This window comes from Ornithorhynchus anatinus, unplaced genomic scaffold (genome assembly GCF_004115215.2).
Source record: "Ornithorhynchus anatinus isolate Pmale09 unplaced genomic scaffold, mOrnAna1.pri.v4 scaffold_264_arrow_ctg1, whole genome shotgun sequence".
Taxonomy (NCBI): Eukaryota; Metazoa; Chordata; class Mammalia; order Monotremata; family Ornithorhynchidae; genus Ornithorhynchus; species Ornithorhynchus anatinus.
Genome location: NW_024396743.1, coordinates 423,256 through 685,880, shown reverse-complemented (window position 1 = coordinate 685,880; position 262,625 = coordinate 423,256). Strand labels below are relative to the sequence as shown.

The following is a 262,625-nucleotide window of genomic DNA, read 5'->3' as shown; positions in this document are numbered from 1 at the left end:
CCAGCGGTAGTGTGCGAAGGCCCGGTTGGCCTCGGCCATCTTGTGCATCTCGTGTTTGCGCTTGACCACGGGGCCCTGGTGGTGGAAGGCTTCCAGCAGCTCGTGGGCCAGCTTCTCGGGCAGGGGCATCCGCCTCGGCTTCCGCCCGCGCCGGCACTCGGTGATCAGCCATTTCATGGCCAGGAAGCGGCGGCGGCGCTCGTCCAAGGGGGCTGGGACCTGGGCCGCGGGGAAGGGAAGGTCTTCGGAGAGTTTCGGGGATGGGGGAGCCCAGTTAGGGGATCGCCCCGCCCGGGCCCATGGGGCGTACCTGGTAGGAGTGGCCCCCTTTGAGGACGCTGACCAGGCCGATGATGGGCTGGCAGTTCTTCAGGGCTTGGTGGAAGACAACGTAGGGGTTTCGCTCGATGGACCCCCGCTCCTGCTCCGGGGTGGCGTGGAACTTTTCAAATTGCTTCCTCTTCAGGGTCTCCAGGGTCTGCGTGGGGTAAGGGCCAGGAGAGGTCTTGGGGTCGTCCCCCTCCCCCAACCCCCCTCCCCTGGGGGAGGAGATGCAGGTGAAGGTCAGGGCCCTCAGCTGAATCCAGCATTCTGACCAAAGACCACCCCCACCGGGAGTTCTGGTCACCCTGAAGGTCCCTGAGGGCCCCAGGATCTTGGGGGGCAGAGATAGGGACACGTTCCCTGCCTTGGGAGAGCTGACAGATGGGCTTGGCAGATGGACTCCACAGAAGCCTATGCTCAGCAGAGGGAGGGAGGGAGGGAGGGAGGGAGGGAGGGAAAAGAGGAATTGGAGGGAATGAGGAACCCCAGTCCTACCTCCAGCATGAGGGACCGGGCCAGCACCTTGTTTCCTCCTTTCATCATCATGTTGGTGAACTTACTGCCAGGAAAAAGCCGTAACGTGAGCTTCTGGAGTCCAGCCTGTTCTCCTCCTGACAGGCCCCGCAAAGCCCCCTTCCCAGCAAACCCTTGTTCAGGGGAGGGCTCTATTTTATGTGATTATCTTTTATCTGTATAATTACCACGACTGCTATTATTAGGCCACGAGTGAGCCAAACTGGGCCTGGGACAGCCACTGGGCTCTACCTTGGGCCCATCACAGCTTTGCTCTGGCCTAGTGAGTGAAGGGGCAGAATGGTAACCAAATAACAACAGTGGCACTTAATAAGCATTTGCTATGTGCACTGAAATAAACACAATCAGATTGGACACAGCCTGGGAGGAGAGCAGATTTTTAATCCCCATTTTATAGATGGGGAAAAACCGAGAACCAGAAAAATGAAGTGACTCCCCAGGTCCCCAGGCTCCCAGAGGGTGCTCTGCCGCCTGCCTGGGTTGGGGTAGCTTCCTCAACACAGCTAGGTTTGGAAGGAGGGGCACTCGCCCCGGGGCGTTTCTAACTAAAGCTCCTAATGGGGCAATTCTCCCTGCGGAGGAGAGACGGGCAGCGGGGAATGGTAAGGGGTGCTAAGGGGCGACCAGGGCCGGCCTCATCACCGGCCGGGCCGCTCACCTGATCGTGGGGTCCTCGAACACCGAGGTGGTCCGGCCGGCGGGGGCCGCTTTGATGAGCTGCGTGCTGCGGAGCTCCCGCTCGTACTTCTCCTCTTCGGTCATTTCCCCCACGGGCTTGCGGTAGGAGGCCTTGTCCAGCTGCGGCTCCCGGTAGTCGGGGCTGTAGCGGCTCCACCTAACCTGCGCCAGGCTGCAGGAGGAGGGCGAGGGGCTGCTTGCAGGGCGCTCAGGACGCTCCTGCTGCTTGCACATCGGGCCGGGACCCGTGTGCTCCCGGGGTCGGGTGGGAGGGAGGAGGGAGGGGTTCCCTCCCCTTCGGTGTGTGGTCCCAACCGCCCCCCAAAACACACACACACACGCACAATGGTAGCTTTTAGGGAAGAAATGGGAGAGCCACACTCAAGCAGTTCTATAAGGTCATTATAGGCAGGGAACGTGTCTGCTAATTCTATTGCACGGTACCCTCCAAAGCGCTTAGTAATAATAATAAAGTTGATATTTAAGCGCTTACTATGTGCTGAGCACTGTTCTAAGAGTTGGGGTAATAATACTAATGCGGATGTCAAAGAAGCAGCGTGGCTCAGTGGAAAGAGCGTGGGCTGGGGAGTCAGAGATCATGGGATCAAATCCCGGCTCTGCCCCTTAGCTGTGTGACTTTGGGCAGGTCACTTCACTTCGCTGGGCCTCAGTGACCTCGTCTGTAAAATGGGCATGAAGACTGGGAGCCCCACGCGGGACAACCTGATCACCTTGTATCCTCCCCAGCGCTTAGAACAGTGCTTTGCACATAGTAAGCGCTTAACGAATGCCATTATTATGATTGTTGAGCGCTAACTACGTGCCGAGCACTGTTCTAAGCGCTGGGGCAGCTACAGGGTCGTGAGGTAGTCCCCCGCGAGGCTGTCTTATCCCCATTTTTCAGATGAGGGAACTGAGGGCACCGAGAAGTGACCGGCCCAGAGTCACCGAGGTGACAGATGGTGGATTAGCACCCAGGACCCCCCGACTCCTAAGGCCGTGCCCTCTCCACGGAGCCCCGCTGCTTCTCAACAGAGTGGCCCGCACAAGGCAGGCGCTCAGTAAATAGCAGCGAGGGAGCGAGAGGGCTGGGGGGCAGCGGATGGCAGGCCGCCCTCGGCGTCCCGTCCCGAGCCCTCACCCCGGCAGACAGGCGCGGAGGCCGCTCGGCAGGCCGGGCAACAACCCCCAGAGCCGCCGGGCCCGGGCCCGGGCCCGGGCCGGTCCCGTCGCCACAGCGACCGCCATGGAGGCCGCCATCTTGGGAGCCTGCGAGGACCCCGCCGCTGGCTGCCCCCGGCGCTGCCTGCGCGCCCCCGTTGCTAGGATACGGCGACTTCCGCCCCCCCCCCCGTGGCCTCTCGCACTGCGAGGCGGGAGGGGGCGGGGCCTCTGCGATCGACGGGCCGCACCTCAAACCGGCGGCCGTCTCACCTTGGCCCAGTCACTTCATTCATTCAGTAGTATTTATTGGGCGCTTACTCTGTGCAGAGTATTGGACTAAGCGCTTGGAATGGACAAATCGATAACAGATAAAGACAGTCCCTGCCGTTTGACGGGCTTCCAGTCTAAGCGGGGGGGACGGACAAGAACAATAGCAATAAATAGAATCAAGGGGATGAACATCTCATTAAAACAATAGTAAATAAATAATAATAATGTTCATTCATTCAATAGTATTTATTGAGCGCTTACGATGTGCAGAGCACTGGGCTAAGCGCTTGGAATGGACAAATCGATAACAGATAAAGACAGTCCCTGCCGTTTGACGGGCTTCCAGTCTAATCGGGGGGGGGGGGACGGACAAGAACAATAGCAATAAATAGAATCAAGGGGATGAACATCTCATTAAAACAATAGTAAGTAAATAATAATAACAATGTTCATTCATTCAATAGTATTTATTGAGCGCTTACGATGTGCAGAGCACTGGACTAAGCGCTTGGAATGGGCAAATGGGTAACAGATAAAGACCATCCCTGCCGTTTGACGGCTTCCAGTCTAATCGGGGGGGACGGACAAGAACAATAGCAATAAATAGAATCAAGGGGATGAACATCTCATTAAAACAATAGTAAATAAATAATAATAACAATGTTCATTCATTCAATAGTATTTATTGAGCGCTTACGATGTGCAGAGCACTGGACTAAGTGCTTGGAATGGACAAATGGGTAACAGATAAAGACCATCCCTGCCGTTTGACGGCTTCCAGTCTAATCCGGGGGGACGGACAAGAACAATAGCAATAAATAGATTCAAGGGGATGAACATCTCATTAAAACAATAGTAAATAAATAATAATATTCATTTATTCAATAGTATTTATTGTGCACTTACGATGTGCGGAGCACTGGACTAAGCGCTTGGCGTGGACAATTGGGCAACAGATAGAGACCATCCCTGCCCATTGACGCTCACAGTCTAATCCGGGGAGATAATAATAATCTTGGTATTTGTTAAGCGCTTACTATATGCAGAGCACTGTTCTAAGCGCTGGGGGAGATTCAGGGTCAGCAGGTGGTCCCACGTGGGGCTCACAGTTAATCCCCATTTTACAAGGGAGGGAACTGAGGCCCAGAGAAGCGAAGTGACTCACCCACAGTCACACAGCTGACAAGTGGCAGAGCCAGGATTCGAACCCATGACCTCTGACTCCCAAGCCCAGTCTCTTTCCCCTGATAATAATAATGTTGGCATTGGTTGAACACTTACTATGTGCCAAGCACCGTTCTAAGCGTTGGGGGAGATCCAAGCTCATCAGGTGGTCCCCCGTGGGGCGTCCAGTCTTCATGCCCATTTTACAGATGAGAGAACTTCACTTCCCCGGGCCTCAGTGATCTCATCTCTAAAATGAAGATTGAAACTGTGAGGGGACAGGGATTGTGTCCGACCCGATTTGCTTGTGCCCCCCAGCAACCCTCCCAGAGCTTAGTCATTCGTTCATTTAGTCATTCAATAGGATTTATTGAGCGTTTACTGTGTGCATTCGTTCATTCAATCGTATTTATGGAGCGCTTACTCTGTGCATTCGTTCATTCATTCAATCGTATTTATGGAGTGCTTACTGTGTGCATTCATTCATTCAATCATATTTATTGAGCGTTTACTGTGCGCAGAGCACTGTACTGAGCGCTTGGAATGTACAATTGGGCAGCAGATAGAGACCATCCCTGCCCAGCGACGGGCTCACGGTCTAAACGGGGCAGACAGACGGCAAAGCAAAAGAGAACAAAGCAAAAACAAGACATCATCAAGATAAATAGAATCAAGGGGATATACTCCTAACAAAATAAATAGGGTAATAAATAATATATACCAATGAGCACAGTGCTGAGGGGAGGGGAAGGGGGAGGAGCAGAGGGAAAAGGGGAAGCTCAGTCTGGGCAGGCCTCCTGGAGGAGGTGAGGTCTCGGTAGGGCTTCGAAGAGGGGAAGAGAGTGAGTTTGGCGGGTGGGAGGAGGGAGGGCCTTCCAGTGCTCTGCGCATAGTGAGCGCTCCAGAAATGAGTGAATGAGTGTATTAGCGTGGCGTGGGAGTCAGGGGTCATGGGTTCGAATCCCGCTCTGCCACTCGTCAGCTGGGTGACTGTGGGCAAATCACTTCACTTCTCTGGGCCTCAGTTCCCTCATCTGGAAAATGGGGATGAAGACTGGGAGCCTCACGTGGGACCACCTGCTGACCCTGTATCTCCCCCAGCGCTTAGAACAGTGCTCTGCACAGAGGAAGCGCTTAATAAATACCAACATTATTATTATTTAGAGCCGGGGAAACTGATGCCCGAGGGGAGCCCGGGCCGCCTGGCGCGGGGCCGCGCTTCCCGGGCTCGCCGCGCGCGCGGCCGCGCATGCGCCCCTCCTGCCGCCGCGCGCGCGCTCCCCCCTCCACGCCTCGCGCGCGCGCGCGCCGTGGCCCTGGGCGGCTCTCGCGAGCTTTGGGAGGCCGAGGCCGGGGCGGGGCGGGCGCTGCAATATGGCGGACGCGGAAGGGGAGAGTCTGGAGTCTTGGCTGAGTGAGTAACGGCGGCCCCGGTCTCGCTCCCGGCCCATCCCGCCCCACGCCGGGTCCTCTGCCCAGCTCATTCAATGCACGCCGCCCCCGCCCCGTGCCCTTGCCCCTGCTTCTGCCCCTGCTTCTGCCCCTGCTCCTGCCCCTGCTCCTGCCCCTGCCCCTGCCCAGGACCAGCCCAGGACCGGCCGCCACGATAACCCCCGCTATCCGCGGACGGAGCGGCGGGAGTCAGGTCCTCCTGCCCGTCGGCTCCTCGCCTCCTCCCTTCCTCGGATTTTCCACCGCCCCTCCTTGTCGCCCCGTCTGTCCCCCGCTGCCTCCTCACCCATCTTTCATTCATTCAGTCGTGTTTCTTGAGCGCTTACTCTGTGCAGAGCGCTGGACTGAGCGCTTGGAATGGACAGTTCGGCAACAGATACAGTCCCTGCCCCATTCATTCATTCATTCGATCGTATTTATTGGGCGCCTGCTATGTGCAGAGCGCTGGACTGAGCGCTTGGAATGGACCATTCGGCAACAGAGACCATCCCTGCCCGATTCACTTATTCAATCGTATTTATTGAGCGCTTACTCTGTGCAGAGCGCTGGACTAAGCGCTTGGAATAGACATTTCGGCAACAGATAGAGAAAATCCCTGCCCCATTCATTCATCCAATCGGATTTATTGAGCGCTTACTCTGTGCAGAGCACAGGACTGAGCGCTTGGAATGGACAGTTCAGCAACAGACACCATCCCTGCCCAATTCATTCAATAGTATTTATTGAGCGCTTACTCTGTGCAGAGCACTGGACTCAGCGCTTGGAATGAACAGTTTGGCAACAGATAGAGACAATCCATGCCCAATGATGGGTTCACAGTCTAGTCGGGAGGATTAGAGCAGAGCATCGCTCCTTCCCCCCAGAGTCCTGGATCCCTCTCCTTCCTGCCCCGTAACTCGGGCCGCCCGCCCCGTCCCCCACCCTGTAAGTCTAGCCCCTTTCCCTTGTCCCCCTTCCCCTCTGCCCCCCTTAGACAAGGCCACCAACCCATCCAACCGCCAGGAGGACTGGGAGTACGTCATTGGCTTCTGCGACCAGATCAACAAGGAACTCGAGGGGTCAGTCCTGGGGGCAGTGGGGCGGGGGGCAACGGGGAAGAGGCGACTCCCGCTCCACCGGACCGGGAAATTCGGCCCCCGGGGGATGTTAGCCACATCTCTCCCTCAGCCCCCAGATCGCAGTCCGGCTGCTGGCGCACAAGATCCAGTCGCCGCAGGAATGGGAGGCCGTCCAGGCGCTCACCGTAGGTCACCCCCCGACTACCCAATTTTTTTATTTTTTAGGCATCTGTTAAGCGCTTACGCTGTGCCAAGCACTGTCCTAAGCGCTGGGGACGGGGGGGTACAAGATCATCAGGTTGTCCCACATGGGGCTCACAGACTTCATCCCCATTTTACAGATGAGGTTGCCGAGGCCCAGAGAAGTTAAGTGACTTGCCTAAGGTCACACAGCTGACAAGTGTCGGAGACAGGATTAGAACCCATGATCTCTGACTCCCAAACCCGGGCTCTTTTCACTGAGCCACGTGGCGATGAGGGGAAAGGGGGGAGGCCCCCCCCCCCGACCCAGCCCAGCATGGGGATGCCAGCCTCCCCGCCCGTGCCCCGGGGCCCGGCCCCACGGTGGCACCCCATTTCCCCCAGGTCCTGGAGGCGGGAATGAAAAACTGCGGCCGGCGTTTCCACAGTGAAGTGGGGAAGTTCCGCTTCCTGAATGAGCTGATCAAAGTCGTCTCCCCAAAGGTGAGCCCGGGCTGGGGCGGGGACCCCCCACCCCGGGGAGCCCTCGGCCGCCCAGGAAGGGTCTCGCTGCTCTGCGGGTGCCGCCTGAGCCCGTAACCAGGCTCTCCCCCACTCCCCGTTTTCCTGCGCTCCTCAGTACCTGGGGGACCGGGTCTCGGAGAAGGTGAAGGCCAAGGTCATCGAACTGTTGTTCAGCTGGACCGTGGCCCTGCCCGAGGAGTCCAAAATCAAGGATGCCTACCAGATGCTGAAAAGGCAAGGTGAGCGAGGTGACGGTTCAAATGGGGAATGGGGGCCGGGGGCCTGGTCAGAGCCACATCTGGGTTGGATCGGGAGGAGGGCTGGGTCCAGGCTCAGGCAGCCCATGAGAACCAGAAAATGCTGGCGGGAACAGGGTCTGGGAATCAGGAGATTCCATAAAGGGCTGGGAATTCTGTCAGGAAGCTCCATCAGCTGCCGGTGGGGAGGGAGGAAGGGAAGCCTGGGATGGGCTGGGCCCCACTCCGCTCCCTCTGTGATGCAGGGATCGTGCTCTCTGACCCGCTGATCCCCGTGGACCGGACCCTGATCCCCTCCCCTCCTCCTCGTCCAAAGAACCCCGTGTTTGACGATGAGGAGAAGTCCAAGGTGAACCCGGCCCCACACCCGCCCCTCTTCCCCTTGGGCCCCCCAGACTCCCAGACCCCCAGTTTCCCAGATGGAGGTGCTGAAGCCCCAGCCTGGAGCCACTCTTTACCGGCCACGGGACCCTCGTCCTGAGACCAAGCGGCCACACTCTGGGGGGTCCCTGATGGTGGAAAGTGGTCCGTAGGGCGAAGGGACAGAACCTAGTAAGCGCTCAATAAATACTATTGAATGAACCTTAACCTCACCCAGGGGTTGCCCTGAGCAGACAGACACCCACGCCCCGCCCAGCCGGAGCCTGGGCCGGGCTCATATCTGGGCACTCGGTGGACAGTCAGTAGACGCCCACCTCCACCACCTAGGTCCTGACCTGCAGCAGGGCACCCGAGTCTTCTGCTTCGTCTACACGCTTGGACCCGAACCCTTTGGGTACTTGGCCTTTACCCCACCCTCAGCCGTACGGCATTTCCGCATATATCTGCGACTTATTTATTTATTTATGGTAACGGCTGTCATCTCAGTTATACTGTATGCGCCCGAACACTCAGTACAGTGCTCCGCACACAGTAAGTGCTCAGCAAATTCCAGTCGTCGATCGATCTGATGGATTCTCCCCTTTCAGCTCCTGGCCAAGCTGCTAAAGAGCAAAAACCCAGATGACCTACAGGAGGCCAACAAACTGATCAAGTCCATGGTGAAAGAGGTGAGAGGCTGGTGCTGGCCGTGGGGTCGGGGTCCAGGAAAGAGGAGGAGCAGCTGGTCCATCCCCCACCTTCCCCAGACCAGCCCGGCCCCGGGAAGCTGCAGGGCAGGAAGAGGGTTGGAGCGGTGTCTCGCGGGGCCCCAGATCTAGCAGGACTTTCCAGAAGGCTGCCGCCCGCCTGCCTTCCGTCTGCCGGTCTGTCTGCCGGCCGTGGGTCGGGGTGGGGGGAGCTGGATCCCGGCACCACCCTCTCTTCCCCCCCCGACGCTGACGGCCCCCGCCCGGGCCCCCACCGCAGGATGAGGCCCGGATCCAGAAGGTGACCAGGAGGCTGCACACGCTGGAAGAGGTCGGCAACAACGTGAAGCTCCTGCACGAGATGCTGCTGCACTACAGCAAGGAGCACTCCGCCCCAGCCGACAGGGAGCTCATGAAGGTAGCCCCGCCGGACGGGGGAGGGGGCCGCCAGCCCGGGCTCAGAGAACAGGGCCGCCTGGCCGAGCGGGGCGTCTGGCCTTCCGGGGTTTGGGCTAATGGCCGGCGTGGCCCCCGGGCCCGTGGGGGGACTGCTTTCGCCGAGGATGCCGAGAGGAGCCGTTGGCCGTCCTCTGATGGGGGGGTGGTCTTCTGCCCAGAGCCACTCCCCACGGCCCCCCTTCCCGCTCCCAGGAGCTGTACGAGAGGTGCGAGGCCAAGAGACGAGCCCTGTTCAGGCTGGCCAGCGAGACCGAGGACGACGACGGCAGTCTGGGTACGTGAGGGGAGCGGGGTCGGGGGGCGTGGCCGAGGGCGGCGGGCTTATGGTGGGGCGAGTCGGGGAGGTCTCTGACCGCCCCTCCGCTCCGCCGCCCTTCCGCTGCAGGGGACATCCTGCAGGCCAGTGACAACCTGTCCCGGGTCATCGCCTCCTACAAGAGGGTCGTCGAAGGGCAGCTGGTCAACGGTGAGCCGGAGGCGGCCGAGGCGGCCGACCCCGCGCCGGCCCCCGAAGGTGAAAAACTGCCCTGGGGGGGTTTGGGGACCCCTTCCAGAGCCAGAGTACAAGCCTCTTTCCCGGAAGGTCGTGCCCCACCACTCAGACCACCCCCACCACCCACCCCCTTTCTCTTTTTTGCTCTCTCCACCTCCCTGGATACAAAGGGGTGAGGAACTGAAGGGGGTGGGTACCTGCCCGTCAGTTACTGAGTGTCTCCCCCTCGGGCAGGTCCCCACCCCCCCGACAGCCTCATCGACCTCTCGGGGCTGGACGGGAGCTGCAGCACGAACCCACCTGTGGCCCCGGAGCCCACCCCTCCCCCCGCGGACATCCCCATCCTCCCACCGCCGCCCGCGGCCGGGCCCCGCAGCCGCTCGTCCAGTCAGACCGAGCCCGCCCCCGGCCCCGGGACCCCTGCCCCCACCGCCGCCATCTCCCTGTTGGACGAAGAGCTGCTGTGCTTGGGTGCGTGGCCCCGAGGGCGGGGTGAGCCGCGGGGAGTTGTCCCCGGTTTAGGGGCGGCGGGGGCCGTGGTGGATGAGGGAGGGAGGGCTCACAGCTGCGTCCGTGTCCACCAGGCCTCGCCGACCCCACCCCCGGCCCGGCTCTCGGCGAGGCCGTAGGAAGCGGCCAGTGGGGCCTGTTCCAGGTAAGAACGGAGGGTCTGGGGCTGCATGGAGGGGAGACCCTGGGAAGGGGGCTGAGAGCCAGGCAGGCCCCAGAGCCCCTCTGCATCATTATCGTTATGGTGTCCGTTAAGTGCTTACTGTGTGTCTGGCGCTGTTCCGAGAGCCGGGGCAGGTACAAGTTAATCGGGTGGGACAAAGATCCCCGTCTTTGATGGGACTCCCGGACGAAGGGTTGATGTGTTACAGTAAGAACAGACTTGGGTCACAAAACAGCACCTCCCCCCCCACCCCAGATACCAGAAGAGGAAGGGGGAGGGTGGGCTGGGGCCGGGCCGGGCCCCAGACTGGTTTCTCCCCTTCCCCCAACAGAACGAACAGCTGGACCTGGACCCGTTCGGCCGCCAAGCGGCGAGCGGCCCCGGCGGCGGCTCCCCGGGCCAGCCCTTGTTCCGGCCCTCGGTGCAGCCCGCGGGGGCCTCCCCGGCCCTCCGGCCCCCCGCCTTCCCAGCCTCCCTCCTGCTCCCCGCGGGGTCGCCGGCCGCCACGGCCTCCCCACCGAGGGCCGGGCCCGCGGCTCCCCCGGCCCGGCTTGACCCCCTGGAGCAGCTTCTGGATGGAGCCCGAGGGTATGAGGCGAGCGGAAGCCGGACGTCCCGGGCTCCGGGGTCTCACCGGCCCCCGCTCTGGTTCGCGCTGACCCGGCTCCTCTGTTCTCTGGCCAATTTCCAGGTCGGGCGGCTCCCTGGCCGGCGTCGCCCCTTCTTCGCCGGCCCCCCGGGCCGGGTCTGCGACCACCGCCCCCACGGGACCGCCCCCGCCTCTCGCGGCTGGCCCCGGCAGCCCCCTGTTCCCACTGCCCGGCAGTCCTCTGCGGACCGCCGAGCTCTCCCTGGCCAACGTCCACGTGCCCCTGGAAGCCATCAGACCCAGTAGGTGCTGGGAGGGCAGGGCTCCGCAGTGGGGGTTGGGGAGGCCAGAGCCACAAGACCCAAACTCCCCACCTCCCCCCCCCCCACGCACATCTTGATTCTCTGGCCTCCAGCCCCACCCCTTAAGGAGTGTTGGGGACAGGGGCGTCCCGAGTCCGAGCCTCACCCCTCTGCCCTCCACTTGCAGGCAGCGTCCTCCCCGTGACTGCCTACGACAAGGACGGCTTCCGCATCCTGTTCCACTTCGCCAAGGAGTGCCCCCCGGGCCGGCCGGATGTGCTGGTGGTCGTGGTGTCCATGCTCAACACGGCCCCGCTGCCCGTCACGGGCATCCTGCTGCAGGCAGCCGTGCCCAAGGTAACCGACCGGCTGCCGGTTCGTCCGCTCGCCCCCGGGGGGTTGAACGTGGACCTTTGGGGCCCCACCCCCAGGAGGCCGGGGAAGCGACAGTCACCCGGCCCCCTCCCCATCTGGTCCTCTCCGCTCGACAGTCCATGAGGGTGAAGCTGCAGCCGCCGTCCGGGACGGAGCTGTCCCCCTTCAGTCCCATCCAGCCCCCCGCGGCCCTGACCCAGGTCATGTTGCTGGCCAACCCGCTCAGGGTGAGTGAGGGAGGGAGGGGGGCGGGCTCCGGCGCCGGTCGGGGATGGGGAGGTTTGGGGAGGGTCAGAAGGGGCCCGGAGCCCCCCTCGTAGCTGTCCCTCCCCACAGGAGAAGGTGAGGCTGCGCTACCGCTTGACCTTCACCCTGGGGGAGCAGCTGAGCATGGAGGTGGGTGAAGTGGACCAGTTCCCGGCGCCGGAGCAGTGGGGGAACCTATGATCCCGAGGGCCGCGAGGGCCGTTCCAGAGGAGGGGAGGGGAGGGGGCCGCCCCGCTCCACCCGCCCCCGGGCCGGGCCCGATCCCGGCACGTGCCGTCCGAGGCCAGAGCGGGAGCCCGCGTGTGGTAAGATGAGCTGGAACGCGCTCCTGGAGGGGGGGGCCGGGCCCGCCCCCCTCCAGGGCCAGGAGATGGGGGGAGGAGGAGGGAGAGGCCGCCAGCCCGGTCCTGGGAGCAGTATTACCCCCCGCCCATCCCCGGCTCGCTGTGGCCTCACGGGTGCCCGGCGGGGGTAGGGGAGCAGCCGCCGTGGGGCCGGCGGTGCGGCGGGCCGGCCCCGACAGATGGCCAGAGTGGTAATATCTCACAGGAAGGTCAGACACCCCCTCCCGGTTAAGGCTAACTGGATGTTGGACTCAGATACCGCTCCGGGAAGGGGAGGAGCCGGGGAGGGGTGCTCCGAGAGCAGCCGCGGGGCCGGAGCAGGGGCGCTAGGACCCCGGGCCGAACCCGGCCCGCTCCCCCTTCGGGATTGGGAGTCGTCCACGGCCGCGGCGCCCCGTCCCACGCAGCCAGACCGGAGCCGGGCTGCGCTGCTTCTGTTCTGCTGCATGTTCAATAAATCGCCTTTCCTACACCCCGTCCTGCCACCTGCTGCTTCGGAGCTGGGGGGCGGGAGAGGGACATGGGCTCGCAGCTGGAGTTGCAAAAAGTCAGGTTTATTTTTTAAAAATGGTGTATGTACAGAGCGGTGGGGGGGGGAGCGGCCAGGCTCAGGAGCCCTCCAGGGTGCCGTCCCGCACAATGGCGCGGGCCAGGTTCCGGGCCAGGGCCAGCCGCAGCATCTCCAGTTTGGTCGCCTCCACGCCGTCGTCGTCCTAGAAAGGCCCGCCGCTCCCTGAGCCCTGAGGTGGCCCAGAACCCGGGGACATCCACGTGGTAGGGATGGGGGTGGGAGGCCCCCCAATGGGGACAAAGTCCTGGGGCTGGGACACCCTCCCTCCCTCTCCCCCCAGAACCACCACTCCTGAGGAAAGTGAAGGCCACCTCTTTCAGGGAGCAAAGTGCAGCAGGGACGGCCGGGGCCACCCTCCCTCCCCCCCCAGAGCCCCTCTACCTGCAGGCGCTGGCCCTCAGGCCCCGTCTTGATGGCCATCAGAGCCTCCAGGCACTGCAGCAGCTCGTAGGTCTGCTCTGCAGAAAAGATGACCTGGGGGCCGGGAGATTGGGGGGCAGTGAGGGGACGGGGGAAAGGTTTACTGACGCTGCCACCACCGGCCCCAGCCCGGGACAGGGCCGACCCGAGGGAGCGAGGGTCCCGGCCGGATCTCATCCCCCCGGGGCCCCCGCCTACCTGCTTCTGCTCCAGGAGGGGCAGGGCGTCGGTCAGCAGGGTCATCCAGAAGGAGCGGGGGGCGATGTGGGAGGTCATGAGCGACAGCAGCAGGGAGGCCGCGGCGGCAAAGCGCTGCTCCCCGTACAGACGGTGAAACTCGCGGTACTTCCCTGGACGGGTGGCGGAACGGGGGTCGGGGTCAGAGCCCAGGAGGTTGTCGGCCCCGGCCTTGCAACGCAAGGCCCTGAACCGCCCGGGTTGGTGCCCGCCAGCTCCTCCTCCCAGTGCCTTGTTCTCTCTCCTCTCCAACCCTGCTGGGCCCTAGTTCTCCCCATCACTGAACCCTTCCTCACCCCCAGGAAGCCTTCCCCCATTCAATCCCGACACCGACCCCTCCCCGGACCCCACCACTCATCAGTTTGGCTACTTTTGGCCACAGCTCCTTGGGGCCGGGGAACCGCTCCCACTTAGCCGTGGTGCGTGTTAAGTGCTTAGTCTGGGCCGGACACCGTGCTGAGCGCCGGGGTTGCTCCGGACGCATTCTCCGCCTCCAAATGGGGCGGGGGTAGGAGGGGATCCCCGGCCGCCCCCCCAGCTGTCTTTCTCTGGTACCTGTACGGCACCCTTCCCTGCGGGCGGGTCTGGGCCCCGACTCGGTCGCCTGCTGGCGTCTCCTCAGCCCCAGGTACGTACAGGGCACTGTACTGAGCGCCCGGCCGAGACGGACTCTCCTGGAGAGGCGGGGGCGGGGGGCTCACCCAGGAACGTCAGGCGATCGCTGAGCATGATGGAGGAGCCCAGGTTGTCGATGAGGTCCCGGTCCGAGAAGCTGCCCTGCTCGCAGTAATGCTGCAGGAACCTGTGGGCGCGGCCAGGTCAGGCTCCTCTCCCTCAGACCCGCGCCCTGGGCCCGCACCACCCATTAGGCTCACCTGTCTGACACGAGGGTGGCGAAGGCGGCGTCTTTGGCCCGGATGCTCCAGGACAGTGCGGAACCCAGCCGGTTGTTGCGGACGGCTTTCATGGCCATGATCTTACAGACGCTGCGAACTGCGCGGGGCGAGTGAGACTTTCTGGGCCTAGGGCCGCCCCCCACCCCCCCTCCGCCCCCCACTCCGGTCGGGCGGGCCCTCACCCTGCTCTGCCATCTGCCGCTGCTCGCAGATGCGCAGCACCTTGAGAGCCTTGCGCTCCGTGTCCAGGGGGATCCGCTCCATGTGCAGCTCCAGGTAGACGCGGCCGAACTCGGGGCAGTGGTCGAAGTAATCCACCCCCAGCTGCCACAGGCTGAAAACCAGGGGGGGAAGAGGGGGACCGTGATCGAGGGGACCCACCCCCACCTGCCAGTGGCTTAACCCCAGGGGGACAGAGACCCACCCTCAACTGCAGCAAGTTTTGAAGACAAGTCCCTGCAGGGTGACGAAGGGAGGGGAACTGGGGCTGTGGCATCATTTCACAGCCCTCTCCCCCGCCGTTTTAGCTACTGGTGCCAACCTACCGTTTTAGCCCCCGGAAGCCTGGTCCTGCCCTCCTCTAGTCACGGTGCCCGACGGCTCTCGTGGTATTTATGGCCACCCTCGTCCCTCCCGCTGGGCGCCACCTGCTCTCTGACCCCTCGGTGCCATCCCGGCGAGACAGGCCAGACCCTCCAAGCCCGACAGCCACCCACCTTCCCCGTCCCCCTGCCCTACCTATGATGAGCGAACAGCCCTGAAGCAAATTCCAGCAGGAGGAACTCACGCATGTTGGAGCCAAAACTGGAAGCACAGAGTGGGCAGCAGGACGTCAGTGGCCTTACAGGGGCCCCCGGCCCGGTCCCGGCCCCCGCCCCCAGCCCGGCCGCGCCGCACTCACTAGAGGTTGTGGGACTGCAGGAGCTTGCAGTGGTCCAGCAGGTCCGTCAGGTGAGCCACGAACCACCAGTTGCTGAGGGCGATGCTGTGAAGGTAAACCCGGAGCGGGGTCAGGGAAGGGTCTGGGGGAGACCCCAGAGCAAGGGGGAGGGGAGGGGCGGGGCACCAACCTGCACTCCTTGATCACTTGGTGAATGTCGAACTCAAAGGCCGCCATCAAGATGTTGTCCAGCGGCTCCGGGCTGCCGTCACTGCCCAGGAAGAGATCCAGGCTGGACTGCGGAGGCAACGTGGGGGCCGAGGGAAGAGGCTCCGGTGATGAGCCGAGCCCTTCCTCGCCCCCATCCCCGCCAGTCGCCCCCCGCCAGGGACCAACGGGGTTTTCCCTACCCCGCCTCACCTGTGCGTAGAAATGCAACTCAGCGGGCTTGACCGTAGGGTGGGCGTAGAGAAGCCTGGTGACTAGGAAGTGATACCACGTGCTGAGGAGCCTCTTCTGGCCCAGCAGCGCTTCCTCGTCCCCCACCAGGATCTGGGGAGATCGCGGGGAGTCAGGGGCCGCCCGCTGTCCCGGTCCCGGCCCGCAGCGTCCGTCCGCTTCCCCACTCGACCCCCAAGGGGGCTCAGCCCAAGGAGCCCGCACCGCCCCCGGCCACAGACCTTACAGAGCGTCTCCAGGCGGGGGTGGGCGGCGAAGGTGCCATCTTGGAGGTGACGCTCACACTCCTCATGCCAGTGCTGCCACTTCAGCTCCAGCTCTGTCAGGGTCTGCATGTTCCCCGGCTTTGGGGGGGAGGCGGGCGCAGAGTCAGGCCAGGTTGGGGGGGTGGGGACTGGCAAGGAAGCCCCTCGCCTGCCCCCAGAAAACCGAAGGCTTGAGGGCGAGGGTGAGGGGACGACGGGAGACGGCGAGGGGAAGGGGGACCGAGAACCTGGCAGGCAAGGGGGCGGTAGAGTCTCGGAGGGAGGGCTGAGAGCCCTGGCTGATGCCAGGAGACGCCGCGCACCCCCGGCCCGGGTGGCTGCCGTCCGCGGTGGGGCCGCCCCACGTACGCTGAGGATGGGCATGGCCCGCATGAGGTCCCCGAGGATCCCGCACACGCCCACCGCCGCCGGGCTGGCGTCCGCCTCCTTGCAGAGCATCTGTCGCGCCTCCCCCAGGCGGCCCTGTAGCACCAACAGCGTCACCTGCAAAGGCGCCCGCGGCCGGGAACGTCAGAGGGGCCGAGGGCCGGGGGCCCGGCCCCCATCCCCTCCCGCTGCCACTCACCAAATCCCAGAAGCTCTGGTGGTCGGTGGGACTGTCGCTGCCCAGGACGTCGGCAGACAGGCTGTCCATCTCACACACGTGCAGCCGGATCCAGTCCAGGAGCAGCAGCAGCAGCGGCCCCGCTGGAAGCGGACACCAGGGCCCCGGTCACCCACCTGACGCCCCAGCCCCGGCCCGACCGATGGTACGGGTAGAGGGGGGACGAGGACCCAGCTCGCGTGTTCTGTCTTCCCCACTCTCTCGCCAGAACCGGGGGCCGCTAGACCGTAAGCTCCTCGCGGCCCACGGGCCGGCTTCCCTCCCCACTGGGCCCCGACCAGGCCGGGCACCACCCACGGAGTCAGGCATGCCCCACCACGGCCGGGATCGAGGGGTGCGGTGCGGGTGCCCGATGGCTGGGGTCGTCGGGCACGGCCAGAGGGTGGGGAGTGACAGGAAGCCCACCGGCCCGGCCCCCGTCCTCTCCCCTCACCTGTGGCCATCTCTATGAACAGGATCTCACAGAGGTTCCAGATCAGCTCCATCGCAGACAGAATTGAGACCTGGAGAGGGGGAGACGCGAGGACGGACAAGGGACAGGTGGCTGCTGGAGGGGGGAGGCAGACGGGCGGATGCCAGCCCCACGGCCCACCCCGCCAGCTCATCGTGCCAGGAGGCGCGTCTCCAGCTCCGGGGGGAGGACAGGCCCTGCTGGAGGGACGAGTCGCCTCATCGTGGGCCCCCCCCAAGGCCCGCCCTCAGCCCGACCAGTCGATCTGGGCCGCTGAGACAGAGGAAGAACAGAATGGTTGGCTTGAGCGCCGATACTTGGTCGGGGCAGGAGAAAGAAATCCCGCTCCAGCCAGTAAACCAGACTCTGCTGCGAGCCCGTTGTTCCCTCGGATATATGGGGGTGGCGCCTGGAACCCGAGATTGGCAACTGAGGAGCAGTGAGCTCCCGGCATTCGGGAGGGTCGCGTGGATCTTTAAACTATACGCCGTAAATTACTTAAATTTATATTCATCTGTCTCCCCCTAGCCTTGCTGGTCTAGCTCGTCGAAGGCAGGAAATGTATCTGCCAGCTCTTTGTTAAACTTGCCCAAGCACTTAGTACAATGCTCAGCGCATAGTAGGTGCTCAATAAATACCACTGATTGAGTTGCGGTTCAGGGCCCACCCGGCCCAGCGCTAGGGGAGGGCGGCCGGAGGGGGTCCGGCCACGTGGGACCGGGAGCGGGTGCGTTACCTGGCTGCTGTACTGGCGTCCACACCCGGGGTCTTGGGCCGACACTGGCAAAGCAAGCGGCACTTTCAAGGGATGGAGCCCCTCTTCTCTTGCCTCCCTGGTTCCCCCCCAACACACACACGCTGATCTGAGTACCTCTGGAATCCCCGAAAGCTCCCCTCTCCCACCCCCTTCACTCCCCCACCGGCAAGCCGTCGGTCGACCACCACTGTCTTCCCGAGACGCCACGACCGAGGGTTTCCAGCACTTGGGCCCAGTGACCAGCCGGACAGGCTGCAGGCAAACCCCGCCACCTGCCTCCCACCGGCCACTCACCAGCCACCTGGTGCATCTCCTCCATGCAGGCCCTCATGACCGACCGGTAGTTTTTGCTCACACGGACCAACCTGGGAACAAGCAAGAGACATTCCACGAAGGCTCTAGAGGCTTTTTTGGGAAAAAGACTCGTTTGTGATTGCCCCCTCCCCGGGCGGCCACAAGTAAGAAAAATGACCCAGTGTGTATCGGAACGGGTCAGGGTGAGAGGAAGGGAAGGGGGAAGAAGAGATAACTCTTCTTAGTTCCCTCTCCCAGCTGAACATGGATCTGACTGACCCCTTGCTTATGAGAAGAGCGTGGGTGACGCTTTTACTTTTGAGCAGAATAACGGCATCATTCCTTCAGGACTCGCTAAGTGTTGAGCACTCTAAGCACTAGGGTAGAGAGGTACAAGACAACCAGATCGGACACAGTCCCTGTCCCCCACGGGGCTCACGATCTAAGGGAGAGAAGGGATCTGATTCCCATTTTACCGAGAAAGACTGTGAGGCCCTGAGAGGTTCGGTGATTTGCCCAGGGTCCCACAGCAGGCCAGGGGCACAGTGGGGAGGAAGACCCTGTTCTTCCGACTCTCTGTCCCGTGCTCTGCCCACCTGGTCACGTGGTCTCCCTGTATGAACTCTCCCCGCCGCACCTGGGGCTAAGCCAGCCCAGGGGTACGGCTCTCCACGTCCCTCCGGAGTCCCGGGGCAAGGACGCTCTCGCCGCCCAACCCCCCGCCCGTCCACCCCGACTTACTGGGTCTTCCTGGACTTGCCCGCCAGCTCCTCTTCACTGCGCTGCAGTCCCACAAAGATGCTGTGAGACTCGTTGAAGAGTTTGCGCAGGATCTGGGAATACACGTCCATGTCCTTCCGGACGATGTAGATGAAGGGGCAGCCGGCCACCCCCACCACAGCCTCTGAAACAGTGCGGGTGCTCACGGGTCCGTCCTCACTGAGGCCTCCCCCACCCTTCTGGGCCGGCAGAGCTTGGCCGGGGGGAGACCCACCCCCTCAGCCGAGCCTCTCTCTGCCAAGAGCCCCAGGTGTCTGGGAAGGGGGGTCGGCAAGAGGCGGCAGTGGTCTTCCGGGGCAACGAGCCCAAAGAGTTAGCCCGACCCAGGGGCCGGGAAGGGGGAGGCAGTGGGGGGCACCAGCATCGGAGAGAAAGAACTCAACACACACATTGGCTCCTCTGATCCGGGGCAGTGAAGGAATCCATAAGATTCCTGAGGCTTCAAAAGTCAAAACTCTCCCAAAATGAGTTCTAGTTCTATATCCTGTCCAGGGAGATGGATGGCCTCCCTTCCGAAAAAGGTATTCTCGGCCCCAACTCACGGGAGATGGGGGGCGGGGGCACCATACCTTTCTTCCCGAATAATGTCTCACACACCAGCATCTCACCGGGCCCCCAGTCGAAACACATCTGCTTCTTCTCGGGATTCACGCCGGGGATGGGCTGTGGGGCAGAAAGGTTCAGATCCAGCCGTTGGTGGTTTTCAGGGGGCGGGGGAAGGACCTCCCTGCCCCAACCACCGCCAGTCCCTCCTGGCTCTGGCTCACTCAGGGCTAGAAGGGGCAAGGGCCCAGGCTGGCACGCTGGGCCCCACAACGCGCCCTCTGCCCCGGGCACCCGTCCCCTTTCTCCTCGGGGCAGGGTTGGAGGCTCTTGCTGCCAGCTGTGGGGTGATAATGAGACCCTTAAGTAAGAGGACGGGTCTGTGAGCCCGTTGTGGGCAGGAACTGTCGCTCTTTATTGCCCTATTGTACTTTCCAAGCGCTTAGTACAGTGGTCCGCACACAGTAAGCGCTCAGTAATTACGACTGAAGCAAATCGAGTCGGACACCATCCCTGTCCCACATGGGGCTCCCAGTCTGGGGAGCTCGTCTACCAACTCTGCTATCCTGAGCTCAGTACAATCTCCAGCGCTCAGTAAATGCGACTGTTTAGACTGTGAGCCCGTTATTTAGGCAGGGATCGTCTCTGTTGCCGAAATGTCCAATCCAAGCGCTTAGTCCAGTGCTCTGCACGTAGTAATTGCTCCATAATGAACGAATGACTGGTTGATTGAATAACAATAAAGATGGCAATAACGGTATTTGCCGAACTGTACTTTCCAGGCGCTTAGTACAGTCCTCTGCACACAGCAGGCGGGTGCTCAGTAAATTCGACTGAACGAAGACATAGTAAACCAACTAAAATAGGCGCTGACAAGGGAAGCAGCGAGGCTCAGTGGAAAAGAGGACAGGCTTGGGAGTCAGAAGTCATGGGTTCGAATCCCGACTCGGCCACTTGTCAGCTGTGTGACTGTGGGCAAGTCACTTCTCTGGGCCTCAGTGACCTCATCTGTCAAATGGGGATGAAGACTGTGAGCCCCACGTGGGACCACCTGATTTCCCTGTCTCTCCCCCGGCGCTTACATCAGTGCTCAGCACATAGGGAGCGCTTAACAAATACCAACGTTATTACTATGTGCTAAGCACCGTTCTCAGGGCTGGGGTGGCCCCGAGGTCCTCAGGTTGCCCCACGTGGGGGAGAAGGAGGGGGATCACAGGCTTCATCCCCGTTTTCCAGATGAGGGACTGAGGCCCGGCGAAGGGAAGCGACTCGGCCGAAGTGACGGGGCTGGCAAAACCCCGGGCCGCCCCCCCGGGCCCGGGCTTACGGTGAGCGGCGGCTCCCCGTCCACCTCCTCCATGACGCCCCCCGGCCTGCTCGCGCCCGCCGCCTCTTCCCGCGCGCCGGGCCCCAAACCGCAGGAAGGCCCCCGGCCGGCCTGCCCCTCGCGATGCCTGACGGCCGCCCGCCCAGCGCGAGAAGGCCCCCCGGCCGGCCTGCCCGTCGCGCTGCCTGACGGCCCTCCTCCCCACAGGAGAAGGCCCCCGGCCGGCCTGCCCCTCGCGCTGCCTGACGGCCGCCCGTCCAACGGGAGGAGGCCGTGGGGCGTCGGGCGGGCGGCCGTTGGCAGGCGCGAGGCCGAGGAGGGAGCCCCCAGCGCGCGCGCGCACGCGCCTCCTCAGCGGCCCGCGCTGCGCCTCGTGGCAGGGCGGCCTGCCCCTCGCCACACACCGACACGACAACCACAAAAATACAAAAACACACCCCCTCCCACCGCACCCCGCTCCCCCCCACCCTAACAAGCGCTCGGGAGAATGGCGATGAGGAGGGTATTTGCTAAGCGCTCCGCCTTCTGTAAGGCGGGTAAGCCCCATGAGGGCAGGGCTCTAAGCTTGTTTCAGCCAGGGAAAGGCTGTTCAGGTGTATGGAAATAATGATGGTTTTTAATAATGATACCGGTATTTGTTAAGCGCCTACTATGTGCCAAGCACTGCTCTAAGATCCTGCTTCTACAAGATACTATAGGATACTTGTAGATATCTACAAGATGCTGCTTGTATCTGATGATACAACGTCATCAGGTTGTCCCACGTGGGGCTCACAGTCTTCATCCCCATTTGACAGATGAGGCCACTGAGGTCCAGAGAATAATGTTGGTATTTGTTAGGCGCTTACTATGTGCAAAGCACTGTTCTAAGCGCTGGGGGGATACAAGGTGATCAGGTTGTCCCATGTGGGGCTCACAGTCTTCATCCCCATTTGACAGATGAGGCCACTGAGGCTCAGAGAAGTGAAGTGACTGGCCCAAAGTCACACAGCTCATAAGTGGAGGAGCAGGGATTGGAACCCACAACCTCTGACTCCCAAGCCCGGCCTCTTTCCACTAAGCCATGCTGCTACTCTTCCAAGCATGTAGTACAGTGTTCTGCACATAGCACTCAAATAATTCATCAATCAATCAATTAGCAGTATTTAGTGAGCAGCCTGTGCACAGCACTGTACAAGGTGCCTGGGTACATACAATACAAAAGACTTGGTAGACACGTTTCCCACTCACAATGAGCTTACAGTCTAGAGGATCATGTCTACTTAATCCTTTTTACTTTCCCAAGTACGTAGCACAGTGCTGAGCACACAGCTCTCAATAAATATAATTGACCAATCTGGTCATCCTATAAGAATAATAAATGTGGTATCTGTTAACACTTACTATGTGCCAGGCACTAAGCACGGGGGTGGATACAAGCAAATCAGGTTGGATACGGTCCCTGTCCCATATGGGGCTCACGGTCTCAATCTCCATTTTACATATGTATGAGGCAACTGAGGCACAGAGAAGTTAAGTGACTTGCCCAGAGTCACACAACAGACATGGCAGAGCTGAGATTAGAACCTAGGTCCTTCTGACTCCTAGGCCTGGGTTGTTTAGCCCAGTGTTTGGCACTGAAAAGCACCAAATAAATGCTCTATAATAAATATAGCCCCAACCCAAGATGAACTCCCCTTCATGAGATAGCTGAACCCCCGGACGACCCCTGGTTTGTCCCGATCTTCCCAGAGCTGGAAAACAATAAACACTGACAAGGTAGAAGTATCCAGACAGATACCAAAACACGGCCAATCGTAGAAAAGGGACCCAAAATCTAAGAAAATGTCAAGGAAAATACCATGAAAATGAGATACTTGTTAAATTCCTAAAAGATGGGCTATTTTAAACCCTTAGAGTTATCGGGCCTAGGTATCCTGCAGGAACAGTAGTAACAGGATTTATTACGTGCTTACTGTGTGCCGAGCATTGTACTAAGCCCTGGAAGAGAATAGACAGGTAGGAATTAGATATCATCTCTGTGCCTCCGGGGGCTTACACTAATGAAGAATATTAAAATAAGCACCATTAGGACCCGATTCAGGAAGTCCCTCTATTCTGAGAACCACTTGAGTGCCTACTATATGCAGGGCTTGGGGGAGTACCATAGAGCAGGTAGACCCAAATCCCTGCCCTCCAGGAGATACAGCAGGCTGGAGAGAGTTGGGAAGGGAGGGAAGCACCCCAACGGGAAGAAGAGAGAAAAGAGGATATGAACATCAATTAACGCTTATGTGAGAGGATAAGTGAGAAAATACCAGAATCCTGCAGACCCGTTTATTAATATTTCTGATGTAAGAAAAGCCTTTTCGGACTGAAGTGGTTTTACATGAGCTGTACCTACGGAGATCATTTGGAGTAACAACAATTATCACAGAAGAAATGTTTCCAGAAGTTGGTGTTAATTCTTTGGGAAGAATAATGAGTTTCTTGGTAAATATTATAACGCTCTATAGGAATCGTCTTCCCTGGGAAGCGGAGGTCAGGAGGAACATAGGCTGTAGAGATCCCCATTTTACCCATTGCGGAGCGGCGGCCATCTATGGAACAAAATGTGAACGCTGGAGCCGGTGTATCTTCACTTAACCCTCCCAGCTACCGCAGACCTCATTCTCGACATAGCCGCAGCAGTCCCACCCTCGAGAGTATTTACTGAGCACCTTCTGTGCACAGAGCACAGCGCTAAGCGCTCGGGCGAGTACCACAAAGCAAACAAGATCCCAGCCCTCAAAGAGAAGCAGCCCGGCCTAGCGGAAAGAGCACGGGCTTGGTGGTCTTCGGTTTAATCAGTCAAGGAATAGTATTGATTGGGTGCCTATGCTGCGAAGTGTTCAGAAAAAGCAGAAATAGCCTCAACTCTCTCCTCTAAGGCCTGACGATCCAGCAGGGGGAGGCAGACACTGAAATAATTTACAGATAGGAGGGAGGAATAGAGTTTGAAGATAGGTCAGACTCACTGAACACTGCATTTTCATCTGAGGAATGATGCACCAGTCAAGAGACATAAAACTGGCTGAAGAGCCTAAACGTGAAACAGAGGGAACCGGCAACAGAAGTTGGCCCCGCTGTGCGAACTAGATTCCTCTTTTGTCCAAGGAATCGGAACGCTCTGTCTCTTGAGAAATTACATACAGAACTGTTCTTAAAAATCATGCCTTTCTCCTCTTAGAGCCAATACCTTCCACACGTAGGGTGATGGGGAGAAAGGGAAACAGACAAGTGAAATCAAAAGACTCATCCACCTTCAAAGCCATTTTAAAATCACATCTCCAAGAGATCTTCCCTACCTAAGCTCTGATTTCCCCTACTCGCTCTCCCTTCTGCGAGGTCCACTACACTTGGATCTATTCCCTTTAAGCACCTGATAGTCACCCCACCCTCAGCCCCACGGCACTTACGTCAAAAGCCCTAGTTTCCCTATTTGTAATTTATTTCAACATCCGTTCCCCCTCTAGACTGTAAGCGGCTTGTGGTCGGGGAACATGTCCACAAACTCTGCTGTACCCTCCCAAGCGCTTAGCGCAGTGCTCTGCATATGACGGAGGGGCAGTGATTGACCGATTGAGGGAACTGCTGGAGAGATTCATTTGTCCTCCGCCAAGCGGGACTGCCAAAATCACAGGTTAGATTTTGGGTGTCCAAGTTCATGCATCAGTGGGCCGCCTGACCAGAAATCCTTGCATGTGGGGCCTGTGTGGATTTTTTTAATTCGATGACAGTGGTTAAGCAAAACCTGTTGACTGCTCAAAAATATGGATTTTTTTGAGCACTAATAAAAAAGGTGGAAAAACAGTTTAATCAACCTTATTACTCCAAAAGCAGCCAGTCGCGAGCCTAGTACTAGCCCCTGCCCGTTTGGATCACGTCACTGACAATGCTGCTGGTGAACAGGCTGAGGTCTTCTCAAAAACTGTGGGGTGTATTTGCTCAGGGGATTTCTCATTTCTGACTTGGCCCTACTGAGGCCCAGGTGGGTCACGTGTGCTAGCTATTTAGGAAAAAAAAATTGCTAAACACCTCTGGTGGGTCGCATCCCCACCATCCAACTAGGCCAGTGGGCGCATGTTAGATGCCCCTGGGTTAAAGCAATGGGAAACCTGTGATTACTGAGGCATCCTAAGCTCCATCATGGTGCAATCTTAAAACGGTGATATTAATAACTGTGGCATTTATGGAGGATGTACTTTATGCCAAACACTGTGGTAAATGTTGGAGTGGATCCAAGCTAATCGGGTCAGGCACGGCTCCAGGCCCACCTGAGGATCACACTCTAAGAGGGAGGGAGAGCAGGGATCTTCTCACCTTCTTATGGACAGGACAGTGAGGGCCAGAGAGTTGAGTGACGTGCCCCAGGTCACCCAGCAGATCTGACCCGAGTTTTCCGATTCCCATGCCTCTGCTCTTCCCACTAGGCCATGCTGCCTTCCTCATAAGTATTAGCATACTGCGGGTACTTCATAAGAAATAAGCAGCAAAATGATAATAAGGAGTATAGTAGGCACTCAATACGTACTACCGAGTAAATTAAGAATAAATAGTTGTTACGTATACGATACTGTTTCCAAAAGCCAGACGGAGGTCCAGTGGCTTGTAAATTTAGAAAGTGACACTTTAGAAAGTGTCTAAATACATTTAGAAAATATATTTGGACTATAACGCTTATGGATTTTGTTTTAGAAGTGATAGTATTTATGAAGCACTTATGTGCCACGAACTGTGTTAAGCAGATAGAGCGGTACGGAATAATCAGATCGGACACAGTCCCTGCCCTACGTAGGGCTCACAGTCTAAGGAGGGGGAGAGCGGGCATTTTATCCCCAGTTGACAGATAGGAGACTGAGACACGGAGAAGTTAAGTGACTTGCCCAAGGTCACATAGGAGGCAAATGGCAGAGCACAGACTTGAACCTGGGTCTACTGACTGCAGCGTGGCTTAGTGGAAAGAGCATAGGCTTGGGAGTCATAGGATGTGGGTGCTCATCCTGGCCCTGCCACTTGTCTGCTATGTGACCTTGGGCAAGCCACTTCACTGCTCTGTGCCTCAGTTACCTCATCTGTAAAATGGGGCTTAAGACTGTGAGCCCCACGTGGGACAACCTGATTACTTTGTATCTACCCCAGTGCTCTGAACAGTGCTTGGCACATCTTAAGTGCTTAACAAATAATATCATTATTATTATTATTATTATTCCCTCTCCTCCAAGCCACACTCCCTCCCAGTTGCCCCTCATTGAGACTATGCACATTCAGGCTTTAGCCTCAAATTCCCTCCCTTTCTGGGCTTTCTTCCTTGTGAGACTGGAAGCTCCTTGTGGGCAGGGAACCTGGCACTTCTTTATCATGTCCTTCCTAAGCATCGCATCAGATGAGTGCTCAATAAATTCATTCATTCATTCAATCATATTTATTGAGGGCTGACCGTGTGCAAAGCACTGTACTAAGCATTTGGGAGAGTACACTATAACAACAGGCAGACATACTCTGTTTTTAGGTTTGTCCCTGGGCCCAAGGGGCTGGCAAAATGGAACATTCACTTTCTTGCCTTGTGCCCAGTAAAGAAGGGCATAGCGTTCCTGCCCTTCCTGAATTACTAGTCAGTGTCTTCCTTCCATTCACCTTCTGAGCCTCAGCTCCTGGCAGGGTGTTCCCTGTACTTGGGCAACCGGCAAGAAGAGGAGGAAAAACAGGCCGGGGCTGAATTCCCAGTTCCTCCTGGGTTTGGGACAGGAGAGAGTGGGGGCCACCGAAGGTCCCTCGGAGCGGCCAGGCGAATTACGTTCATGGAGCGAGGTCCCCAGGGACGGAATTCTTTATAACATCAGAGCGGAAGCAGCAGCAAAGAAAGGAGGAGAGGCCAGAGGCATCATTTCAATGGTTTGTCACCGGGGTGCTGGGCCGGGCACCCACTGGGGTCAGAGCACTGTACCGAGAGCCCACTGGGTGCACTTGTGGAACTATGCTGCTGTCATTTCCCATGAAAGGGGAGCCCGTGAGATTCCTGGCACCCTTGGCCCGGCTACTTGTCCTTCAACCTGGCCAACCCCCCTAAGGTGGCACTGGGGAGGGACGACTGAGGTTGCTCTGGGCAGAAAGCAAAGAGATTTGGTCTTCCTTTAAACATTTTACTAGCGCTGCTGCTTTCCAAGGAACTCACCGGGAGAATTGAGAGTGGATGAAGGAGTCTCTTGTGGGGAACGATGGACGAGCCCCGGCCCGGGCACCGCGACTCCGGGACTGAGATCCTGCATGAAGATAGAGATTCAAGCGCAGGCGGTTTGATCGGTGCCGTCTGCCCCCTCTCTCCCCTGCCGGTCACGTTCCTGCTGAGGCACGGGCTGCGACGAACAAGTAAGCGGGCAGAGGTGCCGCACACCGCAAAAGGGATGCGGTAAAGAATGGCCAGAGTGGCCAGAGCGTGGTGCCAACGCTTGTGCCGTAGCATCGGAGATGAGAAAAAGTAAAGCTACCGCGGCAGTCGTCTTAAAAGCTGCTGCAGCCTCCCTCACCCAGTTAGATATTTATTTTCAGGATCGCCGCTGGGTCCTACGTGGTTCTTTCACCACGTGCCTTCACCGCGGACGGCACGGCTCCAGCAGGCATTCCATTAATCAGTGGTATTTATTGGGTGCTTACTGGGCACAGTGCACTCTGCTCAACACTGAGAAAAGTACAGTCTAATAGCATCCTGCCCACAAGACACTCACAGTCTACAGGGGGGAGATTGGCATTAAAATAAATTACAGATAGCGGAAATAGTAAACTACAGGCACTCCCTCTGTCTGTTCATGTGAGGCGTGGGTCAGACTTGGAGCCGGGAGGTGTGTTATGGAGCCAATTGTGGGGTTTGGGGGGTGTTTTTTTGCACCTTCCCTTCTCCCCGTTCTTTCTTCACGGCTGGTCTCTCCACGGTATCTTGGGAAGCTGGGAAACCCCAGACCGTACCGAATAAAAGAACGCTTCCATATGTGCCGTCTAGGTCTCTGTTTAAAACCACCGAGACCCGCTACGTCTGAGGATTCATACACCCGAGGGTTAGGCGGTGAGGCCTTTGAGGAAATTGAAGCCCGAAGATCTAGACCACAGCGCTGACCCAAGTGAGGCCTTGGGGCCTGTGGACAATCTCCATCCCTCTAGCTGTAGAATTTAGGTTTGGCTTTGTTTTTCCCTCGGGGCCTGCTTTGAATGGGCCTCTCCATTCATTCGATCGTATTCATCGAGCCAAGACGGTGTGCGGAGCACTGTACCGAGCACTTGGAAGGGTACCACTGTACCGAGCACTTGGAAGGGTACGGTAGAACGATAAAGCGATACATTCCCTTCCCACCAGGAGGTTACGGTCTGGAGGGGGGAGCTGGATGGGCCTGGATGCTGGAGATGGGGGACCTGACCCTCGCCTCCCTACTTAAGATGGCGGCGGCAACATCTTCCTCAACATGAGGCCGAAACAACGGGGGGGTCTCAGGATCCCCGGGTGCCCGACCCCTTCCGAGAAAGCGTCTCCTCGAAGGGGGCCGGGCGGGGGTCCCGGTGGTCGTTACACGGTGGGGGTGCCTTGGGAGGAGGCCAGGGCCCCCAAAGTGACCTTGGGGGACGGTCGGGGGGCTTCGGGGCGGAAAGGGCCGCCCCTGGGATGGGGAGGGTCAGCCGGGGCCGCGTGGGGGAAGACCGTGTGGTAAAACGTTTCCCCCGGCCCGGATGGGGGGGGGACCGTGCCCCTCCCGGGGCCGGGGCGCCCTCCGGGGGGTGGGCCCCGCCACCCTCGGGGCCGGGCGGCTCCGGTGGGGGCCGCCGGAGGCCATTTTGATTCTCTTCAGCACGGAGGAGGACAATACGGCCCCGCCCCGCGCCGAGCGCGCCCCCGGCCGGCCCCAGGCGCGCGCCCGCGCTCCTTCCCGCCTCCCCGGCCGGAGCCCGGCCGCGCCGCGGGCGGGAGCTTATGTAAGCGTTGCGCGCTCCCGCGCAGCGGGGGCCAATCAGCGGCCCGGCCGGCGCGTGCCCGCGCACGCAAGGGACGCCGGGCGTGCGCGCTCCCCCCGCCGTCGCCTCCTCCGCCTCCTCCTCCTTCTCCTCTCCCCTCCTCCTCCTCCTCGTCCTGCTCCTCCCGGCGCCGCCGCCGCCGCCGCCGCCGCCGCTCCTCGTCGGTGCGGACCTGCTGCCCCTTTGTGAAGCGGCGGCCGAGGAGACCCGGGACTCGCCATGGCGGACGAGAAGCCCAAGGTGAGGCCGGGGCGCGGGACGACGACGCCGGCGGTGGCGGGAGCCTGAGGCGAGGGCCCCCTCCCCCCCCCCCCCCGGCCGGGCGGACAGGACCGGCCCGCCCCGCCCCGCCCCGCCCCGCTCCGGCCCGCCCCGGCCCGGACGCCCGGAGCCCCCGCGGGGCCGTCTCGGCCGGGGCCCGGCTCTCCGCGCCATTTTCCTCCCGCGCCGGCCCAGGCGCTGCCTTGCTCCCGCCCCCGGGGCCCTCGGGGCGGGGACGGGGGGCGGGCCTGGGCTCGGGGGCCCGGGCCGGGATCGAGCGTCGAACCCCCCACACCCCCCTTGGGGCCGGCCAGGTCTCCCCCCATCGATGAGGGGCGTCGAGGCCTCAGGGCGCCCGCGGGGCCCCCAACGTTTCCGGGACCTACGGGGGATCGGGAGCCCCGCGCCGCCCAGAAGCGCGCGTGTGTGTGTGCGGGTGCATCTCCCCGTGACCGCCCCCTCCACCAAAATGGGGCGGGGGGTCCGGCCGACAGCCGCAGGTAGGTCGGGGGCGGGGGGACGGTCCCTAGAGAACGGCCGCGTTGGGCGTCTCTTCGATTCCGGCCGTTGGAGACCCGGGGGTTGGGGGGTCCCCGGGGGCCTCGGCCGGGCCCCCGGAGGGATTCAGACATCCCAGACCTGTTGATCTGTGAAGTGACTTGGTTTTGGCCGGGCCCGGGGCCGCCCCGCCGCCGTATTCGATCTCCCCTCCTCGCCCTCTTCAAGCCACTTTCCTCTCTCCCAACAGGAAGGAGTGAAAACCGAAAACAACGACCACATTAACTTGAAGGTGGCGGGGCAGGATGGCTCGGTGGTGCAGTTTAAGATTAAGAGGCACACGCCGCTTAGTAAACTCATGAAAGCCTATTGCGAACGACAGGTGAGGAGCTCGCGCATTGCCACCGCGGGGGCGGTGGGGAAGATGAAGGGAGGGAGGGATGCCTTGCCTCCGTGGACAAGAGTCCAGCCTTTATGATTATACTCTAATGTGTGTCTGTGGGCTTTTTTTGTTCCTTACCGTCTTTTTTTTTTTTTTTTACCTGAAAAATGCCCCTGCCACCCTTTGTCATGCCCAAGTGCGTTAGCCATTTTTCTTCATCCTGAGAGAGACGTCAGTATTTTGACGTGAGAGACCGTAAGGTGATGCTCTTCAGCTTGCAGCAAGAAACCTCGCAGACGTTAAATAATAATGATGGCGTTTGTTAAGCGCTTACTAGGTGCAAAGCACTCTGGGGAGGATACAAGGTGATCAGGTGGTCCCACGGGGGCTCATGGTCTTAATCCCCATTTTACAGATGGGGCAACCGAGGCACAGAGAAGTTAAGTGGCTCGCCCAAAGTCACACAGTTGACAAGTGGCTGAGCTGGGATTTGAACCCATGACCTCTGACTCCCAAGCCCGTGCTCTTTCCAGTGAGCCACGCTGCTTCTCTAAAAGATACCTTCCCCTCCACCTCCCTCAGACACTGGTAGTGGATCCCCTTCGGGAGGCCTTATTACACTGGTAGTGGACCCTTCTGGAGACCTCATTATCAGTCACTGGTATCTACTGAACATTTACCATGTTCAAAGTCCGTGTACTAAACGCTTGAGAGAATACAACAGAGTTGGTAGAGACGCGCTCTGCCTACGGGGAGTTTACTACTTAGCCTCGTTTAAAACTTATAGGAGCAGAAGTCCATTTTGTCCTTAGCCTTCAAATTGTAAATGATTCCTGAAACGAGAAAGTGCCAGGAGCAGTGGGTGCGTAAATACCATTGACCGATTGATCAAGTTTACCAAGCCCATTATCGATGGAACCGCTACCCTTTCAATGGGATGGAAGAAACTCAAGACGTGAAGGGCGGCATTCTCTCAGATTGCTGCGTCCGAGATCCGCCCGGCACCTTCATAGGTGAATTTGGTACCGAAATTCAAAAAAGATTAGCATGCTTAGTTATTGTCCACCGTGAGTGGTCTGCAAAGAGCAGAAGTGGAGAAAATCAGTTTGAGATGAATAAATCCATGGTGTTTATTGAGCACTTATTTTGTGCAGAGCACTATATTAGGCGCTTTGGAGAGTCCAACACAACAAAGTTGGTAGGTATGTTCTCTGCCCTCAAGTAGCTTCCAATCTAGGGGGGACTAGAGGAGTACATTTATCCAAAATGTGGGTTCGGAGTAAAGGTAAGGGCCCGATTTAAATGGGCACCGATTAGGCAGCGAAGTCATGGTTGAGCTTCGGGTGTCGTCCTAAGGAGTGAAGAGTATTAGGCTGAACCAGTGTCGGAAGGTGAAGCCGTGAGCGGGATTTTGTTTTTCTGAAATTCTCGCAGTGTGAGGTGTCTTAGTCTGGGCCCGATTTACTTTTAATATAAATTTTTAAAAATCTGCGGAATCCCACAGCAACAAGACTTGATCATCTTGCCAGAAATCTTTCGGAGCAGCCCTCTTACCACAAAAAGTTTTCAGCTCTTGAGGGTTGGGATCAAGTGCTCCGTCTCAGGATGTGTTCTTTAAAGCTCACCTGTGATTCGAGAGACCAAATGGGATTCTCGAAGTTCTCGCTACATCATTGGGTAGATGCCCAACCCGGGTGCTCAGAAAACTCCGTTATTCACCCGAAAGCTTCACCTCTGAATCGCTCAGAATGGGGCCGTCGGTGCTTGGAGAAGTTCTCGTTCAAAACATCACCGGCACGGATGGACCGACCCCCCTCCTTCCAGGCCCCCTGCTCCCGCCCCAGCATCCCAGTAGCGGGTCACTGGCTGAGCCTTACTCGCCCACCCAAGGGGAATGCCCAACTCCCAGAAGGTCAGCGGCTCTCGACTGGTCTGCCTGAGCCCTAGAGCTGATGGTCGAGCGTTGGGGTGGTCCCCCGAGATACGGCCTGGGGAGATTAAATGGGCGGCTGACCTTTGGTTTCAGCAGGCTGGTAAGTGAAGGTGTAAGAAGAAAGGTTAAGGTCTTGATGGGGTCACCCGGAGCTGTGCACCTCTAAGTCGTGGCTTTTCCTCAGTTGAGTGGGGGAAGGGTGGAGTTGATGAAAATAGGAATTGACTTACATCCTTACTCGATTTTGTCAGGAAGCCTCGATTTGTTTTTGGGACACGTTTGCCGTTTCAGTTAACCTTGTTCCATGGCCTGGTTTAAGATGAGGGTTTCACTTTCATTTTCAGAAGGTTCATTTACATGTTTTAAAACTGTGGTTTATTTTGATTTTTGTTGTTGTTGTTACTTTTTGAACAATTTTGACACTTCATCTGGAAACCGAATCCTGATTCAGTGGTGCAGATATTAGTGAAATCAGTGAGAAGCGAACGGCCTCCAGTTACCCAGAATCTCCTCCTAACATTCTTCTCATGGTTCCCCCATCCCTCTCTCCTCACCTGTTACCTTCAAACTTCTCCTCTCTGTTACCAGATATGTTCATTCCTCAACGATCCTTTATTCACTTAACTGCACTCTTAGTGCCAGGTACAGGCTTGACTCTCTTGTTTGCTTGCAAAGAAACCAAAAGGCTAATGGGTCGGGAATCGGGTCAGCTGACTGTCCACTCCTGCTCCTATTAAGAAGGCTATTCTCTCTGGAGGTAGAGAGGCAGTTTGAGAATAAAGCTAAGAATTCCAGATGTTGAATGGGCTCTGCTTTGTCGGTATTTCAAGGAACCTCCGGAGACGGATTGAAGTGTGGGGCCCATGTCTAAAACCTGAAAAAAGCGCACCCCGTATACTCAGTGTTCCCCATTCGTGATGATTTTAAGTTAAAAAGTTCTAAAGCTTTTTGAATAAAGGCATAATTGGTCTCTCATCCACCCTGGGGGGGATAAAGGCTGGAGTGGGGAGAAATGTGTTGTCAGAATTAAGGTAAATCGAATGGCCAGAATTTTACTTCCCCCTCTGCATTTTCGTTTGCTTTTTATTGCTTAAACGGCTCTGGGTTTGAGAGGGTTTTGGGGTCTTTTTAGCTGTTTTATTAATTATTTTAATCCGTCTAGGTGGCAGTAGAGATACCGAGCTAAGCTTAGCCCCGGGCTCCGCACAGCGGAAGCGCTTAGTAAATCCGATCGAATGGACACCTCAGGTGCTCCCGAGGTGGGCTGCCTGGTTTCCTTTGCCATCTCTGCCCCCTGGGCCGAGCCGCACACACTGTTCCGGCCTCACCAAGGGAGGGAGCCAGGGAGCCTTGCCCCGCCCGGCGGCCGGCCCTGACCGTGGCGGCCGGCCCTGACCGTGGCGGCCGGCCCTGACCGTGGCGGCCGGCCCTGACCGTGGCGGCCGGCCCTGACCGTGGCGGCCGGCCCTGACCGTGGCGGCCGGCCCTGACCGCGGCCACCCTCTTCTTCAACCAGACCTTTGATCGCTCCATTTGGTAGCAAATTAAGCCGCGCCGGAACCAGCTGCAAGCTTAACTCGAAGATGAAAACGATTGAGGGAGTGCATGAGGAGTCTAGACCCCGGAGATCACCTTGGGTTTCTTATTTCTCCTTCAGAGATGAAAAACTCTGCCCCTCCGGCTATAGTGGAATACTATCATTTACATTCAAGTAGGAACACAGATTTCTTCATTTTCTTGTTGCTGTTGGTTTGGTTTTGGGGGAAGAATCTTGATAGGCCGTGGTAGAGTTGGGGGGGCGGGGGGGAGTGAGATGCTGAGAGGGAAGAGTTTTAGACGGTAGAAAAGAATTCGAGCGGAGGGGAAGGAGCCCTAAGGCACATGAGACGAAAACTGGGTTAAACGCGGGGCCCGGAGCAGAGCTAGAGGTTGGCTTTCCGTCCCCTGAAGGAGGCTTATTACTTTGAGGCCACTTGAGTTGTTTTGTGCATCAGTTACAGGGAAGAGGTTACGTGGCAAGTTGAGGTTCGGAGCACCTTTGCTTGTCTAGGCGGAGGTGACAACAGTTGTCAACTGAAATAGTCTGCCTATCAGGTATGCCGTTTCTACAGGCCCACTCCAAGAAACACTTTGGGGAAGTTTGAAAGGCAGGTGCCTTTTTTAAATATTTTTGTCCGGGTCCCTCCCTTAGAGGCCTTTAACTCTAGTTTTAGAGTGGGGGGGGCGGGGAGGGTGAAGTATAAGGACGTGAAAATGTCCTGAGGAGATTCAAGATCAGATCGCCTTGGCCTGAAGTGAACCAGAAACCAGTGCTGGGGTTTGGATGAAAGGATCTGGTGTGTGAGTTAGCTCTTTGCGATCAGGAATTGTGCCTACCGACTCAGCTGGATGGTACTTTCTAAAGCGCCCAGAGCAGGCCACTGATTGATTGAGAGTCGATACCCTGCACTTTGGCTCAGAATACTTCTGGGTAACTTTTTTTGTGCTTTTTGGAGCTGGGAGGCAGTATGACCCAGTGGAAAGCGCATGGGGCTGGGAGTCAGGAGACCTGGGTTCTAGGCCCAGTTCTGCCACTTGGCTTCCATTGGTCCCTGGGCAAGTCAACCTCTCTGAGCCTAGGTTTCCTCATCTGTAAAATGGGTCTAAAATTCTTGCTCACCCTTCCGCTTAGACTGTGAACCCGGAGTGGCCCTGGACTTTGATCCTTTTTACTTTGTGTCTTCCCCCGGTGCTCAGCACCGTACATGGTATGTAGTAAGTGCTTACCAGATACCCACACTGTTGTTTTATTCAGATATCATTGGGTAGGAGTTACTCTCGAGTGGGTTAATCTTCCCTTGTATAAAACTGGGCTATTTATTTTAACGGCAGGGATATTATGCACGTCTTAAGTGTCCGTTTTTGGACTGTGGAGTTTTCATCACGGCAGCTCCTTAGTGTTCGTTTGGGATCGGTGGATTTCTTCCCCAACCGGGAGGCATCGAAAGGCAGTGACATCTTGAGCTGCTGACGTGCCCCCAGAGGATGCGTGTGAATGAAAGTGGGGCTCGGCCCCCCTCGGGCCTGGCCAGGCCCCCGGAAAAGCTTCCTGTCGCATTGAACGGATGCTCACCCGTATCCTTTCTTGTCTCTGTTTGCCCAGGGTTTGTCGATGAGGCAGATCAGATTCCGGTTCGATGGGCAGCCAATTAATGAAACAGACACGCCCGCACAGGTAAGCGCTTTGGTGCTGACCTCCGAAGGTCTCCCCCCCCCGGGTCCCCTGCTGGAGCGAAGGGAGGCAGAATCCGCGGGCGGCCGGTCGCCTCAGAGTCGTTTGGCGGCTGGCGGACCCGGGTCCGCCTTTGGTCCCCGAACTCCCATCGGAGGGCTATGGAGGAATCCACAGAGATCCAAGGGGCGCTTGGGTCCTGGTGGACATCCCAGCTAGTCTTGATTTGTCAAAAGGCTCACGCACCTCAGTGCGAAGGCCAAAAAGCTGCCCGTGTGGATGGGCAAGGCAGCCGCTCCGAAGCACGTCGGGGTGGTGGTTGTCCTTTTTCCTGGGGTGAAGATCTGGCCAGGCGGGAGAGAACAAGTTCCGGCCCCTTTCTGGGGCGACGTGGTAGAGTCTGTGTTCGCTCCGCCCTCCTCTTTGCCCCTCTTGCCAGGGTTTTGTCCCCATCCAGCTTAGCCCAGGGCCCATTGCCGGGACCCACGCCTTTCCATGAGGAACTGCTCCCAAGTGCCGGCGAGCACTCACCTTGTCCACTCACTCACCTTGAGCATTTCCAAATCCGGGGTGCCTTTGAGCGACTGGGGCGTGGGGATGATTCCAGAGGGTTTTTTCAAGCTGGTCTAAGCCTACTGGACCAGCACGGAGAAATTTGAAAGCAGTTTTTGGAGTTTGCCACAGGGAGGCGTTTGAGACTTCCCCTTTCGGCTCCGGGATCGCAACCAGTTTAGTGTCGGCCGTTGGGACCAGTGGGGCGAGCAGTTAGGCGTCCGGGGGCCCTCGAGGGACCCGTGAATCCCTGGAGGCTTCATGCCTGCTTCACTGAAGAGTTGGTTGCTCCTGATCCTCGAGCTTCCTCTCATCTGGGGGCCCTGTGGCACGGCTCCCCAACTGCGACTCGCCACGGGCGGCCAAGGCCCGTCTGGCGTCCGAGTGAGGGAAGTCCTCGGTTCCGGCCTGATTCGTCAGGCGCGGAGGGCGCCGATTCCCAAGCTGGGGGTGGGGCCCCTCCCCGGCCGGTGGCGGAGCCTCGAGGGCCCCGGCCCGGGACTCCCGGTGGAGTGGCGGGCCCAGCCGGTGCACCCAGTGGAGGTGAAAGCCACCTTGTGTTTCTCTCCCGCTTGCAGTTGGAAATGGAGGACGAAGATACAATTGATGTGTTCCAGCAGCAGACGGGAGGCGTCTACTAGCAGGAGAGCCGTTACCTTACTCCAGGACTGTGCTCCACGCCACATTCACAATTAGAAAACCGAGATTTGGTTCTGCCACATCCTGACTACTACAGTATAGTTTTCTCTCTTCTTTGATATTTTTTTTTCTCCCCTCTCTATCTTTATTGTACATAAAGTAACTGGTGTATGTGCACAGACAGAATGCGTATTTTTTTTAACTAAATGGCCAATAGTATGTCTGGATCAACATCAACTGGAGTTGGGGAGGAGAGAGAGAGGACAAGCTGGCTCTGAGAAAACGCTCCCTGTCTCCATCTGTGGCATGCTCATTCAACTTTTATCCTTCTATTCCAGTAAGTTATTTTGCTCTCACTGTTAACAAAACAAACAAACCAACAAAAAAAAAAAAACCCTCACATACCTTGTTTAATTGGATAATTTCAATGTTTTTCTTTTTATCATTGTACAACCAAGGACGATTTTATAACTTTTTTGTACGTAGCTGTTACATGTAGGGCAGTCTCTGTCTTTAAGTAGGGGTAAATTACTCTAAAGAAATGGATCCTAGATAGTTTTCCCTTCAAAGTCAAGCGTCTTGTTGTTTAAATAAACTTCTTGTTTAAAATAAGCCGCCAACTTTCATTTTTTCCAGACAGGCGGGAGAGAAGGAATGACGTAAAAGCATCCCGGGAGGGGGGAGCGAGTTGAGGAAGAATGGCCGCCGGAAGCAGTCGAGCCGTGCGCTTGTGGGACTCGGTGTTTTCTGTTTGCGGATGGCGGGGAAGACCTGTGGCGGAGCATGAATTCTCATCCCCTTGGTCAGATGGGCTTAGTTCGGTCTGGCGATCGGAAGTGGGAAGGAACTGAAGGTGGGCCCCGGCCCTACTCTTATTTATGTGCCCTGTTTTGGACCAACATCCCTGAACAAGGAGCTGCGAGATGCCCGGCTCTCTATCGTATTTCTTGAGCTCTTATTACGTGCAAAGCATTGTTCTAAGTGCACGGGAGAGTACGGTACAACAGAATTAGCAGACGCGTTCCCTGCCCGTAATGAGCATCCAGTCTAGAGAGAGCTATGTGTGGGTGTGTGCCTGCTCAAAGCTCCAGGAACCTTTGGGAGAGTGAGTCCGCAGTGTCACGTGTGAGCAATGGCGTTTCACCTCTGAAATGTGGAGACGGTGGAGGCGGGTACGGCTTCCTTCTTAGACACAAGGGGTAGCGTCTGTGTGAGGGTCCTGCCCTTGGCAGCTTGTTCAGATTTTGGGGTCTGTAACTTACGGCTTCCTGCTTCCCCTTCTAACACCCGGCTGTTCGGGCTGCCTTGCTCAGGTCTGGTTGAGTGAAATTGCTTTATACATTCGGATTTAACGAACTGGGGTGTTGAGGAAGCACCTGTGATGTGCGGAAGCCCTGTGATCAACCCAAAATAGCAGATAAGACACTGTCCCTGTCCCATACTGGGCTCCCAATCTACTTCTCCGCATTTTCTAGAGTTTTTGCTTTATTTTCCTCTCTGATAAAGGTACCCCGAATGAGTGCTGTGAGGGACCCCGAAGCTTAAAGTGGAAAAAATTCTCTAGCTGTTTGTGGTGCTGGTGGGTAATGGGAGAGAGACAAATCGGGGAGCAAGCTGAGTCCTCAAACCCTCTGCCCAGCCTTGGATTAGAATATCATTAGAAAATCAAGAATCTGTTCTAGGTTTGGTAGGCCAGGTCCCCCTACGCTGAAGGTCACTAATGCAGTGACATTTCACACCATTCTGTTCATTCAATAGTATTTATTGAGCGCTTACTATGTGCAGAGCATTGTACTAAGCGCTTGGAGTGAACAAGTCGGCAAAAACAATGGCAATAAATAGAGTCAAGGGGAAGAACATCTCATAAAAACAATGGCAACTAAATAGAATCAAGGCGATGTACCTTTCATTAACAAAATAAATAGGGTAATGAAAATATATACAGTTGAGCGGACGAGTACAGTGCTGAGGGGATGGGAAGGGAGAGGGGGAGGAGCAGAGGGAAAGGTGGGGATAAGAGGATTTAGCTGTGGAGAGGTGAAGGGGGGGTGGTAGAGGGAGAAGAGCTCAGTCTGGGAAGGCCTCTTGGAGGAGGTGAGGATTCTGTTCTTCAGGAGTATAGCCTCTATTCCATTTGAATCTGGGTTTTGTTTGGGGAGTTAGTCACTGTGACAGATGATGCCATTGAGTCAAATCCTTTCAAGCAAAGTGGCCTCGTGGATAGAGCAAGGACCAGGGAGTCAGAAGGACCTGTGTTCTAGTCTCGGCTCTGCCACGTGTCTGCTGCGTGTCCTTGGCCAAGTCACTTAACTTTTCTGGTAACAATGTGAAAAACGGGGATTAAGACTGGGAGCCACATGTGGGACGGACTGCGTCCAACCCGATTTGCTTGTACCTACCCCAGCTCTGAGTGCAGTACCTGGCCCGTAGTAAGCGCTTAAGAAGTACCACAGTTATTATTTAAACTTATCCTTCCTAAACTTGGGATAATGGCTGGATAGGTATTTTGTGTTTTTTTTTTACTAGTCTGCTAAGGTTTTGAAGTGTACTTAATAAGCGCTTCAGAAGTACCAGTTGTTATTTAAACCTATCCTTCCTAAACTTGGGATAATGGCTGGATAGATTTTTCTTTTTTATTAGTCTGCTAAGGTTTTGAAGTGTACTTATTGGTAGGTGTAGGGAGAGGAAAGAGGCTGCGGCTTGTGAAGTGAAAGGGACCCGAGCCAGAGCGTACTTTTTGAGGAAGGAAGGCAGGGCCATTCCCCTCCTGCCCTCTCAGACCACGTGCCTGCCACTTGACCTTGAATTTCAACCCCAAACATCCTCAATCTAACCAAGTTTGCTTATTCCATAATAGATGAAGGAGGAAGGGGATGCTCTGCCAGAGTTTGGCGAGTCAGGGCCTGCAGCTTACGACACCTGGTCTCGCTAAGCCCCGGCCTTGGGGTTCAGACGGGCCGACGAGGCTAAGGCCGCGATGGAGACAAGTCAGCCCCCGGAGGAACTCGGAGCTCCCATCTTTCTCAAGCGCCGTGCTTTTGAAATGGCTCCTTAAAGGTACCTGCTTGGGCCACTCCAAGCTCACGATACTTTGAAGTTGGTCAGTTTTCAGAAGAGTCTCAGAAAACAGGTTCAAGAGCCAAAAGCTGCTTTTGTCTCAAAGGAGGGCTGATTGAAAATGGGGAAACTTTGGGTGTTTTAATGCGGATGGTGGAAGGTGGGTGGATGGACAGACATATCGTCCCTTGACGGGATCAACATTCACGGATCCTGAATGATTTAATACCCCCAAGCTTTTAAAACCAATAGGTGATTTTTGTTCATTTAACTGTAAATTTTTGGAAGAGGTTCGTTATTGAAAGGGGGGTTTTTTTGCACTTTCATTGAGAATGATTCAGTAATCACAACTCTATTCCAAACCTGCATTTTTTTTTCCCACTCAGCCCAAAATAAATCTGGAAATCTCTTTCTCTTCATTAAGTGGAGTGGCCCTTGAGGTGTCAACCCCTGGGCCTTCACCCTCATTGTGCTCCAGTGTTAACTGCCTACTGGGCTCTGGTTATCCCTGCGACCCTTCCCCCAGTGGTATGTACTGAGCACCTACTGTTTGTGCCTTCTCTCCATCAGCAGACCGAAGAACAACTCTTCTGTTTGCAAAGCCTTCTGTTTGCAAAGCACCGCGCCAAGTCCTTGGGAGAGAACAAAAGGAGAAAAACGCCACAGTCTCTGTCCTCAAGGAGCTGACGGTCTACTGCACTTGGCTTGCCTTTGGGAGCGCCCTTTAAGGATGGTCAAATCTCAGGCCCTGCAGGTTCCCAGCGGGGGAGGCAGGTGCTTTCTGTGCCTCAGTCTCTGTGGCCACCATCCCTGCCCACCTGGCCTTGGGGGGACCCAGGGGATTCTGCCAACATACCAGGTGAGTTTGCCCTATGCTCCTGACTGGTGATGGGTGTTCCCATCTGCCTCGGTTCACCTGTTGGTACCAAAGCGGGCAGATGCCTGTCCTGTTTGCAAAACGAAATGAGGGAGGAAGCAGTTTCACATCCCCGGAAGCAGGAGGCTGGGTATAACGAGGTAGCAGTCGGACCCTCATGAGCTGGGGTTATTTCCCTGTGTCCCCCACCCAGATCCCCTGAATGTCAAGGCAAGGCATGTGTTTTTTGTCAGAGTCCTTGGCAGTGCCGACTCCCTCCCCAGGACTTGGGTTCTAATCCTAGCTTTGCCACTGGTCTACTTGCAACCTTGGGCAAGTCACTTCACTTCTCTGTGCTTTTTTTACAAAAATGGGGATTAAGATCGTGACCCCTCCAAGTGGAACATGGGATTATGTACAACCTGATTTCCTTGTATCCAACCCAGCGCTTAGAACAGTGCTAGGCACATAGTAAGCCCTTAACAAAAACCGTAACTATTATTATTCTCTTCTGGACTGCGAGCCCATTGTGGGCAGGGACTGTCTCTCTCTGTTGTTGAATTGTACTTTCCAAGCACTTAGTACAGTGCTCCGCACACAGTAAGCGCTCAATAAATACGATTGATTGAATGAATGAATGAATGAGTGCTTAACAAATATCATTAAAAAAAAAAAGTGCCTACACTGCCGCTGGGTCCCAAAACAGCAGCAGCAGGGACGGGAGTCGGTTTAATAGTGACTTTGGGTTGCAGGCCTGGGTAGGGATTGACCACCCCTTACTGCCCTAGAGCAGCGGACCCTAAATCCAAATGAAATGTCCCACCCTCTTCTCCAGCCCCCTCCTTTGGCCCCAGCCTGAAGCTTTCGCATCTCACTTCACACTGTTTTGTTCTCTCATCTCAGCGAGAGAAAGAATCCCTATTTTCACTCTCAGAGGAAAGAAACACTTCCCTCAAGCTGTTGCAAGAAATCGGCCAAGTAGGTTCGGGCCTGGGGCCTCATTTCTCCAGACGTGTAACTCCTCTCCTCCAGCAAGAGTGGAGCGAAACCTGCTGGGCTCTCCAAGGTAGGCCGGTGACTAGCCTTTTAAGGACAGAGGCGGTCAGATGAGTAGCTCTATCCTGGACCGCAGCTCTCTGCCATAAAAACAGAGGGGAAAGGAGCCCCAAAACTCACTGCCCAAAAGCCTCGACACTTGGCAGCTATCGACGGATCGAGCGACAGCTGCAGAGACCCCCACAGCAACTGTGAGCTCCCATAAGTGAGTTCCAAGCCCCTTCCTGTCTCACCCAGCCCCCTTCTAGTTCAACGGGGCCTCTGCCGCATGGCCTAATGGATAAAGCACTGGCCTGGGAGTTAGGAGATCATGAATTCTAATCCTGGCTCCATCACTTGTCTCCTGCGTGACCGTGGGCAAGTTGCTTCACTTCTCTGGACCTTGGTTTCCTCATCTGTAAAATAATGGGGGCTAAGACCTTGAGCCCCAAGTGGGTTAGGGACTGTGTCCAATCTGTTTCGCTTGTATCCACCCCAGCACTTAGTACAGTGCCTGGCACAAAGTAAGCGTTTAGCAAATACCCTCATTATTATTATTATTATTATTATTATTATTATTATTATTATTATCTGTTCTGCCCAGGCCAGTAGCAGTAACGTACTGAGCCCCTCCTGAGTGCAGTGCACTGAACTAAATGCTTGGGAGATAGTACAGCAGCATAAGGCATGTTCCTTGCCCACAAGGAACTGGCCCACTAATGGGGTGACAGACATAGAAATATCAAATGCATTTATATCTAAGGTGGACATAAATAAGTACGTAAGTGCCAGCAGCCGCCAAAGGGTTGATGAATCGGGGAGAGCTGTGGTCCGGCAGATCTGGGAGGCTTGGGGGGGAGGGAATTCCAGGCAGGGGTTAGTACATGGAATTTTTCAGCCCAAGCGATTATGCGATGGTTGGAGAATGAATCTCAGTAACCACCAGCCTCCCTTGAATCCTAAGTTTGGCTCTTGCAGCTGCTCATTCTTCCCAGAGAGAGAAGAGTAATTCCTTATGTTAGAATCTGTCTCCCCTGCTAGATTGGGAAGGTCCTCAAGGTGCGGGTTTACTCCCTCTGAGCTGTACTCTCTCCAGCACTTTGTGGGCACCGGAGAAACATGATTGATTAATCGATGGGTTTCCTGAGATAGTTGAATGTTCGATGAGAGTCCGGGAGGCTCGTGGAGCGATCGGTCACCGGGACCCATGAGATTTGCTTCTTGAGACGGGGAGGTGAGTGCTGCAGACTGGGCCAAAGTCACACCTGTGGCTGACCAGGCTAGTCGACCTCGTGGCTGCCTGAGACTCACTGCATTCTCTCAGAACACGGTTTCCCCATACAGGCTGCCATTATTTCAGGAATAGTATTTCCTGAGTCCCTCCTGGGTGCACTGCACACTGGGAGAGCACAAAAGAACAAAGAGATTCGATCCCTGCCCTTAAGGAGCTTACCTTCTAGTTGGGGAGACAGACACAAACGACAAAAGAGGAGAAAAGAGAAATGGATCTGAGGGTGTTTGGCTTTGAGAGAGGCTCAAGGAGTGACGGTTAAAATATTTACCCAGTTAAGTGATGCTGGATGTTATAAAGGATATACAGATTCATGACCACAACCCTCTGGGGCAGCATTCTGAGGCGTGATACAATGCTTAGCTTTTTATTGTGCTTTTCAAAGGAGGGGTTTTTTTTGTTGTTGTCCTGGAAACCCTGGAGGGAGATGACAGTTGGGTGGGAAGAGGGTTTCCAGCTCAATTTATAAAGATTGGAGATTTAAACAGAGGCCTGAGGTGGACTGACCCATCCCCATCCCCACCCCTCCTCCACCCTGGGGTCAGGATGACTTCCAAACATAGCAGCAGTGAACGTCTCAAAGTGGAAGGAGCACAGGCTTGGGGGTCAGAGGACCAGGGATTTAAACCCAGCTCCGCCATTTGTCTGCTGTGTGACCTTGGGCGAGTTATTTCACTTCTCTGTGCCTCAGTTACCTCATCTGTAAAATGAGGATTAAGACTGCGAGTCCCATGCGGGACAGGGACTGTGACCAACCTGATAATCCTACCCGAGTATCTCGCAGCTACACCGGTGCTTAGGACAGTACCTGACATGTAGTAAATGCTTAACAAGTACGATTAAAAAAAAAAAAAAATCAATGACACACGAGGCCTATAGACTGTAAGCTCTTTATGGGCAGAGACCGTGTCTACCAACTCTGTTATGCCGTTGTACTGTACTATTCCAAAGGTTTAGTGCTCCAGTGCTCAGCACCCAGTAAGTGCTCGATAAACATGATCGATGGATGGATGTAGCCGATGTCACGGCTCTACACCGAGGTGTCAAATTCCGATCTGCATCGGGTCTGCGTTTCCCAGCTTTCAATAACAACTGAGCCCGTCAACGGGCAGGGTTTGTCTCCATCTGTCGCCGGGGTGTCCGTTCCAACCGCTTAGCCCAGTGCTCTGCCCCTAGGAAGCGCTCAAGAAATACGATTGAATGAATTGAACGAATGACGATGATAATGATGGTGTCGGTGAGGCGCTTAGTATGGGCCCGCGGTGTTCTCGGCGGCACCGGGTTGGGGGGGGGGGGCGGCGAGGGAGCCCCCGGGCCCCGTCCGATGAGTCGATCGATGGGATCGATCGAGCTGCTCCTGCGTGCCAAGCCCCGTTGGAGGCGTTGCGGGCCCTCAGCAGGTGGGGGTCGCCCGGGTCAGAGGGGCCCTCGGAAGGGAGCGGGCGGGCGGTGCCGGAGAAAGCCGAGGCCGAAGGCGAGGAGGGGTGGGGCCTCCGGGCTCGGCCAATGGCGGCGCGGCGGGGGGCTGAGCGGCAGCCCGGGCGGCCAATAGGACGGGGGCAGTCCGTTTGAATGGCCCAATGCGGGCGGCGCCGGGGGGCGGGGCGAGGGCGGCTATAAAGGCGGGGGGCGGCGGCGCGGGGAGGTTGAGGGCGGTTGACGGCCGTTGCAGCAGCTGTCGGCCGCCCGTCCGTCCGCAGCCCCGCTCCCCGCCATGACCACCACCACCACCTTCAAGGGCGTCGACCCCAATGGCAGGAACAGCTCCCGGTGAGCCCGGCGCCGGCGGCCGGTCCTGGGGGGGGGGAGGAGCGGGGCTTCCCGGCCCACCCCCTGCCGCCCGGGAAATGGAGGCCGGGCCGCCGACGAGGGACGGGCCGGGGAGGGCGGCCGGGCTGGGGGCTAACAAAGGGAGAGCCGGCCCCACCCCCGCCCCCGGCCCGGCCCGGCCCGCCCCCAGCCAGCCCGCGGCCGCCGCGACTGACGGGGCTCCTCCGGCCCGGCCCCAGGGTGGGGCCGACACGTCCATTGTCTCTCCCGGAGCCGACTCCGGCCTCGGCTCCGCTCCGGGAGGCGTCGGGGGCCCGGCGGGCCTCTCCCCCAGCCCCCCGCCTGCCACATTGTGCGGCGTATTGTGCTCTGCCGCTTTAAATGGCCGGAGGCGGCGGGCGGGGAGCGTGCGCGGGGCTGGGCCCGGCCTCCCGGCCTCCCGGCCTCCGCCGGCCTCCACCCCCGGCTCCGCCCCGCTTCCCCCGACCCCGGGCCGGGTGGGGGGCGTCCACCGTCGGCCGTCGGGGCCGCCGAGCCGCCCCCGCCCCTCCCTCCTCCCGGCACCGGGGCGGGGGCGAGGACGGGAGACACCTCGGGAACAAAGGCTCCAAACGAGGCGGTGGGGCGGCCTCCGGCCCGGGGGCTCCCCACACGGCGCGGCCCGACGGGCGCCTGCCCCGGGGCCTCGGAGACGGGGACTGCACCGTGTCCTCTAACTCTTCTGTGCTCTCCCCTGACCGGTGGACCGCGCTCAGCCCCCGGGAAGGGCCTCGGCCGATACCGTCGATTGATCGAGATGCCTGGAAAAAAGGGACGACCCCCAAGTCTCCCTGCAACCGAACGGCCCTTGGGCCTCCCCACCCTCCGGCCGGGTTTGCCCATCGGCGGCCTTGCATCCCAGCCGGAGGACCTTGTGTGTCTGTCACACGTACATATATGGTCCGGAGATGCCCCTGGGGCCCTTCCTGTAAGCCCGCTGTAGGCGGGGAACGCGTCCACCGATTCCGCTGGTGTGTCCTCCCCCGAGGGCGTCGTCCCCAGGTGTTTCGCCCCTAGTAAGTGATCGATAAATGCCATCGACTGATGGCCTTCTGGGTCAAATGCAATGCCACGGATGGGGGAATTTGCATATATATATTTGTGTGTGTGTGCGTGCGTGTGGAGAGAAAAAGAGACAAATGTGGAACGTTAGGTGATCTGCTTGACCGGCTAGGGGCTAGCGGCAACCAGCTCCCGACACAGCCGTGGGACGGCACTTGGGTCTCTGGCCGCCCGGTAGGCCGGGGTTTGGTTTTGCAAGCAGCCTGCCCATATTTGGTGCCGCCGTCGCTCCGATGGGACCCGGGGCCGTGGGCACCAAGGGGCCGGTTCCCTAAAGTGACGGTGGGTACGTTCTGTCCCTCGCAGGGTGCTGCGCCCTCCGGGCGGTGGGTCCAACTTCTCCCTGGGCTTCGACGAGCCTAAAGAGCAGCCGGTGAGAAGGAACAAGATGGCGTCCAACATCTTTGGGCCCCCAGAAGAAAACCCCCCTTCTTGGGCCAAGTCGGCAGGTACGGCCCCGACCCGATCGTCTCGGTTATCGTGCGGGGCGGGGGCCGCTGGTGCCGCCCGCCCGGGCCTGCCGCGGTTGCGGCCGAACCCTATGAACTGCCCCCACGGCAGATTTCTGGGCGGGAGGCTGGGGAGCGGAGCTGAGGCCCGTTTTCACCCCGGGGTCTTGATGCTTCCTCAACAGGCCCCGGGCGCATCTGTGGTCGCCCAGAAAGTCCACAACAGAGACCGGAGCAATGAGCTTTGGGGGACGGGAGTGAGGAGGAGGGGCGGGGCTGGCACTATCCACTGCAAGAGGGCACTTGCGGCGGGCAGGGAACGGTCCAAGTGTTTTGGCCTCAGCCACGGTGGGGAGGGGGAACGAGGGCTTCCTCTCCCCCATTTCCCCGGTGCTCAGAACCCTCTCCATCTCGAGGAGCCAAGGCCAGCGGTGATAAGGAGGACCCCGAGCCCCCCGCGCTCCAGAGAAGAAACTCGTCCGAAGCGAGCGCCGGAGACTTCCTGGACCCGAAGGTCAGTGGGCCTCTCCGCCAGCCGGTGCCACCCATCCTGGAATCCTCCCTGCACCCGGAGGTCCCGGCGATGCTCGGTGGTGCCTGGCCTCGAGCCTCTGGGAAGTGGTACTTTCTATCCAGAGCGTTCTCCTTTGCGGATGTGGTCGCCCAAAATGGCATGAGCTCGTGTTTTGGGGAGGCATCTGTTGAGTGGCGTGAGGGATCTGTGCAGGCCTCTCTGTTGTCTGCACGCATCATACATCCACTTCCTCTCCCCCTGTCACGGAAGAAGTACTTCCTTGCCCCCTGACGCAAGCTGTGTACTGTCAGATACTGCTCACTCTGTGTGTGTGTGTGTGTGCATTTTGTGCGTGTGTTTTCCTCCCCTTGGGAACCCAGTTCTGGGGAGCGGCCTCACCTTGAGGAGTTGGGTGGTCTCTGAGGATTCCCGAGTGCTAGAATAGCACAGCCGAGGACCACAAGCGGACAGATGCGGAGGGAGCGGGTAGGCAAACCATCAATTCGGCAAACACTGGGTCTCCATTTACTGAGTTGGGTGTCTCCAGAGAGGGAAGGCCTGCAGGGTGTGGCTCTGGCAGGCAGCTCGCTCCGAATGGGCTCCAGAACCACTTCCGGGCTTGCCGCCGTTCTCGTGCTCCAAGGCGCCGCTGCCCAGCTTCTTTGTTGCAAACCCCAGCTCCGCTGGCAGCTGTGTCGGGCAAGGCTGACTGAGACCGCGAGAGCGGCAGGGGGTTGGGGAGCCTCGGCACAGAGGCCGAGAGGGGCCACCCCCCGGGGTGGGTCGAGCCGGGGTTTTGCGAGCAGCGTTCTGTGCCGGGGCCGACGCAGCGGCCCTGGGAACGGAAGTCCGCCCGCGCTGTCTGGGCAAGCCGGGCCCTTGAGCTGTGGGATCCCTCCTGGATGGAGATAATTCTTTCTGATCCTCTTCTTCCCGTCTTTTCTAGGGAGAAGCTGGCATCCACGGTGAGTGCCTGACTTTACATCTGGCTGCGTGGCGGGCGGGGGCCTGGGACCTTCCAACTGGTCCTTTCTGTTGGGGGGAGGTGGGAGCGAGGGGGCGGGACCGAGCTCCTTGTGCCGCTTCAAGATGGTCAAGGCGGGTATTGTTGGTGTTCAGCTGGTGCCAGTGTGTTTCCCAAGTGTTGATGGACCGAGCCACTCCGGCCCAGACAATGGAGCTGGTTCAGCAGGGCCGCGGTCCTCCAAAGGCACAGAGCGGGGTGGGCGGGCCGGGGCCACCTGGGGTCCGGCGGCTCTCGAGGCGCTTAGCCGGCACGGACGGTCGGGCTCGATCTTTTTGGAATCTCACTGAGGCCGTGTTCCCTTGAGGCTCGGGAGAAAACTGTGGTGGTCATTTCTGGACTTGCCCCGGGCTCGGTCCCCGAAGCATTTAACCTTACCTAATGTCGCCACGGGAAGCTCCCTCAGTTTCCCCCGGCCATTGTGGTAGTGGGGAGCCTTGAGCCCTGCTGGCCGGTGCTGGAGACTGTATCGTTCCTCTCCCGAGGTGGTAGGATAATTCTTGGCCAGTCGGTTCAACCCTGACCAACTCCCTATCCTGGCCGCTTTCTCCCGGGTGTGCCCAGAACGCCCCGAGCCACGTGGTGGAGGCTGGCCAGGAGCTTGGGCCGCAGGCTGGTCAACCTCAAGTCTGGGTACCCGTTGGCAGTGCTGGTGCACTAGCGGATAATAATAATTATGGTATTTGTTAAGCGCTTACTATATGCCAAGCATTGTTCTAAGCGCTGGGGTAGATACAAGGTGGTAATAATAATAATGATGGGATTTGCTAAGTGCGTACTATGTGCCGAGGACTGTTCTAAGCGCTAGGGTAGATAACAAGATAATCAGGTTACCCCGCGTGAGGCTCACAGACTTAATCCCCATTTTACAGATGAGGGAACTGAGCCCTTGAAGTTGTGGCTTGCCCAAGGTCACACAACAGATAAGTGGTGGAGTCAGAATTAGAACTCACCTTCTCTGACTCCCAAGTCCATGGTCTTTCCACTAAGCCAAGCTGCTGCAAGCCATTTGAGAGGCTAGTCTAGAAATACACAGGGGGTGGACCCCTCTCCTGGGGCTGTTCTGCTTTCCAGCCCCAGGGCCCACGGGGGATCCTGCCCGGCTTCAGTCCCGGGGAGGATCATAGGAAAAACCCTCAGGCTCAGAAGGGGGACAGAGGGGAGGAGGGTCCAGCTGTGGTGCCCAGTTGGCAGGGGCCAGAGGGACAGAAAGGGAATGGAGCGGGAAACCTTTTGGGGCTGTGGGGTCTTGGCAGCCCCCCTCACCACCATAACTGGTGAAGGGGTCTGGGCAGGATCCCCCGGCCGGCTCGCCTTCCCTGGGGTGGAGGTGGGGGGTGGTCCCTTGGGGTGAGTGGGGTTGGGAGGCCCCGGGAGGGGAGGAGCATAGAGCCAGACTCTGTCCCCCTGGTCTAAGGACTCCAAGGACTGGAGGTGGCTCACAGAGCCTCCCTTCCTCTTTTCATTCATTCATTCAATAGTATTTATTGAGCGCTTACTATGTGCAGAGCACTGTACTAAGCGCTTGGAATGAACAAGTCGGCAACAGATAGAGATAGTCCCTGCCGTTTGACGGGCTTACAGTCTAATCTGGAGAGACGGACAGACGAGAACGATGGCAATAAATAGAGTCAAGGGGAAGAACATCTCGTAAAAACAATGGCAACTAAATAGAATCAAGGCGATGTACAATTCATTAACAAAATAAATAGGGTAATGGAAATATATACAGTTGAGCGGGCGAGTACAGTGCTGTGGGGATGGGAAGGGAGAGGTGGAGGAGCAGAGGGAAAGGGGGAAAAGAGGGTTTAGCTGTGGAGAGGTAAAGGGGGGGGGGGTGGTAGAGGGAGTAGAGGGAGAAGAGGAGCTCAGTCTGGGAAGGCCTCTTGGAGGAGGTGAGTTTTAAGTAGGGTTTTGAAGAGGGGAAGAGAATCAGTTTGGCGGAGGTGAGGAGGGAGGGCGTTCCGGGACCGTGGGAGGACGCGGCCCGGGGGTCGACGGCGGGATGGGCGAGACCGAGGGACGGCGAGGAGGTGGGCGGCGGAGGAGCGGAGCGTGCGGGGTGGGTGGTAGAAAGAGAGAAAGGAGGAGAGGTAGGAAGGGGCAAGGTGATGTAGAGCCTTGAAGCCTAGAGTGAGGAGTTTTTGTTTGGAGCGGAGGTCGATAGGCAACCACTGGAGTTGTTTAAGAAGGGGAGTGACATGCCCAGATCGTTTCTGCAGGAAGATGAGCCGGGCGGCGGAGTGAAGAAGAGACGAACGGGGCGAGAGAGGAGGAAGGGAGGTCAGAGAGAAGGCTGACACAGTAGTCTAGCCGGGATATAACGAGAGCCTGTAGCAGTAAGGTAGCCGTTTGGGTGGAGAGGAAAGGGCGGATCTTGGCGATATTGTAAAGGTGAAACCGGCAGGTCTCGGTAACGGATAGGATGTGTGGGGTGAACGAGAGAGACGAGTCAAGGATGACACCGAGATCGCGGGCCGGAGAGACGGGAAGGATGGTCGTGCCATCCACGGTGATAGAGAAGTCTGGGAGAGGACCGGGTTTGGGAGGGAAGATGAGGAGCTCGGTCTCGCTCATGTTGAGTTTTAGGTGGCGGGCCGACATCCAGGTGGAGACGTCCCGGAGGCGGGAGGAGATGCGAGCCTGAAGGGAGGGGTAGAGGACAGGGGCGGAGATGTAGATCTGCGTGTCATCTGCGTAGAGATGGTAGTCAAAGCCGTGAGAGCGAATGAGTTCACCGAGGGAGTGAGTGTAAATGGAGAACAGAAGAGGGCCAAGAACTGACCCTTGAGGAACTCCAACAGTTAAAGGATGGGAGGGGGAGGAGGCGCCAGCGAAGGAGACCGAGAAGGACCGGCCAGAGAGGTAAGAGGAGAACCGGGAGAGGACGGAGTCCGTGAAGCCGAGGTGAGATAAGGTATGGAGGAGGAGGGGATGGTCGACAGTGTCAAAGGCAGCAGAGAGGTCAAGGAGGATCAGAATGGAGTAGGAACCATTGGATCTGGCAAGAAGGAGGTCACGGGTGACCTTAGAGAGAGCAGTCTCGGTAGAGCGGAGGGAAACGGAAGTCAGATCGGAGGGGGTCCGGGAGAGAATGGGAGTTAAGGAATTCTAAGCATCGATTGTAGACGACTCGTTCTAGGATTTTGGAAAGGAAGGGTAGTAGGGAGATAGGGCGATAACTGGAGGGCGAAGTGGGGTCAAGAGCGGGTTTTTTTAGGATGGGGGAGACCTGGGCATGTTTGAAGGCAGCGGGGAAGGAGCCATTGGAGATTGAGTGGTTAAAAATATAAGTTAAGGAAGGGAGGAGGGCAGGGGCGATGGTTTTAATAAGGTGAGAGGGAATGAGTTAGATGAGAAGAGGCGAGGTTGAGTGAGGGACGGCACCGTGGGCTCCTACCCTCTCTGCCGGGGGCCGGGAGCTCCGTTCGAAACCTTGCTAAGGGATCAGGGTCTCCTGGGGAAACAGAGTGGGGAGAGACCGCGTTGCTGAAGCTCCCCAGAAACATTCCAGATCCCAGACTCTCAGAGCCAAGGAACCCTTGACCATCTCGGGGAGGGTGGCACAGGAAGGGTGTGTGCTGACCTTTCTTGAAGAACACGGAGGCCATCCGTCCCATCTTGACCCGGTCGGTGATCTCCAAGGTGCAGGGAGGCCCTGGTCGCTGCGCGGATGGGGCAGGCAGTTGAGCATCCCTGAGCTGATCATTCTGCCCTGGACTGCTCAGATCTGGGCCTGCTCGGGTAGAGCAGGGCTGCTCCTGGCGGCGCGGAAGGTCGCCGTGTGGAGCCGGCCCGGTGTCGGCTTGGAGTTTGCCTGGGGCTTGACTTGGCATCACTGTGGTTAGGGGTAGAGCTAGGTGCCGGAGCTGGGGTTGGGGCAGACTGCTGGATCTGCGTGCTGGGCCATGGTCAGGTCAGCCCCATGCGGGCCACTGCAGCCTTCCAAAGGAGACTCTTTCTGACCTTTCGGGTTGGAGGGACCTGGGTGAATTCGGCGGCTGCTCTTGTGCTTGGTGGGTGCGGGGCCTGACTTGAGATGGACTGACCCTTGGGGTCACCCACCTGCCGTGAGCTGGGTGGCCGGTGGGCGGAGGGCAGACTGCATGTCCGGGGGGTGTGGGCCAGTGCAGTTGTGCAGAGGGAGCTTCTTCAGGGGTAAGCAGAGGAAAGTTCTGAGGGGGTAACTGGTGGAGTCGGACCCCTTTCCTGGGACTGGGTACTGATTGACCGCTTACCGTGGTTGAGCACTGTACTGAGCACTTGGGAGAGGACAGTAGAGTTAGCAAGCATGATGACTGACTGGCCTACCCCTCAAGGAGGTTTTAGGTGGTAAACACGTCCTGGGCAGGACATGTGTCTGCGTATTGCTGTATTGTCCTCTCCCAAGCGCTCAGTCCAGGGCTCTGCACATATTTAGCACTAAGTAAATACGACTGAATGAACAAAGGAAGAGGCAGACACTGCAGCAGGTTACAAATGGTAGAAACACCCCTGGCTGCCTGCACCTTTGTGAGCAAGGCTGGAAGGGCACGTTGCCCTTGGGGCTGTCTTCGGGATCAAGTGCGGAGCAAGGCTGGGCCCTGCGGGGTCAAGGTGCCCTGGGCAAGATGTCGTTCATTCAGTGGTAATTGAGTGCTTACTGTGCAGATCACTGGACTAAGCCCTTGGGGGAGGGTACAACAGTTGGCAAACCCATTCCCTCAACGAGCCAGCAGGCTCAGAGGGGGGGCTCAGCCTCAGTTTCCTCACCTGTGAGATGACGGCGATCCTCTCTGTCCTGCTTCACATGTGAGAAAGCTTGCTGAGGCGTGAAAGAATCCAAAGCACGCTCGATTTGAGCTAAAGTCAAAGGGCAAGAATTACACCACCCAAAAATGTCGCTCGAGTGGAAGCTCCTCTTAGGACAAGAATGGTCTGCTACCTCCTTGTCCTCTCCCAAGAGCTCAGCCCAGTAGACTGTTAGCTCCTTGAGGGGAGGGATCATGTGTACCATCTCTAGGGTACTCTCCCAGTCCAGTGCTCAGTCCAGTGCTCCGCACACAAAGCTGCTGATCAAGGGTTGGACTCACCTCGGCCACTTCCAGTTCCAAGAGGCTGACTGCCCTCTGGAGACCCCGAGATCGACCAGCTTGAAAAGCCATGTCAGGGGGAAAAGGTGGGGGGGGGGTCTCCAGGATTGAGCGTGACCATGTCCCAGGAGAAGAGGATTTGGGACTGAACTACTTTATTTTCCTCTGTTCCAGAAGAGCCAGAGTCAGAATTCCCCGCCGCCCCAGGACAGAATGAAGAGAAGCCTGTTCCCGCCGCCCCCGTCCCTAGCCCCGTCGCCCCCGCCCCGGCCCCATCCAGGAGAAATCCACCTGGGGGCAAGTCCAGCCTCGTCCTTGGCTAAGCGCCCCCCCATCCCCTCCCCCCAATCCCCACCCACCCGTCCACCTCCTCCTCCCCGTCCACCTCCTCCTCCCCGTGCTTGTGAACTGCACAACTTGAGCCTGACTGTTCATCTCCCAACATTGTTTCATTGAAGAGAAGCACTTTATGTACCACTGTCTTTTTTTAAGAACCAGCCCTCCCACCCCCCCTCCACTGTGGCCCCTCCATCTGTTCTGTCTCCCCCCCGCCCGGGTCTGCGGGATGTGGCGTAACTGTTCTCTAGAAGTAGATTTGAAGGCCCGCTTTCCCAGGCGTAGCGATGTGTTTCCAAGAATAAAAAGAGCTGATTCTCAATGTGGTTGCGGATTTTTTTTCTGGTCCAAGGTTTTTAACCAACACACGTTTTCTCCTCCCTCCCTCTCTTCTGCCGGCTGCTGTAGGGGTCCCCGGCCCTGACCCCCAGTCTCATCATCTGTAAAATGGGCATAATAGGTACTGACTTTTCCTACTTCCCAGGGATGTTGTGGTGACAGAAATGAGAAGCGAGGTGTGGTTGCCATGGAAATAAGAGCCCAGCTTTTAGAACCCGAAGTATTAAAGCAGAGTAGAAGAAGGAGGGGGCCGGCTGGCTGGCAGAACCTGCCCATCCAGCAGTCGGGAGGGGAGTGGTGGCCCAACACAGAAGCAGCGTTGCCCTAGTGGAAAGAGCGTGCGCTTGGGAGTCAGAGGACCTGAGTTCTAATTCTAGCTCGGCAATAGCCTGCCTTGTGATCTTGGGCAAGCCCCCTAGCCTCTCTATGCTGTAAGCTCTCTTTGGCTAGGGAACGTTGTCTACCAACTCCGTGGAGGTGTACTCTCCCCAAGCACTTAGTACAACCCTTTCCCCAGTGCTCCATAAATACCACTCGTCGACTGTTTTTTCAGTGCCTCATTTGCTTCATCTGTAAAATGGGGATTGAATATCTGTTCTCCCTCCTCGTTGGATTGTGACCCCTAAGTGGGACAGGGATTTACACAGAATAAGCACTTAAAAAGTACCATTTTTAAAAAAAAGGCCTCAGGAGTGTGCAGGTGGACTCCACGGCCATAGGACTCTGGGCTCGGAGGCAGGCCCCTGTCAGTCCTCAAGCTTGCAGGGAACGTCTCCTACTGATACTGTGGCTTGAGCCTTCCTGAAGCTGGTGTCCTAAAATGGAGGAAGTCCAGTCCTGTTCTTACTGGAGTTGGAGTTTCCCTGTTCCATCCTTTCCCGTGGGCCCTTCTGAGGCAAGCTGAGTCACGGGGCCACAGGGCCACGTTCCAGTGCCAGGACTGAGGCGGCAGGTAGCCATGGGGCAGTGGTCTGGCCTCACTCCAGGGAAGCCGCCTTATTGCCGCCCCCTCCTCTCCGAATCCCAAGACTCGCCTCTCTGGGCCTCAGCGTCCTCACCCTTATTATTATCCCTGCTCTCTCTCCCTCATAGACGAGGGGCCCCGTGGGGACTACGTCCGATTGGATTATCTGCCAAGCCTCAGCGTAAGTGCTTAAAAGATTTCATGACTATTAGCGATAATAACCGTATTTAAGCACTTACTATGAGCCGGGCCCTGTACTAAGCACTGGGGTAGACACAAGCTAATCAGGCTGGACACAGTCCCTGTCCTACAGGGGACTCGATTTAAGCAGTACTCTACCGAGTGTCTGCTAATTACAGAGCACTGTACTAAGCACCTGGGAGAGTACAGTAGAGGATCCCTGTGCCGGAGGAGGCTTCTGGGGAAGGGTGGGGCACCAAGGCCACCCCAGACTCGGGATTTGGTAACGGGAAGGGGCCGTGGGAGTTGGGCTGGGGAGGGAAGAGGGAGAAGGACGCACGGGAGGTAGAGAGAGGAGAGGAGGGAAGGTCAGTCACCGCTCCCGGTTTGCAAACTTCCCAGTGTCCGGGGCACCGGCTCGCCGCGTCCTCACCTGTTTGTAAAGCAGCCATCGGTTCCTTGGAGCGAGTGCCGGGGCTTCTCGGCCCGCGAACGGGACGGGCAAGTGAGGGACCCCGGAACGGGAGGGACCCAGACGGAGACAGACGAGAGGCCCGGCCTGGACCCGATCGCCGGGGTGTGTCGGTGGGGCGGGGGGGCGGCTATCCTCACCGCCCCCTCAGCCCCATCCCGGCCCCCTAGGACCTCGCAGGCTCCCCAACTGACTGACCCCTTGATAAAGCGATCAGCTTGGACGAGGCACCCGGCTGCTTCCTGGGGCTGGAGCCCACTCCGGCGCCCACCGAGGCCGTGCAGGGGAAGAGCCAACCGGGGGAGTAACGGGAGCGGGGACAGTGGGGAGTGGAGTGGAGGGGCGGGCCAGGGGAGGGGATGGGGCCGCCTCCGGCAGGCAGACAGGCCCCGCCCCCCGCCAAGTTCCTCCCCCCTCCCCATCTTTGCAGTAGCAAGGTTGTCTTCTGCACTGGCCCGCTGGCGAGGTACCAGCACTGACTGCTGCGCTACTGCCGGCCCCAGTCCGTGCCCCCGTGGGCTGACCGAGCTTGGTCACTCCCAGGCCACACTCTATCCCAGCACCGCCCCCCAGCTCCCTTTTCACTCCATATGGCCGAGTGACCTCGTTCCTCCCCGGCCCCTGCACTCGCCACCCCCTCTCCGCCGGGGATGGGCGGCCGATCACAGACCCCCCCCCCGCCCGGGGCTCGACCTGCCAGAAGGACAGCAGTGCACTCACCGTCTCAGCGACTGACTCCATTTATTCCCACTGTCACTCTGCAAATCCGTGGGGGTTCGGGCCTCCGTGGGGATTCGGGCCCTGACTCCAAAGGCCGCGGGGCCGTACCCCGGCCCCCTCGTCAGTCTTGGGGCAGCGGGATGCCCAGGGCAGTGTGTCCGCTCAGTCCGCGGGCTTCCTCCACCTGCTCCGGGGAGCAGTAGTCCTCGAGGAAGATGACAGCCAGGTTGCTGAGCCGCCGGTTGGCGGAGAGGGAGAAGCGGAGCATGCACTCCACCACCGGGGCCGCCGCCGCCGTCGGCTCCCGGCCCGCCCGTCGGGCCCACGGCCCGCTCAGGTACATGAGGGTCGTCACCGCCGAAATCACCGTCTCCTCGTTCGGGCTGGACAGGCAGCCGATGATCTGCTGGACGCCTCCGGCCTGCAGGACGTGCTCCCTGTTGGCTGGGTCAGGGCAGAGGTTGCAGAGACCACCTGGGGCAGAGGCAAAGTGGGAGTCTCGGTCAGCCCCGGGCCCCCAGACCCGTGGACACGGCATCCCCCTCTCCGAGGCTTGCTATCGTTGGGCTCGGCCAGGAGTGGGCTTCTCCCAGGCCCCTACCCTGCCCTTGCCAACTCGACCCTCGCCTCTACCCCAATTCTCCATGTCCCTACTGGGGCCCAAGGCCCAGAACATCTCCTGGCCCCACGGGCTCCAAATCCAGCCCCAGCATACCACCCGCCTATGGTGCCCAAGAGCAGAAGTTCTCCAGCCCAGACAGTGAGCCCTGCCCCGGCCTGGAGGGGCAGGGGAGGCCAAAGAGAAGAGGGAGAAAACAAAAGGTGAAGCAGCGTGGCTCAGTGGAAAGAGCACGGGCTTTGGAGTCAGGGCTCATGAGTTCGAATCCCAGCTCGGCCACTTGTCGGCTGTGTGACTGTGGGCAAGTCACTTAACTTCTCTGTGCCTCAGTTCCCTCATCTGTAAAATGGGGATTAAGTCTGTGAGCCCCACGTGGGACAACCTGATTCCCCTATGTCTACCCCAGCGCTTAGAACAGTGCTCGGCACATAGTAAGCGCTTAACAAATACCAACATTATTATTATTATTAAAAGGTGTGGTAGGGGGGTGAGAGGAAGAGAGAGAAAGAGAGATAGAGTGTGTGTGCACGTGCGTGCGTGTGCAAGCACGCATGTTTTCACCCCTCACCGATGGCAAACTCCACCAGGGTATCGCTGTCCTCGCTCAGGGTGTCGAGGAACAGGTCCAGGACCTGCAGCTGCCGCAGGTGCTGGTAGTTATTTGGGTCGTAGGCGAAGTTGGCCAAGTTGGCTAAGACCTGCTCCTTGGCTTCTGCAGAGAGAAAACATAGGGGTCACCACGGGAGGGGCCGTGGCCCGAGAAGCAGAGGGACGGGCCCGGGAAATGGAAGGTGTCCTCGATGGAGTGGTCCAAGAGAGGGTGGGTGACCCTGTGATCAAATGCCTTCCGGTTTAGCTCCCACCTCCTCTGTACCTGCCACTCTCACCTTCACTCTCGGTCTCCTGGAACTCGGTGACCAGGGCCTGCAGGTACTCGAGCCGTCCACCCTCAGGGCCGGCTCGGGAGCTCTGCGCCATGGTCGATCACCACGGTCGGCTCGGGGAAAGATCCATCAGACCAGGCAGGGAGCTGGGACCCCGGCCTGGTCTCCTCCTGCTGGGGAAGGCCATGGTGGTATAAGGTTACCCTCAAGTCAGGTGCTCATACTGGGAAGGAGAGAGGAGACCCTGTCAGGCCCTCCCTGGTCAAGCTACCCACGAGGCTGTCCAGCCTCTCTCCCCTTTTATCTTCTCTTCGCTCCCTTCCGGGACAACCCTTCTCTGGGCTGCAAGTCACACTGGATGCCCTCCAGTCCTGTTTCCCTGCCACCCCCTACCAGATAATAAAGCTGCAAGGGTCCAATGGGTTCCCCTCCCCTCTCTGCTCCCCCCCCCAAAATGTCCCCAGCCCAGAGCCCCCACAGAGACAGAGGCAGAGAGGAGGTCCAAGAGAAGGTCATTCAGTCAAATTTCTTGAGCGCTTACTGTTTGCAGAGCACTGTACCAACCGCTTGGGAGAGTACACTATAATAGAATTGGTAGACATGTTCTCTGCTCACAACAAGCTGAGGGGGAGACAGACATTAATGTAAATAATTTATCATATATAATTTCCCCGACTAAGCTCTCATTTTCTCTTCTCCCACTCCCTTCTATGTTGACCTTGCGCTTGGATTTGCACCCTTTATTCACCCCTCCCTCAGCTCCTCAGGACTTACATAAAGAAGACAGGGGAAAGAAGATAGGGACTGAAGATGATGGGGGGGGCTAAAGAAGACAGGGGCTATCGGAGCCAGGGGCTAGAGAGGAGAGGGGCTAGAGGAGAAGGGGGCTAAAGGAGCCAGGAGTTAAAAGAGAAGGAGGCTAAAGGGACTGAGTCTAATGAAGGTGGGGGCTAAACGGAACAGGAGCTAAGGAAGACAGGGGCTATATGGGCCAGGGGCTAAAGAAGACAGGGGTTAAATGGGACAGGGGCTAAACAGGCCAGGGGTTAAAGAAGACAGGGCTAAACGGGACAAGGGCTAAGAAAGACAGGGGCTAAAGAAGACGGGGGTTAAGGAAGACAGGGGCTAAACAGGCCAGGGGCTAAAGAAGACAGGGGCTAAACAGGTCAGGGACTAAGGAAGACAGGGGCTAAACGGGTCAGGGGCTAAGAAAGACAGGGGCTAAACAGGCTAGGGGCTAAGAAAGACAGGGACTAAACGGGCCAGGGGCTAAAGAAGACAGGGGCTAAACGGGCCAGAGGCTAAGGAAGACAGGGGCTAAACGGGCCAGAGAATAAGGAAGACAGGGGCTAAAGAAGACAGGGGCTAAACGGGCCAGGGGCTAAGGAAGACAGGGGCTAAACGGGCCAGAGAATAAGGAAGACAGGGGCTAAAGAAGACAGGGGCTAAACGGGCCAGGGGCTAAAGAAGCCAGGGGCTAAAGGGGGCAGCGTCTGGGTCTGGAGATGAGAGATGGAGCGGGGGTGAACGCGGGGCCCGGCAGGACCGGCCGGCGGCGAGCGGCTCGAGCGGCTCCCCCGGCTCCCCCGGCTCCCCCTACCCCCCCAGGCCGGCGGGAGCCCGCTCACCTCGGCCCCGGCGGAAAGCGGCTCCGGGCCCGCCCCCAGCCCGCCCCCAACCTGCCGGAAGCGGAGGCAGGCGGCCCGGAAGTGGGCGGGCTGAGGGCCACCACGGGAAAGCCAACCGGGGGGCGTCTAGGAGGTAGTCCTGTCCCCGACGCTTACTCCTCTCCGCCGCACCTAATAACGTTCGCTCAGCCCGTTGGATTTGTTGAGCGCTTAAGGTGTGCCGAGCCCTGTACCGAGCGCTTAGGAGAGGAGATAGAACCCAGGTGGTAGACACGTTCCTCGCCCACGATGAGCTTACAGTCTAGAGGGGGAGACAGGTGTGAATATAAATAATGTAATATATAATTTAAAGATAAGTACATAAGTGCTGTGGGGGGGGGGAATAAAGGGAGGCAGCGTGGCTCAGTGGAAAGAGCCTGCCCTTCGGAGTCAGAGGCCATGAGTTCGACTCCTGGCTCTGCCACTTGTCAGCTGTGTGACTGTGGGCAAGTCACTTCTCTGTGCCTCAGTGACCTCATCTGTAAAATGGGGATTAACTGTGAGCCTCACGTGGTACCACCTGATGACCGTGTATCTCCACCAGTGCTTAGAACGGTGCTCTGCACGTAGTAAGCGCTTAACAAAAGCCAACATTATTAAAGGGGGCAAATCCGAGAGCAAGGACATCACAAGGGGGAGAAGGCATAATTCAATAATAGTGGTATTTCTTAAGTGTTTACTACCTGCCAAGCACCGCACTGAGGTAGATACAGGATAATCGGGGTCCACACGGGGCTCACTGTCTAAATAGGAGGGGGAACAGGTAGGTATTGAATCCCCATTTTGGAGATGAGGGAAACGAGACACAGAGAAGTGAAGTGACTCACCAAAGGTCACGCAGTCATTAAAGGGCAGAGAGGGGATTAGAACCCAGGTGCTCTGCCTCCCGGGCCCTTGTTCTTTCCACTTGGCCGCACTAATAGATTGATCCTAACCGTAATTCATTTTAGCGTCTGATTCCCATGCCGATTTTTAAGTTCCCTGAGGGCAGAGGTCATGTCTAGTAACCATAGCGTGCTCCCCTCAGCCCACAGTAGCGTGAGAAGCAGCGTGGTTTAGTGGAAAGAACCTGGACTTGGGAGTCAAAGGTCGTGGGTTCTGATCGCGGTTCCGCCACTCGTGTCAGCTGTGTGACTTCGGGCAAGTCACTTAACTTCTCTGGGCCTCGGTTCCCTCATCTGTAAAACGGGGATCTCTGAGCCCTACGAGGGACACCCTGATTACCTCATATCTCCCACAGCGCTTGGCCCACAGTAAGCGCTTAACAAACGCTATCGTCATTAACATTAGAGTAAAAAAAAAAAAGAAGTTGGTATTTGTTAAGCGCTTACTATGTGCAGAGCACTGTTCTAAGTGCTGGGGTGGATACAGGGTAATCAGGTTGTCCCACGTGAGGCTCACGGTCTTCATCCCCATTTTACAGATGAGGCACAGAGAAGTTAAGTGACTTGCCCACAGTCACACAGCTGACAAGTGGCAGAGCCGGGATTCGAACTCATGACCTCTGACTCCCAACCCCGGGCTCTTTCCACTGAGCCACGCTGCTTCTCTGAGTACCAGGGCTCTGGTTATAGTAGGCGGCCAGTTAGTTCAACTTCGCTTCTCTGGGCCTCAGTCACCACATCTGTAAAATGGGGGTTAAAAGCGTGAGCCCCTCGTGGGACACGTGATTACCCTCTCTCCACCCCAGCGCTTAGAACAGTGCTTGGCCCACAGTAAGCGCTCAACAAATACCGTCCTTGTTCTTATTAACGGGGTTCGGATGGTAGGGTGCAGGAGGCGCCTTGGGCCGGTAGAGGGAGCCCGCGGCGCGGTGGTCATTTGGCTACCGGAGGCCGCGCGGCCCCGGGCCCGGACCTCGGCCCGGTAACGGACCCAGGCCGGCGTGGACTTTCTGGACTTTGCCACTCTTCCGGAGGCCCCGAGACCCCAGACTGTTTCTGGTTCCTCTTCAGCAGAGGGTGGCTCTTCAAGGGCCACCCTATTGTCCATTCCAAGCGCTTAGTCCAACGCTCTGCACATAGTAAGCGCTCAGTAAATACTATTGAATGAAGTGCTCACCCCACCCCTCCTCGCCTATCTTATCGCCTCTTCCAATCTGAAATGTATTCAGTGCCTGCCTCCCCGAATAAACTCCCTGGGGGCAGGGACCCTGTCTATTATTAGATCTCCCTTTTACAGCGTTCTGTACCCCCTAGGTGCACCATCACTAATACTGATTTGGAACGACCCAGGGTGGAAGTTGGAAGTCTGGCCCAGCCCCACATCCCTCTGTTAATATGCATAATAATAATGATGATGGCATTTGTTAAGCACTTACTATATGCCAAGCACTGTTCTAAGCGCTGGGGGGAATACAAGGTAATCAGGTTATCCCACGTGGGGCTCACAGTCTTAATCCCCATTTTACAGATGAGGTAACTGAGGCCCAGAGAAGTTAAATGACTTGCCCAAAGTCGCACAGCTGACAAGTGAAGGAACCGGAATTAGAACCCATGACCTCTGACTCCCAGTGCAGACCCTGGGGGTCTAGAGTAATTCTGGCGGACTCTGGGGGCCCTGGCTTGACCCTTGGCCTGTGTCCTGACCCCAATTTGGGGTCCACGATGGCGTCTACCAGATACGAGCCAGGCACTGCCCTCTCAGCCCCGGTGGGCCTCCCATGGAGACCGGGCTGAGAAGGGACCCCCAGCAAGGGGAAGGGTCTGGCTGGAGTTGGCACAGTTGGGCAAGTGGGGCGATTGTCACCCTGTGACGAGCTGAAAGTGCCCATCCCTGGCGCTGTGGAGAGAGTATGCCTGAGGAGGGAGGTGCCCAAGGCTCTGTCAGGTTGCACCATCTCCCTTGGTTAATTATTAATAATTCTATTTTTTACTATGTGTTTATTCAGTGCTAAGTCGACACAAGATAATCAGATCTTCTTTCCATCTTAGAGATGAGGAAACCGAGAGGTTCAGTGACTGGCCCAAAGCTACCCAGCAGACCGGGGCAGAGCCGAGAGTAGGCCCCTGTTTCCTGATTCCCAGTCCCGTGCCCTTTCCACCTGAAGCTGGAACTGGGAAGGGGGCTCAGATTGGGGTTCCGCCCCAGGTGCCAAAAAGGCTCCAGGTCTGGCCCGCGGGGAGCCAAGCGCCAGTTGGGGGTGACCACCATCCTGGGCAGGGAGGCAGCGGTGCAGCCTCCAGTCGTGCCCTTCAGGCCACAGCGGGCCAGTGCCCGGGGCTGGTTTTGCAGAACAGATCGATTCCATCCTCCGATAGGACTCCTGCCCGGGCACGGTCTGCGCCAGCAAACGGGCACGGGCGCCAGCGGGCCCTGCCGCTGGACCAAAGGGAGCCACGGGGCTGGGAATTCACTCCTGACTCGTTTTCCCCACCTGCCTGGCTGCTTCCCGGGGCCCGGCAGGAATAGGGGGCCGAGGGTGGTTCCGCAGAGGCCGTTCTCCCGCTCCCCAGCCCGTAGGCATGCCTGACCCCCACCCCCGTTCCCGGGATGGTGGTGGGATGAGGGGTCAGGGGCTGGTCACGGGGTGGGGAGTGAGGAAGCGGTGGCGGGGGCCGGGTCCACGGTAGGGAGGGGGTTCCGGAGGGAGGGGGAAGGCTGGGGGCGGGGAGGCGGTTAGGCAGGCCCGGGATGTTTCCGAGGTCGCTGCCAGGCAGGTAACAGCACGCACCAGGGCACATCGTCGCCCGCCAACCATCTGCCTCTTTTTAAAGTCAAAGGCTCGGGCGCTCGCAGCAAAGGGAGCCCCCTTACCCACCCCTCCCGGGCGGCACGGCAGGGGACGAGGGGCGAGGTCCGTCCGAGGAGACCCCGTGACCCCCCGCGTCCCTTCCCGGCTGATTAGGGCCGAGTCGCGGGGACCCCTTCCCCTCCCCTGTCCCCGCAACCTTTCTTTCCCAAGGGTCCCCGGCCCCGGCTAGGCCCCAGCTAGGCCTGGCCCACAGCCAGGTAGGGGAGGGGTAAAGTCTCCCCGGGATGAAGCTGAGTCATTGATCGTCAGAGATCAGATTACCTTCCCCCCCCACACACACCCCGCTTCCCCCTCCTTTGCCTCTCCCTCTCCTTCCACTCTCCCCACCTTAAATCCGGGGGCGGCAGCCGGAAGGGTCGGGCCCGTAAACTTGGGCTGCTAGGAGAGCTGTGGTCAGGAGCTGGGCGTGTGCGTTTCATTCCCCACCAGCCAAAGCCGCCACCCCTGCCCTCTGCCCCTGCCCCCTGCCCCCTGCCCCGCCCCACCATGGCCTGGGACTGAGCCGTGCCGTTCCTGCAGCTCAGGAGGCAGGGAGAAGGGTACTGGATGATCGGGACTTCCAGACCCCGAGAGGAGCAAGAAGCTCAGACCACCGACCCCTCCCCACCCAGGGCCCAGACCCAGGCCCTGACCATTTGGCTCAGTTGCACCCAGGCCTGGCGAGAAACAGACAGAGCTGGAGAGGCAGGCTTTATTCCAGGACTGTGCCTGGCCAGTCTCGGACCAGAGTCGGGGCTGTCCCGGGTCCCTTTCCTTGCCTCCTGGAGTTTTCCCATTCCGCGCGCTCCTAGGGGCGGGCCTCCACCCTCCCCACCCCCAGGGGCTGCCCTGGCTCCTTCCCTGCCCCACATGGGGTCTCCTGGGCCCTTCTCCCTGCCCACTGGGGCCTGCCAGGTTGCTGGGGGAATTCAGTGCCATCGCCCAGTCGTACCAGGGAGGCTTGGAGAGGGGGCTGACGGGGCAGTGGCGCCAGCCGGAGGAGTCGGAGAAGGCCGATCCCGCCCACCGGGGTCAGGAGGGGCCTGACAGGTGCCCGGAGGCTGGGAGCTGGTCATGCTAGGCCAGGCAAGGTGATGCCCGGTGTCCGGTGGCCTCTGACGCTGTCTTCATTCGGGATTGGCAGGACCTCAAACTTCCGAGCCAAGACCCGGGCTCGTTGAGCCCTGCTCAGCTTTCAGATGGGGGAACCTGGGGCTCCCAACATGGTGGGGTAGGGTGCCCACTCCGGGGTGCCAGGCGGGTGTCTTCGGGCTCCAGGTGCAGCTCCACCAACCGGGAGAGCCGAGGGGTCCGACCAACCTCGCGATCATCCAGTCCGGCCATCAGGGCACCTGGGCCCGGGCGCCTGGAGCCCCTGGAGCGCCATCAGGCCGGCGGCCCCGAGGTATCCCAAGAGAAGTGGCCTCGGCGCACCCGGCACGGGGGCAGGGGGCTCTGGCCACGCCCCTCCCCACCCTGCCTCACGGCGGCTGCTGCCCTCACCCAGGCAGGTGGAGGCCCTCGGGCCGGCCCCGAAGCTCACTACCCCGGGCTAAGATCTGCGGGCTCAGACGCTGGTCACGTACATGACCTCCACGCGGAGTGGCAGCGGCGACGGAGGCTTCTTGGGCGGGAGGTCGCCTGCGGCCCCGGGGAGGAGGGTCTCCTCCAGAGGCGGCTCCTTGAGGGTCCCCGTATCTGCCGGCTGCTCCTTCCTTTGCATGAGGCAGAAGCTGATGCCCATGTACAGCGCGGCGGACACCAGGATAAAGCTGGATGTGCAGAAGACGTATCTGAAGTCTCCAGTGGCGTCCAGCAGCAGACCTGCAAGGGACCGTGGCTGAGCCCCAGGGGGCGGGGGTCCTGAGGCCCAGGGGTGGAAGGAGCTGGGGGGAGGGGGTCCCGAGGCCCGGGAATGGGCGAATGCGGCTGTGGGGGGGAGTCTCGAGGCCCCCGGATTGAGGGGGTCCCTGGGGAAAAATGAAGGAATGGGGGGGGTCTGAAGATTCCAGAACGTGGGGATGGAGGGGAATGCAGGGAACCGGGAATGCAGGGGTCCCTGGACATGTGAGGGGATGGGGGGGTGCGGGTAGGGCTGGGGGGGCTGAGACTCCAAAGTGAGGGGAGGGCCGGCCCTGAGTGAGCAGCGGCAGTAGAGATGCTGGCTGGTGCCCTCTGAGGGGAAGGGAACCCCGATCTGGAAACGGTGGCGGGGTCCGCGGGGGAACCTGCGGCCGCCCCGGGGGGGCCCCCGCTCCACCTGTTGCCCCACACAGCCCCCGCCGCCCCGGGCCCTCACCGGCAAGCGGCGGACCGATGAGTATGGTGCAGCTCTCCAGGACGGTGAAGAGGCCCAGGGCGCTGGGGAAGCGGTCCATGGGCACGATGTCCATGAGCACCTGGAAGATGAGGGCGCCCACGCCGCTCATGGACACGCTGTAGACCAGGCAGTAGCCCACCAGCACGCGGAAGTCGGCCGACGTGACGCACAGCAGGTTGGTGAGGCCATTGAGCAGCAGGGCCAGGCTGAAGAGGTGGATGCGGCGGCCGGCGCAGGCCGGGCTCCCGGCCAGCAGCCCGGCCGCGGGCCGCATGAAGATGTTGCTGAAGCCGATGATGGAGATGAGGAGGGCGGCGCGGGCCGGGTCCACCCCGTGGCGCATGGCGTAGGGCACCAGGTAGATGTGGGGCAGCACGAAGCCCATGACCATCCACACGACGCCCAGCGTGTAGATCCGGTAACCGCGGTTGTGGCGGAACACGTCGAACGCCAGGTATCGCTGCAGGGCCCGGCCACAGGCCCAGAGGCAACCCCGGAGGGCGGCGGGGGGCGGCGGGCCGGCCGCGTGCTCCGGGGGCGAGGCTTTGAGGGGCCGCATGACGGCCCCGCACACGCAGCAGTTGAGCAGGACCCCGCCAAACACCAGGAAGGAGCCACGCCAGCCCAGGGAGTCCAGCAGATGACGGGAGAGCAGGGGCCAGAGGGTCAGGCCGATGGAGACGCCCGCCGAGGCCAGGGCGTTGGCCAGTGCCCGCCGGCGGGAGAAGTAGTAGCCCAGTATGGTGATGCTCGCCTGGAAGGTGAAGGAGGCGCCCAGGCCTGGGGGGGGCAGAGAGGAGCTGGCTCCAGGCTCCTTCCTGGCCTGCCCAGCCCGCAACTCTCCCCCCTCCTCTGCAGCTGCCCCCCGGGGTGGTGCGTGTGTGTGTTTGGGGCAGGGGGTCGGGGAGATTTGAACGAGCTTCTCCCCGCATCCTCCAGACTCCCCTCTTCCTGCCCCGGGCCCCCCTCCCCACTAGGCCTCTGTTTCCCGGGGTCCCAGGACGAGGGCGTGCAGGGTGGTGGGGGCCGGGGGGGACGACGACGACCGGGGGAAGGCTCACCTGTGATGAAGCCGGCCGTGAGGTAGAGTTGGCTAAGGGAGCGGGAGAAGGAGCTGGCCACCAGGCCCAGTCCGGCCAGCAGGCCCCCCGCCATCACCGCAACCCTGCAGCCGAACTGCTCCACCAGCACTCCGCAGACCGGCCCTGCGGTATTGATTTGATCGTATTTTTTGAGGGCTTACTGTGTGCAAAGCGCTGTTCTAAGCGCCTGGGAGACCACGGTATAACATTAAGCAGGCACGGTCCGTGCCCACAACGAGCTTACGGTCTAGAGGGGGAGTTGGACATTAATATGATTGAATACTAATATTATTTATTTATAATTAAATAAATAAATATTTGTAATGGGGGGGCCCTGGGGGTACATGTCAGAACCAGAATGGAGCAGGGGGAGGGGGGAATCTAAGTCACGGGCCGCCGGTGGGGAGCCAGAGCCAGGGGCTGATCTTGGAGAAGGGTGTGATCCATGGACAGGGATCTTCTAGACTGTAAACTTGTTATGGGCGGGGAATGTATCTGATAATTGTTTTACTGGACTCCTCCAAGCACTTAGTACAGTGCTCTGCACATAGTAAGCTCTCAGTAAATATCACCGATTGGAAAGGAGGGAATACTGTGCTGGGGAAAGTCATAAAATTTATTAAGCGCTTACTGTGTATAAAGCACTCTATTCGGTGCTGGGAGAGAATACCCAGGTGAGAATTAGTCACCGTCCTTGTCCCTCAGGGGGCTCACCACCTAAGACAGTAAGTGAGGAGCCTGGACTGGAGACAGAAAGGTAAGGACCGACCCAGGAAACAATAAGACGCCAAGGCAAGTGTTCACGTCTCCAATGAAAAAACAGTGCTCTGCACATAGTAAGCGCTCAATAAATATGATTGAATGAATGAAACCAGGGCCGCGGTCTACGCTTTCTGGGCGCTGGCCCTCGCCTGGGGATGCGGGGCGGCCGGTGAGGGGCGGGATTCCCCAGGTGGAGCTGGAGAACTTGATCGGCCCGGCTCCACCAGAACCGCCCCCGGTCTCCTGAACTGGGAGGAACTGGGGCCGGGCAGGCCCGCTCAGCCCAGCTCCAAACCAGAGTAGCCCAACGACTTTGCCGGTCCCTGACCTCCGGGGGACCTTGGGGCGGGGGTGGGGAGGGGACGAGGGGGAATGCAGGAGCCGGGGGAGAGAGGGAGGGGCGGCTCCCACCTGTGTTCACCTCCCTCCTGGGACCCAGCCGAGGGAGGGCCGGTGTTCCTGGGGCCTAGGGCAGGCTCACCGTGTCCTGGCCTCTCCGTGGGTGAGCCCAGGTGGCTGCTACTTTCTGGCCGCTCATAGGCCATGAACCCCTGGCTCCCAGCCCAGACCTCGGCGTGACCCAGCCCTCTCAAATATCACCTTTCCAACAGCGCTCAGCGGGGGGAAGGGTAAGAGAGAGGGGTGTCCGGAAGCGGGCGACGGAGAAGGAGGGTGGGGCGGAGACGGGGTGGGGGGGTGGGGGGGCACTGGGAATGAGAGTCGTGTGGTTTTGGGCCTACCTGTGTGCGAACGTAGCTATCTATCCGTGAGGGGATGGAGTGCCTGGCTGGTTTTGTGAATGTGGCTTATAAACCGGAGTGCGTGTCCGATTCTGAATGTCAGAGTATGGGTGTGCAAAGGCTATGAATGTTAGCGTGCCAGTGTTAGCGTGACAGTGTGTATTTGTGTGCCTGCGTGCGTGAGCCAGGGAGTGGGATTATCCCCATTCCCGGGGGGGGCGGCCCTTTCCCCCTCCCAGGCCCAAACGGTCCCCTCGCAGTCCCCGCCCCTCCCCTTCCAGACCGCCCCCACCCTCCTTATTCACCTGACCTTGGCAGCCCCTCCCGCCCCCCCTGCCCCCCAAGGAAATAGGTTTGGGCAGTGCTTTCCTTCCTCTGCTCCCGCCCCACCCCAACAACTCCACAGCAATGGCTGGAAGGCTCTCCGCCCTTCTTCCCCCCTACTTCCCTCCCCTTTCCCCTTCTTCCGTCCCCACCGTCCCCTCCTCCCCTCTTCCTCCTCCCAGAGCTCCGGGCTTCCCAGAGCAGCCTCCCCACCCCACTCCTCTCTCCTTCCTCCTGGCTCCAAGACAGTCAGGGACCTCGGCAGCCTGGCCTGGCCAAGGGGTGGAGGAGGTAGTGGGGGAGCGGGAGAGAGATAGAAAGTGTGTGTGTGTGTGTGTGTGTGTCTGCCCTATGACGACACCACCCAGCAAGCAGCAAGCACTGGAGCCTGGGAGTGTTCTCAGGTGACCGAGGCCAAGGTGGTTTCGGTCCCGGGGGGCAAGAGAGGAAAAGGCGGCTCCCCAGAGCCGGTGGAGTGGGGCGGGTGAGTGGGGAAGGAGGGACGGAGGGGAAGGGAGAGGAGTCCCAGGGAACCCCAAAGGAGGGCAGGGACTTACGGGGCCACTGTGCCCTGTCCACTCATTGTCCGGTTCATTTGGGATCTTTCCTTATCTGGGGGCACCTCCCTTTCAGGATGGCCAGGGAGAGGACTCTAGCCAGAGGTCGTGAGACTGGATGGATGCTCCCCAGAGGTCGACCCCCTTGGCCGCTGGCCAGGCCCCCCAACACCCACACACACAAGACACACACACCGGTCCCAGTGGCCTCCGCCGGCCCTCATGGACTCACCCCCGGCATGCAGGACGGCCGTCAGGATGGAGGGGAACCAGGAGGTCTCACTGTTGCTGGCCTGGAATTCATGCTGGAGTTCGGTGAAGAAGACGCTGATGCAGACTGGGAAGCCCAAGGTCAGGCCCTGAGCCACCATGGTGGCCACCAGCACCACCCAGGCCCAGCTGCCCTCCACCCCCTGCCCCGGCCCGACCTGGCCGTGCGGGCACATCTTCTCGGGCTGCGGTCGCCTGTGGGCAGGAGGAACGAGGAGGGTCGGCCTTGGTCCCCTGGCAGGGGCAGGGGCAAGGAGAGAAGCAGGGCAGGGAGAGAGGCACAGGCAGGGCGATGAGCAGGAGCAGGATGAGCGGCAGGGGCAGGGAAGCAGAGGGGCAGGTAGAGAAAGATGGGCAGAGGGAGCAGTAGAGGCAAGGGCAGGGGAGGGGCAGGGACAGGAGAGCATCAGGGACAGGGAGAGCAGCACGCACGAGCAGGGGGAGTTGCAGGAGCAAGGGCTTTCCTGCTCAGCCTCTATCTGCTCCAGGCTCTCCCTCTGGCCGTCTGGCCTCCACCTGAGGCTCCCATGGAGTAGCCCTGCCCTGCCCTCTCAGGGACCACCTCATCTCTGCCCCAGCCCCCTGAGGAGACCACCTCACTCGCGCCTCTCTAGATCCAGGCCCCCAGCATGCCCAGGTACAACTCCCCAAGTCTCCCCTGGCTCCTCGACTCTCCTCATTCCTGGTTCTCTTCTCGCTTCTCGGCCTCTCCTTGTCTCTTGGCCCCTCCTGGCTCCAGGACCTCTCCTCACTCCCCAAGTCCCTTCTCATTCATTTCTCCACCCTGCACCTGGAGGCACTGAAAGGGGGCGGACCAAAGGGGAATATTGGTGTGGCCCTCACCCAGAGGGGTTAGACCAATCAGTCACATTCAGGGTGTGTTTCCATGTGCGCTTGTGTGTGTGTGTGCCCGTGCGCCTGCTAGTGTGGCTGTGGTCTCATGGTTGACAGTGTGTCTGCATGAATGTGACTCTGTGTGTATGCATGTGTTTGTGTTTCAGGATGTGTCTAGTTATGAATGAGCATCTGTATGAGTTTGACGCTGCAGGAGAGCGTGTGTGTGTGTTTGTGTTGGAAGATGTTCTTAGATATGACTGTGCATCTGCAGCAGCCCCAGAACCCACCAGGCCCCAAGAGCCTCAGGAGGTCTGGGGCCCCTCCCCTCTGCTGTGCCTCAGAGAACCTGATCCGTCCCGTCACCCCCTCGGTCCCCCTCAGCCTTCTCTGCTCCCATTAGGATTTCTGTTTTTGGAGCAAACAGGAAGGCGGAGGGGCTGTCTCTGGACCTCTGCCCAGCCCCTGATTGTTGACATCCAGCCCCAGGCTCCTCTTCCCCGCCTCCCCCAAATCACAGCTCCCTTCTCTGGCTCCCAGCCAACTTCCAGGCCTTGGACTGAAGACTTCCCAACCTCCCACTGAGAACTCTGTCTGGAGCTCCAAGGCCCTCCGCTCCAACCTGTGACCCCAGGGGCCCACGCAGCTACCGAAGCCGACAGCCCTCTGCCCTGTGACCCCCGACCCCTGACCTCTCTGGTCTTTACTCAATAGCTCTCCTGGTCAGGACTCCAGGCTGGTTGCTGAGGAAGAGAGCTCCCCACTCCAGCCTCTGTTCGCACCAAAACCAGACCTGGGTCAGCTGAGAATGGAAAGGAGCAGGGCAGAGGGGCTGCCAGCCCGAGGCTGGCAATGCCTACGGAGGTGACTGGCCAAACCAGGCTCCTGGGAACTGCCTCAAGGATAGGTATTGGCGGCAGTTGGCATGGGCAGCAGGTTGGGATGGGATTTCTGTCCTTCTGCCCCATCCCCTCTTCCTGCTCACTGACAGGGTGAGGGAGGTCAGGGGAGGTTGGGGTCTGGGGACAGGGACCCTAGTGAAGGTGGGGGGAGAAGGGTCACGGGGAGGGGAGAGGGACCATGGAGGGTTGGGGAGAAGAGGGGTCTCAGGGGGGAGAGGAGAGGGTCCGTGGAGGATTGGGAAGGGATGCCCGGAGCCTTGAGCCTGGAGGAAAAATACCCCCTCAGTCTGCCCTCTCCCACCTCCAGCTCTGCTTTTCCGGTCAGGCCCCCTCCAGACCGGCATTCCAGGTCCGAGAGAAGGCCAATCCTCCGCAACAGCACCAATCCTTCCATTTGCCTAGGGCTGACAACGCCACAGACACCACCTGTCTGGCACGCAATTCCCACCCAGCTATTTGGGCACTTCTCCAGGGTAGCACCCTGAGACGGGAAAGAGGCTGTGGGCTTCCTTCTCCAGCGGAGGAGGATCTGCCCTTTACAGGCTACCCTCTTGCCTCAGTTTCCCTCTTGGGGCTAACGAGCCCTCCGGCCCCTCCCGCCCCAACCCTACCACCGCACTGGGGTCTGCGGGCGGAGGGCCGGGCCCGGGGAAGGAGGGTGCGAGGCACGGGGGCCCTGAGGAGTGGAGGCTCGGGGCCGGGTGGTGGAGATGGGGGCGGCTGGAGATGTGAGGCAGGAAGTCTGACCTTCTGGCCTTCCCTGAACTCAGATCCAGGCTCCCGGTGGGGGACCTCTGCTGAACTCTCCAGGGCGCAGGCCCGGCGACTCCGGCCCCAGTTTGCCATAGGGCTGGCGCCGCTTCCCCTGCACCCAGCACCCCCCCCGGCAGGGCTGTGAGGAGGGGAGGGGTGGCCCCGGGAGGCCTGGGGTCCCCCTCTCCGGCTCTTCTCTGCCCGGCCTCGGGGGAATCCCCTCCTCACCCCTCGCCGGATCCGGTCCGGCAGAGGACACAGCCCCCCAAATAACCCCGGGGGGATGTAGGGGGTGGTCTCAGCTCGGAGGCCAGGCCAGAGCAGGCCACGCCAGGGCAGGGCAGGGGGAGCAGGAGGGGAGGGCGGAGGGGAGGGGGCTTTGGGCGCTTCAGCTTTTGGGCCCCCGGGTCCGAGCCCCCTCCCCCGGTGGGGCAGCCGGGCGCGGGCAGTTGGAGGGTCCCGGAGAGGCGGGGGCCGGGGGCCTGGGGGGCGGGGGGCAGCCGGAGGTTAACCCTTCCGGGTCCGGGCCCGGGGGGGAGGAGGGCGGCCGCGACTCTCACCGATTCCCACGGAGACCCCATAAGCGGGGGCGGCTCGGGACCGGCGGCTCCTCCGGCCGGGCGGCGCTTCCTGGCTCCGGGGCCGGGGCCGGGGCCGGGACCGCCCGCCGGAGGGGAGGGACCGACCGACCGAAGGACAAACAGAAGAACGGACGGATAGAGAGAGGGAGGGACGGGCAGAGGAAGGACGGCCCGGGGGACCGCGGGGGGCGAGGGCCCTGAGGGAGGGTCGCTTCCCCGGGATCCCCCCACCCCACACCCACCCTCCATCAACGGCCTCAACGGCTGCCATCGCGCGGGGGGCAGGGGGTGGGGACGGACACGGGGACACACCGGACCCCTCGCTCCGGACAGACTTCTCTAACTCTGCTCCTCGGGGACCCGAAGGGAGGGAGGGGGTGGCTGGTCGTCGCGCAGGGAAGAGGGGCCCGGGGAGAGGCAGAGGAGCAAAAGAAGGGGAACTTGGGTGGAAGAGGATTCCCGGGGGTGGGGGTGGGGGCGGGGTCCTGCTGCCGTCCCAGGGAGGCAGACTGGATCAGCAGGGTCTCAGGAAGGGCTTTCTCTCTGACCCCGCCCCCCGGCCCCCACTGACCCCAGTTCTGACCCCAGAGAGGGGCACAAGTAGTCGTCGTCGTCGTAGCAGCAAGCAGCGGGGGCAGCGGTGGTAGGTGAGTAGTGCCGAGGTCCCTCTGACCAGAAGTCTAGACCCAGGGGTCCCAACAGCCCACCTATGGCTCAGGGAATCCCCATCTTCCTGGACTTCCCGCTTGGGAGGAGGGTCCGGAGGCGGAGGTGGGCGCGGGGCCCAGGGCAAAGGGTTCAGCTCCCTTCCCCTCCTCCCTCACCCTCTCCCAGGCTGGGGCCTTGCCCCGCTCTGGAAGAGAGAGGGGGGGAAGACCGCCCACCTGCTCGCCCGCCCAACCCCCCCGTCCCCGGCCACCCCGGCCAGGGTTGGCGAACTCCAGGCGAGTCCGGTCTTGCTATGCAGTCAATCAGGGTCGCCGGGTCCACCTCCCCGTCCCCTGGGCCCCAGCAGGGCTGAGTCAGAGGGACACACTGCCTGGGGCCCCAGAAGCCCCCGGCAAGGTGGCCCTGCCCCTGCCCTCTCCCCATTGCCCCGCCAGCTCCCTTCCCCGACGCATTGGGGTCTCCGGGCACGAGGGGCTGTCACTTAATCAATCAATGCTGCTTTTTGAGTGCTCCTGAGGGTGATGTTCCGTACTCGGGAAGTAGGGCTAAAGGAGCCACTGGGGAGTGTAGGAAGGGTGAGAAGGAGAGATGATACCGATAATAATGGCATTTGTTATTCACTGTACTAAGAGCCGGGAAGGTACGATATAAGCAGGTTTGACCACGATCCTTGTCCCCATAAGGGGCTCCCATTCTAAGGGGGAGAGAAAACAGGTATTTTAAAGATGAGGAAACTGAGATACAGAGAAGTTAAGTGACTTACCTAAGGTCACAGAGCAGGCAGTCGGAGCCAGGGTTAGAATCCGGGCCTGTGCTCTTTCCACCAGCCCACACAGCCACCACAGATGTCTTCCTGGAGGGAGGGGTGGTTTTGACCTGTTTTTCATGATGGGATGTGTTGCTTCAGGCTGGGGGACTGGTCTTGAGAAGGCAAGCGTAATGAGTATTCGCTTATCTTCTGCTCCAGCATCGTAGGCTGTATTCACTTCTGGGGCGCACCTGAGAACGGTACCCGGGAACACGAGGCTCCAGCGCAAGGCTGGAGTCAAGAAAGAATGGTGGGTCAGGGCCGAGCGAGGCCTGGTTCCATGGTTTCACTCCGTGCTGTCACCGCAGTTTCTCCCCCAGTGCCCTAGCGGGGAAGGGAGATCCAGGAAGGGGATCGAGTGGACTTCTGGAGCCCTGAGCCCTGGCCCCAGCCAGCACTACCTGTCAGGGTAATTCATGCCAAGGAGGAAATAATTAACCATCCAAGGAGCCCAGGTGCCAGAAGGGAAGGACCCCCACCTATGCCGGCCAGGCAGGGCCAGACCCCGAGGGGGGCCCAGAGCACCAACTTCCCCAAGGGGCTGGATTGTGTTCTTTGGCTTCCCTTGTCACAATAGTTGGCAGCCCATGAAGGCGTCACCTCTTGCCTAGACCGTAAGCTTATTGTGGGCACGGATCATGTCTACCAACTCCATTATAGTCAATCAATCAAATTTATTTAGCACTTATTGTGTATTAAGTGCTTGGGAGAGTACAACAATATAACAGACACATTCCCTGCCCACAACGAGCTAATAGTCTAGAGGGGGAGACACACATTAATATAAACTAATTTCGGGCATTTACATAAATGCTGTGGGACTGGAGGGTGGGAATAAAGGGAGCAAGTCAGGGTGACTCAAAAGGGAATGGGAGAAAAGGAAATGAGGGGTTAGTCAGGGAAGGCCACTTGGAAGAGATGTGCTTTCAGTGAGTCTTTGAAGGTGGGGAGAATATCTTGTAACTAATAATAATAATAATAATAATGTTGGTATTTAAGCGCTTTCTGCCGAGCACTGTTCTAAGCGCTGGGGTAGACACAGGGGAATCAGGTTGTCCCACATGGGGCTCACAGTCTTAATCCCCATTTTACAGATGAGGTAACTGAGGCACAGAGAAGTTAAGTGACTTGCCCAAAGTCACACAGCTGACAAGTAGCCGAGCAGGGATTTGAACTCATGACCTCTGACTCCAAAGCCCATGCTCTTTCCACTGAGCCACGCTGCTTCTCTAACACTTAGAACAGTGTTTGACAAATAGTAAGTACTTAACAAATAGCATAGCAAAAAGTATCACATTTCCCTCAGTGCCCCCCAAGTTTCCCCATGCTTGAACAGGCCCAAATGGGGAGATTAAGGTTGGGTTGAGGGTACCAATTTGGTGTCCCAACTAGTGGTTGGCCACCCTTTATTGAGTGCCCACTCAGAGCTGTGCACTGTACTAGGCACTTGGGGAGGACAGAATACAGAAGTAACACATTCCCTGTGCACGAGGAACTTCCATTAATGGGGCTGGGGGTAAAGGTGACTTGGGAGGTTGCCCAGCTGGTCCTTTGAGGATGATGATATTTATTAAGCACTTATTCATTAAGCAGCCTGGCCTAGTGGAAACAGCACGGACCTGGGAGTTGGAGGATTTGGGTTCTAATCCCGCCTCTGCCAATCGCTCTACCAATTGCTAGCTGTGCGATCTTGGGAAAGTCACTTAACCTCTCTGGGTCTCAGTTTCCTCAACTGTAAAATGGGTATTCAACACCTATTCTCTCTTCCACTTAAAATGGTGAGCCCCATGGGGAACAGGGACTGTGATTGACCTAATTGGCTTGTACCTATTCCAGCACTTAGACAAGTGTTTGATACACAGTAAGTACTTAAGCTTAACTGTTAAGCATGACCAAGAATGTGCTAAATGCTGGGATAGATACTAGATAAGTAGGTCAAACCAGGTAGTCTCTGCCTTTCACAGAGCTCACAAAGAGGGAGGGAACACAGATATTTTACCCCTCTTTTCTACATGAGAAAGCTGAGGCACAGAGAGGTTAAGTGACTTGCCCAAGATCACCAAGCAGGTGGTCCACCGATCCTCCGGCTGTCCGGTCTTCAGCTCAACTCCCGCCTACCCCCATCCGCCGACCGGGTTGGCAGCTTGGTGAAGGCCTCAGCTGTCCCGGGGTGGGGTGTGCTACTGCGTGAACCTGGAGGCCAGTTTTAAAGTCCCCACCTCCGTGGTTTAGCCTTGAGCCCCGAGACACTTGGGTTCAGGGTTGGCTTTGGGGGAGGGACCGGGGCCCTCAACACCCTTCCTGCCCCGTGCTTGACCCGGGCAGTAGCCGCCCCGTACCTGAGGAAGCCGGAACAAGGCCCCTGGGTTGGGCACAGCCCCGAGAGGGCACGAGGCTGCAGAAGCAGCCCTCGCTCGACCTCGTCAGCGGCGGGCCCAGCTTCCGGTTGAGTGCGGCTAAGGAATTCCAGGTGGAAGCCCAGCCCCGACTGCAGTAAAAGGTCAGGGGCCCCACCCGTCCTTCAGCTCGTTATCGGCCAGGCGCTTGGAGAAGCAGCGTGGCTCAGTGGAAAGAGCCCGGGCTTGGGAGTCAGAAGTCGTGGGTTCGAATGCCGACTCTGCCTCTTGTCAGCTGTGTGACTGTGGGCAAGTCACTTCACTTCTCTGTGCCTCAGTGACCTCATCTGTAAAATGGGGATTAACCGTGAGCCTCACGTGGGACAACCTGATGACCCTGTATCTCTCCCAGCGCTTAGAACAGTGCTCTGCACATAGTAAGCGCTTAACAAATACCAACATTATTATTAATCCCAGCTCCGCCGCTTGTCAGCCGTGTGACTTGGGGCAAGTCACCTCACTTCTCAGTGAGGCTCAGTGGAAAAAGCCTGGGCTTCGGAGTCAGAGGTCATGAGTTCGACTCCCGGCTCTGCACATAGTAAGCGCTTAACAAATACCAACATTATTCTCTGGGCCTCAGTGACCTCGTCTGTAAAATGGGGATGAAGACCGGGGGCCCCACGGGGGGACCACCTGATGACCTCGGATCCCTGCCGGCGCTTAGAACGGTGCTCTGCACACAGTAGGCGCTTAACAAATGCCCTCACCCCCACACAGAGTCCAGCCCTCGTTGCCCCCGGAGCGAGACCAGGCCTCGGTTTATTAGGCGGGGTGATGTCTCAGGGTGACCGAGGCCCCGCTGCTGACCATGACGGCGGGGAAGAGCGGCTCCCGGAAGGTGGTGAGGAAGCGGTAGATGAGGCTGACCCCGCCGCCCAGGAGGCTGACCCCGCCGGCCACGCCGTAGAAGGCCAGGCTGCCGGCGGCGTGGTCCAAGGCCACGCCGATGGTGCGGTAGTAGCCGCCCTGCAGCACCGTCTGGGTGTTGTCGTGCCACACCGAGAACTTCAGCGAGTCCCACTCGAGGCACCAGGAGGCGCTGTTGCGGCCGATGAGGTAGAAGATGCTGCGGCGGGGGGCGGGGCCCGGGCCGGGGGCGGCGCCTGCGCGGTGGGCGGGAGCCGGGCCCTGGCTGGCGCCTGCGCGGTGGGCGGGAGCCGGGCCTTGGATGGCGCCTGCGCAGTGGGCGGGGCCGGGCGACGGGGCCCCGCCTCCGTAGGTGACGCCCAAGCAGACCCAGGAGTCGGACACCTCGGCCTCCCAGTAGTAGCGACCGTCGGCCAGGCTGGGCGTGCACAGCACCTGGGGCCAGGGGTTGAAGTCTCGGCGGGCGCCCGCGGGGCTGGGCTCCAGCAGGATGCCCAGGTTCAGCACCGTGTGCGTCTCCCTGAACACGAACAGCTCCTCGCCGGCCGTCGTCGGGTCCAAGTTCAGGTTGCAGTAGTCTGCCCGGGACGCGGAGGGAGGGAGAAGACGGAGGAGAGGGGGAATGAATGTTGGTATTTGTTAAGCGCTTACTAGGTGCAGAGCACTGTTCTAAGCGCTGGGGGAGATGCAGGGTCATCAGGTTGTCCCACGTGAGGCTCACACTTAATCCCCCCTTTTACAGATGAGGTCACTGAGGCACAGAGAAGTGAAGTGACTTGCCCACAGTCACACGGAGAGGGGAGTTGAAAGAGGAGGGAAAAAGAGGCAAGGGGGTGGGGGGAAGTCAGGACAGGGCACCCCCACTCCGGGATTCACGGCGCTCAGTCGCACGGTTCATCGCCCGGGGTTCTAGGGACGCTGTCAGGCAAGGTCTGTTGGGACCGCGAGCCCGTCGTTGGGCAGGGACGGTCTCTATCTGTTGCCGAATTGTCCATTCCAAACGCTCAGTACAGTGCTCCTCTGCACATAGTAAGCGCTCAATAAATACGACTGAATGAATAAAGCCACCATCTGGTGCTGAACTGAGGGGAAGCTGGCACGCCATCCTCTGCGGGATTGGAGGCGCCACTGGCAGGACGGCACCACTGCCCTCCACAGCCCAAGGGCTGCTCCATCGCGGGCCCTTAACGCCCCGTGCCCTTCCCACCTCCCTCCCCACCCGGTATCCTCACCCTCTGACTCCCCCACAGGGGTTAGCCTGAGGACGCATGGCTAAGGGGTCTTGGGGTGGGGGACCCCGGGTCCCGGGGCGGGCCCTCACCCTTCAGAAGACCTTTTCTCTCCATGGCAGCGGGCAGCACCTCGTAGGTTCTCATCTTTACGCCTGGAGACAGAGAAGGGGCCGCTGCTGCTTGGAGTCTCCAGAACAGAGCCCCCTCTGCCGAGCTGGGCCCGGGACGCCCCCCACTCCCCTTCCCTCGTCGCGGTGCCCTCTCCCCTACCCCAACACCCACCTGTCAAGAGCGCCTGGTTGGAGAATCGGAGGCCGACGGCGGCCAGCTGGGCCCGTAGCCCGGCCAGCGCCTCCACCAGCCCGGGGAAACTGTGGGACTCCTCGCAGACCGCACCCAGCAGCAGGCCGGAGGAGGCCGGGACCGGCTTCATCTCGGCAAACTCCTGGGAGAGATCTCCCTGTTGGCTTGGGCCCCCGCCGGGGATGCGGGCAGGGGTCGGGGACGGAGTTGGGGAGGGGGGATCCCCCTCACCTCCAGGAACTGCTGGTCACTCGGGGTGTGGGTCAGAGTCTGCAGCCACAGGCTGTCGCTCTCCAGCTCAACCAGGCGTCGGTGGCTGTCCTGGATGGAGCGTCCCAGCTGACCCAGGGCCTTGGCCGCCGCCGCCTCCACAAACTGCAGCACCCTGGCTTGCAGCCGCTCCATCTCCCCGCCGATCTCTGTAAAGCAGTTGCTCACTTCCTCCCGCATGGCCTGAATCAGCTTCTGGAGGGGGACAGTGGAGGGGGGGGGAGAGCACCGGGGCTGAGGTCGCCCCAAGCCCCAAGCAGGACACCACCCTTCTGGAGCGGGGGCGAGGAAGAGAGGTGCCAGGGACACTCATCAAGGGACCCCAGGCTACCCTGGGGACTTATATTGTATCCCCTAAGCACTTACTGTGTGCAGACCACTGAATTAAGTGCTCAGTAAATAGGATTGATTGATGGACCTCCAGACAGAACCTTCTAAACTCAGTGCAAAGTCTGACAAGGGCCGGGGGGAGGAGGGGGAGGGAGGGGCAGACAGGCGGACGGACATGTCCCCGGCTGGGATGTGGAGAAAGCAGGTGGTGGGGAACTGGGGGATACCCGGCCCCCCGGAAGCGCACGCTTACCCAGCTGTTTGGATTTGGTAGCTCCTGGTATAAGTGCCCTGACCCCCGACTTTTTGCTCTGTGCCTTAGGGCTCAGACCTCGTCCCCCCGCCTCCCCACACTCTGAAGGCCCTGTCCTGTTCAGGGGGAGCAGGGTGAAGGGGTTCCTTGTCCTCAGGTTGAGATCAGTCTTCCGTTTGGCTCAGAAGTGGGGCTTGGTCTGCTTCCCTGCTTCCTCTCTAATGTAGGCAGCCCCCTCCGCCTGCCAAGCGTGCCCGCCGCCCGGGCCCCCCCTCGGCCTGAGCGGGGGCAGCCCAGGGAAGCCGGCAGCATTACCAGGACGACGGCCACCCGCGACTGGTGTGTCTGGCTCTCGGATACGATGATGAGCATCTGGTTCTCCAAGCTGGCCTGGGCCTTCCGCACTTGTACCTGTGACAGGGTGAGAGGACCGGGCCCGTGGGATGCTCAGTATAGCGCTCTGCCCACGGTGGGCTGACCGAGGCAGGAGGCTCAGACGGGCCCCGGGCCCCCCGCACCGCAAGCTGGGCCGCTGAGCGGTTCTGGCTCAGACGTCACCTTGCCTCGGAGGGACGGGCCTGGCGGGGATGGGAGGGGGGTGGGGGTCCCTTGGGAAGTAAGGCTGCAAGGAACAGAGCCACCTGTCCTAGGACTAGACTTCTTGCTCCATCTACACCCCCCACCTATACTTCCACCCTGACCCACGAGGCGCTGTGCGGAGGAGATGGAAGGTCAGTGTTTAGCACCCCCCCCCACCGCTCCCCCAGAGTGGAACCCTGAACCCTTTCTGAAAGAGAGTGAGGGAAAGTGGGAAGGAGGAGCTGAGGCAGGCCAGGGGCGGACCCCGGTGGAAGGGGCTGCCCAAGGAAGGCAGCCTTGGCCTAGTGGAAAGAACCCATGGCTGGGAGTCAGAAGACCCGGCTTCTAGTCCTGGCTCTGCCTCTGGCCTGCTGTGTGGCTCTGGGTAAGTCACTGAACCTCTCTGGGCTTGTGTTCTCATCTGTAAAATGGGGAAGAGATTCCTGCTCTCTCTCCCTCTTAGCCTCTGAGCCCCGCTGGGGGTCGGGACGGGACAGGGACCGTGTCCGATCTGATTATCCTGCGTCTACTGTGGCTCTCGGTACGTGCTCGTCATGGAATGAACTCCGAATAAACGCATCCTCATAACAACAACAACAACAGTAATAATAATCATGGTACTTGTTACGCACTTAGTACGTGGCCAAGCCCTGACTGATAAAATAATCAGGTCAGACCCAATTCCTGGCCCATATGTTGCCGCTGCTGCCAGAACCACTGTGTGGGACTGGGCCCTCTGTGCCCACCCGCGCGGCCCCCAACCTCTTTGTGCGTCCGCTCCTCCTCCAGGGAGACAGTGTCGTGGCTCTTGTGGTCGTCCAGCAGGCAGGTCTGGCAGAGGCAGCAGCCGTCCGTGCGGCAGTAGAAGTGCTGCGGCTTCAGGTGCCTGAGGCAGGTTGGGGAATGGAGGTCCCAGTGGGGCTGGGGCCGGCGGTGCCCGCGTGAGCCCCGCTCCATGTCATGGACGCGCAGGTGGGTCTCGCACAGCGAGGCCGCGCACCGCAGGCAGGACTTGACCGACCTGAGCTTGCGCGGGGAGCAGGCGTCGCAGGGGATGTTGCACGAGCCCGGGCCGGCCTGTCTGTGCCCCGCGCTCGCCTGGCCCGGGGTCAGGCAGGCCACGATCTCGCCCAGGATGACGTTCTTGCGTAGGCAGGGGCGAGTGGAGAAGGGCTCGCGGCACTGCGGGCAGCACGTGGCCTCGCCCTGGGTGGCCTGGTGGTCCCAGTAGCCCTGGAGGCAGGCCATGCAGAAGTTGTGCCCGCAGGCGGTGGTGACCGGGTTGCACAGCACCTCCAGGCAGATGGGGCAGAGGATCCGGTCCTCAAAGCGTTGGAGGTTGCAGCTGCTATTCATCTCGGCCTGGGTCCTGGGCAGACGGAGGGGACTGTGGGTCCAGCATTCCCTCGGGGGTCTGGACATGCTCGGGAAAGCCCGGCAGAGGCTCTGACCGGCTTCCAGGGAGGCCCTGAGCCATTCTGGGATTTCTCCCGCGGGAAGGGAGTGGGAGTGGGGAAGAGACTGCCCAGGGATGAGAGACGGTAGGAAACGGGGAGGGAGATGGTGACGGAGAGAAAAAGACAGATGGGGACAGGCAAGGAGGGAGATGGAGAGGGGAAGGGAGGCCGACAGCGTCAGGGAGAGAGGGAGCAAGCTGGACTGACTGACGGACAGACGGGCTCAAGGTCTTTCGACTCTTACCTTGCTCTTGCTGCTGCTCCTGCCCCCAAAGGTTCTCCAGGAAGCCCAAAGTTCAGCTCAGTGACTTCACAATCCCGACGACATCACTTGTCCGTTCTGGCCCCTCCCCTAGTATCCCCCCCACCTCCCCCGCCGGGCCCACTTCCTCTCCTCTGGCAGATTCTCCTGGGGTCAGTTGCTCACGCCCCCTTCCAGGAAGGTGTTTCCAACCTACTTTTCTCCCGCTGGCTCAGGGAATGCTCCCTCCAAAACAGCAACGCCGCCAATCCCGCGGCCCGCCCACCCGTCATCTGGGCCGGGCCATGGACCAGACTCTCAGGGTGGCAGTGCGTGCACACAAAAAACCTAGAATTTCCCTCGTCCCAGGTCCAGCCCCCCCCACCCCCTCCCCAGGCATCCCCGCCGTTAAGATCTGGGGAAAGAGCGGCCAGCCTGGCTGGGTTCTTGCAGTCGAGGGAGCGGGTGGCTGAACGGTCGGAGGAAGGGAATACTCTCCACACATCTCCTCACTCGGCCGGGGGGCGGATGGCTGTGGCTAGCGGCCTTGGCAGGGAGATCGGTGTTCCCGGGGAAGAGTGTGGGGACCGGAGTCGGACCTAGGTTATCCGGATCCAACCGGAGCATCAAGGTGATTTCGACCCGGGTCGGTCAGTCCCACTGGAGGAGAGCCAAGGCACTGCCCACCGGCTTGAGCCCAGGCGCTGCCACGGTGGTCCGCTTCCCGGATCTCCAAGGGAAGCGGCGGGCAGAGCCCGGGGCGGCCCCGCTCCCAGGCCCCCGAGGCGCCCAGAGCCCGTTCCAGCCGAGACGCGGAGGCCCACCCCACCCCCACCACCCCACAGAGGGATGGGGCTGACTCCTCTGCTAAAGCCCCAGGGCGGCCCCTACCCCCTTGTGGCCCCATCTGGTCCCAGTGGTACTGGACGGCCAGAACCCCCTGGCAGTGAGGGGAGTGAGTGCAAGAAAGACCTTGGAAACTGCCAGAAACACCCATGGGGGAAGGATGAGGGGACAGATGGATGGATAGGGTGCAGGGGAAAAAGCGTTTTTGGTTCAGACGGGACATGGCCCAGGCAGAGAGACACATGAACGTACGTATATACGTACACACGTCGCTCCCCCTCGCCCCACCCAAGGCCTTCTGAAGACCACCATGGCCTTTGGCCATCTCTCCCCACTGTCTCCCTTCCTCCTTCCTTGGCCTCTCCTCCTGGGGAGACAGTTTCTCCACAGACAACGGCCGACAGGCTAAGGGAGGCGGATAACCTGACTTCAGCCCCAGCCCCAGGCAGGGCTTCCAACGGTCAGCCCAGTCGGCGGCCTGCCCGCCGGCAGCGGCCTGGGACATAGCCGCCCCGAGCGGCTACTGCGACCTACGCGGGAGGCCCGGCGGGGGCAGGGGGCCGCGTGCTGCATGACACAGACCAGGCAAAGCCAAAACCGGCAGCGGTGAGTGCCTGGGACACACCAAGCCCAGCCGGGTGGGTCCGGTGGGAGTGGAAAACCTCCACTCCTTCAGGACACGAGCCCAGAGCTGGGAAACGGACACAGACAGCCTAGACACAGCCGTTTCCAGGTCAAAATAATTTAGAAAAGAAAGAGAAGAGAGTTCTGGTTTTCCACGTGGCGTCTCCGGCCTCCGCTGCTCCTGCCGAACCTCGGGGTGGGGGGCGCGGGGGAGCCGAGACACAGGAGGAAGAGGTCGGGGAAGAGTGGCACGAGCTCCGGGTGGGGCCACCCCGGGTGTGAGCACGTAGCGCCACCAGGCACAAATCGCCCATCCCCCTCCCACTCCCCGGGCTGGGCCCCAGCCCCAATCCAGGCTCTCGTGGGGCTCGGCCCCGCAGCTGGCCAACTCTGTCGCCCTTGGCTCCTGTGCCGGGGGAGGGGAGGAGCGGGGGGTCCTTTGGCTTCGCCCAGAACGGCTCTCGGCGGGGTGGGACAGGGCGGGGCGGGCCGGCTCTGCGTCCGCTAGGTCACTGTCCGAGAGCGAGTCCGGGCCGTGGAGAGGGGCCGGGCCGAGCAGCAGCATCTGCGCTGGCCTCGGGCTAAGGCTCACATCCGGGACCCTCGTTCCTGGAGGATCTGGAGAAGAACCGGGGAGAAGGGCGCAGGTTGGGATTTTGGCAGCCGCGCCCCAGAGCGGCTCGGGGGGAGAGGCCGCCGCGGCTGAGCGTCCTGCGCCTCACCTTGGCCTTCTCGCTGGGCTCTATCACGATGCCGTTGGTCGAGTTGTTCAGCTCCCTGGACACCACGCACAGGAACTCCGCCTGGTCCTCGCTGCCGTAGTTGTACGACGAGCCGATGCCGATCAACTAAGGGGCGGGGCGAGAGCGCAGGATGGGCGACGTGAGCAGTGGGTGGCGTGAGCGGCAGCCCGGGGGGCGCCAAGCAGTGCCCGGGAAAGTGACCGTGGAAGGAAGGGGGGACGGTCTGCCCAGCTACACGTGGCTTCCGCTGCTGCCCGTGGCACAGCCAAGGCCCCTAAAGGAACCGACTGCGACCGTCAGCCTGGCTAGAGTCTCTGAGCCCTTTCGCGGGGAGACCCCTCCCGAGTGACCGTCCCTGGGAGACCCGACCATTCCCCCTCCCCCGCACCCCCCGCCCGACCCCAGTGACTCCCCGGGAGACCCAGGCCCCCATCAACCTCGCTGAGAGACTCAAGCCCCACCCTCCCGTGGCTGTCAATGGCTCAGTGGGAGTTCAGGGCCGACTCGTCTCACTCGGGTCCTCGATTTCTCCCTTAGCTCAGTCCCTTAGCTCGGTCCTAACCCCGTGGTAGGCGCTCCATCGGTCCCCCGACCCGCAGCGGGGCGAACGAGAGGGTGGAGCAGGCGGAACCGGAGAGCACCGTGTCCGCGGTACCTGTTCGAACTTCCAGCCGTCAGACATGGTGGACACCATCTGGGTCAGCTCCTCCTCTTGACACTGCAGGACTCGGTACACGTGTTTCACGGGGCCCTGGAGCGAGGACGAAACAGACCCGCTCAGTGCCCGGCACGGGGATCCGTGCCGCCGCTTCGCGGGCACCCCCCTCCAGCCCACCGAGGTCTCTGGCCGAGGGTGCCCCCCTGCACTGGCATCTGGAAGCACCGCCCTCCTCCCCTCCAACAGGCATGGGACAGTGTGAGGGGCTGGGATTGGGGAAGCCAGCCCTCTCAGACCTCTCCTTGCTCTCCCCTTTTCTCGCCGCAGGGCAAACGCCCTGGCGCTGAACGGAAAAGCCCCCGGCCCCGCCCCCGTGGCCGCCAGCATGGGCGGAGAGGAGAGTGTCGCTCGGAGAGTGGGCACATACTTGGGAGGTTCTGTTCTCGTTGTCGCGTATCCTCTCCTTGACGAGCCGCACGAGGGACGCGATGTTGTAGAACTCGGCTTCTTCCAGCACGCCTGGAGGAAACGAGCCGAGCGTGAGCTGAGGGCGGCCCCGGCCCCCAGCGGACTCCTTGCCTCCGGCCCCAAGGCTCTGGTTCGGCCCAACCCCCCGGGGTTCGATCCCCTCACGTCTCCCGGCATTAGAGATCTGACCTCCGGGCTCTCGGGGAGGCCAAATGACCAAATGACTGTTTCAGAGAAACGGTCCAGCGCCCTAGAGCGACCCAGTCCGGTGCATGCGTCGAGATAGAAAAGCCTGGGGTCTGAAGGGAGGCCCCCTGTGTTCTGGGTCCCAACCCAGTCCTTGGTTTGCTTTGTGACCTCGGGGAAGCCGCTCCCCCTCTCTGGGCCTGCTTCCTCTCTACAAAATAGGGAGCTACAGTGTGATCTTGGGCAAGTCACTTAACTTCTCTGGATCTCAGTTTCCTACTCTGTACAGTGGAGAGTAAATGCCTGCTCCTTCTTTCCGCTTAGACTGGGAGTCCTGTGTAGGATAGTGATTGCGTCGGCTCTGACTGTACTGTATCTACCCAAGGGCTTAGCCCAATGTTTGGCACATACTAAGAACTTAAATACCACAATTATCATTATTATCCCTCTCTCCCTTCCTCATAGACCGTGAGTGCCCGAGGACAGAGAAAATCCTGTGCCTGTACAATGCTTGGCATTCGCTAAGCACTTAACGAAGCCCATCACTAAGTTTAGGTCCGGGGGGGGGGGGGGAGAAAAAAAAAGACAGAACGGCTGAGGGCATGTAAACATTTTCACAGAAACTGGAAATCCACCGTGCCGCTGCGCTGGTGGTCCGCCAACCCTCGGCCGCTCCCCAAAGGGCTGCTCAACTTTCCCGTGTAGCGACAACTTTTGTCGGCAACCAACTGGCCAAATCGGGGTGTCTCCTTCCCCATCAGTGAGCCCTCTCAGACACGTGGGACCGAGGAGGCAGGCAGGTCATGACTCCACTGTTCCCCCAGGGCCCCCGGGACTGGGCAAGCAGAGGCTTGCCATCCCCGGTATCAACCTTCACGCCCGCCCCCACCTCCCAGCACCCTTAAACTATCCAGTGGTCGGGATGGCCTCTGGCAACGCCTGCTCTGTTCGGAGGGGAGATCCCGCTCCGAAACCACAGAGGCGGGCCCCGGCACCCCGGCACCGCTCTGCCGCAAAGGCCCCCTCCTCGCGCCCGCCCCTTCCGGCTCCCCGCGCCTCACCTTCTTCCGCCAGCTCCTTGTTAATGATGAGTTTCCCGTGGCGGAGGTAGTTCAGGATAGGGCCAAAGTAGGTGGGGTCTCGGTCGATCAAATAGGCTCCGGTCTCGTCCTGCCGGCGAGATGGGATGGAGTCGGCCGCCAGACCGTGCAAGGGTGGGACGGCGGCAGCCCGGCAGAGCCCCCCCAGATCCCCGAAACGTGCCTGAAGAACCGGAGGATGCTGTGCCTATGGCTGCTCACGGCAAGTTGGGGTGAGGGAGGCTGCCAGAGCGGAAACAGGAGTTGAGCTGTTTGGGTGGGGCTGCGCCCCCAGACCCGGTTCTTCCCAGGTTTGGGACCCGGACCGACCCGGGACGCAGAGCGCCGGGTTCTCACCGGTGCCGCCTGCTGCCTCACGGAGCTCGGGTTGGGGTCCGGGCCCGCGGTCCTGAGGTCTGGGCGAGCTAAACTCCGACCCGCACAACTGAAGTTCGATACGTTCAATTCGTAAGTCCCGGGTTCCCCTGTTGCTCAGCCCTCCCCCCGCAGCCCCCAACCCCCAGGTGGGCAGCACGGGCCTCGGTTCTGGCCTGCGCTGACCCCGCCAGCTCTGGTGCCAGGCCCTGCCCACAGGGTGCCCGGGGAAGCTGGCGGAGCCGCCCCGCTTGGCTGTCGGCTGAACCGCGAGGGCCAAGCGCAGAGGCTGGGAAACAGGCTCACATTTTGGCAGGGCGGCTGGTTAACGACGAAAAACGCCTAGCGGGGTCGTTCGATCATTTCCCTGCCGAGGTCGGGAAAGCCCCACCCTGGGGCAGAGAGGTGACCAGCGGACAGTCAGCTCTGGGCTACCTGTTATTTCTACGGCAGAAAACTTCACTTCTGACGGGGAGGTCTGAGACCCACAAGTGAGACATTAAACCCACCTGCCCCACCCTAGTCACAATAGCTCTGCGTGTTGGGGGAGCAGGGTGGCCTACTGGAAGGAGCCTGGGCGACCCAGGTTCTAATCCCGGCTCCGCCCCGGACCCCTGACTCCTCACGCGAGTCCATTAACCTCTCTGGGACTCGGTGGCTTCCTCTGTCAAGAGAGGATAAGGCAACTGTTTTTACCGTAAACTCGTTAAGGGCAGGGAGCGTGTCTGCTAACTCTGTTGTAGTCTCCCAAGTATTTAGTCCAGTGCTTAGCGACTCTCCCCACCCCCGGCCAAAAAAGCTGGGCATTAAGTGGGTGTGGATCTGTGGGGAGGGGCAGGGAGGAGGACAAGGTATTCTGGCCCCCGGATCTGCCTTGGCAGCTCTAGCTGACCCACTAAGCGCTTAGTACAGTACTCTGCACAGAGTCAGCACTCCAATGCGACTGAATGAATTCCAGTGGTTCTAATCCAGCGGAATTGAAAATCCACCGGATTGAGAAGCAGCGGGGCTCAGCGGAAAGGGCCCGGGCTGGGGAGTCAGAGGTCATGGGTTCCAATCCCGGCTCCGCCGCTTGTCAGCTGTGTGACCTTGGGCAAGCCACTTCACTTCTCTGGGCCTCAGTTCCCTCATCTGGAAAATGAGGATGAAGACTGGGAGCCCCACGGGGGACAACCCGATCACCTTGGATCCTCCCCTGTGCTGTGCACATAATAATAATGATGTCAGTATCTGTTAAGTGCTTATTATGTGCAAAGCACTGTTCTAAGCGCTGGGGTAGTACAAGGTAATTAGGGTGTTCCACGTAGGGCTCACAGCCTTCATCCCCATTTTACAGATGAGGGAACTGAGGTCCAGAGAAGTTAAGTGATAATAATAATAACAATAATGTTGGTGTTTGTTAAGCGCTTACTATGTGCAGCACTTACTGCTCTAAGTGCTGGGGTAGATACAGGGTAATCAGGTCCCACGCGAGGCTCACAGTCTTAATCCCCATTTTCCAGATGAGGTCACTGAGGCCCAGAGAAGTGAAGTGACTTGTCCAAAGGTCACACCGATGATGAGTGGCGGAGTCGGGATTAGAACCCATGACCTCTGACTCTCAAGCCCCTGCTCTTTCCACTGAGCCACGCTGCTTCTCTAAGTAAGCCCTTTACAAGTGCCATCATCATTATTATTATCTCATCCCACCTGTCGGGCGGGTGAGCCGGGGCCAGTCACTTCTCGGTGCCTCAGTTTCCTCCCCTGTCAAAGGGGGATGGAGCCTCACAACCCGACGGCCCTCGTACCGACCATCGGCACACGGGAGGCGCTTAACAAATCACTTCCCTTCTCTGGGCCTCAGTGACCTCACCTGTAAAATGGGGATTAACTGTGAGCCTCACGTGGGACCACCCGATGACCCTGTGTCTCCCCCAGCGCTTAGAACAGTGCTCGGCACAGAGTAAGCGCTTAACAAATACCCACATTATTACTAAGGAAAATCATAATACAGAAGCAGCGTGGCTCAGTGGAAAGAGCCTGGGCTTGGGAGTCAGAGGCCATGGGTTCGAATCCTGCCTCTGCCACTTCTCAGCTGGGTGACTGGGGGGGGGGGGGGGGGCAAGTCACTTCGCTTCCCGGTGCCTCAGTGACCTCATCTGTAAAATGGGAAGCAGCGTGGCTCAATGGAAAGAGCCTGGGCTTCGGAGTCAGAGGTCATGAGTTCGACTCCCGGCTCTGCCACTTGCCAGAGAAGCAGCGTGGCTCAGTGAAAAGAGCATTGGCTTTGGAGTCAGAGGTCATGAGTTCGAATCCCAGCTCTGCCACTTGTCAGCTGTGTGACTGTGGGCAAGTCACTTCACTTCTCTGGGCCTCAGTTCCCTCATCTGTAAAATGGGGGTTAAGACTGTGAGCCCCACGCGGGACAATCTGATTCCCCTGTGTCTACCCCAGCGCTTAGAACAGTGCTCGGCCCGTAGTAAGCGCTTAACAAATACCAACATTATTATTATTATTGTCAGCTGTGTGACCGTGGGCAAGTCACTTCACTTCTCTGTGCCTCAGTGACCTCATCTGTAGAATGGAGACTGTGAGCCCCACGTGGGACAACCTGATCCCCCTGTGTCTCCCCCAGCGCTTAGCACAGTGCTCGGCCCAGAGTAAGCGCTTAACAAATACCATTATTATTATTACTATACTAGTAACGTTGGCATTTAAGCACCGTTCATTCATTCAATCGTATTTACGGAGCGCTTACTCTGGGCCGAGCACTGGACTGAGCGCGGGGAAAGGCCCGATCGGCAGCAGTTCTAAGCGCTGGGGGGGACGGAGGGTCACGGGGACTGAGGCCCAGAGAAGCGAAGGGCTCAGCCGGGGGGCGGGATTCGAACCCGTGACCTCGGACTCCCCGGGCCGAGGCGGGAAAAGCAACGGAAGGAGGGGGTGGGGGGTCGAGGACGGACGGACGGACGCCCACCTTGTCGGAGTCGAGGTCGGGGTCCTCCTGGCAGCAGAGGCGGCAGAGGAAGGACTTGGGCTCGCGGCCCAGCGTCTGCCGGGTGGTGACGAAGTAGGTGCCGCCGACGTTGAGGCGGACCCAGCGGCCCCCGCCGCCTCCCCCCGGCCGCTCCGCCGGGACCCGGCCCGGCCCGACCCCCTCCCCCGGACCCCCGGGACCCCCGGGCCCCGCCGCCGCCGCCGCCGCCGGCTGCAGCTCCGCCATCTTGGGCGCCGCCCACCCCATCGGGCGCGGGGGACGCCCGGACGGAACCATCCGCAGGGGGCCGGAGGGGGGGGAGCCGTCCGTCCTTCCTTTCCCCCCCCGGGGGCGGGACTTCCGGGGCAACGCCGCTCCCCGATTGGCCCGGGGCGCGGCCCCCGCACGTCACGTCCGCCGTGTCCCCTCGCAGGCCGGGCGGCGCCGCGGTGAAGGTGAGTGGCGGGGTCGGCCGCTGCGGCCTCATTCGCTCAATCGTATTTATGGAGCGCTTACTACGTGCCCAGCGCTGGACCGAGCGCTGGGAATCGACAATTGGGCGACAGTTATTCGTTCAGTCGTATTTATTGAGCGCTTGCTACGTGCCCAGCGCTGGACCGAGCGCTGGGAATCGACAATTGGGCGACAGTTATTCGTTCAGTCGTATTTATTGAGCGCTTACTACGTGCACACCGCTGGACTGAGCGCTTGGAATGGACAATTCGGCAACAGTTATTCATTCATTCGTATTTATTGAGCGCTTACTACGTGCACAGCGCTGGACTGAGCGCTTGGAATCCACAAATGGGCAACAGTTATTCGTTCAATAGTATTTATTGAGCGCTTACTACGTGCACAGCGCTGGACTAAGCGCTTGGAATCGACAGTTGGGCAACAGTTATTCGTTCAATAGTATTTATTGAGCGCTTACTACGTGCACAGCGCTGGACTGAGCGCTTGGAATCGACAGTTGGGCAACAGTTATTCGTTCAATAGTATTTATTGAGCGCTTACGATGTGCAGAGCACTGGACTAAGCGCTTGGAATGGACAAATGGGTAACAGATGGAGAAGGTCCCTGCCCTCTGACGGGCTTCCAGTCTAATCGGGGGAGACGGACAGACAAGAACAATGGCAATCAATAGAGTGAAGGGGCCTCCCCCCTGCTCCTCTCCCCCCCTCAACCCCGCGAGGTTAAGCCCGGCCTGGGGCAGGGACGGTCTCGATCTGTTGCCGAATGGTCCATTCCAAGCGCTTAGTCCAGTGCTCCGCACATAATAAGCGCTCAATAAATAGGACCGAAGGCAGGGATGAAAAGGCCTCAGGGCCGCTGCACTTTGGGCGATAGTGTTGCTCAGGAGGTTGATAGAGCCGTGTGTCCCTCCCCCGTCCCCCCTGAGCACCGCAGAGGTCATCAGGAGAAGCAGCGTGACCTAGTGCACACAGCCCGGCCTTGGGAGTCAGAGGTCACGGGTTCGAATCCCGCCCCCCCCCCCCCCGCCAGCCGTGTGACATTGGCCCACTCACCTCTCCGGGCCTCAGTGACCTCATCGGGGACGAAGACTGGGAGCCTCACGTGGCACCACCTGATCACCTTGTATCCCCCAGTGCTTAGAACAGTGCTCTGCACATAGTAAGCGCTTAACAAATACCCCAACCTGGTGACCCTGTATCTATCCCGGCGCTTAGAACAGTGCCCTGCACATAGTAAGCGCTTAACAGATACCAACATTATTATTATAACCTAATCTTGTATCTGCTCCAGCGCTTAGAACAGTGCTCGGCACGTAGTAAGCGCTTAACCAAATGCCATCGCATTTATTACTAGCAAGTCCAGTGCTGGACACGTAATAAGCGCTTAACCAATGCCATCGCTATTATTATTAGCAGGTCCAGTGCTGGGCACGTAGTAAGCGCTTAACCAAATGTCATCACATTTATTATTAGCAAGTCCAGTGCTGGGCACGTAGTAAGCGCTTAAGCAAATGCCATCGCATTTATTACTAGCAAGTTCAGTGCTGGACACGTAATAAGCGCTTAACCAATGCCATCGCTATTATTATTAGCAAGTCCAGTGCTGGGCACGTAGTAAGCGCTTAACCAAATGTCATCACATTTATTATTAGCAAGTCCAGTACTCTGCCTCCCCGGACGAGACATTTTAGATTCATTTAATAGTATTTATGGAGCGCTTACTATGTGCCGAGCACTGGACTAAGTGCTTGGAATGGACAGTTCGGCAACAGAGAGAGACCATCCCTGCCCAATGACGGGCTCACAGTCTAGATGATTAGGAGCAAGTGGCCGGTTATGGTCAAATTACTGACGGTATCAGAGGAAAGGGGTGGCCCTGTCGGCAGCTCTTCCCGGGAGAAAAGGAACAGGAATGGGTGTCAGGAGACTCGGGTTCTAATCCCCGTCCCTGCCACTTGACCTCTGGGTGACTTAGGGCAAGTCGTTTAACTTTTTAGGGTCTCACTTTCCTCTTCTGTTAAGTAACGATCTGATCCTCTCTCCCCTCCCACTTAGACTGTGAGTTTCCTGTGGGAAAGGGTCAGTGTCTGATCTGAGTATCTCGTGTCTACCCTAGCACTTAATGCAGTCCTTGGGTTAGGGTCAGTGATTAACAAGTACTGTCATCATCATCCAAATAACATAATGTACCCTCCCAAGCTCTTGCTGCAGTTCTTTGCACGTAGTAGGTGCTCGATAAATAGCATTGATTGACCTCTGTTGTCCTGAATCCAGGTTAACCTGCGGGGTCCGTTAGCCAGCCAGCCAGCCCCCCGCCGGCCTAGTGCTTTTATGTGATTCAGTACATCCCCGTCCTCCTTGTATTCGGGCTTTCTCTAGACTGTAAACTTGTAGGCAGAGAACCTGTCTACCAACTCTCTTATGTCGTACTCTCCCAAGCACTGTAGTACAGTGCTCTGCGCACCGTAAGTGCTCAATAAATACCATTGATTGTGAAGGGTTAAGTCATCTGTCGATCTTCTGCGGCCCCACCTAGGGCATCTTTAATCAATCAGTGACAATTCTTAAGCATCCACCGGCTGGGAGCAGAGCTCTGTACTGAGTCCACAAGGTTACGGGCCTAGTCTCTTCCCTATGAAATTTATGCTGTCCCGGGGAAGAGGGCTCGAGATCATTTGTAGTCAGGAGGGAAGCGAGAGTGGGATGCAACAAGTCCAGGAAAGCAGGCTCACGTCTTCAGCTGGAAGAGTTTTCCGATCTCCACCGCATTCTGCCGCTCTGAGCGGCTCAAACGCGTGGTTTTTCAGAGCCTCGAGATGGCCGCACGCAAGCTCACCCTCAAGGCCATCGACTGGGCTGCATTTGGAGAGATCATTCCCCGCAACCAGAAGGCCGTCGCCAACACCCTGAAAAACTTCAACGAGACCCTCACCACCCGGTCAGTGCCACGCCCCGATGGCAGAGCCCAGTTTGGGTCGGACAGTGCTGTTAGTGGGTTCCGGAAGGCCTGGATGCGTGGGGCCGGTTGCCCAGTGAGACATTCGGAAGCTATGCCCATCGGTCCTGTGGGTGGGACCGTCGGCCATCACCAGCCTGGGACATCTCCCCCCCAAAAAAACCAGGAAGTGGATGTCAGGCCGATGGGCCGGGAACGGGATAAGCCCCACGGTTCTTCCAGTAGTTCTGCCAGCATTAATCCTGTGTGGATACGGCAGCTCCTCAGGCCCGGGTCCCTGACTGATAGACCAGGCGAACCTTCTGAGCCGCTTCAGTTTGGGTTAACACATCACTTTCTTCCCGCTCCCGTGGACAGGTTGGCCACCCTTCCCGAGAAGCCCCCAACCATCGACTGGGCGTACTACAGGGCGAACATCGCCAAGGCTGGCCTGGTAGATGACTTTGAGAAGAAGGTGAGGCTCGTGGTGGGTGGGAGTGGAAGCTAAATGTGAGCGTGCGTGTGCAGTGCGGAAGGTGGGCAAGAGCCTCAGCTACACTGTCTGCCCACCCTGCAGTCCTGCTGTTTGTCTCTACCCACCACCGTCCCCGGCCCCTTATGTTTGGGATTTGCAAACCCCCTTGGATTGTAAGGGTCCAGAGGGCAGGGAGTGTGAGCTTTTAGCTTCTGTCACACTCTTCCCCCACTGTGAGTAGAGCACTTAGCCCAAAAGGGCACCCAGTAAATGCCAGTAATGAGCTTCTCCATCGCTAGAGCCCCCGTTTAGGATCAACTCTCCTGGACTGATGGGCACGGTGGGGGTGGGTGACCGTACTGCCTTTTGGTCTCTGCGTCTGCAGTTCAACGCTCTGAAGATTCCCATCCCCGAAGACCGCTACACTGCCCTGGTGGATGCTGAGGAGAAGGAGGATGTATGTTCGTTCCCGACACGGCGACCCCGGGCAGGATCCCTCCACACCTGGAATGGGGAAGGGGCTGTGTCCACTGGACTGGGGGATTGGGGGGGGGGGGGGTCCAGGCAGTGCTCCAGCAAGGCTATTCATGAAGCACTCCCCCTTCCCTAGAGGTTGCTGGTGGGATTAGTGGGGTCTTTTTTTTGTTAAAACACGGTACTTGTTAAGTGCTTACTATGTGCCACGCATTGAACTAAAGGCTGAGGTAGTTACAAGTTACTCAGGTTAGACGTAGTCCATGTCCCACATAGGGCTCACAATCTTAATCTCCATTTTACAGATGAGGTAACTGAGGCACAGAGAAGCTAAATGACTTGTCCCTGGTCACACAGCAAAGTGGTGGAGCTGAGATTAGGACCCAGGTCCTTCTGATTTCCAGGCCCGTGCTCTATCTGCTAGGCAACAGTACTTCTCAATCAGGGCCCAGACCAAGTGCCAGGACTGCCAGCGTGGGAGGGGGTGGGCATCTCCCCATCTCCTCCCCTCTCCACCCCTCTGGAGTTAAAGGAAAAAGACTCGAACCATCGGTCTTTGAAGTGAAAGAATCCAGGGAGTAAGGGTCCAGGTAGAAAATAAGCTCCATTTCTTCTCTCTCACCCTCCTCCTCTCCCGACCTGAAGGTGAAAAGTGGGGCAGAGTATGTGGCCGCCTCAAAGGCCCGGATCGCCGAGTACGAGAAACGGGTAAGTGTCCAGCGGCTTCCCACGCATACGGGCCTCTCGGCCACCATCGCCTGTAGTCCTGGGAGGGGCTGGCCTCAAGCACTGGTCCGCCCCGCCGTCCTGACTCACAACAGGGGCTTCACCCTCTCCCTGTTTCTTCCTCTTCCTCCTCCCCCCGCAGCTGGAGCAGATCCGGAATATAATCCCCTTCGAACAGATGACCATGGAGGACTTGAACGATGCCTTCCCCGAAACCAAACTGGACAAGAAGAAGTACCCGTACTGGCCCCACCAGCCCATTGAGAATCTGTAAGGCTGGAGGCAGCCTCACCCACCCCGTGCCGGGCAGAGTTTTCAATAAAGCGTCTACCCTCGGCCTGGTGTATCCTTGACCGTGCCCGGCCAACGGGCAGTTCTGCCCCGCGGGAGCCCGATGAACGGGGAAGCATCGCCCTCAGAGACGGGTGCTGGGGCTGCTGTCCTGGGGCAGGGGACCACACACCTCTGGAATGAGGCAAAGTCACTGAAAAACACTCCTTGAAGGGGGAGGACCCTCCCTGTGTCCCTCAGCCTGCTTCTCACCAGCGGACCCTCCTGGGTGCTGTGGTGCCTGGCAGCAGGATGTTGCTTGACCCACCTGAGAGAGACCACATTTGGCCCTCGCTGCAGTTGGGTGTTATGGTGGCATAAGGGCTGGGCAGCGGGGTGGGTCAGGGCTTCTCTCCAAGCTGAGGGTCCTGTGGGGTTGCTGCCTGGCTGCACCCTGAGGGGGCTGCATTAAGCCTCAGCAGGCAGGGCACCCCTGACTGCCAGCCCCTATCGGACCAGGCCCCAGCAGCTGGCACTCCAGGACTCTGCCCGGCCTGGCCATCGGTCTACAGACGAGAAGCGCTTAGTACCGTGCTCTACGTAAAGTAAGCGCTCAGTGAATACGATTGATTGACTGGCTCCTCCATCTACCAGCTCCTGGTGCAGGAGTCGGTGGACAGGCTTCAGTCCTGAGGCTCCAGGACGGTGAATCTGCACAGAGGAATTAATAGTTCTGGTGACTGACCCAGCTCCGCTCGAATTCTCATCTCTGCCTGCCACCTTCTCTTCCCCCGCACCACCCTCCTCCTCCCTGCCATTCCCCACCTCCAGTTAAAAGAGCCTCAGGGCTGTGAGAGTCAGGCGGGTCCGAAGGAAGGGCAGTCTGTCGGGCGAGAAGGGTGAAAAGCCTTCCCTGCCACTTTGGGAACTTGCTGTTTCCTGCAGCAGACCCTGAGGGGAGTTGGGAGGAATTGGCCATCAGCCTGCCTGAGTGATCCCTCCCACCTGCTGTCTTCCACTGGCGTTCACAATCCCTAAACGGCCGTCCCAAATCCCGCTTCCTCCAGGAGGTCTTCCCTGATTAAACTGCTTCTCATTAAGCCTCATCTGGAACGCTTACATGCACCCACCGTTAACGCAGAGCATTTCTGTACAAATGGATTATGTACTGTGCTGTCGAAGCGCTCGCCTATCTTTCCGTTCGCCTCTATCTGTAAATGAATGTGTCCATCTCACGCTGCCTGCCGTCGGGGAGCTTGCAATCTAATGGAATGCTCAGACAGACCTATGATTCCCAGATGTGAATTATTTACAAAATGTACAGCTGGAGGAAGTTGGATAAAACAGGAAGTACTGTAAATGAATCGTGGTGAAATAGAAAAAAGAATAACTGAATATTTAAACAAAATTATAGAGTGCAAAGGCAATCACCAGTATTTATTGCGGACAGAACTATGTGCACAACACTACCAAGTGCTTGGGAGGGTATAATAAAGTACAGTAGATGTGATATCTGCCCACGATGAGTTTACTGTCAACGGGGGAGGAGAGACATTAAAATAAACAGGGGAAGCGACAGAATCTAAGGATATGTATGTAAGCACGCAAAAGCACTGACGATAGCAACTGGCTACATACGTAAAGGTATCGGTGCAATAGCTTAATAAATTATTCAAAACTCAAAATTATCAGAGTATACAAGTACTGAAGATTACAATGGGCTATATAAAAAAATGTACTGGGGTGATAAAAAAATCAATTTGACTAATAAATCAATAGTCAAAAATGTTCATAGTGCACAAACAGAACAATGGGTTGTTTTAGCTGACAGTCCAGTGGGGGCTTACAGAGGTATAGGTACAAAATAGTGGAAGAAGGAGATCAAGCGCTTAGTACGGTGCTCGGCACACAACGGTCAATAAATGCGAATGAATGAATGAATACAAAAAGATATATACAAGGGAGTAGGACGAATACATCAAGATGAAATAGAATCCTGCTCCCCCTCCCCATCACCCCTATTCCCTCCCTCTGCTCTTCCCCCTTCCCCTCCCCACAGCACTTGTGTATATTTGTACGTACTTATTATTCTATTTATTTTATTAATGATGTGAATATATGGAGAATTCCATTTATTTTGATGCTATTGATGCCTGTTTACTTGTTTTGTCGTCTGTCTCCCCCTTATAGACCGTGACCTAGTTGTTGGTAGGGATGGTCTCTATCTGTTGTCGAATTACAATCTCCAAGCGCTTAGTACAGTGCTCTGCACACAGTAAGCGCTCAATAAATACGACGGAATGCCTGTAGAATTCTATTTATTTTGATGCTATTGATGCCTGTCTATTTGTTTTGTCGTCTGTCTCCCCCTTCTAGACTGTGACCTAGTTGTCGGGTAGGGATGGTCTCTGTTGCCGAATTGCATTCATTCATTCAATCCTATTTATTGAGCGCTTACTACGTGCAGAGCACTGTACTAAGCACTTGGAATGGACAATTCGGCAACAGATAGACCCCATCCCTGCTCAATTGTGCTCTCCAAGCACTTAGTACAGTGTCCTGCACACAGTCAGCGCTCAATAAATACGATTGAATGAATGCCTAATGGCAGAAACAGTGAAATATGCATATGGGGGATAAACATATCAGCGCGAAGGAGCTGCCGAGAGGGCTCCGCGCAGAATTGGCGCTCAGTCCAGCTGCAGTCAATTTGCAGCTACGAGGGGGAGAGGGACGACGGCTTCCTAAGAAAAACATAAGAATGTGATATACGATAAGCCCAAAGGGGGGGGAGAGAGAGGGAATGAAGGAGGGAGGTGTCTCCTGGGTGCATTTATTGTCAGAAAAAGGAAAAAAAAAAACCAAGCGCACCCCAGATGGGACTCGAACCCACAATCCCTGGCTTAGGAGGCCAGTGCCTTATCCATTAGGCCACTGGGGCTTGAGTGGAGGATGGCGCTCACATCCACCTTGGTAGCGACTCATTCGGCGCGCCCGCTCCTGCATTTTTGGAGCTGGAGACGGAGGGGAAAATCAGATTTTTGCAAAAATGACGGAGCGTTGGCTCCCTCCTTCTTCGCCCCCCGCTGCAGCGGCGCTCCGCCCCGCCCGAGGTGCCGGCAGAGTGGAGGCCCAGGGGCCTGCAAGGACTGGAGCCCGCCCCGGGCCTTCTTGAAAACAAGGTTTGCAAGGCAGCGGCTCCTCCGGTGGATTAAAACGATCGACCACGAAGGGACTCGAACCCTCAATCTTCTGATCCGAAGTCAGACGCCTTATCCATTAGGCCACGCGGTCCTGCCCAGGGCGCTATTTCGAGAATTCCTATTACGTTATTCCCGGGACTGGGGCGTGGAGGAGGAATCCAGTTTTCGTTTGGATCCCGCGAGGGCCTCCGGGGCAGTCCCCTGTGCCCGTTCTCATTAAGAGCACCCGAAAGCGGGGACACTTCCCAGGCCCCGGTGACCCCCTCCGGACCCTAAATTCGTTATGGCCGGGGAACCTATCTGCTAATTTCGTCGCAGCGAACACTCCCAAACCCTTAGCATAATTCATTCAAAAGTACTGATGCAGCCCTTACTGTGTGCTGAGCACCGTACCAAGCGCTTGGAAAGCACAATTCAGCAACAAATAGAGACAATCCCGGCCCACCACGGGCTCACAGTCTAGAAAGGCTCCGCCCATAAGAAGCGCTCAATAGCTACTACCGATTGACTGATTTCGGCTTCCGAGCCCAAGCGGCTTGCAAATAGTCGATGCCGAGCTCTCGGTATCACTTACACCTAAATGAGGCTATAGACGAACAAATCCCCCCAACCCAATTTTCCCTGGGTGGGTCGAGTGAGCCCCACTTGTGCCCGGGGCCGCGTGGCCTAATGGATAAGGCGTCTGACTTCGGATCAGAAGATTGAGGGTTCGAGTCCCTTCGTGGTCGCTCACTTTTGAACCCCTAACACCCCCATTCCCTTCCCCGCCGAGCCCCCTTCTAGCCACCCCCGTAGGCCTAAAAAAACCACTCTCTTTCCTGAACGCACACAACCCCTAGGCTTTTTTTTCTTTTTCTTTTTCTCCCTCTTTGACTCCTGGAGTCGAACAGAACCCCCCGGATCCGAGCTCCCTCCAGAGTCCCCGGTCCCACCGACCTGATTCTCCCGGTTCTTGGGCCTTCCCGTTCTCCTCGTCTGCAAGCGGCGTTGACTACGTGCAACTCGCCTCTGCACCGAAACGGCCTCGTTTTCTCGTGAGGAGCGTGCGAGACCCAGGTGCCACCTTTTCCGGGAAACCTGGATCACATCCGTGCACCGATTAATGCAAGCCACGACCTGGTTTTGCAGAAGGTTATCTAGGGACACGTGGAACATCTTTTCGTATCGCCCCAGTGGCCTAATGGATAAGGCACTGGCCTCCTAAGCCAGGGATTGTGGGTTCGAGTCCCATCTGGGGTGCGCGGTGGTTTTTTTTTTTTGAATCGAAAGTTGGGGGGCCCGGGTGGACTCCCTGGAAGTAGAGTGGGAGTGTGGACCCCCAAATCGCCTTCCCCGGGGTGACGGACTGTCCACAGCCTCTCCACGAGTTTGCTCCTCGCCGGGTCCAGTCCTGAGGACGCAGCGCCTCCCACTGGCCTTTTCGGAAAGTGTTTTCGGGCAGGGTGTGCTGCAGGTTTGCTCTGTGCCTGTCCCCTCTAATCAATTACAAATCAATCAATTACTGGTATTCATTTACTACGTGCAGAGCACTGCGGTAAAGGCTCGAGAAGAGTACCACAGCTCTACCGCTTGTCAGCTGTGTGACTGGAGGCAAGTCACTTAACGTCTCGGTGCCTCGGTTACCTCATCTGTAAAATGGGGATTAACTGTGAGCCTCACGTGGGACAACCAGATTCCCCTGTATCTACCCCAGCGCGTAGAACAGTGCTCTGCACATAGTAAGCGCTTAACAAATACCAGCATTATTAACATTATTATTACCACAGAATCAGTAGAGCCGCTGATTCCCACGCCCACAACCACTCCGGAGCGCCTTGAACTCCCTCCTCGTCTCCGACAATTCCTCTCCCAGCCTTCAAAGCCTTATTGAAGGCCCATCTCCTCCAAGAGGGCTTCCCAGGCTAAGCCCCCCTTTCTCCTTCTTCCTCTCCCAAATTTGCTCCCTTTCTATTATTCCTGGAGGGATTGTCTGAGTCACTCTCAACTCACTGCACTCTCCCCGACCAGGTTTAAATTTCGCATTCTTCCTCTAAATCCTTAATCTCTCATTTACACATCCGTAATTTATTTATATTAATGTCTGTCTCTCCCTCTAGGTTGTAAGATCGTCGTGGGCAGGGAATGTGTCTGCTCTACTGGTAAATTGACTCTCCCAAGCGCTTAGAACAGTGCTCCGAACACGGTAAGCGCTCAATCAATACATTTGAATGAATGAATGAAAGAATGCTTGGCACTCGGTAAACATTTAACCAATACCATGATTATTATTATTAGTATATTTGACGGTGAAATTGACCCTTGTGTTTGACTGAAAAGGCCGAAGCGGGAGCCACAGTTCCGGAACACAGTTCGTGTTCACACATGTTCTCTCCAAGGAGATCTCCTCTGGCTCTGCGGTTGTATATTATGTTTGCAGCTGTTTTCACCTTTTACTTCTTATTTCCAAAGGTCTTCAATGCAGCCACTCTTTTCTAAACGTAAGCGGGGGGCGGGGGGAGGGCTTATAGGGTGGCCGCGTGGCCTAATGGATAAGGCGTCTGACTTCGGATCAGAAGATTGAGGGTTCGAGTCCCTTCGTGGTCGAGGTGTTTCTTTTAGTTCCCCTGTAAACTGCAGCACATTTCCTCTTGATGAGCTCCAGGGAGACCCCACACTCTCTTCCCCCCATCTTGGGGGGTGGGAGTGATAGGGGAGGTCTGGGTAAGAAGAGTGGCATCCAAGTCAGAGAATTTCAGGGGAGAGAAAGGCTGAGTGTGAAACCCGAAATGGGGATCTTCCCTGAAGGGATGCCATCAGAACGGTACCATCATGTGGAAAGGTAAATCAGTCCGAAGCGTCGATGGTTTGAACACAGAGAATTCCACCGAACCCAGGCTCATCCTGAAAAAGTGGGGCACGAGGAGCAATGGTGTTTATTGGGTGTCCACTGCGGACCCGGGACGTTTTAAGGGCCAGTCCGTAGCATGTTGGTCTCACCATGCTCAACTTAGGGAGGGTCTAAACTGTCAGCAAGAGACAGCACTACCAGTGAAAAACATGCATGTAAAATGTCACTAATGCACCCCAGATGGGACTCGAACCCACAATCCCTGGCTTAGGAGGCCAGTGCCTTATCCATTAGGCCACTGGGGCCTTTGAGAAGCAGCTCTCTGATAGTTGTAAGGATCCCTATGTTGCACATGCTCTGCAAATCTCAGAAAGGATTTGCTGGCTCTGAACCACCACGATTGAGCAGGAAACTGTAGATTGTAAATTTGTTGTGGGCAGAGAATGTGACTGTTTATTGTTGTGGTGTATTCTCCCAAGCGCTTAGTATATCTTCAAAAGCCTTCTGAAAACCCACCTCCTCCAGGAAGCCTCACCCAATTACTGATCTATCGATCGACTTCCCAGCGCCTCTCAGCAGCCAACTATTTAATTCCACTTTCAGCGTATGCACGTATATTTATTTCTGTATTCAATTGTTGATTTCTGATAGTCGTCCTATTTCCTGTTACTTCCTTGTTCGTCCTCATGCCTCTATCTGTAAATAATTTTTGTCTATGTCCTTATTAGATAATAATGATCATAATAACCGTGGCATTTGTTAAGCACCTATATGCCAACCACTGTACTAAGTGGTGGGGTAGATACAGGATAATCAGGTTAGACACAGTCGCTGTCCCACAAAGGGCTCACGGTCTAAGAAGGTGTTGAATCTCCATTTTACAGGTGAGGAGACTGAGACACAGAGAAGTGAAGTGACTGGCCCAAGACCACACAGCAGGCAATGGCAGAACCTCTGACTCCCAAGCTCTTTCCACTAGTTCATGCTGTTTCTCTAAAGCCCCCTGAGATCATGGTTCTGTTGTAGTTTTCCAGGTTCTGAATATAGCACTCTGCCTGTTAGTAACTGCTCAAAAAAATCCCTGATTAATCGATAACAGCCCCAGCTGTGAGAAGAGAGGCTGGTGTGTCAGGCTTGTGCCTCTGCCTCCTGGCTCCTCCTCCCCTCTCTTCCTTCCTGCCCCCTCCCCGGATTCAGAAAGCACCCCTGGACTTCCCAATGTGGCACGGCTACAGTTCCGTCAGTCCAACTACCAGAGCCGGTGTGGAGAAAGATGGTTGTGTGCCCGGGAAAGGGGTACAGGACCGGGGTGGTCCTCCCTGCTTGGCCAGATTCCTGGCACTGACCCAGTGACCAAGAGCCCAAGAGTCGATGGACCATGTCTCTTTGAGTTTGCTGGGAGCTCTTTAGTGGGAAAATGGGATGTGGGCGTGTACCTGGACTGCAGGAGGAGAGTTAAGGAGAAATGGTTTTCTGGGAAGAATTTAATATTTTCATATTCTAGTTGCTCAAAACCACCAACAAGAGCAGTGAAGAGGCACCCTCCCCACTCTCCAACAATTGCCTCGCCCACATCCGGCACGCAATTCTGCTCCACTGCATACCCAGACGGTGCAGGTTTCTAGACAGCAGACGAGTCTTCCCCTCATTTTCCTCAACCCGAACCAGTCTCATCCCATGACGGCTCCGGCGGCGCTCCCTGGCATAGCTGCGGCCCAAGCCCCGACCCTCAGTCTACGTCCGCCCTGCGGCTGGCCTTGATGGTCGCAGTGATCTTCTTCTGCCGTAGCCTCTCACGGTTCGCCTTCTCAACCCTGCCAACCAGAGACATGGATCAAACTAGTTCGGCGGGCCGATCGGCAGCAACTGTGGGCTCACGGCGACTATCCCGGCCCCCAACCTGGATTCGGCCGGCCGGGAAGGCGGAGGGGTCCCTGGCTAGGCCAGGACCCACCGTCCTGGAGTTGGCGAGAGGCTTTGAACAAATTGAGGTATCAGGTTTGTGCCTCTGCCACAGCTGAGGTCTTCTGGCTGTTCATCCCATCTCTCTTCCTGCCCCCTCCCCGGATTCAGAAAGTGCCCCCGGATTTCCCAGTGTGGCATGGCTGGGGCACCGTCAGTCCAACCGCCCGAGCTGGTGGTTGGAAAGAGAGAGAGCTGTGTGTGTGGCCAGGAGCGGGGAATGCAGCACACAATCAGAGAACATCTGCCCGCCATGTCCCGGGACCCCTGGCTGGGAGGAAGCCACCCCAGATTCGCTTCTTGGACCGGGCAGCCGAGGAGGGTTCCTCATACCGGAGCCTGTGCTGCTCCTTGGTCTCCTTGGATGGGGCTCTGGGCTCCTGGCTGGCCTGGCTGATGATATCCCGGATCTTTTGCAGGCACTCGGCCAGGTTTCGGAGCTGGTACCGGCTCGATTCCGAGTTCACGATCAGCTCCCCCAACTTGTTGATCCGATTCCTCTGCTGTTGAGAGACAGAGGTGGGGTCTGGCGGGCCCCGAGGGGGGCTTCCAAAAGTTCTGGTGGGAAAGAGAGGGCCCCGGGGAGCAGCGGGGAGGAGAGGGGAGGAGGAACGCCACTTACTTCAATGGCAATCTTCTGTCGGAGCGGCTCGGCGATCCAGTCTGCCGAAGCCAGATGAAACCGGACTTCGGCCTTGGAGTTCACTGGGTATGGGAGGGAGGGGTGTCGGTCTAGTTCCTGGAGAACCACTCGTGGACAGCCCGGGGGATGGGGATATTCAGACCTGACCCAGCCTGGCCCCACCTCTCCCCACTTTCCCAGCCCCGGTTTGTCCCTTTGGTGCTGGCCCATTCACCGGGGGGGTGGGCTGTGAGGGGGCGTGCGCTTTGCAGCTAATGGGAGCTAGTTCAAGAGGCGGGAGATACAATGATCTGGGAACCCCCCAAGAGTCCCCTCACCTCCCACAAGTGCCATCAGCAACTCTGGGCAAATTAAAGGGCTGCCGGGGCAGTTTCCCAAAGTGATTCTAGGGTTTGGTACCTTTATTCACATTCTGCCCTCCGGGCCCGCTGCTCCGGGAATAGGTTATGGTCAGGCGGTCTGCAGGATGGAATATAAAAATCAGTTTCAGCTTTGAGGGAAATCTCAATCCTGTCACCAAGATGTCAGCCAACCCTTCCCTCGCCTCTAATTTCCGGGACACTCATTTCCGCAAGGACTCGGGAGAAGCCACGGAAAATACTCTTCAGAAACTCTTTGAAATCCACACAAGTGTTACTGCCCCATTTTGCAGACGTGGAAGTTGAGACACACCGGAGAGTGGCAATCCTGTTGTCGGCCTGTCTCCGTGGAGCAGAATCCCTGATGGAGACCCACTTCAAAACTCCAATTTTGCAGCAAGCCGATAAGGTGCCAGGACAGGCAATGTCTCCTCACTGGTGGCTTGCGGGTACAGGAGGAGTCGGTGGAGAGAAAACTCAGCCTGAACAGTGCACCCTGGAGGGTTGTTGAAGTGGCAGAGTTGGGCATTCTGCCTGCAAACAGGAATGGCTAATTCAGAAAGGCACGGTGGGGAGGCAGACGCTGACTTACCCAAGGGAATGTCTGTGCTGGCTTGTACTGCGCTATCCTGCAAAACACAAACACAGTAAATCAATGGATGGTATTGGTTGAATGCTTACCATGTACAGAGCACTGTACTAAGCGCTTGGAAGAATACGGTACACAACGTCAGGGTGCTGGCACCCAATGAAAGCCCCCAAGCCCTGCGACAGGTGTGGCTAAGGTGAAAGCTTCTGGAGGACAAGCATCATGTCTTCTTTTCCGGCATTCGCCCAAGGGCCCAGGACAGCGCTGTGCACACGTGGGAAGGGAGCTGTAGCCTCTGCCACTCGAGGCAGGCCCATTTTCCTCCTTCAGTCAACCCAAAGGCTACCGGCAGGTCAAGCGCGGGGCTATCCGCTTCCTATCGGAGTCTTGGGGTTTGGTGTGGCAGAGCCCTGCTGCGAGGGGCATTCATTCAATTGTATTTATTGAGCGCTTACTGTGTGCAGAGCACTATACAATGCGCTCAGAAAGCACAGTTCAGCAACAAATAGAGACAATCCCTGCCCAACAAACAGGCTCACGGTCACCACAGACACCTACAGACCTGTGGCCTGTCCGACGCATTTTGCCTTTTCCCCGGCCTGCCCCAAGGCTGGCACCAAGAGCCTGTCATTGGGCAGGGATTGTCTCTGTTGCCGAACTGTACATTCCAAGGGCTTATTCCAGTGCTCTGCACATAGTAAGCGCTCAATAAATACTACTGAATGAATGAAAAGGGATAATAATAATGATGGTATTTAACATTGCCAAGCACTGCGCTCGGCCTGCCCCAAGAGCCCGTTATTGGGCAGGGATTGTCTGTTGCCGAATTGCACATTCCGAGCGCTTAGTCCAGTGCTCTGCACAGAGTAAGCGCTCAATCAATACTATTGGATGGATGAATGAATGAATGAAAGGGGATAATAATAATGATGGTATTTAACATTGCCAAGCACTGTTCTAAGCGCTGGGGTAGATCCCAGGTCAGCAGGTTGTCCCCCCTTGGGGCTCCTAGTCTTCATCCCCATTTTGGAGATGAGGAAACTGAGGCCCAGAGAAGTGACTGGCCCAATGTCACGCAGCAGACGAGTGGCAGAGGCAGGATTCGAACCCAGATCCAGAGACTCCCAAGCCGGGGCTCTTCCCGCTAGGCGGCGCTGCTTCTCGGCGGCTTCCACCCCCCGCCGTGACGTCACGGCCCGGCGCCGTGACGTCACCCGCAGCCGCCATGCCCCTCTGCCCCCCAGCTCTGGGCGCCGCTGTACCGGCACTTTCCAGGCCGCGTCGCTCCCGCCGGACTGCGGGTAGAGCTTGTCCAAACTGTAGGCGCTCCGGTACTCGGAGCCCGGGACGTCCTGGTGCAGGCGGCCGCGGGGACCCCAACCCAGCGGCGGCGGCAGCCGCAACCTCGGCCCCCGGCTCAGGCTCCTTAGGAGACAGCGGGTAGCGGCCATGTTGGAAAAGGATTTCCCTTCCCTCCCCGCCGGCGCCACTTCCGGCGAGTGTCCTCCAGCTTCCGGTCCGTCTGCGAAACGTGCCACGAGCACAGAGTTCCGGCCCCCTCGGTTCCCCCGGCTTTGGCCGCTGGGGAAGGGAGTGGCTCGACCGCTGGTCATTCATTCAGTCGTATTTAATAATAATAATAATGTTGGTATTTGTTAAGCGCTTACTATGTGCAGAACACTATTCTAAGCACTGGGGTATACAAGGTAATCAGGTTGTCCCACATGAGGCTCACAGTCTTAATCCCCATTTTACAGATGAGGTAACTGAGGCACAAAGAAGCTAAGTGACTTGCCCACGGTCACACAGCTGACAAGTGGCAGAGCTGGGATTCCTGAGCGCTCACTCTGTGCAGAGCACTGGACTAAGCGCTTGGAATGGACAGTTGGGCAACAGAGACAGTCCCTGCCCCATTCATTCATTCAATCGTATTTATTGAGCGCTGACTACGTGCAGAGCACTGGACTAAGGGCTTGGAATGGACAATTCGGCAACAGATCGAGACCATCCCTGCCCAGTGACAGGCTTACAGTCTAAACGGGGGAGACGACCATCCTTCCCATCTCCCCAGCCCTCAACCTTGGTGTCATCCTTGACTCTGCTTTCTCATTCACCCCACACATCCAATCCGTCACCAAGGCCTGCCGCTCTCACCTTTATATTATCACCAAGATCCGCCCTTTCCTCTCCACCCAATCGGCTACCTTACTGCTGCAGGCTCTCGTAATATCCCGCCTAGATTACTGTGTCAGCTTTCTCTCTGATCTCCCTTCCTCCTGTCTCTCCTCACTCCAGTCTATTCTTCACTCCGCTGCCCGGCTCATCTTCCTGCAGAAACAATCTGGGCCTGTCACTCCCCTCCTTAAAATCCTCCAGTGGTTGCCTAACAACCTCCGCACGAAACAAACACTTCTCACTCTGGGCTTCAAGGCTCTCCATCACCTTGCCCCCTCCTACCTCTCCTCCCTTGTCTCTTTCTACTGCCCACCCCGCACGCTCTGCTCCTCTGCCGCTCACCTCCTCACCGTCCCCCGTTCTCGCCTAGCCCGCCCTCGACCCCTGGCCCACGTCCTCCCACTGTCCAGGAATGCCCTCCCTCCTCACCTCCGCCAAACTCTCTTCCCCTCTTCAAAGCCCTACTGAGAGCTCACCTCCTCCAAGAGGCCTTCCCAGAATGAGCTTCCCCTTTTCCCTCTGCTCCCTCTTCACCTCCCCTCAGCTAAGCCCTCTTTCCCCCCTTCCCCTCAGCACTGTACTCATTTGTATATATTTTTATTACCCTATTAATTTTGTTAATGAGGTGTACATCTTGATTCTATTTATCCTGATTATGTTTTGTTTTTTTCCGTCTGTCTCCCCCGATTAGACTGTGAGCCCGTCATTGGGCAGGGATTGTCTCTATCTGTTGCCGAATTGTCCATTCAAAGCGCTTAGTACAGTGCTCTGCACATAGTAAGTGTTCAATAAATACTATTGAATGAATGAACTTCACAAAGCATTGGAAGAGTTCAGATGCCTCCTTCCCCCTGCCACCAGCCCAAACCCCGGGCTTTCTTTCACCTTTGGCAGAGATGACCCTAGACCTATCAGCCAACCTTTCAATCAGAAAGCAGCCATCAGCCCCCTCCTCAGAGCCCGGCCCTGGCTTGGAGACGGAGCGGCCACAGTCATCCAGGGTTCAATCTCTGCCCTGGTCCCTTAGGAGGAGGGCCGCGAGCCTGAGGCAGGGTGCCCACCCCGATGACCCTCCAGTCTGGCAGTTCTGCGGGGGGGCGGGTTGGGTCATGGAGACAACCGGAGGCAAAGTCTGGTGTGGCTTTTTATTAACGAAGAGAATAAAGCCTCTTGTAAATATAATTCTCTCATGTACACTTCAAGTGAAGCCCCAATCGGATGCTACAGTGATGGGGTCTGCTGGGGTCTGAGTCCCCCCACCCCCGGCTGAGACGGACGGGACGGCTGCAGCGGCCAGGGGCCTGGGCTCTACCTCCCCACCGTCTGAGGCTTTGAAGTCAGGGCCTGTGCCCAGCAACGGGGAGAGCAGGAGCTACTTCGGGAAAACTGCTTTTCCCATTATTAGCAAATAAGGCAAGAAGACCCTCAACTGCCGCGGGGGGGGACGGGGAGGGACGACCAAGGGGATGGGCGGCTCAGGGTGCTATGGCCGGGAGCCCCTGTGCCAAGGAAGGATAGGGTGGCTGGGTCGGTCCCGTGGCAAGCAAAACCAAGTCCCAAGGAGGGGCAGGGGGGAATCTTCCCGGAAGATTCTCCTCGGGGATTAGGGCCAAGGCTCGCAATGCTGGCCCTGGAGGACCTACGTGGCCGGAGATGAAGACAATACATGCCGCATGGGGTAGGGGAGGGGCAGCGGGGTGGTTCACGGCAGCGACCTGGGCCAGCCCGGGATGGCTCGCACCACCTCCCAGCCCTTCCCTCCACCGTGGGCCGGGGGGAGACACTGTGGTCCCTGAGATCAGCAGGGACGGGGGTGGGGATGCACCCCCGGCCCCCTAGAGTGGGCGAATGCAGGGAGCGGAGAGGGGTCTGGGCCAGCCTGCTCGAGGCTCTACGGTGGCCTGAAAAGCAGGGACTACGGCTGAGAGGGATCAGGGCACAGACAGAGGCCAGAAGGCGAGGGGGAGGTGGTGTGCCAGGCCGGCATCCCCACCACCTCCCCCCAAGATGTTTCCGGTGGAGGGTGGTCTCGCAGGTCCAAGTCTGACCACGCAGGGCGAGGAAGGCTCCGGGCCGGACGAGCCCAAAGGCAGGGAGAAGGGCTGAAAGGAGCTAGGGGGTGCCCCCGGCCGCAGATCACTCGGAGGAGGGGAGCCGCTCCCAGAAGGGGGCCTGCCGTTTCTCCTCCACCTGGAGTGTCCAGGCCGGCCACACCTTCCCCCAGCGGAGTCGACGCCAACGCGGGCTCACTGGGCGCTCTGGACCTGGGCCTTGGCGGCGTTGATGTCGGCCTTGGTCTTCTGGATGCGGGAGAAGATCTCCTGGAAGAGGGCCTTGTACTCGGGCTGACTCTGCTCCAGGCGCCGGTCCACGGCTTCCACGTGCTGGCTCAGGGCCCGCTCGGCCGCCGCCGCCGCCTCCTCGGCCCCGCGGAAATCGCGGCAGGAGCCGTCGCGGGACACGGGGCGGGAGGTCTGGACGCCGGCGTGCCGCACGCCGTCCTTGTGCTGCCGGCACTTGGCCAGCAGCTCCTCGTACTTGTCCAGCAGGGCGTGGTACTGCTCGTCCACCTCGCGCAGGATGGACATGCCGCGCCTGCGCACCCCCTGGGCGTGCAGGGTCAGGCTGCCCGCCAGCCGGCCGGCCGGGTCCCGGGCCACCAGGGCGCTCAGGGCCGTATCGCTGCAGCTCTTGCGCACGGCGGCGGCGGGGCCCGGGGTGGCGGCCGGGGAGAGGCCGGCGCCCACCTCCCCGGCGCCCCCGCCCCCCTCCCGGCCGGGGTCGGGGTCGTCGGCCTCGGGCGCGCTGGCAAGCGGCTCCAGCAGGGCCTCGGCCAGGCTGTCGTCGCGGCTCAGCAGGTACCTGCGCGCCTGCTTCATCTGCTGCAGCTCCAGCAGCTCCAGCTCCAGCTCCTGCACGCGCAGGCGGCAGCCCTCGGCCTGGCCGGCCCGCTGCTCCAGCGCCGCGCACTCCTGCAGCACGGCCGCGTACTCCCGCTCCACCTGCTCCGTGCGCTGCTTCTCCTGCCCCACCTGGCCCCGCAGGGAGCTGACCAGGGCCCGCAGACGCTCGTTCTCCCGCTCCAGGGGCCGGGCGCTCAGCTCCACCGACGAGCCGTGCAGCCGGAAGGCGTCTTCGTACCTGCGGGCCGGGCCCGGAGCGGACCGGAGAGGGGCCGGACCACCCGGGAAGCCCCCGTCCGTGAGAAGGGAGAGCGACCGGCCCAGACCCCGAGGCCTCGCACGCCGGAGCCCTCGGACCGCATTCTTACCGGGGGCTGGAGCACAGCTCCTTGAGGCAGGGAAAGGTGTGGATGGTCCTCCGGCGTTCCCGCTTCTCCCGCCGCACCCGCAGCTGCTCCAGGCTCCTCAGCTCTTCCACCTGGGCCTGCAGCCCCTCCACCTGGGTCTGCAGTCCCTCCACGGTGTCTGTCAGCCTGAGGGCCGGTTGGAGGGGGAGGGCGACATACGTGCTCATTACAGTGCCCAGCAGGGCCACATTAGGTCAGGGAGAGCGTTCCGGGGGAAAGCCCTCAGGACTGGGAGCCCAGAGACCTGGGTTCTCTGCCCCTGGCCTGCTGTGTGACCTCGGGTAAGACCCTTCACCTCTCTGGGCCTCTGTTTCTTCATCTTTAAAGGGGGGGATATGATCCTTGCTCCCCCTCCCTCTTAGACCTCAAGACCCATAGGGGAGAGGGATCATTTGGCATCTGACTATCCTTTACCTATCCCGGCACCAGTAGAGAGTGAGCGCTTAGTAGCCAAGGCCCCAGCACCATGGCCGGCGCCCACCCCGACCTGATGCTGAATAGGCCACCCGGCTCTCACCCGTGGATCTTCTGCTGGGCGGTCTTGCTCTCCAGCACCAGCCTCTGATTGGCCACCTCCAGGTCACGGGCGGTCAGGTCCAGCTGCTCGTACACCTTGGCGTGCTGCTCATTCACGTGTCTCAGCGTGTCCAGCTGCTTGGTCAGATACTGTGTCCAACACACACACGTCCCAAGCTGATGGTTAGGGGCCGGGGATGTTCCAGGGATCCCCGCCGGGCCCACCCCAGCCCTGAAGGGATCAGCCCTGGTGGGTGAGGATTCCGGCCCCCTCCTCACCTCAATCTCCTGCACCTGCTCTTCATTGGTGGTATACATCTGCTGCAGCGAGTCCTCCAGCTCCTTGTTTCGTTCCAGGAGGGTCTTCCCCAGCTCGGCTGCCAGGTGTAGGTCTGGAGGGATGGGCATCGAGGCAGAGACCCCCACATCCCCAGCTCAGGCTCAGACAGTCCCCTCTCCAAGCACCAAATCCTCCTCTTTCTTGGTTCCCGGGGATCCTACCCCCACCTCCCGGCACGGGAGGGGGGCTCTGGCCCGGCCTGGAGCAGGGAGACTCAACTTTCCTCTCTGCTTTCCGGGTGGGTCCCATCCTGCCCTGGACCAGAGGAGACTCAGCCTCGCTTAGGGCCCATTGGCCACTGGCCAGGGGAGTAGCAGGACCTCGACTCCTTGCCTCACCTCAGAGCTGCCCCAGGGCCCCGCTCCCACCAGCCGGGCCAGTGGGTGTGTGAGCTCTCTGGTGATGGTAATAATTAAGTCTCCAAGTTGATTCGAGATGGTTAGATTGGATGCAGTCCTGGGCCTCACAGTCTGAGAGGGAGGATGAGCGGGGATCTTATCCCCATGGTACGTATGAGGAAACTGAAGCCCAGAGAGGTAAAACAACTTGCCCCAAATCACACAGAAGGTGGGGACAGAACTGGGGTTATAACCCAGGTCTCCTGACTCTTGATGTCATGCTTTAGTGGCACAGGTCCTCATCTAGGTCAGATGACAACACCGGGGGTGGGGAGGGACTGAGGGGTTCAGGAGGAAAGGGAGGGAGTTGAGAGGCTCAGGTGGGTTTGAGAAGAGAGGATGTCACCTGGACTCCAAAAATGCTCTGCCCACCGGGGCAGGAGCAGTCTGCTGAGCTGGGACCCTGAGCCTGGCACCCCCTAATCCTTTGGAAAGGAAATAGGGCATCCTTGGTTTAGGTGTGTGAAGGGGAGGTGGACCAGATGCCCACTCTGGAGCCTTCCTCCTCTTCTGCAGGCTCAAGGTCAGCACACAGAAGAGAGCAGCTGAATGCCATTGGCGGCAACCCAGCAACGGCGTCACGGGACTCTTGCCAAACGGGGCGGCAAAGCCACGACCCCCACCACGTTCCAACGTGATGGATAATTAATTCTGCCTGCTATTTATTCGGGTCCGCGCTCTAGAGGCTGAGGTGAACCTGGGACCCGTCTCCCCGCCTCTCTGGAAACCGAGGCAGGGGCCATGGCAAAGGCATCGGGGGCAGACCGGGGACCAGGCGAATCAGCTCATGATTCTACCCACTGAGATGAGCGCTGGCGCCCACGGTGGGAACGGTGCCAGCTGTTGTACTGTGCACACGCTGCCCTGTGGGCTGATGCCCTCGGTACCCGGGGCATCTGGGTGAATCCTGGAACTGGAGTAGGGTTGGGGGGTCTCAGCCCAGGAGGCAGGTAGCTTTGAGAGGCCCCAGACACTACTCCCACCCTGCCCCTTACCCAGAACTCTCCAACCCAGAGGTCAGACTGATCAGGGGAAGAGACCACCCAGCTGGGCCCACCGTCCAGCCTTCCTGGAGGCTCTGAAGCTCTGTTGGCGGGCTCTCTCATGGACATCATCACAATAATTATGATATTTGATAAGCCTTTCCTCTGTGCCAGGCACTGTTCTAAGCACCGGGGTAGATACGAGATAATCGTGTTGCATACAGTCCCCGTCCCCCCGAGATCTCGTGGTCTTTGTCCCCATTTTGCAGATGCGGGAACTTAGGCACAGAGCAGTTGATCGACTTGCCCAAGGTCATCCAACCGAGAAGCGGTGGAACCGGGAATAGAACCCAGGTCCTTCTGACTCCTAGTCCCCGTCCTCTACCCACTAGACCACAACTGCTCCTCACAAGTCACCGGCTGTCCCGCCCCTACCCACCCCAGGCTGTTATCTCTCTGTTTCACTTTCTCATCTTATCTACAGGGCTCTTGTTTGTCCCCACTTCATGGTTGCCTGGCAGCTGGGGGGCCTGAGCCCTGCCCCACCCCCGGTCCCTCCGGTACCAGTGGGCTGGCAGGTCTCGCCGAACAGATGGGCTTGGCGGCCCTCCTGGCCTGCTCCCTTGCCCCCCACGGTTTGCTGGGGGCGGGCAGCCCCTCGGCTGCTCCCCCACCCCGTCTGGCTGGAGCCTGGCTTGAACTCCCAACCCCGAGGGGGCCCCTCCCAGGGCTGCACAGCGCTGGGCACAGTGCCGGTGCACCACTGAGGTTGAGGACCACGGGGCAGTCAGAGCAGGTGCTCCGCCCTCCTCCAGAAAGTCACCCCGCGCTTCCCGGAGGGGGGGAGCCCATCCAGATCCCAAACAACTAGGCAAAAATCAGGCAACGGTACCGGGCAGGGTGATGTCACTCCAGCCACCTCACCAGCGGCCCGCACTCCCCGGGCCCCGCCCCAACCCTGGGAGGAGGCAGGCGCGGCCCCATCTTCCCTCCGGGGGCTGCGCCCTCAAAACTGAGAGCGATGCCCCAGGATGTCCCGGCTGGGAGAGGTCCCCCCCCAGCCCTTCCTCCTCCCCTTCCCTACCTTGCTCCAGGTCCTGCTGGCCGTACCAGGGCTCCTCCTCCTCCCCGAAGTCCTCCATGCCGGCGGCTCTCCGCACGGGCCGTCCGGGGATGGGATGTCCGGTGGCTCCCGGCTCACGGCCGGGGCTCCGGGGCGGGGACCTTGCGGCCGGGCCGGGCCGGGGCTCGGGCGTCGCGCCCCTTCTCCATCGGCCCCGGGGCGTCGAGGCACAAAGGGGCCCGAGGGAGGGAAGGAAGGAAGGGAGGCCCACAGCGGCGGCGGGGTCGGGGGGTCTTCAAGCCCGCGCCGCCACCGATGAGTCGGGGGGCCCTCCTCGCCCTGCTTCGGTCGCAAAAACCCCGGGACCCCGGGGACCCCCCAACCCGCCTACTCGCAGCTGCAGCAGCTGCAGCAGCAGCAGCATTTTGTCCCGGGCCCCCAACCCCGGGGGGCGTGGCCAGCCCCGAGCGGCCGACCAATCAGAAGGCGCCTTCCCAAGCAGGGGGCGTGGCCTGGGAGGGGGCCCCGATGGGAGGGGGGTCTCGCGCATGCGCGGCGGAGCCCCGGGCCCCCTAGCCGAGCCCAACAATACCCCTCTGCTGTCGAGCGCTTACTATTGAGTCCTCCATTCAATCGCATTTATGGAGCGCTTACTCTGGGCAGAGCACTGGACGAAGCGCTTGGAACGCACAATTCGGCAACAGAGAGAGACCATCCCTGCCCAATTCATTCATTCAATAGTATGTATTGAGCATTTACAATGTGCAGAGCACTGGACTAAGCGCTCGGAATGGACAAGTCGGCAACAGATAGACACTATCCCTGCCCAATTCATTCATTCAATAGTATTTATGGAGCGCTTACTATGTGCGGTGCACTGGACTAAGCGCTTGGAATGGGCAGTTCGGCAACAGAGAGAGACCATCCCTACCCAATTCATTCATTAAATAGTTATTATTGAGCACTTACAATGTGCAGAGCACTGGACTAAGCGCTCGGAATGGACAATTCGGCAACAGATAGAGACCATCCCCGGCCAACAACAGGCTCACGGTTTAAACGGAGGAGACAGACAGCAAACCAAAACAAGTAGTCTGGCGGATTTGGGATTAGAACCCATGAACTTCAGACTCCCAGGCCCATGCTTTATCCGCTACACCGATGGGGATGAGGAGTGGGTTGTCCTGCCAGTGGTCTCCCTTCCCTGCCTGGAGTACCCCCCAACTCCATCCTCCAGCCCCTCACTCCAAATCATATGTCTGGTGGTCCAGATCCCCAGGACCGGGAATACCATTCCATCCATCCCTCTGCCTCCAAGCCAGACTGTAGCCCTCCTAGGCCTTTCTCTTCTCGAAAGCAAGTCCTGGGAGCGGCAGGGGAACCTTGTTAGAGGCTGGAAGCTTGGGGTGATAGAGAAACGTGGGCTGATTCTAGGGTGGTGGGGGGGAATGCACTTTAGGCATGAAATCCCCCAGGGCCAGGGAGTCAGAAGGACCTGGGTTCTAATGCCAACTGCACCACTACTCTGCTGTGTGAGTTTAGGGAAGTCACTTCACTTCTCTGAGCCTCAGATATTTCATCTGTCAAATAGGGATTACGACTTTGAGCCCTATGTGGGACAGAGACTGTGTCCAACCTGATTATACTGTAGCTACCCCAGCACTTAGAACAGTGCCTGGCACATAGGGAGTGCTTAAAAAATACCATAAAAAATAAGCAAGGGGTGGCCCGGCCGCCTGAGTTTGATTGGACCTCATTGTCCAGGGGCGGGTCCATTCCCTCCCCAGCTTACCCGGCCCAATCCCCCACCTCTCCTTTACGGGGTGCTTTCTCTCCAGGAGAGCCAATTCTTGTCGGTAAGGTGCTGTGTCGGGGGAGAAAGGTAAAGTGCGGGGATTCTGTGGTCTGAGTTCCTTCCCCACTGCTCAAGCACTCCCCATTGGCAGAATGTCCCCTGCCATCTCTGTGAGAATCATTTGATATGCACCCGGCCACCTGAATGGTGCCAAAATTGCCTCTCTGGGGATCGGCTGGCTCCCCTCCCCTACTCTGATTGTGATCCCCATGTGGGACAGGGCCTGTGTCTGACCTGATTATCTTGTATATTCAGACCTTGATATTGAATAAAAACCACAATTATTTCTGTGCTTCTGACTCAGTCACAAAGTCACAGTCTCTTCAAACTCAGAAGCCATTTAATCTGTGGCCCTGGCTTCAGGCATACCCACCATTCCAGAGAGAACCCACTGATTCCACACCTCCAGAAAATTCCAGTTTCCCTCAGCCTCTCTTTCAGAGCTTTACAACTTATCCCATCTGGAAATCCTTCTAACTCCAATCCCTTCTGCTGTAGTTCGAAGCCTATTTTACTGTCCTAGTCTCAGATTTCCACTTCTCTTGTAATCTATAGCCCGGGCACAAAGGGGCTCAGACACAGACCACACAGACATACAATTAAGGGAACAAGGCAGATCCAGGCACAGAGATACGGAGGAGACTCAGACGTAGATAACGCCTTGTTGAAACAGTATGTTCAACACACATACTGAACAAGCTCACGCAGATATAATCACATAGGTGCTGGTATAAGAGGTATTCAGAGTCCCAGGAATTTTTAGATACTCAGGCACAAATACACACACACATACACCCTCAATCAATCAATAGTATTTATTGAATACCTACTCTGTATAGCTCAGGTGACAGCAGAATTGAATTAGTAGGTACGATTCCTGCCCTCAAAGAGTTTACACTTCAGAAATAATTTACAGAAAGAGCAAAGAGGGGACTATGTACCTAAATTAGGACTAAGGCAGCAGCTTATGGAAGGTAAGCACAAAAGTGCTAGGGGAGGTTGTGAGTATTTCAGAAGCTAACTGGCACCAGTCCCCGCCACAGACTGTGAAATGGCCTTCCCTGGCCCCAGCTGCATCCAGCACCCTCCATCTCCTTTTCCAACTCCCCCGGAAGTGACGAACTTGGAATTTGGAAGGTCTGACGTTTTCCCGACTGTCAGCCAATCACGACATGCCTGGAAAAATGAATGACGTTCAGTAGAAAGCTGCTGCATACGTGTTGTGTCCAACGAGGACACCCTCCATCCCCCTATCCCCCCATCCCCTCACCCCCCCCTTCCCGGTAGGCTAGAAGCACCCAGGGCTTCAAGCAAGCGGATGATTTCATGAAATCGTACGATTGCACGGTCATTAAGACATCAGAGAGTCCAGCCTCTGTATCTTGCCTACATTGACATCCTGAAAAATACCCCTCCCCCGAGCAAGAGAGGATAGATTCTCCCTGGGAAAGGCAACGCTAGTCAGGAAGTCCTTCGTTATATCTAACCTAAATCATCCCTGATGCAGATTAAGTGTGTTCCTGCCCTGAGAGCATTGTGACTTCGAGTAGTTGGGGCCCGGTTCTAGACTGTGAGCCCGTTGTTGGGTAGGGATCGTCTCTATCTGATGCCCAATTGTACTTTCCAAGCTCTGCACACCACGCTTAATAAATCCGATTGAATGAATGGTGTTCAGTTTTCTTTCCTCCTCTCCTCCAGGTTAGCAGTAGTATTTATTGAGTGCCTATTTGGCACAGTGAACTGTAGTAGGTGCTGGGGAAATTAATACGATCACACTGATTGATTCCATCTGAAAGTAAATAACCCCAATTCCTTAGTCTTTTCTTTTTAGGCCAAGATCATTACCTTTTATGCTCGTTGCTCACCCGACTCCTTCGCATCTCCCAAACGTCGAGGTGCCCCTGAGGAGCAGGAGGCAGAGCAGACCAGCACATAGGGATGGTCCTTCGGTTCCTCTTGTGACTGACGGGCCTCAGAACCTCGCAAGACTTTTTCCTTCGGCTGGGGGCAGAATTCCAGGGGCTACTTGTCCATATCTGACAGACTCTCTCTCGGTCGAGGAAAAATCCCGACCTTGTTAGTCTCGGGAGAAGACGAATAGGTGGGGAGGAATGGTCTCAGAGAAGCAGGGGAGGGAAAAGTCCAAGGATAGAGAGGGGACAGGTTAAAATCAGGAATTGGGGGAGGTTGAGACGGGGCAGCCTAAGATCACGAATTGGGGGAGGTTGGGACGGCGATGGGGACGGGGAGGAGGGAGAAATAAAGGTGTTAGAAGAGATGCTTCCAACTAAGCATTCTAAGAGATGCTTGTTTAGACTGTGAGCCCGTTGTAGGGTAGGGACTGTCTCTATCTGTTGCCGAATCGTACATTCCAAGCGCTTAGTCCAGTGCTCTGCACATAGTACCAGTGGAAAGAGCACGGACTTGGGAGTCAGAGGTCATGGGTTCAAATCCCGACACATCCACTTGTCAGCTGTGTGACTTTGGGCAAGTCACTTAACTTCTCTGTGCTTCAGTCACCTCATCTGTAAAATGGGGATTAAGACTGTGAGCTCCACCTGGGACAAACTGATCACCTTGTATCCTCTCCAGCGCTTAGAAGAGTACTTTGCACCTAGTAAGCGCTTAACAAACGCCATCAGTAGCGGTAGCAAGCGCTCCATAAATAAGATTGAATTAATGAATGAATGAAGATGCAAAGCTGGAAAGAGATGGAGGGAAAGCAGAGAGAGAGGATGCAATGGAAAGGGGAGAGATGGAGGCAATGAAAAGGGAGGGATGGAGGGATGGGGAGATGGAGGGATGGAGAGAGGGATGCGAGGGGGGAAGGAGAGGATGAGGGAGGGGGCGGGGCCGAGTGGGAAAGGCAGGTGCAGAGGCTGGGGGCGGGGCGGGGCGGGGCGGGCGCCGCGGCTGGAAAACCGGGAGAGCGGCGGCAGCGGCGGGGCCGGCACCGGAACCGGGACCGGGACCAGAACCGGGCCCGGGAGCCATGGGGACGGCCGACTCGAAGCTGAACTTCCGGAAGGCCGTCATCCAGCTGACCACCAAGACGCAGGTGCGGGCCGGGCCCGGGCCCTCCGGGGGTGGGGGTCGTTGAGCGGGCCCCTCGGCTCCGGCCCGGCATCATCCCTCCCTTTCCCCCCGCCACCCCGCCTCGCTGCTGCTGCTGCTGATTTAGGACTGACGTGGATCTGCGGCTGGACCCGCTCCCCGAGACCCCCGCCCCTGCCCCTCTCCCCTCCGACCCCCCTTCTCCTCCTCCTCCTCCTCTCGGTCCCCCGGGACCCCCGCCATCCCCTCTCCATCCCCTCCCCCCGGCCCGGACACGGAGCCGCCCCCATCCCCACCGGGACTCAATGTAAACAAAGCCGGGCCGAGCCGGGCCGGGCAGCCCGGTTGGTCCCGCAGGCCTGGCAGGGCCTTTTCTCCGCTTCCCCGGGGGGCCGGGGTCCCCTTCGCCCCCCGCCCACACCGTACTTTAAAGGGACAGCCTGTGGCCAGAGGAGGAGGAGGAAGGAGGGGGTCAGCCTGTAGGCCCTGGGACAGGGAGGGGCTGAGACCCCCTAACCCCAAATTGGAGCAGAGGGAAGAGGGAGGACCCGGTGAAGTGCCCGAGGTCTTGGAGGATGGGGGAGACAGAGGCTTAAACCGAGAATAGCCCGCGGGGGAGGCAGGGGTAGACGGAGGAAGGAGGCCCAGATGACGGACTGGTCGACCTGTCAGCTGAGAAGTGCTACCGGGGGCGGACGAGAGGATCAAAAGGGCCTTCTTTCACGACCCCCCCTCCCTCCGACCCGGTTTAGGTCATCCCGGCCCCCGCCACCCCAGCTTTCGGGCTTTCATGAATATTGGCGCATTGTCGGGCAAAAGAACAGGGGCGTGGGAAGGGTTAAGAGCAGGTGGCAGATGCCACGTTCAGAGTGAGCCTGGAGCCACGTGGAAGCCAGGTTGGGGGAGGAACCGCCCCTGTTTACCTGCAGCCGCCGGCGGTGTCACCAGCCTCCTGTCCACCCAGTCCAGCCTGGAGGCTGCTGGCTCCTTGCTGGTGGCTCTGGGTGCCCCCGCCGGGCGGGGGGCTAACAGTCGGGGGGGACATCACTCAGGCAGATGCACTGGGCTGAACCCTTCCCTTCCTGCTCAGTGCTTTAACGGAGAGTCTGGTAAGCGTGGCACTTAGAGAAGGGACCACTCCAGGGGAAGGAGGGGCCAAAGGGGCATCTCTAGGCCTGGTGCTTTGAGGAAGAGTATGTGGTGGGTGGGGATACCAGGTACAGTCCTCATTACTTGCTCCCCGGGGAATAGGGTAGGATCTGGAGATGTCCGGTACTTGTGCCAGTGAAGTGTTAAATCACTGCTTCCCTCAGCCTCTCCTTCTCCTGCAGCAAGGAAAATGGGTAGAGGGTGAAAGAGGGTCCTCCTCGAGGACCGAGGTGACTGGCATGGACCCTTACTTCCACACCTTCTGCTGCCCATCTATGTCCCCGCCATCCTATCTGTCCATCAGTAGTATTTACTGAGCCCGTACTGTGGGCCGAGCACAGTCCTGAGCAGTTGGGAGAGTACAATACTTAATAGACCCAATCTCTGCCCTGAGGGTGCATATAGGCCACTGCGTGCAAAGCTCTGCATTAAGCGCTTAGGAAGTACAATAGAACACAAAGCTCAAGGGCTTGGAGACTTGCCGGGGAGATAGACACTAAAATAAGCTGTATATAGGAGGAAGAAGAGAAGTGGACATGGAGTTGAGAGTAACCGGATGTATACAAAAGTGCTACAGGTGGTCGTGAGTACAGAAGTTTATGGTTGGTGTAGACATGTAGGGGGGGTAGTTGCAAGTATAAATTCGGGGAAGAGGAGATATGAATCGGGGAAGGTCTCCTGGAGGAGGTGAGATTTCGGGGTTTTGTTAAGAGGTAGATCAGTTGTCTGGCAGATGTGGAAGGGGAGGAGAGGAAGGAAACTGCTGGCTCCATTTGGTAGAGAAGGAAACTGAGGTCAGAAATTCACAGAGCCACAGATGGAGCCTGATCCTATTGACTCGGAAGCTCGGGGTTCCTAAGATTGGAATCAGTGTCCCCTGTGGGTCTACCCAAATCTCCTTCATCCCATTTTATAGGGCAGGAGTGGGGGACTGAGGTTGCTTACCAATAGCAGGGACGGAATTTGAACCCACTGTCCCGGGTGAAAGCAGGAGTGACCTTTCCTAGGGCCGAGGCTGGTGTTTCTTTCAGACCTTCCTCTCCTTCCCGCAGGAAATCCTGTTTTCTTCCTGCCCCAGCCCTGTCCCTCCCCCCGCCCCCCCAGTCCCCACCACTGACTGCCCCTGCTGCTCTCTGCCCCTCGTCTGGGGGTCCAGCGGGGAGTCTGGGTCCGTGAAGGGTCCAGGGACTGGGGCTGCCCTTCCTGGGGGCTGTACTCTGTCTTCCCTGCTTGGGCCGTGGGCTCCTCCTGACAGCAAAGTGGGTGTTGCTGAGTCAGGAAATGGGTTAGGGCTTGGTGGGAGGGGGAGGGAAGGGGAGGAGCCAGCCCGTGGTGGAAAACTGGGAAAGTTCTCCCGAGGGAGCGGGGGAAGAAGGGCCCTGAATTCCAGACCTGGGGCAGCTGCTGCAGCCCCAAGCTCTCAGTCCTCCCCTCCTCCCTTGACACTTGTCCCTGCCTTCCTCTGTTCTCTGGCTACCCTGAGCTGCCACAGGGGCCTTTCTCTGGCTTCTTCATGGAGGACGCTGTGTCCTGGGAGGGTCTGGGCCATGGGCTTTCTGGGGCACCCCCCATCCCACCCCCACCCCAGGGCTATCTGTGTCCGTGGTCCATGTGGCCTTGTCCATCTGTCTTTCCTTCGATTCCTGAAGGGCAGCCCCCACCCCTGATCAGAAGGGGAAAGGGCAGAGGGGTGGAGGGGGCACAGGAGTCCTTTGAGACTGGGGACCAGAGGGACGTCGTCAGCCCCACCGTTGCCGTCCCCGTGACTTCCTGCTCAGACCAACTGGCTCTTCCAGTTTGAGGCCTTGAAGCCGCTCTCCCAGGCTCTGGCCGCCAGACCCGGGCCCACTTCCTGCCCCCCGGCAGCTGAGTGGGGTGGGGCCAGCCTGCCTTGCTGCCACCTTGGACACAGGGCCGGTGACCCTCTCGTGCCAGGCCGCACCCAGCCCCGGGTGCCTCCTGCTCCAGTGGGGAAAGTGGGCTGCGGAGGGACCTTCAGAGGAAACCTCTGCAAAGCTGCGGAGGGACTTGGGGACTGTCTTCCTGTGGCCCATTTGGGCTCTGGGCTGTGCCAGCTCCCTCCCTCCCTCTCCCCTCCACCCCCGCTGGTTGTTGGTACCTGGGTTCTTCATCGGGCTCCTCAGCTGGGTTCTGTTTGGATTCCTGGTGTAGTGGCTGAGGTCCAGAGAGGGACAGTGACAGCTTGGCTCCAAGTGAGGGTTTCTGCCCATGGGATCTGGAATTCTGACCAGAATCAAGGCAGAAGCTGCAGTGACTCTTGGTCAAAGAGCTTCCCTTCCTGCTCCCATCCTCGCCCTCCTGCCCCTCCCTGCCCCTCTCCACCTGGTTCCGGATTCAGATGGACCAGTGGCCGGGGAAGGGTCACCGAGGCCCAGGAGTCCCTCGTCTGTCCGTGTCGCCCCCGCCAGGCCCCGTTCGGTGTCTCCTTCTCTCCCCTCAGCCCGTGGAAGCCACAGACGACGCATTCTGGGACCAGTTCTGGGCTGACACGGCCACCTCGGTGCAGGATGTCTTTGCCCTGGTGCCCGCTGCCGAGATCCGAGCCGTGCGAGAAGAGTCACCCTCCAACCTGGCCACTCTGTGCTATAAGGTGTGTGCCTCCGCCTCCACCCCGCCCCGTTTGCCTGGAAAGATCTAGTGATTCTATTTATTCAGCATTTACTGGGAGCTAAGTACTGTTTTCAGCCCTGGGGTAGATAAAAGACAATCAGAGTGGACCCAGTCCCTGTCCCACATGGGGCTCACAGTCTAAGAGGGAGAGCAGGTATTTTATCCCCCCTTTACAGCTGAGAAACCTGAGGCCCAGAGATTTTTGGTGACTTACTCAAGGTCATATAGCAGGCCAGGGCAGAGCCGGAACTCGAACCCGGAACTCCCGACTCCCAAGCTCTTTCCACCAGGCCTCGCTGACTCCAGTGTGTCTCCCTGTGGAATCTTGTGGATGCCCCTTCCTGTGCCCACAAGAAACCCACTGAGTGCTCACTGATGAGCAGATGTGGCCTGGATGCCCTGGGGTGGCAGGGTACCCCAGCTGGGTTGCCCTGACCAGGCTAAAGCTCCCAGGCTCTCCCCCAGGCCCCATCCCTCAGGGCTCTAGGGGCCCCGGTGTACCCACTTTGCCCCATCTGCTCCTCACCAGGCAGTGGAGAAGCTGGTGCAGGGCGCGGAGAGCGGCTGCCACTCGGAGAAGGAGAAGCAGATCGTCCTCAACTGCAGTCGACTCCTGACCCGCGTGCTGCCCTACATCTTCGAGGACCCTGACTGGAGGGGCTTCTTCTGGTCCACCGTGCCTGGGGCCGGCCGAGGAGGGGTCTGTCCGTGGATGGGCGAGAGGGGTCGATTGTCCAGAGAGAACGGGGGGCCGGCTTCTCGCGGAAAGGATGGAAAAAGGAGTCTAGTTCAGAATCATTCCCCGTCCTGGCAGGAGCCACCTGAGCCCCCCAGGACTCAGTCCCCCTCTGGTACCTGCTGCCCCCAGGACTCAGCCCTCAGGCTCCGTTGCCCCCCAGAACTCAGCCTCCAGTTCCTGCTACCCACCCGGGAGTCAGCCCTCTGCCCTGTCTCTCCCAGCACCAATCTAATCTGTGCTGGATTCCTCTGCCTGCCCGTCACACCTGTCTACCCTTCTTCCCCTCTCCCCAACCTCCCTCCCTCCCTCACAACCCCTGGGCAGATTTCAGGCCCCACCCTACCCCTCCCATTTATTTCACATCAGTGAGCCCCCAGCTGGGCCCGGGACACCTGGCTGCCTGCCCCAACGCATCGGACTTCCTTGCCTGCCCCCGAGTCCCCAAGTGGGCTCGGGCTGAGGCCCCACATCCACTCTTGACATTGGCAGGGCGAGGATGATGATGAGAATGCCCGGCCCCTGGCGGAGTCTCTGCTCCTGGCCCTGGCTGACCTGCTCTTCTGTCCAGACTTCACGGTCCAGAGCCACCGCAAGGGCACCGTGGTGAGCCGAGCCGAGCCGGGGTCCTGGGGGTGGCCTGGGCAGACCCACCTGGCATGCTCTGCTCCCCGAGGCTGGGCAGGCTGGGAGCTGGAGGTTGGGGTCACCCTGGGCAGGGAGAGAAGCCCGGGAGTGGCTGGGGAGAAGGGCACAGGCCCTGCTGGAAAGAGCCGTGGTGCCTGGTGCAGCACTGAGACGGAGGGGCAGCATCTGGCAGAGCTGGAGGGATGCCAGCATCCTCGGGACAGTGGCCCATTGTCTCCTGGGAAAGGAGTGAACAGGGCTCCAGGCCCAAGGGCTCCCACTCCCCGGGGCTCCCAGGCCCTCCGGGCCCCAGGCCTCCAAACCCCAGCCTGATTCCCCATCCGTCCTCCACCCTCCCGCCCGCCAGGACTCATCCGAGGACGTCCACTCCCTGGACAGCTGCGAGTACATCTGGGAGGCCGGCGTGGGCTTCGCTCACTCTCCCCAACCCAGCTACAGCCATGACCTGAACCGGTGAGGTTGGGCGGGGCCAGGGGAGGCAGGCCAACTCTGCCCATGTGGTGGGCCTCGTGACCCTTCCGTCACTGACGGTGGGTGATGGCCTGGGGGCTCCCCTGGTGAGGACCAGGAGACCCCTCCCCACTCCTCCCCAGCCTCAGCCCTGCAGCCTGGCAGCCTCGGGAGATATGGGGGTGGCGGTGGCAGCCCAGGCCCTGATTCCCCCAATCCCTAGGACTGAGCTGTTGAAGTTGTTGCTCACCTGTTTCTCGGAGGCCATGTACCTGCCCCCTGCCAATGACAGCAACAACGCCAACCCCTGGGTACAGTTCTTCTGCTCCACGGAAAACAGGTGAGCGGCCCCGGGGGTGGGCGAAGGAAGGAGATGGTCTCCTCTTCCTCCTCCCCCCGGCCCCGGGGTCGCCCCCACTTCAGCTCCGGGCCTTGAGAACCTAATGCAGGAACTGTCTCTATCTGTTGCCGATTTGTCCATTCTTAGTCCGGTGCTCTGCACATAGGAAGCGCTCAATAAATACGATTGAATGAATGAATAATGCAGGCCTGACTTTGAGGGAGGGCGCCTGCCCCCTTCTGGCGAAGGCTGGGAGTGCGGCTGCCACTCTGGCCAGATGGGGAATGACCCCCTTCCCACAGGAGTCCCAGGACCTCTCTTTGGGCCCTAACTCTCCCGTGCCAGCCCTCATACCCTCCATCTCTCCCTCCCCTCTCAAGGGCGATGGGCCTCTTCCCCCCCGGGCCCCTGGGACCCTTCCCCTCTAGGCCTCCCACCCCTTCTGACCGCCCTCCCCCCGCCGCCGCAGGCACGCGCTGCCCCTGTTCACTTCCCTCCTCAACGTCGTCTGCGCCTATGACCCCGTGGGCTACGGGATCCCCTACAACCACCTGCTCTTCTCTGACTGCCGGGAGCCCCTGGTGGAGGGGGCCGCCCAGGTCCTCATCGTCACCCTGGACTGCGATGGGGCCGCCGGCGCCAGCCCCTCCGTGGACGGCACCACCACGGGCACTGCCATGGACGATGCAGATGTAAGGCCCTTTGCTTCCCGGTCTTGGCAAGGACCCCTCCACCTGGTGGGGGTTGATGCCCTTTAGCACCGATCTGCTTCTGCCCCACCGGCACTGCCCACCCTGATGCCAGACCTAGGACCTCGAGAGAGAATGGGTGCCAGGAGTAAACGAATAGAACAGCTAAGTGCAGCAGAAAGGCTGGGGGCACCAGGACTGGCACCTCTGCTCTGGGCAGAGACCCCTTGAGGTGTCCCATCTACTGTCGAGAGCTTCTCTTGGTGCCACAGAGAGGCCATGTGGACTAGAGGAAAGGGTGTGGGCCTGGGATTCCTGGGTTCTAGTCCCAACTCGGCTCCTGGCCAGCTGCGTGACCTTGAGCAAACTGTTCAACCTCTCTGGACTTCAGTTTCCTCCTCTGTAAAATGGGGATAAGATGCTGAGGAATATGGACTGGGTCCCATCTGATCCTATCAATCCTAGCTCGGTGCACTGTGCGTGGCACAGAGTAAACCCTCAGTAAATACAATAATGATGATGATGGAGATGAGGGGTGGAGAGGAGAGGAAATAGCTGCTGCTGCTGCTGTTCCTGCTACTAACCAGGTTTACCCGTCCTGCAGCCTCCAGGCCCCGAAAACCTGTTTGTGAACTACCTGTCCCGGATCCACCGGGAGGAGGTGAGCCCAGAGCGGGTCCCGGCCCCGGCCCCGACCCCTCGCCCCCGGAACCGGCGCTGTGCTCAGGCCGGGCCCTGACCTCCGCCTTCCTGCAGGATTTCCAGTTCATCCTCAAGGGGCTGGCCCGGCTGCTGTCCAATCCTCTGCTCCAGACCTACCTGCCCAACTCGGCCAAGAAGATCCAGTTCCACCAGGAGCTGCTGGTTCTGTTCTGGAAACTCTGTGACTTCAACAAGGTGGAGCGGGATAAAGAGGCCCCGCGGGGGAGACGGGAGAGAGGGCACGGAGTGGAGCGTGGAACGGGGGGTGGCAGGCAGATCTTGTGACCAGCTTTGGGGAGTCTGTTGAGAAGCAGAATGGTCTAGGAGAAAGAGCCCGGGCCCTGGGAGTCGGAGGACCTGGGTTCTAATCCCAGCTGCTCCACTTGTTGTCTGTGTGACCTTGGGCAAGTCGTGTAACTTTTCTGTGCTTCAGTTCCCTCATTTGAAAAATGGGGATTCAATACCTGATCTTCCTCTGTAGTATACAGTGAGCTGTATACTGTAGTATACAGTGAGTGCCATGTGGGATCTGATGATCTTATATATACATCTCAACACTTAGTACAGTGCTTGCTGGGGTTCACCTCCATTTCCCTGGAGTTCCCTCCCTTCTTCCACATCTAGATTTCCACTAGACTGTAAGGTCCTTGAGGATGGGGATGTGTCTACTTACTCTGTTGTACACTCCCAAGTGCTTAGTACAGTGCTCTGCTTACAGTGCTCTCCACAAGTGCTCAGTCAAGTGATTGATTGATTGATCTGATCTGTTTCTCCGGGCGTAGAAATTCCTCTTCTTCGTGCTGAAGAGCAGCGACGTGCTGGACATCCTGGTCCCCGTCCTCTTCTTCCTCAACGACGCCCGAGCCGACCAGTGTGAGTCCACGGGAGGTGTCGCCCTCCTGTCCGCCGGCCCGGTTTTCCCTTGCCCCTCGGCCCCGGCCCGCCTCCTTCCCGCCCCAACCCACCGCCCGCTGTGTTTTGGGTGTCCATAGCGCGCGTGGGGCTGATGCACATTGGGGTCTTCATCCTGCTGCTGCTGAGCGGGGAGCGCAACTTTGGGGTCCGGCTGAACAAACCTTACTCGGTGCGCGTGCCCATGGACATCCCGGTCTTCACCGGTACCCACGCCGACCTGCTCATCGTGGTGAGAGAGCCGGGCTGGGCCCGCCTCCGCACCGGCCCGGCCCCGTCAGTTGTCCTTCAGGGTCCCAGATCTAAGTGTCCCGCCCACGGGCCCAAATGGACCCGCTCCCGGTTTGGACAGGTCCCACACTGTCCTTCACGGTTCCGCCCCCGGCCCAGAATGGCTCTGCCCACGGTCCCTACTGGTCTCGCCCTGGAATAGCCCTGCCCACGGTTACCCCACACTGTCGCGGGGCGGGCGGAGGGGGGAGGTCTTTCTGTGGGCTGAACCATTTTGAGCTCTGGGTGGGTGGGCTTGAGCCGCTCTCCATAGTTGGGCTTGTTACGCTCCCAGGTGTTCCACAAGATCATCACCAGCGGCCACCAGCGCCTGCAGCCGCTCTTCGACTGCCTGCTCACCATCGTGGTGAACGGTGAGTGGTGGGGGCAAAGGGGGAGGGGGTCCCCCACCCCTGCCAAGTTTGGGGCCGCGGGCTATGACCCCGGCCGCCGCCATCGGAGGGTGCCAGGATACCGATTTAAGGGGCAGATCAGAGTGGTTAATACTGTCCGCCGAGGAAGCGTCTGAGCCCTTTGCGGACAGGGACTGTGTCCAACTTGGTTAACCTAGATCTACCCCAGCACTTAGTAAAGTACTTAACACCCAGTAAGCGCTCAACAAATACCCTCATTATTATTATCATCATTATTATTATTGGGCCCCCGCCCTCCACTGCCCACCCTCGCAGGGGGGCGGGACCCGAGGAAGAACCGTGCCCGTTGATGGCCGTGGGTGGCTCAGCTCCGGTGATGCCCTAACGGCCCTTTCCGATGAGCAGCTCAGGCACGGTTTGTCGGAGGGCCGGGGTTAGGCGGGCTGCGGCCCCCGCAGCAAGACCCGGGGAAGGCTGGTCCCCCGAGGCCGGTCAGCATCCCCTCCATCTCCCCCGCAGTGTCCCCGTACCTCAAGAGTCTCTCCATGGTGGCAGCCAACAAGCTCCTGCACCTGCTGGAAGCCTTCTCCACCTCGTGGTTCCTGTTCTCCAGCGTGCAGAATCACCACCTCGTCTTCTTCCTGCTGGAGGTCTTCAACAACATCATCCAGTACCAGTTCGATGGTGAGGTTCTTCGCCGGGCCCGGGAGCAGGACCCCCAGGGAGAAACCCCGGGTCGGTCCAGCTAGGCCCCAGCGTTGCCCGTCGGAGAAGGGCCGCGTGATCCGGCCCCCGGTGACTCCCCAGGGCATCTCTGGGCTCACGGGCAGAGACCAGACCCGCTCCCGAGGAGGCTGGAGACTCCTGCCCGGGAGACCTGAGGATGTTGTGGGGGGGTTCCCTGTTAGTTGCCCACCTTTCCCTGGGTGGGGGTGGGCTTCTCCTTGTCCCCGGTCTCCCATGTCCCTGTGCCGAGCACTGGGGTAAACACAGTATAACCGGAGAAGCAGCATGGCCTAAAGGGAAGACCCCGGGTCTGGGAGTCAGAGGACCTGGGTTCTAATCCGGTCTCCTCCACTTGTCTTCTGTGAGTCCCTGGGCAAGTCATTTAACTTCTCTCTGCTTCAGTTCCTTCAACTGCAAAATGGGGATTCAATTCGTGTCCTCCCTTCTACTTAGACTGTGAGTCCCACGTTGAACCAGCACTTAGTACAGTACTTGGTACATAGTAAATGCTTAACAAGCACCACGATTAGATCTTACACAGTCTCTGCCCACAGTGGTCGTGTCATTACCCTTCATCAGAGTGACCTAGGGTTTAGAGCATGGGCCTGGGAGTCAGAAGGACTTGGGTTCTAATCCCAGCTCTGCCACGTGTCTGCTGTGTGACCTTGGGCAAGGCACTTCACTTCTCTATGCCTCAGTACCCTCATCTGTAGAAACACGATTTGCTTGTATCCACCCCAGCGCTTAGAACACTGCCTGGCACATAGTAAGTACTCAACAAATATTATTAATAATAATAATTTAAAAATGGGAATTAAGACTTTGAGCCCCATGGGGGACAGGGACTGTGTCCAACCCGATTTGCTTGTATCCACCCCAGCACTTAGTACAGTGACTGGCACATAGTAAGCACTTAACAAATACCAGAATTAGTGTTGTTTTTCTTCTTCTTCTTCTTCATGTCCCTCCACCATCAGGAAGTCTCCTCCGGGTTGAGAGTAGGGATTGTATTACCGCTTCCTCAGCTCTCCCTCCGGTGCCCCTCAGCCTCGTCTTGCCCCCTCCCCGCCCAGGCAATTCGAACCTGGTGTACGCCATCATCCGCAAGCGGAGCGTCTTTCACCAGCTGGTGAACCTGCCCACGGACGCGCCCGCCATCCACAAGGCCCTGCAGCGGCGGCGCCGGCCGCCCGACCCGCTGGCCCGCACCAACTCACAGGAGGGCGCCTCCATGGAAGGCTCGCGGCCGGCCGCCCCCGCCGAGCCGGGAACCCTCAAGACCAGCCTGGTAGCCACCCCAGGTCTGGCCGCGACCCCGGGAGGCGGGCGGGTGGGCGCCTCAGGCATCTTCCGCCCGTTGGGACTAGGGCTGGGGGCCGGGGGGGGGGCGCGGCGGGGTCTTGGGGCTCGGGTGGGAGAGAAGGCGGCTCGGCCCACCCCGCCCCTCCCAAACCCCGGGCCCAGCCCATCTCCCGCCCCTGCGGCCCCCAGGCATCGACAAGCTGACCGAGAAGTCCCAGGTGTCCGAAGACGGAACCATGAGGTCCCTGGAGCCGGAATCTCTGCAGGGCGCGGCCGAGGCCGCCCCCGCGGGCCACCCCTGGAACGGGGTAAAGTCGGGGCTCGGGGGGGGGGAGTGGGTTTCATGGGATAGGGACTGTCTAACCCAATTTGCTTGTATCCACCCCAGCACTTAGTACAGTGCCTGGCACATAGTAAGGACTTAAATACCGGAATTATTATTATCTCTCTGGGCCACCCGTGCCTGGGGAAAGGGCATCCTTACTGAGCCAGGATGGGAGATCATCCCGCCTCCTGGGGGACCCTGGGATCGGGTCGGGGGCCCCGAGGTCTCTGGGGAGCTTGGCGTGAGAGGCCCTTCCATCTCTTCCTCCCTTGGGTGGCCGCTGGGATCCAGTGCGCTTCCTCTCTCCCTCATCCATCTCCCTTATCAGCGGCCTGTCCTGGCCGTGGCCTTCACCTGCCCGTTCCCCATTCCTGCCACCCTAAAGCTGTCTGCGGGTGGAGCCCGAGGCCCCGGAGCTGGGGAACAAAGGCTGTCGAGCAGGTGCCGGGGCCTGGCTTGCCGTGGGGAAAGTGGGCCTCAGGGAGAGGCTGCTGGTGGCCGAGGGGGCCCCAGGCCTCCTCTGGCCCCCGCCCCACCCCGCTAGGCTCCTCTGGGCTCCCCAGGACCACCCCCCAGGCTTCGGGGGAACGGGACCCTGAGCCTTGGCCTTGCTCTGAGTGGGGAGAGGGTCACTGCCAAGCCTGGGGGCACTGGGAAGTTGGGGCAAGGGGGCATGAGGTACACCGTTGGCCTCTCCACATGACTCTCGGTGGGAGAGCTGGGACCCTCCCAATCCCCCCGACCCCCCTGCTCTCTGCTTCAGCCTCCCCGCACCGTCTCCTCAGCCTCAATTCCCCCCACTCCTCTTACCTCAGGAGCCAGGGTCGGGCTGGCGGGAGCAGCGGCGGCCCTCCAACACTTCGGTCACTGGGCAGTGGAATCCGACGCCAGACTGGGTGAGGGGTACCGGCAGGGAGCGGGGTGGGGGAGCCTGTGGGTGGCATCCGGGGGGGAGGGCGCCCCGAGGGGTCTCTGCCCTGGGCCGGCCCCAGGCCCTGACGCCTGGGTCCACCCGCCAGGTCCTGTCCTGGAAGTCCAAGCTGCCGCTGCAGACCATCATGCGGCTACTGCAGGTGCTGGTACCTCAAGTGGAGAAAATCTGCATCGACAAGTGAGAAGGGCCACGGGGTGGGGGGCAGGGAGTCGAGGGACCGCAGAGGCGGGCGAAGGGCACGGCGGTGGGCACTAAAAAGTGCCAGGCTGGTGCTTCTGTCCAAAGCGGGGAGAGGGGGCGAAAGAGGATGTGGGAATCTTCCCCCCGCCGCTCCCCGCTAAGAATTGGGGCGAGGTTGGGAAGGGGCCGAGTGCCCCTGGGCAGCCTGTGGGTCCGACCGTCCCTCTGTGCTGGACTGTGGGGGTTGACTGGGACCCAGAGCGACTCTGAGCCCCAAGGACCCCTGTGGCCCCCTTTGCCCCTCTCCCTTCCGGCCTGCCCTCGCCCCCGATCCCCTGGCAGGGGCCTGACGGACGAGTCGGAAATCCTCAAGTTCTTGCAGCATGGCACGCTGGTGGGGCTGTTGCCCGTGCCCCACCCCATCCTCATCCGAAAATACCAGGCTAACGCGGGCACCGCCATGTGGTTCCGAACCTACATGTGGGGCGTCATCTACCTGAGGTAAAGCCGGCAGCTCTGCGGACGGTCGCGGTAGCCCAGCCCGGTGCCCGCTGGCACCCACCCCTTCACCACCTGGCCCCTGGCACCACCGGTTCCCCACCAGTGACTCGACCCATTCTGACCTGGCTCGGCCCAGAAAAGCCCTGAGCCAGAATCCTCTGGCAGGGCAGATCGGGGGGCTCCCAGCTCCTCTCTAGACTCGCCTCCGTCCCTGGCATGGGGAGGGGATGGGGCGGCTGCTGCTCCGGATCCCGGGCAGGGTGGAGGAGGAGTGGGGAAAACGGAGACTCAGAGGGGCAGATCAGGACCCCAGGGTTCCCAGAATCCGCCACCTCTCTTCCCCAGAAACGTGGACCCCCCGGTCTGGTATGACACGGACGTGAAGCTGTTTGAGATCCAGCGGGTCTGAGGCTGGAGCGGCGCAGAGAGCTGGAGGCGAGGAAGGGGTCCTGCCCCCTGACCCCCCGACCCCCGACCCCGGCCTCCGGCCCCCCACCCGTTTCCACCTGCCGTTTTGAGCTTTAATAACCCCGTCCAGCTCTGGGTGGCCGAGGCGCTTCGCCCCGGGCTGCCTGTGTTCTCTGTGTTGCCCCCCGCCCCCAGCCCCACGCGGGACAGCCGCAGGGAGAGAATCAGCCGTGGAGAGCGGGGCGAGGGGAGGGAAAGGGCCTCCACGTCCCCCTCCCCCCCCCTAGGCCCTTCTCTATCCTAGGTCCCCCAGGATCTGCAGCCCCCGCCCTCCCGCCCCCAGCCCACCTCCAGGCCATTTCAGGGCCTCGGCCGCCCTGTCCGGTCCACGACGCTCTTCCCCGCGGGCTACCGGGAGCCACGTGATTCGGGAGAAAAGGACCGAGGAGCCCGGGCTCGTGGACTTTCCCTCCCCCCACGCCCCCAGCCCAACGGCACCGTGTCGGGCGGGGCAGAGGAAGTGGGGCGTGGGGTGGCGTCCTGGGAGAGCAAATCATGGGCGGGGTGGGTGTCCCCCTGGGCCTTGACCTTGGGACCCGAGGGTCCCTCACGTCCCCTCTTGGCTCCTGCCCGGCGTGTGACCTGGACCGCCTGCCCCCTCTCATTCATGAAGAAACCGTTCAGCTGGACGGCTGGAATGAGGAAGGTGGGGGGGAGGGGAGCTGGGGTGTCGCCCCCGGCCCCCGAGTCTCTCCCTCTGTGTTCCCCGCCTGTGTTCGTACAATCTCTGCTCCCTGTCGCTGGAGTCGCAATGTACAATCTGCTTCTTTACGGAATAAAGTCCCTCCCTCTCCTCTCCTGGCTCCGCGCCTCTCGTCCCGGCCTCCTTCCTCGGCCGTCGCGGGGGTGGGGAGGGGTGGGTTGTGGTCCTCCCCGCTCCCCTGAGGGTTGCCACCGGCCTCAGCCTCCCCGCCAGTCCCTGGGCACCGGCCCCCTCCTCTTCGGCCTCCCCGTGCCGGTCCTCCGGGGCCTGGCCGGAGGGTGCGGTTTGCCGGCCAGCTCAACCAGTTCCTCTGGGTTGCCCCTGCCCCTCCCGACGGGCGGAGGACGCCCCGGGGTTGCGGGTGGCCGGGGGTCCGGCCCGAGGCCGGCTCCCCGCGCACCCAGCCGGGAGCCAGGGCCAGCGCAGGCGCCGGAGAGATGGATGGAAGCTGTGGGTTCCCCGGCCGGCTTCCCGAGCCGGTTCCTCCCCCGCTCCGCGAGGCGCGGCCGGACTGGCTGGCCCGGGCACGGAGGGTACCGGCGGTCCTGCGCCCAGTCCCTCCGCCCTGCCCCGCCGGCAGAGGCGTCCCGTCCCCTCTGCCCTGGCCCCCGGCCAGGGGGGCCAATGACCTCTTCCTCATGGGCGAGGCCTGGGTCCCAGATCCACTTCCCCTCCGCTCCCTTCTTTTCCCAGGGTCGCCACCCACCTCTCCTTCTCTGGGCGCTGCCCGCCTCTCTTCTCTCTGCCCTCACCCCTCTGCAGCCTCCCCCGGACACACACACACACACTCTCTCTCCTAGACTGAATTCTTGAGACCCAGGGATCTCGTGTCTACCTCCTTTAGTGTACTCTGTTGTACCGCACTCTCCCAAGCACCTAACACCATGTTCTGCAGCCAGGAAGCGCTCAATAAATGCCTCTGTTGGTCTATTGATCCCCTGGGCTCCGGCATACAGAAGTCCAGAGCTCGTCCACCCCCTCCGGTTCTCTCCCCCTCCTTCTCCCCCGCCCGCGCCCCTGCCATCTCTTCCACCCAAGTGTCCCTCCCCTCCCAACCCTCCTCCCCGCTCCGAGTTCAGCTGCTGCGTGGCTGGGAGCGACCTCGATAAACCACAATTCAATTGACCAAACAAACGGTGTTTATGGCAGCGGGAGGAGAGGGGTCGATCGCTGCCTGGCAGCTAATTAACGAGCTCCTTAGGCCTGTTGTCCAGCTTGGGGAGGAGGGGGGGCCTGCTCTGCTCGGCGGGGACCACCCTCCCACCCCCCACCCCCGCCGCCGCTGTCCGACTCTCGGTCAGGCAGGCCAAGCCGCCAAGATGGCTCTCCAGAAGGGAGGGCGGCGGGCCCAGACCCGGCGTCCCGGGGCTCAACTCTGCCCGCCTGGCCAGGCGGACTTCGACAGAGGACGAGTCGGGTCGGCGAGCCGGGCTGACTGACGAGGGGTCAGAGCCTGGGGGCCCGCGGACCCAATGGGAGGGGGTGGGGCCTGCGGCCAGTGCGAAGGAAGCGGCTGCCCGCCGCAGGAGCCCGGGGTGAGGTGGGGGTGGGGGAACGGGGTGGGGGGAGAGACTGGGAGGAGCTTAGGGCCGGGCGGCCTGGCTGCCCCCCTTCTCCCCGTTTCGCTGGCCCGGGCCCGACCTCAGGCCCCCAGGTAGACCTCCACCAGCCCCCCCGACCGAGTGCATGCGGTAGAAGACGCTCGAGCGGGCAGCCGAAGTTGACGATGGTGAACCAGGTCCGGTAGCCGTAAAAATCTTTCTCCAGCCCGTTTTCAAACTCGGGGTGCGCCCCGAACGCCGGCATTATCCACAACTGGGGAGAGGCGGGGGTGAAGGGAGTCCGGGGAGGGGAGGGTGAGGGCCGGGGGGGAAGGAACCGGCGGGATAAGAACACGGGCTCGGGAGTCGGAGGACCTGGCTTCTAATTCCCGCTCCTCCACTTGAAGTCACTTGACTTCTTGGGGCCTCATCTGCAAAACGGGGATTCAGTACTGCTCCCTCACTGTTTAGACCGTGAGTCCTAGGTGGGCCAGGGACCGATTATCCCGCATCTACCTCAGCGCTTAACACAGCGCTTGGCAGGTAACGAAGGCCGAACGAGTTCCATAATGAATTAATAATGAAACGAATCGAGGAGAGGAGGGGCGGGGCGACGGGAAGGGAGGTGGGAGGCGAGGATCGGCCGGGGGGGAGGGGTAAAAGGAAGGGGATCAGGTGGGACTCCCGGCTCCCGCCACCCCCCTCCCCCCCCCCCCAGTCGCCCCCTCCCCACTCCTCACCGTGACGTTGCAGAGCACGAGGAAGAGGGAGATCTCCTTGAGGGCGCGGCGTTTCCAGTTGAGGTGGCTGTAGGAGTGGATGTAGGCCAGAGACGCCCGCCGCAGCTCGATGCCCCAGCTCGAGCCACCGAGTCTCGGCGGGGGGCGTGCGGACCCCCCGGCCTCTCCCTCTCGCCCTCCTCCTTCCCCGCCGGCGGCCCCGGCCCCGACCCAGACGGCGGCGGCGGTGCAGCCCCCTCGATGATGAAGAGGTTCTGGTGAGGTGCTGGGCGACAGCAGACGGAGTAGGCCAGGATGAGCCCGTGGACCGCTGCCGGGGGGCGGGTGGCCGCGGATGGGCCACGATGGAGAGTAGAGATTGCGACGGGGCCCAGGGCGGCGCCCATCAGCAGGACGACGTCCAGGCTGCGCGTGGGGTTCTTGACGGTGTCCAGCTCGCGTTCCTCCAGCCCGTGGATGGCGGTGCCCAGCAAGGCGGCCAGGGCCATGGCCGGCAGGACGCTCACGTAGTAGGCGTAGTAGAGGGTGAAGTACTGGCCCGCGATGGGCGGCCCGCTGGCCTCGATCTGGAAGGTGACGAAGACGCAGACGCCGGCCAGCAGGGCCAGGAGGCCCAGCAGCGGGCCGAAGATGGCCCCGTGGAGGCGGAAGGCGGGCGGGCGGGGGCCGGGGCAGGTGCGGGGCCTGCGCCCCACGTTCTTCCACATGACGTTAGAGCGCCGCGGCAGGTGATGAGGCTGTACTCCGTGCTGAACGGGTACAGCATCAGGTACCCTTCTTGGAAGAACTCGCACACGCTTGGCGTTGGGGCAGAGGCAGGTGTTGGTGCCGTTGCCTAAGGAGGGGCGGGAGGCGGGGGGCTCAGGGCGGTCCGGGCTCCTACCCTGCGTCGAGGGCCCGGCCGGGGGCCTACCCTCCGCGGAGCGCTTTGCCAGCTGCCGGCGGTCTGAAGAACGCTTTCCCGGCGCCTACTGTATGAAGAGCGCTGGGCCGAGCTCCTTTCTACTTTGTACGCGGAGCCTTTGCCGAGGTGCCTACGGTGTGCGGAGCGCCGAACCGGGCGCCTACTGTGTGCGGAACGTTTTGCCGGGTGCCTACACTGAGAAGCAGCGTGGCTCAGTGGAAAGAGCACGGGCTTTGGAGTCAGAGGTCATGGGTTCGAATCCCAGCTCTGCCACGTGTCAGCTGGGTGACCGTGGGCAAGTCACTTAACTTCTCTGTGCCTCAGTTACCTCATCTGTAAACTGGGGATTAAGACTGTGAGCCCCACGTGGGACAACCTCATTCCCCTGTGTCTACCCCAGCGCTTAGAACAGTGCTCTGCACATAGTAAGCGCTTAACAAATACCAACATTATTATTATTATTATTACTCGTCTGCAGAGCCCCATTCTGAGCATTTAGGCTAATGAGACAGAAGCTATCTCTACCCTCTGGAGGCTGACGGTTTTAGCGGGGAAACAGGCAGGCACAGACTATTTACTTATTATTTCTGCAACTGTGAGCCCCGGGTGGGCCGAGGGCCGTGTTCGACCTGACTGTCTTCTTTTCCTTATTACTGTATATATCCCAGCGCCTACTACAGTGCTTGGTGCACAGTAAGCGCTTAACAAGTACCGCGGATATTATTATTTTCAAGCAGTGGGGGCGGGGGAAAGAACAAGGGCAGAACAGGTAGCGGTAAGAGGAAATAGCTAAATGAATAAATACATAATTCAATGTACAAGTAAATAAGCCTACGCACATAAGGGCCTGAGAATGGAACTTCAGGACATAAATCGCTGGCCTGGTGGATAGAGCCCGGGTCTGCGAGTCAGAAGGACCTGGTTTCTAATCCCAGTTCTGACATTTGCCTGCTGTGTGACCATAGGCAAGTCACTTAACTTCTCTGTGCCTCCTCTATAAAATGCAGATTAAGGCTGTGAGCCCCATGGATCAGGGACTTTGTCCAACGTGATTCACTTGAATCCACCCTAGCTCGTAGAACAGTGTTTGACACTTCGTAAGCGCTTACCAACGAGATTATGGTTATTCTTAGGTTGTGGCGGGGATGGGGGGATGAGGTTGGGGGAGGGGCGGCAGGGGACACGCCTGCTCCGAACCTGTGAACTTCTCCATGAGGGCATCGAGCTCGGCCTCCATCTCGCGGTGCAGGGAGTCGTTGGTGACCGCCAGTGCCCAGAGGAGGAGGTTGGTGGCCAGCGTCAGCATCAGGCCGCACCTGGGCCCGGGAAGACCCACACTGCTGACCCTAGGTTGGACTCTGACCTCCCAGCCTGCGGAGGCCTTAGACACCCGACCCTCCAGCCACTTTTCGTTCAGGGCCTGGACTGGTCCACCTTGAAGTCCTCTCAAGGGGGCGTGGAATCTACCTGATGGCCCAAATGGGGGTTCTGCCCTCTCTCGCTCCCTTCCCACCCACCCCCATAGGAGATCCCAGAGTCCCATCTGACCCTCCAAAAGTGACGCCCAAGGTCTCCAAGAGAGACTTGAGCTTCCTGTCTCCAGGAGAGGAGGGAGAGTACAAGATCTGCCTGACGTGGTGAAGAGAGGGTCCCTTTAACCCCCCTACCTGGTGAAGTTGGTCTGGACCTGGACACAGTCCTTGCAGTGCCCCCAGAGCACGTAGGTCTGAAAGAGGCCAGGGAAAGTCAAATCCAGAGAGAGAGAGAAAGAGAGAGAGAGAGAGCATGTGCGTTTCGGGACAAGTGATACACTGCTCTGAAACTAAGAGATGCAACAGAGTCTGGAAACGATCAGGCCGAAGCTAAATAGAAATATAAATGGCACTGAACCGTGGAGCTCGGGCCCTCGCCCCTCCGCCCACCGCTTCTGCCCATTTCCTGTCCCGGGTCTCGCCAGTTCCCAGCTCCCTCGGACACTTGTCCTCGGACAGGGGGGAAGTCAATTTTGTAGGTGTGGCAATGTGTGCCCGGACCTGCTGAAAGGTCTCCGCCTCCACGTGTGCCTGGAGTTGTCTATGGGCGGAGTGTGACTGCGTGTTGGTTCCTGTGTGTGTGGGGGTTAGGGTGTGGGGGGGCGCGGAAATGGCAATGTGTGGGTGTGTGAAACGGCAGCATGCTGCGTGTGTCTGTGTGTTTGCGGGGGAGTGTGGGCGGGGTGCGTCTGCCTCAATCCATCAATCAATCCTATTTACCGGGAGCTTGCTGGGTTCAGAGCGCTGTACCAAGCGCTTGGGAGAGTACACTCCAACAGAGTTCGTAGCACGTTCCCTGCCCGCAACGAGCTCACAGTCTACAGGGGAATCAGACATTAGTATAAATAAATGACGGATGTGTACATGTCTGCCCGTTGCTGCCCGTGGGTGTGTTTTGGTGGGGCATGGCCGTGTGTGTGAGAGTGTCTGTGTGCGCGCGAAGTGAAGAGCCCGGGGGGCGGACCGGGGGTCACCTGGACGCCGATGAAGACGACTTCGAGGATGGGGAAGACGAGCTCCACCTGGGACTTGCAGTGGACGTGGCCGACGTCGTAGCCGATGCGGAAGAGGTTGAGGATGGCGCTGCAGACACCAAACAGGACCAGGGAGCCTGGGCCCGGGGAGGCGAGGGGGGGGCGATGACCACGGGCGAGGGGCCAGCGTCAGGGCCTGCGGCCACCCCACCCTCTCCTCCCAGAGCCCGTCCCCCCTCGCCAGCCCCGTCCCCCAGCCTGGACCCAAGGCGCCGCCCCCGCCCCAACCTACCTCTCACCCAGAGGGGCCCGGCGTGGGGGTCGCGCTGCGGGATGGCCTGGGGCCGCCGGGCGGTGCCCCCCAGGTAGTAGAGGAGCCAGAGCAAGGAGAGGACCTTGAGGACGGCCAGGAGGATCCAGACGTCCCCCAGGGTGACGGCCTGGTGGTTGAAGATCATGCTGCAGATGAAGGCCCCGCCGAGGAAGACCAGGTTGAGGGCCAAGAGCCCCGAGAAGAGCTGGCCGGCCTTCTGAGCCTGCCGGTCTCGCCGCAGCAGCAGCAAGCACTGCCGCCGCAGCCACGACTTCTCCGGGAGGGCCGCGGAGGCGCCGGGCTTCGGGGCGTGGGGACCCTGGGATCCGGGGCTCCCCGCACTGTCCTTGTCCGCCATGGCTCCCAGACTCCTCGGCGGCCTGGAGGGGGCGGGGAGCCAAGGCTGGAGTCCGGAGTGGGGAGAGTGGGCCGTCCACCACCTCTCCCACTCACTCACAGGCTTATTATGTACACTTGCACCCAGGAGCATACACAGGTATACACACTCTTACAAACACTCCTTACACACGTACACACACACCTTTGCACGTGTCAACACATGTACGCATATACAGACATACAGTCATTACACACACAAACACTCCCACACCTCCCCACGGGCGCACAGGCCCCCCACACCCATACACACCTATACACATGCCCAGAAACATACACACATATTCACTCCAGATTTACATACAAACACTCCCACACCTCCCCACATAATAATAATAATAATAATGTTGGTATTTGTTAAGCGCTTACTATGTGCAGAGCACTGTTCTAAGCGCTGGGGTAGACACAGGGGAATCAGGTTGTCCCACGTGGGGCTCACAGTCTTAATCCCCATTTTACAGATGAGGGAACTGAGGCACAGAGAAGTGAAGTGACTTGCCCACAGTCACACAGCCGACAAGTGGCAGAGCCAGGATTCGAATTCATGAGCCCTGACTCCAAAGCCCGTGCTCTTTCCACTGCGCCACGCTGCTTCCCTGTGCACCCCCACTCACCCCCCCACCTCAACATGTCACCAGGGTCATAACTATTCTGAACTAGAGGCCAGATTAGACTAAGACTAAGCCCCACTTTTCCTCGTCTCCCACTCCCTTCCCTCTTCCTCCCTCTCCCTTCCCCACAGCAGTTATGTATATATCAGTAATTTTATTTATTTATATTGGTGTCTGTTTACTTGTACTGATGTGTGTTTCCCCCCCCCAGACTGTGAGCTCGTTGTGGGCAGGGATTGTCTCTATTACTGTATTGTATTTCTCCAAGTGCTTCGCCGTAAACGCAAAATAAATGTGATTGAATGAATGATGCCAACATCCTGCCTCTCCCTCCAGCTTCTCCTTGTCTCTCTCCTTCTCCCTCCCTCTTCTCCCTCTATTCTCTCTCGCATCTCCCTCCTGCTTCTCCCTCTCCTCTCTTCCTCTCCATATCCCTTAATAATGATGACATTTGTTAAACGCTTACTATGTGCCTAACACTGTTCTAAGCGCTGGGGAAGACACAAGGTCATCAGGTTGTCCCACGTGGGGCTCACAGTCTTAATCCCCATTTTACAGATGGGGTAACTGAGATCCAGAGAAGTGAAGTGATTTGCCCAAAGTCACACAGCTGACAACTGGCTGATCTGACATTTGAACCCATGACCTCTGACTCCCAAGCCCGGGCTCTTTCCACTGAGCCCCGCTGCTTCTCTAAGAGAGGAGCCACGCTCCCTTCTTTCTGCTCTGGTGGCTGGGGAGCTTCAGAGCCTTTTTGCCCCCAGTCGGATGCCCCGACGTGGAAACGCGAAACCCGCGGTAACCTGGGAGCCCTCCCCACCCCAACCCCGGCCCGCCCGGCACCTCGGCCTCAGCTCCCGCTCCCCGCCCTCCCCCCCGCGCCCCGCTGGCCTTCGGTACGATCGATCATTATCTCTTCTCCCTGTGCGTTCACACGCGAGGTGATTAAGTGGGCTGGGCCGGGCCGAGCCGGGCCAAGCCAGGCCGGGCCGTGCTCTTCCCTCCCAAGACAGACCGGTCTCTCGAAAGTGGCACGTTTTGGGCAGGGGCAGTTCAAGGGCTCCCGGTCGGGGGTCGGGGGTCGGGTCTGGGGAAGGGGAGCGCTGGGCCCGGAGCAGGGTGCCGGGAGGCCGCGGGGCAGGTCAGGGCGGGAGGCACCAGGGGCTGCCCCTCTGTCTTCTGCAGAGCCTCTCCCTCGCGGGGGGTCTCTGCCCCTCCTCCCCCGGCTCCGGTTGAGCCCCGGGACCCAAAGACTCGCGGAGCTTGTGCGGTCTCCGTCGGGGCTGGAGTCGCCTGGGGACCCCAACCCCTCAGTTCCCCTCCCGGGGTCCCAGGGCGGGGAAGGCCCGAGTTGTGCCCAGGTCGGGTGTGTATATGTGCGTGTGTACGTGTGTTTGTGTGTGGGGGTGGAGGGTGGGGGGGGGAGGATGACCCCGAGGTGGGCCCGGGACTCCGGCCGGATGCCGGGTGGCAAGGCGGAGAGAGGCACAGGCGTCAGCTGGGTTTGTGGGTCGCGGTTAGAGGCGTGTGGAGACAGGACCCCGAGCTACGGATGAGGGGCGCGGAGGCGGGGAAGGGGGAAGAGGGGTCTCTTTGGGAACCATCGGCCGGGAAGGAGAGACTTCGAGGCTGGGGAGGGAGGGCGGACGGACGGTTGGACAGACGGCCCTCAGGCCCTCCGGGAACCGGACAGACGGGGGGCTAGCAGAATCGCCCCAACCCCGGGCATCGGACCGAGCAGAGAGGGGCCTTCGTCCCGCCCAGCCTCGAATTTGGCGTTCGTATCTCTGGGGGGTCTCTGCCCTCTAGCACCGAGGAGCTCCCCGGGGAAACCGAGCCCCGCTGCTGCTCTCGCCGTGGCCCAACCTCCAGCTGGGGGAGCGGAGCTGGCGGGGCGGTTTTACCTGAGCGCTGGCCCGGCTGGCAGCGTCGCTGGCTCGGCTGGCACGGTCGCCGGCTCGGCTGGCACGGTCGCCGGTCGCGCAGCCTCTGCCGGGAGCCGGGCCGCTCCCTCTAGGGGAGACTCGATCCCCCCACCCCTGACCCCGCCCCGAGCGGTGCCCCTCGCCTGCTGGGCAGTACGCAGCTGTGGCCCGTGGCCCGGCCGGGTCCCATCGATTTTCCCTGTTGACACTGGGAATGTCATTAATCCCTCCTTACTCACTCCGGGGCTCCGGACCCAGGCGGCGCCGCCAATCGGAGAGCGGGTCGGACCGCCCCGTCGGGCGGAGACAGGCAAGACGCGAAGAGCCAGGGGAATGGGTGAGGGGCGAGGGACGGGGGCGAGGGGGTCGGCGGGGCAGGTGGAAAAGCCCACAGTGTACCTGGCCTGGCCTCGGACGGAAGGATGCTCGACCCGCAGCCCCGGGGCTCCCAGGGCCCGGCCGGGACCTCTCCCGACAGCCGCAGCTCTCCAGGCCTACCAGGGGGCGAAGGGGGCGAAGGGGGCAGCCGGGGCTGGGGTCCTCGGACGCATTGCCAGATCCCTAGCCCCATCTAGGCTCACCTCGCCCCCTCCCTTCAATTCCCAGGGAGAACGAAGAAGAAACAAGCAGAGCAGAGCGGGCGGCACGGCCGCCTGCCTCTCCACCTTCCCCTGTGCCCCCGGGGGGAGGGCCCCTCTGTCCGTGCCAACCCGGCTCGGTCCCGGCTCCCTGTCCGGCTCTGAAATGGCCCCCGTGACCCTCTCTCTCTGCACCGCCCCCGAACTCCAGCCCCTAGCAGGTGGGCCCGATGCAACACGGAGGAGCAGGCAAAAGCGCAGGGGTCAAGGTCACGTTTATTCATCCCAATCCTAGAGAAGAGGGGACGAGTCCGATAGGGCCCAAAGTCGCCATCCCCGACCCTCAATCTGCTAGCCTGGGCCAGTTCCCACTTTCCCCTCGGGGCGGGACGGGACCTGAATTCGGTCCAGCCCAGAAGGCCCGGCCCCGGATATTTTCGGTCTGAGAGACCAGTGAAACCTGGTTTTGTCCCAAGTCCGCCGGAGATCAGGCTCGGAGTGGGGCTGGGGGGCGGGGAGGTGGGCTGGAGGGGAGGGAAAGCACCACCTCCCCCACCCCCCGGTGGAGCTCTGAAAGGCTGGCCGAGCTGGGACGGGACGGGTGGGGGTGGTCCCGGGACCCACGCCCCGGTCAGGATAGCACATAGACCTCCAGCAGGCTGGAGACGGCGTGCATGCGGTAGAAAATTGCCGAAAGGGAGGCAGATGTTGACGATGGTTAGCCACATGGACGAGCCGTAGAAGTTCAGCTCCAGGTTGTTGGTGAACTGGGGGCGGGCTCCGAAGGCCGGCATGATCCAGAGCTGCGGGAGGGCGCGGGAGAGCTAGACCACCCGCGGACCGACCCCGTCGGAGATGCCTCGTCTGCACTACCGTCCCCCCACAGTCGGCCGTCTCGGAACCTGGCAAACTGTGTCATGAACTAGAGACTCGCAGGAGAGGCTGGGTTAGGAAGGGCAACGCCTTCGGAACTGGACGCCAGGGAGCGGGACCCGCTAGGCCCTTCTTTTCTCCTCTGCCCCCGCGGCCGCCCCTTCCCCATGCCCCGCCCCCTTGCCCCGCGCCTGGCACTCACCACCACGTTGCACAGCAGTAGGAAGAGAGAGAGATCCTTCAGGCACCTCCGCTTCCAGCCGAGCCGGGGAGGGGCGGCGGGAGCCCCGCCCGACGGGACCAGCCCGGAGACGGGGGAGGGGGACAGGGCCAGCGGGGCCACCGGGTTGGCGAAGGCGAGGCCCGGCTCGGGGTGCTGGGCCTCGGGCTCGGGGGGGCTCCGGTGAAGGCTCTCGATGATGAAGGCGTTCTGAGAGCTGAGCTGGGCGATGGTGAGCAGGGAGTGGGCCAGGTTGAGGGCGCCCAGCAGCTCCCGGGGGGCACCCGCCACCACGGCCACGATGGAGTAGTAGGAGATGGCGAACTGGCCCAGCGCCGCGCCCATAAGCAGGGCCACGTCCAGGGTCCGGGTCGGGTTCTTGAGCTGGTCCATCGTCCGGCGGTCCAGGCGGTACAAGATGGAGCCCCCGAGGCTGCCCAGGGACATGAGCCCCAGGCAGACGATGTGGAAGGAATAGTAGAGGACCAGGGCGTTCCGGGTCCGGTTCTCCCCGTCTCTGCGCACCTGCACCTCGTACACCACAAAGACCCCCAGGCCTCCCACGAAGAGCAGCAGCCCCAGCAGGGGCCCCACGAACAGGGTCTGCCGGGACAGGCCGTGGCCGAGCCCGTGCCCGGACCCGTGCCCGTGCCCGTGCCCGGGGCTCAGCAGCCGCCCCACGTTCTTCCACATGACGTAGAGCAGGGTGGCGGCGAAGAGGCTGTACTCGATGTTGAAGGGGTACAGGTAAAAGTAGCCTTGCTCGAATACGCGGCAGATGGTGGTGTTGCAGGTGCACCGGTCCCCCTCGCTGCTCCCGGCGCCGCCCCCGCGCTCTGCCAAACGGAGGGGCGGAGCCGTCACCCGGGCACCGGGCCTGCCTGGGTCCCGCTCCCGAGCTGCCGGCTCGTCGGTGGCCCCGCCGGAGGCTCTGCCTTCCCATCCAAACCCTGTCTTACCCCCTGACTCTTCCCTCACTGCAGACCACACCTCCAGCTTCCCCGTTTCGCAAGCCCGTCATCTCGGCGCTATCCTCGACTCTGCTCTCTCTTTCCACCCATATATTCAAACTTTCGCCAAATCCTGTCGGTGCCACCTTGGCAGCATCTCTAGGATCTGTCCCTTCCTCTCCATCCTAGCTGCTGCCAGGTGGATCCAAGCGCTTATCCTATTCCGCCATGACGACCGCTTCGGTCTCCTCGCCGGCCTCCCCGCCTCCCGCCTTTCCCCACCTCAGTCCTTACTTCACTCTGCTGCCCGGATCGTTTTTCTAAAAATCATTTCGTCCAGCTTTAGGGTTCTCGTTCATCTCTCCCTCTCCTACTTCACCTCGCTGATTTCCCATTACCACCCAATCTACAAACGATGCTTCTCTAACACCAATCTACTCATTCTACCTCCATCTCATCTATCTCGCTGCCCACCCCTTGTCCATTTCTTTCCCCCGCCCTGGAACTCCCGCCCTCTTCCTATGAGACAGTCCACCACTCTCCTCACTTTCATGCCTCTTCAGGGCACGGTGGGAAGCTGGGGGAGGTTCTGGGGCCTGGTTAGGAGGCCTGTGGGGGAGGACTCACCAATGGGGGAGAGAAGGAGGGCGTGACCAGCATTGGAGTTGGAGCTGGAGTGGCTACTGGGCCCCTGATGTTTGGACTCATCCACCACTGCCAGTGCCCAGATGGCCAGGTTGGTGGTCAGTGTGAACATGAGACCACACCTAGAGAGAGGAGCAGGGAGAGACCCTACCTTCAGAGCTGGAGGCTTCCTCTCCCCCATTCCTTCTTCACTCGCTCAGCCCTATACACGCCCCTCCCCGCCCCCCCCCATTTTATGGATTAGCGGGGGGGGTGGGGGCGTAGGGTCAGGTGACCCCGGCTCCCTGGGGTTGAACGGTGGGTGGAGAAGGTGGGAGGATAGGCAGGGGGACCTCACCGAGTCAGATCCAGGTGGGCATGAATGCAGTCCTTAGCCGAGACCCAGAGGAAATACGTCTGCAATAAGAGGAGAGTTATCAGAGAGCAGACACTTTCTCCCCAGAGGCTGGTTTGGCTTCTCTTCCTGCTCCCCTCTCCCTGCTGCCCCAGATCCCCTCTGACCCGCCCTCTCGGTCCCACCCAGATCTTCCCTTCCCGGCTCCTCCGAGTCCCTGCCAGCTCCTTCCAGTGCAGAGAGTGCACGGTTGAAGAGGCCTTGTCAACCCAGGAGCAGGAACCACCCATCGACACCCATGCCCTGCACTCCCCGTTGCCCTCCTAGGCTGTTTCAGTGGGGTGGACGGGGGGCCGGGGGCCAGGGCCAGCACTCCCAGCCAGGGAGAAAAAACCGCCCAAGCTGGTGACGTCCATGAACACCTGCCTCGATGCACAGACAGACCGAGTCACAAATGTCACGTTCACTAGCCTACCCGTGGGAGATGGCCTAGACTCGAGGAGGGAATCAGAGAGCTGAGATCCGTTCCACCTGGGCTGGGGGCAGGGGCAGAACCGCGGGGGCAGCGGGCCCAGGGAACAGCAGGCCTGGGCTGCTCAATTCCCTTGAGTCTTGGTCCCAAATCTCCAGTCAGCCCCTCCAGTGGCCAGGGGAGCACAGGCCCCACTTAGCCTGGAAACGGCTGAACAGTCCTCAGAGCCTGCTGTAGGCCAGCGCCCTTTGTCCCCTGGGGCCAGCTGGGTAAGCCCCCCCCCCCCGCCCCAGACACACATACACACGACCGCCCACCTGCACGATGACAAACAAGGCTTGAAGGATGGGGAACAGGATCTTAATGGCCGCTTGGCACTCGAAGAAGCTGGAGTAGTAGCCGGTTTTGAAGACATCCATGACCAGGGTGCATACAGCAAACAGCACCAGCCCGCCTGAAGGGACGAGGGAAGGACAGGAGCTCAGCATCCCCCCCTCCGCTCACAGGCGGGCCAGTCGGACGGCTGGCTCCTCCCTCCTTCCTCCCTACCCAGCAGCTCCCTCCCCATTTTTATGGGGCGGGGGGCTTCTGAACTCCCAGGAGAGCAGAAGGACCCCCGGACCCCTCTCCAACCCTGTTTTCAGGGTAGAACCCGGCGCTTCTGAGGAAGAGAGCTTGGGAGGGCCCTACCCCGAGCTCGTGTGTGGGCCCACCACCCATCGGCAAGTGTCAGGTGCAGGTGCCCGCTTTCCAGAGGGAGTCCTCCCCCCTCCAAGCCGTCCTCACTCCCCCTACCTCGAAGCCAGATGGGCCCGGCGTGGGGGTCCCGGTAGGGCACGGCGTCGGGGTGGCGAGTCGTGTGCAGGAGGTGGGCCACAACCCAGATCACGGCCAGCAGCATCATGGCGGCCAGCAGGGCGAAGACGTCCGTGTCGTACACGGCCACCTTGTTGAAGGCGCCGCTGCTGATGAGAGTGCAGGCCAGCAGCAGCGTGTTCACGGCCAGCAGCACGGACAGCATCCGCCCGCCCTTCTTCCAAGTCTCCAGGGGCTTGGGCAGCTCCCCCGGGCTGGGGGGCGGGGGGCTGTCCCCGGGGCCCAGCTCCAGTGCCTCAGTCATGGCGGTGGCGGCTCAGAGGGGGTTCCCTGCGGAGAAGGTGGGCGAGCCCCCCCATTATCCCACGACCCTTTGGAGGCTGCTCCGCCCTGTTCGGCCGGGGCTGTCGATGCCCCCCGACTCTTCCCTCTAGGGCGATTGCCTCCCCAAAGACTCGGGGAACCCCTGCGGCCCCCAGAGCTCTCAGAGCCCCTCCCCAGCCCCCGGTGCGCCCATCGGCCCTCGGGCAGCCATCTCCCCACCACCTCCCCACCGGGGTCGGGGCAGACCTGGGGTTCGCGGTCCAGTAAGCGTTGGTTGTCTGTCCCACGCCGGGCCGGACGGGCGCTTTATACATGGGAGGGCATGGTGATTTACTGCCCCAGCGGGGCTCCATAAACCTCTCAGCCGCACTCACATGACCCATCTTGACCGGTGCTGGTTTTGGGGAAGAAGGCACGGGAAGGAGATAAGGTGAGACGCAGATATGGTTTTGTTCAGCGTTGCCAGGCTTGGAGGCCGATTCCCTTCTGCAGTTTCGGGAGGGCCCCGTGAGCCATGGCATCTTGGCCACCGGTCCCTCACCTCCCGTGGGCCTCTTGGGCCCCCACTGCCACCCACTCTGGCACCAGTCGCCCTCCTGCTCCGGTTCGCCATGCTCCTGGCCCATCTCTTCCACGCCGGCTCTTTTCTCTGCCCTCTCTGGCGCCAGCGTCTCCGTCTAACAACCCTTGCCCCCTACCACCCTCAACCGCGCTTGCCTTTGCCCACCCTGCCTACCCACTCCGTCCTCCACCTCGACGGACAGAATGAAGACCGGGCCCCTTGCCCCCTTCCTCCCTGCTAGACATTCTCCTCTCCCCGCCGCCCCTCTTCCTTTCCCCGACCCTCAGCCCTCGCTCTGCAGCTCCTGCCAGCTGGGTCCTGCCCAGGCAACTGGGCACAGGGCCCTTCCCCGGCTCGGTGGCGCCCCCTGCCGACGCCAAAGGCACGGGGGTGCTGCCCCTACACCTGGCCAATAGAGGGCGCAATGGGCCCCGAGCGCTGGCCGGGGCCTGCGGAAGGCGAGAGAGCCCGGAGAAGGGGTCGCCCAGGCAGGCTCCCTGGGCGAGGAGAAGTTGGGCAAGGCTCGGAAAGGGCTTCTCTCTCCAAGCACCCTTCTATGTGCCCCTCAGCCCCCAGGCCGACGAGGGGGCAGCGTGGCCTAGAGGCAAGAGCAAGGACTTGAGAGTCAGAGGAGCTGGGTTCTAAGTCTGACTCTGTCACTCGTCTGCTGTGTGACCTTGGGTCATAGCACTTAACTTCTCCGGACCTGTTACCTCATCCGGTAATATGTGGATTAAGACTGTGAACCCCATATGGGACAGGGACTGGGTCCAACCTGATTACCTTGTGCATAGAACAGTGCTTGGCACATTGTAAGCACTTAACAGATATCATTATTATATTATTACTATTATTATAGCACCTTGTTGGGGGCGGGAAATCTGGTGCTCTTCTGGGGTCAGATCCGGGGCTTCTGTTGTGTGGCTCAGTTTCCCCTTTTGAATTGGGTTTTGCCCTCTCCCTGCCTCTGTTTCCGCAGCCTGTGTTTGTGTGTGCTTATGTCTCCCTCTAGACTGTAAACTCGTTGTGGGTAGGGAAACGTATTTGCTAACTCTGTTGTACTGTACTCTCCCAAGACTGTAGTACAGTGCTCGGCACATAGTAAGCGCTCGGTGAATATCATGGATTGATTGATCGATCCGTTATGAGGGTTCTGGAGGACGCGTGTGCCTTCACACACCGTACGAGGTCAGTCCGGCGGTTGCAAAGTGGCCGAGAGGTGAGCCTGGGCCTGGCTCAGAGAGGGAGAAGGAAGAGGTCACCTCGGGGCCCGGTTTTTGCCTTGGTCCCACGGGCCGCCAGACCCCGTCGACTGGCTCGACCTGGAGTCTGCGGCTCGGAGAAGGGGCGGGGCAGAGAAGAAGGGGGTTAAAAGGGTGGGAGGTGGGGACACCCCAATACTCGTCCTCTGCCCACCTGCCTCAGCAGGGGCCACTGGGCGTCTGAGAGCGCAACGGAGATGGGGACATTTAGGGGGTCTCCTGGGGGCTTTCGGGGGAACCCCCGCTCCAGGATTTTGAGTTGGGGGCTGAAACTCGGAGGGGAGTCGTACCGCCGCGGGAACGGAAGGCGCTTAGGACCCAGGAGCTCCGGGGACCGACTCCCCGCCCAGCCGGAGGCCCGGGAGCTCCCGCCCCTCGGGGCTAGGTAGGCTCAGATGTCCCGGTGAGCAGGGCCGTGGGCTCCGTCCGTCCGCTTCGTCCTGCCGCAGCCGGGGCCGGAGGGCGCCCATGCCCGAGTCCTAGCCGCCCGGGGGACTCCCTCTCCTCCCTAGGGACGCCCCCCGCCCCCCGAGGGCTCGCCCGCCGCCACGATGAACGACCAGTACCACCGGGCGGCCCGGGACGGCTACCTGGACCTGCTCAAGGAGGCCACCAGGAAGGAGCTGAACGCGCCCGACGAGGATGGGATGACCCCGACCCTCTGGGCGGCCTATCATGGCCACCTGGAGTCCCTGCGCCTCATCATCAGCAGGGGGTGAGTCTGGGGACCCCCGCCCGGACCCACCTCGGCCTAAACGTGGAAGCGGGCGTGGGGATAGAACCCCCTCCCCACTTCTCCCCCCTCCCCTGTTCTCAGCGCCTCCAGCTGTGACCCTTCTTTCCCACATTTTCCTCCTTCCACCTTCTCCTCGCTTCTTTCCTCCCTCCTCCCCTCCTCTCTGCTTCCTCCCCATCTCCCCATCCTGCTTTTCTCTGCTTCTTTCCCGCTTAAGCCCTCCTCGGCACCCCTCATGTCCCCCTTCAGGGACTTGGTGCTGATCGCCCCCCATCCCCAGGCCTTTGGGACCGGGTGGGGGGTCAGCTGGAGGGTTGGAGGGGATTCTGGAAGAGAGAGAGAAGCAGAGTGAGGAGAGGTCTCCGTTGGGATCTAGATTAGACTCTAAATTCCTTCAGGACAGAGATCGTGTCTTCCACTTCCACTGTAGTGTACTAAGCGCTCGGTACAATAATCAGCACAGAGTAAGCGGTCATTAAATACCGTCGATCGATTGACTGATTGATCTGGACATCGTGGTAGGAGGGGCGGTATTATTTTTTTGGGGGGGAGGAGCGAAGGACTAGCCTCCAAATGGACTAGGGAAGGGTCTTCCCCTGGTCAGTCTCCGGGATGGGGAAGGGTGGGGACCTGAGGGTGAGAAGATGGGCCTCTGTGCCTCTTTCCCCGCCCCCGCCTCAAGGGCAAAGAGGCTGGAGGAGGGGAACCCTTCAACCTCCCCCCATAATCAATCAATGGTGACAGTGATTAGGGCTTGCAAAGGGGAAGCCTGGGAGGGTTTCATAAGGAGCCAGCTGGGCGACCTCCCTGCCCCCACTCTCCTGCCAGTCGCGTCCAGATCAATTAGAAGGATTTATGGGCACTGCCCAGAGTGGAAATGCCAGCGGGCTGCCCGGTTCACTGCCCCTGTCACTTCCCCCCACCCATGAGAGGTCTGCGGGCCCCTGCCTCGGGGGTCCTGCTGTCTTGCTCAGAGCTTCCCTCTCTCCACCCTGGACCGAGCACCGACACACCGCCCCACCTCCCTACCTTCCTTCCCTCTGCCTCCCATCCTCACCCTTCACAACCCAGACCCCGAGGCTGCTGAAACCGCTGCCAGCAGCAGCTGAGCTGGGTGAGGGACAGAGAGGGAAGTGGTGAGGCTCTCTTCACCTAGTCGGGGTGGGGGTCCACGATGGGGAGTAGGGAGGGCGGAAGGACTCCCCCCTCTAAGGGATCCTGGAGCCAGGCAGGGCTTCACCCCACCGTCTCCTCTCCCCCCATCGCTCCTCTCGGGCCAAGCTGGGCTTTGATCCTAATTAGGAGGGAAGCGGGCAGGCGGAGGGAGGATACCCCGGGACAAGGGACAGATTCTTCAGCCTGGGCTCATTAGTCGGGCGAGCTCCATGCCAGGCCGGAGCCAGGCAGCCGGGCAGGGAGAGGGATTGGAGTGGACATAATGCCAGCCTTCAGTCCTGGGCTGAACTGTCTCCGGTGTTGGGGGTTGGCTGAGGTTGGGATTGGTTGAGCCCCACCCTGGCCAGCTCTGCCCTGAATCTGACTGGGAGGGGACGGAAGGGAGAGAAGGGGGCTTCCGCAGATCAGGGGACTGTTCCTTCTCCTTCCCAGAAAGGAGGGAGTCAGAGGCCTCCCTGGCCCTTTCTCCGGACCCCACAGACAGCGCAGAAGGGAGCTGAGAGCACTGAGTTCCCGCCTCCTGCCTCGGGGCCTGGCAGTTCTTCCCTTCTCCCTCGCCCGCAGCCCCCTCCTCTCTCCCTGCCAGCCTTACCTCCCCACCATCCTCCGGCCGCCGCTGCCCATCTTCCCGTCCTGCCAGAATCCGGCCCAGACACCTGTGGCTCACACCCGCACCTGCCAAATCTGGCACCGCTCCCTGCACAGAAAACTCAGGGGCCCACGCCCACCCGAACACATCCACACACGTTCACAGGCACACACAGGCACAGTTACGCACACAGAAACACACAGGGATACATAAGCATGCACGTGCAGAGGAACAGGTAAACACATGTATCCCCACCCAGACACACACGTGCACATACACCCACAAGTACACACCTGCACATGCAGGGGTATAGACATACAGTTGCATGTACAGCCACAGCCACAGGCAAACACACACACAAACACAGACCAGTACTCAACCTCCCTTCCAGAGGCTCAGCCACTTCCGGCCAGACTCTGTCACACCCCGGGCCCACCACCTCCCCGGCCAGCGCCGTGCTCGATTCTATGAATAATTCACTCCTCTCTCTAGGGCATCAAATATTTATCCCCCGAGATTCCCAGCCCCAGGTAGGGGGAGAGGCTAAGACGGTGCCGGGGGCGGGACTAGAGGGCTGAGGCTCCTGCCTCCCGTGAGGCTTTTAGGGAGGCCAGATTTTCTCTCTGTCCCTGTGTCTGCCCATCTCACCGCCTGTCCGGCTCTCCGTCCTCACGTCTGCCTGAGACTTGGGCGAGCAGAGCGGAGACTCTGGGTGGATGGGGGTCCCGGGTAGGGCAGGGGAAGCTGAGGAGACGATTCCTCGCCCTCCCTTTCCGTCCATCTCACTCCATCCCAGCCTCTCTTACCGGTCCAGGATCTCCGAAGGCGGGGGGCGGAGGCCCTGTCCAAGGGGACGGTCCTGGGCTCTATTAGCAGGGAGATGGGGCCCTGCCCTGCCCAACTGGGGGTCTGGTCATTGTTAAAACGTCCTTTCCTAAGCGCTTAGTACAGTGCTCTGCACACAGTAAGCGCTCGATAAGTACGATTGCCTGTCTGAGCTCTGTCTGGGGGATGAGAGGAACCCTGCGCAAGGAGTGGTCCTGAGCTCCATTTCGTGGGGAAAGGAAAGGGGTGGGGCAGGTCCAACAGTCTCGAGCGGCCCCCTCTGAGAGACACCGTGACCACCCTCACTCCCCGAGGGCAGAGATTCGACCTTGTCCCCCGCTCTGCCCTCCCCGGCTCGGCCGGGCGTCTGGTGGCCGGGAGCCTGACGGGCGTCTGGGTATCTGTTTCCAGGGGCGACCCGGACAAGTGCGACATCTGGGGGAACACGCCCCTGCACCTGGCAGGCTCCAACGGCCACCTGCACTGCCTGTCCTTCCTGGTATCCTTCGGGGCCAACATCTGGTGCCTGGACAACGACTACCACACGCCGCTGGACATGGCGGCGGTGAAGGGCCACATGGAGTGCGTGCGCTACCTGGACTCCATCGCGGCCAAGCAGAGCAGCCTCAACCCCAAGCTGGTGGGCAAGCTGAAGGAACGGGCCTTCCGGGAGGCCGAGCGGCGCGTCAAGGACTGCGCCAAGCTGCAGCGCAAGCACCAGGAGCGCCTGGAGCGGCGCTACCGGAGGGAGCTGGCTGATGCCGACGCCCTCAGCTTCTCCAGCTTGACCTCCAGCACGCTGAGCGGCCGCCTGCAGCGCCTGGCCCTGGCCGCCGCCCCGCAGCCGCCCTACTCCCAGGCCACCCTGCACGGCCCGCCCAGGGGCAAGGCCCAGGGCCCACGGCGGCTGGTACGCCGGCGCCCGGCCCCCGAGGGCACCTTCAAGGTGTCGGAGGGCGGGCGCAAGAGCGTGCGCTCGCTGTCGGGATTGCAGCTGGGCAGCGATGTCATGTTCGTGCGGCCTGGTTCCCTGGGCGGACCCCCGGACTGGGGCCGGGCCCCACTCGGGGACGCCTCCCTCTCGGACGACGACGGTGACTGGCGGGCCACCCCAGAGCCGGGCCCGCCGGCCGAGCCGGCGCACTCGGAGGTCAGCACCGACTCGGGCCACGACTCGCTCTTCACTCGGCCGGGCCTGGGCACCATGGTCTTCCGGCGGAACTACGCGAGCGGCGGCCCCTTCGGGCTGGGCCGGGCCGGCCAGGGCGGCGGGGGCAGCCTGGACGGGGCCGGCCTGGGCACGCTGAGGTCCAGGCTGCGGCGGGCTCCCAGCGCCCGCGACCCCGACGACGACGCCAGCATCGGCAGTGCCAACAGCCTGCGGGAGCGCGGCCTGGACGAGCTGCCCTGGGACGAGCTGGACCTGGGCCTGGACGAGGACCTGGAGCCCGAGACCAGCCCGCTCGAGACCTTCCTGGCCTCCCTGCACATGGGCGAGTTCGTGCCCGTGCTGCGCCGCGAGAAGATCGACCTGGAGGCCCTCATGCTCTGCTCGGACCTCGACCTCCGCAGCGTCAGCGTCCCCCTGGGGCCGCGCAAGAAGATTGTGGACGCCGTCCAGCGGCGGCTCCTGGCGCTCGAGCGGCCCCGCGCCCTGGAGGACACGGAGCTGTGAGCGCGGACCCTCCCTGCCCGCCCCGGCCCTGGCCTTGGGGGTCAGGCCATCGGGGGGCCGGGGTGGAGAGGGCCACAGCTGGGCCCGTCGGGCCAGCGGATCCCCGACGGTGGGCCCGGGGCCTGGACCCTACCTCCACCTGCCCTCCATTTGTGCCATCCGCACCCTCCGCCGCCCCTCACCTAGTGGCCGGGACCCCCGGGGTGGTCCCGGCAGCAGAGAGGCACCTGCTGATGATCCCCTGCATCCAGGAGACACTCACCCAGCCACCCGAGGGCTCGTACATTTTAACGAGCCGGTCGCAGTCATCCACATAAATATTCATAAGCGACCCTGGCGCGGGTGCGCGCAAGCACGCTCGCTCCTCTCTCGAGTTGGAAAACTCGAACCCAAATGAATTCCAAGTTGCCAGAAACCTGTGTGCGTAACAGGGAGGGGTGGGGACGCACTCCGGTGCCCCTCTGCCTCCCACCAGGCCCTCCGCGTGAAGGGCCTGGAAGGGTCAAAGAGTTGGCCTTGGGCTGCTCTGAGCCCCCGGGGCCTGGTTGCCGGTTCACTCAGGGAGAGAGGAAGCCCGGTCTGCCTACTGAGCCTCTTCCCTCTTGGGGTTCGGGGTGGGGGGAACATTGGCAGGGCCCTCCGCTTAGTAGACCCCCCGAATCCTCAGCCAAAACGTTCTCACGCCTTCCATCTCGCAGCCCCGTCCTGCCCCTGCCGTGGCCACGCCAGCAGGGAGGGTGCCAGCCTGCGTGCGCTCCCGGCTCCTCTGCCTTGGCCGCGCACTCCTGGTGGATTCCACACCAGCCCCCACACACATCCCACCTCGCCCCGGGACCAGTTGAGGATGGCCCGCGTGCCGGTGAAAGGGAGTCTGGGAAAAGGGCTCTTTTTCAGCCAAACCTTTTTGGAGTCAGTGGGAGTAGAGAGGAAGGGCTTTTCTTCCAAACATGTCCCCGGGGCTGCACCCCAGAGCACGTGGGAACAGTTTCACCCCAAAGTAGAATAAAATACTTTCAGGGCCTCCAGACAGTGGGTTTCCCGCAGGCGTCTCGGGTAGGACGCTGTTGGGGGTTCCGCCGTGCCGTGTGGGGAGAGACTGCCCAGGCGGACTGGGGAGTGCCTGAACGTGGGTATCCCTCCCCACGGGGTTCTGTGAGAACGCCCTCTCCCGCTGCACCTTCGTGTCCCGGGCGGAAAGAGTGGACTGGCGCTCAGTGGAGGCTCGAGTGGTCGATTAGAAGCGGCTTTTAGCCTCAGAACCTGGAGCATCTACCGATCTTTTGGTGGACCTCAGGTAGAGTTCGGTGCTAGGGTAACTTGACTCAGCGTCCCGGGCCTAGACCCCAGGTAGGCGTCCCCGTCCCCCGTCCCCACCCCGGCCGGCGGCTGTGGGTCAGCCTGCTTCCGGTCCTCAGGTTGGCAGGACGGCCCAGGACAAGCAGAGCAGCGGGTGTAAGCTCTCTGCCCTGCACAAGCGACGAGGGGGCGGTAGTCACACAAGGGGGCCCAGAGACATGGAAATACAGACACAGACATGCACACACGCTCTCACGCCCACCTCCTGTGCCACCCGGGACCTCCCCCTCCCCCACCATGCCCCTCCCACTCCCTAGTCTCAAGAGCCCCTTTCTCTCCAACGAGTCTTGCCACATCTCCCAGGGTTACCTGGATCGGGACCCTCTCCCGGGACCGGTGAGATTGCGGGGTGGAGGGGCGCGAGAGGGAAAAGCTACCTCCCTGGGCCCGGAGGAGACCCTGAGGCTGAAGCTGGAGCAAGGCCCCAGAATCCCCTGGAGCATATGGTCTTTGCCAACCATACTGGCCTCGGGTGTCTCTCTTGGGGGGTGGGGCGTGGTCTAGAAAGGTCTGTGAAGGATCCCCACTCCTGAGCCCCTTGGCCAGGGGAAGCTCAGTTGTGGCCCTGCCCATCTGCCCCGGAAGCCTGGGGAATCGGGGCAGTTCCTGGACTCTCCAGTCCAGTCGCCTTCATCACGTCCACCTCCTCCTCCTCCTGTCCCCTGCGGCCTGCACCACTCCTGCTCCAGAGTTGCTGGGGAGACCAGTGGGACGGGGGCAGACAGAGTCTGTTTTGTCCTCGTCGTGCAGACCCCTCCCTCCCCAACCTCAATACAGTTTTTTACAACCCCTCATCTGTGTTGTGCTGTGTGGGGGCGGAGGGGAAGGGCCTGGAGGGTCACGGCGTCCCCAGGGGAGGGGGCTGAGGCTGATGAGACCAGACCACCGGCCAGGGGTTGGGAAAAACGGGTGCCTTAGAACTCAGGCTCTGGGTCCAGACCTGCTCTGCAGGTCTAAGGGCAGGAAGCCGCTGCTCCCCGCCAGTGCGTTTTCAACCTCCTCTCTCTGCCGGCCCCCAGGAACCACTACCACCGACCCCCGACCCCCGACCTCACTCCCATCACTGAAGGCTTTCCCTTTTCAATCCTGCATCCCTGGGCCTGCTCCTGGGAGGTCGAGGCTAAGGGGCCTCCTCGGAGCTCCCTACCGGAAAGCATCGCCGTGGTGACTGGGCTGGGTGGGTGGGAGGCCCTACCCCAGAGACCAAAGTTGCCGCTACGGGACCCCCTCCCTCTTCCTTTTTTTTATGGAATTGGTTAAGCACCGGGGTAAATACAAGCTAAGCCGGTTGGACGCAGTCCGTGTCCCACATGGTGCTCAAAATCTTAATCCCTATTTTACATGGGGCAACTGAGAAGTTAAATAATAATAATGTTGGTATTTAAGTGCTTACTATGTGCTGAGCACTGTTCTAAGCACTGGGGTAGATACAAGTATTCAGGTTGTCCCACGTAGGGCTCACAGTCTTCATCCCCATTTTACAGGTGAGGTAACTGAGTCACAGAGAAGTTAAGTGACTTGCCCAAAGTTACACAGCTGACAAGCGGCGGAGCCGGGATTAGAACCCACGACCTCTGACTCCCAAGCCCGGGTTCTTTCCACTAATGACCTGCCCAAGGTCTCACAGCAGACAACTGGCAGAGTCGGCATTAGAACCCCTCTCCCCTCTCCGGACTCCTGATGCTGGGAGCCTCTCAGCCATTATCCCCAGTCTTCAGCACCGCCTGGAAAGGCTCTCTTGATCCCCTCAGAACTCCCCCCAAACGCCTCTACCCTCTCCCTCCAAGCCTTGGGGAGGTCATGCTCTGTGTGATCAAAAGAGGGAGCTGGGACCCCAGAAAAGAACTCAGGGTGGCATTTGGGGGTTTGGGCCTGGACCGCGGCCTGCTGGTGGTGCTGACCCCTTTAGACCCTAGAGGCCAGTGCTAGTCCGCCTCATCCTTGGGACTGCAGGTCTGGCCCGGGGAGGGCCCTGGAGAGGCTACCTCAGTTGTGGGTCTTCTCTGGGGTGAAGAGCCCCCAAAAGATAGAGTCGGTCCTGGATTTAGGGGTTCAGTCTGGTCATAGAGTGGGTTCAGTTTTAGACTTCAGGCCAGAATCCCGCCCCCTCCCCACAGCAGAACTGGGTTTCCTGGTTTGGTCTGGAGGCTTACTCGACCTCCTGTAGATTTGGGGAGACTTCCCGCGTGAGCGGGGGTGTGGGGGAGGAGCTCACCCTCCTGGCCCAAACCAGAGGCAGTTTGGTCGTCATTGGGAGGGGGCAGGGAAGGGTCTGGACAAAGTTTGCCAGGGCATTCTCTCTCCTATTGAGCTGATCCTGGCGTCACCGGCTGCTCTCCCCCATCTGTCTCGCCAAGGACGCTGACCTCGGGACGGGGAGAGGGAACGAGAGCTTGGGACGACTGGAGGGACATAAGGGCTAGCGAGGAGGGGAGGAAGAGTGAAGGCCTCGGTTTTGACCCTATGGCCTGCGGTAGTGATCATCACCAGGCAGGGCCGAGGTGACCAGAGTTAAAGCCCCAGTCCTAGTTTAAGGCTTCCCCGTGGCCGGCCAAGGAGACACAGGCCGAGACACATAAAGAGGAAGAAATTTAGCAAGGCTGCAAGTCTTTCAGGAGCCAAGGTCAGGGCTCTGGAGAGGGGCCTTGCTAGTGGGAAGACTGAGAGACTGGTGTCTCTGTCTGTAGACACTATGTCTTTCAGCTTGTAAAGACAAGTGGGCTCTGCCCTTCTCCCCTACTCCTCAGGCTCTGCTCCTGAGGCTGTCTCGGACCGGACCTGGAAGGGCCCCCTGGAGCTATTCCCAGCTAGGGGTGGGGGGCGTGACCTGCTTTTTCCCTCTCAGAGCCAGATAGTCACAGCCACCGTCTCCACTCCCCGCTTCTGCCAGCCCAAGCCATTAATATGTTGAGGACAGGGATCAGGTCTAAGGACTACTAAGCACTCTCCCAAGTGCTCAGTACAGCACTCTGCACTGAGGAATGAGGCCTGATTAAATGTGGACTGCAGGGTTGAAAAGCCCCAGGTAGTATCTGCCCTATTCCTCAGGGAACAAGGACCTTGGGGTTCAGGAAGGAACAGGGGGACCAGCTGTCATTCAACCCCACTGCAACCTGAACCAGAAGACATAAACCAACTGCAGTAGGAGGGAGTCAGGGCAGATGTGGGGAGGAATATCCAGTGGAGACAAAGACAGGTTCTGGGACAGGCTATTCAGGGACCTCATCCTGTCCCAAATGGGCTGTGATGTCACCTTGCTTGGAGCCTGGGAGCGGGCCTGGGAGCGGGCTCTGATGACGCCACGAGATGACTTCTGGAGACCCATGAAGGCTGGCCGCGGTCTAACCTTAACGCTGAGGAAGCCAGGCCGGAAGGGAGCTCTTTCAACCATCTCACCCGGAGTCTGCCCCTGGTAGGACTCCATCTGATCCAGCCCAGCCCTATGGGGTTCTTATTCTACTCCTCAGATATGGAGATTTCATGTGCACGCACACTCACACACACACACACTCACATCCCATTCCAGAATTGGGTGTGTGCTAAGTTCTTCCTTCCAGGTAACCTAAATCCCTCTTGCTGCAATTTCAGCTCCTTTGCTCAAGCTCTACTCTCAGTGACTATGGAGCATTTTCAAGGCTCCATTCCTGAGAGATAAATCACCTCTGGAGGCAGTGAAGGCCCCAGCAGAGGCTAGGGGAGCCAGGCCCTGTGAGATTTTGATCTTCTCTGCTGCCCTTCTCTTCCACCAACTGGAGTACAGACTGCAATTTGTTGTGCGTGCAGTGCTTTCTTTGAGATCGTTTTGTGCTGACCTGTCATCCCTTCTCCCCCGCCACCCTGCCCCTGAGATCAGAGCCCCAGTTCAGGCCACTGGACCCGCCCAAACATCTCCCCCATGCCAATTAACCGCTCCCGGCGCCAGTGGGGAAACTGAGTCTTCCCGGGAAAGAGGGGGGAGCTCGTGGGATGAGTCAGCGGAAATAGGCCCTGGACTATGAGATGAGGGAAGACAAGACCTTGGCCAGGGCTCGTTCCGAATCGTTTGATCTTTGCTCTCTTGCTTTGCACCGGAGGCCGGTGACCAGAGCTTGCACGCAGAGAGCTCACGGCTCGGGTCCCTGGGCGCCTGCTCGGGTGGGGTGGAGGCAAGGTAGACCAGACCCGGGCAGGGACCCGGGTGAGGGGGCGGGACGTGTGATGAAGGGCAGGGCCTGAGTCAAAGCCTCCATTGGGCTCCCAACCACCCTGCCTTCCTCCTTCCTCACCTCCCCATGGTCAACTCCAGCACAAGTAGTCCTCTCCAGCCCCAGGGCAGCATCAGACATCTGGTCCAGTTTCCCAACATTCATCCAGGGGCTCTGGCCTCAAGGCACCTCTGCGATGACATGTGACCTAGGTTAAGCTATTTAACCTTTCTGGGCCTCAATTTTACCATCTACAAAATAGGGACAGTCATCCCAACCCCCCTGCCCCCGGGGCTGAGTAATTGGGCATTCAGAAGAAAGGTCTAACGCCCCCCTCCCACACACACACACCCCAGCCCAAGCCACACGAGGTGTGGAGGCTGCAGTCACTGACCTTACTGCCTCGCAGGAGGCCATGCCTGGCGGAAGGGTGGGTGGAGCCGTGTCAGGGGCTGAGGCCGAAGAGCTGGCTGCGGTCAAAGTTCAGGCGGGCTGGGGCAGAGGGCAGGGCTCTGTCCTGGGACCAGGCCCGTGGAAAGGGTGCTGGCCCAGCCCCGAGTGTGGGCCGCACTGCCAGGGAGCTAGCTCAGGGCACTGCCAAGCCAAGCTGGGGCCGGGATCTGAGCTGGGCTCCTACTGGACACCTGCTCCCCAGGGAGCCCCAGGGCCAGCCCCACCCTGGTGAATAATGTCAGTTGGCCTCTCTGGGCAGCCGGGACCTGGCTGGCAGCCTCACAGACTCCTGGGTTGAAGGTGGGGTTGAAATTGGGCTGCAGCTCGGGGCGGGGGCTGAGGGAGGGAAGAAAAAGTTATAAACAGAACTGAATAATAATAATAATTGTTAAGCACTTACTATGTGCCAAGCACTGTTCTAATCGCTGGGGTAGATACAAGGTAATCAGTTTGTTCCACATAGGGCTCACAGCCTCCACCCCCATTTTACAAATAATAATAAAAACAATGTTGGTATTTGTTAAGCGCTTACTATGTGCAGAGCATCGTTTTAAGCGCTGGGATAGATACAGGGTAATCAGGTTGTCCCACGTGAGGCTCACAGTCTTAATCCCCATTTTACAGATGAGGTAACTGAGACACAGAGAAGTGAAATGACTTGCCCAAGGTCACACAGCTGACAAGTGGCAGATCTGGGATTAGAACCCTAACCCAAGCCCGGGCTCTTTCCACTGAGCCACACCGCTTCTCACTGAAGTCCCCGGACCTTCACTTGCCTTGTGGCCCCCTCCCTCATTACTCCGTCTCCCTCCTCGAGGGACTCAAGGGATTAAAGAGCCTCAAAACACCTAATCCCTTCAACCCTGGCCTCTACTTCTAATCACTTCATTGGTCATTCCTCTTCCCTGCCCTCCCCCAACAGTCCCTAAACCCTCCTCCCTTCTTACATCCAACTATTTCCTTCTTCCTCTCCCTCCCGTCCCTCTCTCCTTCCTCCCTTTCTCTCTCCTCTCTTCCCTCTCACCCCTCTCCCTTCCCTCCTGTCTCTCCCCTCCCCACTTCCCTCCATCTGTCCAATAACAACAATTAACCCCAACAAACCGGGAGATAAAGATCTGAATCAGCAGCAGTGGTGAAGAGGACTGGAGCATCTTATCTTCACCATTGCCCACATCCGTGCCCAAATTATCCTCACATCCTCACACGGCTTGCCCAAGTTCCCTCAGGTATTACCCCCGAGGTGTGGGAGGCGGGAAGCCAGGGGCGAGGGGACGGTCCCTGGCACGTGTAGGCCCTGTGGGGCTCCTGCCCCCCAGCCCTCGACAACATCTTCAGGGGCACCCCACCACCACACCCCTGGCCTCGGGGACTGGCTCAGCCCCAGTCTGACTAGACTCCACCATACCTGGCTGCTCCAGTCCAGACCCTTAGGTGATGCCCCCTCGCCCCCTACGCCTGGCACGTGTGGGAGCTGGAGAATGGGGCTGAAGGTGGGGCAGGGGTGGGGGCTCGAGAGGCCGGTGGGAACAGTACAGCGATTCTCCGCATCAACGGCCCCCGGATCCCCAGGTCCGGAACCCTAATCCCTATCTTGAACCCACTGTCCTGGGCCCCCCGCCCCTCCGCCTCCGGCTCCAGGTCTCTCTCCGCCCCAGGGGAGAATGAATTCCCTGGTGAGTGGGCTCGGTGGGATCGTGGGACGATCACTGATGGGCAGGGCCGGGTGGTAGTTATCTGCCCAAGGGGGCCCCGCGGCCTCGTCACTCCATTAAAGTTCACCTGACCCTTCCAGGCTGCCAGAGGGCGGGGCCGACCATTAGGCCAGGTCTAGGCATGACCCAGACCCAAAGCCCTCAGCCCCGGGGCTCATGCCCTGGCAGGGGCGGGAGGGGCGGAGCGCTCCGGGGGAGGGGATGCGGGAAGGAGAGGCTGTGTGAGAGGTGGTTGGCCCAGAATCGTGCCCCGCGTTTCCCGGCTCCGCCCTGCAAGGACAAAGTTGCCTAAGGAAACTAAGATGGGCTGAGTCTACTCTTTCCCCTATTAATCAACTATCGTTCCTCTCCGTAGTCTCTTTTAATATCTGACTCCCCTTTGTAGACTGTGAGCTCCTTGAGGATGGGATCATGTCTATCAACTCTGTTGTATCGTTCCAAGTGATTAGAATAGTGTTCTGCACACAGTAAGCGCTCAGTAAATCCCACTGACTAATTGATACATTAGTTCTAATCCCAGATCTGCTACTTACTTGCCTGCTGTGTGACCTTGGGCAAGTTTCCTCACTTTTCTGCGCCTGGGTTTTCTCTTCAATAAATCGGGGATGAAATATCTGTTCTCTCTCCCTCGTACCTACCCCAGCGCTTGGAACGGTGCTCGGCACACAGTAAGCGCCTAACAAACACCACAAATATCATTAGACCAAATTGGGGCAGGATCAGCCTGGAAAAGTCTGGGGAGACAGGTGGGGGGCAGGGAGTGGGGTTGGGGGAGTCGCTACGGGGAGGGAACCGGGGCGGTGAAACTCGCTTTCCGTCCTCATCTCCAGCTCCACACTCCTCCGGTCCTTTCCTCGATTCCCCTTGTCTCTGCACACTCTGGTGTGAGTCTCTCTCCCTATCTTTTTTAAACTGTATCTGTTAAGCGCTGACGATGTGCGCCGGGCAGTGTACTAAACTCTGGGGTGGATACAACCTAATCCGGAAGGATACGGTCCGTGTCCTACATGGGGCTCACGGTCTTAATCCCCATTTTACAGATGAGGTCACTGAGGCCCAGAGAAGCGAAGCGACTCGTGTGTCTGTGTCTCTGTTTCTCTCCTCGGAGGGGGCGGGTCCGACACCTGGAAATAGACAATGGGTTGAGAGCAGACTTTTTCAGGGGGTCCTCCCCTGCCGGTCTCGGACGGTGTCCGTTTCTCCGCCTAGCCTTCGGTCGCTGTCCTGTGCCTCTCTGACGGGAGGAGGAGTGGGCAGCTAGTTCTCTCTCAAAGGGGGTCCCGGAAGGGACTTCGTCACCGAGAGAAATGGTCCTGGGGGCAGGGCAGGTCCCTCGGTGACCCCCGGGGCCCACCCGGCTGCTGCTGCACCTCCTCCTCCTAGTGGTCATCCAACTTGTCCTTTCCTCTGTGAGTCTCAGCCCCATCCCGGACTGCGGAAAGCCTCTCCGCTGCCAGGATCCCGGCTCCTCCCAGCCCGGCTCCCCTCCGGCGCCCCGCGGCCCAGCCCCGGGTCCGCCCCTCCCCGCCCTCAGCTCCTCTACCTCGCCTTCGCCCCTCGCCCCCGGCATCTCGGCCGACCGCTGGACGTCCGTCCCTTCGGCCCGGCCTCCGGGACCCCGCGGGGGCCAGCGGGCATGGAGGCCGGGGGGCGCCCAGACCCCGGTGACCGGCGGATGGCGAGGACCCCCGGACCCTCCCCGGCCCGGAACGGGGACCGCGGCCGCGCCGAGGGCGACGGTAGCCCGGGGAGGACCGAGTCGGAGCCGGCCGGCGGCGACGGAGAGCGACTGATGGGCGAGCTGGAGGCGCTGGTGACAGAGGCGGTGCGGGCCAGCGGCTGGTGGGACCGGCGAGGCTTGGACTGCTTCATCCTCCTCCTCAGCTTCCTGGCCCTGCCCGCAGGTGACCCGCGCCTCAGTTTCCCTCCCCCACCCCCTCGGCGCCCTTCCCGGGCACGGGTCATTTTGGGGAGCTGGGGGTGGCGGTGCCGCAGGGAGGAGGAGGATGGAGGAGGGGAGACGGACGATGAGGATCCACCCACCCCCGGCCGTCCTGCGGCGCGGAAAGGACGGTGCGGGGCCGCCGCAGGCCCCGCGACCGCCCGGACCTCGGCCGGACCCCCGCCGACCGTCGGGCTGAGGGCGAGGGGGGCTGGGCCGAGCGCCTGGGGAGGGAGGGGGAATTAGCAAAGCAGCAGCCTGGCCTAGAGGATAGAGGACCTGGGTTCTAACGCCGGCTCTGCCAGGCGCTTCCTGTGTGACCTTGGGCAAGTCACTTAACCTCTCTGTGCCTCAGTACCCTCTGCTGTAAAATGGGGATTCAAAATCCGTTCTCCCTCCTACTTAAGACTGTGAACCCCACGCGGGACAGGGACTGTGTCCGACCTTATTGATTTGGACCTACTCCAGCGCTCAGCGCACTGTTGGACACAGTAAGGGCTTATCAAGTACCATAAAACAAATACGCAAACAAACCGGGTGCTGCCAAGTCCTAGTCCCCAAGTCCCAGGCTTTGTGGGGGGAAGCCCCGGTTCAGAGCTGGGCCCGAAGTGGGGGGTGTCTGCAGCGTGGACTCCCCAAGGCCGTTGGCTGCCTGTGTTTGACGGGGAGGAGAGGGGTCTAGGTTGACCCTAGGTGCTCAGATACCGGGGGATTCTAGGGTTGGAGGTGGGCATTATATCTGAGGGCTTTCGCCTCAAATCCAGGATGACCAGAGGGTTGCCTCTTGGGTCTGGTAGCAGTTTCTCCCTCCCCCTCCCTGTCGACCGAGAGGGACCGGATTCAGGGAGGACCCGAACAGGATAAAAACAGGAGGGGGGGGGGCCGGGATGCTGGGGTGCCCCATCTTATTCTCCAGGGATGGGGGCTAGGACTCCTCTCGGCATCCTGAGCTGAGGATCCCATCCGAGTCGGGGGCGAGGCCCTAGGCAGGTCGGAGTTGCCCGTGGCTCTGGTGGGGAGGGTGGATTCGAACGGATGAACCTGGGGTTCTGTCCCACCCCTGCCCGCAGGGTTCCTGTGTCTGCGCTCCGAGTGCGTCCCCGTCTTCGCGCTGGGCATCGCCATCCTGGGCGTGGTCCACAGCACGATGACCGTCAAGGGGAGCCACCTGGCCGTCCACGGCGCCCTCACCAGCTCCAAGGGCTGGAGCCGGGTCTGGGTGCTCTTCTTCGTGGAGGTGAGATGGGGTCTACGCCTGCGTATGTGCAGCGTGCCTGCCTGTGCGTGAGCGCGAATGTGTCAGTTTGTGTGCCCACGCCACTGCCTTTCCCCTGCACAGCTGGCCCAGGGTGCCGATCCCTTTGGGACACGAGACGAGAAGCAGCGTGGTCAGTGGATAGAGCGCGGGCCTGAGAGTCAGAGGACCTGGGTTCTAATCCCGACTCAGCCACTTCTCTGCTGTGTGACCCTGGGCCAGTCACTTCACTTCTCTGGGCCTCAATTACCTCATCTGTAAAATGGAGATTAAGACTGGGAGATTAGCTTGTCTCTACCCCAGGGTTTAGTAAGTGCCTGGCAAACAGTAAATGTCCAACAAATACCATTTTAAAAAAAAGGTACTACCTAAGCTTCGTCTCCCATCCTGGTCTCCAGCTTGATCCCAGAGGGCCTGGTGAGTTGGCCCCATCCTCCTGAGCATTGTGCAATCGGGGCTTGGAGGACCTACCCCACGTCCCTCTCTCGCCCACGCGTCTGACTGACTGCTGGCCTGGACAGAAGCCAGGGAAGCACGAAGCCCTGAGGGTGCCTGAGTGACCCTATGGGGAGGACTGCTGCCAGGACACGCCGAGGATCCCCTGCCCACACTCCCCTCTCCCGGACCGCTCGACCCCATGTTGGCTGGGCCTGGGCTTGGCAGCAAAACCTCTGTCCCACAGCCCCATCTGTCCTTGCCACGTCCCCGAGACACCTCTGCTCCGACTTGTCTGCTCTCCATCAGGCGTGCCCCGTGGCCTGCGGGGTCGGGAGAGTCTGGCTGTCCCCGACACCTTCCCTTCCACCCTCTCTCCAAACCTGTCTGCCCCAGGCTCTGCCCACCCCTCGATTCCCAAACTCCAGAGCCTTATTGCCACAGAATGATCGTGGTTTGGGGGAGTGGGGCGACCCCTGAGGGACCCCCGCCCTGGCTCCGGCTCCTCCTCGTCCCCTCCCCAGGTGTGCACGGCATTCTCGGCGGACCAGGCCACGCACGGTCACGTCAAGCTGCACCACGCCTATACCAACGTGCTTGGCCTCGGGGACTCGAGCACCTGGAAAATGCCCTCCCTCAACCGCTTCGTCTACATGTTCCTCGCTCCCGTCGTACTGCCTGTCCTCACCCCGCTGGTGGCACTCGGTGGGTACCCCCGGCGACTCCTACGGTGGGGTCCTGTAACCCTGCGCCCGGGCCGGTCGGAGCCCGGATCCTGCCTCCCGGTCTCGGCGGGACGGCCTTCCGGGTCTTGCCGTGGGAGGGATGGCCAAAGCGCCAACCCTTCCCAGGTGCCAACCCCAAGGCGCGGGGGCTCCCTCATCCCCCAGCAGGTCCCTCGGGGGCCGGCCGAGGCCGCTGACCTGGGCGGCGGCTCCCTCCCTGCAGGGCTGCTGAAGGAGGCCGAGCCCCGGGTGGCGCTTCGCACCCTGAGCCTCATGGCCCTGGGCCTCGGCTCTCACTACTGGCTGCTGCTGCGAGTGTCGGGGTTCCAGTCGACCACCTCCGCTCTACTGTGCATGGTTCTCACTCGCTCCCTGCTGGCCCACCCCTACCTACACGTCAACATCTTCCAGGTAGCCACGGCTTCTCCCCGCCACCGCCACCGGGCTTCCCCCTTCGGCTTCCCCGCAGACCAGGCCTGCAGTGGGCTCAGGCCGCGGGAGGGGAGCCCTGTCTCTGGGGGTCGGGGTCTCAACTCAGTGGGGTTTGTTGGAGTGTGTGAGGGTGGGGGGTGCTCCACCGCAGAGCTGACTGCATGTGGGCGGCTGAGGACACCTGATTCCTTCTCTGTCTCTCGGTTCCATTACCCGGGCCCGGGATGGAGCTGTGGCCCCAGCGTGTACATCACCCCCCAACACACGAACGCAAATGTTTCAGCACATCGGGCTGCCCATGTTCTCCCCGGAGAAGAAGCCGCGGCGAATCCACCTGATGAGCCTCGGGGTCCTCAACCTGCCCCGCAACCCTCTGCTGGACTGGGCCTTCGGCCACTCCATCATCAGCTGTCACGTGGAACATCACTTATTCCCGCGCCTCTCGGACAACATGTGCCTGAAGGTGCTCATGGGAAGGGTGCGGGACGTGGGAGCTGCCCACTGGGCCCCTTGGGCAAGTTATTTCACTTCTCTATGCTTCAGTTACCTTACTTGTAAAATGGGAGTTGAGACTGTGAGCCCCACATGGGACAGGGATTGTGTCCAAACCGGTTTGCTTGTAACCTCCCCAGCGCTAGAACAGTGCCTGGCACATAGTAAGTGCATAACAAATACCATTATTATTATTATTATTATTATTCAGCCCCGACCCCAGCCCTCTGGACCTGTAGCCTTCGTTCCCCCTGCCAGCCCTTCTCCTCCCCAGAGCCAGCTGTAGGGGAGCTCAATAGGTCCACAGGGGGGAGGAGCAGGGCTGAGCAGTGGCCCTTGGCTGTTGGGGGTCCTTGGGGACCCTCCGTGATCCCGCTCACCCCGGTTCAAGGACGGCCCAGCTGCCTCACCTGGACCGCGACATGCACTGTTCGAGCTCCCAAGTTGGGGCAGGTCCCAGAGACGGGGGCAGAGAGGGAGAGGGGAGTGAAGTAGGGCCTCTCTCACCAGGCTGTCCATCCTCCCCCCGCCCCAAGGTGAAGCCCCTGGTGTCACGGTTCCTGCGAGAGAAACGGCTCCCGTATAACGAAGACTCGTACCTGTCTCGGCTGCGTTTGTTCCTGTCGCGCTACGAAGAATTGTTGGTTCACGCCCCGCCCATCACTGAGCTTGTGGGCCTGCAGTAAGGAAGGGGGCCGCGCCCCGGCCCACCCCGCCTCGGCTCCAGGGACCCCCCGCCCCTGCAGGATCCATCTGTGGAGACATCATCCAACGACTGTGTCCGTTGGAATCTGGATGAGTCTGGCTGGGTCCGGCCCCCGGGGGCTTCTGGGAACCCGTGGCTGAAATTTGGCCTGTCGGTCAGTCCACGGGGCCAGACTGACCAGGCTCTGGTCGGCAGGGACCGTGGTGCCGGGCGGACCAAGGGCTGGGGGCTAGGGGGAGTCACGCCGCTCTCAATCACCCTTGCTATCCTGCTCTGGGCCGGCCCGAGGCTCTGTAAGGTCCTAGCCCTCTGGCCGGCCCCCGAGAGGCTTAGAGCTGTGTTCTAGAGGGGCACGGGGCCGGAAGGGTGGGGGGACAGGGAAGGGACTTCCTATTCGGCCCTCTCAGGCCTAAGGTCTCCACGGACCATCACTGACGGGGGTGGGAGCTGGGGAGTGGATCCTGGACACTGGCCGGGAGGGTTAGGCAGGTTGGGGGTCTCTGAGACCTCTCTGACGAAAACCCTCTTCCCTGCTTCTCTGTGGGTCAGGGGTCAGAGTCCTGCTGGGGAGGAGGGGCAGGACCCCATGTCATCTCCACCCCACCTCCAACCCCAGCCCAGAGATGGATGAGGTTCTTCCCTGCCCTCCAAAGGGCTGGGAACTGGGGCTGCGGGGAGTTGGCTCCGGGCTGGCCGGGACCCTGGACAAGACCCAGTCCGGAGGCCCTGGACAAGTTGGCCTGAGCCTTGGACTAAGGGAGTCTCGAGGAGGGGGTGAAGCTGAACCCCTTCGTCCTGGAAATCCCTGGCTCTCTCTTGCATTTCCTGAAGAAGCAGTTTGGAAGGGGACTGGGAGACAGGGGAGGCAGGATTGTGAACTGGGAAGGGTGGGAGACTCTGGAGACGATGGAGGGGAGAAGAGGGAGAAGGAAGGGTAGGAGGGGGCCCAGGCTGAGCAGTGGAAGAGCCTTGAAGGCAAGGTTGTGCCTCGTGTTGGGGGGAAGGAGGGCGGACGAAGGTCTGAGGCAAGGCGGAGGGGGAAGGGGGCTGAAGGCCGGGAGGCAGTCGGGTGGGAAGGTTGGAACACTGCCTTAGATCCTTGAAATCCCAGCAGCCCGGGGGGAAGAGTCCCGCCCCGCCCCCTCACAGCCTCGAGTGGTCCCAGCCGTCCTAGGAGGAGAGGGAGCATATTCGAACCCCTGGGTTCCCCTCTTTCCCCTTTCCCTCTCAGCCTTCCTCCTTCCCCTCGGAATACCCAGCCTGAACCCAGACATCCCGGAATGGCGAGGGGAGGCCACCGGCCGATGGATTCTTTTAGCAGTGGTTTGGGTTTCCAAAAGTTCCAGCAGCTCAGTCACTGGCTCCACGCTCCAAGCCCAATTAATCAATCAGTGCGGTCATCCTCCCAAGAACCAAGGGTTGTCCGGAGTCCGTCTGGGCTGGGGTCACCCTGATGAATGATTAAAGTCCTTGGAACTCCTGACTCGGTTTTATCGATTCTCTCCTCTGCGGAGCGGGATGGGGGGAGGGAGAGAGGAGGGAGTGGGAGGGAAGGGGGAGGGAAGGGGATAGGCGGGTGGAAGGACAGCGGAGGTTGGGAGTGGAGGAGATATGGGGGTGTTCTGACTTTGGAGCCTGGCATTGGGACAACCTCTCTGATCTCAGTGTCCCTGGGTGGCAAACAGGAACGGTCATTTGAGGCTCTGACTTTATCACTGTGGGCCCGGAGCCTGAGATGGAGGCAGGACGAAATTAAGGAATTGGGGTTAGATCTGAGGAAGAAAGCAGCATGGCCAAACGGAAAGAGCACAGGCCTGAGAGTCGGAGGAGCTGGGCTCTAATCCCGTCTCCACCCCTTCTTTTCTGTGTGACCTTGGGCAAGTTGCTTAACTTCTCTGGGCCTCACTTTCCTCCTCTATAAAACAGGGAATTAAGACTGGGAACCTTATGTTCATTCAATCGTATTTACTGAGCACTTACTGTGTGCAAAGCACTGTACTAAGCACTTGGAAAATACAATTCAGCAACAGAGACAATCCCTACCCAAAAACGGGCTCGCGTGGACTGTGTACAACCCAGGTGGTTTGTATCTATCACAGTGCTTACTACAGTGCCTGGCACATAGCAAGAGCTTAACAAATACCATTAGTAGACAAACGAAACAAACCTCCACGACAGGGCATTTTGGTCCTGGCTGGAATGGGGGCAAAGGGAGTTGGCAGGCAGGAGAGGCACTCATCTTTATCAACAACAGGACAAGAGTATTCATTGAACGTTTATTGTGTGCAGAGAGCTCTGCTAGGTGAATACTGGGGGCAGAGCTCTGTACTGAGCATCTGTTGTGGGCAGAGAGCTGTACTGGTAGGGGGCTGCTGTTTCTGCCTCTGATCCTCTTTTTGCTGGCCCTGCCATGTCCACTGCTTTCTACACCCAAAATCCCTGTTTGGGAGCATGTGCTCCATCATGGGGTCTTTCTCTCATTAATCTTTCTAGAGATCTGTCTTTTTCAAACCCTCTTTTGTGGGTTTCTGTGTCTCTCATATAATTGCTGTGTGACCTTGGGCAAGTCACTTAACTTCTCTGTGCCTCAGTTCCCTCATCTATAAAATGGGCATTCCATCCCTGCTCTCTCTCCTACTTAGACTGTGAGCCCCACGTGGAACCAGTTTATCTTGTATCTGCCACACCACAGTAACAGTGCTTGGCATATAGTAAGCACCTAACAATTATGATTATTATTCCCAGGCAGTCTTTTTTCCCCACATACCATTTATTTCTTCTATGTCTGTTTCCCTTTCCCTAGTTAGGAAGCAGGGTTGTCTAGTGGAAAGAGCACAGGATTGTGCCCCTGGCTGACTGTGGGATTTGGGGCAAATCATTCAATCTCTCTGTGCCTCATTTCCTTATCTGCAAAATGGGGATAAAATGCCTGCTCTCCCTCCCTTTTAATCAATCAGTGGTAGTTATTGAGCGCTTACTATGTGCAGTGCACTGTTCTAAGCACTTGGGCGGTAATGGTAGCCCCACATGGGACAGGGGCTGTAACTATGCCAGGACTCGGCACAGAATAAGTACTCAATATACATTTGTTAAGCACTAACTATGTGCCAAAATTATACTAAGTCCTGGACTAGTTACAAGAATATCAGTCCACGTCCCACATAAAGCTCACAGTCTTTATTCCCATTTTAGGTAACAGGCACAAAGAAGTTAAGGTGACACAGCAGACAAGTGGCAGAATCAGGCACGGTGCTCTGCACACAGTAAGCACTCAATAATTACAACTGAATGAGTGACTGGAACCCAGGTCCTCCGACACCCAGATCCACGCTAGGTCATGCCGCTTCCTCGGGCAAATCACTTACCTTCTCTGGGCTTCAGTTCCCTTGTCTATAAAATGGGGATTCTCTCTCCCACTTAGAGATTGAAGTCAGCAGGGAAGGTGTCTACCAAATCTATTACACTGTACTCTCCCAAGCGCTTAGTAATACTAATGTTGGTATTTGTTAAGCGCTTACTCTGCGCCAAGCACTGTTCTAAGCGCTGGGATAGATACAAGGTCTTCAGGTTGTCCCACGTAGGGCTCAGTCTTTATCCCTGTTTTACAGATGAGGTAACTGAGGCACAGAGAAGTGAAGTGACTTGCCCAAGGTCACACAGCTGACAAGCGGCGGAGCTGGGATTAGAACCCACGTCCTCTGACTCCCAAGCCCGCCTTCTTTCCACTAAGACATGTAGTCCAGTGCTCTGCACACCACAGTCGCTCAATAAATAGGATTGATTAATCCCCATGTGGGATAGGGTCTGATATAATTATCTTGCTCTGCCACTTGCCAGCTGTGTGACTTTGGGCAAGTCCCTTAACTTCTCTGCGCCTGTTACCTCATCTGTAAAATGGGGATTACAAACTGTGAGCCCCACGCGGGACAACCTGCTCACCTCGTATCCCCCCACGCTTAGAACAGTGCTTTGCACATAGTAAGCGCTTAACAAATGCCATCATCATCTTGTAACTACCCAAGCACTCAGCACAGTACTCAACTTATAGTAAGCGCTTAACCCAAAATAAGTACTGTGCAAGTCACTTAACTTCTCTGTGCCTCAGTGACCTCATCTGTAAAATGGGGGTTAACAACTGTGAGCCTCAAGTGGGACCACCTGATGACCCTGTCTCTCCCCCAGCGCTTAGAACAGTGCTCTGCACATAGTAAGTGCTTAACAAAGATCAACATTATTATTATTCTAAGTTCCTTCACTTCTCTGTGCCTCAGTTCCCTCATTTGTAAAATGGGGGTTAACTGTGAGCCTCACGTGGGACTACCTGATGACCCTGTCTCTCCCCCAGCGCTTAGAACAGTGCTCTGCACATAGCAAGCGCTTAACAAACACCAACATTATTATTCTTATAAGTCCCTTCACTTCTCTGTGCCTCAGTTCCCTCATCTGTAAAATGGGGATGAAGACTGTGAGCCTCACGTGGGACCACCTGATGACCCTGTCTCTCCCCCAGCGCTTAGAACAGTGCTCTGCACATCGTAAGCGCTTAACAAGTACCAACGTTATTATTATCACTGGCCATAAAATAGCGTAAGAACATTTAGTGGCAGCATTTAGCTGGAGCTAAAGCCAGGCCTCAGAGAGCTGATAGCCAGAGGAGGGAGAGGGGTTGTCCCTGCATGTCGACGTCATCATCGCGCGACCCAGGAAAGGGAGGGGCGGGGTTGGGGGGGGAAATGAGGCGAGCGATTCTCATTGGTGGGCGGAATTGAGGAGGCGGGGCCTGCACGGGCGGGGATTGGCTGGAAGGGCGGGGTTTCGTCGGGAGCGAGCGGGGCTACGGCCGGTAGGGGGCGTAGTCAGGCCCTAAGGGGCGTGGCTAACTCGACGGTGGGCGTGGCCCGGGTCGGAGGGGGCGTGGCCTGGGACCCGGGGCCCCCCGCTCGGTGCGTCGCGACCAGTCCACGGGGCGTCCACGATGCCCCCGCGCTGCTGGAGCCCCTGGTGGGGCGCCGCCCGACTCCGACCGCCTTCCCTCGGAGCCCTTCCCTCTCTCCGTAAGCGGCCCCCGTCCCCGGGTGGGGCCACTCGCTCGTTCAGTCCTTTTTACTGAGCGCTTACTAGGTGCAGAGCAGCGTACTGAACGGGGAGGGTGGCAGGGGCGGGCGATCCTGGGGGTGGACGGGGAGGGGGTGGCCTCCACACTCACTGATATCGGGGTGGGGGGGGCTCGGGAAGGGGCTGGACCCCGGGTGTGGGGAACAGTCACAGTCGGGCGGCCGTCAGATAGAGGACGCCATAGTCCCGTAGTTTGGACGCGTGGGAACCGCAGGTGGCCGAGAAGCGTCAGGTTGGCCACCCCGGCCCCGAGGGGGGCACCGGAGAGAGCGGGGGAGGAGGAAGAAATGCGTGCGTGTGGGTTGGGGGCGGTCAGCCCCGGCCTCGTCTACTGTTCCATCATCTAATCGATCGATCGATCGATCAGTGGTATATATCTCCCCAGCATGCTGCCAGCATCTCTCCACGGCAGAGCCCACCCCGCAGGTTTGCATCGTGGGCAGCGGCCCGGCCGGTTTCTACACTGCGCAGCACCTGTTGAAGGTATGGACAACAGCCCTCTCCCCGATCCCTCGTGCCCCCGGCCCCTGACAGGGAAGCCCCCTAACGCTACTCCCCCTCTACCCGCTCGCCCTCCTTCCCCACAGCCTGGGAGCTAGGCCTTGGGGGTCGGCTTTCTTCCCCGCACAGTTTATCTCTCTGCCCCTCCCTCGGAGGCCTTGACTGCCGGTGCCCTTGAATCCGGGGTGGAGGGTGTGGGGGAGGAAAGCGGGTGGAGGCGGCGGCCCTGAGGCCTCTCGCTCTCGGTTCTGGGTCACCCCTCCCCCTGGGGCCCTAGCTGGCTGCAGGAGGGATGCTCACAAAGCCGAAGCCGGTCTTCGTGGCAGAAGTCAGTCAGTCATATTTATTGAGCACTTACTGTGTGCAGAGCACTGTACTAAGCACAGAGAGTACAATAGAACAGACACATTCCCTGCCCACAGTGAGCTTCAGTTTAGAAGAGGTTTTCAGATGCCCAGGACCCTTTAAGAGTCCTCTCATCCATCCTCCTGGCTCTGAGCTGGACCAGGCGGGCTTTCCCATCTCCAGGCTCTCTGGAGAAGGAAGCTCCCTCGTTTCTGTGTCTCAGAGTTTCATCCCCTGGCCGACGGGAAGTCCGTCCTGACACCTTACTTCAATGAACCCTTGCATTTACCGCCCCTCAAGACTGCTAAAGCCCAGGACGATCCCCTCCCTCCGTGTCCCGACTCCTGACCGAACCATCCACCGTCCCCGGGCTGAGCTCCCGGGGTGGAGGGCAGCATCTGTCCTTGTACCCGTCTGGTTGGGGGCAGCCGGGCAGTGGGTCACCTGGCTGTGTCCACCCCACCAGCACCATCCTCAGGCCCAGGTGGACATCTTCGAGAAGCTGCCCGTGCCCTTTGGCCTGGTTCGCTTTGGCGTTGCCCCTGACCATCCTGAGGTGAAGGTAGGTGCCGGGGAATGGGCCTGGAGGCAGGCGGGGGCATGAGCTCAGCTCCAGACTCAGTCCTGGTCAGCGGGCTGCCCCCGGCCCACAGGTGAGGAGGGCTTCCCTGGGCACAGAGGGACTCTGACTTGTGCCCTCCTGCGCATCCTGGCAGAACGTGATCAACACCTTCACACAGACAGCCCGCTCGGCCCGTTGCGCCTTCAGGGGCAATGTGGCCGTGGGCAGGGACGTGACAGTGTCTGAGCTGCAAGAGGCCTATCATGCCGTGGTGCTGGTGAGAGGAGGTCTGGGGGGGTGGTGTTGGGGCTGGGGGATGCCTGTGCTCCCCAACTCTCTGGCGGTAGGATGGGATCGGAGCGGCTGGGCTTTGGGGGAGCAAAGAAGCCCGTGCCTGGCTGTGCCCCTGACTCTCCCGACGTCTCCCGTTGTTGCCCTCTAGAGCTATGGGGCCGAAGACCACCGGGCCTTGGGGATCCCCGGGGAGGAGCTGCCAGGGGTGCTCTCGGCCCGGGCCTTCGTGGGCTGGTACAATGGGCTCCCCGAAAACCAGGAGGTGAGGCCGGTACAGGCCGGGGGGACTGTGGGAGGAGTGGGGAGGTGTGGGGGTGGTCAGAGGGGTGAGCTGGGGCAAGAAGGGTGAGCTCAAAGCAGAGCAGGCGGGGCAGAGCTCAGCTCAAGCCCCGCTTACCCCTCGCCCCCCAGCTTGCACCCAACCTGAACTGTGACACAGCCGTGGTCCTGGGCCAGGGCAACGTGGCCCTGGATGTGGCCAGGATCCTGCTGACTCCCCCCGAGCTTCTGGAGGTGAGTGTGGCAGGGGCAGGCCAGGCAGCACTGGGCTCGTAACTAGCCAGGAGCTGGGCACTCCGGGTTCTGCCCCGTCTCTCTTGGCATCGCTGCACCTTCTGCCTCAATTTCCTCCACTGGTGGGACAGGGTGGGGAGTTCAGTACCCAAGGGGGAACCGGAGCTGGATACAGCAAGCCGGACCGGGTTTGGGGAGGGGTGGGTCTAGTCTGAGATCCTGGGCAGGGAGGGAGAGAGGGAGGAAAGTCTTGGCTGTCGGTAGCAGAAGGAGTCTCTACTTCTGACCACGGGGGTTGCCCAGTTTGCCCAGTGCGAGGTTTCCCCTTTTCTCCCACAGAAGACAGACATCACGGCGCGAGCCCTGGGGGCCCTGAAGCAGAGCCGGGTGAAGACAGTGTGGATCGTGGGGCGCAGAGGTCCCCTGCAGGCAGCCTTCACCATCAAGGTACGTGGGACCCCAGAGGGGCGGGCAGCCTGTGCCCTGAGGGAGTTTGAGGTGATTCATTCATTCAGTAGCCAGAAGGAGTGGCAAGGGGGTGGACGTGGGAAGGACCCAGGCCCGGTCCAGTTAGTCGGGGGCTCGCCTGCGTCTTGGGCGACTGGGTGGTCCGAGCCAGGCTCCCCCTTGCCTCCCTGGGGTGGGGTCCGGTCTGGGACGTGGCCTGTCCCAGCACAAACTCTCCAGGAGCTGCGGGAGATGATGAATCTGTCGGGCACACGAACCGTGCTGGACCCGGGGGACTTCGTGGGGCTCCAGGAGGCGATCAAAGGTGGGGGGCTGGCTGAGAGGAGCTGTGGATCGGCTGCGGGGTGGGGTGAAGGGGAGGGCAGCCCCTCATCCACAAGATGCAGTGTGGCCTCATAGAAAGAGCACAGGCCTGGGAGTCAGAGGCCCTGGGTTTTAATCCCAGCTCTGCCACTTGCCTGCTGTGTAACCTTGAGAGTCATTTAACTTTTCAGTGCCTCAATTTACTCGGATCTGCAAAATGGGGATTAAATACCTGTTCTCGCTTCAGTAGACCAGAAGCCCCATGCGGACAGGGAACGTGTCTGATTCGGAGGACACGTAGTAAGCTCTTAACACGTCTTAGAACTATTATTTTAGTATTCATCCCCCCCTTCCCCTCCCGTTTGGCGGCCAGCGGCTCCTCGCCCCCGAAAGCGTTTGAGTGAGTTGCTGTTGCGAGCGGCGCTGGAGCCAATCGGAGCAGAAGCAGTAGCTCGCCCGAGCACGGCCCCGCGGGCCTGGGGCTTCCGCTTCCTGCGCAGCCCCGTGGAGGTGCTGGCTTCTCCGGACGGGGTGCGGGCCGCCGGCGTCCGCTTGGCCGTCACCCGGCTGGAGGTGAGGGGTCCCCCCAGGCTGGATTGGGAGGGGGTGCTGGAGGGCTGGGCACCTCCTCACTGGGCACCCTCCATCCCTGCCCCCAGGGCTCGGGGGAGACAGCCCGGGCAGTGCCCACGGGGGCCACAGAGGACCTGCCCTGCGGACTGGTCCTGAGCAGTGTCGGGTATAAGAGCCGCCCCATCGATCCCTCTGTGCCCTTTGACCCCGAGCGGGGTGTCATCCCCAACAGCGAGGGCCGAGTGGAGCGCGCACCAGGTGAGGATGCCGAAGGGAATGGGGGCCAAGGGAGGCAGAGAGGGGTCAGCGGGGGCCTCGGGAGCGGACTGACGAGCCGCCCCCTCCCAGGGCTGTACTGCAGTGGTTGGGTGAAGAGGGGACCCACCGGCGTCATCGCCACCACCATGAGCGACAGCTTCCTCACGGGCCAGGCTCTGCTGCACGACCTCCAGGCCGGGCTCCTGCCGTCGGGAAGCCGGCCCGGCTTCGCCGCCGTGGAGCCGCTGCTGTGCAGCCGAGGTGCGGGGAACGGGGAGAAGCGAGGGGCTGGGGGGAGCAGGAGACGAAGAGCCGCGGGGAGAGGGGAGAAGCAAGGAGCCGGGGAGAGCGGGAAGAAGGGAGGAGCTGCAGGAAGGTACGGGGAGAGAGATCGGGAAGAGAGCCGCCCCCTTTCAGTGACTTTTACTCCGTGGGGACCGTGAGCAGGAGCAGCAGTGGGACGTGACGAAGGGGCAGCCATGAAGGAGCCGGGTGGAGAGCACCGGGGTATGGAGCACTGGGGTATGGGGTAGGGAGAAGGGGAGCCCGAAGGGCTCCTGGCTGGACAGGGGTGGGGGGAACTAGACGCTTAGGTCCTCTTCCACTCTCCCCCAACCCTCTCCAACCCGCCCCGCCGTTCTCAGGCGTCCAGGCCCTCACCTTCTCGGACTGGGAGAGGCTGGATGCGGAGGAGGTAGCCCGGGGCCAGGCAGCCGGGAAGCCCCGGGAGAAGCTGGTGGACCGGGCTGAGATGCTGCGACTGGCGGGTTACTGAGTGCCCCCGGGGCCGCCGAAGGGGCTGGAAGTGACCTGGCCCCCCGACCTCACCGACCCGCCTCACCTCTCACCCACCCCTTTCAGCCCCTCGCGGCGCGGCCCCTTCTCTTGTGTGGAAGAGGTCGGGGGGTGGGGGCGGTTCTGCTGCCTCAGCGGAGGAGCAGCCCCAGGGCAAAAGTACTAATAAACTGTTGGAAATCGGAATTCTGCTTTCGACTCGGTGATCGGGCGGGCTTTCTCCCGGGAGGCCGGCAGGGGGCGCCGCGAGACCAGACACCGTGCCCTCCCCATGCCAGGCTCCGGACGGCGCTGCCCCCCTCCTGCTGCCCCCCGCCTGCTGCCCCCCCGCCTGCTGCCCCTGCCCCTGCCCTCGCCCCCCGTCCTCCCCCGACCGCCGCCCATGTCCGCAGAAGGGGCTCCGCTCCGGATGGGCGCGCAGGGGCGAGGGCCGTGACTCTGCCCACTTCTTTCTCTGCCCCACTTCCCCTCCTCGCAACGGCTGAGCTCAGCCGGCCCCTGCCCCCTCCAGCCCCCTCCCTTCAAAGGCGCTCCGGACCCCGCACGGACAGTGCGGGCCGGCGGGGAGGGCCGGAGCGAGGCCCTCGGCCCGGCCTCTCCCCTCCTGGTAGGGGCGGGGGGCGGAGGGAGAGGACGGTGGCACGGGAGTGCCGCGGTGGCGCCTTTCTGGCTCTTGGCCTGAGCGCAAAGCGAGCGGCTCGGGACGCTTCGGCCCGCGGCCCGGGGAAACGGGGAGGAGCGGTGCGGGAGAGGCTGCGGGACAGCCCGCGGGAGCCCGCATCCTCCGTCCCGCCCGGCCCTGGAGCTGGACCCCCGGAGCCGCTCCAGGGAGGAGGCGGCGACCCGAGGAACTGAGCGCTGCGCTTGGAGAGCCCAGCGTCCGGAGCGGGGTGCCACCCCCGGGGTAAGTGCGGGGGGCGCGGCGGGGCCACAACTTTTCTGCCAACCGACGGTTCCCGGAACTCCAGACGACGGCGGGCGCGCAAGGGAGCCGGGGAGGGCGCGCACAGGACCGGCTGCGAGAGCCGGAGACCCGGAGGAGGGTCCCGGGGGTCCGGGCGCGAAGAACGGGGCCGGAGCGGCGGACAGACCCGGGGCCCGGGGTCAAGGGGCAGAGATCGGGGGGCTGAGGTCCGTGAGGTCGGCGGCCAGATCGCCCCGATGCGAGAAAACCGTCCCCGGCCCCTTGGGAGAGCCCAGGTTAGAGACCCAGGTGTCCCGGCTGCCGTTTTCCCTCTGTCCGACGGGACGCCCTCCGCCAGACTCCCCGTCCGGAGGGGCGACTAGTGGCCCCGGGGCTAGTGGCCCCGCACCCCCGGTCCGGGAGCTCGCCGCCCCTCCGCGCCCCGGAGGCGGTGAGGGGACGGGGCTTCCTCCGGGCTTGGCCGAGAGGGGACGAGGAGCCGGGCCGGGGCCGGGAGTCGCCGCCGCAGCGTCGCGCCGGTGTCCTTGAGCCGACAGGTGACGGTGGCCCCCGCCCGGGCAACGGATGCCACCTTCCCTATGAATTATTTATCGCCGACCTAAATAGCCCCGGAAATTCACAGCCCGAGCGCCAGAGACTCCTGCCGGGGGTCGGGGGCGCGGGGGAGGGCAGGAGCATCCGGTAGCCGGGGCATCGGGGGCGGGGGGGTTCCCTCCGACTAAGTCACCCACCTCCACCCCCGGGCCCTTGACGGGAAGGGAAAGGAGGGCTCTCTGCTGGGGCAGGGTCTTTTCATTTTTTCATTCAGTTCTATTTACCGAGAGCTTCCTGTGTGCAGAGCACTGAACTAAGCGCTTGGAAAGTACGATACGGCAGTATAGAGAGAAAATCCCTGCCCACAACGGGCTCCCTTTCTGGGCCTCCGTTCTTCCCCTTCTCAAAGGGCAATGAGAGGGAAGGGTAGCTGAGTGGAGAGCTGGATGCTCCCCTTCCCACTTCCCACTTTTGCCTCCTCCCCTAGCCCGCTCAGGGCTGCCCTCTCCCAGCACTGAGCTCTCTAGAGGGGGAACCCCGGCTCCACCATACTTAAATCCCTTTCTTTACACTCTTCTATTTCCCCATCCGTAACGGATTTTAATGTCCATCTCACCCGATCGACTGTAAACTTGTAGGCAGGGATCGTGCCTACCAACTCTGTTGTATTCTCAAGAGTTTAGTACATAGTAAGCGCTCAGTAAATACCAGTGATCGATCGATTGATTGATTGCCACTTTTAAAGAAAGGAAGCCTGAAATTTGGAGCCCAGAAGCAGCTCAGGATGATTCCCCACTCTTTGCCCTGGCCGGCTGCCTATTAACCCCGGGGGCAAGGCCGAGGGGGAGGGTGGGTGGGCAGCAGAGGTAGGGCAAGACCGAGGGGGAGGGTGGGGCTGGGCAGAGAGGGGAGGATGACGGGGCAGAAGGAGTGGGCAGCGGGGGCGGATCCCCTGGGGAATGTACCCCCTTGCCCTGACCCCACCCCCACCGACCAGTACCCATTTTCGGGTGATGCTGTGGCTGATTCTTGGCCTCTGAGCCTCTCCCTGGCCCGGGCTGTGTCTCTGCAGGTGCCCTCTGGTAGACATGGGCAGAGCCCTGGCCCCCGCCCTGCTGCTGACCTCCCTCCTGGGCTCCGTGGCGGAGCTGGGCCCGGGCGCAGGGGAGCCGGCCGTGACGGTGGCGGTGGTGTTTGGCGGCTCAGGCCCGCTGTGGCAGGAACGGAGCCCGGCTCACCCCCGCCTCAGCCCGCAGGGCTTTGTGGACCTGCCGCTGGAAGTCCGGCCGCTGCCCGTCGTGGTCAATGACACCAACCCCGGCACCCTGCTGACGCGGCTCTGCGACCTGCTGGGCACGGCCCAGGTCCACGGCGTCGTCTTCGAGGACAACGTGGGCACGGAGGCCGTGGCCCAGCTTCTCGACTTCGTCTCCTCCCAGACCCGAGTGCCCATCGTCAGCATCAGCGGGGGCTCCGCAGTGGTCCTCACCCCCAAGGTGCCCGGCTGCCTTCCCTGCCACCTTACCCCGGTTTGGGAGGAGAAGCTCTGGGGCTCCATCTCAGACGTGCTGCTCTATTCTTGGAGAATGGAGCGCTCCTTGCCCTCAAGGGGCTTCTGGTCTTTTTATATCATTATTACTATCATTAATAATAATAATACTAATATTTGTTAAGCGCTTACTATGTGTCAAGCACTGTTCTAAGCGCTGGGTTAGATGCAATTTACTCAGATCGGACACAGTCCCTGTCCCACATGGGGCTCACAGTCCAAGTAGGCAGGAGAACTAGCACTGAATCCTTATTTAAAAAAAAGGAAACAAGTCCAGAGAAGTTAAGCGACTTGCCCACAGTCACACAGCCGGAAACTGACAGAGTAGGGATTAGAGGCCTCTGACCCGCAGGTCCGGGCTCTTCCTAGTAGACCACGAGCCTTCTCGGTGTAAAATCGATCTGATAGAGAAACCTTGAATTCTGGAGGCGACGGGGAATGAGGAGGCCTAAAGGGGGCTCGAGAAGCCTGGGTGGGCTGGCCGGCACTGAGGTGATGGAAGGCTGTGGGAGGACTCGAGAAGGACGAAGAGGCTGAGAATAGGAAGAGGATGGGCGCTGGGAGAGCTTGGGGATTGGAGGCGTCTGGGGTCTGGGGAGGATTGGGGGAGAATGGTGAGGCTAGAGGGGCTGGGAGGGAGAGGGCTTCTAGTCCACCCTGGCGCTCACCCTTTCTCTCGCCCTCACTGGCCCCGGCGGCCCCCAGGAGCCCGGCTCAGCCTTTCTCCAGTTGGGGGTCTCCTTGGAGCAGCAGATCCAGGTGATGTTTAAGGTGCTGGAGGAGTACAACTGGGGCTCGTTCTCCGTCATCACCAGCCTGCACCCCGGCTACAGCCTGTTCCTGGAGGGCGTGCGCGCCTTCACGGACGCCAGCTACTTCGGCTGGGAGCTGCAGGACACGCTGACCCTGGAGCTGGGCCCGGGGACCGCAGGCTCGAGCACCCAGCGCCTGCTGCGCCAGCTGGACACCGAGGTGCTGGTGGCCTACTGCTCGCGGGAAGAGGCCGAGGTCCTGTTCGCCGCCGCCGGGCAGGCCGGGCTCCTCGGCCCGGGTTACGTGTGGGTGGTGCCCAGCGTGGCGGTGGGCAGCACGGAGGCCCCGCCGCCCGTCTTCCCCGTGGGCCTGATCAGCGTGGTGACCGACGCCTGGCGCCTGAACCTGCTTCAGAAGGTGCGCGACGGGGTCACCATCTTGGCCCTGGGAGCCCACAGCTACCGGCGGCGCTACGGCGCTCTGCCCCCCCCGGCCCGCGACTGCCGGGAGACCCCCGGACCCGCCGGCTCCGCCCGAGACGGTTTTTACAGGTGGGGATCCCGGAGGCCGAGCGGGGGAGCGGGAGAGGCGGGGGAGGCCGGGAGCGACCCCATCAGCAATGAGGCTCATCCTTCCCATCTCACCCGCATCTTGGGCTCGGACCCGCCCGGGCTTCCCTCAATTCCCCCGCCGAACGGCCCTGGCCACCCAGCCTGGAGGTTGGTTCAGCCTCGGGGTCGGGGCCTCAGGGCTAAACGGAACAAGAGGGGAGTGCAGGAAACGGGGGGTCTGAAAGAGAGCTGGGGTCCTCTCCCTCCTCCTGCTCCTTCGGTCCCTCGGAGGGCTGAGCCCGTGGGGATCCTAGGGGGGCTCTTCGGGAGGGACCCCGAAGCGGTGCCCACCCCTTCACCGCGGGACGGTCCGCCCTGGCCCCTTAGGCACCTGCTGAACGTCACTTGGAAAGAGCGGGATTTCTCCTTCAACGCCGGCGGCTACCTCGGGCACCCCTCCATGGTCGTCATCTCGCTCAACCGGCACCGGCTCTGGGAGATGGTGAGGGCGCCCCAGGGTACGGGATTCTGATGGTGGGGAGGGGGCCTCCGTTGGTTGGGAGGCGTCCCCTCTCCTGGGTCCGCTGCCCGTCCACCCTGTGTCCGCAGGTGGGGCGCTGGGAGCGGGGCATAATCCACATGAAGTACCCGGTGTGGCCCCGTTACGGTTCCTTCCTGCAGCCGGTGGTGGACAGCCGGCACCTGACAGTGACCACACTGGAAGAGCGGCCCTTCATCATCGTGGAGCACCCCGACCCGGCCACCGGCGGCTGCGTCCCCAACACCGTGCCTTGCCGCCAGCAGGGCAACGGGACGGCCAGGTCTGGGGACGGGGGGAGGGCGGGGGACCCCCGGGCTGGGCCGAGGGACCAAGGGGCGAGGGGGCCTCTCTACTGTGGCCGGGGAGGAGGTGCTCACAAGTCAGGGCTGGGGTCAGGGCTGTGCTCAGGAGCAGGTGGGGGTTAGTTGTGGGGTTAGGGCTGGGGTAGGATTAAGATTAGGGTTAAAATTAGGACAGAATGGCGCTAGGACTGGGGCTGAAGATAGGCTTGAGATTGGGATTAGCATTGGGGTTAAATTCAAAATTCGGGTTGATGTTGGATTTCAAACTAGGTTTGAGGTTGGGGTTAATGTTTGGGTTTGGTTTAGAGTAGGACTGGGATTTTATTGCCATTGTTCTCGTCTGTCCGTCTCCCCCGATTAGACTGTAAGCCCGTCAGACGACAGGGACTGTCTCTATCTGTTGCCGATTTGTTCATTCCAAGCGCTTAGTACAGTGCTCTGCACATAGTAAGCGCTCAATAAATACTATTGAATAAATACTATTGAATGAATTAAGGTTGAAAGCAGGGGAGCGGTCGCTAGAGAAGCAGCATCACCTAATGGTTAGCGCTTGGGTTTGGGAGTCAGGAGAACCTGGGTTTAGATTTCAGATCTGCCACTTGTCTGCTGTGTGACCTTGGGCAAGTCACTTAACTTATCTGTGCCTCAGTTATCTCACTGTAAAATAGGGATTAAGCCCCATGTGGGACAGAGGCTGCATCCAAATCAATAGCTTCTATTTACTGCAGCACTTAGTACAGTGCCTGGCAGATAGTAAGGGCTTAACAGTTACCACAAAAAAGTCACGTTGAGGCTTTAGATCAATGGATTCTGGCAGAACTGAAGCCTACTTGACCCCTTTCAACTCCCCTATCTTGCCCATTTCCCCCTTCTCTCCACTGCCTTATTTTTCCCCCTTCTCCATCATCTCCTCCTCTCTTCCATCTCTCCCTTCTCCCTCACCTTTCCATTCTCTTCCATCCCCTCCACCCCCTTGCCCTTCTTCTCTCCCTTTTCCTCTCCATATCTCCCATTTCTCCTGGAGCAGAGGCAGAGGTAGCTGGCTGGTCTGGCCCCAGGCTGACCGGCAACCCCCTCCTTCGGTCTCTCCCCCGGGGGGTCTCTCCCCTTGGTCTGTCCCACTGCAGCAGTGATGGGCCTGGGGAACCTTACACGAAGCTGTGCTGCAAAGGCTTCTGCATCGACATCCTGAGGAAGCTGGCCAAAGTGGTCAAGTTCTCCTACGACCTCTATCTGGTCACCAACGGCAAACACGGCAAGAAGGTGCGGGGCGTCTGGAACGGCATGATTGGAGAGGTAGGCCCAACCCTTGCCCCCCTCCAGTGCTGGTCCCGAGGCTTAGAGACCCCCCCAGGACCCACCTCCCCGGGTTCCCATCCCACTTGTGTTTCCCCCTACAGGCTCCCCAGACAATCCCCTGCTGGGGGCATCTTTGGGGTCCTGAGTCGAACCCCCCTTCCTCCTCCAGCCCCCACCGACCTCTTAAAAAGGGTCTACTTCCCCAGGTCGGCCCAAGTCTCTGCTGCTAGGGCACCCCCCGCCGCCCCCCGCAGGGATCGGCTAAACTATGGGGGTTCGACTGTCCCGGGATGATGGGGTCAGTTCGGGGGAGAGCAGGGTCGGAGTCGACCGCTCCCATTATTCCTTCACTCGAAGGTGTACTACAGGCGAGCGGACATGGCCATCGGCTCTCTGACCATCAACGAGGAGCGCTCCGAGATCATCGACTTCTCCGTGCCCTTCGTGGAGACGGGCATCAGCGTCATGGTGGCCCGGAGCAACGGCACCGTCTCCCCCTCTGCCTTCTTGGGTGAGCCGGGTTGGGGTGGAGGCGCGGGGTGGCAGAGCGGGCCCAGGCCGGAGGGGAGGTGGGGTGGGAGGTGTCCCAGGTCAGAGGACCCCTCCCCCCCCCATCTCGTCCCACCCTCTCCCAGAGCCGTACAGCCCTTCCGTGTGGGTGATGATGTTCGCGCTGGGTCTCACCGTGGTGGCCGTCACCGTCTTCATGTTTGAGTACTTCAGCCCCGGCGGCTACAACCGCGATCTCGCCAGCGGCAAGAGTGAGTGCGGGAGCGGAGCGGCTGGGGTCGAGGGGGAGGAGGAGAGTCCTGGGTCCGGGCGGCCCTTGCTCTCCCCTGGGCCAAGCCCCTCTGACCCCCGCCCCCCCGACCCGGGACCTCCCCGCACGTTCTCCGCCTTCTCCCGGCAGGGTCCGGGAGCTCCTCCTTCACCATTGGCAAGTCCGTGTGGCTGCTGTGGGCGCTGGTCTTCAACAACTCGGTGCCCATCGAGAACCCTCGGGGTACCACCAGCAAGATCATGGTCCTGGTCTGGGCCTTCTTCGCCGTCATCTTCCTCGCCAGCTACACGGCCAACCTGGCGGCCTTCATGATCCAGGAGCAGTACATAGATACCGTGTCGGGGCTCAGCGACGGGAAGGTCGGGGGGAGGGGACCTGGGGTGGGGTTGGGGGCCAGGGGGCGGGGCCCGGGGCAAGGGGCAGAACCTGGGGCGCCTTGCTCCGGGGGAGGCTGATGCGCAGTTCCAGCGACCCCAGAAACCGCGCATCACTCAGTGACGGGAAGGTCGGGGGGAGGGGAGCCGGGAGGGGTCCGGAAGGGGTCTGGGCTGACGCGGGCCCGGCCCCTCCCGCAGTTCCAGCGCCCCCAGGAGCAGTACCCGCCCTTTCGCTTCGGCACTGTGCCCAACGGCAGCACGGAACGCAACATCCGCAGTAATTACCGGGCCATGCACGCACACATGGCCAGGTTTAACCAGCGCTCCGTGGAGGAGGCCCTCACCAGCCTCAAGATGGGGTGAGCCCTCACTCTGGCAGTTGCCCTCCCTCTCCAGGCCAGAGGGGACTGTAAAGACCCTCGAGGGCAAGGATCCATGTCCTAGTACTCGCCTAAACGCCGAGGTGCGGTGTTCGGCACGCGGTGCTCCTCGAGGATAGGGATCATGTCTACCTAGTCTATGGTACACTTCCAAGCGCTCAGTGCAGGGCTGGACACGCGGTAAGTGCTCAATAAGTCCCACCGATTGATCGATTGATTGATTTCTGGGGCCCGAGGCAGGGCCCCTTCAGGTTCCCTTCCGGAGCAGGCCAAGGGTCCGCAGCCCCCCTTGGAGTGAGCTGACAGGTCCCTGATGGAGGGCGGGAACTTGCGGCCCCGGGCGGAGGGCGGCACCGCCCCGGCCCTCATGGCACCGCCCTCGCCTTCCCCCCCCGGCCCGGCCCCGCCCCAGGAAGCTGGACGCCTTCATCTACGACGCGGCCGTGCTCAACTACATGGCGGGCAAGGACGAGGGCTGCAAACTAGTGACCATCGGCTCCGGGAAGGTGTTTGCCACAACCGGCTACGGCATCGCTCTGCAGAAGGGCTCGCATTGGAAACGGGCCATCGACCTGGCCCTGCTGCAGTTCCTGGGGGACGGTGGGTGGGGCGGGGGCGGCCGGGAGGGGCGGGAGGGCTCTGGGGGCGGCCGGTGGCGGGGCCGCCCGGGCACTGAACCGGCTTCCACCTCTCAGGGGAGACGCAGAAGCTACAGGCAACGTGGCTGTCCGGAATCTGCCAGAACGAGAAGAACGAGGTGATGAGCAGCAAGCTGGACATCGACAACATGGCGGGGGTCTTCTACATGCTGCTGGTGGCCATGGGGCTGTCCCTGCTGGTCTTCGCCTGGGAGCACCTGGTCTACTGGCGACTGCGCCACCAGGTCCCCCAGGGGCCCCCGCCGCTGGACTTCCTGCTGGCCATCAGCAGGGTGAGCGTCTCCCGGGCACTGTCCCTGCCAGGGCTCTCCCGGGCCTCAGCGTCCCCCCCGTCCCCCCCCGCCTTTGGTCTAGGAAAGCCCCTAAGGGGCGCCTTCTGAGAGTCCGGCCGTCCCGACTCGTACATGCGTTCAATCGTATGCTGAGCGCTTCCTGTGTGCCGAGCGCTGTACTAAGCGCTTGGGAGAGTACATTATAACGAGATAGAGGCACATTCCCCGACCCGCCCTGACCGCTGGCCTCTCCCCGTTCCGGCCCAGGGCATCTACAGCTGCTTCCGGGGGGTGGAGAACCTGGCCGGCCCCGCGCCGCCCCGCAACCCGGCCCTGGCGACCGGCTCCGCCCAGGCCAGCGTGCTCAACCTGCTGCAGACGGCCCGAGCCCTGGTGAGCACGGCCGGCGTGGACAGTTCCCTGGAGCAGGCCGCCCGCACCATCGAGAGCTGGGGCAGCCGCCGGGAGGCCCCGCCGCCCGCCTTCGTCCCGCGACCTCCGCCGCCCGCCTACTCGCCGCGGCCCCCTCAGCTCCTGCCGGCCCCTCCCGGGCCTCCCTGCGGAGGAGGACTGGGGGTCGGGAGGCGTCCGGGGGGCCCCCGAGGCCTGGTGGTGGTGAGCAGCGCCCCTCAGCCTCTGGTCCACCTCTTGCCCCCGGAGAGGGCCCTGCCGGACCTCTTTCGAGAGCCCGGACGGGGCGGGCGCCTCTTCTCCTCCTCCTCTCTCTCCGAGCGGCGCCGGTCCCCGGGGAGTCCCGGCTCGGGCCGCCCCTGCCTCCCGCCTTTCCCGGAGCCCCCCCGAGCCGGAGGATCTGTCGCTCCTGCGGCGGGAGCAGCTGGGCCGGCGGGAGGCTCGGCTCGGGGCAGCCCGGTCCCCCCGGGGCCCGCGGCTGAGCCGGGAGGTCCGGCCCGGCCCCCCGCCCCGACCCTCGCCGCGGCGCCGCCCGGTGCCGCCCCGGGGCCTCTGCCCCTTCCCCGCCCTCCTCCCCGCTGGAAGCTCCCCCGGGGGACCCCGCGCTGACCGGAGCCGCCGGGCCCCTGGGCAGCCTCGGCCGCTGCCCTCCGTCGGGGAGGGAGGCCACGCCGAGCCCTCTTGCCCCCATACTTACGCCAACCTGACCCCGTGCTGGGGGTCGGGCTGCCCGCCACCCCCTCCCTGTGCCAGCCAGGGCCCCTGTGGGCCGCGAAAACGCGGACAGAGGACCCTGACCTGGGGCGTCGGCTACCGGGACCGAGGTGGGTGGGAGTCCGGGACAGGGGGGGAGGAGGAGGAGGAGGAGGTCGCCGTCAGCCGGGCACACGGCCCTCCAGGGACTCGGGCCTGGCGGCGCATCTCCAGCTTGGAATCGGAGGTGTGAGTGGTCGGGGTTCGGGGGTGGACAGAAGGGCTCTCAGCCGCGAGGGGCCCGGGTGATAGTGGGTGAACCTCTCCCATCGGGGTACGAGCCACTCTCAGAGCTCGGGTCTTCTCTACACCCCACTGGCTCCCCACTGCCCCTGCTACTGCTAAGCAGACCGAATCCCACACCTTCCACCGTCACCAGAGTAACTCCACTGACCTCTGACCCGGGAGGGGGTGGGGGTGTTGCTGCGGAAAGTCGGTCCGGGATTCGGCGGGGAGGGGACGACTCAGAGCCTCAGCGACCCCGCGCGATGGTAGTGGGGGCCCGGCGGCCCGAGGATGGTCCCGGTGGCTCCTGGCAAGTTTTAGGGCATCAAAGGTTCCAGGATGGGAGAAGGCTCTGGGGCAAAGCTGCCTTTCTGAAAGTCGGTCCCCGAGCCTCAATCCCAGAGTCCCGCGTGAGCTATTAAACAAACACGGACTAAGTCGGACTTGCCCCTACTGCCTTCTTCTGCCCTGACCAAGGGGAAGAGCCAGCCACCTGCCCTGCTACTTCTTCGGCGAGGCCGCGAGGCTCCATTGCCTCGCATGGCCTCCCCAGCGGGGGTGGCGGGCGGAGAGTCACGGGGGGCGCAGGTGCATGTGTCTGTATGTAGGGGTTGGGGGGAAAGAGTCCCAGGGAGAGGCAGAGTGCAGGGGAAGGGATGGGAAAAAGTCTGGGAAGAGGGCCATGGAGGCAACAGCCCGGGGGACTTAGGGTTGGGGATAGTACCGCGGGTGACTCAGTGGGCCCCGGGGCCTGGTGGTTTAGGGCTGGGGGAGGGGAAGACTAAGCAGCCGAGAGAGCCTTCGGGCACTTAGACCGCCGCCCACCCACTGCCTCCTTCCGCTAGCCCCCCAGTCCAAGTTGACAAGTGTCCCCACTCCCCTCCTCCCGCCCAGGACTCAGGCTATGGCGGCGCCCAGCAGGGTCTTCCAGCACAGCTGCCCGCACACGCCCAGGAGCTGCTGCGCCACAGTGGCCGGGGACCGTCCCCTTCTCCCTCCTCCCCACAGACCGGGCCCGGAATGGAGGTGGCCAGGGGGCATGGAGCTCTGCCAGCCTCAGGCCCGTCGTCCTCCTGCCGCCGCAGCCGCCGGCTGGGGCTGCGAGCCCAAGCTTGGTGGATGCCGTGGCGGGCAAGGGTCGGGGGGCAGCCCGGACCTGTAGTTCGGGAGTCCCTTCATCCTTCCCACCACCTTCCCCTCAGCCCCGGAGAAGGTCGGGGCGCCCCCAGCCTCCCAGGGCGACCTGCCTCTCTCTCGGGCCTGTCTCCTGACAGGGTGGTGGACCCAGCTAGAACATTTGACTCCTGATTCTGCCCCAGGGGGTTGGGGTAGAGACCTCGGTGATGAAAGGATTAAAAAGCCTGGGGTCCTGCCCTTCGCCCCTCGGTGGGGCAGACGGAAAGGCGGGGTTGGTGGGGAAGGGTTCTCCCCGCCGCCCGCTGCTGGAGCCGAGCCCGGGAGCTTGCAAGACATCACATCCCGAATGGCGAGAGGCGGATATTCGGCTTCACGCCCCCTTCCTGCACTGTCCCCACCTGGACCCCCCAAATTCGAGCCTGCCCCGCCCCAACCCCCGGGAGGGCGAGTTGAGGAGGCTAAATGCGTTGCGGGGCAGACCTGCGCTAGGTCTCTCTAGGCCTCTGGTTTCCCTGCCTCAGTTTCCCCCTCTCTCTGCAGAGAAGGCGGCCTCTCCCTGTCTTTGGAGTGTTCCTTCCTTCCCCTCCTTCCGTCGGACTGGCCTCGTCCACGTAACGGGACAGCTGGGCGGTGCAGGGCTGGCACGGTGTCCCCAAGACCCCCCACCCGCGCCTCCGACTTACCTGCCATCTGTCCGGTCTCTGAAGCCTCCTCCACCTCCTCTCCGGCCCCGAGAAAAGGAGGGACGGCAGCTCTTCACACAAAAACGCAGGTGGCCCCCATCGGCCTCCGGGTTAAGGCCCGGAGGAGGAAGGGAAGGGGACGGGGAGCCGGGAACCTGTGACCAGGGACCCCAGAGGAAGGTGGCTGCCCTTCAAGCCGGGGGAGGGGGTCTGGAGGGGAAGGTGAGCAGAAAGGGAGAGCAGGGGGTTGTCTCTGGTTCCAAAAACACCAGCTTATTAAAATCACATCTCCTCCAAGAAGCCTTCCCTGATTAAGCCCTCTCTTCCCCTACTCCCTCTCCTTTCTGCGTCGTCTATGCACTTGGATCTGTAACCTTTAGACATTCGATGGTCAGACCGCCCTCAGGCCCACGGCTCTTCTGTACATATCTGTGATTTAGTTATGTTAATGTCTCTCTCCCCCTCTAGACTGGAAGCTTCTCGTGGGCAGGGAACGTGTCTATCTGTTGTACTCTCCCAAGCACTTGGTGCAGTGTTCTGCACTCAATAAATTGATTGACGTGTGTGTGTGTGAGGCTGTAAAAGGTGTCCATTGGCTCCCATCAGACGCCTAGTCCACACTGGAAGTCCCCAGACGAGCTGGGCTGTCCCTTTGGGAGGATGAGCAGAGCCGCCAAAGGCGCCCGGCCCCCCACCCCCCCGGTGGCATCGGCAGGAAGAAAATGCTCAGGGAACCCACTGACAACCCCGGGCAGGGATCGGGACCCTGGCGGACCAGAACCCCCAGAGAGAGGAGGGCAAGTGGGCTGGTGTCCGAGGTCTCGCACAATACCTCCCGCGCTCCTGTGAGTGCCAAGCACCAGAACTTGTGTGAAGGGACGGGCTCACAAGTTCACACTAGCATAGATGGAGCCACTCTCTATGATATCCATCTCTCCCATTCGAGGGTAGAGATGGGGTCTTCGACTTCCATCGCCTCCCCCGCCCCTGGCTCAATTCAGTGTCCCACAGACCAATGCTCCACGGTACAGTGCTCGACGCCAGCAGGAACCTAGAGGTCGGAATCAGAGCCGGGCCTGGCAGCGGACGGGAGTGCCATGATCCCACCACGCTCGAAACTACAGCCCAGGCAGTGCTGACAAAGACCACACGGGCAGCCGGGGAAAGGGGTTTATTTCTACTGTGACCCAGAAAGTCACACCCAAGATAAATTGCAAAGGGGCCACAGGGAAGGGCAGAGGGATGGAGCGAGACGGGCCGGAGAAAACAACGTCCGATCGTGACCCATCATCATCTTCCGTCCCCGCACAACCCCTCCAACCACCGGCAGCCACCCCCGACTCCCATCCCACTGGCCCCTACCACCCCGAACACTTCAGGGGCCCTCAACTTGGGCCCGGGAGGGCGGTCCTGAGGTCGGGGTGCTAGGCCGGCAGAGGGCATTACGTGGATCACAGGGTAGACGGGCCCCCCGAAACAAGGGGCCTATAGGACAAGGCACTGAGATCGAGGGAGAGGAACAGGGCCATTCCGGGACTGACCACTCGGACACCAGGCGTGACCCTGTAGCCAGGAGTGAAGGCACATTGAACAACCCAAATTCTTTGGGGAAGCTGGAGGCGGCAGCAGCAGCAGCAGGTGGGGAGGTCGCGGCCTCGGCCCCGGGGGGGGCAGCACGAGCTGAGTGTGGCCCCCATCTCCTTGCAGCACCGGGTACTGCTGGGGGAAGTGGGTTTGGGACCCGGATGAGGGCAGCACCCCAGGTAGGGCTGGGCAGAGATTGAGATCTCCCCCTCCCTCTACAGAGATGGGGCTGGGGCAGGATCGAGGCTACTTCCACCTTTAGAGGGAGAGAACCTGGGAGCAACTCCCAACCCCTACTGCAGCAGGCCCGATCAAGACCACTGGCCCTCACTTCTTTCCATCCAGCAGATGCAGCGTAGCCCTCTTAGCTGCCGGCCGGCCCCCGGCCCAACGGCACCGTCGAGGGAACAACTCCAACCACGCGGCTCCAGGGGCACCGTGGTGGAGGGGAAGGGACCAAAAGGTCAGGCAGAAAGCCCTATGTCCCAGCACCATTACCACGCTGAATCATGACCCTCCTTTTGGGGAAGGGCGGAAGAGTGCAGCAGAGGGGAGGGGGCAGCCTGGGTGTGGGGTCCAGGAGGCAGCTCATATGGAAGCTCCTCCCCCTAGGGGAGGGAGAGGTGTGGGGGAGGCAGGCGACCCACTCCTCTCGCAATGGGGAGGTGGGGAGAGGCAGAGCGGTTACCCAGGCCTACCAATCTTGAGCCCCTTGCAGGCCATGGATCAGTTCCCGTGGCATAGGGTCGAGCTAGGCCAGCCCACTGCAATGGGGACACGGGGACCCACCAGAAACCAGCTGCTTCCTGCTAGCCCCTCCTGCTCCCCTATGCAAGTGAGGGATAGGCAACCAGGGCCGGTGGGCACACACAGTCTTCATCAAGGCCAGGCCCGAGCCCACAAACACACGAGGAGGAGGAAGAGGGGGGTGGGAGGCCACACTAGAGTGTTTAAATAAACGTCAGCTACAGTGCCAGCACTGCTCTGACTTTCTTTCCTGTCCTGAGCAGCAGGGTCCCGGGCCCAGCCGTGTCTCCCTGCAGGGCAGAAATGAAGGGATAGGAGCTCGGGCAGAGGATTCATGGTGCTGTGGGACAGCTCTCAAACTGACGTTGGGGCGGCTGCTGCTGTCCAGTGGGAGCTGGGGGGCTGGCACCAGGCTCCAGGCCTAAGCGGGGCTCACCATATCCAGTGTGGCCTAGGCACGAGGAGCCTCCCCGCCCACAGCGGGTAGGGAAGGGCAGGCAGCCAGATGCCCACAGACGCCAGAATCTCCCTCTGGTCAGGGTCTCACCTGGAACCCCGGGCCCGGAGGGGGGGCAGCCTTCCGGGGAGCTTGAGGGATGCCCTAGGGCACAGCCGGGAGCTCTGGACTCAGAGCTTGGTCTCGCTGAGGACGATGTTGGCTGTGACAAAGAGGAAACAGAAGAGGGCCCAAGCCAGCACAAAGCCCACCCAGAAGGTGTGTCGGAATGGGGAGGCGTGCCGGTTGGGAGGACCCCCGCCAGCCGCCAGGCGGCTGTCCCTGCGGCTGCAGTAGACCAGGAACGCGGGGATGACGTACTGGATGCCGTTGCCGGCGTAGGCCCCGGTCACGCCCACCAGCGCCTCCAGGTCGTGGGTGCAGAAGGCCACCAGGATGGGGGGCACCAGCGTGATGGTGGGGAAAGCCACGCGGTCCACAACCCAGGGGTACGTGCCTCCCTCGCGATGGAACAGGGTCTTCCAGTTGTTGCGCAGAGTCACAGCGATGATGGGGAAGTTGGTGCTGATGGTGAAGACAGGGAAGAGGCCCAGGAAGTAGCGGAGGAGGGGCAGGCTCACGACGTCGCTGCGGGCGAAGTTGAGGGTGTACATGTCCATCAGGGCGTCGCCGCGGAAGCAGAAGATGGCAGTAAAGGCCAGCAGGCTGTAGAAGGCCAGGATGAGCCCATAGTCCAGGAACACCAGCAGGGCCAGGTGGCGCTTGGACGAGATGGGCGTGATGAGGGAGGGCAGAGAGTGCTGGCACATGAACGAGTAAACACACACCCCGAATAGGTTGCGGACACCCGAGAGCTCGGCCAAGGGCGGGTGGCCCTCGCCTTGCCCACGCCCGATGCGGGTCAGGGCCACGATGATCATGATGACGAATGCTAGGGAACGAGAAGGTGGATGGGTGAGCGGAGATGACGGAGGGAGAGATGGGTTAATTGGGAGCAGCGGTTCAGGCTAGCGCACTCCCTCTGCTGTTCCTTGAGCAGTGGGCCCTCTCCCCCTGTGCCAGATCCTCCACCCCACAGAGCTGAATGGGTGACGAGAAGATGGGCATGGCAGTGACTACCAAGAGGGGCAGGCTCTCACTTTGATGTTGGCATACCCACCCACCCAACCTTCTCCCTTCACCCAAGCCTAGGGATCATTTCAGCCCACCTCCCTGTACTGGAAGAGCTGGGGGGATGGGACTCGGGGGTCTGATGTCTCTGTGGAGGACAGGCCGTCGGCCTGCTCAGTGTGGCTGGGTCAGGGTCACCTACTGGATAGAAATATGTGATAAGGGACCGAGACAGCCCTGGGGATGGGGCAGGGTGGCCGGGAACTGCTGCCACCTGATAGGGAGGGTGAGCTGCGATGGAAGCTTTTAAATGTTCTGATTCTGAGCTAGGTCCAGGATAATGAGATCGGACCAGCCTAAGAGGGAAGGAGAACAGGGATCTCTCCATTTCACAGGTGAGGAAACCGAGGCCCAGAAAGTGTAAGTGCTTTACCCAGAATCACCCAGCAGGCCAGTAGCAGAGCCAGAACTAGAACCCCGGTCTTCAGATTCCTAGTTCCATCCCCTTTCCACTAGAACAAGCTACCTATTACTCCATTTTATAGATTAAGAAACTGGGGTATAGAGAGCTGCGGTGACTTGTTCCAGGTCATCCCGCATGCCTAGGGGCAGAGCTGGAACTACAACCGGACTACTGGCCCTGCGCTCAGCCCACCACAGCAGGCCGCCTCTCCCGAGTAGCCATCGCCGGGCCCTTGGAGAGCACGGAGTCAGGCAGCCAAACTGGCCACTCCAGGAGGCAGAAGCTTGGTACGTGAGAGATGAGGCCTGGGACGGAGACTGGCAACCATGGGGGCTGGAGGCTCGACTCGGGGAAGGAGCTGGGAGGGATCGCAGAACCGGATGGGTCATCCCTGGCATCTCCAGTCATCTCCCCCACATCACATAGGGTACGGCAATTGCCCGGCTCCGGAGGTGGGGGCCCCCCACCACTGGCCCCACCTCCAAGTGGCAGCATAAAGGGATGCAGTATCTGGGCTCTGGTGTCGGGAGAGGCTTAGGAGCCCCGCCCCAGCCCTAGGCTGCTGACGGTCTCCACAAAATCACCCTGCTGCATATATCTCCCTGCAGTTCCAAAATCTCATCCCTAGCGATAAAGCGGGACAGGACAGAGCTGGCAGGCAGACTGGGCCCAACTCCCGGGGGGTGGCTGCCGGCTCCCCCAGCCTCCCCCAACAGATGGCAGGACAAATCCCTAATTAAGCGCCCGTGGTTCAGCACGCTGACTGGAGACTTTCTGCTCCCTCTACCGCCCCAACTCCTCCCAACCATTGGCACATCCTCCCCAGGCTACTCGGTGGGGCGGTGATCCAGAAAGGGAGGGCAGCAGTAGGGGGAGAGGGGTCACTCGGGGCAGACAGCTGCTTCCAGAGAAAGAGAACTGGAATTTTGGCAGAAAGGACTCACCTGAGAGGGGAACTTTTCCCCAGAAAAGGGGGTGGTGGAGTTGAGTTCCCACTCCTCAACCTAGGGTTCTTTTGGGGGGCGTGGGCATAAGGGATCAGGCCGGAGACCACCGCTCCCATGGTGACCTGAACGCCAGGAGGCCTGGATAGGGCCCTGATGTTCCACAGGGTCGGGGAGGTGAGGCAAAGAGGAGAGGAGGAAGGGCAGCAGCAGAGGGGAGGAAGAGTTGCAGGGGGTCACAGGTCCCTCCTCTTGGTCACTCCCCCCCCAACTACCTCATTGCCTGGGGCAAAGCCCACTGCCTCTGCTGCTCCCCGCCCATCACTGCCTCGGTCACTGTGGCGGAGGAGTATCTAATGGGCCATCTTTTATCGGCAAGGGAGGGTTTCTAATGAGCGATCTTTCCATGCCCTGGTGGCTACTGGCGTGGAGGCGAAGAGTGGCTCAGCTCTGCCTGGTGGTTTTACGCTCCAGGGAGCACAGGGTCCAGGCAACCCAGACATCTGCCACTGATTGCGGGTCCTCAGCCACAGTCCCAAACCTAGCTTGTCAAAACTGTGGGGAGCTGGGAGCCCTGGCCTCCAGCCCCTGCTCTGACCCAGACCCTTCCGCCCTGGCTGGTGGCCCTATGCTCGGCCCGGCACCTCTCCGGACCTCAGCTCCCCACACACTAAGGCGATCCTGTCTCCCGGGGGCAGCTGGGGAGGCGGGAGAGAGGATGTGGGAGGGTTGGGAAGGAAGTCACTATTTCTGGGCGGGAAGGGAAGACAATCACCCAGCAGGAAGTCCCCGGGGTGGACAGGCAGGGTGACAGGACAGCTCCATGAGCCTGTCAGTGCTCCAGGCTCCCCCATGCCGCCTAATCCGGACGTCATCACCTACAGGACCCGGTCACTGTCCTAGAACCCCCTGCTTCGCTTAACACAGACGTCACCGCTTACAGGTCCCGGCCACTGCCCCCGACTCACCGATCCACCTCATCAGGGAAGTCACGATCTGCAGGTACTTGGTCTTCTGCACATTGAAGAAGGTGAAGGGCCCAAGGAGCAGCGTGAATGCAGCCTGGGAAGGAAAGGGAAGAGTCCAAGGGTGGAATGAAAATACAAACATGCCCCTAGATCGGTCAAACTCTGTAAGGGGAACACCTGTTTAGCTCACATGCCAGCCCAGACTCAGCAACTGGCCCCAGGCTTCCTGCTGACTCTGGTTTCCAGGACTGGCTGAATCAGTTACAGGCCACCGAGAGGCTGGAGTCTGTCCATAATCCTAACTCTAGAGACTATGTTCCCGGGCCTTTGCTCTGGGAAGCTTAGGGTGCCACATTGGGAAAGGACGTCTCAGTTTTATCGGGCAAAGGCAAGATCGGCAGGGGAGCAGCTGGTGACCCCTCCAGCACCCACACAGGCTGCCCTGTGGGCTGGAGAGGTGAGGAAGCCAACAGGCCCGGTCTAGAGAAGAAAGGGGGCAGAGAGAGCAGAAGTAGGGCAGGAAGGGCCTTCCTAGGTCCGATCTGTCACTTAGGTAGGAGGGAAACTCAGTACTGCCCATTAGGCATTCCCAATTCACTTCTTCCAAACAGCCCAGGCAATAGCTCTGATTAACATGAGCTCCAAGCCTCTGAACCTCACCAATGCCAGTGGCACCCATGTGGGCCATGCAAGGCCACTTTGTGTAGGCCGGGATGTGGGCAAGGAGGGGAAAAGAGATCTGAACTCCAGTCCAGAGGTCAGGGGGCACACATTGTAGTTCGGAACCCCGGCTCCCACAGAGGGAGGGTCCGGAACGAGAGCTGGAATGAAACTGCTCCCTGCATTCCCAGACCAGCCCCGCGGGGAGAAAGGCAGATGTGTTTAGGAGCCACAAGCAGCCTCTTATCAGGCCCACTATCTCTGACGGAACCAAGGACACTGAAGGCTCGGGTGCCACTGGGGACGACCGCCTGCCTGTAGTAGGGACAGAGAAGGAGGACTTGCTTTTTTGGGAAAAGCTGAAGAGGTGAGACAGTGTCGTCGAGGTCCAGCCAGAGGGAAGACCAATGTAACAACACAAGCCTTGGGGATGGGGAGGAGGCTGGCTCCTGACTCTGTCCCTCTAGCCCCCCTAGTTCTGCCCCTCTCCAGCCCCACAACTACCTGGCCCCTAGAATGACATGGACTGGCAGAACCTGGTGGGGGAGGGGAGGGTCTCTGATCTTGCATGGGGGGTGCAGAGGAGCATGTCCCACGTTTTCCTCAACTCAGCCTTTGCTCTGCCAAACGCTCGAGTCCCTTTGCCCCAGAGCCTGGGGTTCAAGTGGAAGGCCAGCAGGAACCATCTCCTCCGAAGGTGAGCTACCGGTACCACCCAGGCATGGGGCTGCAGGACTGGCACTCCCGATGACGTGGGCCCCAACTCTGCCCTGGCAAATGCGGGCAGGCTGCGGAGCACCAGCCCCCTCCCGGGAACCACTGAGCTCATGCGTCAGAGGGAGCAGAGACAGAGGGGCCGACGAGGCCGGAGATAATCACCGAGGAACAGGTGTCCTCCGCTAACAAGGGCAAGCCGGACCCAGACAGGGAAGGGGAGGAGGCAGAGACAGAGGAAATTGGTATCTTTGGGCCCTTCTAGCAGAGTGGTTCAGAACCTCGAGCTCACCACTATTCAGCTTCTACAAATTCTCATCCCCACCGTATTCGTCCTGGGCAACAGAACCGTGGCACAGCAGGTACACTGGTACCAGCGGGGCAGGGGAGGTGGCAGCAGAGAGGCCGGTGGCCAATCGCAAAGCCATGTCCCTCCACCCTGCCAGTTTCTCACCCTTCCCGATGTACTCTGCATTGCACACAGCCGGTGCTCAGTACATACCAGCACTGCTGGCTACAGCCTCTGAGTCTCGGAATTGTGCTCCCCCTATCTCCTGGCCAGTGCCCCACCCCCTAACCCCGGACCGTTGTAAACTCCCAGTCCTAGGTGCTTAGAGTTCTCCTGACCCTGTGCCCACACCCCTAATGGTTTTGTGATGATGCTCAGCCCCAAGGGCGGAGCTCAGTTCAATTCACTGCTCTCAGTGGAGAGGGCGGGGGGTTGCGGGCCCTCTTCCTCTAGCCTGAGGACAGGCGGGTGCCCACTCAGTGGTTGCCCCAGGCTCAGCGGAAGAGCAGATGGCCCTTGGCCGCAGGCGGCCTGCCAAGCGCTTGCTAGGAAAGCCGGTCCGGGGGAAACATCACCGTCAAGAAGACGGAAAAGGAAGGACCAAACCCAAGACACCGGCCTCTCACGCCCCCAGTTCCAGCCCCACTGGGAGAGAAGGGGGACAACGAAGAGGTGGGGCTGGGAAGCTGAAAAAAGGGATCACTGAGGCTGCTCCCTGTTCCCCGCAACTTCTGGGTGTAGATCGTTAGAAAATTTCTTTGCAATTAGCTCTTCCAACCCTAGCTGGCCTAAAGGGGTGGGAGCTCCCTAAATGGCTGCCCAACTCTCTCCCAACTCTGGGATGGAAACCTCCTCCCTGCCCCTCCAACAAATTCCCACGAGAACTCCAGGCCACATGACAGCCTAAGTGAGGATGAGTAGGAAGGTCTGGGCCCCATCCCGGGCCCCCCAGGGGGTGGGGGAGCGGCTGGACAGAGAGGTCAAGTTGGGACAAGTAGCTAGCTGCAGCCACAGCCCCCTTCAGCAAGAGCTGGGGTGTACTTGCTGCTCTGCCCCTGCCAATCAATCATATTTACTGAACACTTACTGTGTGCAATACTGTACTTAGCACTTGGGAGAGTACAATATAACAGTTAGTAGACATGCTCCCTGCCCACAACAGGTGACTGAGGACCAGGGTCCTCAGAACTGTCAATCAGAACAGATAAATTGACTTGGTAACTTGTATGCATTCCTCCCCCCGCCCCCTGCATAATTCTCTATTCTGCACAAAATAACCCTGAGGCTTCAGAAGTCTTCCCTCAAGCTTCTCCAAGAGGTCCGGTGGGCTTTGGCTCCAGAACCCCAGGCCTGCCACCTATAGGGCTCTTCTGAGCCGCCCTTCTTCTTTTCCGGCAGGAGTGGAAAGGGGAGGAGGTGGTCTCCTGGGGAGACCGATTTGGGTTCCTCTATCAGCAGCAGGTGGCCACCTCCTTGGCCCCCCTCCTTCTGCACGATATAGCTCCCACTGCCCCTGCTCAGGAGACTGGAGTCTGGGGTTGGGGGCGGCGAGAAGGAGAATCAGGTGCCAGGAGCCCTGCGGAGAGGAGCTGCAGAGCAGGCTGGCTCCGCCCCTGCCGGGCTGACGTCCGCCCTCGAAATAGACCAACACAGGACAGGATCGTTCCGGCGCAGAGTAACCTTGGAGGTGGGGAAAGAGGGGAAACGTCTTCCCATCAGGCTGGCTGATTAACGAGCCCGGCCGTCGGGTACGGGGACGGAACGGAATGAAAGGCCAGCTCCTGGGGAGGGCAGCACTCTTCCAACCGGAGCCTGGACCCCTGAACTGTGGGCATCCAGGGGTGAGGCTCCAGGACCCCCACCTGTGGGATCTGGTCTGGCGGTTCCCGGGGCAGGTGGGCTATCCTGTATTACAGGTGAAGTTCTAGGGCCTTAGGTACCTTGAAACCACCACGTACACGCAAGCACAAAAGCCTCCTGAGCCAACGTCCAATCCAGCAGCCCCCTGCCGCAAAACCAACCCCTGAAACTGGTCCTGGCTGGTTTCAGATGAGCCTGGGGTCGGACGTTTTCCCTGGATCCCAAGTAGGCGGAGCCTGATAAATGCTCTGGTTGATTGATTGGCTCGCCGGTAGGTAGAACGCTAGCTGGCACAGACACTGGTTCCAGTGGCCCTTTGATGCTCCAGCTCAGAGTGGCTGGGAGGGGAGGGGGCCTTGGGATTGGATGAGTGCCTCTAGGCCAGGGTCCAGATCTGCTCTCCCCCTGGCCCTCGCCCACCAGCACCGGTAGTGATAATTAGCTTAGAGAGGGTGGCTGTGACCCCCTGGTAAGGGGTCTCCTGGCCTGGCCCCAGCCTCGTGTCAGTGAAGCCTTCTCAGCTAGGGATGGGTGGTGGATTTGTGCCTGAGCCCGAGAGGCACCGATAGACCAGTGGCCCTCCCTGGGGTTGAGGCCAGGCAGGGGGCAGCAGGGCAGTGTCTAAGGCCCCTAGGTCCCCTGACCTGGGCCAGGACCTGGTCCAGGAGGCACCAGATGAGGAAAGTGGTGGGTGAGGGGCGGGCTGCCGGGGGCCCCTTGGTTGAGGGGAGAGGAGCCAAAGGAAGGCAAGCTCGAGGCTCCCTCGGTCTCGTCACAAGGGCACAGCAGGGGCCCGCAGCAGGCTCTTCCCTACCCCTCGATGCCACTTGAACAGGGGCCACCTGAGGGTCAGCAGTGATGAGGTTAGACCTGTTTGCCAGGAGTTCTCAGCGGGGTGGCTTCCACAGCTCCTGTGCTCCAGAGTGGGTCGGGCCGGCAACAGCAGGGAGCTGGCTTATGGCCCATGAGTTGGAAAGGGGAATGTCCTGCGTGGAGAAGAGTTGGCAAAGCCTCTGGTCAAGTCATTTAGGTTCCAGACCTCCAATTTGTCATAACCCTGACCTGTGGGCAGAGTGGGGCAGAGAGGGACAGGACCCCTGCCCCTCATCGTGGCCGGTAGGAGGCCCTGAGGGCAGTGACTCTGGCAGCCTGCATGGCCGCAACAAGTGCCCAGTGATCGCCCCAATACGCAAGGGTGCCAACTTCTCCACCTGCCTGGACCTCACCCCAGGGTCTCGGATGGGGAGGGCGGGCTGGGGATGACCTCGTTCCTTCCCTGAGAGTCGGGGAGACCCCCTGCCCGCCAACGCCACTCGACCGGTGGCCTCCCGCCGGGATCAACTCCACTCTGCCATCTGCGCCACCGCCCGCTTCACCAGGTCATGTTGGGCTGTCCACGATCCACCAGCAGCTGCCACCCACAGGGAGGAGGGCCATGCCACTCAGCAAACAGGAAGGAAGCCCCGGACCCCTCAGCTCTCATGCCAGGTGCTCTTTTACATGGTGTCAGTCAAGTGCCACCAGGTCCCCCTGGTCCACCAGGGCCGGCCTCCTGAGCAGCTGAGGGAGGGGAGCAAGGGAGGACTGGCACCCCAAATCTCAGCCTCTGGAGGCCCAGGCTGCGGGAGCCAGGGAGGGACTGACCCTCGCTAGCGGTCCTGGGAAGAGCACAAACTACACAACCCAGCTCTGGGGGAGGCCTCTTCCTCCTCGGGGAGGAATGCAGACACGGGGGAAATCCAAGGCCTGTCAGAGGAGGGGCTGAACCCCAGTGCATGGACCCCAGCTGGCAGATCCTAGCCCCAAACCCGGCAGCCTCCCGCTGCCACCCACCCACCACCCCGCTTGGACTCAGGGCACCTAGTTTTACCAGCTTCGAGTGCAGTGTCTGGGAGCTGTTGGCAGTGATGGATGAGCTCCCGCTGAGGGAGGCCTGCTCAGAGAGGGGAGATGTGATGGGGCACAGGGGGCCGGGGGTGAGTCTTCCAACCCAGGCAAGGCCTATAGCCCTGAACCGAGAATAACCACATGTGGCAAGAGCCGTGCTAAACATTCAACGGGCCAGGGAGGAATGCTGCCGACCCAGAGTCCCGGGGCTTGGCTCCCCACAGAAAGGGTGAGGGCTGGATTGTACCCAGCCAGGACCCTGCCCGTCAAAGTGCCCATGGGAGAAATGCTCCTTCGGCCCATGCTCTGCTCCCTCACCCCATCCCGGTGGGTCAGGTTGGGAGGGGGGTTTCCAGCGGCTCTGCTCCTTTGATCAATGGCAGCAGCTGTGATGGGGGCCCCTCCACCCCCAGAGCCCCCTCACAGTGGGAGTCGGGGTGACGCAGACAGTCTCGGCTGTGCAGCCGACACCGCTGAAGCCTCTCACAGCTGCTCTGTGGAGTTCCCCGCCCCCGTCCCGCCCCGTGCCGGTCACACAGGGAGCAGCAATGACTCCACGGGCTCCATCCGCCCCTGCCCCGGCTGAGGGACCTCCCCCGGCGACAGAGGGGAGCTGGGGGGAAGGGGGGCTTTAGCACCCAGGTGGCAGAGCCAGCTGGGTCTGGCGCACCTCCGGTGGGTGCAGAAATTGAGATGGCCGCCCTCCTCCTGCCACTGGCCCCAGGCTCACTCTCCTACACTAGAGAGACCAACAGAGACCTGCTTGCGTGGCCCTAATCCATACGGGAAGGAGCGGGTATGGGGAAAGAATATTAATGGCCATGGCAGAGACGGAAGGGCACTCTTCTCCCCAAGGAGGCAGCGACAAACCCTCCCCTCTCCCTGTCTGAGCTCTCCCTGCCAGGGGTTGAGCACTCCAGTGGCCCACAGTCCTCCCTGAGAGATACGGTGGAGACATCCATCCATCCATCCTTCTTCCTGAGTCTTCCAGGAGTGGGGGATGGGGAGGACGGGGGTGATGGGAGGAGGGGTGGGGAAGACCACCCTGACTTATGCTATGAGCTAGTGGCGGTGGGGGCACAGCGGGTTCTGAACCAGGTGAATTCTTCCCGGTAGCTCCTGCTGGCTGCTTCTCGGGTCCAGGACAAAGGGAAGCTGCTGGCCGGCCTGACCTCACTGAGTCCCAGGCTAGCCCAGGACACTCACCCTCAACCCCCAGGCCGGTCCAGCAAAGAAGCCAGACCCTTCAGCCACAGGTGGAATGCTGGGGGAGACCTTAGGTGCCCCCAAGTGTCTGCGGGGGTTGAGATGCCCGGGGATCGGGCTGCATCAGCCCCACTGCGACCAGGGCCCTGCGGCCCCAGCTCCGCCCTCGCCTGCCCCCAAACGGCTACCAAGGGCTCACCAGGTAGATGCGGTAAGCGTCGATCCTCCGGACAGGGCCCCAGCACTGGTCAGTGTCGTTGTGTTGCCTGCCATCTTCCATGCTCAAGGACCGGTTCCCACCGTCAGCTGCCCCGGCACTGCTGGGAGGTGGGAGGGCACCATAGTGGTCACCTTGGTCCCTCCCACCGCCCCTTGGAGGCAATTTCCCACAGGGCAGATGCTGCGGTCAAGGTGACGGTCTCCCGGGAAGCCAGAGGGCATGACCCAAACCCTCAGCTTCTACTTCTAGTGCTACCCAAAGCCCCCGACTGGTCTCCAGCCCCGGGAGATGGGACGGGAGAGAGACTGCTCTGCCCTCGCTGAGTCCGGTGGTAGCAGTGAGAAGAGACGGGGCTCATTTGGGGTCAGAACCAGGAATCCATGGTCCCTGCCCATGCGAGTGTACACCTGCCGCTAGCTTCCACCGTGGCCACTCAGAGCCGGGCCCATTCCCCGCCACGATGGAAGCGATGACCGCTGACGTCCAGCAACCTCATGGAACTGTATACTGGGCACCGCGTTGGACACAGTCCCTGTTCCGCCTAGGGCTCACAGTCTTAATTCCCATTTTACAGATGAGGTAACTGAGTCACGGGGAAGTGAAGTGGCTTGCCCAAGGCCACACAGCAGACAAGTGGCGGAGCCGGGATTAGAACCAATGACCTTCTGACTCCCAGGCCCGTGCTCTATCCACTACGCCATACTGCTTCCCGAGGAACCAAGGTTCTGCTCTAGACAGAGGTGGGCCAGAGGCGGGGCCGGGGGCCAATCCCCGGAGCTCTTACCAGGTGACCTGCATGAGTGAGACGGGCACAGCTGCCGCATAGATGGCCAGGTCCCCATACAGGTAGATGATGATGCAGACGTAGAACAGGTTGACACCCACTGGAAGAGACAGCCCATGGAGTCAGCCCTGGGAGGGGGGTGAGAGAAGGGCCCCCGCAGTTTCCCTCATGATCCCTGGCCACTGGGCAGTGGCAGAGGTGGGGAAGAAGGCCGAGGAGACCCAGGCTCAGAGACAACCCATGGCCACGGGCCCGCCCAGCCCCCGGTCCTGTTCCTCAGCCCACGGCTTCAGTGACCGTGTCCTCCACGGCTCTCCCCACTGAGAACCCCAATTGTTCCTTCGGACTAAAATCTCAGGGCATTTGAGCCCTGCCCCCGGTCCTCTCTGCTCTCCTTTTCTTCCTCCCCTGCACAGCCCTGGGAGAGGCCCACACACTCACCAAGCTCAGGGATCAGCTTTCTCTTTGGCCCCAATCTCTTCTCCACCGCTCCCGCTGCCATGGCTACACCCTCTGCCCTACGCCCACCAATTGGCTCCGGGCTCAGTTCCCTTTGTAACCTGCCCCGGCCCTGTGGGATCGATAGTTCGGTGACTGGACACGGAGCTGAAGGATCAATGACTTCCTGTGAGGGTGGCAGGTGATGGACAGGACCGGCTCATCTGATCCCCACTAACGGCCATGGGTGTGCGTGGAGGATACCAGCTCGTCAGCTGAAGCAATACAGCCCCCAACCCCTCCGGGAACCGGACACCAGTTTTCACCTCGCAACTCCCCTCTGTGAGCTCACGTGTCCTCTGCTCGGGGCGGGTCAGCCTGTAGACAAAGCCCCTCTTGAAAATACACAGCGGCCCACGGGCCACCGAGAAACCAGCGGGTCTAAAGGGAGGCAGTGGGTTTAACCACTGACTGGAAAGCCCCCGGAGGGCAGGGACCGTGTCCTTCGGCACAGGGCTCGGCCCCCAGGGGTGCCCGCTCAATACCATCACTGGATTGACAGACTGACTTAAAAGAAGCTTCCCTGTCTGTTCCTGCTTCGTTTTCAAGGGCACCTCTTCTCCCCCCACAGCCCCCCCCACCACTCACACACCGGTGCGCTCTCCGAGCAGACGTCTGGGTTTCATCCGAGGGGTGGGAGGGAGCAGGGAGGGGGAACGGGAGCGGGAAGGGGGAAGAACCAGGCCTGATGCAGGCATGGCCGGGACTTGCTTTTGGGACGGCATTTTTTTCTGGTCTGGGGACCCCTGCAAGCCATTTGACAGGTTAGTCTAGAAACACAGAGGGGCTTGATCCCTCTCCTGGGACTCTCCTACTTTCCAACCTCAGGGTCCACGGGGGATCCTGCCCGGCTTCGGTCCCCCATAGGACCCCAGGAAAAACCCTCAGGTTCGGAAGGGGGACGGAGGGGAGGAGGGTCCGGTCGTGGTGCCCAGCTGGCAGGGGCCAGAGGGACAGAAAGGGGATGGGGCGCGAAACCTTTTGGGGCTGCGGGGGGTCTTGGCAGCCCCCCTCACCACCATAACCGGTGAAGGGGACTGGGCAGGATCCCCCAGCCGGCTCGGCTTCCCTGGGGTGGAGGAGGGGGTGGTGGTCCCTTCGGGTGAGTGGGGTTGGGAGGCCCCTGGTCTCAGAGCCTCCCTCCCTCTCCCCGGACCCCACCAAGGGTTAGGTGAGGAGAGGGGAGGCTGAGTGAAGGGCGGCACTGTGGGCTCCTACCCCCTCTGCTGGGCAAGTCGGGGCCCAACAGCACCAGCCGGGAGTCGGGGCCGGGAGCTCCCTTCCAAACCTCGCTCTGCTATCAGGGTCCCCTGGGGAAACAGAGTGGGGAGAGGTCGCGTTGCCTGGAGGGGACGTCCTGAAGCTCCCCAGAAACATTCCAGATCCCAGACTCTCAAAGCCAAGGACCCCCTGACCATCTCGGGGAGGGTGGCGCAGGAAGGGAGCGTCCCGACCTTTATTGAAGAACATGGAGGCCATCTGTCCCATCTCGATCCGGTCGGTGATCTCAAAGACGCAGGGAGGCCCTCGTCGCTCTGGAAGCAGACGCAAACCGGACTCAGAGCAGGCCTGAGTCCTAAGTTTAGAGAAGGTTTTTTTCGGGGATGATGTTGGGCTCTGGGGATCCGGACTCCTCCGCTCCTTCTCGTCTCCCCAGGACAATCCCACGCACTAGGAAGCTTTCCCGGAGGAGTAGGGTGAAGCTAAGAGCCTTCAGGTTAGGGCAGGGAACCGGCTCCCTGATCCCATCCCGCCCAGAAACCCCAGTGTGGCAGAGGAGTGGGTGAAGGTGGGTGTTTCTCCTCCACAGCAGGGAGGGAGCATGAGGTGGGAGACTTACGCACGGCCAGGATGGGTCGCGTCTCCGACCGATCGAAGCTCCCCGGGACGAGAGGGTCGTCATCATCGGAGGTTGCGGAAGAGGAGTCTTGGTCGTCATCGTCCTCCTCCCCTTCATCCTCCTAGGACACAGGTGGCAAGGGAGGCGTTGTCTGCTAAGGGAGTGTCCCAGGGCATCAACCCCTCAGGGGCCCCAGTGCCCCAGGGCTCTGTCCAGAGATCCCGGGGATGCTTTTTAGAAATGAGAGATGGCTCTAGCTTGGGACACGTCTCCCCATGACTTCTTGAGTGGGCTCAGGCTGAGGGCCTCGCGGAGGAGGGGCTGCCCGTCCGTCTGTCTGCCTGAGGCAGGACAGAGACAAAAAGCAGGCATGGGCAGGCCTTGGACAGTTAACCCGACACCTCCACCCATCCCCCGGGGGCAGAGAGCGGGCAGTTGGGCTCGGCGCCGCAGCGCGGACTTCCCGGCGTGCAGGATGATCGGCGGTTAAACGGGCACGGCATCATCGGCCCCACAGGGTCCTGCTCACACCGGAGCCCGAGGGCGGCGGCAGGAGTGAGAAGCCGTGAGCGGGCACCCCAGGCTGGGCCACGGGACGGCACCTTGGGCCGGGGAGTCAGGGGTGGGACCGCGGCCGTCGCCCCCACCTTGTGTCTTTCCATCCTCTTCCAGCACAGCCGCGCGTTGGCGGCCGCCATGGCTTCCATGACGAATGTCGTGGTCACATAGCTGGATGGGAGGGAGGGAGAGAGGGAGGAGAGGTCACCGGGAGGTTACCGACGGGCTAGAACCGGCCCAGTCGGGCCTCTCGGGTGGAACGGTCGACGCCGCCCTGACCGGCGGGGCCTGGCCCGCCGCTCCGCGGACCGGGACTCATTAACTTCCTAAATGTCGACCTGAAGGGCTCCCCACCCCCCGGCCTTTCGAAAGTAAAATGAAAAATCAATCTTATTTAGAGGCCAAAGTGATTTCTAGTGCTCTTCAGACTGAACTCATTGATCAAGTTCAAACGGTAAATGAGGCTCCAGGAGCTACGACCCTGCTTGGTGCAGGCTGGGCAGACGGTACCGCAGTAATGGGGGGATGGGGAGGGACAGGACCTCACGCTCAGCGGGCCAGGGACCCCAGGCCTCTCGGCTACCAGAACTCCCAGCATGAACTGGGGGACGACGGGCTGTCGGCTCCCCTTTCACGGCCAGTTCTTTGTGGCCGCTGGGCTCCCTCCCCCGGGAGAGAGCCCAAGAGTTACCCCGATCCTGGTCCCCCACTGTTTGCGGCACCCCTAATTTTCCAATCAGTGACGGCAAGGGGTGAGGATCCCCTTGTCCCTGACCCAGATCCTTATCGAAGGGACCCTGGATGTCTGCCACCTCCAGAGGACACTTGAGCAGCCCTAGGAGGTCAGTTGGGGGTCACTGGCTCCAAGCACAGTCCAGCTTGTTCCAAGCCGCAGCTCCCGACCCAGCCGGCCCCGAGGGATCCTGCAGATGGCACCGGCCTTCTGCCGGCTTCCAGGTGCCCTATGCCTGCTTTAAGGCCCGGTTCCTCTGAGCCCCTCGATGGAGGGAAGAGCGCCGATGCTTATTCAAAGCCATCGATAGGGTGACACAGCCCCTCTTCCCACGGCTCGGGCCCCACCCACCACCGCATCTCACCTCATGAAGCCCAGGAACACGAGGAGGACGAGGCTGACGAGCCAGCCCGCCGTGGCAAATGCTTTGGGCATGGTGAGCGCCCCGGTGCCCACGATCAGGTTGAACATGTAGACCAGGCCGACCTGCGATTGGCAGAAAGGGGGCATTAGGGCGCAAGGAGCAGGCCCCGGCACCAGACTCACTGGCGGTAGCACCGTGGGGCTCAGGGAGGAGGGTCCACCGCACCGGCCGGCTCGATCACACTTCCCTCCCCTGCCGCCCATCCCATGCAGAAAGAGCCTCAGGCGACCGCCCCTCTGCTAGCTCGGGACCAGTTGGGCCCTTTTCCCCATCCCCAGGAAGCCCCGCTGCCCCCGTTGATCCACGCCTTCCTCCGTGAGTATCCACTTTCTCTAAGGTCTCGAGAGCAGCGAGCCGAGTCAGCACTGAACGGTGGTCTCCCTCTCACCAAAAGTGGAACCTTGGCCAGCATCGGGCAGTGCAGTGGCCCCGGCTGGCAGCCAGCAGTCTCTCCGGTTCCCCCCGGGAGAAGAAAGCCACGGGATGGTGCCGTCCAGATTTGGGCAAATGTGTTTTTACGATGAAATAAGCAAAAGTCACCCACCGGCAGCCAAAATACAAGTCATTTGCTCCCAAGCGCCCTGCGCAGTGCACTACACTCAGCAGACGTTCAGTAAACACCATCACCACGACCATAAGCTCTGAAAAGTCCAAGAACTGGAGAATAGGTGAGCTCATAGATGTTGAGGGGGAAGGATGAGGGGTGACCCCACCATTACTGTTAAAGAGCAGGAGTTGCAGGCATCTGAGATAATAATAATAATGATAATTATGGGATTTGTTAAGCACTTACTATGTGCCAAGCACTGCTCTAAGAGCTGGGGAAATTACAAGGTAATCAGATTGTCCCACGTGGGGCTCACAGCCTTAATCCCCATTTTACAGATGAGGGAACTGAGGCACAGAGAGGTTAAGTGACTTGCCCAAGGTCACACAGCAGACAAGTGGCGGAGGTGGGATTAGAACCGATGACCTCTTAATTCCACCCTGTGCTCTTTCTACTAGGCCAAGCTACTCCTCTGAGCGTGGCTCAGTGGAAAGAGCCCGGGCTTGGGAATCAGCGGTCATGGGTTCGAATCCCGGCTCTGCCACTTGTCAGCTGTGTGACTGTGGACAAGTCACCTAACTTCTCTGTGCCTCAGTTACCTCACCTGAAAAATGGGGATTAAGACTGTGAGCCTCATGTGGGACAATCTGATTAGCCGGTATCTATCCCAGCGCTTAGAACAGTGCTCTGCACATAGTAAGCGCTTAACAAATACCAACATTATTATTATTATTCCTAGCTAGGAGCCCCAAGTGTGACTCTGACTGTGTGATCTAGTGGAAAGAGAAATGGCCTGGGAGTCAGGTGATCTACATTCTAATTCTGGTTTTGCCACTTTTTTTTCTTTTTCAAATGGTATTTGTTAAGAACTGATTATATACCAGAGACTGTATTAAGTGCTGGGGTAGATACAAGATAATCAGATTGGATAAAGTCCATGTCCCACATGGGGCTCACAGCCTCAATCCCCATTTTACAGGTGAAGTGACTGAGGCACAGAGAAGTAAACTGACTGGTCCAAGGTCACACAGAGGCAGAGTGGGGATTAGAACTCAAATCCTTCTGACTCCCAGGCCCTAGCTCTTCCCTCTAGGCCATGCTGCTTCTCTTGCCTGCTCTGTGACCTTGGGCAAGTCATTTCACCTCCTCTGTGCCTCAATTTCCTCATCTGTAAAATGGGGATAAGATACCTATTCTCCTTCCTCTTACAACCTGAGGTGCATTTGCTACAGGGACTTTGATCTATTTATATTGAATCTATCCTAGGACTTAGCACAGTGCCTAGCACGTGGTAAGTGCTTAACAAATATGACAATTATCATTTTGGATCTACCCCAGCACTTAGGACTTGTGGGACAGGGTCTATCTATGTCCAACTTGATTACCTTGTACCTACCCCAGTGCGTAGTATAGCGTTTGGCACATAGTAAGTCCTTAAATACCATGGTTATTGTTAGAATTGCTTATTACTCTTATTTTCTATGTGGGTTCACTCTGACCTTTCTCTGGCTGGGAAAGGGGGCTGAACCAGAGATTTAATCATGGCTCCTGGAGGCCACAGAGACAAAGCCACCTGCAGAAGGACAAAGGGCAGGTCCTAAAGCCAAGAAGCAGTTAGCCATTTGCTTAACTGTGCTTCATCAACTTCTGCAAATCAGGAGTTCTGCGCCGACTCTCAGCAGCTCTCATCACGCAGACCAATCAAGATTTCACAACTGCTTCAGCTGAGGGGGCAAAACCTCTGGCAGATTTTGCTGCTGTCAGCATCAACGGGTCAAACTTCCACAATCACTCTAGGCGATTGGAGCTGAGCCTTTGGAAATCAAGTGGGGGCCACAGCCTATAGTGGGAACCCCATCTGGGCCACCTGGAGCCCGGGGAGTCTGGTGCTGCACCACGGTAAATAAAGGTCAGAGGACAAACAGGTGCAGGGTGGTGGAACTTCAAAAACCTGCCGTGGCAAATCATTCTGCAAAATGTAATCTCCTTGAAGCTCGTGGAGTTAACTTTAGGCTGATTTTGTTAATCTGGGAAGAGAACCAGGGTTTACAGGGCTTGCTGGCCAGAGGTCCTGCAGTTAGTCAATCAAGGGTATTTACTGACTGCGTTGTGCAGGGTGCTATACTAAGTGGCGCTGTACTAAACACTTGAGAGGGTACAACAGAGTTGGTAGACATGTCCCCTGATCTCAAGGAGCTTACAGTCTAGAGGGACTTGGAGAATTTCCAGCAAAACCAGCCACGTGCAGGAACTCCTTCCTCAGAGCTAGTTTCAGCCTCTGGATTGAAAGCTACTTGAGGGTAGGGAATATATTTACCAACTCTATTATATTGTACCCGCCCACACACTTAGTACAGTGCTCTGCACAACTCCATTATATTGCATTCTCTCAAGCACAGTACCGTGTTCTGCACCGAGCATGTTCTGAAAAAATATGACCAGCTGTGTGGGGACCACTGCTGCTCAGAGTACCGGGATCCTGGTCCACTCTGTCCCATCCCACCCCTCCTCCTTCCCCAAGGTGTCCCTCGGACAGCACCGACTCCAGGTGGCCCGAGGCCAGGCCAGGCCCCGGGCGGTGAGGATGCTCCGCACGGCAACAAGTTGTTAGTTTTCTGAGTGTGACACTCACGTAGGGAGAGTAGAGTTCTCCGGGCTCCGTGATCCCTCCTCCAGCCATGGTTGGGGTGGGCACGCTGGACTGGAGAGGCCAAGGGGGTGGAGGGGGACTCAACCCCTTCTGCTGCTGCTGCTGCTGACCAGAGCAAAGGGAGCAAGTTCAATGACCACGAAGGATTTCCCAAGGGGCAGAGACCTGGCTGAAAGAGCTCCAGATCCCCTGACCCCTGGGATCTCTTCCCCCTCGCTGGCCCTCAGAGAAACTGTTTCAGGGCTCTTCCTTCTACTTTCCACTTGCCTCTCCCCACACGCGAACTTTCCTCCCTCTCCGAGGCCTCTCTCTTCTTTCTGGCCCTCAAAGGACTGCTTCTCCCTAATCCCAGCTTTGTTACATCTCTCTTGGAGAGACGGGGCGGGAGGAGGGGAAAGAGGGAAGGAAGAGGGAGGGGAAGAGAAGAAGGAAGAGAAGTAGAAGCAGTGTGGCTCGGTGGGAAGAGCCCGGGTTTGGGAGTCAGAGGTCATGGGTTCTAATGCCCGCTCCGCCACGCGTCTGCTGGGTGACTTGGGGCAAGCCACTTCACTTCTCTGGGCCTCAGTGACCTCATCTGTATAATGGGAAATCATTCATTCAATAGTATTTATTGAGCGCTTACTATGTGCAGAGCACTGTATTAAGCGCTTGTAATGGACAATTCGGCAGCAGATAGAGACCATCCCTGCCCAATGACGGGCTCGCAGTCTAACGGAGGGAGACAGACGGAAAAAAACAAGACAACATAATCACGAACATCACGATGAAGACTGGGAGCTCCACGTGGGACATCCTGATCACCTTGTATCCCCCTAAAACATGATCACGATAAAATCACGATCATCACGATGAAGACTGGGAGCTCCAGGTGGGACAAGCTGATCAGCTTGTATTTCCCCGCCCAGCGCTTAGAACAGTGCTTTGCCCATAGTCAGAGCTTAACAAATACCAGCATTATTACTAAATAAGAGAAAAGGAGAAGCAGCGTGGCGCAGTGGAAAGAGCACGGGCTTTGGAGTCAGGGCTCATGAGTTCGAATCCCAGCTCGGCCACTTGTCAGCTGTGTGACTGTGGGCAAGTCACTTAACTTCTCTGTGCCTCAGTTCCCTCATCTGTAAAATGGGGATTAAGACTGTGAGCCCCACGTGGGACATCCTGATTCTCCTGTGTCTACCCCAGCGCTTAGAACAGTGCTCGGCACATAGTAAGCGCTTAACAAATACCAACATTATTATTATTATTATTAAGGGGGGTGGTGAGTGAGCTTTCGGCCCCAGATTCTCTTCTTCCCTGCTCCCGGGCGGGAGCGTCCTCCTCGGGCCCCCTGCTCCTCCCCCGCAGCCCCCCGGTCCCTCGTCCCCGCGGCCCGACTCCCGCCTCGGTCACCTGCGGGCGGTCCTGTCCACCGCCCCGACCCGCTCGTCAGGGCGCCTGCGCCGCCTCCCTGTCCTTCCGCATACGTCACGGGAGGGAGGCGGGGGCGAGGGCGCCGATTGGAGGCGCCGGGTGGGGGCGGAGCCTCGGGGGAAGTCGCCGGCCTCAGCGGGGCGGAAGTGGGGCTCGCCGGCTTCAGCGGGGCGGAAGTGGAGCTCGCCGGCCTCAGCAGTGGAGCGACAGTGGCACGTGCCGGCCTGGTGCCTTGGCGGTCCTGAAGGAGCAGGTTCGGTGGGGGGCGTCCAGTGATGTCCCCCTACACTCGTGGCTCTAGAGTGGGAAGATGAGGGACCCGGTGGCTGGGAGGAGAGATCGGGGGTGGGGTGGGGATGGAGTCGTACTGGACGCCTCTCTCCCTCCCCCCGACAACTCGAGGCCTCGGCCCCCCTCCCCCCCAGCACCACTGTCCACCAGCCCCTTCCCCGCGGGGACCGCTGTAGGGCCTTTATAATAATAAATATGTTATTATATATATTATTAATATAAATAATAATATTATAGTATTTGTTAAGCGCTTACTATATGCCTGGCACTGTACTAAGCGCTGGGGTGGATACAAGCCAATCAGGTTGGACACAGTCCGTGTCCCGCGTGGGGCTGACGGTCTTCATCCCCATTTTATTCATTCAATGGTATTTATTGAGCGCTTACTATGTGCAGAGCGCTGTACTAAGCGCTCGGAATGGCCAAATCGGTAACAGATAAAGACAGTCCCTGCCCTTTGACGGGCTTACAGTCTAATCATTTTACAGATGAGGTCACTGAGGTGCAGGGAGGTTAAGTGATTTGCCCAAGGCCCCATAGCGGACGAGTGGCGGAGCTGGGATTAGAACCCATGATCTTCGGACTCCACGCCCGGTCTCTATCCGCTACGTCCATGCTGCCTCTCGGATCTGGAGAGGTGCAGTCCCTTGGATTTCCCCTTTTCCTCGAGGGGCTGGGGCTGCCTCCTGGGGAGAGCAGTGCTAGTGGAGAGAGAGCCGGGATCTGCTCTCAACTCTGCCCCTGATCTGCTGGGAGACCTTGGACAACTCACTTAATCTCTCTGGGCCTCAGTTTTCTCCTCTGTAATACCGGAATTCCTGCCCTCCTTCTTAAACTGTGAGGAAATGAAGGTGGAGGAGGAGGTGGTGTGGAGGAGGTGTGCCTTCAATAAGGCTTTGAATGGGGGTGGTGAGAAGAATTGTCTCGGCTATGAGGAGGGAGGGCGTTCCAGGCCAGAGGCGGGATGTGGGCGAGAGGTCCTTGGAGGGATAGATGAGATGGAGGTACAGTGAACATTAACATTACATTAACATTAACATTTCGGTTAACATTAGACGAGCTAAGTGTGCGGGCTGGTTGTGGAAGGAGGGGGCAAGGCGATTGAGTGCTTTAAAGCCGTTGGTAAAGAGTTTCTGTTTGATGCGGAGGCGGATGGGCAACCACCGGAGGTTCTTGAGGAATGGGGAAACGGGAGGTTCTTGAGGAATGGGGAAACGGGGTTGGCGCCGAAGCTCCTGAAACCAGTTTTTCTGGATCGGGCGTCCCCTCCGTGCTCCGAGGAGGTGAGAGGCCACCGTGGTCAACGTTCTGCAGAGCCGAATGGGGACCCTGAGGACATGGCACCGACTTGGTGGCCTGGGGTTGCCGAACCCCTGATGGGCTGTAATGGGGAGGTGTGGGGACGGTGCCTCCCTCTCGTTTCTCCACTTGAGGAAAACTGTTTCCACAGGGCAGTAGGGGCCGTGCTTGGGCTGGGGTCCCACCCCCGTAGAAAAGATGAATGCCGTAGTCTTCACCGTCGCAATCCTGTTGGAGACTGACTGAGCCCAGCCTCGGGCAGGTCATGAGGGTGAACCAGAACACTGTGCTGCAAGGGAAGAGAGTGGCACTGGTGCCCTACACTTCAGAACATGTGCCCAGGTAACGACCTGACCCTTCCTATTGTGTTGGCTCATATCCGATGCCTGTTCTCTCCAGTAGCCTGTTTTTCCCATCTCCATCTCCATCAGTGCCTGGGGAGCAGGTTGCTGGATTCCCGCCTGAGACCGAAAGGGTCATGGGGAAGAACAGCTCTGGGACTGCCACCTTTGGGATTGAACGAAAGATTCCTCCTCTCCTCCTTAGCCTTGACGACCAGGCAGTTCTGGAAACCTAGCCCACTATTGGCTGGGATTGGGATTGAGATGGAGGCCCACCTCCCCGCTCCTCACTCCAGATCAAGACCCAGGGCGCAGTCTCGTAAACCTCATTCAGGAGTTTTGGGGAGGCCATGGTCCCCCACGGGGCCTGAGCAGAGACATGGCAACCTGGGCCACTTAATAATAATGTCGGTATTTAAGCGCTTACTTGGTGCTGAGCACTGTTCTAAGCGCTGGGGGAGAAACAGGGTAATCAGGTTGTCCCACGTGGGGCTCACACGCTTTTAATCCCCATTTTCCAGATGAGGGAACTGAGGCACAGAGAAGTTAAGTGACATGCCCACAGTCACACAGCTGACAAGTGGCAGAGCCGGGAGTCGAACTCATGACTTCTAACTCCGAAGCCCAGGCTCTTTCCACTGAGCCATGCTGCTTCCACTTGGAAGCCGATTGGTCCCCCAGCCTTGCCCATGGGACCTAGGGGATCAGGGCCCAGGGCATCAGGCTGTAGGCAGGCCAAGGGAAAGCAGAGCTGGAAGTCTGAGCCTGAAAGCTCACCTGGAGGTGTGGTGTGGGGGGCTGCTGGGGGGAGCAATGGTCAGAATGAAGTTAGCCCTGGGATCTTAGGGTCAACAGCAGAAGTCCTCCCCCTTCCCTTCCCCGCACTGATAGTGTTTACTGAGCAGCTGCTGGCTATAGAGCTCTATACTGGGCACTGGGGCAAGCACTGCAAAACAAGACATCCAATCCCAACCCACAAGCATCTTCCCGTGTAATGGGTCTGACACACTCTGCCGCCGGGCACCTCACCCCTTTCCCTTTGTGGGTGTCTCTGGCTGTGCCCAGAGCACCTGTTGCCAACACCCGCTCTCTCTGCAGATACCACAAGTGGATGGAGTCAGAAGAGCTTCAGCGGCTCACGGCCTCCGAGCCCCTGACCCTGGAGCAGGAGTATGCGATGCAGCTCAGCTGGCAGGAGGACGCTGACAGTGAGTGAGGGGCGAGCTGTCTCCCATTCTTTCTTCCTTCCCCTTCCCTCCCTCTCTCTTCTGCTCCCCTTCTCCCCTCAGCTCCCCTCCCTTTTCTTCCCACCACCTCCATTTCCCCTCCAGGGGAAGGGGAGGTCAGGGGTCTGGGTTGTTCTGGCTGAGCCTCACTGCTCCCCATGGCTCCCACCCAGTGATGAGGGAGACCGAGGCTCCCCCCATGGCGGGTGGAGAGAGCTGGGTGGCTCCCCAGAAGCAGAGTAGGGGAAGGACGCAGCCTAAATAGTCTGGGAAGGCGTGGGGAGATGTGGGAGACTTGGAGAGGCAAGCTTGAAATGGCCCCTCAGCAATGGTGGGGATGAGGGAAGTGTGGGGTTCAACCCTCTACAGCCCTTCTCTGCCTCCCTCACCACTCCCCGCTGCCCTCTGAGGTCTGGGTGCCACGTCTGAAGGATGCCATAGGCATCAGGTGAGCCCAAGCCAAGTGAGCCTCAGTGTCCCCTCCTGCCCTGGCCCAGTAGACCTGGGCTGGTGGTCCTGAGCCAGTGGTCCGGGCCCAGGCACGACGCTTCCTCTCTGCCCAGAAACCCTGGGCAAAGGGTAAAGGGCACTTTCTCCGCCCCAGAGTGCACCTTCATCATTCTGGATGCGGACAAGTGGCCGGGAGCCCCAGGCACGGCTGAGGAGAGCTGCATGGTGGGGGATGTGAACCTGTTTCTCTCCAACCCGGAGGACCCCACCGTCGCAGAGATCGAGGTTATGATTGCGGGTGCGGAAGAGTCAGAGGCCAGCCGAGGCCGGGGTGGGGGCCGGGGCAGGGTGGGGGCCTCTCCCCGGGGATCTCCTCATCTCCATCTCCTGTCTTCTCCAGAGCCCAGCTACCGGGGCCGGGGTTTTGGTACAGAGGCTGTTCTGATGATGATGTTGTATGGTAAGGGGCCGAAGTGGGTGGGGTACACAGCTGGAGGGTGAGGGGAGAAGGGCTGGAGGTGGCCCAGGGAGAGAAGACCAATCTGTCTGCTGGCACTGGGATCTGTCGGGGTGAGCGACCTCAGAGCCGGCCAGTGTCAGAGACAGAAAGAGGCTCCAAGAGTCCCACTTGGTCTCCCTGGGTTTAGGGGAGGGGAGGCCGGCCGTGGCGGGAGGCGGCAAGGTCTTGCCATCTGCCCTTCAGGCTCTCTATTTCTTTCTTTCTGCCCCACCCGGGAGGTGTGACCAGGCTGAGACTAGCTGCATTTGAGGCCAAAATTGGGCAGGAGAACAAGCCCAGTCTGCAGATGTTCAGAAAGCTCCGCTTTGAGCAGGTGAGGTCCTAGAGCGAGACGGGGAGGAAGGAGTGAAGGGGAAAGTCTGCAGTGGGGCGGAAGAGGGGGTCCCGGCCGAGCTGTGAGCCAGCGAAGAGAGGGGTCTGTCCCCGGGGTCCCGGCCCAGCCTCAGCGGACTCTGTGCCCTTCCCGGCCCGAACCGGACAGGTGGGGGTGAGCCCCATATTCCAGGAGGTGACGCTGCGCCTGGCCGTGGGGAGCCCGGAGCGACAGTGGCTCCTTCAGCAGACGAGCCACGTGGAGGAGACGTCTTACCGACCGGCACCGCCGGGCCAAGGGGACCTGACTGGGCCGGCCCAGGAACACTGCGGGACCCCCGCTGTCACCCCTTGAGGCCCTCGGCTGCCCCAATCCGAGCAGGGCCTTCCCGGGGGCCCCAGGGTGGGGCAGTCCCGTCTCCCTAGGCCTTGGAGCCTGGCGCATCAATGGCCACTGGGGGCTCCAAGCCGTAGCCAGCAGTAAAGTGCCTGTGCCCCCCAGTCGCTGCCTTGTCGTCTTCTGTACGTCTGGCGGGAGGGTTGGGGCCATCCTTTACCTGGACGCTTTCAGAGTGTGAGGCGAAGAGCCGGGGAGGGGGTTGACCTAGCATCCAATCCCTCGCAGCCCCTCCAGGGGCCCGGAGGGTGGGGAGGGGGATTCTCCTTATGTTGTCCAGGGTGGTCAGGGACTTTGGCGGAGTGCTTTCGCTGGAGAGGGAGGGGTGTGAAGGAGACTAGAGCAGCAGCGAGGCTCCGCACCACACAACCCCAGTGCCTTCTCCAGGGCAGGCCGAGGCTGTGTTGTCCCCGTAGCCACACGGTGGCGGTAGAATGCCGAGGTGCCACCTCTGCTGTGTGGCTGACCCCTCCTCCCTGTGCCCCCCTTCTCTCCCAGCCCGCTTCTTTCCCCCGTGGCCCGTGCCCTAGGAGAACCCCCCAGCTGCAACTGGAATTTTCCTTTTTCCCCAAACCAACCTCTCTGCCCGGGAGGGGAGGGGTATCAGGGAGGAGAGGGAGGGACCGGGACCACCCCCGCTCACTCTGTCTCTGCTACTGCCCTGGCCCCTAAGGGGCAGCTGGGTGGGGATGGTGGAGGGATCCTCTTGGGGCCAGCGGGTGACGATGATAATAATTATGGTACTTAAGTGCTTACTATGTGCCAAGCACTGTTCTAAGCATTAGGGTGGAAACAAGCTAATCCGGTTGGACACAGGTCCCTGTCCCACATGGGTTCACACCTTTAATCCCCATTTTATAGGTGAAGTTACCTAAGCACGGAGAAGTGAAGTGATTCGCCCAAGGTCACACAGCAGGAATGTGGTGGAGCCAGGATTAGAACCCAGGCGCTTCTGACTCCCAGGCCCCTGCTCCATCCCTAAGCCGTGCTTTGGCCGGGCAGAGAGGAACCAGGAGGGGGCGGAGGGGATGGTCTCTCGGTGTTCTCGGCTCGGGAGGCAGAGACTAGTTTGGATGCTTGGCGCCATGCACGCTTACTAAGTACTATAAATAAATGAGATGCCCCCGCCAATCCCTTTCAGCCTCCCCCTCAGAACCAGGTTCCAGTCCAGGCGAGAAGCCTCGTACCTGGCAGCGGGCGGTACGGGGCAGCGGGAAGGACCAGCGGGACGGAGGGTTGGACGGCGGCTCGCACGGCGCGCATGGTGCCTAGATAAGATAACGTGGCCGGAGCCAGTCCGGGCTGGGGGGATTGCCCGTGCCCAGGGCTGGGGAGGTGGAGGGTGGGGCGACCGCAGCTAGTTTCCCTAGTCAGCTCTACCCTTCCACCCTTTAATAGGGAAATGACCCCACTCTAATTCTCTGTGGCCTGCCCCTGCCCACTAATTCAGAAACCCTGAAATAGCATTTGTCTTTGGGGGGTCGGGCGGAGGTTAGCCTAGTCCCGTGGAAGACTGGGAGTCCTAGGGACACAACACAGCTGGTTGACCTTTTTCAGGCTGGAATCTTAGCTCTGGGTTGTCTCAGGGGTGGTGGACTAGGGCCTGCTCAGGCCTGGCCGCAGCAGGGAGTAGAAGTAGTTGCTTTGGCCCCTCTTTTTGGCCAGGAGCCAGGCAGAACTTGCCCTTGCCCCTCCTATTAGAGCCTTCCCCAACCCCCCAGGCAAGTTGGGGCTTCTCCCCTCCCCCCCCCAAAGGAAGACACAGAGGCAGGGAGGCTGGTGCAGGGACCAATTGGATTTGTGCACAAGTTACGTTACAGCAGTCAGAACTGGACGGGGCTAGACGGATAGAGCGGCAGCCGCTCTGGGCCCAAGACAACTCGGCCTGGAGAACACCTGCTCCTGACCAGGGCTGAAATGGTGCTTCCCACCCCAGCCCACCCCCGAGGCCGGAGACGGAAGGGAGGAGGGCCTAGGTCAGACTAGGGCTACTTCCTGCCTCCGGCTGCTGAGAAGAATCACACATTAATCACAAAAAATCCCTCAAGGCGGTGTTCGCTCCGCACGGCCCTGAAAAGGCAGTGTCCATGGGGGGGTGGGGGCTGGAACTCTAGCACGCCCCGCGGGTTGGAGCTGTGGCCATGGGAGCCCAGAGGTGGCCACAGCAACTCTCTGGACCCTCCCCGGACAGTCCAGTCCATCAGCCTCCCCGCCAGTCTGGGGCCAGTGGAGGCCGGAGCAGAGTGGACTGGGCCCCGAGAGAAGCCAAAGCTCTCGGTGTCGGGCCGGGGCGGAGACTGGACTCCCGCTAAACCGGGGTAGATGGAGGGAGGAGAAATGCTGGTGCTGATTGTACCTCGATTTGGGGGGAGGCAGGCAGGGTCAGGGGTGGGGGCGTGAGGCCCCCCGGGGCCCCACAGGCGGCTCAGAGGTTGCTGAACAGTTCGTTTTTCTTACTCCAGTCCATGGCGGGAGCCCGCTTGCTGCTGCGCTTCTGGTGTGCTCGCTCCTTGGCTGCCGCCAGGGAGATGGCGAAGTCCGGTACGGGGTCGGAGCCGGGGGTGGGTGTGGGGTCTGCCTTCTTGGGGCTCTCCTGGGAATTCACCTGCGAGGGGAGGAGGAACCGGGTGAGTCTGGACTCTCATCCGTGGCCTCCTGGCAGAGCCCAGATCTCCCCGTGTGTCTGTTCCGCCCGGTGCCCACCCCACTGCCAGGGCCTCCGTGAACCAGGGCCGGGTTTGTGCCCCTAACTAGGCCTGGGTACACGCCCCTCACCACCTCCAGTGGGGGTGGGGGCGTGAGGGGTGGGGCTTCCCCTGGTAGGTACTGGAAGGAGAAGGGGTCCTGCCCTTCGCCGCCCGCTGCGGCCGGCTCTCCTACCTCCTCGCTGGTCACACTGAGGGTGGATCTGGCTATCGCTGGTCTTGGGCTCTCGGGCACCGGGGCAAGATGGACTTCCCGGCTACTCTCCTGGGTAGAAAGAGAGGGAGCGTTCAGGCAGGACTTCTGATGCGAGGGCGAGGAGGGCAGGGCATCTCACCTGGGATGGGACTCCATTAGGGTGGAGCGAGGCCTGCCCGGCCCCCGGCCCCCGGCCCCGGCAAGTCTCTTGCCTAGAGTGTCACGGGACCAAGCGGCTCCATACCCTGGGTAGGGAGGAACCAAAGCTCCCTGCAGGATTGGCGAGGGGAGGGAAATGTAAGGTTTATCCACCCCAAGCCCAGGAAAGGCCCCCCTGGGGTGGAGACCAGGCACCAGCTTGGCACTCCACCCCGCCCCCCAGGCTCACCGGGAGCCCCGCTGGCAGCCAGCCCCCCGCCAGCCGCCCCCCCCAACCGGAGGCAGGTTTTGTTCTCCCAACCCAGACTGGAAGTAGCAAGGGCCTGAAGGCTGGCCGCCGGACACTGGAGCACTGTTCTCCTTGGGAAGAATGGTGTCCTCTATGGGCGGGCGGGGGAGGGGCCGGAGGCTTTGTGACGGGCAGGCTGGGTAATAGGCTTGAGCTGGTGGCCCCACCCCCTGGCCCCAGCCCTGCTCGGGGCCTTGTGTCCGATGTTATTACCGGCACCCAGCCACCTCCGGCCGGGAGGGAGGCCAGAGGTCCGGCCTGCCGGCTTGACCCCACTTGACCTCTCTGGGGGTCCACTCCCAGCCAGAGGGCCTCGGTTCCCCCCAGCATCCCCCTCCCCGGGGGAAGACGTGCCAGGGGCACAGGGTCGACGAGCCTTTACCTTCTCCACTTCTCCGTTGGCCACCGGTTCCGGCAGGGCACCTGTTGGTGGGGGGGAGAAACGGGAGCTGAGCACAGTGGGGAAGGGGCTTCAGCCCGGAGAGGAAAGGGAACATCCCTCTCACTCCTACAAGATGTGGGTCCCTTCTCCATCCCACAGCCAAGACCCAGCGGGGGACCTGCCCCCTCTCCAGCCCCAGACCCCAAGGGGAGTCCTCCTTACCCCAGGGCCATCTCCACCATCCAGCCCTAACTCTACCCTCTCCCTACCTGCATCTGATTTATTTTTGTTATCTGTTAAGCACTTACAGCGTGCACTGTACTAAGCGCTGGGGTAGATACAAGCCAATCAGGTTGGACACAGTCCCTGTCCCACATGGGGCTCACAGTCTTAATCCCCATTTTACAGACGAAGTAACTAAGGCACAGAAAAGTGAAGTGACTTGCCCAAGGTCACAGAGCAAACAAGTGGCGGAGTCAGAATTAGAACCCAGGACCGTCTGACTCCTAGGCCCGGGCTCTAACCACTAGGACGTGCTGCTTCTCCTTTGAACCGACTCCGTTCTTCCAGCCGACAGGCCACGGCTCAGTTTCGCGGGTGGAGGGAGCAGGAATCTCACCCCCATTTTGCAGATGAAAAACTGAGGGCCAGAGAGGGTAAGTGACTTGCCCCAGATCACAGAGCAGGCCAGAGGGACTAGAAGAGGGATTTCCTGACACTCAGTTTCACGCTCTTTTCACTAGGCTGCACTGCAGGAGCTACCCCGGAGCGAGCCGCAGAATGGAAGTTTAGCGCGGGGAGGGCCGGGGCCCCCGCCCGGATGGGAGACAGAAGTCTCTCTCAGCTCTGCCCCCAGCATCCTTCCGCCCTTCCGAGGGGTGAGCTGGCTCCACCCTGGACCTCAGGTTCCTCCTTTGTCAGGAAGGAGAGGTGGGGTGGGGGGGAGGCAAGGACTGACCATGAGGGTGACCAAAGAATCAGAATAAGATGGGGTCTCCCCCTCCAGCTGGATCAAAGAAAGTTGTGTTAAGATTATGATCGGTAAGGAGTATAGCGATGCCTGCTGCGAGGACCGGTGGTGGTGGGGAATGATAATTGTGATGTTTGTTCAGTGCTCACTTTGTGCCAGGAGCGGTACTAAGCCGTGGGGGTGATACAAGCAATTCAGCTTGGACACAGTCCCTGTCCCACGTGGGTCTCACAGTCTCGATGCCCGTTTTATAGATGAGGTAACTGAGGCACAGAGAAGTGAAGTGACTTGCCCAAGGTCACACAGCAGACAGAGTAGAGCCAGGATTAGAACCCACGACCTCCTGACTCCCAGGCCCATGCTCTGTCCACTAGGCCATGCTGCAAGAGGTAGGTCCAAGCTGCAGGTCCCCCTGCAGCCAGCTCGGCACTCCTTGCTTTCCCTGCCCATCTGGGGACCCTCAGCAGGGAGAGGAAGAAGAGGGAGGGAAGCACAGAACCGTTTTCCCGAGCTCCTGCTTGCTCCCTCCTGCTTGCTCCCGGGCCCGCTCACACCTCCCGGGCCCTGGAGGCCTGGGAGAAAGCCCAAGCATGGGCCAGTCCGCACGAGAGCACAAGTGGCCCTTTCCCCGCCGGCCTGTGCACCCAGGGACAGGTGGGGAGGGAGTGGTGGGGGCACAAGGAAAACCTGGGCTGCGGGTGGACAGGGGAGAGCAGGGGCTGGAGGAAGGAGTGGATAGGAAACAGAAGTGGAGCAGTTGAGGGGAGAGTGGAATTCAGACTGAGTTTCCAGGGCAACAGAGGGAAGAGGAGGAGAAAGCAGGGAGGAAGAGGAGGATGACAACAGAGAGGAAGCCGGCACGGTGTGGTAGGGGACGGGGACGGATCTCTGGCCTGACCCAGAGCTTGTACGCAGAGCGGCTCCCTGGGGCCTGGAGGGCAGGGACAGGGCAGCTGGGGGAAGCTCAGCTCTCTTCACCTTCTTCGAGAGGGAGCAAGTGGCAGTTGGAGAGGCAGGGGCTGGACTGAGTTCCCTGAGAACAGGGATAATGTCTATTATTACTATTGCTAAAAATAATAATAATAATAATAATGTACTAAGCGCTGAGGTGGATATAAGTAAATTGGGTTGGACACAGTCCCTATCCCACGTGAGGCTCACAGTGTCAATCCCCATTTTACAGATGAGGTTACTGAGGCACAGAGAAGCTAAGTGACTTGCCCAAGGTCACACAGCAGACAAGTGGCAGAACCAGGATTAGAACCCCTGACCTTCTGACTCCCAGGCTCGTGCTCTATCCACTATGCCTTGCTGCTTCTCATATGCCATGTGATTCTCATTCTCTATTGTACTCTCCCAAATGTTTAGTACAGTGCTCTGCACACAGTAAACTGTAAGCTTCTTGAGGGCAGGGATTGAATCTGCTAGCTACTATGCTCTCTAAAGCACTTAGTACAATGCTTTACACAGTAGACCATCAAACTTCTTGAAGGCAGTGATGGTATCTGTTAACTACTGTACTCTCCCTGCACTCAGTACAGTGCTCTACACAGTAAGTGCTCAGTAAATATTGTTGATTGATGAATTGAGATTGCCACGGGGGAAAATTCAGGGAGGGGCACGGAGCCTCTGACCCTCTCCTCGGGGTTCAGTTGGCAGCTTCCCCCTTTCCCTTTGGGTGCCAACTCTGTTCTCCCTTCCCTGGAGCTGGCACCAGACCCCAACCGGCCCCAGCTTGGGCAGGAGTGAAGAAGTGGAGTTAGAGCCCTGGGGGATCCCTTAAAGATTCCCATGCCCTCAGGCATGAGAGAGCGCCCCTGCCCCCCGGCACCCCTGGCATCCCCCTCTCGAGCAGCCGCCCCATCCTCACCGCTCAGGTGCTCCTGGGAGGGCACCACTCTGCATTTCTTGAAAAACTCATCCGTCTCCCGGTCCACCACCAGCAGCTTGGTCTCATCCCCTCCGGCCTTGATGGCGGACACCACTTCCCCGTGCTGTTTGCCCTCCACGCACACACCGTTCACCTGTGGAAGGGGCCGGGGAGGGGAGCAGTTGAGGGAGGGGTAGCCGGAGTCCGTCTTTCCCCCCACGCCAGCCCAGAACCCCAAGGAGACAGATGGGTAGACCACCCCTTTTCCGACAGTCCGGAGTACCCTCGATGTCCCCCACGGGCAGCTGACTACCCTTGAATGGAGGGCAGTGTCCCCGGCCGGACAGGGGTCCACAGAGCATTCCAGCTGGGCTTGCCGGTGAGGGGGGCCGGGGTGGGGGTGGCATTATTACCTCGACAATGCGGTCCTGGGCCCGCAGGCCGGCAGCCTGGGCCGGGGAGTGCTGGTCCACCGCCCGGATGTACTGGCCCGGTTTGCTCTTGTCGCTGTGCAGGTTGAAGCCGTAGCCGTTGGGGCCCTTCTTCATAGCACACAGCCGGGGCCGCAGCTCCTGCTCGGGGGACAGTAGCCCACAGGCCCTTCAGCCTCCCATCGGGGCCAAGCTCTGCCCTCCCGGTCCCCGGGGGTGAGTGGGGGGGGGGGGCGCCCTGTAACCATAGCTACAGCGAGCCCGGAACGGGGAAAGGGATGGGGTGGGGGCGATTCGCTACCATCTCCAGAGCCATTGGCGGCCTCTCTCCCCTTCCCGCCAGCCGCGCTCAGCCCTTTTCCCCCAGCCCCGCTCAATCCCTTTCCCTGAGCGGCTCTGCTTTCCTCCCTCCCCAGGAGGAGAAGCTGGATCGGCGGAGAGCCTGGCTTGGGCTGGCCAGGATCTGCTGCTGCTGGTTGGCCCCCCCCCCCCCCGCTGCTGGCCACACTGTATTTACAGTAAAGCTCCCCTCTACTCCCTGCCCTCCCCCGCTCCCCACCCCCACGGCCACCTCCCTCTGGGAGCAGTCCCAGAACCCAGGTCAGAGGGATGGGGGGTGGGGGTGGGGGAAGGTGTTGGGGATAACTCAGCTGGAGAAACTGAGGCACTGTGTACCCAGCCTCCCAGAGGGAGATTGGAGCTGGCGGTCCCGGATCCCCCTCCACCTTCTCTGGCTCAATCTAAGTAGCTGACTGAATACCTCTGGTGGTTCCAGCCCCCCCACCCCGCCCCCAAAAAGGGCGGACATGGAAAGCCTGCAGAGAAAGAGACAGGGACCCAGGACACCCCCCCCCTTCAGGACCTGTCACCCTGGAGGCCCCCCCACCTCTCCAGGTCCCCTGGGCATGTGGGAGGGAAGGCCTTTCCCTATAAACAGTGCTCTGCATGTAGTAAGCACTCATTGAATACCATTGATTGACTAATTAAACATCCCTCCTGATTCTGATCACCCCACATCCGGGACATCTCGATCATCTTCCCTTTCCAAGGGACCAAAGGGCCATTCCTGCCTGTGAGGCCAGAGGTCATTTATGGAGGTCCCGCCTCGGCCCATCCGGCGCCTTCCGTTCCCCCCCCCCCCTGACTCCCCCGGTATCCGTGCCCAGATCCAGCACCCGTGTGGGTCAATAACCCAAGAAGTGAGTCTCCCGCCGGCTGCATCTCCCCCCGGCTGCAGCCCGAGCCAGAGTCCACAGTCCCCCACCCTCCTCTCCTGTCACCTCGCCATGCGGGCCCTGCCCGGTCAGGCCCCCATCTCCGCCCCAGTGTCAATCCTCCTCAGAGGAGCCGCCGCTCCGGCCGGGGGCTGGGGGACCAGGGCCGAGGCTGGCGGGCCAAGGAACAGGTCTGACGGGTTGAAGCCTGGAGCGACCCAACCCGGTGTGGCTCTGCCTGGCTATGGACAACCCACGGGCCACCCTGGACCCTGACCCGGCCCGACCCTGATCTGGGGATTGTGGGGAGCTGGGGTGGGGTGGGGTGGAGGACACGGAGGGAAGCGTAGTGGAAAATGCGCGACCTGGGAGTCAGAAGACCTAGGTTCTAATTCTGACTCCACCACTGGTCTGCTGCTGTGGTCTGACCTAGAGAAAGTCACTGAACTTCTCGGTGTCTCAGTTCCTCATCTGTAAAATAGGGATTAAATCCTACGCCCTTCCACTTAAACTGTGAGCCCCATGTGGGATATGGACTGTTGTCCATAGGATTATCTTGTATCCACCCCAGCGATTGACACATAGTTAAGTGCAAAGGGAAAAAGTCCCTGCTTTGGTACCCCTCCGAAACCGCTCCAGCGCCCCTCTTCCACCCACTCTGCCACTCCTCTGGCACCCCCTTCAGCCCCTGCTCTCACACCAGTCCAGCACCCACTCTGCCAGCTCTCCAGCACCCACTCCAGCCCCATTCCAACACCCACTCTGACACAGCTCTGGCACCCCACTGCCAGGAGCGGAAGGGGCTGTTGGGGGAGGGGAACATGGCCCCTGTCACTCAGCCTGGGCACTGGGTTTTAATTTGGTGGCAGGGAGGGAGAGAGGGAGGTGGACTAGAGAAAAGGAAAGAGAAAGAGAAAGTGGAGTGTGAGCACAGGCTCATTCCTGCAGTGCGGGGTGGGGCTGGCTGCCTTTTCCCAGGGGTCTCTAACTGAAACTACCAACATGCTTCTATAATAATAACAGTGATTATGACATTTGTTAAGCATTTACTATATGCCAGGCACAGCACTGGTGTGGACAAGCAAATCCTGTTTGACACAGTCTCCTGCCCACCTGGGACTCACAGTCTCCATCCCCATTTTACAAATGAGGTCACTGAGGCAGAGAAGTGAAGTGACTTGCCCACGGTCACGGAGCAGACCAGTGGCGGAGTCCGGATTAGGACCCATGACCTCTTGCGTCCCAGGCCCATGCCCCATCCACTAGGCCACACTGCTTCCCGGCCCCCGGCTCCACGGGGAACAGCGGGTCTGGAGGAAACAGCACGGGGCTGGCAGCCGAGGGACTCTGGATCTACTCTCAGCTCTGCCACCATCCCACTGTGGGACCTCGGGCAACTCACTTAACGCCTCTGGACTTTAGTGACCTCATCTGTAAAATCGAGATAAGAACCCAGCTCTCCCTTCCTCTTCGATGTGAGCTCTGTATGATCTATGGACTGTGTCCAATCTGACTATCCTGTATCTATGATAACAACAATAATAATATGTGTTAAACCCCAGTACTCAGCATAGTGCTTGGTGCAGTCAGGGCTCAAATGCTGTAACAGCAGAAATAACCGATACATGCAAATCCCATCACAAGCACGCAGCCACACACCAGTCAACAGAGAAGCACAGAGCGTGAGGAAGACCCACAGAAGTACGGGCTCGGGGAGTCTGAGTTTCGCACCCCTCCCACCTCCCGCCCCACCATCCTAGGCATCCTAGACAGAGAAAACCCCCTCTTGCCCCCAGGCTGCGCCTTCGCCCCTCTGGCCCCAGCCATAACCCCAACCCCCTCCCTCGGTCCTGTCCCCCTCTCCCCCGTCCCGGTCCCTGTGGGGCCCCGAGCTCCACCCACACAGAGGGGGATAAATGGGCCCCTCGGCCACCTGGAAGGCTGGGAAAGGTGATCCCTCCTCCTGCCAACTCCCTGGGGAGGGACGGGGCTGAGAGCTGCCCCCTGCGCCCGCCCCGCCCGCTGCCTCTTGGAGGCCTGCCAGCCGGGCGGGGGGCAGCCTTGCCCCATTCTCTTGTCTAAGCTGAGCCAACCCCTCCCCAAGCCGGGTGCCATGGTGACAGGCGCTATAGAAACCGCCAGGCAGCTTCTTTCAGTACCCTCCCCCACAACCAAAGGGTTAAAGATGGGCTGGGGGCTCTGCCTGAGGGCACTGGCTCTGAGCTCAGCCTGGGGGTGAGGGGGGGCACAGGGGAGAAAAAGGGTTTGGGAGCTCCCCCTCCTTCCCTCCCTCCTCCTGCAGCTCTCTGTCCCTTTGGCCGGGAGCCCGGGGCCTGTCTCACTGATGCCAACGAGAGCAGGCGTGCCAGCTCGGCAAACAGGATTCTGACACCGAGACCCGGCTCCGCGGTGGAGGCGGCAGCACAGCCTGGTCTTATGGGGCCGCGGGACCCAAACCCCTCCTCCCCCAGCTCTGTTCCCAGACACAGCCTGGAGATGGTCTAAAGGGGCTCACGGTGCCACGGCCACCGCCCCCCCCCCCCAGCCCTCCCCTCCCCTCCCCCAAACACACACACACACACGGCTGATTTCTGCCATTTAACTGTCCTGCCTGGGGCCCCTCTGAGGGAGAAGCGGCCGACCACCCAAGGAAACCAGCTCCCGAAAGAGCCCGAATTTCAGCCCCAGGCTTGGCCTTAACCCAGTCTTCTGTCCTAGCACTTTCTTTAAGCCTGGTGGGCCCCGTTGAGACCTCAATAACTTCGGGGGGTGGGGGGTCACGTCTGTTGCATCAGTAGTCTACGAATAATAGCAATAATGATGGTGTATTCAGCCCTTACTCTGGCCCAAGCACTGTGATGAGCTTGGGGAGAGATGCAGGATAATCAGATCGGAGATAATCCTTGCCATCCAGGGGCTCAAGGTCTAAGAGGGAGAGAGAGAACAAGATCTTATCCATATTTTACAGATGAGGAAACTGAGGCCCGATTCACTCCAAGCAGTCCATTTGTCCCAACCAAGCCCAGGTGCTTTAAGGTTCTAGTGGGACCCCTTATCCCCATCCCCTATTAGTCTCAGGGTCAGCTGGGTGACCGGTCTGGCTTCCCTTGACTAACTAGGGAACCACTACCCTCAGGTGCCCAGAGGGTGGGGGCACGGCCTCCTCCAGTTATACAGAAACCATTTCCACCTACTGAGAGAGGGAGGTTTCCTGGGTGGGAAAGGGGAACAGGGCCCGCTGGCCGGAGGCTGGATAAAGGCTGAAGGAGGATTACCTTAGTCTCTCCCAGCAGATTGGCAGGAACCGAAAACTAGGATGACTGATTCTCCCAGCAGGAATTCTAACGTCTTCCCTCCCCCACCCCAGGCCGCTCAGGACTTAACGCCCAGTGGCCGGAGGTTAATGGGCTTTAGCGGTGCACGTGAGGTTACCCAGGATCTCATCCTCAGGATCTCATCCGACTGGCTCTCCCCTCCCCACACATACCTCCTCACCCAGGGTGGTCTGGCTAACCCAACCCTCCCACCAAGTCTCCGTGCATTTTGGAGGAGGTCGCTTTAAAAGCGCGTCCCGGACAGCCACCCCCAGTTAACAAATGCCCTAAGAGGGAGAGTGGGAATTGCCACAGTTGAATAGGGGTCTGCGGGCTCCTCTGTGGCAGGACGAGCAAGCGCTCACACAGGCGGGATAAGTAAGGGGACCCGGACACAGAAGCTAGTGGGGCCAATCTCTATTAGGTCAATAATTCACTTCAGGGCCCCCAGACCTGTGACCGGCGGTGTTGGCTACCCGGCTAGGCTAAGGAATTCTTCAACAGACGGCTAAGCCCAGAAGCAGGAGACCGGGGTCCGGGCTCACGGCTGCAAGCAACGGACACACAAGTTGCACGCAAGTTGCATGCAAAACAGGGCCTCCCCCCTGGGGGGGCGTGGCGTCGGGCAGACGGGGCCAGGGGTCGTACTCCCTCCTCCCCCCAACCCAAGAGGCACCGCCTGCAGCATACCAGACTCCTGATAAGGAGACCCCCTCACTATCTTATCTACCCCAAGGAGACTCTTAAAGTTCTCTGGAGCCTCCAGATGAACCACAGCAGGTGAGGGTCACCCGGCTCGGGGATTTCGGTTCGCCTTGCCCACGCCATCCCGTGACAGCCTCTCGGCTCGGCCAGAGTGACGGTTGGCCAGCGCATCCATCCATCTGGTCCCGCAGCGAGCCTCGCTCCCGGGCCCGGCCGGCCCGGGTTTCAGCAACAGTGATGTTGGGTTTTGTCAAGGCTCGCTCTGGGCCAGGCAGTATGTTAAGCGCTGGTCTTTCGCCCCCAAGACCCTTGGCGCGGTCGTTAAGGACCCCAGCTCGGAGACAGGCGGCCTGGAACCAGATCTCCCGTCCCGCCGCCGGGCCGCGACCCGACTTTCGGAGGCCCGGGCACCTTGGGTGACGACGCGGGAAGACCGGGAGGCCAGCGTGGGGGCGGGGGCAGGGGGCGGCAGGCCCAGCCTGAGGGAGACGCTCTCCTCCGAGGCGGTGACGCCCCCCCCCCCCCCCCGCGGACCAGCCCTCCTCCCCTGCCCCCGCGGGCAAAGACCACCTCCCCTGATGCCGCGGGCCAGCTGGCCACCAGGGCGCAAAGCACGAGATGCGGCTTGGGGAGAGTAAAGTCCAACAGGTTCCAGGACTGATCATCTGGGCTTCAAGCAGGCTCGACCGCCCGGGGGCCGGAGTTCACCTGCATCCTCCCGGGCCCTCAGCTCCCCCTCCCCCTGGCTCCCCCTGCCTGGGACTACTTCTCCCCTTCTGGGTGTGTGTTTGGCGGCGGGGGCGGGCGGACAGGAGGAGGAAGAGGGGCTTGCACCCGGTTCTCCCAGGGAAAGCGCTCCCGGTGACATCACATCCTTTGCTTTAACCAAACCGGTTTGTCTCGTCGGTCCCCTCCCCCCAGCAGAGCCGTTCCCCGCCCGGGGAAGCGAAGCCGGGCTCCTCCCGGGGCAGCCTCCAGCGCGACCGCCAGCAGGAAGTGACCTGGGTGCAACTGAACTGAAAGTTCCCCGAGGACCGGAGCTGCCCGGGGCCCCGCCCCCACCCCGCCTCCGGACCCCGATCCCTGACCCCCGACCCCCTCCCTTGCCCCAGCTCCGACCTCCGGGCCCCTCGTCCCCCTCCCACTCCCCCACCCCGTATCAGGCTTGATCGGTCTCTAAAACCCCCTAGTCTGTAAATCCTGCTCTTTCCCTGGGCAGGCCGGGCAGCTCAGAACAACAATTTTGTCGCTGTCCTGCCCCTACCCCCTGCCCCCCTGAACGGAGCCCGCGGAGAAACGCCAGGCCCGGACCTCGCCCGCTCCGCTCGGGGGACGTATGTGGGGGGGGGGGACGGGGGGGACGGGGGGGACGGGTGGACAGGGCCGGCTCCCCGCTGAACCACCTCCAAGAGGGAGGGGAGCTCCGCTCTACTCTATTGTATCGTGCTCTCCCAATTGCTTAGCACGGTGCTCTGCGTAGGGCCAACGCTCCACAAACCCCACTGATTGACCGACCGGACCACTCCCCTGCCCGCCACCTCCCTTCCCCCGCCGCTCCATCTCTCCCTGCCAAAGACCTTTTGCTTACGTTCACATTCCTGAGACTCATAAAGCCTGCGGTATCACTCCTGGGACTCCCACGCCTCCTCCCCACCCTGCGGACCCACGGTGGACTTTCGCCCCCTCAGCGGACCGGCCCCTCCTGTCCGAAGGCCACGGGGTCGCGCGGCCCCAAGCCTCCGCCCCCCCGCCACAAACCCCCAGCCCGGCCAACTCCGGAGCGGCGGAGCCACACGCGCCCGAAGTTAATGATCCACAAAAGCCTCCCCGCCACCGGCCCCTGCCCTCCGTCGTCCCGGAGGACGGACGACTTGGCCTCCCGCGGGCTGCTTGGGGCGCAAGGTGCCCGACCAACGGCACTGGGCTCGTAGGAGGGAGGGTCGGGCGGGGGACGCTGCGGGAAACTCCTGTCCCCGCTCCGCGCTCCCCTCCTCCCGGATCCCCCGGCCCTTCCCCCCAGCGTCCCCCGCCCCCGGATCGCCTGCCGGGCGCTCTACGGCCCCGACGGGGTGGGGGGCAGCTCCAGGATCGGGCCACGTCCTCCGGCTCCGGGGGAGCGCTCGGGCAGGCCGGAGTCCGGGGGCCCTGCGCCGGCCTTCGAGGCCATCCGCGCCGGGAGCCCTCGGAAAGGGAAACACGTGGGCCCGGCTGGGTAGCAGGTGGGCGCACCGGTTGCAGCGAGGAGGGCCGGGCGAGGAGGACCGGGCAAGGAGTGGGGGTGGTCTCCTGGGAAACAGAACAGGCTGACCGGGACTTCTGGGTCCCTGGGCCTTCCTCCCAACATTGCTCTCCCCCCCACCCCCCTCCCGCCAACACACCCGCACAGACAACCACACACAGAGTTTCTCTCTCTCTCCGCTCACCCGCCCCAAGGAGGTCTTCTCCGGTTCCTCCTCGGCGCCGGCCGGTTCCGGGGTGGCGGGCCGCAGACCGTGGCCTCCGTCCCGCTGGGGCGGCTCCTCGGGGGCGGGGGCGGGGGGCGCGGGGGGCGCGGGGGGCGCGGGGGGCTCGGGCCGCTGGTGCGGCAGGTGGTCGCGGCCGGGGAGGCCCAGCTTCTGCAGCCGCTCGTCCGTGGCGGGGTCGACCACGAGGAGGCGCACGGCGTTGGGGGAGGCGCGGATGCGGCCCACCACCACCTGGTGGCCCTCCCGCTCCACGTTCTCGCCGTTCACCTCCACCAGGCGGTCCCCGGCCAGCAGCCCCGCCTTCTCGGCCGGGGAGCCGGGCTCCACCAGCCGGATGAACTGGCCCAGTTTGCCCTTCTCGCCGTGCAGGTGGAAGCCGTAGCCGTTGGGCCCCTTCTCCAGGCTGCAGAGCCGGGGCGGAGGGAGCCCGGCGCCGTCGGCGCTCATGGTGGTCGGCGGCTCGGCGCGGGCCGCTTCCCGGACGGCTCGGCGGGCCCCGCACGCCCCTCCGCTCGGGGTGGGGCGGGGAGAGGAGGGGAGGGGAGGGGAGGGGAGGGGAGGGGAGGGGGTCCTGGCGGCCGGTGCCCGGGCTCCGCCGAAGGGAGGAGGAGCGGGTGTCCGGGGAGGAGCCGCTGGGGAGCCACCGATCCCCGCCCCGCGCGGACTGGCAGCGGGCCGGCCGCTGTCACCACACCCTTATAGCGGGGGAGGGGCCGCGCGGAGGGCGGGAGGGGGAGGGAGGGTCCCCAGGCCAATGGGAAGGCCGAGGGGGCGGGGATCGCCCGCCGGAGCAAGCCCAAGGGCCAGACCCAAGGCGGAGGGGGTGGAGCCGTGCCCGTCGGACCTCTTGGCCGGGACGAAAATAGTGCTCGGCAACGGGAAGTGCAGCCCGGTGGTCGCGGCTGAGATCGGGCGGGCCGGGGGCCGGGGCTCAGCGGCCCGCCCGGACGGGCCTCCCTCCGCTCCGGGGATCGGATCACCCTGGGGGTTTGGGGGCCGGGCCCGCAGAAGCGGGCAGAAGGGGCCTCTAGCCCGCCCCCGCCGGGAACCATCCCCCGGCTCCCCCGTGAGATCTCGTTCCACCTCCCCGCGGGGAAGAGGCGGGGGAAGGGACGAACCGGCTGTCGGGGAGGGCCGGAGCCCGGTCCCCAGCGCCGGGAGACGGGGGCGAGCGGGCCCTGCACTCCCTGTTTCACCCTCTCACCGAGGACTCCCGGAAGGAGCCCTGAGAGGCCTGATTTACAAGGCAGCATCGGGGAGCGGCCCTAACGGCGGCCACTCCTGCTGGGGCGCGGGGGAAGGGAAAGGAAGGAGAGAACGGGGGGAGGAGGAGGAGGAGGAGGAGGAGGAGGAGGGGGAGGAAGAGGCTCCCAAGCCCCCGCCGAATGGGCTGCAGCGGGCGCCAGCTCTCCCACGTGCCTGCCGGGGGCCTCCAGCCGTGGGAGGTGGAGACGGGACGGTAGGGGGCTGGCAAGGGTCAGGGCAGGCGAGTCGGGCGATGAGGCCCAGGATGGGGCGGGGAAGGGAATGCCGGGCCCGGGCCTGGACAGGGGCCTGGGAGAATAAGGAGCCTGACGCCGCCCGCACCCCCGTCCCCCGTCCCCCGTCCCCTCACGAGCTTCAGCCTCTCAGCCCCTCCAGTGCCCCGACCCAGGGAGAGAGCCTCTCGGTCCAGCGTCCAACCCTTCCAAAGAGCAGGCAGGACACAGCATACAGCGACTCAGAAATACCGCAGTTTCATTCTGAAAAACGTGCAAATGAAGTCTGGAGGGGCTCCCGGAGGCAAACCAAGGGCCGGGCCGGACCCTCGCTAATCCCTCTGGAACGACTCGGGAGGGTCCGGCCCTGCCAGTTGGCCAACTTGGTACGCGGGGCCCAAATTCCCGCCCCTGCCTGGAGACTCGAGATTGTGGGGTGTAATAATCATCACACACACACACACACACACCAGCTTCTAAAAGCTGGGTCCTTCCTTGGCTACGGGCTGCTGCTGGAAGAGGGGGCAGGAAAGCTGTGACGGAGCAAACACAGGGGCCCTGTCCTCACACCTTCTGTGATTAGCCCGGAGCGACAGAAGGCGTGGCTCTAAGGGTCCCTTGGCAGCAGGAACCTTCCAGCCAGCTACCCTTGCAACCGAAATCCACCCTAGCGGCTCCCGGGGCCGCTTCTGGCCTAGGCTGGGTGGGGAGGGCCCATCCCACGTCCCAACACCAAGGCCGGAGCCCTACAACAAAGAGAGGAGGCCCCACCCCCGCCCCCACCCAGGTGAACTCAGGGTGGAGGACAGGGTGCTCCTGCACCTTTCTTCCCTTTTGCCAAAGAGCGCCTGGCAGCCCAGATGACTCATGGGAGTGATCCTTGAGTTTTCCTCGGAGGGAGGGGCAGGCAGGCAGGGAGGGAGGTGGACTGTCAGGGTCAATGTGGCCCAACCACATTGGAGGGGGGGGGTGGGGGGGAAGACCTGCAGGTTTGTCTGATAGAAATGTTTGATTGCCTGCAGAAACTGCAACGTGAAGATGCAGAGAAGCAAGAGTCTGACCTCGCCCCGTTGCCTCCTGGATCCCCAAAGCACTGAACCAGAGGATCCCCAGAGAGGGTGGGGACGTCCTTTCAGCTCGGGGAGATCTCGGCAGGGAGGCCTGGAGGTTGGGTGGCGAGGGCCACCAGAAATCCCCTCCCTCAGAGGGGTGGGGGGCTGGCAAAGGGGGACAGAGTTAGACATTCCCCCGCTTTGTCCCGCTGCACCCTAAGGGCAGGCCCCAAACCTCTCCCCAAACTGTGGCCTCTCTGACTCCTCAGGACGACATTCATTTTCCCGGGGTCTGGGAGGTCGATCCCTCCGGAGACTTTCGCCTTCACTCAGCCTTCATCCACATTTTCCCTTCTCCGGTTTCCTGTGGTCGGCCTAGGCTGACCCAGTGGTCAACACTGGCCTTGGGGAGCACGGAGATGGGACGAGGCAGCTAGTCAAGTCCACGGGGGGTGGCAAGCACGGAGGAAGGTTAGAGTTGGAGCAGGCCCCCCTCCCCCAAGTAGGAGGGATGTTAGTCACCACAGTCTTCCTCCTTTGGTAGTGTTCCCGAAGGCAGGATCCCGGGGTGACGCAGTAAAGCATAGCGTTTATCTTCTTAGGGAGGTCGTTGGCGTCACGCCGCTGGAGTCCCGATGACCAGAGGGCGGACAGAGAAGCGGCTCCCGCGGCGCCCCCTGGCGGCCATCCGCAGTACCGCCGCCGTTCGGCCGGCGTCGCGGCCTTGGCCCAAGAAGTCTGGGCGCTGCTCCATCTCCCTGCTGGGGAGGAGCGGGCCCGGCTGGGGGAGGGTCGGCCGCCCCTCGCTGGAGTGGGGAGTCGTGGGGAGGGGTCTGTCTCCTAGGTCCTGGGGCCCTCGGCCCTCTCCCCGCCCAACGGCTCAGCAGCGCGTGGTCCCGGGGAACGGGGGAGACGGGCCCGTCCCCCGCAGATCTAGCTCGCGCTTTTCTGGGTCTGTGCCCGCGAGGCAACTGCGATGCCCCGGGCTTGGCTGGGGTTGGGGGCGGGGGGACCTGGGGCTGGTTCCCCTCCCCAAGCCTCTGGGTCCCTAGGTTCACGAAAAGGCGCAGCAGCCTGGTCTTTTCTTCTGGGATTCGACGTAGTCCCGGATCTGGAAGGTGGGTTCGTCCTCCCGCCGTCCGGCCCGGTGCTGCAGCTCCCTGGAGGACGGGGAGGGGAGAGCTGGACCCCACAGCTAGACGACACACAGACCCGGCCCCGGACAGTCATACAGGTCACGGGCCTCCGATTAAGGTGTCCTTGATGGGCCTCTCTGTGCTCGACCAGACTGATGCCCCGGGGGGGTGTCGCCCCAGATTCCGGAAGGGCTTCCCATCCCAAACCCCGGGGACTCACTTGGCAATGGCCAGAAAGGCCAGTTCCACGTTCATGCCGGTCTTGGCACTGGTCTCCATGAAGGGCACACCGAACTCCTGCCAGGAGAAGTCACCCTCAGTCCTTCGCTGCCCCTTGCTGCCCTCTCGTCCCCTTATCCCGTCGCTTCCCCCACCCCCAGGGCGAGGACTCACCCTGGCCAGTAACTCGCCGTCCTCGGACCGGATCACTCTCTCGCCGCTCACATCCGCCTGCAAAGCCCCGATCCCGCCATCACAGCCTCATCCCCACCATCACTCCCATCGCAGAGGGGTCTCTCCGGACCCATCCCAACCCTGGCCCTTGCTGCCCTAGGCCGGTCCAACCCACGGGTCCGCAGTGGGATTCCTGGTCTCGGGGCTGATGTAGAAAAGGGGTCAAGCCGGCCAGGAGCCCAGCTGGGGTTCCCTGGGCCTCCCCCCGGGCTATCAGGTGGTGAGTGGTGCCCACAGCCCAGAGAAGGGCCGCAGTGGCGGCTCCAACTGCACCGCCCCCTGCCCCCCTTCTGATCCGACCCTACTGCCAGTCCAGGGAGAGAGGGAGCCGCTGGGGACATGAACACTGACCTGCACGGAGGGCCTCCCCTCCCATCACCGTCCACTCTCTAAGAGGGTGCTGGGGGTGGGGGCGTGAGGAGATGTGATTGAGCCCTTTCGGGTATGTCCACTTGCTGGGGGCAGGGGGAGACGTTCAGTGGATCTCACACTGGAGTCCCACACCCAGGCACCGTGAGTGACACCGCAGGAAGCCACACTCACCTTGTTACCTAGCAACATGATCACCACATCCTTCTGGGCAAACTCGTAGATCTCCGTCAGCCAGGCCTGGGGGGAGGGGAGGAAGGGAACTGAGGGGCCAGGACCCCTTAGGGCCAGGCCCAGGGAACCTAGCCTGATCCCGAGTTTAGACTCCTCCCTAGTCCCTCCTTCCTGCTTTCTCTCCCTGTCCCATTTCACCCCCTTGGGGGCTGGGGGTGTGTGGGGAAACTGTCCTCTCTGTCCTGCTCTCGTTTATCATTAGTTATGGTATTTATACTGAGTACTCACTTTGGGGTTCAGCGCTGGGGTACATAAGATAATCAGATTGGATGCAATCGCTGCCCAACATGGGGCTCCGAGTCTAAGGGAGGGAGGAAGGGAGGGAGAGCGGGGATCTTCTCCCCATCCTACAGATGAGGAAACTGAGACCCAGAGAGTTAAGTGATTTGCTCAAAGTCACTCAGCAGGCCAGTGGCGGAGCTGGGACTAGAACCCTGGTCTCCAGGCTCCCAGTCCCAAGCTCTCTCCACCAGGCCACCCTGCTGTCCTGAGCAGAACCCAGCCTGGGTCTTTTCATTTGGGCTGAGAAGTCTGGAAGTCTGGCACTGGAGTAGCTGGGGGCCCAGCATCGAGTGAAACAGGGCTGAGTTTTGGCATTAAATGATTATGCAAATCATCTGAGAACTGTGTCTGTAACAGTTACTGCTGCAACCGCAGGTCCCAGCCCGACACAGGGGCACGGCTGATCTGACCACCCTTGGCCTTGTCTGCAGCCCGGATGGGTGGAGAAGGCTGAGACGTACCCGGATGTTGTCGAAGGAGGCCCTGTTGGTGATGTCGTAGAGAAGGAGCAGGGCTGGTAGAGGGAAAAGAGAGAGAGTATTGTATTCATTTAATCGTATTTATTAAGCACTTACTATGTGCAGAGCACTGTACTAGGGAGTGAGACCCAGCCCCCCGGAGGCCTTTCAGGCAGACAGGTCTGGGACAAGGGAGTAGGTAGGGGTCCTGGACGGGGCAGCACCACTGGGGTCTTGGACTTACCCTGGGCATCGCGATAGTAGGCATGGGTGACGCTCCTGAAACGTTCCTGTCCTGCTGTGTCCCAGATCTGCTGGGTCACAGAGTAGACATTAGTAGGGGAGGGGGCTGGGGGATGGAGGCAGGAAGATGAAGGCAAAAGGAGGTTCACGGGGCAGGGTCAGTCGAGCTTGCAGGGGTGCCTCAACCTTGGAGGCCCAGTTCACCCTATAGTTCTGGGTGGTTGGAGTGGAGGAGTGGAGGAGATAATCCTGCCTGGGAGAGAAGCTTAAGAGGCCCAGGGGGAGCTGGAAGGTCCTCAGGCCAGAGGGATGATTGGACCGGACCTGAGCCTTCCTCAGGCCTCAGTGGCCAGACTGCAGGCTGCCTGCCTCTGAGCTGATATTAAGCGGACTTGAGTCAAACCCAGTTTCCCCTTCTTGGCCCACAGGAAAGTTACCCACAGAGCATAGCAGCAGCCCTCAATAACTCTCTGCAGCAAGCCACCTGCCTCGATTGCTTTCCCCACCCCCCTTTCCCTTCCTTCCCTCTCAACAACCCAATCCTCTCCTCCTCCCTCTCCAATTCCACATCCTCTTTCCTTCTCCCTCCCTCTTCCCTTCTTTCTCCTCTCTCTCCCACTTCTCTCTCACTTTTCTCCTGTTCCCATCTCACCTGTAGCTTCACTTTCACACCATCCACGGTCACCACCTTGTTCTGCAAAAGACGGGAAGGGTGCGGGGACTGAACTGGGCTGGGTTAGCATCCCTTCCCAATATGCCCTCCCACCTCCACCTGGCCACTCCCTTCCTAATACCTCCAGTCAGACCCACCAGTTGGTGATGGGCAGGGGGCCCCAAGGGGGGGCCACGGTGACCTAGGGGCTGTTCTAAGCCACCCCCCAACCCCTCGTCCCATTGGGGAAGAGACCCCAACTCCAATCCAGAGCCCCACCAAGGAAGGACCCTAACCCCTTTCATCTCTCCGCCTCGATACTCTCCCTGGAAGACTCCCTCACTGGGTTTAGTCCCAGGAGCCTTTCCTGGTTGGAGCTACTTCTTACATCCTGACCATTGACCCTTGTAGCGGGACCAGTCATACCAAGTGACAGTCTCCAGAAGAAAAGAACTGGCTAGCACAACCTTCACCCCTTAAAGGACCCCAATTTCTTCAGACCTCACCTCAGAAGACCCTAGGACCTGTCCACCACTGCCTCATAGGAAGGGACACCCTCCAGCCCAGTCCCGGAGTCACCCCTGGCAGCTGGGTTTGGTCTAATTAGTTTTTACCCAGTGGCCTGGACCTCTCTCCTGGGGAGTCCTTTTTGGGGCTAGTCTCTGTGGCAGTGGCCCCTGCTTAGGCTCTCTGCTGCAGCCTGGAACCTTCCGTTTAGGAGTTCCCTTCTGAGGGAGGTCTCTGCTGGGGTTCCCACCCTCAGAGATGCAGGCTCCAGGTACAGGCTTTGACCAAGAAGGGGGACAAACAATGTCGACTGACCTGCTGCATCTGCGAGGCTGTGGGGAGCTGACTGCCTAGACCAGAGTGGTCACCAATGAGGTCAGTGGGTTCACAGCATCTAACGAGATCACTGTCATCCTCGATGGCCTTATACTGCTACTCCTCAAAACCACCAACAAATTCATCCCAAGACTCTCTGGGCCCAGTAAGCCTAGTTTTATTCTTCTTTGCTGGTGTCAAGATAAGCTGGGCCTTCCCTGACCTTGTCCAGACCCATTTCTCTTCCCTCTGACCTTGACTCAGAACACCTGTGGGTCATGGGTAGCTGGTAGGACTGGGGAGGGAGGGAGGGGAGGCCCCAGTTGTTCCATTCCTGGGAGGGGCAGTCCCAGGAAATAGGGATGACCTGAGACTTGAGGTGTCAGGGACAGATTCCCCAAACCAGAGACCCAGCCCTGGCCAGGCTGGGGAACCTATGACCCCTCACCCGGAAGTCTATGCCGACAGTGGCTATGAAGGTTCCGGACAGGAAGGCCCCATCTTTGAACTGGATCAGGAAACAGGTTTTCCCAACACCTGAGTCTCCCAGCAGCATCACCTAGGAGATGGCAGACCTGGTTACCAGAGGATGGAAAAAGTGGGGAAGGGTATAAGGGGCAGTGGGAGCAAAGTCTCCTAGGGGTCTAGGGTTCCTCTGGGACAAAGATTTGTTTTCTGGGTATGGCGCTGTGTGGGTGGTGGGGAGAAGGAATGAGGAGAGGGATGAGTAGGAGGATGAGGAAGGAGTGAGGCTGGAGTTGGGTTCTGCTTGAGTCCTACAGCCTTGATCTCCACCCCTTCCTCCTCCTCTTCAATTAACCAATCAATAATACTTATTGAGTACTTACTATCTAGAGCACTGTCCCGAGTACTTCACAGAGTCTAGTAAGTAGATACGATCCTTGCCTTCAAGGAGCTTTACAGTCTACTGTGTGTGCAGAGCGCTGTACTAAAAGTACTTGGGAGAGTACGATAGAGTCATGACTCTTTCCCTCAAAAGGTTTTCAGTCTAGCAGGATTTCTCCTTCAACTCCACCTTCCCCTATGAAAGCTGGGCTGGGCTCCGAATTCAAATCCACTCTAAAAAGAGGGGCCCAGAAACCCACCTCAAAAAGTCCCTCCCCCTCTCCTGTTGGGGAGCTCCCATTTTGGAATGGCCATTAATCTTGGAGCCTGGGCAGTCTCCCTGGGCTCTGAACTGCATAGGTGCATGTACCTACATGTGTCCCTGTGCTTACCTGTGGTCCTGCCTGGGAGCAGGAGGTGAATGGGGAGAGGAGTGGACTGGGTGGATATTGAAAGATCCCTGCGGAAAGGGACTTTATCTTGGAGCCACGGGGAAAACCACAGCCTCTGGCTGATTAAGATGGAGGAAGGAAGCTTGAATGAGGGGGTCCAAGCCTATTCTGAGGCGACGGAGGAGAGGGAGTTACAGAGGAGGTCTGAATCCTGACTTTCCCACCTCTCCTCTGGGCCCCAGTTGGAGTCAATCAGCCTGTTGATTAGACATCCCTGAGGGGAGGGAGCAGATCTCTAATTTAATTGTAGTCTCCCTCTTGCTCAGTATTGGCCCAACACTCAGCAGACACCAGGGCTGGTAAATACTCTGAATGACTGATTGATGGATAATTTTTGGGTTTAAACCTGGAATCTCCACAGGGGTTGGTAGTGAGGAAAGGAGGTGGGAGATGTAGGGGAGTGGCAATAATAATATTTAGTGAGTGCTCACTTCCCATGGTACACCGTGCTAGGTGCTCGGGAAGTACAGGACAATGAAGTGAAAGGTTTTCCTGCCCATAAGGTGCTTACACTCTACCGAAGGAGACAAACATAAAAATATTTACAAATAGCTGAGTGCCGAAGAGGGGAAAAGTAAATTCGTCCCCCACCCACCCCCCCGCCCCCGCCCGTGCACCCAGGTGGAGGAAGTGACGGCAGTGATGAACCGGGGTGTGGAAACGGTGACCTTTCCTCGCCACCGCACAGCTGCGGCCGCCTTCGCGCCATACCCGCGGTGTGGCCAAGCCCAGCTGGGCCGGGCCTGCACCGGGCCCGGGGCGTCCGTTGAAAGTTTGACCAGTCACTGGTGGCCTGATCGAATCCCGCCAACAAACGGTGCGGACAGGTGCCTCCTCCTCCTCAGCAGCTGGGGCTGGGCCTCGGGCGAGAAGGTCCCTTGGCCCCGAAACCTCGGAGGTCAGGCTCCAGCATTACCTCCCCATGCCTCCCGCCCCCTTTCCGGCCTCAAAACCAGCGGCGGCCCTTATCACAACGGCTCTTCGGGGGTGACTTGCACAACAGCTCGCCACAAGGCGACGAGAGACGAGGCTCACGGGACTTGACCAGCAACCCCCGCTCCCTCTTCTCTGAGCAGGGATCCTGGGAACGGGGGAAACTGAGGCACAGAGCGGGGTGGGGATGAGAATCAGGGTATCGCGGGTGACGAGAAACCGTCGCGAGGAAAAGGGGATCGAGTCATCTCCCTACCGAAGGTAGTCCCGCCCCATTAACCCTTCCCGTCCCGGCGTGCCTGGAACTCCTCCCTGGCCCTGAGGTAGCCGGGTGGCTACCTGCTCCCTGGGGCCCGACCCTGAGGCCTTAGGGCCCGCACTTCCCCGTGCTGAAGAGAGTGGTGGGAACCTCCGCAGCTGCGCCCCGTGGGCTGGACACGGAGATGCTCGGACGCCCGGCCCCGGGGCCGTCAAGGACGGGGCGCTGGCAAGGAAGCCCGGAGGGGCGGCGAGTGGGCGAGCGAGATGGGGCTACGGGCTTCGAGGCTGGGGACTCCGGCAAGGGTGTGAGGAGGGGGAAAGGCGGGCTGGTGGGCGAACTTCTCGGAAGATGGGGATGCATCCCGGCTCAGAGTCCCGGAGAATAGACGGGAGGGTTTCTATGCCCGAGGATTCCGCCTGCAGAGGGTCTCCTCCTCTCGCCGCTCTGGGCCGCAGAAGCGACCCCGGGAAGCCGGCCGGGGAGGGGCGGGGGGCCTTCCCGAGGGCTCGGGAGGTGAGGGTCAGTTTGGGACGACTCCGGCTCCAGGCGAGGCCCGGAGTCTAGGAGGACGAAGAGGGAAAGAGGAGGGGATTCGGCCTGTCATTCGCCCCCGACAGAGAAAGGCCGCCAAAGCAGGGAGGGGGGGAGGAGGGGGCGGGAGGGACCACCCGGGTTTCGGGATGCGGGTGGGCGGGAGGGGGCCAGGCTGTTCCCGGGGGCCGCGCCCTCAGACCTTGCCGGAGAGATCGTAGCTGGGGCTGCGAGGTGGGGACTGGCGGTCCAGCTCGGCGGCGGCCCCGGGTGGACTCATCACGTCCCCAGCAGAGAAGCAGCCCGGACGGCGGCGGCGAGAGCCGGAACCTGCCCGCCCCGGTCCACGGCAACGGACACGCCCCGGCCCCCGCCCCGCCTCGGCCCCCGCCCCTCGGCCCGCCCCCGACCCCGCACCGTCCGGCCGAATGAGGGTCGGGGGCTCCCGGAGCCGGACCCACCTAGCTGGGTCTGGTGTCCTCCCCGCCACCCTTTGGGCAGGGACCGGGCTGACCTTTCCACGAGAGGACTTCAGGAGAAGCCTGGGGGGCGAGGGGGGTGGGTCTTTTTCACTCTATTTACTTATTTCGAGGCTACCGACGCCTAGTTTACTAGTTTTGATGTCTGTCTCTCCCCTTCTAGACCTTGAGCCCGTTGTGGGCAGGGATTGTCTCTACTTGTTGCTGAACTGTACTTTTCAAGCGCTCTGCACACAGTAAGCCCTCAATAAATACGATTGAATGAATGAATGAATGGATCTCACCCTGCAAAAACTCCCATCCGCCGACCCCTCCCCTCCCACGCACGACCCAGGAACGAGAACACCTGTGCCTTTCCCTCCGGCTTGGCTTGTGGGCCTTCCCACGGGAGGGGGAGAAGGGGACGAGGGAGGTGTGTCAGGACATTGTTCTTTACTGGTATCGATTCATCGCTCACTCTGTGCCTAGCATTGTGCTAAACGTTGGTGTAGATCCAGGACCACCAAGCCCCGTTCCACCCGGAGGTAGCAGGCTCTGAGGGAGGGAGCCCAGGAGAGGGAGGCCTGCGTTGCTCATTGCCAGCACAAGAGGGAAGCACAGACCTGCGGCAGGCCTTCACAGAGCCCCGAGCGGCTCATTCACCTCTCTGTCGATAAACGTCGTTATTGATTGATCGATTATTTGGATCGTCTCCTCTGTCGATCTCATTCTCCCAATCCCCCTCAGCACATTCGCACTCAGCCACCGGAAGCGTTGAGAGACGGGTCGGCCTACGGACTCCAATATTCGGGCGTTTAACGAGTCCCCCCTCCCGTCTTCTCATCCGCTTTTTGTAAATTACGTTATGTCGGTTTCCTTCGTAAGATTTTCAGCTCCTTGGGGGCAGGGAACGTGCGCCTTTTCATCGTCTCCCAGGTGTTCATCATATAGGTGTTCGTCATATAGTACTTTCAGACAGTAGGTGCTCAGGAAATATTAGTGATCGATTGGTTGATTGATTTGGCTGAGGGAGAGAGTCGTGCTCTGAATGTATCCTCATTAGAGACGCCCACACATCTGCCCAATCAGCCCGAAGCCGAGGGTCCTGCCGCTTCTGACCCTTGAACCGGCAGTCCTGAGGAAGCAGGGTGGCCTAATGGAAAGTGCATGGGCAGGGAACGTGCATACAAACTCGTTTATATAATACTCTCCCAAGAGCTTAGTACAGTGCTCTGCACACAAGCGCTCAGTAAATTCGATTGACTGATGGACTTTTAAGAGGACTTGAGTTCTAATCCTACTCTTCCACTTGTCTGCTGTGGGACCTCGGGCAAATCGCTTAACGTCTCTGAGCCTCAATTACCTCATCTGTAAAATCTGTGAAATAACTGAGAGCCCCATGTGGGACAGGGTCTTTGTCCCATGCGATTGACTTGTATCTACCCCAGCGCTTACAGCAGTGTTTGATGCACTGTAAACACTTAAGAAGTACCGTAAAATAAAAAGGTAATCGGTGAACTCTGACCAGGTTTAAAATCCCAGCCCCGAAGCCTCCGAAGTTGGGGATCCAGCCGAGGGGCCCCGTTCCTCCCTCCACGCCCACGGGTGCTCACGGTGAATCCGATGCCCACGGTAGCCGAGAAGGAGCCAGGAAGAAACTTGCCCTGGTCAAATTGCACTAGCAGAGATGTTTTCCCCACGCCACTGTCTCCCACCAGGATCGTCTGTAAGGAGGCAAGCAGGGAGTGAGGGAAGTGGAGAGCTGGCTGGGCTTTGGCTTGGTATATGGTACATTGTGGGGCATGCAGTTGCCCTAAAATATAGATGCACCCCCATATATACGTTCATTCTCGCTCAAGCAATACACACACACACACAGATATACGCGCCCCCCCCCTCCCTTCTTCCCAGGTCCATCTTCCCCTCATCCTCCGCCTCTCCGCTGCTCCCAGCTGACCCCTGCCTCGCGGAGATGGTCCTGCCACTAGACCTCACACGGAAGCCAGGTCCCCCGCCCCCGCCGGAGGCCGATCGCAAGGTGGCCAGGGCAGAAGTCAGACAGCAGGGCCAACGCCGGGGTGTCCTTCTCCCGCCCTGCTGAGTGAGGACCGGCCCTCCCTGAGCTGCGACCGGTCAGAGCTCAGGGTGTTCCACCACCGACTCAGGGTCCAGGCAGAGTCGGCTGACCTACAGCCCTTCCGCCGATACAGGGAAAGAACTGAGGCCTTTCGCCCGGTTTAAATGATCTAACTGCGTTAACGATTCAGTTTTCAGCACACCAAACTACCCCTGCAGAGGCCCAGGGGCGATCTCCAGGTCATCGGTTGGCTGGCTATATTGGAGTCACCTGCAGAAGCCCCGCTCACCCCCTTCAGGTCCCTGCCACTTTTCATTCAATAGTATTTATTGAGCGCTTACTATGTGCAGAGCACTGTACTAAGCGCTTGGGATGAACAAGTCGGCAACAGATACAGTCCCTGCCGTTTGATGGGCAAATATGAAACGGGAATAAAAAGGCCTGCCTCTCCCAGCCTCATGGGAAATTTGTGGAAACTGAACAAGAAAACTGATGTGAAGGGAAAAGTACCTTGGAAAATAAAAACCGTTCTAAGAAATAAAGATACGTGCACTGCCTAATGCAGGATATAATCCAGCCTTCTATGAGCTCATATTCCAAAAGAGATGGTCGTACATATTACTCTTAACTACCAAGAGAAAAAACTAAAACCAGAGTGAGCCTGGATGAATTAGTTATCCTAAATTTATTCCCTACTTCTCAGACTGAGAGCCCCAAGTGGGACAGAGACTGTGTCCAGAATTAATACCTTGTATCTTCCCCAGCACTTAGCACGTAAGAAGGGCTTAATAAATACCATGGCAATAATACCATAATTATTTCCAGGAGCAGAGTCAAGAATTAATGCCAGTGGTTTTACATGTGGTGAGGGGTGGAATGGGTGGGCTGCATGACAGGATAGGTGGAAAAAAGAATGAGGGAGAGCATTGCTTTGATTCTCAGGAAAAGGTTTGTGGAGTTAGTCAATGATATTTATTGAGCAAAAGGGGGGATTGTCAGAGTTCCTTTTTTATGGCATTTAAGTGCTCACTGTGTGCCCAACAATGCTCTAAGCACTGGGGTAGATACAAGATAATTAAATTGGACACAATCCCTGTCCTACACAGAACTCACAATCTAATTAGGTGGGAGAAGAGGAGAACTGTGGCACAGTGAAGTGATTTGCCCCAAATCACGCAGAGAGTAATTGGCAGCGCCAGGATTAGAACCCAGGTCCTCCGACTCCAGGGTCCGGGTTCTTTGCGCTAGGCTGGGCTGCTCCTTCAATGCCAGACAGAGAGGAGGGGGCTCTCCAGGTTCAGTGCCCAGCAGAGAGAGGAAAAAATGATCGACAAAGGGGACCCTGAATGGTTTTGCCTAGTGGAGGCAAGAAGAGCACAAGGGAAGGTCATCTGGTGAAGTGCCAGAGAAATGAAGCTCGTTCTTGCCGCGAAGGGTGATACACCAGGATTTTTAAGGTGGTGAGGGGTGATATGCTGAAATCGGAAAGAGAAGATGCCTCGGAGCAACTTCCGGATCACAGTTTATCATACAGTTGATGTCTGTAGATGTGGACAACCAAGATCATACTAAACGGTGGGCAGGGAACGTGTCTATCAACTCTGTTGTATTAATCTCTCCCAAGTGTTTAGTACAGTGCTCGGAGCACAGGGAGTGTTCAGTAAATACCTCTGATTGGTGTCCTGCAGGTCAAGGATGGTGCAATTTTTTTAATGAGGGGCAAGTTTGGCCAATCTTTTTTATTGAGGGTCTACTGCGGGTGCTGATGTATGACTGTCTTGGCCCTTGACGATATTTTTGGTGCTTAAGTGGCACTGAAGGAACTGCACTAGAAGTCAGATTTGACTTGGGTGGTAAAAAAAAAATCCTGGCTTCACAGTCAGATAATAGATTGACTACTACAAATGCCCTATTGACTTTTCAGTTTGGACTTAATCTGGATATTCAGATGATTAGAATTCAGATGATTTAGTCACTCCCAAAGGACTAATTTTCTATTTGGTTGCCTAGTCTTCCATCACCAGACTGTGCCCTACCTAGGCAGCAAGGTTCAGTGAAAACACTCAGCCCTGGGGGTCGGCAATGGAGACCCCTGGAGAGCTGTAATAGGGAACCTCACACTTTCAATCAATCGTAATTATTGTGGGCTTACAGTGCGCAGAGCACTGTACTAAGCACTTGGGAGAGTATAACATAACACACTCCCTGCCCACAGTGAGCTTACAGTCTAGAAGGCCACTTCCATGCCCTCCTCCGCACCGAGAGGTTCCGGGAGGGTGGCCCCGGTTCCGCCCCGGGGAAGGGACGGGACCGGTGTCCCCTGCCTCCCGGTTCTGAAAGCAGGGCTCGCCTCCTCGGAACAGTGGGTGGAGGAGTGCCAGGACAAATAGCCCGGGCTGGGCGAGCTCCATCTCACCCTGGCTCCATGTCGGACTCCCCGGGCCCGGAGCGTCCGTGACCTCTAGGGGTCAGACCTGGATCGGGGAAAGCCCTTAGGTCTAGAAAAAAGGGGCGAGGGCAAGAGGCGACTGGAGGGACTCTTCTCGCTGCCGCGGGACGAGGGGCGGCTCTGGGGAGCCTCCTCCCTCCACCAGCGGCTCGGAAACTTTCCAGAAAGGGGCAGCGAAGTCACTTCTGAATCCAGAAAAGGGCAGGGAATTCGCTGCTGGCTCCAGAAAGGGGCAGCCAGGCACTTCGGACTCAATAAAGGGGAAGCCAGTCACCCTGGCTCCAGAAAGGAGCAGTCAATCGCTGCTGGCTCCAGAAAGGAACAGCCAGGCCCTTCTGGCTCCTTCCCAAGAGTAGGCACTTAAATTTCCGCAGAGATGTCCCAAGGGCCCTCCAAATCCGCAGAACAGACGCCGAAGTCGGCAACCGCTAGAGCTGATCGGGAAACGGGGCTCGCCCGCAGGCATCCCCAGGGACCATAGCCGAGGAGAAAGGGGCCTGGCCGCTGCAGAACTTCATAACCGGAATGACTCAGGCGCTCGGAATGGAGGAAATCGGAGGGAAAGGGAGAGATGAGCATCCGGAGGGAGGAACGTGGGTCTCAGCGCATCAGCTCCACAACCTGGAGCCCCCTCACTGCCAGGACGCGCCCCTTCCCCTCTCGGGTTGGGCAGCGGCTCCCCTCGCCCTCGAACTCCTGCTCTGGTCTCGCAACCCCTCGGGACGGTTTCTGGCTGAGCCCCCGAGGAAACTCCGCGGAACCGGAGGGGCTGACAAGCAGTGCCGGTTCGAGCCCGGCCCCTTCTATCCTCCCACCCGCCCCGAGCACCCCATCCCGGACTTCAACCCCTCGCTCCTGCCCTCTGATGCCCCGCCGCTCCTCCAGCCCCATTGCTGCTTGCGGGGTGGCTACCTTATGCAGAATCTCCTCCGGGAAGACGGCAGTCCGGGGCGGGTCCATGATGTCCGATCGGGCTGTGTCCATTTCCCACGGCCCGACTCGGGCCCCTCCCCCGTGCCGGAAGCGGGGTTTGCAGAAATACCACTGGGCCCGGGGTCGGGGGCTGAGCTCTCGGGGCTAGACGACCGGCGCGGACCCTCGGGATCTGCTCCTGAGCCGCCTGGGACTCCCCCGTCCCCCCGCGCCTACAGTCCGGACAGATCCCGCCGCTGCGCCCGCATTTTGCCACCGTGGGAAGCAAAATCTCCGGCCCCGGGACCCGGGACAGCTCCCCGGGAGGGCGGATGGGGACGGCAGGACCCGAGGGTCCCGGGACTCCTTGGGCTCCCGCAGAGAGTTGCGGGGTTTGGGATGGTACCGCGGGTGCTCCCTGCGCTGGGGCCCGGCGGGAATCGGCTTAGCCGGTCCTGGGGAGCGGGGACGGGGCTCCGAGCCACGGCGCTGCGGCTCCTGCGCTCTCGCCTCCTCCCCCGCCCTACCGCGCCCTGCACTCCCCCCCCCCCCCCCGCAAGCCAACTTCTCCCCCCGCGCCACGCTGGCGAAGCACCACGCTCGGCCCCCTGAGCCCTTTCCAGCTGCGGGGACCTTCTGTCCCCCCAGTCCGGGGATGTGCGGGCCGAGCCACCGCCCTCGGGAGGGGCTCGGAGGCACAGTCGGGAGGCCCCCTGCCCCCCGGGATGGCTCCCGAATGGAGAACCGGAGCTCAGTCTCCATGACTCACAAATCCGCGGCCCTGTAGCCTCTGCGGGAGAACCAAGAATTGGGTCAAAGGCGGCGGACTGCTCGCTGCTCCTTCTCCAAACGCCCTCCTGCCTCTTTTCCCCCTCCTTCTCCACTTTCCTCTCACCTTTCCGTCTCTTCCCTCGCCATCCTTTTCCTCCCTCCGCCCCAGTTGCCCTGGGGTCTCTGTTGCCCCCTAATAATAATTATGGTATTCGTTAAGCGCTCACTATGTGCCAAGCACCGTTCTCAGCGCTGGGGGAGAAACAAGGTAGTCAGATTGTCCCACGTGAGGTTTACAGTCTTCATCCCCATTTTCCAGATGAGGGAACTGAGGAGCAGGGAATTTAAGTGGCTTGCTCAAGGTCATACGGCATAACCCACGTCCTCTGACCCCCAAGCCCGTGCTCTTTCCACTAAGCCACGCTGCTTCCCAAGGAAGATGCCCACAGAGGCCTTTGTGCCCCGCTCCCTGGCACCTCTCCCTGCCCGGCCTCGTTTCCGACAGCCTCGGCTAAGCGCTCCCGGGAAGGAAGGGGGGCTGGGCAGGACTGGGTTGGCCCTAGCCGGGCTCACCTTAGCCGAGCCTAAAGGTTGAGATCCTAAATGTCCTGAGCCGCCGAGACCGTACCTGGCCCGGGCTCACGGGGCACAGGCCGCTCCATTTCCTCCGGGGAGGAGGTGGCAGTCAGCTGGGATTCCCCGGGGAACCTCATGGCCAGGGTCGGGATGCTCCAGAAGCTCCCGGAAAGGAGCCTGCGACTCCAGTTACTCAACTGCCGTTCCTTGAAGCCCCGGAGTGTGCGTGTGCGGGGGCGTGTGCGGAGGCGTGTGTATACGTGTGTGTACGTGGGTGTTCGTGGGTGTTCTTGGGCGTGAGGGGGGGGAGCGGGTGAGGAGGATAAGGTGAGCAATAGGAGGAAACGGAGAATTCAGGCTTGGGCCTGAACTGATTGTATCTCCCCCAGCACCTAGCCCAGTGCTTAACACGTAGTAACCGCTAGCAAATACCACAGTTATTTTAATTATAGTTGGGCCGCAGGCAAAAGTGCCGCTTCCTTTGAGCCTCTTTTGTCACTCACTCCTCCACCTAGCGGCTTTGCTTCCCCGGGGAGCTTCCTGCGCGTTGGCCCATTGGACCCCCGGACTCACCTAAAAGCTGAGGCCGCTCCTCCCTGCGGCCAAACTCACTCCCAATCAAGGGAGCTTTTGGCTTTTGGTTGATTTTTTTTATGGTTAAGTGCTTACTAGGTATCAAACAAAGCAGCGTGGCTCAGCAGAAAGAGCCTGGGCTTTGGAGTCAGAGGTCATGAGTTCGAATCCCGACTCTGCCACTTGTCAGCTGTGTGACTTTGGGCAAGTCACTTCACTTCTCTGTGCCTCATTTCCCTCATCTGTAAAATGGGGATTAACTGTGAGCTTCACGTGGGACAACCTGACTACCCTGTATCTACCCCAGCGCTTAGAACAGTGCTCTGCGCATAGTAAGCGCTTAACAAATAACCAACATTATTATTATTATTATTCTAAGCACTGGGATATGTACAAGTTAATTAGGTAGGACACTGTGTCCCTCATGGGGCTCACAGTCTAAGTAGGAGGGAAAACAGGTATTTAATCTCCATTTTACAGTTGAGGGACCTGAGGCACAGAGGAGTTAAATGACTTGTCCAAGGTTACAGAGCAAACAATTGGCAGAGTTGATATGAGAACCCAGGTACTCTGACTCCCAGGCCCACGCTCTTTACACTAGGCCATTATGCTTGATGGGAAAAGTTTGCAGCTTCTCCTTGTGCCACGATCACTCCCACCTTCAGGGAACTGACCATCGGCCAGAGACATGCTATACTGGAAAGGCTTTTGACTCTGACCTTGGGGGTTTAGGGAAAAAGGTAGGGGTCACCCCAGGAATCATCATTTGGTCAGAATGAACAGACACCAGTGCTCTGAAGAGAGGCTGAGTCACTGTGGGGTTTTGGGCCTGCAATCCCAGGGCCTTTAACTCTCAGGGTCCCAATTCTAGTGGGAGATGGAGCAGCCTTTCTGGTGAACCCCCGACTCCGCCTTCCCCAAAGGGACACACAGCCACAGAGGAAGAGCCAAGAGTCTCTGAGAATGTCCATTGCTTGGAGTCAGGGCCCCGAGTACTGGGAGCTAGGCAAGTCTCTACTCTGTGGTCTCTGATCACCAAAGAGGCTGGGGGAGACTGAGACCCATGCCATCTTCTACCTACTTTCCAGTCTGTCTTATCACAGTGGAGGGATTCGAGGGTACCCCAAGCCAGAATCCTTTCTCCAACTTGTGGTGAAGCTGCTTGGCTGAGGCTTGCAGTTTCAGAGCTATTACATTTCTCTATAACTGACTCCACTTTTGCAATCAGAAACCAGTTCCCCTCAGAGTGACTCACTCCCCGTAATTCAACGTCTGTCACAAGATCCCCAGTGGCAACATGTGTATTCCGGTGAAGTGTTCTGTGGGAGTAGCTTGGAGATGGGTCTTCTCAGAGTTCATTTAGGTCAGTTTTGAAATGGGTCTTCCCAGAGTTCTGTGGGAGCAGTTTTAAAATCAGTCTTTCCAGAGGTCAGTGGGGACAGCATTGAAATGGGTCCTCCCAGAGTGCAGGGAGGCATCTTAGCCTCCTCCAGGAGTTTCCTCAGAGGTGCTGGAGGAGAAGGTCAAATAAAAGCGTCTTCCCCTTGACGCTGTTTAGTGCCATTGTTCTTGTCTGTCCGTCTCCCCCGATTAGACTGTAAGCCCGTCAAACGGCAGGGACTGTCTCTATCTGTTGCCGACCTGTTCATCCCAAGCGCTTAGTACAGTGCTCTGCACATAGTAAGCGCTCAATAAATACTATTGAATGAATGAATAAAAGCCTTTGCTGGGCTCCCTGTGTTTTAGAACCAGGGAGGTCTTTTCTGCCTGCCCTGGCACCCAGGTGGGTATCTTCATGTAGAAATCTGTCCTGCTTCAGTGGGATCCCACTTTCTACTAGTCAGTCTTCAGTGGGCATGGACAGCAACAACCTCCTTAGAAAGCCTCCCATAAACTGGGAGAAAATAAATTCTCCTCTCTAGGGGAAAGAACCCCAGTTTCCTTATCCTTTCTGCCTAAGGCTCTCTCCAATCCTTTGACAACTTTGTCCATCATCTCTGGATGCTACAGTTCCTTCACAGTGGGGTTCAGGCCTGGACTCAGCCTCTAGCAGGAGTCTGACCAGTGGAGACTGCAGATCACCCACCTTTGCTCTTTCTGTCTTGCCCTCTCACTCACAGGGAGATTCTGCTCTAGGCTGGCCTATTTGTCTCAGTCTAAGACTAATCATTTCCATTCCCACGTCCTATCTGCCCTCCTTCCTCTTTTGCTGGGGCTCCAGAAGTGGAAGGAACAGAGTCAAAAGGAGAGGGCACCCACAAGGATCAGAGAGAGGAAGCAGCAGAAAGAGAGGCTGGAGTCATTCTGCTGCGGGCTTGGCTGCATTTCCCCAATGAAGCTGAGGTGTTCAGGGAAAAAGGACCATGAAGCTCCAGGTGGCTCTGCTTCTTCTCTGGTTCCTGTGTGAGTAAGGGAACTGGGACAGAGGGCTTTCACTTGGTGAGGGGAGGTCAGGAGGAGGCAGGCAAGGGCTGAGGTAGAGCTGGAGAGGCAGCAAAGTTGGGGGTGGTTATTTCCTCTCCTGAGAAGGTTCTCTGTGTGAATTTATGGTTCTTGCTCCTAGGGGTCTTGAGGAAACTCTGGGGGAAACTCTTGCTGTTACCCCTGCCTGGAACCTCCTCCCCCATCAAACCCACCAGTCCATAGCTTCAAACCTATGAAATTCTTCCTCCTTCAGGAAGCCTTCCATTATTCATCTGCTTCTCCCTCCATCCCATCTCCCAACTGTTCTCTCAGCATTTATGCCCTCACTGTCACCTGGTGCACGAGGGGAGCCTGGTTCAACCCACTCCCCCAACCCCAGGGGCCTCAGGCCCTTCCCTCTCCCTGTGAGCCACTGGGGACACTGAGAAACCATGGCACTATTTACTGAGCACCTCCTGACAGCAATGCACGTATTGAGTGCCCAGAAAAGTATCACAGAAGCTCAAGGCATGTTCCCTGCCTACCAGAAGCTTCCAATCCAGGGGTGAGATAGACTCAGAACAATTCCCAACATGGAGTGTAGCTGGGCAAAGGAGAGGAGGCTCAGCCCGGCCCCTTGGGGTGTGAGGAACCAGGAGGGACTTGTATCTTCTAGGCTGTATCCCTGAGAGGTCGGCCAAGGACCTGAGAGGCTCCGGAACAGTGACTGGCCTGGTTGGGGGCTCCCTGACTGTCTGGTGCCGGTACCAGGAGGGATGGGAGTCATCTGAAAAATACTGGTGTAGAGGAAAAGTCTGGGAATCCTGCACCATCATCATCAGCACCTCAAAGTCCGGGGGGGAGAGGAGGAACGGCCGAGTGTCCATCAAAGACAACCACCAGGGACACATATTCACGGTGACCATGGATCGCCTCCAGGAAGGGGATGCAGGCATATATTGGTGTGGAATGAAGAGTATATGGCTGGACCCCAAACATCTAGTCAATGTGACCATTTCCCCAGGTAAGAGCTGTTGGAGAGAGAGAGTACATGTGTATATGCTTTTAAGTGTACACATCACATATGTTTGCATGTGTGAATGGCTGGGCATACTTGTGTGCATATGTGTTTATATGTGTGTGGCTTGCATCAGGGCTCTCTGGCTTTCCAGAGCTGTTGTCCCCTCCCTGCTTGTTACGACAAGAAGGGTAGGGTAAGGATCAGCTAGGACCTGGCCCCGATAGCAGCTGCCTGCAGGGAGGAGGTAGGTCGGGGAGTGGTTGCAGGGCCCAGTGTCCTGGCTTCTGCTCCACATAGGCAGTAGTACTGGTGTGGCCCCGGGGAGGCAGAAAGAGCATGGCTGAGTGCTTGGGCCTTGAGCAGGCTGCGGGGCTCTTCCTGAGCCTGAGAGGTGCTGCATTGGGCCTGGGGGGGCTCATTCTAACCAAGTCCCTTTACCGTCCAGGGTTGGGAAGGACTGAGTCCCAAGCTACCTGGCAGGGATGTGTGAGCAGAGGGAGGGACTGCAGGCCAAGTTGGGAGGGAGACCTCTGACCTGATAGACTTATATATTGCCAGGAAGAGTGATGACCACACACATCACCCAGATGACATCGGGCACACATGACTCCCTGACTGGGTAAGAAGAACTAGATACTCACTGTGCTGCACCCTGGAGTCCAGTTTGGCCAGGACTCCGGAGTTGGCATGAAGTTTCAATCAATCAATCAATCAATCATATTTACTAGGAACATACTGCATTCAGAGCACTGTACTGCTCAGTCTCTGTTAGCTCTTCTCTCCTTCTTACCCCTTAACTGAAGTTGTCCCTCATGGCTCAGTTCTGGGTCTCCTATTCTCAATCTACGGTTCACCTGCTCTCACAACCTCAACTCCTACCCGGTACCTGGGGAATTCCCAAAACTACCTTAGTAGCCTTGTTTTCTCTCCTCTGCATTCTTCCCTTTCCTCTTACCTAGAAGACATCTTTATGTGGATGCCCCAACATATCCAAAACTGAACTCCTCATCTTCTCTTCTAAGTCCTCTCCTCTGCCTAATGTTCCCATTACTGTTGACAATACCACCACCTTTCTATCTCTCAAGTCCATACCTTGACGTTATCCTTGACTCTTCTCTCTTCCTATCTGCATATTAAGTCACCAAATCTTTTTGATTCTTCCTCCACAACATTTCCAGAATCCACCCCTTCCTTTCCATACTAATGGTCACCAAACTGATCCAGGTAATCATCTTTACTACATTAGTCTTCTTACTGGTCTCCCTGCGTCCAGTCTCTTTCCTCTCCAGTCAATATTTCTCTCTAAAATACAATTCTGTGTTCACCTCCCTCCTCTTCCAAAACCTCCGATGGTTACCCATTCCTCTCCTTTGAGTCCCCACTCCTTGCATTTGCACCTCCTTCATCCAGAAACTGCCACCTGATGCAATTCCTGAATGGGAATTCACAGGCTGCCTCCAGTCCACAGGACTTCTGCCCAGTAGTCCCAGTCTCTTACCTAGCTAGAGAATTTCAGCTTCTGTCCTTGCTGCTTGCATTCCCTCTCCGTGTCCCTCCATCCGTCATCCCTCCTCTTATACTTCTGCCCTCCTGCCCCTGCCTGAGCTCTGGACCCTGAAAGAAAGACAGTTCCCTCTGATTCTGGATGTGTCTCTCAACATCCCTAACTCTCCCTTGGACCCGACCCGGAGTTATCAGACCAAAATTCCGGGATTGGGAGGGTCGGGGAACTGGGGGAGAGTGATCCAGTTGCAAGGAATTGAGGAAGAGGAGAGGGGGAGTGTGGGTCCTCTCAGGTGTCTCTGAGCTGTGGGGATGGATTTGGGGGCTGATGTAGAGGTGGGGAGTGAGTGCCACCAACCAGCTGTCTTTGGGTGGCAGGAAGGAAATGGGGGCTAAGTGTCCACCCCCCAGTTGTCTGTGGGCTGTGGGATGGAAGTGAGGAGACGAGGAAGAGTAGGGGGGTGAGGGCCCACCCTTCAACTGTGTGTGGCAGGATGGAGATGGAAGCTGAGCAAGAGAAGGGAGAGTATCAGCCCCTCAGCTGTCTGTGGGTGGTGGATTGGAGGTGAGGACTGAGGGCTGGAGGGCAGGGGAGAAGTCCCAGCTTCTCAGGGTTACCTCTCCTTTCTAGGTTCGATCTCTCCAGGCTAGAAGTCCTGCTTCCCCTGGTGTTTGTGGTTCTCCTGGCTGTGTTGTTGGGGGTCTCCCTCTTGGCATGGGGAATGGTGCGGAGGCAGAGGAAGGGTGAGTGAGAGACCATGGGCTGCTCCTCATCATGCCTCATCGCTGCTTCTTCCCATCTCCTGGAGGGTGGGGTGTCTCATGTTTCCTGGATCAAGGGATGGGGAGGGGCTGATTTCTTTGGCCAAAGCCACTGGCATCTTTTGGGTGGAAGTGGTGGTGGGGTTGAGGAAGTCACCCTCAAGCCGGGGAGACTGGGTCTGGGATGTTTGGGTCCAGGGACTTGATGCGGGGCAAAGAGTCTGGAGTCTCTATGTGCGCTCCAGGCTCCCCCGTGCTGTGTCTGTCTCCTCTTGTGACCCCTCTCCCTACTCCCTGCTCCGCTACTCACCCTGGCTCTGCCTAGGCCTGGCTCTCTAGGGAGGCATGTTCTGGTTCCTCAGGCTCTGGGTCCTCCTAGGGCAGAGCTTGCTTTTCTATCTGACCCCCATTGCACAACTTTCCTTTCCTCACCACACCCTCTCTCGCTCTCCCTGCCCAGGGACCAGCTCCTCCCCTCGACTCCCGGCTCACCACCACAGTCAGATGACAGGAGAACCTGACCCACTGGACAGTTCTCTCCGGCTATGGTGTGCCAGTCCTCTTTGACCCCTGCCATGTCTAGTCTAGGCAACACAGTCATCTCCATCATTTCCTCCTTTACCACAGCAGGCAGAGCCACTTCCTATTCATTCAATAGTATTTAGTAGTATGTACACACACATACATGCCCACATACAATGGCACACAGACCCACGCAAGGGAAAACACAAATACACAAAAGGGTTCACCCAAGAGCTCATGCACACTAGGAAATTAGCTCCTATCAGGCAAGGATTGTGTCTTTTCCTTTGAGTGGACTCTATCAGGCATCCAGTACAGAGCTCTGCACACAATAGGCCCCCAGTACTTCACTCTGCATGCAATAGGTGCCCAATACAACACCACCCACACAAAAGGGGCTCAGTAAATACCACTGATTGATTAAATATACAAAAATATATGTGACCCCCATCTCTCTCTCTCTCTCTCTCTCTCTCTCCCTCACACACACACATACACAGAGTGACTAAACATTGGTGGGGATGGCACTTTTAACTCTCTCCTCTCTTTACCCTTTGTAGTCACAGGAAGGTCTGCAACAACCCTGAAGCTGCAGGTAAGGAACCTGATGGGGTTGGGACAGAGAGGATTCTTAGGGGACAGAGAAATAGGTGGATCCTGGATGAACAGGGAGGGCTCTGCATGGGACAGACAGGCCAAAGGCAGGAACATGGAACTTTATCGGGTGAGCAAGGAGAGGGTGGAAGAAAGGGGTCACAGCTCATAAGTGAGGCTAAGACTGTCAGGCTGGTTGCTTCGGGATCTTCCCTGACTTTCTGGCTCCTTCCGCCCCTCTTGGGTTTCCCACTGGGGGCTGGTAGTTTCTGAGACCCACTGAACATTTCTTATGTTTCCAGTTTGTTTTGGACTGCCAGAGGGCACAGGATATGCTTTTATATTCAGTGAAGCTGTAACTTTAACCACTCAATGTTAAGCAAAGCAGAACTGATGTGGTTTGAGTGAATAGCTCAGGGGCTTTTCCTCCCAAGCCTGAGGTTTGCAGCCTAACCTCAGCTCAGAGGTGGTGGGGTTGGGAGGAAGGGGAGGCAGAAGGGATGGGGGCTGGATGGGGGTCTGGATGAGCTTCTTCTGGGTTGGAGGAGGTGAAAGCAGTGGTGGGGTGGCATGGGGGGAATTAGAGCAAGAAAGGCAGTTTCCGAGTAGAAAGAGCCCAGAACTGGCATCAGGAAACCTCGGTTCTAGTCCTGGCTCTTCCACTGGCAGGCTGTGTGACCTCGGGGAAATCACTTAACTTCTCTGAGGGTAAGATGGGGGCAAGATCCGTACTATCCATCTCTCTTAGGCTGTGAGCACTATGAAGACCAGAGACTGAGTCCGATCGGATTATCCTGTATCTACTCCAGTGTTTAGCACAATGTCTGACACTTAGGAAGCTCTGAATTAGTACCACTTAAGGAGGAAAGAGAGATTCAGAACTGCGAAGGGTGGAGACTACTTGAGACCCCGGGCAAGAGGCAGTCAGGAGCGGGTCACCGGGTGGAAACTATTCTCCCGTTGCCCCCTTGTCTGGATGCTCTGCCAAACAAGACGTTCTGTCCCAGGGCCTGAAGCCTTCTAACAGTGCCCTGAGCCACACGGATCTGCTGACCGACCAGAGAACGCCCACCACCCCCATTGCAGACCCCTACGGGGACAAGGTGACTTCGGCTCTGCCTTCTCTGCTCCCCAGTGCCTGTGAGGAAATGGAATACGTTACCATGGTACGTCCTCAGTCCAAAATGGCCCAGAGTGAGTGCTCTGACCTCAGCTTCAGTCTGACTTCAGCCCTGATCCTGGCAGGTCCCTGGGAGTAAGGGCTGAAAGCTCTGCACCAAAGGGTAACTAAGAAAACCCACTGACTGATTGACTGAAGAGAGGAAGAGCTGTTTCCTCAGAGAGCCTGGGAGATAGATAATGGAAACAGCTCAGATCAGAGGATCTCAAATCACTTTATAAAGAATCACCCTTATTCCCATGTGTTCATCCTCTTTGCTCCCTCTCCTGGGAGAGTTTATTCCCATTCTACAGAAGGGAAAATTGAGGCAGAAAAGGGGTGGGGACTGCCCTCACAGTCACACTGGCTCTTAGGGGAGGCTATGGAAGTAGAACCCAGGAGTCCTTATTCCCCATCGAGGGCTCTCATATACTTGATGTGGTTGAGATCCAACTGTATCTGCTCCCTCCCTGTTCCCACCCCTCCCACTACCTCTGCTTCCACTTCTCCCCTCCGCCCAGTTTCTTGTCCTCTCCCACTACCTCTCCCTTCTGCCTTTCTAACCTTCTTCCATTCTCTTTGCAGGTTTCATTCAGGAGAGAAGATGTTCCCGGTGCCCCAGGGTCCACCTCAGACCAGGCCCCGATCTATGGCAATGTGGGGCCCCTCACTCACTTTGCCCACCCTAGGAACGCTGCTGGGGAAGCAGAGTACACCTTTGTACGGAAGGGCTAGGCTGCCCAGGAGTGGTGGCCTTTTCCTCTCCCAGACGTGTCCCCTTGTCCCCACCCCCATTGCCTTTCTGCCTCCTCCCTGCTGGCTTGGGAACAGAGGCTCCTAACAATACAATGCAAGCCCCCAGTCTGAGCCATGCTCCCTCTCTCCATCCCGGGTTCCCAGCACCCACAGAAAGAGGCCCCAGGGCCACGTGGCCTGGTGGATAGGCCCAGGACCAGAGGGCATGGGACCCAAGTTCAAGGCCTAGCTCTGCCTCTAGACTGCTGGGTGACTTTGGGCAAGTCACTTAATCTCTCTGGGGATAAAATCTCTAAACTCTCTCCGTCAGTCAATCCATTGTATTTATCGAGCACTTGCAATGTGCAGAGCACTATACTAAGTGGTTGGGAGAGTGCAATATAGACTGTTAGAGTATGAGGGCAGGAACTGTGTCTGATCTGATTATCCTAGATCTACTCCAATCAATCATTGATATTTACTGAGCACTTTCTGTGTGCAGGGCCCCATACTCTGTACTTGGGAGAATTCCAATAGAGTTGGTAGCTGTGATTGCTGCCCACAAGAAGTTAATGGTCTTCCCTGGCTCTCAGCCCAGAGAAAGTGATCAGGATATACCGGTGATTGATTGACTGAATGATTAGGAGGGGAGATAATACCTAGTTCTACACAGGAGAATATGGTCAAAGGAAACAGGGAGAGAAATCCAGACTTACTTAATGGGATGGACCTAGATCTTAACCTGCCAGTCTTATCCCCAAGGTACCCCTGCCCTCTGATCCCTTCTCTCCACTCTGGCCTGAGTGGCGGGACTCCTTCAGCTCTCGCAGAGTCACGGGGTTTGGGACTCACCTGGGGTGCGCCCAGCGCTGGGACCCAGCGGGAGTTCACACAGAAGGTGGTCTACCACCCTACCAAGGAGAGAGGAGAAAAAGAAAAGTATTTGTTAAGCGCTTACTATATGCAGAGCACCGTTCTAAGCGCTGGGGTAGATACAGGGTAATCAGGTTGTCCCACTTGGGGCTCACAGTTAATCCCCATTTTACAGATGAGGTAACTGAGGCCCAGAGAAGTTAAGTGACTTGCCCACAGTCACACAGCTGACAAGTGGCAGAACCGGGAGTCAAACCCATGACCTCTGACTCCGAAGCCCAGGCTCTTTCCACTGAGCCATGTTGCTTCCCTAAAACCAGAAAACCAGAGTCCCCTTGGAACATCCAGACAAGAAGGACCGGGCTTCTTGACCAGTTGGTTGCTGCTGTCCTAGTGACAGCCTGCTCCCGGCCCAGCTCAGCCCCCTCCTTCCTGGTCCTTAGAAGAGGAGTAGGTGCTTCACCTTCTTCCTGCTTTTCTGGCCCCAGAATCAGACGTTCCATTAAAAATACAGAAAGTTCAACTCTGGGGGTCAAAGGCAAGGAGGTTCTGTGTTCAAGTTTTAACAATGGAGAACAGAGCTGGAGCCATCAGCCCTGTGACCCGAAGATGTCGATGCACCAAAATGACCATCACCACCACCACCACCGTCATTGCTGCCCCTACCACTGTCAGCAGGACAGGTCCTGGAATTGAGTTTGCAGCAGTGATTAGACTGTAAGCCCATCATTGGGCAGGGATTGTCTCTATCTGTTGCCGAATTGTCCATTCCAAGCACTTAGTCCAGTGCTCTGCAAATAGTAAGTGCTCAATAAATGCTATTGAATGAATGAATGAATAGATAGTGATGATTTGCACTGAGTCATCCACACTCTTTCATCCGGTTCCTGCCCGTACCTAGTGTCGCACCTGGAGATGGCCGTAGGGGAGAATGGGTTCAGTCTGTGGTCACAGAACATAATATCTCTGATACTTTGACAGTGGCAGCAGACACCTCTGGGCCCTTTCCTCTTCGGGAATTCGTCACTAAGTGCCACATTCAGAGTGGCTTAGTAAGGGTTCGGGGATTTTGACATTAGGTACAGGAGTAGTTTTCAGATCATTTGATTCTTACTTTGTTTTCTCTGACCTGAAACTTATTTTAGTATCTGACTCCCCTACTCAGCTGTAAACTCCTCGAGGACGGTGATCATGTCTTCTTTATCTACTGTACTCTTTCAAGCAGAGTACCAAACTCTGCACACGAAGGGAGCACAATAAATGCTACTGATAGATTGATTTCTTCCTCCCTCTTTCCCACCACCAAGTAAAGATGCTATAATGGATGTAATTCATTAGATTGTAATTTCCTTGAGGGGTGGGAACATGTGTCTTGCCCTTGGGAGTACTCTTCTCAGTCCTCATCACAGGGTTCTGCACGCAGTACATTCACTTACTTGACGGAGAGGTGGAATGGGAGGAGAGGGGTAGGACGTCTTGAGCTAGGATAATTAGGTGTGGGCAGAGTTGGTGCCATGGGCCAATTTCCTCTCTGGTTGTTGGACCTGCCCTCATCTGCCTCTATTTGCTCCAGTCACTTGCCATGAATTTTATTAGGCTGGTATTTTCTGTTTTTATGCTGAACTCCAGGGGAAGTTATGGGGAATGAGGAAGTAGGGGAGGGAGAGAGAGAGTATAGAGTGGGCAGATGCCAGAGGAGGAAGGGTGAAGTTGCCCCATCTTCTTGATCAAATGGAGCTGGACTAGGGAGACAGGAAGATGCCTTTTGTCCCTGCTTTACTCCTTCTATGGATCCCAGGTGAGTGGGGAGCGAGACCCTGGCCTCAGGAACCTGTTCAGGGCGGATTGATGGAATCAAGAGGAGGGGAAATTAGTAGTGAAGACCACTGAGTGTGTGTGGGAGTGTGTGTGTGTGTGTGTGCATGAGTGTGTGTGTGCATGAGTGTGTGTGTGTTTGTGTGTGCATGTGTTGAATTTGGAATTGAGTGTTCACTAATGTCCTGATTTCCTGACTGATCATTTAAGTGGACTGACCAACCCCTTCCCCATCTATGCTGAGAATCTGGTTGTAGCAGGAGACTGAGGCAAACACTCTGTCCCCTTCTCTGGCTCTCCCACATTGGGCACATTTCTCTCCAGAGCTCAAAAGGTCCAGAATGCAGTAATGGGTGGCCGGAGACAAAGAAGTGAGTTTTGAGGAGGAATTTAAAAGAGGGAATTTTCCAGGCAAATGAAAGAAGTTTCTTCCCACTATAGGGAGTTCAGTTGAGGGGACAGAGAGGACGTGAGATAGAATGGGGCAGAGAAAAGAGTAAGGGAGGAAGAGGAGGAAGGAGAAAGGGAAGGAGGAAGAGGAGAAGAGGGAAGTAGGCATGGGCATGGGCAGAAAAGTCCAGATTTTTGCTGAGAGTGTGTTCTTTGGATGTTGACATTCACTTCACTGATTTTAAACCGGGCTCAATGCCCAGACTTTGGGATTTCCAACTTTCCAGAAGAAACTCCACCTCTGAGCCTCCAGATTTCACTTCAAGTTCCTGCTCCACTCATCCTCCCCCTCAGACCACACCCTCTCTCTTAGCTTCCCTCCCTTTCCCAGCCACTCCTCTACACACACGTATGCATTCCTATATATATATATATGCCCCCCCCACACACACACACACGCTCTAGATTAGCTGAGTAGCTGAGAAGCAGCCACAGCAGTCAGAGCATTGGAGAAGAAAAATTGCTTAGGCCTCTGCTGCTGCCATAGAATTCTCTAAGTTTATCCCTGTAAGACCGAAGTCCAGCTTGGAATGTGCCCCTCCCTGAGATGCAGGGAGCTTCCATTGCAGTCATCCAACAAGCCCACGCTCTCTCTGGAGCACTGTCTGTCACCCAGGGCCACATTTGCACCTTGCGCTTTCTCAGGTGTTCCCACCAGTGGGCTCAAAGATGAACTACTTGCAAGGGATCATTTTTGTCAATAAGTTCAACAGGGCTGAACCTCAAGTGGCTCTGCAAACAGTTGAAAAACACTGAGGATTTCTGGAGATGTCTCAATTAGACCAAGGTCTCACATATCCACACACAGAAGCTTAATTCAGGAAGGGCAGAAAACTGACCCAAAAGGGGAAACCTCCATAGGTTCCCGAGACTCCAGCCACCTTGCCGTAGCTTCCCCAAATAGAGTCATAAATTGTACAACATGCTTGGAGACACATTTCCTTGGAGAGTGCAGCTTCCAATAGCCCAGGGACCAAGAGAGGAGCAAGAGAGAGAGTCAGCTCCCTTCACTTACCCCCACGACTCCTAGGTAAGCAGAAAGACCAGGTAGATGTGTTCTGGGAAGGCCAAAGTTCCTTTTTAGGAGTAGGAATTGCCTTTGGCTTTCTGGGTAATGTAGTCTTCTTAGGGAGGAACTCCAATTTAGATTTCTCTTTGGTTCAGTCCTTTACCTGGACCTCCAAAGGAGGTTGGGGTTGTTAGTTTGAAAGACAACACAGCCCAGTATGGACCCAGTGTCCAGAAGTCAACCAGGCCCAGGGCTGCTCCTCAAAGTGCAAAAGGGATGTGGTTTGTGTGTTCCAGGATGTTTCACCCTGACCGACTCGAAGGAGGTGAGGAGCCCTGGGCGGGTCAGCGGCCCTGAAGGTGGCTCCCTCATGGTCCAGTGCCACTATGACCACGGATGGGAGACTTATGTGAAATGGTGGTGCAGGGGAGCTGACTGGACTTTCTGTAGGATCATGGTTAGAACCACAGGATCAGAGGAGGAGAGGAGGAGCGGCCGAGTGTCTATCAGAGACAACCACCGAGATCGCATGATTACAGTGATCGTGTACAGTCTCAGGGCAGAAGATGCAGGCACGCACTGGTGTGGGATTGAAAAAGAAGGCGATGATCTTGGGGCTCATGTTGTAGTGACTGTTTTCCAAGGTAAAATCTCTTTAATGCAGGGAGACAGGCATGCTTGTGCTTGTGTGTGTTCATAGTAGTAATTGTATTTAGTAAGTGTGCAGAGCACTGTAATAAACGTTGGGAGAAAATCCACAGATGGGACTATGGTGGGGCGGGTGGGTGGGGGTGGTGACACAGGCTGTGAATCCAGGGCTGGAGCTTTTTCTCCCCCTAAAACATCCAGAAGTCACCAACACAGAGTTCTGTCCAACAGTTAAGCTGCCCCCCAACTCTAGTGATGTTCTCACCCATCCAATATCTCTGTGTCAGTCCTAACCCAGCCCCTGGGATACCTAGTCCCTTGATCCCAAGCCCACTGCCCTGGGTAGCCATTCCCAGAGTGTCCTGCCCCCACCCTCAGAAGGTTTGGGGCACATAGTATGCATGTTCTGGGGGGGGGGGCACAATTTGTTTCTTCCAGATATTTCCTCTCCGAGGGGCCCAGAGGAGGTGGCTAGCATACAAGGAGAATCCCTGACAGTGATGTGTCAGTACAACCAGGGCTGGGAGAGGAACCAGAAATGGTGGTGTCGGGGAGCAGACTGGGAATCCTGTAAGGTCATTGTTAAAACTTCAAGATCAGAGAGAGACAATGGGCGAGTGTCCATCAGAGACAGACCTGGAAACCGGACCTTCACAGTCACCATGGAGAATGTCACTGTGGGGGACACGGACACGTACTGGTGTGGGATCCAGAGAGTAGAAGCTGCCCTTGGAGCTCGGGTGACAGTCACCATTTCCACAGGTAAAATCGTTGGGATGGGGTTGGGCGGGGGAGAGAGAGAGAGAAAGTGTGAGAGAGAGTGTGTGTATGTGTGTGTGTGTGCGTGTCTGGGGTGATTCTTCCAGGCTCACTACCTCTGTAAGTGATTCTAGGCAGAAGCATAGGTCATGCTAGGAAATTCTGCCCCAGTTGGCTGGGTTTATAGGGAGCAGGGAGGTGGATACCTGCATTATAGGGCACAGGCAGAGTCTAATTCACTGAATTTCTTAGAACCCTTGGGAAGGGTGAGAGCCCAGAACCTGCTTTATCTAATCTTGGTGTTCTCTGTGTCAAAGGGAACATGCAGAATCTAGTTCACTGAGCTTCTTAGAACCCTTGGGAAGAATGTGAG

The 262,625-nt window shown here is 59.6% G+C and overlaps 24 protein-coding genes and 6 non-coding genes across 52 annotated transcripts in view; 14 read left to right on the top strand and 16 right to left on the bottom strand.

The window, feature by feature from the left end:
- The window catches only part of MRPS7 (mitochondrial ribosomal protein S7), a 3,020-nt gene extending 192 nt beyond the window's left edge, over nt 1–2,828 (bottom strand). Inside the window, exons 1-5 of the mRNA XM_001507069.4 lie at nt 2,678–2,828; nt 1,517–1,708; nt 820–883; nt 311–478; nt 1–219 (exon numbers count right to left, since the gene is read on the bottom strand). The exon at nt 1–219 is cut by the window's left edge and continues 192 nt beyond it. Of these exons, the coding sequence (XP_001507119.3) occupies nt 1–219; nt 311–478; nt 820–883; nt 1,517–1,708; nt 2,678–2,796 (762 nt within the window). The 5' untranslated portion in view covers nt 2,797–2,828. The remainder of the gene's footprint in view (nt 220–310; nt 479–819; nt 884–1,516; nt 1,709–2,677) is intronic.
- A 2,664-nt stretch (nt 2,829–5,492) lies between these two features.
- On the top strand, nt 5,493–12,647 carry GGA3 (golgi associated, gamma adaptin ear containing, ARF binding protein 3). Of its 2 annotated transcripts, none has more exons than XM_029056956.2 (17): nt 5,493–5,548; nt 6,560–6,644; nt 6,754–6,829; nt 7,230–7,328; nt 7,465–7,588; nt 7,852–7,955; nt 8,575–8,655; nt 8,954–9,091; nt 9,325–9,406; nt 9,518–9,646; nt 9,860–10,096; nt 10,210–10,280; nt 10,630–10,886; nt 10,990–11,189; nt 11,377–11,546; nt 11,681–11,791; nt 11,901–12,647. In XM_029056956.2, exons 1-17 carry the CDS (start codon nt 5,509–5,511, stop codon nt 12,009–12,011), a joined length of 2,115 nt encoding a protein of 704 aa, XP_028912789.1. In that variant the 5' UTR covers nt 5,493–5,508; the 3' UTR covers nt 12,012–12,647. The 2 variants fall into 2 exon arrangements, with proteins under 2 accessions (XP_028912789.1, XP_028912791.1); XM_029056958.2 differs by lacking the exon at nt 5,493–5,548 and adding an exon at nt 5,714–5,779.
- A 61-nt stretch (nt 12,648–12,708) lies between these two features.
- On the bottom strand, nt 12,709–20,758 carry NUP85 (nucleoporin 85). Its single transcript, XM_029056959.2, has 19 exons — nt 20,661–20,758; nt 19,360–19,453; nt 18,752–18,914; nt 18,011–18,081; nt 17,696–17,739; nt 16,942–17,011; nt 16,470–16,591; nt 16,253–16,387; nt 15,860–15,982; nt 15,600–15,731; nt 15,370–15,476; nt 15,201–15,284; nt 15,038–15,103; nt 14,482–14,633; nt 14,279–14,396; nt 14,105–14,205; nt 13,365–13,516; nt 13,128–13,220; nt 12,709–12,888 (listed from the first exon to the last, which is right to left on the bottom strand). Exons 1-19 carry the CDS (start codon nt 20,691–20,693, stop codon nt 12,784–12,786), a joined length of 1,965 nt encoding a protein of 654 aa, XP_028912792.1. The 5' UTR covers nt 20,694–20,758; the 3' UTR covers nt 12,709–12,783.
- A 7,825-nt stretch (nt 20,759–28,583) lies between these two features.
- SUMO2 (small ubiquitin like modifier 2) lies at nt 28,584–36,764 on the top strand. The gene is made up of 4 exons (XM_029057043.1): nt 28,584–28,916; nt 29,686–29,817; nt 34,893–34,964; nt 36,092–36,764. The coding sequence occupies exons 1-4, from the start codon at nt 28,896–28,898 to the stop codon at nt 36,152–36,154; spliced, it is 288 nt and encodes a 95-aa protein (XP_028912876.1). The 5' UTR covers nt 28,584–28,895; the 3' UTR covers nt 36,155–36,764.
- A 7,265-nt stretch (nt 36,765–44,029) lies between these two features.
- Nucleotides 44,030–52,979, top strand: JPT1 (Jupiter microtubule associated homolog 1). 3 transcript variants are annotated; one of them, XM_029056933.1, is made up of 5 exons: nt 44,030–44,161; nt 45,569–45,711; nt 46,131–46,225; nt 47,172–47,190; nt 52,496–52,979. In XM_029056933.1, exons 1-5 carry the CDS (start codon nt 44,106–44,108, stop codon nt 52,642–52,644), a joined length of 462 nt encoding a protein of 153 aa, XP_028912766.1. In that variant the 5' UTR covers nt 44,030–44,105; the 3' UTR covers nt 52,645–52,979. The 3 variants fall into 3 exon arrangements, with proteins under 3 accessions (XP_028912766.1, XP_028912764.1, XP_028912763.1); XM_029056931.1 differs by having other exon boundaries at nt 46,128–46,225; XM_029056930.1 differs by having other exon boundaries at nt 46,110–46,225.
- A 2,349-nt stretch (nt 52,980–55,328) lies between these two features.
- ARMC7 (armadillo repeat containing 7) lies at nt 55,329–58,546 on the bottom strand. 2 transcript variants are annotated; one of them, XM_029056926.1, is made up of 4 exons: nt 58,464–58,546; nt 56,839–57,008; nt 56,520–56,663; nt 55,329–55,806 (listed from the first exon to the last, which is right to left on the bottom strand). In XM_029056926.1, exons 2-4 carry the CDS (start codon nt 56,927–56,929, stop codon nt 55,454–55,456), a joined length of 588 nt encoding a protein of 195 aa, XP_028912759.1. In that variant the 5' UTR covers nt 56,930–57,008; nt 58,464–58,546; the 3' UTR covers nt 55,329–55,453. The 2 variants fall into 2 exon arrangements, with proteins under 2 accessions (XP_028912759.1, XP_028912757.1); XM_029056924.2 differs by lacking the exon at nt 58,464–58,546 and adding an exon at nt 57,610–58,357 and having other exon boundaries at nt 56,839–57,058.
- A 4,387-nt stretch (nt 58,547–62,933) lies between these two features.
- SLC16A5 (solute carrier family 16 member 5) lies at nt 62,934–73,496 on the bottom strand. 8 transcript variants are annotated; one of them, XM_039911026.1, is made up of 6 exons: nt 71,932–72,014; nt 68,449–68,485; nt 68,253–68,357; nt 65,617–65,760; nt 64,535–65,335; nt 62,934–64,059 (listed from the first exon to the last, which is right to left on the bottom strand). In XM_039911026.1, the coding sequence occupies exons 4-6, from the start codon at nt 65,708–65,710 to the stop codon at nt 63,803–63,805; spliced, it is 1,152 nt and encodes a 383-aa protein (XP_039766960.1). In that variant the 5' UTR covers nt 65,711–65,760; nt 68,253–68,357; nt 68,449–68,485; nt 71,932–72,014; the 3' UTR covers nt 62,934–63,802. The 8 variants fall into 8 exon arrangements, with proteins under 8 accessions (XP_039766960.1, XP_039766953.1, XP_039766954.1 ...); XM_039911019.1 differs by lacking the exon at nt 71,932–72,014 and adding an exon at nt 70,774–71,137; XM_039911020.1 differs by lacking the exon at nt 71,932–72,014 and adding an exon at nt 70,328–70,750.
- A 2,451-nt stretch (nt 73,497–75,947) lies between these two features.
- On the bottom strand, nt 75,948–80,873 carry LOC100085803 (E3 ubiquitin-protein ligase TRIM47-like). Of its 2 annotated transcripts, XM_029056905.2 has the most exons (8): nt 80,769–80,873; nt 80,089–80,436; nt 79,830–79,953; nt 78,804–78,899; nt 77,867–78,100; nt 77,615–77,777; nt 77,422–77,484; nt 75,948–76,678 (listed from the first exon to the last, which is right to left on the bottom strand). In XM_029056905.2, exons 2-8 carry the CDS (start codon nt 80,421–80,423, stop codon nt 75,996–75,998), a joined length of 1,698 nt encoding a protein of 565 aa, XP_028912738.1. In that variant the 5' UTR covers nt 80,424–80,436; nt 80,769–80,873; the 3' UTR covers nt 75,948–75,995. The 2 variants fall into 2 exon arrangements, with proteins under 2 accessions (XP_028912738.1, XP_028912737.1); XM_029056904.2 differs by having other exon boundaries at nt 79,830–80,436.
- A 1,464-nt stretch (nt 80,874–82,337) lies between these two features.
- Nucleotides 82,338–88,871, bottom strand: KCTD2 (potassium channel tetramerization domain containing 2; the record flags this gene model as incomplete). Its single annotated transcript, XM_029056934.1, has 6 exons — nt 82,338–82,853; nt 82,958–83,083; nt 83,634–83,729; nt 84,064–84,155; nt 85,352–85,460; nt 88,701–88,871. Coding segments are annotated over 6 exons (624 nt in total), but the record flags the coding sequence as incomplete, so codon positions are not given.
- A 207-nt stretch (nt 88,872–89,078) lies between these two features.
- ATP5PD (ATP synthase peripheral stalk subunit d) lies at nt 89,079–94,120 on the top strand. Its single transcript, XM_003429833.4, has 6 exons — nt 89,079–89,155; nt 91,981–92,111; nt 92,487–92,583; nt 92,969–93,040; nt 93,703–93,765; nt 93,926–94,120. The coding sequence occupies exons 2-6, from the start codon at nt 91,990–91,992 to the stop codon at nt 94,055–94,057; spliced, it is 486 nt and encodes a 161-aa protein (XP_003429881.1). The 5' UTR covers nt 89,079–89,155; nt 91,981–91,989; the 3' UTR covers nt 94,058–94,120.
- Nucleotides 94,121–96,921: 2,801 nt separating this feature from the next.
- TRNAR-CCU lies at nt 96,922–96,994 on the bottom strand. Its single transcript has one exon. It is a non-coding gene; the product is annotated as a tRNA-Arg (tRNA).
- Nucleotides 96,995–97,274: 280 nt separating this feature from the next.
- Nucleotides 97,275–97,347, bottom strand: TRNAR-UCG. Its single transcript has one exon. It is a non-coding gene; the product is annotated as a tRNA-Arg (tRNA).
- Nucleotides 97,348–97,911: 564 nt separating this feature from the next.
- Nucleotides 97,912–97,984, top strand: TRNAR-UCG. The gene has a single exon. It is a non-coding gene; the product is annotated as a tRNA-Arg (tRNA).
- Nucleotides 97,985–98,422: 438 nt separating this feature from the next.
- Nucleotides 98,423–98,495, top strand: TRNAR-CCU. Its single transcript has one exon. It is a non-coding gene; the product is annotated as a tRNA-Arg (tRNA).
- Nucleotides 98,496–99,766: 1,271 nt separating this feature from the next.
- TRNAR-UCG lies at nt 99,767–99,839 on the top strand. Its single transcript has one exon. It is a non-coding gene; the product is annotated as a tRNA-Arg (tRNA).
- A 476-nt stretch (nt 99,840–100,315) lies between these two features.
- On the bottom strand, nt 100,316–100,388 carry TRNAR-CCU. The gene has a single exon. It is a non-coding gene; the product is annotated as a tRNA-Arg (tRNA).
- Nucleotides 100,389–101,549: 1,161 nt separating this feature from the next.
- Nucleotides 101,550–105,118, bottom strand: MRPL58 (mitochondrial ribosomal protein L58). The gene is made up of 6 exons (XM_029056923.1): nt 104,899–105,118; nt 103,640–103,676; nt 103,088–103,147; nt 102,668–102,750; nt 102,379–102,548; nt 101,550–101,897 (listed from the first exon to the last, which is right to left on the bottom strand). Exons 1-6 carry the CDS (start codon nt 105,085–105,087, stop codon nt 101,813–101,815), a joined length of 624 nt encoding a protein of 207 aa, XP_028912756.1. The 5' UTR covers nt 105,088–105,118; the 3' UTR covers nt 101,550–101,812.
- A 1,824-nt stretch (nt 105,119–106,942) lies between these two features.
- On the bottom strand, nt 106,943–112,845 carry CDR2L (cerebellar degeneration related protein 2 like). Its single transcript, XM_029056728.2, has 6 exons — nt 112,805–112,845; nt 112,443–112,714; nt 109,917–110,029; nt 109,639–109,787; nt 109,083–109,247; nt 106,943–108,952 (listed from the first exon to the last, which is right to left on the bottom strand). Exons 1-6 carry the CDS (start codon nt 112,843–112,845, stop codon nt 108,058–108,060), a joined length of 1,635 nt encoding a protein of 544 aa, XP_028912561.1. The 3' UTR covers nt 106,943–108,057.
- A 4,361-nt stretch (nt 112,846–117,206) lies between these two features.
- HID1 (HID1 domain containing) lies at nt 117,207–131,470 on the top strand. Its single transcript, XM_029056900.1, has 19 exons — nt 117,207–117,334; nt 120,941–121,090; nt 121,640–121,810; nt 122,339–122,452; nt 122,841–122,947; nt 123,168–123,284; nt 123,754–123,976; nt 124,578–124,634; nt 124,730–124,870; nt 125,458–125,548; nt 125,668–125,819; nt 126,153–126,231; nt 126,751–126,915; nt 128,031–128,258; nt 128,449–128,567; nt 129,400–129,480; nt 129,604–129,695; nt 130,041–130,199; nt 130,545–131,470. The coding sequence occupies exons 1-19, from the start codon at nt 117,269–117,271 to the stop codon at nt 130,606–130,608; spliced, it is 2,376 nt and encodes a 791-aa protein (XP_028912733.1). The 5' UTR covers nt 117,207–117,268; the 3' UTR covers nt 130,609–131,470.
- Nucleotides 131,471–132,893: 1,423 nt separating this feature from the next.
- On the bottom strand, nt 132,894–137,744 carry OTOP3 (otopetrin 3). Its single transcript, XM_029056906.2, is given in 11 exon segments — nt 132,894–133,045; nt 133,047–133,073; nt 133,075–133,185; nt 133,652–133,756; nt 133,759–134,361; nt 134,364–134,450; nt 134,452–134,486; nt 135,753–135,871; nt 136,223–136,281; nt 137,062–137,198; nt 137,354–137,744. Coding segments are annotated over 11 exon segments (1,695 nt in total). The 5' UTR covers nt 137,733–137,744; the 3' UTR covers nt 132,894–133,012.
- Nucleotides 137,745–141,441: 3,697 nt separating this feature from the next.
- On the bottom strand, nt 141,442–158,064 carry OTOP2 (otopetrin 2). The gene is given in 9 exon segments (XM_029056907.2): nt 141,442–141,572; nt 141,574–141,687; nt 141,960–142,813; nt 143,555–143,694; nt 143,910–143,968; nt 144,696–144,832; nt 145,174–145,524; nt 145,765–145,912; nt 157,965–158,064. Coding segments are annotated over 7 exon segments (1,686 nt in total). The 5' UTR covers nt 145,499–145,524; nt 145,765–145,912; nt 157,965–158,064; the 3' UTR covers nt 141,442–141,515.
- Nucleotides 147,556–154,493, top strand: USH1G (USH1 protein network component sans). The gene is made up of 2 exons (XM_029056914.2): nt 147,556–148,057; nt 151,080–154,493. The coding sequence occupies exons 1-2, from the start codon at nt 147,894–147,896 to the stop codon at nt 152,341–152,343; spliced, it is 1,428 nt and encodes a 475-aa protein (XP_028912747.1). The 5' UTR covers nt 147,556–147,893; the 3' UTR covers nt 152,344–154,493.
- A 3,523-nt stretch (nt 158,065–161,587) lies between the features above and the next one.
- Nucleotides 161,588–167,518, top strand: FADS6 (fatty acid desaturase 6). Its single transcript, XM_001513784.6, has 6 exons — nt 161,588–161,952; nt 163,061–163,227; nt 164,205–164,385; nt 164,629–164,816; nt 165,121–165,300; nt 165,866–167,518. Exons 1-6 carry the CDS (start codon nt 161,685–161,687, stop codon nt 166,013–166,015), a joined length of 1,134 nt encoding a protein of 377 aa, XP_001513834.2. The 5' UTR covers nt 161,588–161,684; the 3' UTR covers nt 166,016–167,518.
- Nucleotides 167,519–170,940: 3,422 nt separating this feature from the next.
- On the top strand, nt 170,941–175,948 carry FDXR (ferredoxin reductase). 4 transcript variants are annotated; one of them, XM_039911017.1, is made up of 13 exons: nt 170,941–171,089; nt 171,518–171,633; nt 172,475–172,558; nt 172,713–172,835; nt 173,001–173,114; nt 173,264–173,365; nt 173,705–173,812; nt 174,053–174,137; nt 174,510–174,709; nt 174,796–174,967; nt 175,058–175,228; nt 175,415–175,474; nt 175,612–175,948. In XM_039911017.1, exons 1-13 carry the CDS (start codon nt 171,011–171,013, stop codon nt 175,740–175,742), a joined length of 1,545 nt encoding a protein of 514 aa, XP_039766951.1. In that variant the 5' UTR covers nt 170,941–171,010; the 3' UTR covers nt 175,743–175,948. The 4 variants fall into 4 exon arrangements, with proteins under 4 accessions (XP_039766951.1, XP_028912741.1, XP_028912742.1 ...); XM_029056908.2 differs by having other exon boundaries at nt 172,463–172,558; XM_029056909.2 differs by having other exon boundaries at nt 170,942–171,089; nt 171,536–171,633; nt 172,463–172,558.
- Nucleotides 175,949–176,587: 639 nt separating this feature from the next.
- On the top strand, nt 176,588–187,826 carry GRIN2C (glutamate ionotropic receptor NMDA type subunit 2C). The gene is given in 15 exon segments (XM_039911005.1): nt 176,588–176,666; nt 178,294–178,717; nt 179,476–180,074; nt 180,462–180,576; nt 180,684–180,895; nt 182,048–182,213; nt 182,574–182,727; nt 182,852–182,977; nt 183,127–183,356; nt 183,573–183,733; nt 184,167–184,354; nt 184,450–184,685; nt 184,953–185,477; nt 185,479–185,573; nt 185,658–187,826. Coding segments are annotated over 14 exon segments (3,600 nt in total). The 5' UTR covers nt 176,588–176,666; nt 178,294–178,309; the 3' UTR covers nt 186,043–187,826.
- Nucleotides 187,827–189,050: 1,224 nt separating this feature from the next.
- On the bottom strand, nt 189,051–210,509 carry TMEM104 (transmembrane protein 104). Of its 3 annotated transcripts, none has more exons than XM_007669876.3 (10): nt 210,424–210,509; nt 209,020–209,139; nt 205,781–205,902; nt 204,773–204,854; nt 204,126–204,246; nt 203,740–203,820; nt 201,788–201,887; nt 200,983–201,103; nt 194,168–194,261; nt 189,051–191,613 (listed from the first exon to the last, which is right to left on the bottom strand). In XM_007669876.3, the coding sequence occupies exons 2-10, from the start codon at nt 209,065–209,067 to the stop codon at nt 190,853–190,855; spliced, it is 1,530 nt and encodes a 509-aa protein (XP_007668066.1). In that variant the 5' UTR covers nt 209,068–209,139; nt 210,424–210,509; the 3' UTR covers nt 189,051–190,852. The 3 variants fall into 3 exon arrangements, with proteins under 3 accessions (XP_007668066.1, XP_007668069.2, XP_007668068.1); XM_007669879.3 differs by having other exon boundaries at nt 189,051–191,443; XM_007669878.3 differs by having other exon boundaries at nt 200,983–201,100.
- Nucleotides 210,510–210,596: 87 nt separating this feature from the next.
- On the top strand, nt 210,597–215,387 carry NAT9 (N-acetyltransferase 9 (putative)). Of its 2 annotated transcripts, none has more exons than XM_001513653.4 (7): nt 210,597–210,697; nt 212,191–212,376; nt 213,474–213,583; nt 214,206–214,349; nt 214,452–214,511; nt 214,790–214,884; nt 215,053–215,387. In XM_001513653.4, exons 2-7 carry the CDS (start codon nt 212,300–212,302, stop codon nt 215,236–215,238), a joined length of 672 nt encoding a protein of 223 aa, XP_001513703.3. In that variant the 5' UTR covers nt 210,597–210,697; nt 212,191–212,299; the 3' UTR covers nt 215,239–215,387. The 2 variants fall into 2 exon arrangements, with proteins under 2 accessions (XP_001513703.3, XP_007668065.2); XM_007669875.3 differs by having other exon boundaries at nt 210,598–210,697; nt 212,186–212,376.
- Nucleotides 215,388–217,055: 1,668 nt separating this feature from the next.
- On the bottom strand, nt 217,056–230,505 carry SLC9A3R1 (SLC9A3 regulator 1). Its single transcript, XM_029056915.2, has 6 exons — nt 229,939–230,505; nt 222,265–222,423; nt 221,852–222,005; nt 219,012–219,052; nt 218,161–218,250; nt 217,056–217,885 (listed from the first exon to the last, which is right to left on the bottom strand). The coding sequence occupies exons 1-6, from the start codon at nt 230,425–230,427 to the stop codon at nt 217,706–217,708; spliced, it is 1,113 nt and encodes a 370-aa protein (XP_028912748.1). The 5' UTR covers nt 230,428–230,505; the 3' UTR covers nt 217,056–217,705.
- Nucleotides 230,506–231,693: 1,188 nt separating this feature from the next.
- Nucleotides 231,694–246,584, bottom strand: RAB37 (RAB37, member RAS oncogene family). Of its 4 annotated transcripts, XM_029056916.1 has the most exons (10): nt 246,080–246,584; nt 242,255–242,365; nt 237,608–237,718; nt 236,338–236,379; nt 235,687–235,753; nt 235,446–235,498; nt 234,643–234,708; nt 234,040–234,096; nt 233,867–233,943; nt 231,694–233,670 (listed from the first exon to the last, which is right to left on the bottom strand). In XM_029056916.1, the coding sequence occupies exons 1-10, from the start codon at nt 246,149–246,151 to the stop codon at nt 233,565–233,567; spliced, it is 762 nt and encodes a 253-aa protein (XP_028912749.1). In that variant the 5' UTR covers nt 246,152–246,584; the 3' UTR covers nt 231,694–233,564. The 4 variants fall into 4 exon arrangements, with proteins under 4 accessions (XP_028912749.1, XP_028912750.1, XP_007668061.1 ...); XM_029056917.1 differs by lacking the exon at nt 234,040–234,096; XM_007669871.2 differs by lacking the exon at nt 237,608–237,718.
- A 3,637-nt stretch (nt 246,585–250,221) lies between these two features.
- CD300LF (CD300 molecule like family member f) lies at nt 250,222–257,100 on the top strand. Of its 2 annotated transcripts, XM_007669869.3 has the most exons (7): nt 250,222–250,402; nt 251,079–251,426; nt 251,982–252,042; nt 253,558–253,670; nt 254,771–254,805; nt 255,812–255,970; nt 256,549–257,100. In XM_007669869.3, the coding sequence occupies exons 1-7, from the start codon at nt 250,363–250,365 to the stop codon at nt 256,696–256,698; spliced, it is 906 nt and encodes a 301-aa protein (XP_007668059.2). In that variant the 5' UTR covers nt 250,222–250,362; the 3' UTR covers nt 256,699–257,100. The 2 variants fall into 2 exon arrangements, with proteins under 2 accessions (XP_007668059.2, XP_007668060.2); XM_007669870.3 differs by lacking the exons at nt 251,982–252,042; nt 253,558–253,670.
- The last annotated feature ends 5,525 nt before the right edge of the window (nt 257,101–262,625 follow it).

What these genes read in the sequence shown, in the direction of transcription:
- CDR2L (XM_029056728.2), bottom strand. Translation starts at nt 112,845, where the DNA reads ATGCTGCTGCTGCTGCAGCTGCTGCAGCTGCGAGTAGGCGG. An exon ending in CTGCAGCTGCGAGTAGGCGG is followed by an intron (nt 112,715 to 112,804) that starts GTTGGGGGGTCC and finishes GCGGGCTTGAAG; the next exon opens with ACCCCCCGACCCCGCCGCCG. An exon ending in GCCCAGCAGAAGATCCACGG is followed by an intron (nt 109,248 to 109,638) that starts GTGAGAGCCGGG and finishes ACCGGCCCTCAG; the next exon opens with GCTGACAGACACCGTGGAGG.
- FDXR (XM_029056908.2), top strand. Translation starts at nt 171,011, where the DNA reads ATGCCCCCGCGCTGCTGGAGCCCCTGGTGGGGCGCCGCCCGACTCCGA. An exon ending in CTGACCATCCTGAGGTGAAG is followed by an intron (nt 172,559 to 172,712) that starts GTAGGTGCCGGG and finishes GCATCCTGGCAG; the next exon opens with AACGTGATCAACACCTTCAC. An exon ending in GCTCCAGGAGGCGATCAAAG is followed by an intron (nt 174,138 to 174,509) that starts GTGGGGGGCTGG and finishes TTTGGCGGCCAG; the next exon opens with CGGCTCCTCGCCCCCGAAAG.
- JPT1 (XM_029056930.1), top strand. Translation starts at nt 44,106, where the DNA reads ATGACCACCACCACCACCTTCAAGGGCGTCGACCCCAATGGCAGGAAC. An exon ending in AATGGCAGGAACAGCTCCCG is followed by an intron (nt 44,162 to 45,568) that starts GTGAGCCCGGCG and finishes TGTCCCTCGCAG; the next exon opens with GGTGCTGCGCCCTCCGGGCG. An exon ending in TTCTTGGGCCAAGTCGGCAG is followed by an intron (nt 45,712 to 46,109) that starts GTACGGCCCCGA and finishes CCCGGTGCTCAG; the next exon opens with AACCCTCTCCATCTCGAGGA.
- CD300LF (XM_007669869.3), top strand. Translation starts at nt 250,363, where the DNA reads ATGAAGCTCCAGGTGGCTCTGCTTCTTCTCTGGTTCCTGT. An exon ending in GGTGCGGAGGCAGAGGAAGG is followed by an intron (nt 253,671 to 254,770) that starts GTGAGTGAGAGA and finishes TACCCTTTGTAG; the next exon opens with TCACAGGAAGGTCTGCAACA. An exon ending in AAATGGAATACGTTACCATG is followed by an intron (nt 255,971 to 256,548) that starts GTACGTCCTCAG and finishes TTCTCTTTGCAG; the next exon opens with GTTTCATTCAGGAGAGAAGA.
- MRPL58 (XM_029056923.1), bottom strand. Translation starts at nt 105,087, where the DNA reads ATGGCCGCTACCCGCTGTCTCCTAAGGAGCCTGAGCCGGGGGCCGAGG. An exon ending in CAGCACAGACATTCCCTTGG is followed by an intron (nt 103,148 to 103,639) that starts GTAAGTCAGCGT and finishes TCCATCCTGCAG; the next exon opens with ACCGCCTGACCATAACCTAT. An exon ending in AAGGAGCAGCACAGGCTCCG is followed by an intron (nt 101,898 to 102,378) that starts GTATGAGGAACC and finishes TCTGGTTGGCAG; the next exon opens with GGTTGAGAAGGCGAACCGTG.
- NAT9 (XM_001513653.4), top strand. Translation starts at nt 212,300, where the DNA reads ATGAGGGTGAACCAGAACACTGTGCTGCAAGGGAAGAGAGTGGCACTG. An exon ending in ACTTCAGAACATGTGCCCAG is followed by an intron (nt 212,377 to 213,473) that starts GTAACGACCTGA and finishes CTCTCTCTGCAG; the next exon opens with ATACCACAAGTGGATGGAGT. An exon ending in GATCGAGGTTATGATTGCGG is followed by an intron (nt 214,350 to 214,451) that starts GTGCGGAAGAGT and finishes TGTCTTCTCCAG; the next exon opens with AGCCCAGCTACCGGGGCCGG.
- HID1 (XM_029056900.1), top strand. Translation starts at nt 117,269, where the DNA reads ATGGGGACGGCCGACTCGAAGCTGAACTTCCGGAAGGCCGTCATCCAG. An exon ending in GCCACCGCAAGGGCACCGTG is followed by an intron (nt 122,453 to 122,840) that starts GTGAGCCGAGCC and finishes CCCGCCCGCCAG; the next exon opens with GACTCATCCGAGGACGTCCA. An exon ending in TACAGCCATGACCTGAACCG is followed by an intron (nt 122,948 to 123,167) that starts GTGAGGTTGGGC and finishes CCCAATCCCTAG; the next exon opens with GACTGAGCTGTTGAAGTTGT.
- ATP5PD (XM_003429833.4), top strand. Translation starts at nt 91,990, where the DNA reads ATGGCCGCACGCAAGCTCACCCTCAAGGCCATCGACTGGGCTGCATTT. An exon ending in ATGCTGAGGAGAAGGAGGAT is followed by an intron (nt 93,041 to 93,702) that starts GTATGTTCGTTC and finishes CCCGACCTGAAG; the next exon opens with GTGAAAAGTGGGGCAGAGTA. An exon ending in TCGCCGAGTACGAGAAACGG is followed by an intron (nt 93,766 to 93,925) that starts GTAAGTGTCCAG and finishes CTCCCCCCGCAG; the next exon opens with CTGGAGCAGATCCGGAATAT.
- SLC9A3R1 (XM_029056915.2), bottom strand. Translation starts at nt 230,427, where the DNA reads ATGAGCGCCGACGGCGCCGGGCTCCCTCCGCCCCGGCTCTGCAGCCTG. An exon ending in CCCAGGACCGCATTGTCGAG is followed by an intron (nt 222,006 to 222,264) that starts GTAATAATGCCA and finishes CCCCTTCCACAG; the next exon opens with GTGAACGGTGTGTGCGTGGA. An exon ending in CTCCCAGGAGCACCTGAGCG is followed by an intron (nt 219,053 to 221,851) that starts GTGAGGATGGGG and finishes CCCCACCAACAG; the next exon opens with GTGCCCTGCCGGAACCGGTG.
- TMEM104 (XM_007669876.3), bottom strand. Translation starts at nt 209,067, where the DNA reads ATGGCTGGAGGAGGGATCACGGAGCCCGGAGAACTCTACTCTCCCTAC. An exon ending in CTCCATGTTCTTCAATAAAG is followed by an intron (nt 201,888 to 203,739) that starts GTCGGGACGCTC and finishes TGTCTCTTCCAG; the next exon opens with TGGGTGTCAACCTGTTCTAC. An exon ending in TCACTCATGCAGGTCACCTG is followed by an intron (nt 201,104 to 201,787) that starts GTAAGAGCTCCG and finishes CCCACCTCCCAG; the next exon opens with CAGTGCCGGGGCAGCTGACG.
- SLC16A5 (XM_039911019.1), bottom strand. Translation starts at nt 70,872, where the DNA reads ATGGCAAACTGGGGCCGGAGTCGCCGGGCCTGCGCCCTGGAGAGTTCA. An exon ending in AGTTCAGGGAAGGCCAGAAG is followed by an intron (nt 68,486 to 70,773) that starts GTCAGACTTCCT and finishes TCCTGCCCACAG; the next exon opens with GCGACCGCAGCCCGAGAAGA. An exon ending in AGATGTGCCCGCACGGCCAG is followed by an intron (nt 68,358 to 68,448) that starts GTCGGGCCGGGG and finishes TGGGCTTCCCAG; the next exon opens with TCTGCATCAGCGTCTTCTTC.
- USH1G (XM_029056914.2), top strand. Translation starts at nt 147,894, where the DNA reads ATGAACGACCAGTACCACCGGGCGGCCCGGGACGGCTACCTGGACCTG. An exon ending in CGCCTCATCATCAGCAGGGG is followed by an intron (nt 148,058 to 151,079) that starts GTGAGTCTGGGG and finishes ATCTGTTTCCAG; the next exon opens with GGGCGACCCGGACAAGTGCG.
- RAB37 (XM_029056916.1), bottom strand. Translation starts at nt 246,151, where the DNA reads ATGGACACAGCCCGATCGGACATCATGGACCCGCCCCGGACTGCCGTC. An exon ending in GTGTGAAAGTGAAGCTACAG is followed by an intron (nt 235,754 to 236,337) that starts GTGAGATGGGAA and finishes GTGACCCAGCAG; the next exon opens with ATCTGGGACACAGCAGGACA. An exon ending in ACGGCGAGTTACTGGCCAGG is followed by an intron (nt 233,944 to 234,039) that starts GTGAGTCCTCGC and finishes TTCTCCTGGCAG; the next exon opens with GAGTTCGGTGTGCCCTTCAT.
- ARMC7 (XM_029056926.1), bottom strand. Translation starts at nt 56,929, where the DNA reads ATGGCGCAGAGCTCCCGAGCCGGCCCTGAGGGTGGACGGCTCGAGTAC. An exon ending in CCAGGAGACCGAGAGTGAAG is followed by an intron (nt 56,664 to 56,838) that starts GTGAGAGTGGCA and finishes TTCTCTCTGCAG; the next exon opens with AAGCCAAGGAGCAGGTCTTA. An exon ending in CCTGGTGGAGTTTGCCATCG is followed by an intron (nt 55,807 to 56,519) that starts GTGAGGGGTGAA and finishes CCTCTGCCCCAG; the next exon opens with GTGGTCTCTGCAACCTCTGC.
- LOC100085803 (XM_029056904.2), bottom strand. Translation starts at nt 80,423, where the DNA reads ATGAATAGCAGCTGCAACCTCCAACGCTTTGAGGACCGGATCCTCTGC. An exon ending in AGGAGCGGACGCACAAAGAG is followed by an intron (nt 78,900 to 79,829) that starts GTTGGGGGCCGC and finishes ACCCTGTCACAG; the next exon opens with GTACAAGTGCGGAAGGCCCA. An exon ending in CGCGGGTGGCCGTCGTCCTG is followed by an intron (nt 78,101 to 78,803) that starts GTAATGCTGCCG and finishes GTCCCCCTCCAG; the next exon opens with AAGCTGATTCAGGCCATGCG.
- GGA3 (XM_029056956.2), top strand. Translation starts at nt 5,509, where the DNA reads ATGGCGGACGCGGAAGGGGAGAGTCTGGAGTCTTGGCTGA. An exon ending in CCAGATGCTGAAAAGGCAAG is followed by an intron (nt 7,589 to 7,851) that starts GTGAGCGAGGTG and finishes TCTGTGATGCAG; the next exon opens with GGATCGTGCTCTCTGACCCG. An exon ending in CGAAGAGCTGCTGTGCTTGG is followed by an intron (nt 10,097 to 10,209) that starts GTGCGTGGCCCC and finishes CGTGTCCACCAG; the next exon opens with GCCTCGCCGACCCCACCCCC.
- NUP85 (XM_029056959.2), bottom strand. Translation starts at nt 20,693, where the DNA reads ATGGAGGAGGTGGACGGGGAGCCGCCGCTCACC. An exon ending in ACCAGAGCTTCTGGGATTTG is followed by an intron (nt 16,388 to 16,469) that starts GTGAGTGGCAGC and finishes GCGCCTTTGCAG; the next exon opens with GTGACGCTGTTGGTGCTACA. An exon ending in CTGCAGTCCCACAACCTCTA is followed by an intron (nt 15,104 to 15,200) that starts GTGAGTGCGGCG and finishes CTGTGCTTCCAG; the next exon opens with TTTTGGCTCCAACATGCGTG.
- FADS6 (XM_001513784.6), top strand. Translation starts at nt 161,685, where the DNA reads ATGGAGGCCGGGGGGCGCCCAGACCCCGGTGACCGGCGGATGGCGAGG. An exon ending in GGGTGCTCTTCTTCGTGGAG is followed by an intron (nt 163,228 to 164,204) that starts GTGAGATGGGGT and finishes TCCCCTCCCCAG; the next exon opens with GTGTGCACGGCATTCTCGGC. An exon ending in TACACGTCAACATCTTCCAG is followed by an intron (nt 164,817 to 165,120) that starts GTAGCCACGGCT and finishes CAAATGTTTCAG; the next exon opens with CACATCGGGCTGCCCATGTT.
- SUMO2 (XM_029057043.1), top strand. Translation starts at nt 28,896, where the DNA reads ATGGCGGACGAGAAGCCCAAG. An exon ending in TGGCGGACGAGAAGCCCAAG is followed by an intron (nt 28,917 to 29,685) that starts GTGAGGCCGGGG and finishes CTCTCCCAACAG; the next exon opens with GAAGGAGTGAAAACCGAAAA. An exon ending in AAGCCTATTGCGAACGACAG is followed by an intron (nt 29,818 to 34,892) that starts GTGAGGAGCTCG and finishes CTGTTTGCCCAG; the next exon opens with GGTTTGTCGATGAGGCAGAT.